Source organism: Schistocerca nitens, chromosome 2 (genome assembly GCF_023898315.1).
Source record: "Schistocerca nitens isolate TAMUIC-IGC-003100 chromosome 2, iqSchNite1.1, whole genome shotgun sequence".
NCBI classification, from domain to species: Eukaryota; Metazoa; Arthropoda; class Insecta; order Orthoptera; family Acrididae; genus Schistocerca; species Schistocerca nitens.
In genome coordinates, this window is record NC_064615.1 from 803,190,013 (window position 1) to 803,478,370 (window position 288,358).

The 288,358-nt window shown below is 41.6% G+C and overlaps 1 protein-coding gene across 4 annotated transcripts; it reads right to left on the minus strand.

Moving 5' to 3' along the window:
• Positions 1-42,811: 42,811 nt before the first annotated feature.
• On the minus strand, positions 42,812-195,449 carry LOC126237059 (aurora kinase A-A-like). Of its 4 annotated transcripts, XM_049946842.1 has the most exons (8): positions 194,704-195,030; positions 194,509-194,582; positions 189,370-189,561; positions 150,475-150,609; positions 149,127-149,285; positions 142,457-142,688; positions 80,928-81,004; positions 42,812-44,440 (listed from the first exon to the last, which is right to left on the minus strand). In XM_049946842.1, the coding sequence occupies exons 1-8, from the start codon at positions 194,728-194,730 to the stop codon at positions 44,107-44,109; spliced, it is 1,230 nt and encodes a 409-aa protein (XP_049802799.1). In that variant the 5' UTR covers positions 194,731-195,030; the 3' UTR covers positions 42,812-44,106. The 4 variants fall into 4 exon arrangements, with proteins under 4 accessions (XP_049802799.1, XP_049802800.1, XP_049802801.1 ...); XM_049946843.1 differs by lacking the exons at positions 194,509-194,582; positions 194,704-195,030 and adding an exon at positions 195,336-195,449; XM_049946844.1 differs by lacking the exon at positions 150,475-150,609 and having other exon boundaries at positions 194,704-195,036.
• Positions 195,450-288,358: the final 92,909 nt, after the last annotated feature.

Sequence of the window (288,358 nt, forward strand, 5' to 3'; positions counted from 1 at the left end):
CACGTCTTGCCGTGCATGTTGAGTTTCACGGGCAGCGTGTGGGCTAGCATTATCCTGTCGGAACAATACATCACCTTACTGTTGCAAGAACAGCAAAAGAACGGATCCAACAACATTCTGCACGTGCCCAATGCAGGTTAGCGTCGCCCCCAGAAAACCAAAGGTGAACGAGAATTGTAACTTATCGCACCCAAGAGCATAAAGCCTGGGATGGGGCCAGTGTTTCTTGGACGACTGTACTCTACGAGACAGTGCTCATCAGGTGTACGTTGCACGTGCAAACCACCGTCACTTGCGTGGAGGCATAGTCTGATTACATCGCCGTAGACCGCTGCACACCATCCCATCTTCCAAGTGGTCTTCTGACGGCGCCAGTCGAGCCGTGCACGTCGATGCTGTGGCGTGAGTGGAAGGCGGGCTCAAGGCGCACGTGCCGCTAGTCCCACTGCTAATAACTAGTTCTCAATAGTTCGTGTTAACACGTCTGGGCTCACAAGCTGTGGTAGCTGTATGATCTGCCACTATTGGCCTTATAACACGACGATCCTGGACAGCGTCTGTTCTGTGTAGACGTCCAGAAGCTCGTCTACGGGTATGAGAATGTTCACATGACCACAGATACCAGCCTCTTTGAACAACTGACGCAGCACGTCCAACTTGTGTGGCAGTTCTCCGAAAGGAGCATCCACCACATCGAAGGTCCCAGCTTGATCCCTTTCAAACTCGCTCAGTTGGCTGTAGGAAAACGAGTGCATCTCTGTGTCATGGTTGGCTGCTTGTTTCACACGTTTGCACCACAATTAGCCGTCCGGATCTGAGCATTCCCCAATAAAGGGTAGACACAGACGGCGACCTGGTAGCTATGCCATACTTTATCTGTTGGTGGATGACACTGAAACAATCTTCAGTACACCCACTACCCCGAAGGTGGCATACGCTGTCATCGGATCAAAATTGACGTCGGCTTTCCGGATGTACCAGCCTTTTCCAGCAGTGTATGTCGGTGCGTGAGAAACACCGTGTTGTTTCATCTGTTTCCAAAACTTGAAGAACACCTTCGAGGGCTTCACTTCGATAGTGAAGAGGCGTTACAACCAACAGTGAGGTTGAAACTGAGTCAACAAAGTCAAACACTCTACAGTGACGGTATCAAACGGTTCAAATGGTTCTAAGCACTATGGGACTTAACATCTGGGGTCATCAGTCCCCTAGACTTAGAACTACTTAAACCTAACATACACATCCATGCCCGAGGCAGGATTCGAACCTGCGACCGTAGCAGGAGCGCGGTTCCGGACTGAAACGCCTAGAATCGCTCGGCCACAGGGGACGACGACGGTATCAACAAACTGGTCTTTCGCTGGAAAAAATTTGTTCGTCGCGAGGGTAACTATGTTGAGAAATGAAGAATAAGGATGTGGAATGTTAATAACTTTTGTTTCATTGAAAAAGCCTTTAAAAGTTTTAAAATAAAACAATTCGGAGGCATTACTTTTAAGCGTGCCCTCCTCATTTTGTAATAAATATTTGTTTCTAAATTTCATATTTGGATATTTCAGAACAGAACACATCAGTTTAATACAAAAAACTGAAAATAAATCACCCCGCGTAAAACCTGACCAGTGCAAGTACGCGGGATCGATAATGTGTGTGTGACTATCTCTGCTACACTCGCGAGTACGTGTTTACCTTTCTTGCCCAGTGGAGCCAACTCGCGTTTACCGACTTAGCCGTCGCGGTCGTACTCGCCAAATGAGTCGTGTGTTGCAGGAAGCGCGGACCGTGTCTCCGCTTTAAGGGTTGAATGTACTACTCGGTCGTATCGTTCCCTGTTGTGGCCGAGCGGGAGGCTTCTACTTGGGGCCTGTGTTTCTGGCGCGTCCCCTGCAGTCCTGGCCTGGCTGTTTACTCCGAGAAGCACCTTAAGGGGCTCCGGAAAGGCTCAAAATCATGAAAAGTTCAATTTTTACTTTTTTGCGTTTTCTGAATCTGCAGACTATTACCTTTTAATAGATATATAATTTATTCAATTCCGAAGACTACAACTATTTTTAATTTTTTTTTGAAATGTGTTCTACATGGGCGTGATCCACTGTGGCGCTGTTAAACTGCTGTCAAATGGTGTTATTATTAACGTCCGTGTTCATCAGGTACATTTTAGTGATGTGAGATGAGTATGTGTTGTGGCTAACCTGTGATGGTTCAATATATATCGCTGGTGTGATTGTCGATTGTTTCATGTTTATTTACTCTGTCGTTATCTCGAAAATATTCGTAATTAATTCTGTTTCTTGAGTCTCTGTTTTGCTGAAGTATAATAATGAGTAAAAGTAAAGTTATTAGAAATCCTCTGAAGGCTTTTAAGAAAAGGAGAAATGTTGGAAAGCCAAAGGTATTTAGAAATATGGGAATGAAGATAGGCACTAACATGGTACGAGCGATGCTTGCTTTAGACAAGGAACGCCTTCGGGCTGCAGACAGGGCTGTAAAGAGTCTAGAAATACAAGCAAGAGTAAACAGGAGGAGGAACAAGAGGAAGCTGGAGGAGGAGTTTGCAGAGGATGAAGATAATCCATCCTATGGACGTGGAATGCACTAAAAAGTTAATCCAATCTTTGTCGCTCGATTCCCAAAACTTTTATTTTCTCATACTAATTACATGTTTTCTAAGGATCTTCCAAACATATTTGTTTCAAACTTTCAGTAAATGTTACACAGTACCTTCTGCATAATTTAACACAGCCTTTTTCCAAAAAACTGTATATTTTTGAATATATAAGTAAAAAATTGCAAAAAAATGTTGTGAATTTTCATTACAATTGAAAAAAAATCATCTTTAATAACTGAACTAAAATTTTGTAAAATCCCTGTGTGAAGTTGTAGCCCATATTCCAATAAATAATCTGTAAAAAGTTCAACTTCCTACCTCAAATACTTTGTGAGGAAAGATGTAATTTATAAGCATTATTTTAACATTGCAAGTATAGGGCGTTCCGGAGCCCCTTAAAGCCGTCGGCACACGGACCATGCATCCGAACGTTGAGCGTTGAGCGTGCCGAATTTCTGACGTCATAGCGTGGAATGGCACGTTTGGGAGGTCTTTCCGAACGTGCAAAGCAATATCCGGCATGTCAGATATTCTGAGCGTGCGTCTGAGCGTTGACCAATGAGATGGCACAACGCCACTACGTCACACGCACGCCGTCTCCCTTCAGTACAGAGTTCTGAGGCGCCATATTGGCATTCATTTCAAGCTTACATGTATATATGCCGTTTCTGAGGACAAGCAATTGAGAATCACTGGAAAACCCATTGTTAACTGTGTGATTCGTTCCAATAAAATAATGAAAAACAACATATTCATGGCAAAAGAATTATTGTAACTTGCATATTATGAGAGTAGGCTATTTGAAGGCAACGACACACTGAAGACACACCCAAAACGCAATGTTCTTGGTACAACTTGTTATAACTAAATTTCAATCAGCAACATATCTACGATAAGGTTTTCTGCAAGACGTAACACATTACGATTAGTTCCAAATATTGGGTTGTTGGTTTGGCGTAATGAGTAGCGTCGCTGTCTTGCTTTGGGTTGTTAGTTGGGGCGGTGGTTCGAGTCTCGACACTCTTAACTTTTATTTACTGACATTCGCGCTTATATTAGGTTCTGATACTTTATTATTAGTCTAATATAAGTATATACTATAATATTTGATATTATAGAAATATAAGTTCATCTTTTTAGAGGGGTGACTTTGTTCGATTGGCTTTATCTAGAGGACAGCTTGCGCTACTTGTAAAAAGATATTTTGCTCATTTTTCTTTTACGCATCGTAATTCACATATTGCAAAGTTTCTGCTACTGGGCAGGAACAGTGATTAAGTAAGACCGACCTTGGGATTATACTAAAATGTGGGAATGATGAAATAATGTTTATCTTATGCGGAGAAGTATTCCAAATTTGTACCGCACTGTTTGTAATGGAACTTTTTATAAGCCTGTGTCCTTATTGATTGGACATGGCAGTTTCCTTTTCGGGGACGATGGAGGAAATGTGTGTTTTAATAGAGCGAACGAGGAAATTTTACGCGCGCACGTTGAGTAAACAGTGTGATTTACGAACTAGAAACATCCCTCAACTGCCGCTGGAGTGCGTTGCGATCGCGTATACGACGTTGGGGCCCACGTACCGTATGCACAAGTCGCATCGTTCCAGAGCGTTCAGCAGCACGTTGAACTTGGCACGCTCAACGTTAACGTTCGACAGCACGGTCCGTGAGCCGACGGCTTAAGAAGAAACTGAAACCGAGCGCATTAACATTGGCCTCCTGCCACGAATTGCGCGGCACCCCACGTCTGAGGTTCGATTCCTCCCTCAGGCATGGGTGTGTTTGTGTGTTATCCCTAGCGTAAGTTAGTTTAAGTAGTGTGTAAGCCCAGGGACCGATGACCTCAGCAGTTTGGTCCTATAGAAATAACCACAAATTTCCAAATTCCAGGACGGTCACAGTAGAAAACTATGTTGGTGAGAACATTGTATATTAAACATCGTCCTTTCCGATGGCATTGAACCTTAACTCGTTGCTATCTGGCATGGGGGACATCTTGTGTTCGTGTTCACCAGTGTCATTTACTCTGTGTGGTAACACTTAGGGATGGCGGTTGAAAGTTGTGTTTCCTTTTTTAATGATTACCTGAACTGTGGCATCCTTTTAATATAACAGTTGTTTATTACACTGGATATTGATTTCTAGAATGCAAAAATAGAATATAGTTAACAACAATCAATGATAACCATCTCTGTTTCTGTTCTGGTGCAATTTTAAATTTTTTAAAGATTGAGCCAAGTATGTATGTGTATCTCCCGTGCTTCCAGTAGCCAGACTTGATTTGTATTTAAATTGATGTTTTCACGGTCTAAATGCGATTTTGATTCTATTGCTTTCTGCCTGTTATAGAAATCCGTTATCTGTTACTGTCTCCATTTGTTATTACCATTCCAAGGCGTCCATTGACTGGTTACGGCAACGGCAGTAAAACAGAAGTTCACTTCACTCACAGTTTTAAACAAGAGTGATTAATTAAGACAGCTAGTTAAAGTTTGATTGCTTAAGAACCTCCCTGATATTTGAGTTAAAGCCTTTTAATCAATTTAGGTAGCTGAACATTGTGCTTGTTATTAATTTCATGGATATTTCTTTTACTTTCAGATCAAATAAATGCTCTTTCATGATGAAACGTGAAAATATGCAATAAATTTTGTACCCCCCAGCCTCACTTATCAACAAAGAAGTGAAATGAAATATAAAAATTCAACTCGTTCCTCGCGTTATTAATAACATGTAACACTAATAGAATGCTGAAAGACGTACACACAGGGTGTAAAAAGCAGCCTATAAGGTTCAAATAATAACTGACACACAATTTTTCACAAATGTTCAAAATCACAAAACTTCTACCCTCCACCCTCTTTTCATATCATTAGACTGCTCAGGTACAATAATGGTTGGTCTTTTTCTCGCTGGCAAGGGACTACTGAGTACATCCTTTCCTCTTTGAATCCAAAATCAGTATTTGGGAACATTTGCTTCGCTACGTCCTTCTTCCCCTAAATTTTTCCTCACAAAGGCCGGAAAATTTGAATCAAGCATTGACGTACGCGAATGAGAGTTCGAAGCTATAGTAAAATTGGAAAATAAATGAAAACACTAATTAAGCCTAAAAATAAAATGACATTTAATTATAAGTAAATTTTGACCATACAGAGAACAGAAACACGTACAGTATCCGTGGATCAGTAATGGCACCACCCAAGGTTTACTGTTGGACACTAAGACTGCGGACGACTCGACAATGTTTCTAGTTTGTCTGCAGGTCGGTTATCAGCTGCCGACGAGGCACGTGGAACAGACAACAATAGAATGACCAACTGAGGAATGGTCAGGGGTGTACACTTTCACTGGTATCGAAAAACTACGTAAGTGTTAATAAAACACTTCCCTCGAGGGATAACCATAAAAATTTTTGCCGTGAAATTGTTTATTCGCTCGCCGGTTAAACTTCCTTGTGTGACAAAATATCGTCAGATTTGAATCGCTAATAACTACAAGACCAATGATGTCTAAGCATTAGTTAAGCCGACAACGGTGGATCATGTCTGTACGTGCTTGGCGCGCAGCAAGTTTGCAAAACATGTAATGCCACAGCAAGTAAAATTTTCAACAGAAGCGAAAACCTTATACTGAAAAAAGTGTTTTATTAATTCTCGTATTTTCCCACTTTACAGAAATTACTCAGGGCCGTCGATAAAAAAATGTGTTAATTACACAGTAAATTTTCTGTTTTTCACTTTCAACATACAAAGACTTTTTCGGTGGACTAAATGTGGTTTGTTATGTTTTACTGAACGAGTTTCTTCTTCATTCGTCTTCTGCTTCCGTACCGAGCGGGGTGGCGCAGTGGTTCGCACACTGGACTCGCAATCGGGAGGACGACGGTTCAATCCCGCGTCCGGCCATCCTGATTTAGGTTTTCTGTGGTTTCCCTAAATCGCTCCAGGGAAAATTCCGGGATGGTTCCTTTGAAAGGGCACGGCCGACTTCCTTCCCCGACCTTCCCTAATCCGATGAGACCGATGACCTCGCTGTTTGATCTCTTCCCCCCCCCCCCCCCCCCCAAAAAAAAAAAAAATTCTCCTTCCGCGGTTCATTTTTTCTCCATCTGTCACACGTCTGTTCTTCATTATAGCCTACGTTTTCACAGAACAAAGTTTTTATGACATCTGACTTCTGTGTTTCTAACAGAATGAAAAAAAATGTACACAACTATGATGGAATACTGAAATCGAATACCTGTTGGTCACTGTTGGACACCTAAAATGTTTAACTTCAGTCCACCAGTTTTATAGCCAATATTGCTTAATAAAACAAAATAAAATAAATTGATGGACTTTTTGTAGTTTTATTCATTCATACTAGAGGATAAAATCGTATGTATTGTATTTCCTACTTATAGAACCTCTGTCTGAGGATTTCATACGCGTTTTGAGAGGATCTGATTGTAGGAGTGTGTGGAGCGGGTCAGAAAATGCACGATTTCAAATCAAACCAAATATTGCGGACATTATGCATTTTCAAAAGTTGCCTGTGACGTCATCGTACCAGTGCAGGCGCATGGCAGCTGTTGCTACGAATTGCCTTTGCATAGGGCAGTAACCCCTCCCCCCCCCCCCCTCACCACCATGAACCATGGACCTTGCCGTTGGTGGGGAGGCTTGCGTGCCTCAGCGATACAGATAGCCGTACCGTAGGTACAACCACAACGGAGGGGTATCTGTTCAGAGGCCAGACAAACGAGTGGTTCCTGAAGAGGGGCAGCAGCCTTTTCAGCAGTTGCAGGCACAACAGTCTGGATGATTGACTGATCTGGCCTTGTAACACTAATCAAAACGGCCTTGCTGTGCTGGTACTGCGAACGGCTGAAAGCAAGGGGAAACTACAGCCGTAATTTTTCCCGAGGGCATGCAGCTTTACTGTGTGGTTAAATGATGATGGCGTCCTCTTGGGTAAAATATTCCGGAGGTAAAATAGTCCCCCATTCTGATCTCCGGGCGGGGACTCCTCAGGAGGACGTCGTTATCAGTAATAAAATATTGGAACACGTGAGGCAATACTGACCCTACGACTTATCTTAGAAAATAGATTAAGAAAAGGCAAACCTACGTTTCTAGCATTTGTAGACTTAGAGAAAGCTTTTGACAACATTGACTGGAATACTCTCTTTCAAATTCTGAAGGTGGCAGGGGTCAAATACAACGAACGAAAGGCTATTTACAATTTGTACAGAAACCAGATGGCAGTTATAAGAGTCGAGGGATACGAAAGGGAAGCTGTGGTTGGGAAGGGAGTGAGACAGGGTTGTAGCCTATCCCCGATGTTATTCAATCTGTATATTGAGCAAGCAGTGAAGGAAACAAAAGAAAAATTCGGAGTAGGAATTAAAATCCATGATGAAGAAATATAAACTTTGAGGTTCGCCGATGACACTTTAATTCTGTCAGAGACTGCAAAGGACCTGGAAGAGCAGCTGAAAGGTACGGACAGTGCCTTGAAAGGAGGATATAAGATGAACATCAACAAAAGCAAAACGAGGATAATGGAATGCAGTCGAATTAAATTAGGAAATGAGACATTTAAAGTAGTAGATGAGTTTTGCTATTTGGGGAGCAAAATAACTGATGAAGGTCTAAGTAGAGAGGATATAAAATGTAGACTATCAATGCCAAGGAAAGCGTTTCTGAAGAAGTGAAATTTGTTAACATCGAGTATAGACTTAAGTGTCAGGAAGTCGTTTCTGAAAGTATTTGTATGGAGTGTAGTCTTGTATGGAAGTGAAACGTGGACGAAAAATAGTTTAGACAAGAAGAGAATAGAAGCTTTCGAAATGTGGTGTTACAGAAGAATGTTGAAGATTAGATGGATAGATCACATAACTAATAAGGAGGTATTGAATAGAATTGGAGAGAAGAGGAGTTTGTGGCACAACTTGACTAGAAGAAGGGATCAGTTGGTAGGGCATATTCTGAGACATCAAGGGATCATCAATTTAGTATTGGAGGGAAGCGTGGAGGGTAAAAATCGTAGAGGGATCGTAGAGGTAAATACACTAAACAGATTCAGAAGGATGTAGGTTGCAGTAGGTACTGGGAGATGAAGTTGTTTGCACAGGATAGAGTAGCATGGAGAGCTGCATCAAAACAGTCTCTGGACTGAAGACCACAACAACAGCAAGTCCGCAAAGGTTTGATACACGGGATAAACTCGAAACTTACCAATTTCGTAACCATTTGACTACTCCGTGTAACCACTGAATTAAAGACATTGATAATTAAGTTAAATATTAACATGAAACACTTGTTAAGATTTTTTCCGAAGTTTTCACTAAAACCCTACTGCGTGGACCCGAAGTGCGCACACAGTAATTTCACTCGGTCATCAGTCTTCCTAACGCTTTGATGCTTTCCACACCGACTTTCTCTCCTGTACCATGGAAAAGAAAATATAGGATGTCTTAATGACTATCAGTTTGGCTTTAAGAAAGGTAAAGGTACCAGAGAGGCAGTTCTAACGTTGCAGTTGATAATGGAATCAACTTTTACAGAAAAATCGAGACACATTCATAGAATTTGTCGACCTGGAAGAAAAGTTCGACAATGTAATATGGTGAAAGATGTTCGAAATCCTAAGAAAAATAGGGAGAAGCTATCGGCAAAGACGGGTAATATACAATATGTTCAAGAGCCAAGAGGGAACAATAAGAGTGGAAGACCAAGAACGAAATGATCGGATTAAAAAGGGTGTAAGACAGGAATGTAGTCTTTTGTCCCTACTGTTCAACCTGTACGATCTATACATCGAAGAAGCTAGAACGGCAATAAAAGAAAGGTTCATGAGTGGAATTAAAATTCGAGGCGAAAGGATATCAGTGGTAAGATTCACTGATGACATTGCTGAAAATGAAGAAGAATTACAGGGTGTGTTGAATGGAATGATCGATCTAACGAGCACAGAATATGGATTGGGAGTAAATCGAAGAATGACGAAAGTAATGAGTAGTAGTAGAAATGAGAACAGCGAGAAACTTAACATCAAGATTGGTGATCACGAAGTAGATGAAGTTAGCTAGGCATCAAAATAACCCATGACGGACGGAGCAAGCAGGACATGAATATCAGAATAGCACTGGCAAAAAGGACATTCCTGGTCAAGAGTATCAAACATAGAACTTAATTTGAGGGACACATTTATGAGAATGTACGTTTGGAGCAGAGCATTGCATGGTAGTGAAACATGGACTGTGCGAAAACCTGAAGACGCTCCGTCATTCACTTCCGTACAGTGCTGTGCTCCAAACGTACATTCTTAGAAATTTATTCTTCAAATAAAGACCAGTTTTCGATACTAGTTTCCTTCTTTTGACCAGGAATACTTTTTTTGCCTGTGTTAGTTTGCTGTTTTTGTCCTCCTTGTTTCGACGGCCATCAGTTATTTTGCTTTCAAAGTATGAGTATTCTTTGACTTCATTTTGATGTCAAACTTATCGCTACTCTGATTTCTGCTACTCGTCATTAGTTTCGTCTTTCGTCGGCTACCCTCAGTCTATATTCTGTACTTGTTAATAGACAGTTTATTCCACTCAAGGTATTCTGTAATTCTTCTTCTCTTTCACTGACGATAGTAGTGTCATCAGCGAATCCTATCATTAATATCATTTCACCTGAATTTTAGTCATACTTATCAGCCTTTCTTTAAATTCCGTCATTGCTACTCCTATGTACATATATATTAGGAGTGGGTCTTCCCTTGATATTTTTCCGCCTTGGTTCTTGTACATATTGTATGTTAGTCTTTCACTATAACTTACACCTAATTTGCTGAGGATTTCTAACATCTCTCACTAGTGTACACTGTCGAACGCTTTTTGCACAGGCTGTCCCAGGAGGAATGGTAAGTGTTCAGGGATACAACAGGAACGACCATTTGAAGCAAAAGAGTCTATTAAACATGGACTCTGAAATGCATAACTTAAGAATTATGATCACTTGTTCAGTAGAAGAGATGTGTTTCAGATTAGCAAAAAGGAAAAGTGCTCATACCATATGGTATTATGTACTTCAGAGTCCATGTTCACTGGATATTTTTTCCTTGTTTTGGTCCATACTACCACTACTCAAAACACGGAAAGCAAAGAGCTTGCAGTAGAAGAGATTTACTTCATTGTGCTCATAGCTCTTTAGGTATGCATTTTACAGCCCTTGTCTACTTGACTTTTTTTGCTCCAGATGGTCTTCCTGTCATATCCCCGAATCCATTGCTCCTGGGACACCCTGTAATCAACAAAGCCCAAAAGTCAGTCTTGATATTTTTTAAGTCTTTCTTCCATTATCAGGCGCATCTGGTTTCTAAGGCCAAACCTCTCATCATCTAACACAGTGGTCGTCCAACTACAGCTCGCGGGCCGCATGCGGCACCTAATTGGTGCGTCTCGAGGTTCTCAGCAGTATTTTATTATAATACTGCATCTAGCAACTGATAGCCGAATCGTAAAACTTCAACTAATGTAAGAGCTTCTTTCTTAAGATTGTAGTTTTCCGATTCAATGACAAAAAAAGTGATTACAGAGGCAGTAGTATTTTCAAATGCTTTAATTTTAATTTTAAGCAGCTCGGCCGCTTATCCCAGGGACAGATGGGTAAGTAGCGTGGCGACTGCATTGTTAGAGGAAGTGGGGGAGGGGATGTTTTATTGTTTGTCTTCCAGTATTCACAACTCAAGGATATGCGCGACTCGTACGATCAGCTTGTAACGTTGTTGCTTTAATTTGTTATGGTTACGGTGCTGATAGACAATAAAAGCGGGTTAAAAGCTGTGAGCTGTCTGGGGAAGTTAACCTTGCATTACTGCGCAACTGTTTCACCAGGTATCCAGTCTAGCTTACCAAATTCCCAACCAGACTAACATTAATTATAATCTTTTAATAGTCATACGACAACCGGTGATATACACTCCTGGAAATTGAAATAAGAACACCGTGAATTCATTGTCCCAGGAAGGGGAAACTTTATTGACACATTCCTGGGGTCAGATACATCACATGATCACACTGACAGAACCACAGGCACATAGACACAGGCAACAGAGCATGCACAATGTCCTCATTAGTACAGTGTATATCCACCTTTCGCAGCAATGCAGGCTGCTATTCTCCCATGGAGACGATCGTAGAGATGCTGGATGTAGTCCTGTGGAACGGCTTGCCATGCCATTGCCACCTGGCGCCTCAGTTGGACCAGCGTTCGTGCTGGACGTGCAGACCGCGTGAGACGACGCTTCATCCAGTCCCAAACATGCTCAATGGGGGACAGATCCGGAGATCTTGCTGGCCAGGGTAGTTGACTAACACCTTCTAGAGCACGTTGGGTGGCACGGGATACATGCGGACGTGCATTGTCCTGTTGGAACAGCAAGTTCCCTTGCCGGTCTAGGAATGGTAGAACGATGGGTTCGATGACGGTTTGGATGTACCGTGCACTATTCAGTGTCCCCTCGACGATCACCAGTGGTGTACGGCCAGTGTAGGAGATCGCTCCCCACACCATGATGCCGGGTGTTGGCCCTGTGTGCCTCGGTCGTATGCAGTCCTGATTGTGGCGCTCACCTGCACGGCGCCAAACACGCATACGACCATCATTGGCACCAAGGCAGAAGCGACTCTCATCGCTGAAGACGACACGTCTCCATTCGTCCCTCCATTCACGCCTGTCGCGACACCACTGGAGGCGGGCTGCACGATGTTGGGGCGTGAGCGGAAGACGGCCTAACGGTGTGCGGGAACGTAGCCCAGCTTCATGGAGACGGTTGCGAATGGTCCTCGCCGATACCCCAGGAGCAACAGTGTCCCTAATTTGCTGGGAAGTGGCGGTGCGGTCCCCTACGGCACTGCGTAGGATCCTACGGTCTTGGCGTGCATCCGTGCGTCGCTGCGGTCCGGTCCCAGGTCGACGGGCACGTGCACCTTCCGCCGACCACTGGCGACAACATCGATGTACTGTGGAGACCTCACGCCCCACGTGTTGAGCAATTCGGCGGTACGTCCACCCGGCCTCCCGCATGCCCACTATACGCCCTCGCTCAAAGTCCGTCAACTGCACATACGGTTCACGTCCACGCTGTCGCGGCATGCTACCAGTGTTAAAGACTGCGATGGAGCTCCGTATTCCATGGCAAACTGGCTGACACTGACGGCGGCGGTGCACAAATGCTGCGCAGCTAGCGCCATTCGACGGCCAACACCGCGGTTCCTGGTGTGTCCGCTGTGCCGTGCGTGTGATCATTGCTTGTACAGCCCTCTCGCAGTGTCCGGAGCAAGTATGGTGGGTCTGACACACCGGTGTCAATGTGTTCTTTTTTCCATTTCCAGGAGTGTATATATAAAAGAGAGAATTTAAATAAAAAGAAATAAATCAGTTTATATTTGGAAATTTATTTTAACATTGATCATTGAAATTTCAGCATATTAAACTCGATTCATAATTAAACTGGTGCCTTATTTATGATTGTGAAAATGTGAGTTTGTAATCTTACGGAACACAAAAATATTGAGCCAAGATTGGGAGACAGCATACAACACTGCATTCATAAAATAACACACGAAGAACGTTGAAACATATGCAAGAGGAAATTAACCACAACCAACCGATTCAATTTTCACCCAAAGCAGTTACGATCGTAGCACAATCCTGTCCGTCATGTAATTACCACACACTGGTATACTAAATTCATACTAACTCTCTGTGAAATCTTCCCGAAAAGAATAGCTGAGGGCTACTTTGATGATTACACCACATGCTTCACGTGGTCAACTTGGTTTACACAAAGAGTGTAACTCCACAATAATTTTGATAATTAAAATAAATTAGATCGAAAAGCAATTTACAAAAGAAAAGCCTCGAACGGGTTACTATCGTCTTACTATTAACCTGATGGGTCAAACAATTGTATAAGCACGTGGTACTGGTCTCACAAAGTACACCCCACGTGGGTTGAACATAAAGAAAAGTTGCTATATTGAAAAATATTGTCAAGACGAGACGTTATAATCTCACGCACATTCGCATTTAAGATTGATGAACTTAGTTAGAGTTACTGATCAACACGTGATTCCACTTTACTCACAAAGTAGTGACAAAGCAACTACCGGAATATATTCCGAAATTCACACTCGCATTACACTGCGTTGCAATTTAAGATAACATTAGATATTTTAGAGCTAAACCTGAAATAAAGGTGATTAAATTTTCAGTTAGGCTGAACTTAAGAAATCCATTGTCTTACGGACTTAGCAGACACGCGCTTAGCCGGAGATCTTACCACTTCAGACGCTCGCCGGGGACAGACTGACCTGGGCTCCTACCTGAGGGGTGCCTCACAAATACAAACGGAAATGACCAGAGAGGCAGCTTCCTATACCAACATGACAAGGGACAGACAGGACCATACTAAGAATAGAAACCTCTCTGCTTTTAGAAAGCGTAGCTACCTGTTCCGACGTTGGTCCTACTGTTCTCTCGCAGACAGGCTTGTCTGCTACCCTCAAGCATGCAACTAGAAATACATTTGCTCATTCATCCTCTCACACAGAAGGGAAGGGGGATGACAGTATCTTATCATATACAGTATCTAAAAGAAAGCGGATGTAGGTTCCGTATGAGACTGTGTGACATGGATTACATAGAAACTGTGTTTTAAAGTGTAGTAGTGTGACAGATCGTTCTTGTTTATGTGTAAAAGTAACACGTTCCACTACTGTCTCCTCCCAGATAGTCAGAAACGCCACAGTAAATTTAGAAGAGGAATTTATGCCGTAAATGACAACAGATTTAAGAAATTAACATGAAAGGAATCCAACAGAGACCTTTCAAGCTGCTGTGGTAAAATTCTGTCACGAAAGTCACATGGATTCCCCTTGCTCATTGCAGACAATATCATCTTCAGATTTGGTACATATTTTCAGTAAGAAATGTGAAATTACGGCTGTTGCGGTACAGCGCATTGAGTAGAAGATAAGGCATTCATAATATTTAGTAAACATTCGTGATAGTGTCTTATATTGCATAATGCATATAAATACATGTCAGTATTGGCACTTGCGCAAAAATGTTTGGTGACCACTGATCTAACAGATCCTCCTTTTCTTTTCTTTACTTGTCACCTCGAAAAAATGAAGTTACATAGTTATTACTTTTTATTTGTTTGCAGGAACAATCCCAATACACATTTAAATTCCTGCACCACAGTTTCGTAGCGAAGTGGCGGACCACAGCTCCTGAACTGCTGAACTCCACTGTTTTACAACCAAGGTATGAAAATGAACATGCAGAGAAGGACCAACACGATCACCAACTTTCATGGCCACAACTGGATTTTTTCGAGGTGATACATAAAACGTAATGATTACCCTCGTATAATAATTTTACAGACAATGTTCCTGGATGAATGACCAATATTCAGGGATACGACAGTAACGCTCATTTGAAGAAAAACTTCATATGGACACATGGGAAAAAGTTGTGCTGAATAATTCAAACAATGTTGAAAAGACATAAAATTTTACTGACTGGTGAGAAATCACAAAGGGAGTCCCACAGGGTTATATTTTGGGTCCACTCCTATTGCTGTGGCAGAAAGACAACCCGAGAAAAGAGGTTGAGAGCAGAGAAGTTGGTCGAGACAAAACGTCGAAGAGCTCACTTAGGTAAGACAAATGCTTGCGAGCCACTAGCCCAAAAACAAATATACATTTTGTGTCCATAAAATTCTTCTGGGTTTGAGGCCGCATTGTCAGCTATAAAATTCCGACGTTTCGGTGACTATTGCCAGACGCCTCCCTCAGTATGTATTGCTAACTGCTGTTAGCAGTTGACTGCTAAATGCTGTTAGCAAAACACCCTGAGGGAGGGGTCTGGCAACAGTCGCCGAAACGTCGGAATTTTATAGCTGACAATGCGATCTCAAACGCAAAAGAATTTTATTGACTGCGACAACGGCCGCGGAAGCCTACGTTTACGTATATTTCATGTGTTTTATCTCGGAAAACACTCGAAATATGGCGTATTGCCGTATGAAGTTCATTCTTAAAAAGAACGTTGCCTATATATCCCTCAGTACTGACCATTGCTCCTGGGACACACTGTATAAACTGACTGATAAAACGAGAAACGAGCAACCTCTCCGCGGAATCAGCGAGGAAAAGAATGCCTACAGAACACTTTCTATAAGTAGGGACAGTATGGCAGGAACGAGGAATGAAAGTATATTAGAGTTTAACGTCCCGTCGACATTGAGATATTTGCAGACGAAGCACAAGATCGGATAGTTTCAAAGACGGAGAAAGAAATTGGCCGTGCCTTTTCAAATGAATCATCCCGGCATTTGGCTGGAGCGATTTAGGGAAATGACGGAAACCTTAAGTAGGGATGCTCCGATGAGAATTTGAACCATCGTCCTCCCACATGCGAGTTCAATGTGCTAACCACTGCGCCACCTCGCTATGCTGTATGACGGCACATTTGTTTAGACATTAGGGAACAATTTTCGTTTGCTAAATGAAGCCATAGGGTCCAATGGACTGCACGACTCATCTGCAAATTCCTTGAAGTGTGACGTCACAAATTACATAGAATTTTTTTTCCAGTTTGTTTGAGGGTATTAACGATCAAAACTTCCTCGATCAGATCTTCTATTCTCGTTGATGTACCGTTAGTTATGCGATTTTGGTTTAAATGGCTCTGAGCACTATGGGACTCAACTGTTGTGGTCATAAGTCCCCTAGAACTTAGAACTACTTAAACCTAACTAACCTAAGGACATCACACACATCCATACCCGAGGCAGGATTCGAACCTGCAACCGTAGCAGTCGCACGGTTCCGGACTGCGCGCCTAGAACCGCGAGACCACCGCGGCCGGCGATTTTGGTTTACTAATATGCTTTCAGGTTAGTGGCGTAACTTATTGTTCCTTTCTTGTGGCTCGTATATGTGCTGTATTAATTACTCTATGGCGAATGGCATGGCATCGGATTGTGTACTGAGCACAAATATTGGACCCAGTGATACCACCTGTCTGCTCTGACCATAACGTCATCAAAATGGCAGACATAAACTCCGTCTTCAGGCCACAATTGGCCCATCGGGACCATCCTACCGCCGTGTCATCCTCAGATGAGGATGTGGAGAGGAGGGGCGTGTGGCCATACACCACTCTCCCGGCAGTTATGATGGTTTTCTTTGACCGGAGCCGCTACTAATCGGTCGAGTAGCTCCTCAGTTGGCGTCACGAGGCTGTGTGGACCCTGAAAAATGGCAACAGTGCATGGCGGCCCGGATGGTCACACATCCAAGTGCCAGTCACGCCCGACAGCGCCTAACTTCGGTGATCTGACGGGAACCGGTGTATCCACTGTGGCAAGGCCGTTGCGGTCATAAACTACTCATCCAAAATCAACATGCATAAAATAAGCACCTCCACAAAAATTATTCTTTTGACGTCACTCGCCTTCCAACCCAACCTAGACCTTGGGCTACACTATACATTGGTCTCTAAGTAGAACGCATAGGCCAAAAAATAAAATAAAAATATTATGTCTACTGTTCTTTCTCTACCTGCTCACATATTACGTCCCACACCACACCATTCCTTCCCGGATCAAAGACGACGTCCAGCATCGGTAGTTTCAAACGAGGCCCCTAGAGGGCAACAGAGGAACGGGATAATGATCAACCAACAGCGAATGTGTGCGATGGACAAATGGCGGCACGGTAATAGGATCAACAACCGTGACTGTGTTTTAGCTCTTTGTCTGTTGTCTTCGGTTTCACTACCAGCTCCATTTAAGAAAGATTGGCTGGTAGGTTTGATCCATTCATTGACTTTATAAAGAATTAGAACTTTCCGGGGTTTTCTAATACAATGCTGAAAGAAAAGTAGTAGACCATTTTAGAGGTATCCAATTCATTTTAGATTAATTGTTGCAAAAGTGCATATGGAGTACATGAAATGATTACACTTACAGGTCAAGAGCACAAGCGGTTCTGAGGTACCAAGCATCTATCCACGCTGAAACACCCATATTAGTACGCTGTGTATCGTATACATGCGGAAATGCGTGCGGTGAGTCTGGCAACCAGTCGATGGTGAATACTATCCTGAGATATATTACGTCACGCCTGATCGACCTGTTGACGTAGGTATGTAAGAGTTGGCTGAAAAGTCGCACGAGTCACTTCCTGTCTCATCATATTCCACGTGTGCTCGATTGGAGACAAGTCTGTTGATTGCGCTGGAGAGGGAAGTTGCTGCACGTCTTGCAGTGCATGTTGAGTTTCACGGACAGAGTGTGGAACAACACATCACCTTCCTGTTGCAAGAACGGCAAAAGAACAGGTCTAACAACACTCTGCACGTACCGAGCGCTGGTTAGCGTCCCCTTCAGAAACACCAAAGGTGAACGAGAGTTGTAATTTATAGCACCCACGACCATACGGCCTGAGGTAGGGCCAGTGTATCTGGGGCGAATGCACACTACGAGACAGAGCTCTCCAGGTCTACGTCGTACGGGATAGGACTATCACCTGCGTCCAGGCAGAATCTGCTTCCATCGCTGAACACCCCGGCACGCCGTTCCATCTTCCAAGTGATCCTCTGACTGCGCCAGTGGAGCCGTTTACGCCGATGCTGTGGCGTGAGTGGAAGAGTGCCTGCCTGTGGTCCCATTGTTAATAACTGGTTCGCAACAGTTCGCGTTGACACGTCTGGACTCATAAGCCCTCTTAGGTGTACTGTGGTTGCTGTACGATCTGCCACTGCTGTCGATCCTGGCGCGTGTCTACGCTGCGTGTACGTAAAGAACCTCGTCTAAGAATGTGAGAATGTTCACGTGACAACTGATTCCAGCATCGTTGCCCAGCTGACGCAGCACCTCTAACTTGTATGGCAATTCTCCGAAAGGCCCATCCGCCACTCTCAGAAGGCCATAGTTTGACCCCTTTGAAACTGGCACAGTTGGCTATGGTAATCCGTCATATGATTGCCTGCTTGCTTAACACGTTTCACTACTCTGATGCTTCTGGGTATGAGTATTCCCTATTAAAAGCTAGACACGGGTGGCTGTGCATCTACGCTCTCTGTTGGCGGACAAACTTGAAATCATTATCAGTACGTCTACTATCTTCCATGTGCCATATGCCGTCGTCGTATCAACATCGACGTCGTCTTTCTACATCTACATCTACATCTACATTTATACTCCGCAAGCCACCCAGTGGTGTGTGGTGGAACGCACTTTATGTGCCACTGTCATTACCTCACTTTCCTGTTCCAGTCGTGTATGTTTCGCGGGAAGAACGACTGCCGGAAAGCCTCCGTGCGCGCTCAAATCTCTCTAATTTTAAATTCGTGAACTCCTCGGGAGGTATAAGTAGGGGAAGCAATATATTCGATACCTCATCCAGATAGGTGTAATAATCTTTTTCCGGCAGTGTAGACTCTCCGTCATGACCAAACTGTGGAGGTTATCGTAGATTTCATACAAACATTTTTATGGATACACGAGTTATCATTACATTTCTCTCTCTGTTTTCTTCCATTGTTTTTTGAATTGAGAATTTAACTATCTCTGTCTTCACATCATAGTTGGAACGACAGCTATATACCAACGTAGGTTATTGCTGGCTTTTAATATCTTTTGGTAAATGTTTTTCCTGGAGCATGATTCTCGGTGTCATTAACACACTTGATGCTGAGGTTTCTTGGCTTACGATAGATCGTGATTCCTTGGTTAAGTTTAGCAGAGGGAATCAAGATAACAGCCCGACATGAAGTTAATGTGGTGCTCTGTATGCCTGCAGAGGTAGTGGGGAGGAACGAGGAATTAATGTATTATTACTTGAAAAGACAAAAAAGGAAATGTAACCTTGACCATAGTCACCGATTCAAAGAGGTCAGGAGACGTCAGCAAATAATGTTGCCACTCTTTATTGTTTGTTTACTGGGTTTCCAAATAATTCGTTGCTTCAAGGGTCTCTAGTACACAACGTAAGACAAACAAAGACTGACTTGGAGAAATTATAAAGAGCATTCCACAAAATTAATCACGAGCCCCTAGTTTTTTTACTTTGTGTTAATGAGGAACAATTTTAGTTGAATCACGAGGCAGATGCAGAATAAGTACGTTATGCAGTTGACTTTACCAAGAGAATAATTGCAAAGGAGACAGAAAGCAATAAGTTAACGCATTTTCAGTCACTGATGTCCTATCAGTATTCATTATCCGAAAAACATTGGAGTTAAGACTTTTATTTTCATAAGCACAATTGGGAAATTACGAACAGCCTTAAAGTACATTTATTCATTGATAATTTCACTGCAGTTTCAGTCTAACAGAAATATGCAAAAACACAACACCAGAAAAAAATTATATGTGCTTCCCTTTAGTGAATCGAACTTCAGTACGTAAAGGAGTGTGGAACTCTTTAATAAACTGCCCATGAAATTTATATAGGATGCAATAGGTTTAAGTGTAGATGTACACTATGTGATCAAAAGTATCCGGAAACCCCCAAAAATAGACGTTTTTCATATTAGGTGCATTGTGCTGCCACCTACTACATATCAGCGACCTCAGTAGTCATTATACATCGTGAGAGAGCAGAATGGGGCGCTCCGCGTAACTCACGGACTTCGAACGTGGTCAGGTGATTGGGTGTCACTTCTGTCATACGTCTGTACGCGAGATTTCCACACTCCTAAAAGTCCTAAGACCGCTGTTCCGATGTGGTAGTGAAGTGGAAACATGAAGGGACACGTACAGCACAAAAGCGTACAGGCCGACTTCGACTGTTGACTGACAGAGACTGCCGACAATAGGAGAGGGTCATAATGTGTAATAGGCAGACATCTATCCAGACCATCACACAGGAATTCCAAACTGCATCAGGAACCACTGCAAGTACTATGACAGTTAGGCAGGAGGTGAGAAAACTTGGATTTCATGGTCGAGCGGCTGCTCGTAAGCCACACATCACGCCGATAAATGCAAAATGACGCCTCGTTTGGTGTAAGGAGCGTAAATATTGGACGATTGAACAATGGAAAAACGTTGTGAGGAGTGGCGAATCACGGTACACAATATGGCGATCCGATGGCAGGGTGTGGGTATGGCGAATGCCCGGTGAACGTCATCTGCCAGCGTGTGTAGTGCCAACACTATAATTTGGAGGCGGTGGTGTTATGGTGTGGTCGTGTTTTTCATGGAAGGGGCTTGCACCCCTTGATGTTTTGCGTGGCACTATCACAGCACTGGCCTACATTGATATTTTAAGAAGCATCTTGCTTCCCACTGTTGAAGAGCAATTCGGGGATGCCGACTGTATCTTTCAACACGATCGAACACCTGTTCATAACGCACGGACTGTGGCGGAGTGGTTACACGACAATAACACCGCTTAATTGACTGGCCTGCACAGAGTACTGATCTGAATCCTATAGAACACCTTTGGGATGTTTTGGAACGCCTACTTCTTGCCAGGCCTCACCGACCGACATCAATACATCTCCTCAGTGCAGCACTCCGTAAAGAATGGGCTGCCATTCCCCAAAAGACCTTCCAGCACCTGATTGAACGTATGCCTGCGAGAGTGGAAGCTGTCATCAAGGCTAAGGGTGGGCCAACATCACACTGAATTCCAGCATTAGCGATGGAGGGCGCCACGAACTTGTAAGTCATTTTCAGCATGGTGTCCGGATACTTTTGATTACATAATGTATTTTCGAGGTGAGATTGGAAGTGTTTTGCACGTATCGCTGGACTTTATAATGGTTTATTGGAACTAATGCGCCTCACCTTCAAAAATAAATGATGTCATTTTTCTGGACGAGATTTAAAAAGATTACTGTCACGCAGTAAGCGCTAATGTCAGTCTCTTGCTTGTTGATGTTCTACTGTAAGCCAGTGCATGTTATGTTCAGACGTATACTGCAAAGTTGGTTTCTGTTGTAGCGAAAGGCGGTCGGCAGTGGGTCCCCCGTTCGTTAAGAGATGTTCAGCGTATGTGGAATGTACAGTATGCCCTAAAATAGCTGTGATTTCCACAGATCAAATTGTCTTCCAGCCAGGTTGTCGCTTTTGATATATTTTGTTAGTGTTCTACTGACTGATTTTACATTTTAATCATGGAAATGAAGAGACTTACCTAATTTTTTTGCAGCTTTACGTAAAGTTTTATGCTTCTTGTTTTAAAACTCGTGTTGGCTTTAGGGTCATCGTCATAATATCCAATTTTGGCTTAGGCACCCTCGCCTGTTCCAATTTCGGGTAGACTGCAGGTGATCTTTCCATCCCTTCTCAGGATACCCAACGTTCCTTTTCCCTTGAGGTGTATATCTGTATATTATTTTAAGTATTCGTTCTTTTGGCAGCAATTGAATGTGTTCAGGCCTTTTCTTTCTGTACTCCTCTGTTTTCTAAAGTATGCTTTTGACACCCAGTTCACTCCCTATTTCACTGCTTTTCATCCGATCTATGTGTTTGTAACCAGATGGAGGTCTTAAGAGTCTCATTCCTGCTGCCTCAGCCCTCCTCCTTTAATTGGTGGTTAGAGTCCAATCTCTGACCCATACATTAGAACATGTTCGCAGGAGAGCTTCTGTAAAGTTTGGAAGGTAGGAGACGAGGTACTGGCAGAAGTAAAGCTGTGAGGACGGGGCGTGAGTCGTGCTTGAGTAGCTCAGTTCGTAGAGCACTTGCCCGCGAAAGGCAAAGGTCCCGATTTCGAGTCTCGGTCCGGCACACAGTTTTAATCTGCCATGAAGTTTCAGTGAGACACATATTTTTTTCATATCTAACCGAGACGCCAAACACCAATTTTCAGAGATTTAGCTTTAAAAATGTTTTCATAGTAAAATATTTTCATCAGCACCTACTTCACCCCCGTAGTGTTAGTAGTTCTTTGATAGTGGTATATTTTCAAAAAAAAGCTTTCACTCTCTATTTCACCCTCATAGGGCTAAATTTCCAAAAATGATGAAACACGTATTTCTTTATTCCTGACCAAGAAATCAAATACCAATTTTCGTAGGTCTAGCTTCAAAACTGCTTTAATAGCGACATTTGTCCAAAAAAAAAAAAAAAAAAAAAAAAAAAAAAAAAAAAAAAAACCTTCATCCCTTATTTTACCCCCTTCGCAATAGAATTTCGAAATATCCTTTATTAAACGACGCCTACAGTATAACACCACACCTTTTCCAAATTTCAAGTTTCTATCTTTAGTATTTTGGGCTGGGCGATAAGGAGTGAGTGGGTCTGTCAGTCAGGACACTGCGTTTTATGCGTAGAGATAGTATAGACGCTCGCAAACGGACTTCTTTTCTGTACTATGATTTTCTTGTGTATATATGTACTTTGAAATACACGTATTAGATGCTGGGGTATGCTATTATTTTCTAAAATTTAACTCTGTTTACTTTAATTGATTTAAAGTTTTTGAGACAGGGTGGGAGTTCTGGCATGATATACACTGTTAGAGACATTGGTCATTATCCGTGAATTGTACTGTTATGTTCACGTTAATAATTTCTTGGCTCGATATTTTTTGACTGACGATTCAGATGTGAGGAATATACAGATGTATGTTCAATTTTGGAGAGGTATTTCTGTTTTGGAATCTTTTATGCGTGACAAATAAAATGGATGCTATGCATGAATATTAGATACCTTTGATTATACTCCTGTCCTAACAGCCCAATCAGCCACGGCAATTTGGGTAGGGTGCTTAAATTAACTAGGGGCGCAGTGGTTTACAGTTGAAATTGCGAGTGTACTTTTCTAGAAGAGTCAACCAATAAATTGCTTCCTCCTACATATATCCCGTCAAAGGACGATAAAAATAAATGAGATTCACCATCACATGGACCCCAACCAACAGTCGTTCTTTCCGCGAAACCATTCGTGACTGTGACAGGAAATGGGTAAGTTAGTGGTTGGTTTGTGGAATTAAAGGGACCAGACTGCAACGGTCATCGGTCCCTAAAGGGGTAAGTGACAGTGGCACACAGAAAATACTTCGCCATACAGCATAAAACGGCTTGCGAAGTGTAGACGTAGATGTTCACAGCTCCAGTCACTGAACATCACTGAATCCAAGTACATTGGAAAGTACGTTAATTAACACGATAGTGAGCCGCCAGCGTTGTTGACAGCACGGTACTTGCTACACGCAGCAGCGGCTGACAACGGACAGCGCGCGGCAGGTAGGCGACCGACCAATAGGGAGGTGTGTCTCGCGGGAAGCGGCGCCTCCCTTTCATCTCGACCCGCAGTTTGTTGCACCCTGGCCTGGTCGCACAAATTACGGGGAAGTGCCTCGCCAGGGGCGGACACAGAGAGACAAATCGCCTCCCACTCCAAGCGGCGCACCAGATTGTCGTACATTGCGCACGAGCTGCCTACGACGTGCGAGATGTGCCTAAGGCATTTCTCATTGCAAAGTTTTTTTCAGAATATTACAGGAAGTCCCCTTCTGTTCCCGTTTGATTGTGAATACAGACATTACAAATGTCTTTTCCTTCTTCTTCTTCACTTTAAGGAGGCGTCCCTTGGCTTGTTCAGAATTCAGTTGGACCAGTCTTTCCCGTAGGACCCTACATATATATCTACATCTACGCAGATACACTATGCAATCAAAAGTATCCGGACACATGGCTGAAAATGACTTACAAGTTCGTCGCACCCTCCTTAGGTAATGTTGGAATTCAGTATGGTGTTGCCCCACCCTTAGCCTTGATGACAGCTTACACTCTCGCAGGAATACGTTCAATCAGGTGCTGGAAGGTTACATGGGGAATGACAGCCCATTCTTCACTGAGGAAAGGTATCGATGTCTGTCGGTGAGGCCTGGCACGAAGTCGGCGTTCCAAAACATCCCAGAGGTGTTCTATAGGATTCAGGTCAGGACTCTGAGCGGGCCAGTCCATTACAGGGATGTTATTGTCGTGTAACCACTCCCCCACATGCCGCGCATTATGAACAGATGCTCGATCGTGTTGAAATATGCAATCGCCATCCCCAAATTACTCTTGAACAGTGGGAAGCAAGGAGATGCTTAAAACAGCAATGTAGGCCTGTGCTGTGATGGTGCCACGCATAACAACAGGGGGTGCAAGCGCCCTCCATAAAAAACACGACCACACCGTAACACCACTGCCTCCGAATTTTACTGTTTGCACTACATACGCTGGCAGATGACGTTCACCGGGCATTCGCCATACCCACACCGTGCCATCGGATCGCCACATTGTGTACCGTCTTTCGCCACTGTTGAATCGTCCAATGTTTACGCTCCTTACACCAAGCGAGGCGTCGTTTGGCATTTACCGGCGTGATGTGTGGCTTATGAGCAGCCGCTCGACCATGAAATCCAAGTCATAGTACTAGCAGTGGATCCAGATGCAGTTTGGAATTCCTGTGTGATGGCCTCGATAGATGTCTCTTCCACGGTTGGCGGTCTGTCAGTCAACTGACGAGGTCGGCGTGTACGCTTTTGTGCTGTACGTTTCCCTTCACGTTTCCACTTCACTATCACATCGGAAACTGTGGACCTGGGGATGTTTAGGAGTGTGGAAATCTCGCGTACGGAAATATGAGGCAAATGACACCCAATCACCCGACCACGTTCGAAGTCCGTGAGTTCCGCGGAGCGCCCCATTCTGTTCTCTGACGATGTCTAATGACTAGTGAGGTCGCTGATATGGAGTACCTGGCAGTAGGTGGCAGCACAACGCACCTAATACGACAAACGTATGTTTTTGGGAGTGTCCGGATGCTTTTGATCACACAGTGTACTTCGCAAGCCACTGTGCGGTGCCTGTACCAATACTTATTTCCCCTCCTGTTCCACTCGCAAATAGAGCGAGGGAAAAACTACTATCTATACGCCTCCGTATGAGCCCTAATTTCTCGTATCTCATCTTCGTGGTCTTTAAGGGCGATGTGTGTTGGCGGCAGCAGAATAGTTCGGCAGTCAGCTTCAAATGCCAGTTCTCTAATTTTTTTCAATAGTGTTCTCGAAAAGAACGTCGCCTTCGATCCAGGAATTCCTATTTGAGTTGCCGAGGCATCTCCGTAGCATCTGTTGTTCGAATCTGCCGGCAACAAATCTAGCAGCACACCTCTGAATTACTTCGATGTGTTTCTTCAATCCGATCTGGTACCGATCCCAAACATTCGAGTAATATTCAAGAATAGGTCGCAACAGCTTCCTATATGCTACCTCCTTTAAAATTGAACCATTCTTTCCTAAAATCCTCCCGATAAACCGATGTCGACCATTCGCCTTCCCTACCACAGTCCTCACATGCTCTTTCCACCTGATGTCGTTTTGCAACGTCACGCCCAGATATTTAAACTTGACTTGACTGTATCAAGCAGGACACTAGTAATACTGTAACCGAACATCGCAGAATTGATCTTTCCTACTCATTCGCATTAACTTACATTTTCCCACATTTAGGGCTAGCTGCCATTGGCCACACCAACTGGAAACTTTGTCTAAGTCGTCTTGTATCTTCCTACAGTCACGTAACTTCGACACCTTACCGTAACACACGGCATCATCAGCAAACAGCCGCACATTGCTGCCCACCCCGTCCGCCAAATCATTTACGTACATCGAGAACAACAGCAGTCCTATCACACTTCCCTGGGGCACTCTTGACGACACTCTTGTCTCTGATGAACATTCGCCGTCGAGACAACATACTGGGTTCTATTATTTAAGAAGTTTTCGAGTTACTCACATGTCTGTGAACTTATTCCATATGCTCGTACCTACGTTAACAGACTGCGATGGGGCACCCTGTCAAATGCTTTCCGGAAATCTAGAAATATGGAATCTGCCTTTTGCCCTTCATCCATGGTTCTCAGTATATCACGTGTTTCCCTTGTGGTTTATATTTATGTTCTTGTATTGTTATTCTTCCTTCTAGCATGCTGTTGATATGTTCCAGTCATTTCACTGTCCTTAGCTTTATTAATTCGTTACTCGAATAAATTCACAACTCAGCTCTGATACGAGGTGCGGCTAGAAGAAAACCGGATTGATGCTGGAAAAAACATTTATTTACAATTATTTACAATTTCATGTTATCTCCTTCAATGTACTCTCCTCCTCGGTCTCTACACCGCTCCATACGAATTTTCCACTGTTCATAGCAATGCTGCAGATCATTTTCGGTAAGTCCATACATTACTTCCGTCGCTTTTTCTTTTACTGCTTCAACAGTCTCAAATCTAGTTCCTTTCAAAGCTGACTTGACTTTAGGGAAAAGAAAAAAGTCACAGGGGGCCAAATCAGGTGAGTAGGGTGGATGATCTAAGATGGGAATGTTGTGTTTTGCCAAAAACGTCTTCACTGACAACGCACTGTGAGCTGGGGCATTGTCTTGGTGAAGGATCCATGACTTTTTTCTCCACAAATCGTTCCGTTTTCTCCGTACTCGCTCACGTAGGGTAGCCAGGACGCTAATGTAGTAATGCTGATTCACTGTTTGTCCCGCTGGTACCCAATCAATGTGCACAATCCCTTTGATGTCAAAAAAAACAATCATCATTGCCTTGAATTTCGATTTTGACATTCGTGCTTTTTTTTGTCGTGGAGAACCAGGAGTTTTCCAATGCATCGATTGGCGTTTAGTTTCGGGATCGTAAGTAAAAAACCACGATTCATCGCAAGTAATAACATTTTGTAAGAAGGTGGGATCACTTTCAATGTTTTCCAGGATGTCAGAACAAATCATTCTTCAGCGTTCCTTCTCTTCAATTGTGAGACACTTTGGAACCATTTTTGAACACATTTTGTTCATGTTGAAACTTTCATGAAGAATCTGCCTAACACTTTCCTTGTCAACTCCTGTTAACTCAGACACTGCTCTGATTGTTAAACGGCGATCTTGTCGAACAAGTTCACCGATTTTTTCAATGTTTGCATCAGTTTTTGCTGACAATGGTCTGCCAGTGCGAGTTGTCATCACTGGTGTCTTCGCGGCCATCTTTAAATCGATTAAACCACTCAAACACTTGTGTTCGCGATAAACAATCATCGCCGTACACTTGTTGTAACATTACAAACGTTTCACTTGCAGATTTTCCTAGTTTGAAACAAAATTTGATGTTAACACGCTGTTCTTTCTGTACACTCAACATTTTCCGACGCACAGACAAAACGTCAACTACTTAAAACAGACGCCACGGGCAGACTGAGTGCAGGAGGCAGATGAAACTCGAGCAGTAGGCGGAGCGAGAGTCACGTGACAGGCCACGCGACTTTCAGCCTTATTGCATTCGTTTTATTGTTTCACCAGTACTAGTCCGGTTTTTTTCTAGCCACACCTCGTATCTTTGTATATTATCTAATCCCTCTGCCACCCAACGTGCGTCTCCTAAATCTCATTTCGGTGGCTTATATACGGATTCTACCTTGCTTTCTTATTGTCTATGATTCTGATTCATAAGCAAAACAGGGGTAGCCATTGCTTCGTACTGCTTTACTCACTTTAGCATAATTGCTCCGCGCAAGCATTTACTGGCAAATGGCATTTCCGAAGAAGCGCACAATAGTCGAGCCTAACCTCTGGTAACTCAGAGCTCCTTGAGTCAAGTGCGGGCGGCCGATAGTAGTACATTCGGACGTCTTTTGCACGACTACAGAGGAAATGCTAAACGCTAACGAGAAACACGTGGAGTAGTACACTGAGGTGACAGAAGACATGGCATAGTGATATGTACACATTAGAGATGGGCAAACTGAAACACGTAACTGTTTCGAAACAAATGAAACAGTACAATGTAATGTTCCGATACGCTGATTCGAAACAGCGAAACAGTTTGTGTTTTGTAACCTAATAAACGTACACATTTTATCATCTTGAATGTCTACTGTATAAGTGTGTCCATATAAACACAAATGAGGTGCGAGAGCGCTAATCATGTCGCAGAAAGTATGAAACTATCACTTAGGCGTCTTGGCAGTTTCGTATTTCCTGCAGCAAATGCGCTGCTTTCGTGTCGTGTGACTCTCATACTTTTCAATTGGCTGAGGACAGCCATAGCTGAAGACAGAAGAACCACCACGAACGGAACTGGAGGTGGGAGCAAACTGCAGAAACAACGGATATTCTACTGGGAGTCCCACATTCCGTTAGTATGGGTAATATACCCATCCTGCTAATTTCCATCTACACAGAGGGAATCATTGTGGATAATAGGCACAGTGACTATAGACTCACAAATAACGCCAAATAATTCGAATAAATAACAAAATATAACAGAAAAATTTGTCTTTCAAGGTGTATCGAACCGTTACTATAAATTCACCATGCTTCCCAGCCCTTCCCGTTCACCATTACACTATCAGTGATTTGTCAAACAGATTGCTTGCAATTATACCTACATCAAATTTATGTATAAGTCTAATAACTGTCACTCTACGCCTTTTTTTATTCAAAATGTTGTAGGCTTACTTGCGTTTCTTAATATGATTACTGTACATCAACGGAGAAGCGTATGTTATAAAAAAAAAAGTGTAATTTAACTGAATGATTTTCACATATTTATTATTTTGAATGTGAATTGTATGCGTTGTTTTGTTGTTTGGTTAGTGTTTATAAAGCAGATGTTACGCCATTTCGAAACAGGACAGTCAGCTAGAAACGAATATTTATTTTGGGATATCTTAAGCTTCATGCTATTGCTTGTCAAAAGGATTTCGACACTCTTGAAAGAGTTTCATGAAGTGGTGTGTTGTGTTTCAGTACCTGTGGCGAGCCCGAATCTCGTCCGACACAGAGTGGAATGAAACATCACTGTTTCGGTACAATTAATCCGTTCCAGGCACAGGTGGACTGAAACAGCCTTATTTTGAAACAACGATACAGTTTCTGTGTCTGGCTCGAGATCGAATCTGGTCCGAGACAGGGGCGGAATGAAACACCACTGTTTCGAAACAGTGAACCACAACCGTTCCGAAACACTGAAACAGTTCCACGTATCGATACACTGTATCGAAACATAGAAACAGTGGCCAAGTCTATTACACATACAGATGGCAGTAGTATCGCGTACACAAGATGTAAAAGGGGTGCATTGGCGGAGCTGTTATTTGTAAGTGGGGGATTCACGTGAAAAGCTTTCAGACGTGATTACGGCCGCACGACGGCAATTAACACACTTTGAACGTTTAATGCTAGATCGATCTGGACGTATGGGACATTTCATTTCGAAAATCGTTAAGGAATTAAGTATTCCGAGATCCATAGTGTCAAGAGTGTGCCGAGAATGCCAAATTTCAGCAATTGCCTCTGACAACGGACAAGGCAATGGCCGGCGGCCTTCGCTTAACAACAGAGAGCAGCGTAGAGTTGTCAGCGCTAACGTACAAGCAACAATGCATGAAATAACCGCAGAAATCTATGTGGGACTTAACGACGTACGTATCCGATAGGACAGTGCGGCGAAATTTGGCGTTAATGTCTACGGCAGCAGACGACCGACGCGAGTGCCTTTGCTTACAGCACGACGTCGCCTGCAAAGACTCTCCTGGACTCGTGACCATATCATTTGGACCCTAAACTACTGGAAAACCGTGGCCTGGTCAGGTGAGTCCCGATGTCAGTTGGTAAGATCTGATTGTAGGGTTCGAGTGTGGTGCAAACGCCCGAAGACATGATCCAAGTTCTCAACAAGGCACTGTGCACGCTGGTGGTGGCTCCATAATGGTGTGGGTTGTGTTTATATGGAATGGACTGGGTCCTCTGGTCATACTGAACCGACCACTGGCCTGCAAACAGTAATGTTCGGTTACTTACTACAGCCTTTCATGGACTTCTTGTTCCAAAAAAAACGATGGAATTTTTATAGATGACAATGCGTCATGTTACCGCGCCACAGTTGTTCGCAATAGGTTTGAAAAACATTCTGGACAATACGAGCGAATGGTTTGGCCACTCGGATAGCCCAACATGAATCCCATCGAATATTTCTGGGACATAATCGAGAGGTCAGTTAGCGCACAAACTCCTGCATCGGCAACACTTTCACAATTATGGACGGCTATTGAGGCAGCATGGCTCAATATTTCTGCAGGGGTTTTACAACGACTTGTTGAGTCCGTGCCACGTCGAGTTGCTACTCTGCGTCAGATAAAAGGAGGTCCGACACGATATCTGGAGATATCCAAGAGTTTTATCACATCATTGTCGAGTGTTCTGTTCTGTCCCAGGAAACGAAAGACACAGACACAGACATTGAAAGCCTCAATGTGGTGTCTTTTGGTGAGATCTAGTCATACTCTGCTACAGTTAATATTTGCTGTTTTTCCATAACTGGCTTGAGCGCGGTGGCGCAGTGTTTAGCACACTGGACTCGCATTCGGGAGGATGACTGTTCAATCACGCGTCCGACCATCACCATTTAGGTTTTCCATGATTTCCCTAAATCGCTCCAGGCAAATGCCGGGATCGTTCCTTTGAAAGGGCCAACTTCCTTCCGCGTCTTTCCCTAATCCGACGAGACCGATGACCTCGATGTTTGGTCACCTCCACCAAACAATCCTAACTGGCTTTCTTATTGCCATGGCGTTGCAGGAGTCCTGCAGTATTGATTTTTTTGCAAGGGCAGCAGTTTTATGTGGAACAGGGACTTGTGGTTACTATGAATGGTTTTGCACAAGGCGGCCACATGGTCGAGATGTAAGTGTACTGTAGCATTGCTGCCCGCCTCAGAAGCGACAGTACCTCCCTCGAAAGCGCAGAGTATGATTGATAGTGAGTTGTGCGAGATTCTTTCTTGTGGGTGCCACAAACATTGTTCACGCCTTCACCATGTAAGTTGTATGTTTTATACAGGTGTTCATCAGTATAAGTATATGAAAATAGTGTTAAAAGTGAACTTCCCACAGTTATGTGTAATGTCATCGAGGTAACAATCAACCGTCTCACGATGGTTAGGGAATCAACAAACGTGGACTTGATCACAATTCAGTGAACATTCTAACTGGGAGAGACTTACAAACCGTGTGTGATTAATGTTCACAAGTGGAGATACTTTTGTTCGTACATTGTGTTGCAATATCAACAGCACCTACATCGCAAAACCATCCTGTGTATGCTTATGAAAGTGATAGGTAGTATCGCTAGAATGAACTAATGTGAGCCGACCGCTGTGACCGAGTGATTCTAGGCGCTTCAGTCCGGAACTCCACGGCTGCTACGGTCGTAGGTTCGAATCCTGCCTCAGGCATGGATGTGTGTGATGTCCTTAGGTTAGTTACGTTTACGTAGTTCTAAGTCTAGGGGACTGATGACCTCAGATGTTAAGTCCCATAGTGCTTAGAGGCATATGAACCATATATATGAACTAATGTAATTGTAAGAAACTGTGCCAGTTGCGACAAACAGTACTAAATATCTGAACAATGAGTTTCAAGATAGTGAGATGTTAGTAAACGAACATTGTGACTGACCACTGGCTTTAGTGCGCTGCCAACAGATCACTATAGCTGAAGTGCTAAGTTCAACTTAAAACTATTGTATGTCTAAAACAGTGGATGAGCAGCACAGCTCACTTTAATGTGTTTTACTGGTAGAAACATGTGATTCTATTATAGATACTATGATCCTATTTACGTGCATGCTCCCCAAACCTGTAGCTAAGTAAAAATAAAAAGTGTGCATTCATGAGACGAAATTGTAGTTAGTGGTTGTGGCTCTGAGAAGATAAGCGCCGAGTGGAAAAATAAGTACGTGCAGTCTAAGCACACAGTCATTACATATTCCAGTCCACGTACCAGTATCTTATAGTTGTATTTGACAATGTGAACTGTGGACGCAGGATTACCCTCTACTACACTTATAACCTCCAGGCCACTTACATAGCGACCTGCTCTCCAGAGTATTCAGTAAAGAAGTGCCGATTTATTAATCAAGAACTGTGAACAATAAACTGATTGTCATGTGCTGATAAACTGATTGTCATGTGCTGTCACAGTGATTGTGCGTGGAACGATGCAAGGAACCATTGTGTGCAGTGATACTACTCACCCAAGTGCAATGTTGGGCGGAGGTCCCACTATAAGAAGTGGCAAAGAACTTCATGCTTCGTTATCTGCGACTTGAGGGACACTTACCGTCGAAGGAATCAACTGCAGGTGGCCACTGCAGTAGGTCACCAAACAGTTGCTGGATGGCATTGCTCCGTGTCAACGGTGGAAGAGTGGGACATCATTGTCACACACGCTGCAGAGTGACCAGCTGTCTGGCGTAAGTTTTGCAGCAATTCTGTGACTTCTCGTGTAAACGAAGCCACTAAGTGAAGCAGACTGGCAATAACACATCTTGACTTTATAGTTGCAGTATATGTAAACAGTAATTGCTCAATATAGTGATGGCAAATTATAAGTCTGATCTTATACTTTGGCGCTTGTTAATCACTAACATAAATGTACTCGCCCAGTCTTTTGGTAAGTAGTCCAAGATACCTGGGTAGTGCATTGCTAAATTATGATTGAATCTTCTATACACTTACAACGTAAGATACTTGTGTCATTTGACAGTTTGTATATTTGTTGTGTTTCTTGGCACTGCTTACTGTGTTGAACTCATAGTGTTGCAATTTGATTTTTTAATTTTTAGTTTATAACAGAGGAAAGTTACTTGCGATTCAATGTTTCGACTGTATTTTCCATTCATGTGACATAGTTTAATTCACGTTGTCAGATAATGAGATCGATGAACTCTTGGTAAAAGCACTCACTGTTTAACGACTAACAAAACGTTCAAATATTGGTAATTGGTTCATCAGTGGGATTTTCTTTCAGCGTATAACATAGACCTTTTGTAGCCATGAACTTCCTATTGAACAAACCAGTGCTTAACATCCTCTAACTCCCTTTGAATGCCAAATCGACTGAAGTCCCAGAAATATTAATTGAATTTTGTCCTAGGTTCTATTACAAGGAAAACGCACAATGGAAATTATCAGATTTCAGATCGATCGATCAGGCAGTGAATTTTACAAAATGCTTCCCGGTAACTTTCTCTTACAAAGTACATGAGGTTAGTGATCACAGGTGGATGGAAGACGTGCTGGTTTGCACATTGAGGGAAAGCTTAACGAACCGAATTGATGCTTGAAGAACGTTTATTCACACACTGGAATGTACTTTATTAAACGTGGAACATGTATGAAAGCCTAAGTCTATGGTTCCGTAAGGGTAACCTGTATTAACCACGATTATCCAGCGAGGAGTAGGTTGGCTCTGGGACGTGACATGAGCTCTCATATGGAAAGACTCAAACATTCACAGAATAACCGAAGATGATACTCATCATTTTCTAGCCAAAGTTGACTCGTCAAAACTGATTTGTGACTCGCAGCGGAAAGAAATACGGAACTCAATCAGAATCAAGATGCATGAAACGAATCGCAATAGGATGAGGAACCAGTTAGCCCTCATCTGTATCTAGTTAACTGCTAGAAAAATTATCACTCTTGAGAGCCCCATAGTGATTCTTACAGACGACCTTACAATTACAGGAAGTTCCTAGCTCAAGAAATGTGAACTAACTCCCACCCAAAATCACCGCCTAAGTCTGTACAGAAGTAGCACATCATGCTCACCACACATCAGCTCAGCGACTCTTTACAACTGACTAACCCTGTACAAAGTCCAATCTACCTCGTCTCTATGCCTAGAGTCTGGACAACTTGGAGGGGGCAGCGAACTGGACAACCAACAAGACAAATTCTTTAGTGGTACCAGGCGCCTCCTCCAATCGAAAGACAGGAAAGACAACACCTGTTCACTCGTGTTCAAAATTTTCTATCATTTCAATGTCTAAAATTTGGATAAACGCATCCTTTGTGTGTGGGTCTGAAGGAACCAATCGCGAGGCCATATCTTAAGAATGCACGTGCAAATAATGTCCGGTCCGAATAATGCCCCAAACCAGCTTTGAAAATTAAACTCGACTGCCGTTCTCATGCCTCTGCTGCAAGGCTGAACCAAGAAAGACCACCTGAATTTACTAAGATGTATGAGTTAGCAACTATACCCACATTCATTGAACCCTGTGATCATCCATATTTAGGAAGGGTGGTTACAGGTATGTGGTATGCTGTATATCAGGTGTAATTGAAATGAAACACACTCAGTTTCGGTTCCGGGCATGAGGTTCCTCCCTGGCATGAAAATAAAAAATGAGAAAACACAGGCAGAGAAAAAGACACTCGGCAGAACTTGATAGAAACAGAAAATTATATGAAAGGTGGATTGACTGCAGCCTTTCAATGGAAACGATGGGGAGTAGATGCCAGCTCTTGGACGCAATTCAAACTGAAGTGGGCAGCTGTGAGATGTCGGGAGATTCTGGTTTAAGAAACTGTATTTCGGTACACATAATAAGTCTGAGTGCAGAATCGTGACCTGTTTAGACTCCTCAGATAAGATGGGTATAAGTCTGAATGCGATAATTTTGCAACATTTATAAATATGACGAATCAGAAATTTGCAGAGATTAATAGAAGAATGGAAAAACCAGTAAGCAGCTGGAAGAGGAAGTTACTACTAAGAGTGATCAAAATAATAAGCAACTTACTACTAAACTGTGGAAATAGTAATTAACTTATCACTAGGATTGAATAACACAGTAAGCAACTTACCACAATGACTGAACAAAATAATAATCAGTTGAGGAAGGTTCTCATCGCAAAAACAAGATGAAAATAATAAATGACTGGAGGAAGCTATAAAGAAGATGGGCAACGAGTGATAGAAAATACACGCGCTCACAACTCAGTTAAATTGGTAAGTCACAGAACGTGCAAAACGTTTCGAGAAGTTCGAAACCAAAATGCTGAAGTATGGAACGAATTAAATGGAAAAATAATTACAATCTACGCAATCCTCTTGAAAATACTATATAATGAAATTCACGAATGTCAAAGAAGTGCGCAAGCAAATGGAAAAAGATTCGAAGATACCGTCGCTGATGTAGAGTCGAAGCAAAATGCTTCTGTACACTGAGTGGATGAGATTTTCGAAGAGGTAAACAAGCGACATTAGCAATTTTAAGCAGGAATTTGAGCAACAAGTGAACAACGACTTTAAATTAATACTGTTTAAAGGGGACGTAACAGGAGGCAACTTAATAGGAATACGAACGTCAAAGTCTTCCTCAGCATCGGGAATTTTAGAAAACAATCCAAACAGAAGATGACAGCCAGTTGATTTCTTAGATCAAGTCAAAGGTGTGCTGCCTTAACTGTGGGACCAATTGCGAAAAATCCGCTTCATTGCATCAAGAATGATGGGCGAAGCAGCTACCTGCGGGATGAGAACTGCACTTGAATGCGAAATGTATCATGATTTTGAAAAGGAATTCTTAAAGCAGTAACGGTCCACAAGAAACCAAAATGACATTTATATCATGGTTCAGCCCTGTGGTGCCATACGGCACCATCACATTTAACTGTTTCTCATGGCCAAACTATTTGTCCAAAGATTATAAACAACAATGCGGGACTTTCCAAAATTCATTGTGGTGAGGTTGGCTACCGTGAGTCCAATAAAACAGGTATCATCGAGCTACAATGCATTCACACGTTTATTGTTGCGTAGTGTCCAAACTACGGCACACGCCAACAGGGCATTCAAAATATTACATCAAGGTAAAAGAAGCAAAATAATTCGAAAATTATACTAATAAATTGTTGAATGTGTAAATTTACTAGTGAACATTTTAAAAATGATGTCAGTTATGGTAACTGGTTGTATGCGTGTTTCCATTGGGCGTCATTAGCAATGTGATATGATACCGAATACAGCACATGAAAACTCCTAGACTGACGTTCACCATAAAGCCTAACTGTAATATTTTTAAATTTCTTTTGACGCTATGGTGTACTAATTAGTCATGTTAATTTTTTAATATTCTGTATTGATATAATTTACCAGCATTTTTGCTGCTTAAGTTAAAATTCATGGGTTTGTTTACCAAATGATTCGCAACCTTAGGACACTTTCGGAGGAAGAAACATTGTTGCTCCTGTGCAATGATGGCACGTTGCTTGTAACGTACACCACCTACAACGCCATTTTGAAACTGTCCTTCGGCTACGCTTCCTGCCAGAAGTGATGGAAACTTGGTGCGCTCACTCAGGAGACTTCAAATAATACATACGTAACGTTTCGCATTCGTAGAATTGTTTTCAGCTGAGAAAAAAATGCGGTGCATTACTTTCTGGGCAACTCTCATACATCAAATATACAGTTTGTTCAAGAATTGTATCTCGATATCGTATTCTGATTGATGTGGGTTTATTTATCGATTGTCACCTTTTATTTGTAATTCACTGTTGCTGTCTGAGTTTACATGGTCTTATTTGGATACAGTGAGTGGAGCTATGGCTTCAGGTCAGTGTACTCGGGAACTGACAGATAAACTGTGATCATATGACCATTATGTCACATTTGCATCCAATGGGAAAGGTTCAAAAATCGGGTGTAGGGGTGCCACATGTTCTAAGCCAAAATCACAAAAGTCAGTGGATGGCCATATATGCCTCTCTGCTTGCTTGTCATCAATTGGCTCGTGGATAATACTGACCATTCCTATTCTGTTGCGCTACTGGTAACAAGAAATGGTGTCTTCAGGCTGCTTTAAAAAACGAGGTATGGTATTGCTTCCAAATGAAGTGGTCTTCCACACAAGTACGACATTGAATACACATGTTGATTGTGGGGGTGTGTATTAACACACTAGAAGTGTAAGTGTACAACACCAGAGGTGGAAGCCCATAATAAAATCGCCCTTCTCACCGAGTTTAGAAAGTGATTAGGCTAAGGAATATGACAGTAAGCCAATATTTGCAACTCCCTCATACCATGCTAGATATTTCCGAAGCTAACAAACAGCATTTGAAACTAATGCATTCTATATTGATACCATTTAGACAGTGTAATAGAGCTACTGCGATATATCTACAGAGCTACAAGCAATGGAGGGAGATAAGTGACTGGGAATGATCACATACAGTAGATGGTGTGCTCTGTGAAGAATCACTAAAAAAAATACAATGCTACAATGAAGTCATAAGAAATGTGCAAAATCCTACGACCATTACACCGGCTTTTGAAATCTATAGTGTTACGCTTTCTGGTCGAAATTCTGTCTGCAATTTTGAATCAAGTCTCTCCATCCAACAACATAATTGTGTTGGACCCTACAGAGATGTCTTAATGATCGCAACCACTGGTGAATTATATTCAAGCACTCTCATATCTCAAAACGAGTCACCTTTTTCGAACCTGTTTGCAAAGGACCCCATACAGCAAAAATTCCAGTATAGTTTTAGACAGTCCCGATGCATCCTGTAACTGTTCCTCAGTCTCTGCCCTGCCTTTCCTGCAGATTCGTCAAAGTGATCGTTCAAATTTAATTCGGAACTGGTCTATCACCTTCTGCATCCCTTGGAGAAAGAGGGTGAGCTGAGTTAATGTGAAAGGACCTTGTTTTGACCACTCAGTGGAAATGCGAATATGTTGTTGTAGCTCCGCCAACCGTGTACATTACCTAAGGCCAGCGCCAAATCAAGCTTTCTCCTGCAACACGAGGTAGTAGAAAGGACAATATGAGCAGTTACACGTCTGATTCTTAACTCGAAAATTAGGAAGACTTCACATCGTATGGGAACTGGAAGAATCGTGAGGACTTTGCTACTGCATTTTGGTGTATTTCCGAACTACAAACAGGTGCTTCAGTCCGAAGGACTGAATTCATGTCTATCACCCAAACATTCTCTCCCTTCTCGTTGTTTTGTACCATCCCGCAGAGAAAAACTATACAGTACAAAAACTTCATTAACATCACACAGCAGAGAACACAGTAAGATATTAGCACGTCTTTCTCTCCCGATATACTGGAGCAGGTGGCCAATTATCAAAGTCACTTGCACAGACCAGTGTAAATGTAAAACATCCAACGAGTGTATGATTACAGCTTCGTACACCGCCAAACAATTTGTATTTCCACCATGACTTCGAGGTCTCTTTCAGGTGCTAAACAAACATTAACATGTTTCAATCCATTGTCTCTCACAGAAAGCTGGACATCGCATGGTGTCAACTATGCTGCTCCCACAACATACAGGATGGTTGAAATAAGACAGAGTCAGAGTTTCTTATTGACAAAAATGTGGAGGACATCACGCCATATGGAAACTGTAAGAGTCTGCGTCATTGTGGAGCTTTTCCAGTCAGCTGTCCAAAGGTGAAGATCTCTACTTTTAATCTCATCTTCCACAGTGACAGGGTAAAAGATGTCTCAATGTTCCGTATTTCGAAGAGACCCTGAGCATTGATTCCTCATATTGGAGCTGCATATTGCACCCGGGTATACGATCGATGTTTTGGTGTCTTAGTTGGAAGTCATCCTGACCTCCAAATCTTTGCATACTGTGCCATTCATTTTTATGACTTACAGTGCATAACTACATGCAGAACAAGGAGGTATTCTGCAGAGCTCAAACCCATAGAGCATGGATAGTATGCGCCATCAGTTGTCAATCCTACCAATAGAGGAACGGAATGGTTTTAATACACCTAGGCAAGCATGTAAATACCCTCATTCCTCCACATTTTTTTGTCATATTTTCATCAATTTTATATGTTTTCCATCAAGTTTCGTAATTTTACCAGGTTTTCCGTAATTTCAATGCATTTTACTCAATTACTCAAGGTCGAAACCACCACTCTTGAAAAGTTGTCATGTCAACCAAAAGTCTCATTGTGTCAATCTTGTGATGCTATCAGCCAATGGTGTTGTAGAATCGTTCTCAATTTCTGTATCATCGCTAAACCACTCCCTCCATCACTTTACGAGGGTCATATACATGTGGACATATCATGAACCCCATTACACAGCCTACATCGCATGACACGAATACTGTTTCTTTCTGTAAGAAACAGCTATTATCAGAGAGGAGGTGCAAAACTACATTCCTAAACCGAAACACTTTATAAATTCGGTAAGATTTTATGACGATTTGCCATCTCCCCCCCCCTCCCCCGCCCCCCTTTATGTGGATGGAGTCACAAAGCATTCTCGCGTTTGTGGGATAAAGTTGGACATACAGAGCTCTAGCACTCATCCCTCTATTTCGAAAAGAGCTCCCCCTTCATTGAACCTATAGGCTAAGGGCCCTGATCAAAACTCTGTATGGCATCTCTCTGCGTATCTTGTAACTCTTCCTCTGTCTTTAACCAACACTCTCTGCAACACTGCCACCAGGAGCAGGAGGGTACTATACGCACTACATTCAACATCTCGTTAAGGAACAGAATGAGCTGTGTTAATGTAACTGATACACTAAGATATTTTGCTTTTGCAAAGAGTATGACACCCTCCGAAATTCTACTGACTGGCGCTAACTTTATGAACCGGTTTTGTCATTCCAATACTGTAACGGACATTCTGTAAAGACTGTTCTGTAGCAATATCATTCACACATTCAAGTTCGCACAATCTCTCTAGGTGCTTGCATGCTGAGGAGTTTAGCACTCCTTATTGGCGTTTAGTAGATAAAAGCCAGATACATTTGACAATTAAGAAGAAGAAGAAAAGTTTCAGTTATGCATGACGGAGCTCCAGATGGAAAGAGTTTAAAACATTTCATGTAAATCCCTTGCGCTACCAATTCTGTAGAATTGTTGTAGTGTCTGGATTCCACCAAGAAGGTGCTGGGAAGAGAGAAATGATCGTATAACATAAATACAGGCACATAACAGCACTGTTTGATGGATGAAATTACCCACCATGCTGCACTAACTCTGTGAACAGAACAAAATGTTCAAATGTGTGTGAAATCTTATGGGACTTAACTGCTAAGGTCATCAGTCCCTAGGCTTGCACACTACTTAACCTAAATTATCCCAAGGACAAACACACACACCCATGCCCGAGGGAGGACTCGAACCTCCGCCGGGACCAGCCGCACAGTCCACGACTGCAGCGCCTTAAAGACGTGAACAGAACACGCTCTCTTCCACACACACACAACATTTCTCAAGCAAAAGTATACACAGGGATTGCAGTACCTCACAAGCCCCAGTCACTATCTTAGAATCACTGCAGTTATGAAACTGAAGACTCAAATTACGTCCAAGATGTGGCACAGAAATGGAGTACTTCACATATATCTTCATTCATCTAGAGGAGGGTGTTGAAATAGGTTTTCCATCGATGAATGTGATTCATCACAGTAGACTGTAGTATGGAGAGGTTTGCTGTTAATAATTACAGGAAGATAGCTCCCTAAATCACGCAAAGAACACGCAGTTGTTATGAGTCGATCACAAGTTATACCACCACACAACTGAATGCACCCCGAGAGAACAACGGGGAAAAATGGTTAAATGCGTAATAAAGGACATGCAGCAGCATCTCCCTCTCTCTCTCTCTCTCTCTCTCTCTAGAATGCATCATCAGTCTACCATTAAATCATACCTCGGTACATCCTCTCAAACGATTACCCGATCTACTTTCTATCATCCTTTAATGCAGGTCCATGTCAACTTACAGGCAGATGGTTCTGTTTTCCAGGAAAACATCAAAGACAGCAGTCTACATGAATGTGTCACTATTACTTCGATAGACATAAAGCAGAATGTTGTTAAAAACCATGCAACAACTGTTTTAAGGTATTTGTTAGCTGCCACCGCATGGTCGTGATTGGTGGAGAGTGCAGAGAAGTGCATTGCAAATACTGTTTGTTACGGTTTAAAACACCTAAATAGTCTTGCATAGGGTCAAACACGCGTTCTGTTCTGTAGCTGTTGCAGTCCATCAGCTGGTAATACAACTCTCTTTAGCTAAGGACACTTTACAAAAATCTATAAGGTGTTGTTGATAACCTGTGCTTATGATGTGACATATATAAATTTATTGTTCTACATTTAGTGATCACTCACATTAACATTCTGTTCCAGCTGTCTTATCGGTGTCGATGAAAAATTACTGTAATTTGGTCCCAGGTGCTTCCATGTCAACTTTTTCTCGTATTCCTCTTGATGTCACATACTCGTTTCCATGAACAAGCATTTTCCTGCACCAAGCATAACCTCATTCCCCTCAATTTCCCCGCACACTGGCGCATTTTGTTTCAATTTATACGTATTTTCCGTCAATTTTCGAAATTTTATCGATTTAATGTCACTTCTGCCCATTCAATCATGACATCACGTCCCGCCATATTTTCTTAAGTTGCTTGTAAAGGTAGTACAGTTATGAACGAACACCTAGAGTGAATGCACTATTTCTCTACGTGTGTGTGCCTGTATCTGTTTCATGTGGGGGGTTCCCATGGCAAAAGGTAGGTTTGAGATAGAATGATAGATCTCGTAGGTGGATCCACCACGTGTTACATCAGCAATAGGTGCCAAGGGTGGATCCACCATATATTATAGCCAGGGATAGGGTTCGAAGGTAGATCTGCTATGCATTGTGGGCGGGAATTGGGTTCGGTCGTGGATCCACCAAGGATGCTGGATCCAGCACACGTTATGGCTGGGATATGGTTCAAAGATGGATCCACCATGGATTCCAGCTGGGATGCGTTTCAAAAGCGAGTCCACTCGTCATATGTCGGGGGCAGTGTCTGAAGGTGGATTCCCCAGTGGTAGATTTGCAGTAAGGTCTGGGGACCACCACGTGAAACCAATAGGGGTGCGCGCGCGCGCACACACACACACACACACACACACACACACACACACACACACACATCCATACATACAGAAGGAGGGGGGGGGGGGGGGAGGACGGAGAGAGGGAGGGATGGGGGGCTTTCTCAGAAGGACAGATTATGCACAGAGGGTTATAAATCAGTCTTCAGGGGTCACAAACCACTGAGCAGAAATGTGTGTTAAGGTTATAAATCAATCACCTGTCACAATTTCATTAATTTGCACATCAATTTCAAATCAAAAGTATGCTCGCACCCCTGTTACCCTACTACTGGTACTTCTTATACCCTCAGCGATTTTTTCCAGACAATAAGTGTTATGTGTATCAAGTTTGGTTAAAATGGGTCCAGTGGTTTAGGAGATACAGAAATATATAGAGAGATTTTTCCTTAAATAGGCTGCTTCTAATTGTATAATTTAAGTTTTTATTCGGGTTCCATCACCAGACACTGTGATATACCAACGCCCTAAGTAAAGTAAAGAAATCCTGTCCAATGAGACCATATGGATTCATCCAATATTTCCCTCCAAAAACCAAAACAAATTTAAATATTTTTACAAATATACATTAAGCCAGTCATTTTGTGTGCGAATATGCGAAAACACATTTTTTTTTTTTACAAATTAATAAAATTTGGGCTGGAAAGGGTAAAACTGGTCAAAACAGAGGCAACATTATCTCTGATCATATGTAAACTGCTAATGAAGTTCAGAAAAAGTTGCTGGCAATCATAAGGGCGATGTGAAAACAGTAAGGCCAGCATTAGCGTAACTGGACAACTTGTATGAGCAGCACAGAAACGAAGAGTCGGAGTATGATCCAGGGCAGTCAGGATATGACGAGAGAAATACTGGTGCCTGAACACATAACAGAGTATTTAATGAGCAGCAGCAGAATCGATAATAAGACAGAGGTTACGACATCTACATCTACACACATATTCCGCAAGCCACTGTACGGTGCAGGGTACCTTTTTCCATCACTAGTCATTTCCTTTCCTGCTTCAGTCGCAAATAGACCGAGGTAAAAATGGCTGTCTGTATTTATCCGTATGAGCCCAAATTTTTCTTATCTTGTCTTTGTGGTCCATACGCGAAATGTACATTGGTGACAGTAGTATCATTCTGCAGTCAGCTTTAAATGCCTATTCTCTAAATTTCTTCAGCAGTGTCTCGCAAAAAGAACATGGTCTTCTCTCCAGGCACTTCCATTTGTGTTCACAATTAAGAGTCTTGTACTGCAAGGAAGCAAGTGAGAGGATGTAGTTATGGGTATTCTTTCTACAACACAAATGCACTCATGGGTTAGTACCGTTCTTTGTTGATATGAACTATAACATTACTTAATTTGAATAGGATCCATGTGTTGTGGTACAAGCTCATCAATAATAGTTCTCCTGCAGACTGATGTAAAGTACAGTTCTTGTTGAGGTAAAATAGTCTCACTATAGTCACCAATCTGCTCGCTATGCACTGTTGTAAACTGTGACGAAGTAAGCTTCTTTGCGAGTAAACTGACAGACGCAAAATTGGTACTCTCTCGTGATAGGCGCGCCTGATCCAGCCAGCGATTGCTAATCGATCTTCGCGCTTCGTCTTTGCCGACCGGTGTGCTGCCGACAGCTTAGGCCAGCACATCCCCCACCCCCACCCCTCCACCCAAAGGCCGCACCGTTGTCGTGTAGGGAGGATGCGAACTACAATGGGGTGGGAGGGGGTGGCGGGAAGCTGGACGTAGAAATGAGCTGGAAGCCGCGACTGTGGAGAACAGCGTACTCCCGTTCGTACCCCGCTATGCGGCTTGCGAGGCAACAGGAACATCCTCCAGAAAATTGCTGTCTGGGCACACGTCCAGGCCTGAGGAGGTGTCCTGGGACGACGCCGGCGACGGCGACGACGGGCCCACATCCAACGGGTCGCCGAGCGCGGACGGCGCGGGCGAGGTTGCATCGTCCATCCGCTTCTCCTGGGGTGCCCTGGTGGTACCAGCGTGCGGCTGCAAAGGCCGTACGGTCCCGTGAGGTCCTGAATCTGGGGGAAGAAATGCAGCAGAATTACAGGGCAAATGACAAGCACGAATTTGGTTCTGGTGGCGGCGCTGCAATCCATCGGTACCTGCAACACATAAAAGAAAGAATGCGTTCCTGGATCACGCCTCTTTCCCAGCACCCATTGTTGCCATAAACCCTGGAAAGAGATAATTGCGGACCATTGGCGGCGCCGGATGCTGCGGTGGGTGTAGCAAGTGTAGCAGCATCCGATGGCTGCGGCCATGCAGAAGTTCCGCCGATGATGGTCCGTCTCGTGGGTCGGAGCGATAGAAGGCGGGAAAGAGTTGCAGCGCCTGTTCCAATGTGTGGGTGGTGCGAAGCTTGACCATGTCTTATTTAAAATTGTGTGCAAAGCTTTTTGCTTCTTCGTTCGACTGGGGGTGAAACGGAGCACTTATTAGATGATGAATGCCATTTCGTTCACAAAACTACTCAAAATCAAGTGAAATAATTGTGGTCCGCTGCCCGTTAGAAGTAATTCGTGCAAATCTATACAAAATATGGAGGACGACGCTTGAATGGTGCTACGCGATGTGGTAGAAACCCTAGGCACCGCAAATGGGAACTTGCTGAAAAGAGTTTCCCACTATGAGCCAACAAGTGTTCCAAAACGGTCCTGCGATGTCTGTATGCACTCGTTGCTATGGGAATTGAGTCTTAGGCCAAGCTCAGAATGTCTGGGGGGGAGCGGATTGGTTTTCCGCGCATGCGCGACACTGTAATGTCATCTGTTCAATATGGGCGTCTATGCCCTGCCAAGTACAGTGCCGTCGCGCAAACTGTTTAATGCAAATAACTCCCCAATGTCCTTGGTGGAGGAATCGCAACACATCCTTTTGCAACACATTGGGAATAAGCACACGCGATTGTCCTCTGTCAGATTTTACTAAGATCATACCTTGTTGTACTGTAAGGTTATGCCTACGTGCAAAATATCGGCGCAGAACTGAGTTCTGGATACTGTTCCATGAATGAGGCCATAACGTGCGAATGTAATGCAACAAAATCTTGAGATCTGGGTCTTCTTCCGTGGCTTGTGCAACTTTTCTGTAGTGCAAAGGAAAAGATTCCAGCAATTCAGAGTCCTGCGCATCTATTTGGCAACAAGATGCGGCAGATTCACCAAAATCAGAGTCTCGGTCAATCGGAAAGCGAGATAGGGCGTCTGCATTGCCATGCTTTGCCGTAGGTCCGTACACAATTTCATACTGACACTGCAAAAGCGACAAAGCAATTTTTGAGTAGTGCGTATAGGAACCGGCTTTGAAGGATGAAATAAGGGCTGCAAAGGCTTGTGATCTGTCCCTAAGAAGAAGTGCAATTTGATCACACCATACACAATAGCGAGAGCTTCTTTTTCAATTTGTGAATAATTGCTCGAGTTTGAGGTAACAACTTTGAGGCAAAAGCGATGCGTCTGTCTTGTGCACCAATCCTGTGCGGAATCACAGCGCTGATTCCGTAGGAAGAAGCGTCGACTTGCAAAATTACTGGCTTGGCAGGGTCAAAATGCACTGAACATCTGTCACTGAACAAAGCATTTTTGGGTTTCGAAATGCGTCGTGACACTCTTTGGTCCACACGAAAGTAACATTTCTGCGACGCAAACGATGCAATGGAACCGAATGTAGTATGTCATCTAGTCTAGCACTGACTGCAGTTCACACACATTGCGAGGAACAGGCAAGACACGGTTTGCAAGCAAATGAGATTGGAGGAGTGCACACCCTGACTGTTTATCACATGACCTAAGCACTGTAGTTCAGTTTGAAAAAAGTCATACTTTTCGAGACGCCACTTGAGTCCTGCTTCTGACAACACTCGGAATAGAGTACGCAAATTGTCGATGTGTTCTCTGGTGTACGACCTGAGACGACAATATCGTCAAGATAGGTTGAACAAAATAGCACTTTTGAAGTCAGCTGTGCAAGTAACGTTGAAAAAGGCGCGTGCGGAAGCACTGCCGAAGGGCAAACGCAAATACTTGAACAGTTCAAAGTGTGTATTTACAAAAGACACTTCCTGTGATTCTTCATCCAATGGAATTTGCAAGTAGGCATCACGCAAATCTGTCTTAGAAAATTAATGCCCTGCACCAAGCCTGTCCATGAGTTGCTCAGGGTGAGGTAACGGATAAGTGTCAACTACTGTCTGTGGGTTGATTGTAGACTTGAAGTCAACACAAAGATGAATGTGACCAGAAGGCTTCAGCAACAAAACTAGTGAACTTGCCCTCTGACTAGTTTGAATGGGAGCAATTACACCATTATCTTTCAATTCTGTGGCTATTTTGTCTCTTAAAGCAAGTGGAAGGGGCGGGCCCGGGAAAACTTAGTCTGTGCAATGTCTTTCAGTGTAACGTGCGCTACAAAGTTATTAGCTTTTCCCATCCTTCTGAAAATAGCTCAGGAAATTCTTTAAGCAAGTTAGCTAGCTACACTGTCTTTTGGTGCAAAAGCACACACTGAAAGTACATTGTCTTGGATGCTAAGTCCAAACAAATCAAAGGCATCTAAAGCGAATATGTTCTCACTTTCTCTTGATTACAACACAGTAAAATTCACAGTCCTAGTGTGAGATTTGTAAGTGGCAGGCAAGCTACACTGTCCAAGTACTGGAATTTCCTGTCTATTGTAAGCAGTGATGTGCTTGCTAGATTGAGAAAGACGTGGTGAGCCTAACTGTTCGTACGTGGCACGATTAAGCAAAGTTACTGAGGCACCTGTGTCTAACTGAAAGTTCGCATGACGGCCAGCAATTCGCAATGAGATAAATAGTTTGTTAGAATGTCGTTGCACAGCACTAGGGCGAGAAGGAGGCACAACCTTAATTTTACTTTTGTCAGAACCTGTTGTAGTTTTTTAAAATACAGCATTCACTGCATGTGCACGAGTCGGTTTTTTCTGGGAGCGTGCAAACATACTGCTTGGACATGGCCTTTTTTTTCCACACTGGTAACACGTTGCATTACGTGATGGGCAATCCTCTCTTTCATGGCGAGCGAAACATCTAGGGCAAGACTTCACTAAATTCACAGGCCTGTTTACATGTCTATGTAGATGTCCGCGCGGCTGTGTATGCACTCGTTGTTGTGTCTGCTTGGGGCGGTCGCGAACAAGGAGCGATTCGACCTGACAAATCACTTCTGATTTGGTTGACAGTCAAGTTGATTAAATAGTTAGATGCAATGCTGCAGAGCGATATAAAATGGAATGAACACATAAGTATTTTAACAGGTAAGGCGAATGGTCGACTTCGAGTTATTGAGAGAATTTTGAGGAAGTGGGGTTCTTCTTTAAAGGAGACCACATGAAGAATAGTAGTGGGACCATTCTTGAGTACTGCTCAAGTGTTTGGGATTCCCGCCAATTGGGATTAAAGGAAGACACTAAAGTAAGTCAGAGATGGGCTGTTTGATCTGTTACCTGCAGGTTCTATCAGCATCCAAGTATTACAGAGATGCTTTGTGTGTGTTGGCATAAGCTGTCGCCGGTCACTGTAGCAGAGCGGTTCTAGGTGCTTCAGTCTGGAACCGCACTGCTGCGACGGTCGCAGGTTCGAATCCTACCTAGGGCATGGATGTGTGTGATGTCTTTAGGTTAGTTAGGTTTAATTAGTTCTAAGTCTAGGGGACTGATGACCTCAGATGTTAAGTCCCATAGTGCTTAGAGCCATTTGAACCATTTGAACATAAGCTGTCACCAGCACACCAGACAGCAAAGATGAATGACAAAGATCGATTAAAAAGTGCTGGATCAAGCGCGTCTATCACAAGAGAGACACACCCACAAGCAACACGCCGCCAGCGCCCTCTCAACAGCATGTATTTAGGCCGCCGCAGCTCACCCGAGGCCAAGTGAAATTAGCACTATAAAGTATCGCAAAGGCAGACTTGGCAGTATTATGCAAGAAACAACGGAGATGGGAAGGCAAGGCATACACAGAAGACCATTACCTGGTAGTGGAACGAAAACTCCTGTCACTAGAGTAGCAAAAGCAGGAAGAATTGAACAATCTGATAGGAATTCTGAGAAGGCAAAAGCAAGTTTTCTCGACCAGGAATGATAAATATTGCTAAATGTATGGTATATGAGACAGAACATGAACTATTTTTTGCACAGCCAAGCCCAACCCAGCAGTCAAGACATAATGCAATGGAAGACGAGATTCAGGTGCTAAGAAGGTACAATATACTCGTAGAACAAGTGTTGATAGTTAAATATTGACTTGCCTCTAATGTTACAGAGAGAATTATGAAAGAGGTTGAAGGTATTGTTACCACAAACACAGTAGATGGAAGGAAGCCATATAGCTCAACTCGATTTGCATCACATGAAATTCTGCTTAATCAAACACCTGAAAGCATATTTTCGGAATTTTTAAATAACTCTCGAGCCACAGATCGAACATGGAATGAAAATGTAGAGTTGGCAATAGGAAAGTTAAGTGTGAATTTCCATCAGAGAAAGGAACTTCATGACAGGATAGTGTGGCCCATTAAACATAAGGTAGGGGTCCTTGTGATGATTAACACTCATAAGCGTCTGAGTAACGTAGAAAATGTGATGCATAAGTTTCATTATGAGTGCAAGGACCCAGACAATATTATAAGCATTGAGGGTCCGAATAATATCGAACTGGAATATGTGCAGTCTGGTAAATGTGAGGCAAACATCAAGCTGTGAAAAAGCATAGTGACTAATTTTCATTAATTCTAGATGCCATTTAGAGTGATGCAAAACTGTAGTTTATATAAATTTTTGGAACTTTCGTTTTTTCTTGTGCACTGCTATTTTCTGAACAGGATACAAGAGTATATTAACATTTTTACATGACCACTGCAGTGATATGTTTGTTGTTGATATATGTGAGATGAAGCAACTTAAGTAACGTTTTGTGCAGTTCGGCTTCTGCCTACACTGTGTGTGTATACACACAGTATGAGTGACATAGGAACTTGTTTTTAGGGAGTCAGATGGCTGTACATAATTTTTCGTAATATTCTTGTACTTGACATGTCATTTCTCTGACATAATGAAAAATTATTATTGCATTTTCGTATAAAGATGAAAATGTGTGGTGTGCACAGGTTGCTTGACTATTTTCTTATGCTAAAGAACTTTATTTTTTTCTTGTTTATCTCAGTTAATACACTATTAGGGCAACTACATCTAGGTAAAAACACTGGACTCGCATTCGGGAGGACGACGGTTCAATCCCGTCTCCAGCCATCCTGATTTAGGTTTTCCGTGATTTCCCTAAATCGCTTCAGGCAAATGCCGGGATGGTTCCTTTGAAAGGGCACGGCCGATTTCCTTACCAATCCTTCCCTAACCCGAGCATGAGCTCCGTCTCTAATGACCTCGTTGTCGACTGGACGTTAAACACTAACCACCACCACCACATCTAGGTAAAAGCTTATAGTGATGTGGAGGCTGGGAATAGACCTACATTGATAGTGCATTATCAAGACTTCTTCGCGTATGCCATGGAGAGAGGGCGATATCCCAGATCACGTAAGAAACAGATTGCCCGATCGCTTGGTCTAGCAGGCAACCCTTGTCAGGGAACGGCCACCAGGCGGCAATAGCGTCGCACCCTTACTTGTGGAATCAACCACTAGATGGCACTCCGTTTTGTGAAATATGTGGCAACATCGGCCGAACGCGTGCAGCTTTCCACTATTTGGCGTCTGTGAAGTACAGCTGTTTCTGACATACCAGTGGTAGTGGATCGAGTCGTCATGCCGAGGACCTGCGAGTATATCAACTGTGGAAGGAGCAGACGAACAAATCCTGAATTAAAAATGTTCAGATTTCCCATCAAAGATAAAGAAAGGTTATGCGAGTGGATTTTAAATTCAGGTAAATCAATAAATTAGTTATGAGTAAGAATTAATGAAGAGCCCTAAGCATTCGATCCTATATACATTTTGTCGATCTTATATTCTGATATAACGTGGCAGCCCTTCCTGTACAAGAATCATATCATATAATTTTTAAATTAAATCTTTGCTTCGATTTGGACTTTTTTAAATGTTCAAAGACAAGTGTAGTAGAACTGTCTCAAAACTGAAAATTATAAAAAATATGTAGTTTATTCATATTGTATTTCAGTACCAAATAAAGATTCTCCGTTAGGTTGCACAAATAAGTTCCGTTGCCTTTCCTTGATCACTCTACCACGTTTAACTAGAAAGAAGTAATGTGTTAAATCTGAGCAAAAGAGTACTGCATGTGACAATAGTAGATGTGCTGACTGCAGTTAAGATGTTTATCATCACAGAATTTTTTTTTACTCACGATATTTAAAGTTTCACAATATTTATTTTTTTCGAAGATATCGTTGTTAAGTGCGTACATGAAATTATATTCGTTTACAACTAACAGTAAGCAAATGCAAAATGTGGTTATACTTATGATCGCTTACAGAAATACTTAGAAAGGAAGCAAAATCTGTTTCTTAAACTTATTTACAGTCTCAATGTGAAAAATATCTTGTAGTTATAACTCACCTAATCCCTATACATACTTCATGCAAAATAAATAATTATGTCGGTAATGTCAGGACGCGAAACCCACTGCTCAGTGCAGTATTTGTCAGTAAATTAACGGATTATATTTCAAAGACGTTGAGGTTTTGAAAACTTTCTAGTGTTAACCTGTACGTGGAGATCTTTTTTACCAACATAATCCGTATCAGAAGAGCTGTATAACAAAGTGGAAATAGACGGCATGGAAGGCGAGTGTAAAACCTATGCGACTGCAATACAATCTGCATTTAAACAGTAACTCACGAGAAATATTTGTGTGTTACTTTTCATTTATTTAACTTCGCATATGATTGTGAGAAGTATCCCTATAGTAGAAATAAACTTGGTTTGTAGAATTACAGGAGCTAATCTACATTCTTCGATTGAAAACTCGGGAAAAACCATAGCCGATCATGGTCTACAGTCAGCTATGTGACGAATGCATTTCGCGCGCAACGATCTAGCCGAACACAAATCAGCGTCATTCACGTCACCGAAGATACAGCGTTGCCAATTCCGCGACATGGACAGGTCAGTTAGCATTGTAGCGTCGCCTGAGACATCTGTTGACCGACGGGAAAACTATTTTTACGGTTGCCTGTTCCGCCGTAAGGACGGTCAATCTGTTTCTTACGTGATCTGGGGCGATATGATGAGTGGCGACTGCTGAATGCTGCAGCAGCGGCAGCGGCTTCTTAGACTGAACCTACAAACAGGCGGCGCCACTATATACCAGCCCCGTCACACTTGTCCATGTAAATGAACCCCCAATAGTGTAGCGCTGTGAGCAGCATAAATTTGCATACACGAACGACCAAGAGATGGCGTGCTAGTCTCATTTTACACACACACACGTGTGTGTGTGTGTGTGTGTGTGTGTGTGTGTGTGTGTGTGTGTGTGTGAAGTACCAACAGCGGAATGTAACACGACTGCTTGCTGTGTATTATTTATGTAACCATTCATTTGTTAGGTAATGACTGATTTGTTCCCTCACTTCTCTTGTCTTAAATTTCATTGCACTTATATCATGCTGTTGCAAACGGCCTTGCCGCAGTGGTAACACAGGTTCCCGTCAGATCACCGAAGTTAAGCGCTAACGGACTGGGTGACCATCCGGTCTGCCGAGCGTTGTTGGCAAGCGGGGTGTACTTAGCCCTTATGACGCAAACTGAGGTCCCGAGTTCGAGTCTCGGTCGGGCACACAGTTTTAATCTGCCAGGAAGTTTTCTATCAGCGCACACTCCGCTGCAGAGTGAAAATCTCATTCTGGATTGAGGAGCTACTTGATTGAGAAGTAACGGCTTCGGTCTCGGAAACTGACAACGGCCGGGAGAGCGTGTGCTGACCACATGACCCTCCATATCCGCATCCAGTGACGCCTACGAGCTGAGGATGACACGGCGGCCGGTCAGTACCCTTTGGCCTTCATGGCCTGTTCGGGAGGAGTTCAGTTTTTAGTTTATGTCATGCTGTTAACATGGAAATTGATAAATAATGGGATTACACTTCTTATGATGGACTGTACTGTAGGTATACTCATATTTGTTTATGGATTCTACCGACAAAAATGCATTTTTCTTGCTTAATTTTCGTGGTATGCCAAAGTGATCATTCGTGGGTACCAGGTACGCAATCCACCCATTACCAGATAGACTGAGTGTTCTGTTTTCCGCAGATCTCTTCTAGAATTCGGAAACATTTCAGTACAGGAGGAATGTAAATGTACTGTACTATCGCTACCCACCTGATAATCGACAGGAGTCTCTCGAGAGTGCGGAGTGAGACTGTGTAACGTTCCCTGGCAGCACACACACTGTTAATAAAATGAAATGACATTTAATTGTACTATGTACGCTATGAAGCAATTCGTATGTACTGTAATTGTTTAACAAAAAATATTATTTAATTTTGTATAAAGGACATTCGTTATTATTGTAATATTTTCTGTAATAATATTCTCGATGTATTTATGATTGTAATATTTCTATACTCATAATGTAATTACGAAATATGTTAATATCTGCGATAAGAAAAATGTAAAATACAGCCACAGAGAGGAGTAATGTTGTAAGATTGCAAAGACACATTAACGGTCGGCAGTGGTATAAATAGGAATACATAATGTGCATTCTTTGTCGTCTTCCTCGAGAGCTGAGAGAGAGAGGAACCTGTGACGTAGCATTTTATGAATGAGTAGACTTCTTTTGTCTATATCTATCTTTAGCCGCCATTAGAGGAGAAATTACAAAGTAATGTAAGTTGAATTATTGTGGTGCTCTAAATACATTATAATTTATCAAAATTGTGTATTACTAATGTAAATTAGCTTGCCCATGTCATCTATAATATTTCTCTAAAGAATTTTCAGCATTTTTAGCAATTATCGTTGGTGTTGCTGGGCTGTGCCGCGACCGAACGATTTGCAGCGGCGGCACATTTAAAAAATTGTTCCGCTAAGAACAATTAACCAAACCCGTAAATCGGGAGCAGATAAAATCAGCAGTGAATTACGAAAATATTTTTCTTTTACAGCGATCCTGAGACTGACGGAATTTACTACTGGTTTCACATTTGTGCATTCATAGGCGGATAATTAACGTTGAAGTTGTTCACCTGTTGGTTCTTTCAATTTCTAAAGCAAATAACTTAAACGTATAGTGAAGTGTATTTTATCAATGATAATTAAACGTTCAGGTCGGCTTGGCAATATTTAACCATTTTCTGCTAACAGAGACAGTCTTGTGTTCCAGAGCTAACGCCGGGAAAGAATTCAGTAACTATTTAAAAAACCACTGCATTTAGAAAATGTGTGCCAAGGCCGAAATACGTAAAAAATTTAATTTATACAATTTTCAACTAAATGTTCTTAATCAGTTAATATGAATTTATCAGCATGAGAGGGTTGACTAAGGTTCACGTAATTTTAAATGTGCTTAATTCTGTCTAAATGAATTTTTATTACCACAGGTAAATAAGGGGTTCTACAACAAAGTTCGTACTGAAAGAGCAAATAACAAAAACAATTTAAAGTAACATTTCTCCTCTATATATATATAATTTCATTAAATTGGCGCCCAACAACGTGGGGCCCGAATAAGCAGTGGCCACAAAATACCCATAAGATAACTAGGGAATTATTGTAGTCGAACTTTGTTAGAGAACAATTAATAATTTTTTCATGTATTGTATGTATTGCCTAACCAATATTGTGTGGTAATACTTGTATATGTTTTTTGCATGGGAACACTATATACCCATAGGCAAGCTGAAGAAGAGAGCTCATTATATCAAAAAATTAATTACCTACCACAATACCAGAGGGCAGCTGCACCCAAGATACACTCCTGGAAATGGAAAAAAGAACACATTGACACCGGTGTGTCAGACCCACCATACTTGCTCCGGACACTGCGAGAGGGCTGTACAAGCAATGATCACACGCACGGCACAGCGGACACACCAGGAACCGCGGTGTTGGCCGTCGAATGGCGCTAGCTGCGCAGCATTTGTGCACCGCCGCCGTCAGTGTCAGCCAGTTTGCCGTGGCATACGGAGCTCCATCGCAGTCTTTAACACTGGTAGCATGCCGCGACAGCGTGGACGTGAACCGTATGTGCAGTTGACGGACTTTGAGCGAGGGCGTATAGTGGGCATGCGGGAGGCCGGGTGGACGTACCGCCGAATTGCTCAACACGTGGGGCGTGAGGTCTCCACAGTACATCGATGTTGTCGCCAGTGGTCGGCGGAAGGTGCACGTGCCCGTCGACCTGGGACCGGACCGCAGCGACGCACGGATGCACGCCAAGACCGTAGGATCCTACGCAGTGCCGTAGGGGACCGCACCGCCACTTCCCAGCAAATTAGGGACACTGTTGCTCCTGGGGTATCGGCGAGGACCATTCGCAACCGTCTCCATGAAGCTGGGCTACGGTCCCGCACACCGTTAGGCCGTCTTCCGCTCACGCCCCAACATCGTGCAGCCCGCCTCCAGCGGTGTCGCGACAGGCGTGAATGGAGGGACGAATGGAGACGTGTCGTCTTCAGCGATGAGAGTCGCTTCTGCCTTGGTGCCAATGATGGTCGTATGCGTGTTTGGCGCCGTGCAGGTGAGCGCCACAATCAGGACTGCATACGACCGAGGCACACAGGGCCAACACCCGGCATCATGGTGTGGGGAGCGATCTCCTACACTGGCCGTACACCACTGGTGATCGTCGAGGGGACACTGAATAGTGCACGGTACATCCAAACCGTCATCGAACCCATCGTTCTACCATTCCTAGACCGGCAAGGGAACTTGCTGTTCCAACAGGACAATGCACGTCCGCATGTATCCCGTGCCACCCAACGTGCTCTAGAAGGTGTACGTCAACTACCCTGGCCAGCAAGATCTCCGGATCTGTCCCCCATTGAGCATGTTTGGGACTGGATGAAGCGTCGTCTCACGCGGTCTGCACGTCCAGCACGAACGCTGGTCCAACTGAGGCGCCAGGTGGAAATGGCATGGCACGCCGTTCCACAGGACTACATCCAGCATCTCTACGATCGTCTCCATGGGAGAATAGCAGCCTGCATTGCTGCGAAAGGTGCATGCCGACATTGTGCATGCTCTGTTGCCTGTGTCTATGTGCCTGTGGTTCTGTCAGTGTGATCATGTGATGTATCTGACCCCAGGAATGTGTCAATAAAGTTTCCCCTTCCTGGGACAATGAATTCACGGTGTTCTTATTTCAATTTCCAGGAGTGTAGATCACCAAAAGGTAAAGCTACAGTGTAGTTGTCCTGTGGGTAGTAAAGTAGCCTCAGTGCGGTGTTCTCGGATCATTACTGGTGTGCTTGTTGTTAGTGTTCCTTTCTTAAAATAACAGGTCATTTGAGTAGTTAGTCATCGTAGTATATAATAAGTGTGTTTCAACAAATGACCATTTCTTGTGTGACTATGTCAGTGAAACCTGAGTGTTAGGATATTTAATTCAGATTTTGTTTCTTTTGTTGACTATGGTTAGATTTAGTAGTCAGAAAAATATAAACATGGATATTGAACAACAGTTAACAAGCAGTGATACCGAGTTAGAAAGTGAGGCACAAAATAATGTTAGTGGCGTAGTTCAGGAAGTACAATGTGAGAATCTGGGGGCAGAAAGGCAAGAAATGTTGCCACTTCAGCCAGTGATTCAGTTGAAAGTAGAAATACTGTGCCACCCACAAGCACTAGACACGAATCAGAGAGTGGTGAGGTGTCAGAAGTGCAATCATTAAGGGTTATGTTCGAGCGCATGCTCAATTTCCAAGCTGAATTTGCACGTATGCAAGCAGAACGCGATAGTGAACGTGATGCTAAACAAGCAGAGCGTGATCGATGCCAGCATGAGAGAGACTTGCAGTTAATGCAATTTTTGGAAGCTATGCAAAGTGAGATTGTTAGTTTGAGACAAAACTATGAAACCATACCCAAAGCGGTGCAAGAACTGAGCGAAAGAGTAGATAATATCCAGGTGGCTAACGCCAGTATCGTAGATGAAATTGGTTTACTGGCTAACAGGATGGAAAAATTAGAAATTGACACAAGTCAAGCAATAGAGCAGAAAATGTCCGAACAGGCGAACAAAATTGAAAAGAACTTTGCAAAAAAAAATAGACGAGAAGGCGCTCGCCGCGATTGAGGCCAAGGACTTGGACTCGAGTGCGGAAGTGCAGGACCTAAAAAGGGCGGTGCACACTGATATTCCGCTGTAGCAGCGGAATGTCGCCCGTCGTCTGGCGCAGTGGAAAACAGCTTGTTGCACGGCGACGAACAGGCGTGTGTCACGTCATCCAGGTCCAACAATGATAGGCATATAAATACAGCAGTGAAAAATTTCGACTGCGAGACAGAACAGGCAACCAGTGTTGGCGAAACAAACAATGTCACTCCAAAATAGTGATTGAAGAAAGCCTGATTAAAAACCGACAGTTTCAGATCTTTACAACGGAGAGGAAATCTGTTCACCCTGTAGTGTTTATCAAGGGATTTAGAAACATTTTGCCTAGCGTTTGGAGTCATGGTTCAAATGGCTCTGAGCACTATGGGACTTAACATCTGAGGTCATCAGTCCCCTAGAACTTAGAACTACTTAAACCTAACTAACCTAAGGACATTACACACATCCGTGCCCGAGGCAGGATTCGAACCTGCGACCGTAGCGGTCGCGCGGTTCCAAACTGAAGCGCCTAGAACCGCTCGGCCACACCGGCCGGCGTTTGGAGTCATACACAGAAAATACAGTTCGTTACGTCTTACATACAAGGAGATGCTGCATTATGGGCAACCGAAGCAGCTGACAGTTGCGACACATATGAGCAATTTGAAAAGGCATTCTTGCCCAAATATTGGTCAACATGTATTCAGGAGAGATTACGGAAAGAGGTATATAATCCAGAGCCATATTCTCCACGATTAGGCAATTTGCGAAAATATTTTGAGAAATACATTAATAAGACCCGTTACTGGGACAAGCAGATTTCATCCCGGGATTTGATCGGACTTTTGAAATCACACTTGCCGATACACGTAAATGAAAAACTTATACACGTACCGGAGAACGACATGGAACATTTCTTGTCTGTTCTGGACTCAATTGACCTGATTCAGGAGGATGTTAAGGCAGCCTCTGAACAGGCTAGAAGTAACGGAAACGGTTACAGAAATGGTCGAAATAACACGCCTCCACCAAATAATGGAAACGGCGGAGGTAACAATAGGAGACAAGAATATGTACAAAACGGGAATAGAGGTAGAGACCGGAACGGCAATAGTCCGCCGTTGAATAATGACCGGAAAAGGAGGTCCGATGACCGATATGAAACAGGCCCACCATGCAATAGTAGACGGAAAAATGCCAGGGGGCCGTGGAACACTAATACGAGGGTCGGTCAAAAAGTAATGCCTCCCATTTTTTTTCTACTTAAAGAAATTAAGTTAAGTGAAAAATTTGAATTTGGCGCCATTCCTCAAACCTTCTTCTGCAATCCACTGCAGTAGTAACTTTCTGTGTCAACAGGTGGCAGCACAGCAGAAGTTTGTAAGATGGGCGACATCGATGTTCGTTTGAGACAGCGTTGTGTGATTGAATTCTTGAATGCAGAAGGTGAAACGCCCATACGCATTCATGAAAGACTGAAGAAGGCGTATGGTGTTGTGACAGTGGATGTCAGCACTGTTAGACGATGGGTTCGTCGTTGTAAGGAAGCTGAAGGGCAAACACCGTTGACTGACGAAAAGCGGAGCGGCAGGCCGGTGAGTGCAGTGACTCCACACAACATTCAGCAAGTTGATGACATCATTCGTGGTGACCGTCGGGTGACTGCAGATGAAGTGTGTCGCATTATTTCTCTTAGTAAAGGCAGTGTGATCACGATTATTAAACAATTGGGGTACTCAAAAGTTTGTGCACGGTGGGTTCCAAGAATGTTAACCGATCAGAATAAAGAGGCAAGGAAAACAATAGCCTCCCAACACTTGCAGCGCTTCCGTTTGGAGGGAGATGAGTTTCTGAAAAAAATTGTGACTGGGGACGAAACATGGGTGCATTTTTTTGAACCCGAATCAAAGAGGCAGTCAATGGAGTGGCGTCACACAAGCTCGCCGAGGAAGAAAAAATTCAAAACTCTGCGATCGGCAGGGAAAGTTATGGCAACAGTTTTCTGGGATACAGAGGGTGTGATTCTGGTTGATTTTTTGGAGCAGGGATGCACAATAAATTCTGTTCAATACGTCACAACCCTCAAAAAACTTAAAGCACGTCTTCAGCGAGTTCGCCCAACAAAATCAATGGCAGATGTTCTTCTTTTGCATGACAATGCAAGACCACACACCAGTCGTCACACCTCTGACGAGATTGTCAAAATTGGATGGGAAGTTTTGCCTCATCCCCCATACAGCCCTGACCTGGCACCATCAGACTTCCATCTGTTCGGGCCACTAAAAGAAGCTCATCGTGGGATTCATTTTGAAGATGAGGAGGCCGTCAAAACATCCGTGCGTCAATGGCTTAGGAAGCAGCGCTGTGATTTTTACCGTGCTGGGATACATGCCCTTGTTCAAAGATGGACCAAAACTGTAGAGATGGGCGGAGATTACATTGAAAAATGACAAAATGATCCTCAATGTTGTGGTTTTCAACCTATGTAATTGCATTTAAATTTCCTGACAATTAAACGTAGAAAAAAAAATAGGAGGCATTACTTTTTGACTGACCCTCGTACCTATAACGATGCAAACCGAACTTGGCCACAGAACCAGAGGCCCGGTCCGGACCGGCAAAACAGTGAAAGATATGACAATAACCGACCGCCACCACAAAATGCGCCAATTGCGCAACCGTGGCGGCCGACGCAACACAACATACACACAGTGGAGGCCAGCGACACAGAGCAGCCACACCCATCCACCAGTAATAATCCAACAAACTAGATTCAGCCGAGATACGCTCTCCATCGTCGGTTGAGGTTTGGAGTGAGAGCAGCCCGACACAGAACAAAACATCGGAAATCTGTTCAAATGGCTCTGAGCAGCATGGGACTTTACATCTGAGGTCATCAGTCCCCTAGAACTTAGAACTACTTAAACCTAACTAACCTAAGGACATCACACACATCCATGCCCGAGGTAGGATTCGAACCTGCGACCGTAGCAGTCGCGCGGTTCCGGACTGCAGCGCCTAGAACCGCGTGGCCACCTCGGTCGGCAGAAATCTGTATCCTCAGATATAATGACGCGGTACAGATGGGACATGAATTAATAACTGAACCACCCACGTGCATAAAGGAGCACAAAGACAAAGTACAAGCGATAATAGAGATCAAAATTAACAATATTGATGTGCAAGCAATCGTAGATACAGGTGCTGTCAGTGTCATGAGTAAGGACTTATTCAGAGTACTGGGGAAAGAAAAGCGTATGCTGACTTTTCCTGTGAACAATTGCAAAGTCACTGGAGCCATCAGTGCACAGCGACAAATAATTAAACTCCAAGTGCGGGTAGAGATGTATGTAGGGGGAGAAGCCATAGCGTGCTCGTTCCTGGTAGTAAAGGGTTTAAAGGTAGCCTGCATTTTGGGGGTAGATTTTTTGAGAGAAAGGGACGCAGTAATCGACATTTCTCGGGGAAAATTAAGTTTGATGAACACGGGTAGGAGGATAGAATTGTCCATGCTCAGATCTGAAGAGGTACCTGTGCCTAATTGTAACGCTATTAACATAAAATGTAGGAATCAGTGGATACTACATTTAGAAATTCATTCTCTAGGACAAAATCTCTATTATTCAGACGTACAAGGTGATCAATTAAAAGCAAATGTGGACGCACTTGTGAACAAAGTATCACAGTCCGAAAATTTGATCTCAATGCAACAGCAGGATTTGGTACAGTTATTATCTAACTATGCAAATGTATTTTCAGAACGACCAGGAATTGTTAAGGGATATCAATCAATATCGAGGTGAAGCCTCACAAAACCTACTGTCGAGCCTCATACTCCATTCCGTGGTCCAAGAAGGAAATAGTAGCTAAAGAAATTAGAAAACTGATCGAGTGGTGAATAATAGAACCGTCTTTGTCCCCTTATAGTAGTCCTTTGGTGGCGGTGACAAAAGCAGACGGACAGGTACGGTTAGTATTAGATGCGAGAGACATAAACGAAATTATTGTACCTGTCAGGACTCATCCGGAAAACGTAGATGAGCAAATTCAAAAATTCCATGGAGTGCAATATTTGACATCTGTTGATATGAAAAGTTCATTCTGGCAAATCCTGCTCACACCCGAATCGAGGAAATATACTGCATTTATATTTGGGGGAAGGAGCTACCAATTTAGGGTACTACCTTTTGGCCTAAATGTAAGTGCAGGAGTTTTCATAACAGCCCTCGACGCGGTTTCGGGTCCGGATTTGCTGCAAAGGGTAACAGTATATGTAGACGATCTGGTGATTGCTACTGCCACCTGGGAGGAGCACGTAGAACTACTGGGTAGAGTCTTAGAAAGGTTTAAGCAAGCGGGAGTAACAGCGAATCTTGAGAAATCCAAATTTGGACGTAATCAGATTAAATTTCTAGGTCACATAATAACACCACAAGGCATCAAACCTGACAGCAAAAAACTTGATGCAATTCGTGGGTTTCCTAGCCCGAGAACTAAGAGACAACTCAAAGCGTTTATAGGTCTTGCATCTTTTTTTAGACGGTTTGTTCCAAACCAATTAATGAATAATGAGTCGTTATTAAGCCTGTTGCGTAAAAATGCGCACTGGGTGTGGACAGAAGAATGTCAACGCGCATTTGACGCTATCAAAAACGCCTTGGTGAATGCAAACATACTGCGACACCCAGACCTGACAAAAGATTTTTGCATAGCGACAGATTCGTGTTCATACGGTCTGGGCGCTTGTTTGTTTCAGTGGGACAGGAGCAACGACCCCACAACAATCAATGTAATCGGTTTTGCCAGTCGCACACTAAACAGCTGTGAGAGAGCATATTCCGCTACCGAGTTAGAGGCTCTTGCAGTGGTTTGGGCGGTAAAGAAATTCAACTATTACATCCATGGCAAAGAAATCGAAGTATTCAGTGACCACCAGGCTCTGAGCTATTTAATGTCTTACAAATTATACCATACCCGCTTGCTAAGATGGAGGTTAGCATTGCAGGAATATAAAATTAAGATTATGTACATAAAAGGACAAGATAATGTTGTAGCTGACGCCTTGTCGAGGCTCCCACTAGGGCAATCCTCAGTGTCAAACATTTTGGAACAATCGGAGGAATATCGAATACTCTTAGTACAAGATAAGGTACATAGGAGGGACTTTTTACATATGTGTAAGAATATGTCTACATTGCAGGAAACTGATCCGATTTGGCGAGATGTCATTAGCAAAATTAAAGAAGGCACCAATCTTAAAAGTGTTCAGAACTTCAAAATAGTAGATAATATTCTGTATTATAAAACAGGTGTGTCAAATGACCATGGAGTCGTGTGTATACCGCAACAGGCTATCCCAACTGTAGTGTGGCACACGTAGTGTGGGGTCACGCTGGGATAGGCAAAACAATAAGGATTTTATCCAGATACTGTTACTTTAAGGGAATAAGCCAGCAGACTCGCACCATTATCAGGACTTGCCCTCTGTGCCAAAAAGCTAAGTTTCAAAATAAATCCACAAGGTTTGAACTGCATCCTATAGTGCCTCAGCGGCCACTTCAGTTAGTATCTATAGACATAGCAGGACCCTACCCTCAAGCCAGGGGTGGATTAAAGTACATTTTAGCGGTATATGACCTTTTCTCTAAATACTTAAAAATATACTGCCTTAAATCAGCCACCGCTTGTGGAATAGTTAAATGGTTAGGGAAAGAATATTTTACACAGGTGGGTAAGCCTGAAGCGATAATATCAGATAATGCTTCCTATTTTACAGGTCATACCTGGAAGAACTATTCACATGAACAAGGTATAAAGCACATACTAATATCCCGTTTTCATCCACAAGCAAGTTTAGTAGAAAGAACATTTGGAGAGTTAAATAAATTTTTCAGGTTATACATTGCATATAAGCACACAAGATGGCCAGATCTGATACCTAAATTTTTGGAAATTCACAACGCAACCCCGCATGCCTCTACGGGGTATCCACCAACCAAGATTATAATGAATAACAATAGAGTACTGAATGAGTGGCTGGCACCTTTGCCTAAGGTCTCAGTCATTTCTGAGCCTAAGGAAGAGAGGATAAGGAAAGCAGGGTGCAACCTTACCAGGTGCGCTCAGAAAAGGAAAGAAAAATATAATCGACATGTGACGAATAATCAAAAACTTAGTGTTGGGGACTTGGTACTCTTACGCAATCATCCTAAGTCCTCGGCATCCTTGAAACAGAATAGCACGTGGCAATTGGTGTACAATGGACCTTTTAGAATAGTAAGTGTGCCACATGAGTGTAGCTATCTCTTAGCAGATCCCCAATCAGGAAGAGTACGGGGACTGTATCCGCGTAAGGATGTGAAAATATTCCTACAGTAAATGACTAATAGTCCTATGTGTTATGTGTAAAAAAGGTACACCATTCTTTTGGAAATGAATGAACATTAATGATGTGTGATCTGTAGAGATAATGTACTAGTGTAGAAGTATTTAGTTATAAGAATATGATTGACTTTCTCTTTTGTTTATGATTATTTGTGTTATGTCTTCTTTTTAATTAGTGTTAGCTTAAGCATGCTCTAAATGTCTGCACGGATAACCTGATTAGTGCAATTATTTGTAGTGTTAAATTGTGACAGAGTTCAGTCAGGAGGAACATTTTAGTAGTGATTAGTTTGTGTACTGCATAATATTCTATATGTGTGTCACACTTGAAATATTTCTTGGCACAGTCTTTTCTATTATATATATACGTATATATGTGTAGCTGTCAGATTGACAGATTCAAACCCAGAATAATATCAATAATATGAAACCCTGAGAACTTTATTTTCAACCAGTATTATCAAAGAGAGTAATGCACCCAGTAGTGACCCGAGGGCACCATGGGAGGCAAACTTATTGCAAATTTAAGTAACGCAAAGTTACGCACAAAGAAGCTTCAATTGAAGTATGTGCAGATACAATCAGTAAAAAGAGCAAGCCCGATACAGTCCAAGTCAATTTTAGCCTACAGAGACTACACTGTAGTTACGTAGGACCTTGCAAGTAAAGTGAGACATAATTTCGTAGGAGTTATTGAACAATATGACTGAATCCGGCTGGAATGCACAAATAAAATCTACTCGAACATGAATATAGATGATTTTTGAGCAAACTAATAGGAAATTTTAATATTTGTTACCATGTACGCAATTATCACACACCTTGGTAAAGAGCGAACAAAGGAGTTACGAATGTGCTGTTACAAAAAATTGCACAACGGACATTGTAACTGAAAAAAACTTAAACGAAAGTGCAGTATTGTGTGGCAGAGACAGACAGTGACTGTTAAAACTGCAGCAATACGTCACGAGGTTGTTTTGAACAAGCAATAAGAAACTGTATCATCGCCGTGTGTGCAAGTGGACAAGGAACTAGCACGACACAAACGTTGAGCCGATAACAGACGGTGGACCAAGCTAGTGTCAAACTATAACTCTTTGTGTGTCAAGGGACGCCAGGAAAGCGCGTTGACTACAGACATACATTTTGTTCTAAGGTGAAAACTTGCGTGTGACTAATGACAAGTCATGACATGGTGAAAAAATGTTGTGTGCCCATAAAACGTGTTACTGTGACAACGAAACATTGTGCAAACCAGACTAGTGAAGGCCTACTGAATAATAACTGCCAATAACTGTGTGCGTTCTTTCCCACAGCAGGAAAAATGCCTATAAGGATAGTACACTGTTTGTGAACTTGTTGCATGTTTGCTGGAGCACTGCAAGAAGCTGTCACACGGGTGAGCTGATATACAACGCGCATCCGGCTACTTCAGCCATGCAGCGGCCGCAGCAGCCCGTAGCAGACCAGAAAGCCACACGCCTCTCCGCGCCGTAGCTGTCAACACCGGGGGCGGTGACCTACACGGAGCCGACGCGCCGCGCCGAGCGCCGCTCAACAATCACTCCAAACCGCTCACCAACTACAGCATTATTGACATATTCCAAAATATTTACACAAACTGCATAACATGTCAATGAACTCGATTTTTGACAAACATTGAACACTTATTATGTATAACCGTAAATTGACGAGAGAAAATGAACACTAACAAGTGTAGGAGATGGATTTGTAACACGTAGGTAGTGGGAACATTATGAAAAGTGACGTTGTACTAAATGATTTCAAAAAAACTAAGTGATATATCCTAGGACAAGTGACCTTGCAGTATATCGCAAAAATGATAATTACGAGTTGTTAATCACACACAACAAACTTTCGTTGAACTGTATGTTACTGTGATATTATGTAACCGTTGATGACAAACTGCTAAATCAATTCAAAAGAATGACTGTTAAAAGAGACAAGATTAATCATGAACCAACTGGGATGGCTGGGCTCCGGCACAGTTTTGCCCAGGTTTCCTGTCTGCCTTCGCCCAAATGGGGGAGCCATGAACATATATAACCCTGGGACTAATTACAAGAGCCATTCCATAAAAAAAAAAAAAAAAAAAAAAAAAAAAAAAAAAAAAAAAACAGAATTGTAAAGAACGTTACTGGCACCATTGTGTCAAAGTATAGAAACTCTTTGCCAAATGCTGCCAGGGGGCAGTGTAACGTTCCCTGGCAGCACACACACTATTAATAAAATAAAATGACATTTAATTGTAATTACGAAATATGTTAATATCTGCGATAAGAAAAATGTAAAATACAGCCACAGAGGGGAGTAATGTTGTAAGATTGCAAAGACACATTAACGGTCGGCAGTGGTATAAATAGGAATACATAATGTGCATTCTTTGTCGTCTTCCTCGAGAGCTGAGAGAGAGAGGAACCTGTGACGTAGCATTTTATGAATGAGTAGACTTCTTTTGTCTATATCTATCTTTAGCCGCCATTAGAGGAGAAATTACAAAGTAATGTAAGTTGAATTATTGTGGTGCTCTAAATACATTATAATTTATCAAAATTGTGTATTACTAATGTAAATTAGCTTGCCCATGTCATCTATAATATTTCTCTAAAGAATTTTCAGCATTTTTAGCAATTATCGTTGGTGTTGCTGGGCTGTGCCGCGACCGAACGATTTGCAGCGGCGGCACATTTAAAAAATTGTTCCGCTAAGAACAATTAACCAAACCCGTAAATCGGGAGCAGATAAAATCAGCAGTGAATTACGAAAATATTTTTCTTTTACAGCGATCCTGAGACTGACGGAATTTACTACTGGTTTCACATTTGTGCATTCATAGGCGGATAATTAACGTTGAAGTTGTTCACCTGTTGGTTCTTTCAATTTCTAAAGCAAATAACTTAAACGTATAGTGAAGTGTATTTTATCAATGATAATTAAACGTTCAGGTCGGCTTGGCAATATTTAACCATTTTCTGCTAACAGAGACAGTCTTGTGTTCCATAGCTAACGACGGGAAAGAATTCAGTAACTATTTAAAAAACCACTGCATTTAGAAAATGTGTGCCAAGGCCGAAATACGAAAAAAATTTAATTTATACAATTTTCAACTAAATGTTCTTAATCAGTTAATATGAATTTATCAGCATGAGAGGGTTGACTAAGGTTCACGTAATTTTAAATGTGCTTAATTCTGTCTAAATGAATTTTTATTACCACACGTAAATAAGGGGTTCTACAACAAAGTTCGTACTGAAAGAGCAAATAACAAAAACAATTTAAAGTAACATTTCTCCCCTCCATTTTCATCCACTTTCATTCATTATATATATATATATATATATATATATAATTTTATTTCATTAAAACCGTTAGGGAGTCTTCGTTGCGGCCGCCACACAAGCGTGTGCTTGTGAAAGTGATCGGTAGCATTTACAATGAACCAATGAATCACAAAAAACTGTGTCAGTTACAGCAAGCAGTATTAAATATCTTAACAATAAGTTTCAAATTATTGAGGTGCTGGTAAATGAACAGCGTGAGTGACTAGCATGCACCACACTAGCTTGTGTGTACTGCAAATAGATCACTGTGGCTGAAGTTCTAAATTCAACTACCGACTATTATACACTCAGGCGCCAAAGAAACTGGTATATGCATGCGCATTCAAATACAGAGATATGTGAACAGAAAGAATACGGCGCTGCGGTCGGCAATGCCTATATAATAAAACAGGCGTCTGGCGCAGTTGTTAAATCGATTACTGCTGCTACATAGGCAGGGTATCAAGATTTAAGTGAGTTTGAACGTGGTGCACGAGCGATGGGACGCAGCATCTCCGAGGTAGCGATGAAGTGGGGATTTTTCTATACGACCATTTCACGATTGCATCGTGAATATCAGGAATCCCGTAAAACGTCACATCTCCAACATCGCTGCGGCCGGAAAAAGATCCTGCAAGAGCGGTACCAACGACGACCGAAGGGAATCGCTCAACTTGACAGAAATGAAACCCTTCCGCAAACTGGTGCAGATTTCAATGCTGGGCCATCAACAAGCGTCAGCGTGCGAACCATTCAACGAAACGTAATCGATATGAGCTTTCGGAGCCGAAGGTACTCGTGTACCCTGGATGTCTGCGTGACACAAAGTTTTACGCCTCGCCGGGGCTCGTCAACATCGACATTGGGCTGTTGATGACTGGAAACATGTTGCCTGGTCGGACGAGTCTCGTTTCAAATTGTATCGAGAGGTTGGACGTGTACAGGTATGTAGACAACCTCATGAGGCCATGGACGCTGCATGTCAGCAAGGAACTGTTCAAGCTGGTGGAGTCTCTGTAATGGAGTGGGCGTGTGCAATTGAGTGATACGTCTAGATACGACTCTGACAGGTGTCACATACGTAAGCGTCCTGTCTGATCACCTGCATCCATTGATATCCATTGTGCATTCCGAAGGACTTGGCAATTCCAGCAGGACAATGCGACACCTCACACGTCCAGAAATGCTGGAGTGGCTCCACGAACACTCTTCTGAGTTTAAAAAACTTCCACTGGCCACCAAACTCCCCAGGTACGAACATTATTGTGCATATCTGGGCTGCCTTGCAACGTCCTGTTTAGAAGAGATCTCCACCCCCTCGTATTTTTACGGATTTGTGGACAGCCCCGCAGGATTCATGGTGTCAGTTCCCTCAAGCACTACTTCAGACATTAGTCGAATCCATGCCACGTCGTATTGCGGCACCGCTGCGTGCTCGCGGGACCCCTACACTGTATTAGGCAAGTGTGCCAGTTACTTTGGCTAGCCCATTATGCGTTTATCTCCTGGGCCGCTCACAGTTTATCTCGTCGACATTTGTCCATCAGCACCTTTGCCAACACTAGACTGTTTCAAACGGAAGTTAGAGTGAATCCTTATTCGCAAAGGATAGTTTGTGACAATGATTTGTAGCTTTGACGTCAGGGAGCTTTGTGAGTTTCTTTTATTTGATGTAGCAAAAGGCCATGTGAATTGAAAGTTCTATTGTCTACGCTTGGAAGAGTTAATGTAGGGGGTGTGCTGAAAAGTAATGCCTGGGTAATTTTTATTCTGTTTTCAGTATCTGTTGAAGTATTACATGTCATGCTTATTACTCGGTCGACTTTCCCGCTTCGCTGACGCAAACTGCAACTAGAGAGCTCCGAATTGTAGTGTGTAAGCTGGAGTGTGACGTCACTATGTCGGTGCATGGGAAACAGACCCTCAGAAAACTGAAAGAATGTATTCGGAGAGTTCATGAGGTTGTGACTCCGTCAACAAAGCCAAACGTTCTACTGTGTCGGTACCAACGAACCGGTCTCTTGTTGGGACAGTTGCGTTCGTCGCCAGCGTGACTATATTGATAAATAAATACGCAAACATGAAGAATAAAGAAGCAAAATGTTAATAAAGTTGGTTTCATTTAAAGAGCTTTAGAGTTTTCACATAAAAAAATTCGGAGGCATTACTTCTCAGCACGCCCTCGTAAACTGAACGCTTAAGTTATTTTCGTAATTATTTTGTATCACTTCTCTTCAAGAGACTGATATTTTATGTTGTGAATGTTAGTCAGCGGATTTATGTAGAGTTCATGCTATTTCCATTTCTGGTTGGTGAGAGCTGATCAGTGCCCGCTCCGGTGCTTCTTGTTTTAATGAATAGCTATATACGAATTAATTTCGGCCTCATGGGTGATTTTTACACTGGAATCATAGTAACATTTCCTCACAATCAATTAACAGAGAGACCATCTTAAGCCTATGCCACACTCTGAATATTCTAAAAATAATTTATTGTGAAATTCTCTCTCTGCTACGACAGTAAAGAAGTAATTATCTTCTTTGATTTTTAATTTCGTTAAAGTAAGTTCAGAAAGCTCTAACCACGTACAGCACAAGCTATTGTGTGAGATAGGAGCGATATTTAGTTGAGACCTGTGGAGGCGACCAAAAATATATCAATGCTTCAAGTTTTCTTTCCCTTGTAGATAAACCAGTGGAGATGTGTTATCATAGATGTAGATATATATTTTTTCAGTTAATCATTTATTTAGTTTCGACCTGATATAGATAGCACAGACATATGCTTTCAATTTCTTGACCCTACAAGAAATAAACTATTTATAGTAAAGTATAGCCAAGTATTATGTGCTGCAGATCTTTATTTTTTAAATTCGTCATTCTGATGAACTTTTGCTCTGCCTGCCACAAGATCAACTTAATTAATGACTCAGATAATGAAACATACGTCTTTCATTTGGTGACTTTACACCAGGATTCAAATTAATTAACACTTACGTAATTTTTAAGGTCTTTCAAATAATCTGTTGTTTATTTAATTTTATATCATTTTCAAGCTGCTAGCTTGTATCACAAATTAAGAAGCTGAAGTGGGAAATTGTTCTAAACAATATAATAGTTATAATAATGACTGAAATAAGATACGAGGGGTAGTCGTAAAGTTTAAACTACTAACTAGCAAAAATAATGAAGTTACATAGTTAATTTTTCATTATTTGCAGGAAACCCCCGTGCCACAGTACATACGGCACACAGCTAGAGGCGGCAAAACAAAATGGTGCCACACGTTCATAAATTGGAGTATTTCGCTTTGTGCATTTGGAGGGTAACAACGCTGCTGCAATCCATACTGGTCATACAATTTAGGCTTTCACGGACGGTATTTATAGCCTTGGTGTTTTTAGTAGTATGGGCATTATGTCGTTGTTCAAGCCATGTTTCTGTGCCTTTTCGTCTCCTAATGCTGGCGACATCCCCAGAGGCTATAAAGACTTCGAAGTTTTAACAAGTTTCAATTATTAAAATTGCTAGGCTGTACAAAGAAGCCATGGAAATTCAAAAGCCCGAATACAACTGTAACAAAAGTCTAAAATCACCAATAATCCATGCTGAGTTGGTGGAAGTGAACGGCAACGATGGACCATCTTATGACACAGTGATTACGTGCCCCAGACGCTTCTAGTGTTGCCATGCATATTTGAACGACGAAGAATGAACTGGCAGACAATCTCTCTATGAAGAACTAACAATCGTAAGTAAAGTGATGCTCAACAACCGACCTGTCAGAATTTAGCCGATAAGGGAAAAATAAAACCAGTCATGGATCAGTTTTCAACATCTTCCACATTGTGAAAATGATAAAGGACGCCGTCCGCTGAATTTCAAGAGTGGTCACAGGATAGATTGAAAAAGGCTCTTTATGGACGACGTGACCCACCAACCACTCTGTGGGATCTACGCCGAATCGCCGTTGGGGAGTGGGACAATCTGGACCAACAGTGCCTTGATGAACTTGTGGATAGTATGCTACGACGAATACAGACATGCATCAATGCAAGAGGGCGTGCTACAGGGTATTATAGGTACTGGTGTGTACAGCAATCTGGACCACCACCTCTGAAGGTCTCGCTGTATTGTGGTACAACATACAGTGTGTGGTTTTCATGAGCAATGAAAATGGCGGAAATGATTTTTATGTTGATCTTTGTTCCAATATTCTGTACAGGTTCCGGAACTCTCTGAACCGAGGCGATGGAAAACCTTTTTTTTATGTGTGTTATCAAATCATCAGTTTAACAAGTCTTGGTTACAAAACAATAACACGAATCGTTTACTGAAGAATAGGAAAACTTTTCGAAGCTGGCCTTGGGGAAAATCAGTTAAGATTCCGGAGAAATGTAGGAAAACAGGAGACAATACTGACGCACGACTTCAGGTAACATGGTGTTGAGTGAACACTGGTTAAGGTAATAGAAAACGTATTCTCACATTAAGTTACTTTGAGCTGAAGATACACCGACAGGAATTGTATAATTGTTTCATGACAAACAGAGAAACATATTTGATGCTGCTAATACCCACATCATCTTCGATCAGAAAGCAGCTGTAATCACGAAAGAAGCCGTAACACCATACAAGAGACGAACAGCAATATTGCTACGTATTTCTCTCGTGCTGGAAGGGCTACGGAGACTCCAAATACGCATCTACTCTTATATACACGTATAATAACCGATTCTTCACTCACGTATTTCATATCACTCTGTTCTCGATTTTTTTCCTCCTTTGCTTCTGGAAGAATGTACCTTTTTCATAATAACATGTTTGTCTATGACTGGGTCGACTGATCTACATTGCGTTAAAAGCATAACATACGCAACATATCTCTTTGCCTTAGCGTGAAAGGTTTACTTTCGTATTCTAGAATAAGAATGTCCAACAAATTGTTAGTCATTTGCTTCATGTTGCTCGTTCACATACTGCTGCAAAGATTTCCTCACACCTGATGTTCGCTTCAACAAACTTTGGGTCAAAAAATGGTTCAAATGGCTCTGAGCACTATGGGACTTAACAACTATGGTCATCAGTCCCCTAGAACTTAGAACTACTTAAACCTAACTAACCTAAGGACATCACACAACACCCAACCATCACGAGGCAGAGAAAATCCCTGACCCCGCCGGGAATCGAACCCGGAAACCCGGGCGCGGGAAGCGAGAACGCTACCGCACGACCACGAGATGCGGGCTACAAACTTTGCTAAGGTCCTCTAATTTCTAGCATATGTTTGCAAAACCCTCGTTGTGACCAAATTTCGAGCTTAAAAAATTATTCTGTACATTCAATCTCACCGTACAGGTGATAGGAAACGCTGTGAATGTCTCGCTACTTGCTATGAAGATGTATAATAGACGCCAGCACAAGCCATTACAGAAAACGCGCGTGTGCTTGATGTGCTAAATGGGTTTGAACTTTAGGATGAACTTCTTGTCAGAAATGACAAACACTTAATAATGAGAAAAAACTTAATAACAGTTGTATACAAGGATAATCTGCGAGTGGCACTCTCTAAAAAAGGAAAGTGAGAAACAAAAATTGCTTTGTGAGGCGAAGAAACAGCAGTGGTATATACTGGGGATGGACAATAGTAAGGAAACACTACAAACACAACACTTTTCTATACATAACACGGTGCACGATAATTGTTGGTATTCGAAAAAGCTTCCAGTCGCCTGGGAATGGATAAATACAGGTCCCGTGTCGTCTTCAGGGGAATCGTACACTACTGTTCCTGAAAATTGTGGCAAGTTTAGGCAACGACGATAGGGGTAAATAGCGATCACCCTTCTCTTCAAAACAGAACGCAAAGGCTCGGCAATACTGAGATCTGGTGACTATGGTGACCGGAGGAGACACGGTAATTCATCTTCATACCCACAAAGCTGCTGCTGGACGATGCAATCCGTTTGATCAGTGAGTCTGTCATCTCAGAACACAGCATCACCATTGAGGAACGAACACTGTACCGTAGGATGGACCTGATCAGCCAAAATGTCCACATAAACCTTGGCAATAATGCGACCTTGCACAGTAACCATAGGGCCCATGGAACACCACGATATGCTCGCCCAAATCATCGCAGAACTCTGGCTATCGCCGTGTCTCACTACGGGATCGTGAACTCGGCCAAAAGCTGGAGACAGTGAGAAACAAGACTAGCCTGACGAAATGACTTTCTTCAGTTAGTCCATAGTCCCGTTTTTATGACTTCGGCACCATGTTTCCCTTTATTCCAGCTCGCCCCGCAATTCCATGCTTATGGCGCGCCCTTCATGTAGTCTTGGTGCTGACAGGATTCGCGAATGCAACATTTAGTTCTGCAGTGACTTTTGCAGCTGTCGTCGTTCTATTTTCACCAAAATCCTCTTCAATGACCGTCCGTCACAGCCTCTCGACACACACTGCCATCCGTGTTCCTGCTTAGTGAATGACGTTTCTCTGTTTTCCCTGTATGTGGTGTAAGTGTCCGATATGTTACCTCTTCAACACTTTGGCGACTTTGGTTAAGGATGCACCAACAATTTTCCCATGTTCAGATTCTGTTATCTCCTATATAATGCACTCAAAACTACAAAGAACACTTTTCTGACCACGCCTAACATTGGCAGAACATTGAGAACAACGCACAGGTACCGTTTGTGGTCAAAGAAAGCAGCGCAACCTGCAGCTTTGGCTAACAGCTGCATTTTTGTTCAAGCATGCATTTCTCGCAGTATCCCATATTTTTGTCCAACCCCTCCAGAGTGTGATTTACAGTAGGTTGGAACGTTGCCCATAATTCCTCTACATCGATCATATTGGAACTAAATTATGTCCTTTCATTGAATAAGGAGGTTGCTAATGGACGTCCAGCAAGCAGTTCTGCTTTTTGGACGCATATGTAAGTCACTTGGAGGAAGACTGCCACAATCACATAGAGGTTCACTGACGCCACACCACTAAATTTAATGGCTCTGATTGAAGCATACGGAGCCTCCGTAACACGTGGGCTTAAAGACATCACGCAATTTTTTAAGCTTAATCATTTGTGTATCACTACAAACGTAACCAGAAGTATGAACGTTAATTTCAGTCATACATTTATTTTTTGTGTTCTACTTTTCTGAAATGTTAAAGTGTTTGTAAGGTCCGACAGTCAGAAAATGGGACACACTGTCTGTAACAGTTTACTACAAGTTGTTGATCGCAGTATAAAGTGTATTTTTAGTATTGTATTGTATTGTATTGTACGTGAACCGGGGGCCTAGAAACGACGGAGAGGCTCCGTCCCCGCCGCAGCCGCAGTGGTCCACAATCCCACGACGACTACCGCAGTCCACTTCACCTCTCCACCGCCCCACACCGAATTTCAGGATTATTGTGCGGTTCGGCCCCCAGTAGACCCACCCCTACCCCCGCAGGGAACATCGCACACCAGACGAGTTGCGTGGTAGAGTAATGGTGGTGTCGCGTACGTGGAGAACTTGTTTGCACAACAATCTCCGACATACTCTAGCTGATGCGGAAAAGGGGAACCAGCCCGCATGCGCCGAGTCAGGTAGAAAACCGCCTAAAAACCATCCACAGACTGGCCGGCTCACCGGCCCTCGACACAAGTCCGCTGCGCGGATTCGTGCCGGGGACCAGGCGCTCCTTCCCAATCCGGAAAGCCGTGCGTTAGACCGCATGGCTAACTGGGCGGACTGCATTTTTAGTACAAAACGTCTGGTGACCTACAGGTCAAGTCTGATCGATGCTATTTCAGCTACAGTTATACACAGCAGCAAACACTAAGTATCCATGTAGAGTGTATTGCAGTAACAAGAGACGAAGTAAATCTGACGAGGGAATGAAATGTTCAGCTGTGTAAATTATGTGCTGTAGTTCAAAGTTACTACGAAGTAATTTATAAATGTGTGGACACTGTATTTGGTCTCTAAACTGGATGCTCAACAGATCTCACAGCAAGGGTGAGCACAAGATGCCTCATGCAACTGAATGTTTCTTACCTTAGTTCTAAATTCACAACTCTATCTTCAGTAAACATTGATGAGCTGTGAACACATTCCAATTACGTTGTCTGACAAAGTGAAGCACCCAGAACTAGAAAGGTACTTCACAGGTTGAGTGGATACGTAGTGTGCTTTCAGCAGAACCGAGTCATATTTATAATGAGCTTGGCGGTATTAGCCCACATATCAGTACAATGCTGCACCCCCTGACCTGGACCCATGCACTGATTCGGTTGGAAACGGTAGCATGAAGCCGCGCTGCTCGTAACGTGGCAAATAGACAACAAAATTTGAAATTTAATACACATCCTTCACAAGTAGCGAATATGTGTCCATAAAACCGGCCAGAGACAGCCAAGTATAAAAACACAAACAAGCGCCGCGGACTCACGACAAAAAGAGGTCATGTAGGACTAAATCTAATACTGAATAAGAAACTAGGAAAGTGGGTGAACTGCTATGAACAGCATAGGGAACACATTATTGTAATCACGATAAACACAAAGATAAGATCAGCAGCAGTAGTACAAGTATATTTGCTTACGAATTCCAAGGGAAATGGAGAGATTGAAAGAATCTGTGGTAAAAAACTGAAATATTTGCGCACTGTTGTCGACGTCTTGCCAGAAGACTGGTTTCATCCAGTGCTCCAAACTAGATTACCCTGGGCGAGCCTCTTCTCCTCCAAGTAGCTACTGCAGCCAATATCCACTTGAAGCTGTTTACTGCAGTCAAGGCTTGATCGCCATCTATAAATTTTACGACCTACACATGCCCCCATGACCAAGCGGACCATTCCTTCGTCCATCAGGATGAGTCTTATCAACTCACCCTTCTCAAGCTTTGACACAAGTTTCTTCTCTCCCATTCAGTTCACAGTAACTTCATTAGTTACCCAATGTACCAAACTAATATTCAGCACACCACATTTCAAAACTTTCTTGTGTGAACTATTTATTGCCTGTGTTTCACTTCTGTACAAGGTTAAACTGCAGACAGGCAGCATCAGTAAGTACTAACTTACACACTTACATACATCAAAAAAGTTTTGCATCACCCTGGTTCCCAGATCTCCTGAAGATAGACGTTGACTGTGGATATTGTATCCCAGAGACAGTCCCATTGACGTCACTAAACCCGCCCAAAGATGTAAACAACCATACATGAGCAGCGTCTATTAGACGGAGAGGGAGCGACCGCCGATCAGTTCCAGTCATTCCACCAGGAAGGAGGTACACGGCTCGTGTTGTCTGTAGTTGCCTAGACGGTCAACACCGCGGTTCGATTGCATCAGCATTGTTACTTTGTGCCAAGAAGGGCTCTCAACAAGGGAAGTATCCAGACGTCTCGGAGTGAACCAAAGCGACGTTGTGCGGAGCAGTTTTGTTCAAACCTCCAACTTCAACTTTCAGCTTTTCGCACATCTTATATCGGTGCAAATATCCTCTGCATACACAAAAATATGTCTGCGCAGATGTGATGAGCACATATATTTGTGCAGACAGAATCTTTACGAACTTAAAATTGCAAAGGTGTTTTAATACAATAACAAATTAGCATAAGAGCAGTGTAATACCGAATAACATACAGAGTGAGAATTACACTAACCAGTAATTAATTTCAAAGAGTGAAGCATTGTTCAGGCAGTGAAATTTGCTGGTTCACTGTGAAATCGCTCATTCAATCTGTACAGTGGTTTTTGACGCAGATTTTGTGACTTTTTCGTACATTTCAGTATTTAGATGATTGAACATATTCATAGCCACTGCTGGAAATTTGTCCCATATCATTGGAGAGTCTACAGCTTGGTAAGTCTATGTTTTATTTGTTCCGTCTGTGTAACTGTGGATAACACTCCCGTTGCTGCATGTTTCATGATTTTTCTTCACACGTATGAGAAAGTTGATGACATACTGACAAATAATTTTATCACTTTAACGCGTGTGAAGATGGGTTTGCAATGGTCTACTTTCCTATTTGATGTCATGGGATGAAGAGGAATATTTGGTACCAGTTGTCAACTGTAACCAGCGACAACGTAAATACGTCATAAACATGGCGACTATAAGTCATATCAGTGGAGACCTTTTCAAATGGGCTAACCTGCCGTTAAATCTGACACCACTAACAGCTTTCGTATTGCTGACTTCGTCAACCAAAGGCCAATTCACTCTAGCTGTCACATCAAAATTTCCACAATGCATTTCAAACGGTGACATTCACACAGCATAAATGTACCACCATGTCACGTCAAGGTTTTTCGCAAAGAGTTTTGAGGGTGTCGTCATCTGCTAACACCAGAAGTTAACTTGTTTTCATCAAGCTCTCTGATCTTATAGCAGTGGATTTCATGTTTTTGTGTCTCCTTAATCTTTTGTTTCCGTCATAAATTACAAATGTTCCACGACCACTTGGAGATTTTTTTCCATTGAGTGTGCTTCCACGAGCGAGGTTAGATATCTGAAAGCGAAAAGTTATTTAGGTTTTGCAATAACAGAATAGACCTGACAACTAAACTGTATATAAATAAGAACATAAACAGGGGAAGCAATTTTCGGTAACTAACATTTAAGCAAAAATTTCACCACTAATGAAGGAGAAGAATACAGTTGTTTATAAAACTATTAAACAAGGCGAACAGGGTCTATTTGTTTCCTTATAAATGTAGTTTGAAGTGTTTGTACGTAGGCTATATATTTTTGGTAGCAAATAAATGTCAGTGTTTTGAAATTTTGTTTCACTACTCAGCACTTAACTACACAAAATTGATCAAGAATATATGTCACAAAGTTTGCTTTGGCCTTTAATAAACTTTACTGTTGTTAGCTCCTCAATTCCCATACTATATTCAATCATAGATAGTAACTTGTAACCTCACTTTCATCGTTCAGCACTGGGCTAAGGGAATTCACGTGACGTGACTTGTGAACGACTGTGTTAATAGACCCTAATGTGATGTGAAGTGTCACTATGGTCAGATTGAATTGGCCTAACAACCAAACAAACTAAGCACCAAAAGGTGATGTCATGGCAACCATTAACATTATGTCACTGGTCAAGGCCGGCAACTCATATCAAATATCCCTCTTGCTTAGGGCAATAGCGCACTAGTGCGGCCACAGCCACGACCAACGACTGGCCTGGCCACAGATACTGTGACCGGGACTGCGGCTGGGCGGCACGGTTGGCAGTCGGTTGCCACAGCTCAGTCGCACAATGGAGATTACGGAGATAGAAACGGCTGTGTACCTCTGGCACTGTCAGAGTACTGCTCGAGCTTGAGTACTGCTCGAGCGTTTGGGATCCCTATCAGGTCGGATTGAGGGAGGACACAGAAGCAATTCAGAGGCGGGCTGCTAGAATTGTTACTGGTAGGTTTGATCATCACGCGAGTGTTACGGAAATGCTTCAGGAACTCGGGTGGGAGTCTCTAGAGGATAGGAGGCGTTCTTTTCGTGAATCGCTACTGAGGAAATTTAGACAACCAGCATTTGAGGCTGACTGCAGTACAATTTTACTGCCGCCAACTTACATTTCGCGTAAAGACCACAAAAGATAAGAGATTAGGGCTCGTACAGAGGCATATAGGCAGTCATTTTTCCCTCGTTCTGTCTGGGAGTGGAACAGGGAGAGAAGATGCTAGTTGTGGCACGAGGTACCCTCCGCCAGGCACCGTATGGTGGACTGCGGAGTTTGTATGTAGATGTAGATAAAACGAAGAAGAAAAGATACTGGATACATTCTACGTTGTAATCCCGCTCTACAAACAGAATGTTTGTCAGTTTTTTTGTGAACTTCGTGAACACGAAGATGAATTTTTCAATTTCACTATAATGTCTATAAAAACTTTTGATGAAATGTTAAAGAAAATTGGAGACAGCATAAGAGGTACAGACACAGCAATGCAACGATGCATAGGAAATGAAGAGAAATTGCTAATCACATTACGGAAAGTTTTATTAAAGAAATATTTTAAGAATAATGAAATTGTTAATGTTACATTATGTAGTAAGTAAAATTAACTTGATGATTCACCGAAACAGGTAAGTAGTGGCGATATAAAACGATTATCAATACTGCCGTCATCGATGGTTTCTGATGGAGACTGTGCTGAATTATTATTCTGTGAAGATGAAGAAGAAGAAGAAGAAGAAGAAGAAGAAGAAGGATGATGATGATGATGATGATGTGTGGGATAGGTCTCCTGATAATATCCTGTTCCATCACCAGATAACAATGTAGATAGAGGCTGGTGGTGTGAGAAATATCCAGCTGATGATTGTGGACGGCGAAAAATGTACGCTGGGTAATGTTCACAGGAAGATGTGTTTGACAGTTAGGATGCGGTTAAGCTTCTTCAATAATACTTAAGATTCGTCGTTTTACAGGCAACTTCAAGTATTTTTTTTTTTTTTTTTTTGAAGTCACTGACCAAAGACAAGGAAAAAATCCTCTCTTCATCTATCATCATTCGTGTGTCCAGTTGCTGCGTGGCTTCTGCAGATTTTTGCAGAATATCGATTAGTTGCCTTCCAATTTCGCCTTCTGCTCTCCTTTTCTTACCGAGCTCCCTAGCCTGGTATGGCCCACTTGGAACTTCACTTTCTGCTGTGGCCTTATTCTCAGGTGACACGCTGCTGTGTGTATGCGACAGTGGAGTGGTAATATTTAGAAATGATAGGAGATTAAAATATTGATATGGCAACTTTCTCACAGCTGAAGAACCACTTTTACTAGTTAATCTCCGTTTTTCTCGGGTGTATGAATCTTTAATGTTACGCCATTTCCTCTGTAACGATATACCTGTAAAAATAAAATAATATCTTAGCTACCAATAACGTCTCTTCTTTGTAAAGGGAAGGTACAAGTGGTGATATGTTAGATCGGTTTCCGCGTACCGTATGTAATAGGTGGGATATACGTGAATTTAAAGAAAATGATTAGAACAGTTCTGTTTATTAGATTATCTTAGAAAAATATTTCAACACTTTTTGTTCAGAAAAAGGTTGCCTTAAAACTAACCTATCTCGCAAAAGTGTGAAATAATTTAGTAATTTCTCCCTTTCAGACATCTGGCGACTGGAAATTGGTTCGTTGATTTGCATCATATTTTCGGACTTGGAGTAACAACAATCAGAGAAATTGTAAAGAGAGTATGTTAATCTACCTGGATTATCTTAAAAGATGAATGTTTGTCAGAAGCGAGCAAAAATGACTGGCTGCAAACAGCAAAAGATTTTGAAACTAAGGCCAATTTCCCAAACTGTCTCGGCGCCGTTGATTGAAAGCATGTGCGACTGGTGAAACCAGCAAACATTGATTTCTCTACTGTACTAATGGCTGTTTTTTGATGCAAACCACAAATTTGTTGCCGTAGATGTGGGATCGTATGGTGAATGTGCTGACTCAATGATATTACAACAATCAGTGTTCTATAAGCGAATACTGTCTAATAACTTGGACATTCCGAAAGACAAACACACTTCACACATAAACAAAACGCCAGTGCCTTACGTATTTGTTGCTGATGACGCATTTTCGCAGTCACACAGAACTGTGTCCATACAAAGGTCAGCAACTTGATAAAAAAAAAAAAAAAAAAAAAAAAAAAGTATTCAACTATCATCATTCTCGAGCAAGACGTCTTGTAGAGTGCATGCTCGGGATAAAGGCAAATAAGTGGAAAATGTTTCACAGACCCCTGAATGTGGACGTCGATTTCGCCATTGTTGTTGTTGTGGTCTTCAGTCCCGATACTGGTTTGATGCAGCTCTCAATGCTACTCTATCCTGTGCAAGCTTCATCATCTCCCAGTACCTACTGCAACCTACGTCCTTCTGAATCTGTTCAGTGTATTCATCTCTTGGTCTCCCTCTACGATTTTTACCCTCCAAGCTGCCCTCCAATACTAAATTGGTGATCCCTTGATGCCTCAGAATATGGCCTACCAACAGATCCCTTCTTCTAGTGAAGTTGTGCCACAAATTTCTCTTCTCTCCAATTCTACTCAATACATCCTCGTTAGTTATGCGATCTACCCATCAAATCTTCAGCATTCTTCTGTAGCACCATATTTCGGAAGCTTCTATTCTCTCTTAAAAAAAAAAATAGAATTGGAGCCCCTCCACGCCCACACCGGCATGATGGCCAACTCAATAGATCTACTGCCATCTCTGCTTAAGGGTTAGTATTCACTAAAGTGAGGTGTCGCAAGATGTGGGTACTGCGATGTTTGCGTACGTCTGGTTAAGGTTAACCATTAATACGCGCTCATCTGTAGATAGATTGTGTCGAAGTCGAACGAAGGGTAGCGGTTTGAAGGGCAGAGGAAAAAAGAGTGGCAAGGCAAGAGCCAAGGGAAAAAAAACCTCTGCGATAGTTAGGTCGGGTGGTAAAAGCAGTAGCGGATGTCTTGCTGCCTGCGCTAGGTCGTGCAAGGGTAGGCTTTGTCAGTGGTGGGTATCATGCATGTCGATACCTTTGACGTTGTGCGGCGGTGTTGCTCGGAGGCTGGCGTTGGGTGCCGGTGTAGAGCTCTTGTTCAGCATCAGCAACCTGCAACAGTTAGGTTTATTATCGTTCTTGTGTCCGATAGGTCATATATCGGACGCACAGTGTAAGGTAATGTTGGCGGTTTGTTTGTGCGTCAGTGGGCGAGCTCGTTGGTGTCCCTGCTGTGGCCTGTTGGTCGGCTCTAATAGCAGCTGGTAATCACCAGTCAGTGTTGCTGATATGCAGGGGCTTGCCGACGTTTGTCGCTTGTTTGTGTATGTTAGTTTACTATAGGTGGCTATGCCCTAGCTAGTAGTGTCTTTGGCCCCTTGTGCTTCCACCTATGGTTGTGATCGGAGTGAGGATGAAAGGATTGTTCGAGTGTCTCGAGTTCCTGTATAGTAGTGTGCGTGTTTTTTGAATACTTCCTTGAGGGTATCAAGGCGGTATTCGTGGTGAATATCCACGGTGCGTGTGTAGAGTGGAGCGTTGCTAATGATTCGTAGCACTTTGTTCTGTATGGTCTGCAAGCGGCGCAGTAGTATAGGAGCTGCATATCCCCAGACGGGAGCTGTGTACGCCATCAGAGGTCTAATCAGTGTCATGTATATGGATCTCGACACCCTCCTATTCAGTGTGCTTTCCCTGTTGAATATTGGGTAGAGCTGTTTGAGCCTCGCGTACTCGATGTGGTCTCCCCCTTGTAAGTTTCCGGTCCAGCCAGACACCTAGGAATCTGACTTTCTCTCGGAAACGTATTGGGCGTGTATTTAGTGTTATCGGTCTACAGTGTTGATGTTTGCGCAGTAGTTTCGGTCTACGCGTGAACAGAACAGCTTAGCAGTTGTCGACGTTTACTTTAATACGCCATCGCTCCAACCAAGTCTCAGCTGTTCTGAGTGCTGTCTGTATTCGTGAATTGATGTTAGACGGTTTCCAATCTTGCGCAAGGATGGCGGTGTCATCCGCGTAGATGGCTAACGTCGTGTTTTGTGTTGCTGGGAAGTCGTTAATGTACAGGTTAAACAAGATGGGCCCTAGGATGCTTCCTTGGGGTACTCCAGCTTGAATACCATGTGTTGATTGTTTGTCCTGCACGTAAGTGTTGAAACATCTGTTCGTGAGATGTGCGTGGATGAGACGTACGAGTCCGTTCGGGAAACCAGCTTCGCTTAGTTTGCGTATGAGTCCGTTGTGCCAAAGACGGTCGAAAGCCTTTTCGATGTCCAGGAACACGGCCCCTGTGGCTTTGTTCATGTTGTAGCCGTGTGTTATATGTTCGACTACGCGGAGGAGTAGTTGTGTTGTCGAGTGATGATTCCTAAAGCCGAATTGCTCCGGCCTTAGGGTGTGCTTCTGTTCTCTTCTTGTCTAAACTATTTATCGTCCACGTTTCACTTCCATACATGGCTACACTCCAAACAAATACTTTCAGAAACGACTTCCTGACACTTAAATCTATACTCGATGTTAACAAATTTCTCTTCTTCAGAAACGCTTTCCTTGCCTTTGACAGTCTACATTTTACATCCTCTCTACTTCGACCACCATCAGTTATTTTGCTCCCCAAATAGCAAAACTCATTTACTACTTTAAACCTCTCGTTTCCCAATCTAATTCCCTCAGCACCACACGATTTAATTCGACAACATGCCATTATCCTCATTTTGCTTCTGTTGATGTTCATCTTATATCCTCCTTTCAAGACACTGTCCATTCCGTTAAGCTGCTCTTCCAGGTCCTTTGCTGTCTCTGACAGAATTACAATGTCATCGGCGAACCTCAAAGTTTTTATTTCTTCTCCATGGATTTTAATTCCTACTCCAAATTTTTCTTTTGTTTCCTTTACAGATTGCTCAATATACAGATTGAATAACATCGGGGATAGGCTACAACCCTGTCTCACTCACTTCCCAACCACTGCTTCCCTTTCATGTCCCTCGACTCTTTTAACTACCATCTGGTTTCTGTACAAATTGTAAATAGCCTTTCGCTCTCTGTATTTTACCCCTGCCACCTTCAGAATTTGAAAGAGAGTATTCCAGTCAACATTGTCAAAAGCTTTCTCAAAGTCTACAAATGCTTTAAACTTAGGTTTCCCTTTCCTTAATCTATTGTCTAAGATAAGTCATAGGGTCAGTATTGCCTCACGTGTTCCTATATTTCTACGGAATCCAAACTGATTTTCCCCGAGGTCGGCTTCTACCAGTTTTTCCATTTGTCTGTAAAGAATTCGTGTTAGTATTTTGCAGCCTTGGCTTATTAAACTGATGGTTCGGTAATTTTCACATCTGTCAACACCTACTTTCTTTGGGATTGGAATTATTATATTGTTCTTGAAGTCTGGCGGTATTTCGCCTGTCTCATACATCTTCCTCACTAGATGGTAGAGTTTTGTTAGGCCTGGCTCTCCCAAGGCTGTCAGTAGTTCCAATGGAATGTTGTCTACCCCCGGGGCCTTGTTTCGACTCAGGTCTTTCAGTGCTCTGTCAAACTCTTCACGCAGTATCATATCTCCTATTTCATCTTCACCTACATTCCCTTCAATTTCTATAATATTGTCCTTAAGAACATCGCCCTTGTATAGACCCACTATATATTCCTTCCACCTTTTTGCTTTCCCTTCTTTGCTTAGAATTGGGTTTCCATCTGAGCTCTTGATATTCATACAAGTGATTCTCTTTTCTCCAAAGGTCTCTTTAATTTTCCTGTAGGCAGTATCTATCTTACCTCTCGTGAGATAAGCCTCCACATCCTTACATTTGTCCTCTAGCCATCCCTGCTTAACCATTTTGCACTTCCGGTCGATCTCATTTTTGAGACGTTTGTATTTCTTTTTGCCTGTTACTGTATTTTTATATTTTCTCCTTTCATCAATTAAATTCAATCTCTCTTCTGTTACCCAAGGATTTCTATTAGCCCTCGTCTTTTTAGCTACTTGATCCTCTGCTACCTTCACTATTTCATCTCTCAAAGCTACCCATTCTTCTTCTACTGTATTTCTTTCCCCCATTCTTGTCAATCGTTCCCTAATGCTCTCCCTGAAGCTCTCTACAGCCTCTGGACCTTTCAGTTTATCCAGGTCCCATCTCCACAAATTCCCACATTTTTGCAGTTTCTTCATTTTAATCTACAGTTCATAACCAATTGATTGTGGTCAGAGTCGACATCTGCTCCTGGAAATGTCTTACAATTTAAAACCTGGTTTCTGAATCTCTGTCTTACCATTATATAATCTGATACCTTCTAGTACCTCCAGGATTCTTCCATGTATATAACCTTTTATGGTTCTTGAACCAAGTGTTAGCTATGATTAAGTTATGCTCTGTGCAAAATTCTACCAGGCGGCTTCCTCTTTCATCTCTTACCCCCATTTCATATTCACCTACTACGTTTCCTTCTCTTCCTTTTCCTACTCTCGAGTTCCAATCACCTATGACAATTTTTCGTCTCCATTCACTATTTGAATAATTTCTTTTATCTCATCATATATTTCATCAATCTCTTCGTCATCTGCGGAGCTAGTTGTCATATAAACTTGTACTACTGTGGTAGGTGCGGGCTTCGTGTCTATCTTGGCCACAATAATGCGTTCACTATGCTGTTTGTAGTAGCTCACCCGCATTCCTATTCATTATTAAACCTACTCCTGCATTACCCCTATTTGATTTTGTGTTTATAACCCTGTATTCACCTGACCAAAAGTCTTGTTCCTCCTGCCACCGAACTTCACTAATTCCCACTATATCTAACTTTAACCTACCCATTTCCTTTTTTAAATTTTCTAACCATCCTGCCCGATTAAGGGATCTGACATTCCACGCTCCGATCCGTAGAATGCCCGTTTTCTTTCTCCTGATAACGTCCTCCTGAGTAGTCCCCGCCCGGAGATCCGAATGGGGGACTATTTTACCTCTGGAATATTTTACCCAAGAGGACGCCATCATCATTTAACCATAAAGTAAAGCTACATGCCCTCGGGAAAAATTACGGCTGTAGTTCCCCCTTGCTTTCAGCCGTTCGCAGTACCAGCACAGCAAGGCCGTTTTGGTTAGTGTTACAAGGCCAGATCAGTCAAATCTTCCAGACTGTTGCCCCTGCAACAACTGAAAAGGCTGCTGCCCCTCTTTAGGAACCACACGTTTGTCTTGCCTCTCAACAGATGCCCCTCCGTTGTGGTTGCACCTACGGTACGGCTATCTGTATCGCTGAGGCACGCAATCCTCCCCACCAACGACAAGGTCCATGGTTCATGGAGGGGGATTTCGCCATAGACATTGTTAGGGCATGTTGTGTTCTACACAACTGTGTATGAAAGAGTGATGGTGTTCAATATTTAGATACACTGTAAGGATATCCTTCAGTTCATGAGGATATTCGTCAATGAGTATATAGGCGTTTTTCCAGTTCACACTACAAAAACGTTTTTGCCGATTACTTTGTACATGAAGGCCATGGCAATTGGATTACATTCACCTGACGTCTGAATTATATGTCCAAGTTGTGTTAATAAAAGTAAATAAAAGTAATAAAACTTACACAGCTTGTTTATTTCCCTGTGGTGTTGCACATTCTCTGCCCCCGAACATCACAGTCACTTCCTCCCACATTCTGTTTTTCTCATTTTTGTCAGCATATTCTTCAGGTGACAAGTCCCACAAACCAGGCCTCCACCTAATGTCTATAATAAATTTCTCCGTATCAAAGTCCATGATGACAGACAGATCCTTCTGCCAGACATGCAGCAGCAGCAAACAAATAACAAAATGTAAAATATCTCCAAAGCTGGAACGGCATTGATGCTGGCCGCACACTGGCAGTGCAACGTGCGCACTGCCCCATTCAGCTGCGTGTAACTTTGGTTGCAGCGGCGCGCTGACCGGAGGCTGGTCGCGTGACAAAGTGCTGGCCGTGGCCCTATTGGTGCACTATAGCCTATAAGGCTCCTTTTCCTTCCTTCCTTTCTTTCTTTTTGAGTGATAATACTTCCTTGCGGTGACCCCATAGGCCACAGCCATAGCTGATATGACTGCGAAAGGGTGAAAAAATTTGCAGGTTATGATCAGTTATCACGTTTCAGTTTTCTCAGGAACTACATGGCTTGTGACAGTCTGTTACACACATGTGAACTGTATTGCAGCAGTCACAACTCGAGGTCAAGGTTTTTATTGGACATGGAGCTGAGTAGGTGAGGTGGTGGTGCCACAGGTGCAGGGGGCTGAGCTCAGGAGCTGGTTAGAGTGGCTGTCATATGCCCGAAACATATTTGTTACTCATGATTTTACAGTAAGGATTGTTTTCTATGGCACAGCGGAAGGAGCACTGAACTGCACACTCGAGTATAATAAGAAATATGGATGCAGCACACTGTTGTTACAAAGGTCAGGAACTAGCTTTGATTTGCAGGTAGCTAGATTAGGAATCTAGACTGGTCGTCATGCTGTCCAGATCATGCTTTCGTGCGGCCCGCGATCCTCCTCGGCTTCGCACGGGTAGCATTAATTATCTACTTGTCTGGCGTAGCGGTGTTTTGTTTACGGAAACTGCGTAGAATTGTGATTAAAGTCGGCGAAAACCATCCACCACTTTCATTTAACGTGCCACTTGCCGGTGTTCCGCAGCGCTGAAGGCGTGAGCGGCCTGCAAGCCAACAATGTGAGCCTTGCATAAACGCACCGCGTGCCCACGGCCGCTCGCTTGTCGGCGGCGGGCTTGATATAATTATTAGTGGAATAAATGTATGATGTACCCTCAAGAACAGTGACTAAGAGGAAAATATGTGAAGAGAAAAGAAGTTTTCAAGATTAATGGGAAGAAGAGTTTTGCTTCATAAGTGGACACAAAGAAGGTACACTACACAAGTAAGCACAATTCATTTACAGTAGCTTTTCCTTTGAATTCAAACGAGAGAAAGGAAAAAATTGCTCATCTGAAATCTGCCATTCGTCGTCAACAAAATGTTGTCAGCAGCGGTTGGGCAAAGTTAGGCTGTCACAAGAGCATCATACCAAGTATGTAATATTCTGGCAAAAAATATGAAAGCTTTCACTGATGCTGAATTAGTGAAGCCAACGTAAAATTGTTTCTGGAATTTTGTTTCAAAATTTCTCCAACAGTAAACAAATATCAGCTGAAATAAATAAGTTCACACTTTCAGAATCTACCTGTCTATGTCGTATGGAATATATTTCAAAATATATGTTTGAGGCAGTAATTAATAAAGTCAAACTATGCAAATACTTCAGTCTTGCATGTGATTCCAGTACAGATTTAGCTTCGATGGCTCAGTTTTCATTTTTTGTGCATTACTGCACAAATGATGGGACAATAGAGGAAGCTTTTTTAGCAATTATACCATGAAAGGTCACACAAAAGGATGCGATTTTGTGGATGCAATTCAAGAATTTGTAAACAAAATGACTTACCTATGAGCAAATTAATATCAGTATGTTCAGATGGTTGTCCGTCAATGATGGGCGTCAACAATGGTTTGATAGCACTGATTAAGAAGGAATGGAATTTGCCATATTTACTCTCCATTCACTGCTTACTGCATCAATTAAGTTTGGCATGTCAAATTTCAAATACCAAATTGAAGAATGCTATGCAAACGATTATAAGCGTTATAAATTTCATTCGTGCCCGTGAACTTAATCACCGAAAATTTAAAGAACTTCTGCATGAACTGAAAGCTTGTTACAGTGATGTTCTCCTACATACTGCTGTCAGATGGCTAATCAAAGGAAAGGTGCTGGAACGATTTGTCAATTTGAAATCTGAGATTATTTTATTCTTACAACAAAGTGGCAAAAATTATCCTGAACTTGATGATGATGATTAGTGGATACTTGGATATTACACAAAAATTCAACACACTTAACTTGGAATTACAAGGACCAAACAAGATAATTGGGCAAATGACATAGCCAAAAAAGTTCAACATCACAAGTCACATTAATGAAAAATTATATATTTGTATTTACGTTTGTTTTGCAACTATAATGAATAAAAACCAGATTCAATAAGAGACCTGTAGCTTTCTTATATAGCCTGTTGCATATGCAGTGCATCTGTCCTTTTCTTATTTTTTTTAAATTTCTTATTTATTTCTACATTTTTTAAAGTTTGAGATTAATGCAATTCTAATAAATCATTTGCGGCCATTTCAATAATGTAATATAATATTTTAATAATACATCTATCTCACCTTGCATGAAAGTTCTTTAAAATAAATTTCAGTAACAAGATACACTGATCCCAGATTTGTTTTTGGTAGTGGCTCAAAATTACTAGTGATCCCTTGCTTCCCTTCACCCTTCATATGCTCCTGCATAGCTACATGAATACTTTAAGATTATGCAAGTCATGTGAATTTTATTTTCACAGAGATAATTAAACTGGAATGAATTAGTCAGATGCACAGTATGCTTTTTTCCAGTCTCAGCAGCATTTTATGCAGTTTTCTCGTAAACATTGTGACAGTCATTCTGTGAGTCTGTGAATGGCACATGTCGTCATTGACTCATGCTACCACGATTTTTCCAGTCGTTCTAAACACTCGACTCCTGTGAAGACTGCTAAAAATGTAATTGTTGAGAACGTGACACAACTACTCGTCTGTCTCCTACGAATCTATCCCTCATAATCTAATAGTTGTCAAACCGGCGGACGGGTATTTAAAAATCTTTTTCCCTGTATTGCAGAATTTCAGTGTCATAAACATGGCTTACTGTTGTCAGCAACTGCACAGCAATTTTATTTGGCGAAGGAGTCACAAACATCTAACAGTTGCAAGTGGTTTGTGTCCGAAAGTACTATTTCATTTTAACAATTGCTAATGTTTACAGTTTCTGAAGAACGATAAATGATACATATCCAAATCCGGTAAAGAATAAATGTTTTGCAACTGTCGGCTGTACCTGTCTCCTTCGTCAAATGAAAAATATACTGGAAGCATTGTAAGTAGGAGCGCGTTAAGTTGTTCTATCACCTTTGCAGGTGCCACCTGGTACACGGGCAGATAGATTTGTCATTGCGGTGGGAGGGGACATAATAATGGAAATGTTTTCTTGTTTGTTTCTGAGTGCTGACAACAAATGGGTGCGTGTGTCTTGTACCAATTATCTGCTATTGTATCAATCTTAAATGAAAGTGCGTTGGATTCATGAATACACATTATAGAGACAGTCATATGCAGTACATATTTGTCAAAAGAAATAATTAGTCATTAGCTCTTAAAAGTGTGTGCACGAAACAAAGCAGAACATTATACACAAGTTTACTTTCGAAATACTGCATTGGACAGATGACAACCATTTGTGGGTTCACAATACTCGAGGTGTTCCAGCCAGTTTCCAAACATGGCTTTGGTAACTGCTGGTGGAATTCTCAAAATTTCATCGTGAATTTGATTTTTTTAACTGTTGCAATCTTTGGGCATGTTTTCATAATACACAATGAGGGCTTCCCTGAAAATTGCTATGCACAAGTCAACGTTCTAAGGAGTTCAGATGGTTTTTGAAGGGCCAGTTGAATTTCGTTTCGATGCACTAGCAGTTGCACAAAAGTTTCTCACCTAATTCAGTATTGTTCCATGACAGGAATTGGATATCGCAGCTAATCTTGAAATGCTTTTGAAAGGCACGCTGCATGCACACAACACATTTTCCGTAGTGAAAACAGCACTCCATCACAATGTTGTTTTGACCAGTACAATATGATTACTGTCCCGTATGTGGGATGAAACCTGATACTCTGCACTAGTAATAAATAGTGCCACCATCATTGTATCTTGTTTTTAGCATGCATTGTTCAGATTTGAAATTGCCAAAATATTGTGAAACATGCCATATTACAGCAGTGGTGTTGTCATATGCTACAGAGTATCCAGATTGTGCCAAGCTCTCATGATCTGTCTTTACAAAAAAAAGTTTTAGAAACTTTAGATGTAGAGGATAAAATATGTCAAGGGAAAAGAAGGGCAACTTATGAAATAAATGAAACTAGTATTTTAGCAGGAATAACACACAATGCAAAGTACATGCGAGATAAACGAAACAAGTGTTTTGTGTACATTACAATCCATTGCATCATCCTCTTCACATTTCACTGAACGTACAGCTTCATAGCAATGATTTCCAAAATTCGTTATGGTTCTTTGAATGTTATCCTTGAAAAGCGCAAACTGTTGAGGCATATCTATGCGCAATTTTGTTTAAGGGAGAATCATTTAAAAACCATGGGCAAGTCAATTTTTACAATATGTAATAAGCGTCAGTTGAAAATCCACGACGACTCAAAGTAGTGGATGAAAACAACGCTCTTGGTCTGTCAAGGCTTGGTGCGTGTTTTTCAAGACCCGCATCATTGGTCCCCGTTTCACTGATAGGAATCTAAATACAATCAAGTATTTTGAGTTCCTAAGATATGTTCCTTCTGTTCCACACACGTAATAACAGACTCTCAAGATACCATCTAGGGAGGAATGGAATGGTTGTTCTGGAAATGCAAAATGGTCTGAACACTCACCAAACTGGACAATCCTATACTTTTATCTGTGGCGAAAATTAAACAAGAGGTGTATGAGAAAACAATGACAACTCCTTAACGCATGAAATGCCTTGTAACAAAGGCCTACGCTGCCGTTTATGCCAGATAAAATTCAACATGCAGTATTGTTATCCAGAATCACTCTATAGCCTGGGGCAATGCTCAAGATCAACATTTTGAGTACTTTGTATGGCAGTTTTGATGATAAACACATGAACTGTACCTGAGTTACGTGTTTGCTTACATTTGTTATGGTAGTGCACATGTTTGTGGAACCTCTTCTCCTAACAGAGGGACAGTGGTATGTGGCACTATTACCTTGGTACTACAAGGTGGCACACGAAATGTGTTACCATTATGTTTTTGAATATAAACTTTATTGTCAATACAATCTGAAAGGAACATATACTACAATGAAGAGCCGTCCATGGAGATCTATTCTAACTCAGCACATGCTCAATATGTCCACATTTCATTTCCTAACTTCCTTCAAACGAACACTGAAGTTAGTGATTACCCTACAACACATGTCTTCCGTAATTTCACTACAAGCTTGAAGAATAAGTCTTCTGAGCTCCATTAAATCACATGGACGTTTCGGGAAATTTTTTTCCTTTAGGTACCCCCAAAGAAAAAAAGTCACATGGATTGAGGTCTGGACTATTGGGGGCCCAATTTTGTCCGTCATTGCAGCAACCTGGAAACCTGAGTGAAATGATCCGCATGGCGAAATGCTCGTGTAAAAAATCCAACACAGTGTGTGCAGTATGTGGCCGTGCTCCATCTCGCATGAACCAATGCGTGTTGAAGGGAAAGGCAGTAGCAAGAAGCTGTGGAATGAAGCTATTGCGAAGCATGCTCAAATAACGCTGTTCACAGTGTCTTCAAAGAAAAAGGGTCCAGTAAGTCCATGACTGGAAACTGCTGCCCATGCTGTAATCCTCCAAGCATAATGTTGTTGTTCATGAAGCACTTGTGGGTTTTCAGTGGCCCAAAAGCGTACATTTTGTTTGTTAACCACACCATCTAAATGAAAATGCGCCTCGTCTGAAAACCAAACGTTGTTGAGAGTTTCTTCCCTATCGTCCGCCCACTGAGCAAACAGTAGTCTCTGCTGCTTGTGTTCTTCATTGAGCTTCTGTGCACAGGTCATCTTGTATGGGTACATATGGAGGTCACTTTTAAGAATGCGTTGAATGGAGTGTCTGGATATTCCCACTTGCTCTGCTGCCTTTCTACATGATTTCCCAGGACTTCTCTGTACAGAAACTCTTACCACTTCAATATACTCTGGCGAACAAACAGGCTTAAGCCGAGGTTGCTTCACTTCCAATACTGTTCCTTCCTGTACAAATTTATCGTACAACCTGTGGATGGTCTTCTTGCAAGGGACCCATCGTGTGTTAAACTGTTGTCGAAAATTCCTCTGAGTCACAACAAGGCTTTTCGTTTCATGAAAAAGTAACACAATTGCCGATCCTTGATGTGTCGTCAGTCTTCCATTGTCAGCCACTGCTGCTTACTAGTCTCCTAGCGGCAGTATCGTGAATTACACGTCATTTCGTAACTCATTTGTTTTTCCAAGCTCTGCTGGTACTGCTGTAGAGATCCCAGCGGGATATGTAATGTGCGTCATAAACTGTGAAAGAAACAATTGGTAACACATTTGGTGCGCCACCCTGTATTTGACGAGGTCCTACAGGTATGATATGAATATATGAAGAAGAAAAGATTGACTTGCCCAGGGATTGTATATGATTCTTCTTTAAACAAAATTGTGCATAGATATGCCTTATCAGTTTGCACTTTTCAAAGATAACATTTGGAGAACCATAACGAATTTTGGAAATCATATGTCTGAAAGAACAGACACTACTAGTGATCTTGCAGCTCTCAAAGAATGAAATTACACTGAAATCCAGACCGTTAGCTGCTTATAGGCATTGATAAACATCAACAGGGACAGTTGAAAATGTGTGCCCCAACCGGGACCCAAACCCCCTGCTTACATGGCAGACGCTCTTCCGACTGAGCCATCAAGGATACAGAGGATAGTGCAACTGCAGAGGCTTGTCTCTGGCACGCTCCCCATGAGACCCACATATTCAGCTTACTGTCCACACACTACATTTGTAGTGCCCCTGCATACTATACTCATTACTCGCAGCACTCAATCTACTGATTCCCTAAGAGTTTGAGCAATGTGAGGGCATCTGCACTCAAGAAGATCATTGGCCGGACATGTCCAAAAGAACAGATACCATATTCATATAGATAAGGCTTACTGGCCAATGATCTTCAGTGCGGATGCACTCACATTGCTCAAACTCTTACGGGAATCAGTAGATTGGCTGCCGCAAGTAATGAGTATAGTGGGCAGGGGCACTACAAATGTAGTGTGTGGACTGTAAGTTGGAAACGTGGGTCTCACTGAGAAAGTGCGAGATAAGCCCCTGCAGTAGCACTATCCTCCAGGTTCTCGATGGCTCAGTCGGATAGAGCATCTGCCATGTAAGCAGGAGATCCTGGGTTCCAGTCCCAGTCAGGGAACACATTTTTAACTGTCCCCGTTGATATTTATCAACACCTGTAAGCAGTTAATGGTCTGGATTTCATTGTAATTTCAAGTTCTATGTGTTTTATGTCATTGAAGTTCTCTTAGAAGCTTCTTTCAAATGCCACAGGAAAACGTGATAGTTCCATTGGAAAAAAGGAAAGGCAGTGTCATAACACAGTGACTACAAATGATAAAAGTTGTATGCGAATTCCGCTATAACTTGGCAAAAACTGCACCTCAATATATTTATTCATTCTAGATATATTGGGGGGGGGGGGGGGGTGTCTTAGCTGCCTCACTCTGCACCCTGTATACGGATCACCAGGCCTTATTTTTTATGGAGAGCAGGCTACTACATTGTAGACTGATAAGAGGGGTTATACTTAAGGCTTTAAATAATTTAACAGCAGCAGATTCACGATAATGATTTAGACTGAAGCAATGAATCGAAATTTCTATCAGCACTGGGATTCAAACCCGGGTCTCCTGCTTATCAGGTAGATGCGCTAACCGCTGCACCACACTGGCACTGCGGCTACTAGAGCTGCACGGAATACTCAAGTATGTCTCCCTCCTCAATACAAAATCAAATTTATGCCTCAGTTCATTAAAGAATTCCTAGTACGCAGGAGATCTGAGTTCGAACCCTGGTGCTGGTACAAATTTTGATTTATTGCTTCACCCTACGTCATTATCAAAGACAAAGCCGAAGCTCAGTACGTCTCAGAAACATCAACTATATATGATTAATAGCAGCAATTATTCAGAACTTTGCCTAAGGATAAAGGCCAAGTTTAATATGTATTAATGGCAGTGGAATGTTGGTCAAAATATATTAAAGTATATCCTATAAAATTGACAAATATGAACACAATAATCAGTTGTTTAAGAGAGTATTTTGTGGATGGGGTTAGCCCAGCCATTTGCTCACAGATAATGGAACACAGTTTGTAAGTAATAATTTTGAGGAATTTCTGACATGGAAACATGCAGATATATCAGTACAGTGGAATTTCGCATAGTGAGCATAATTTGTTCTAGAATCTTACTCACAGAGCGAAACATTTGTTAAGCAAAACAATTTATCCTATATAAATATGATACTGTGTTCTATGCAGAAAAAGTACTAAAAGTTTCATCTTATTCATGCCATTTATTTGAAGAAAATTATACACAGTGTATTATGAATTGTGAATTATTATTCACAATACACAACCTTTTTTTTTTTTTCTACTAGGAAGCTATCTACAGTCATTTGTTTCTGCCGACACTTCAACACTTGGCGAAAATGCGACTCAGCATTAATCATCAAATAAATTGGTAGCACACAGCCACTGCTTTATTGGAGTGATGATTGTTCAATGTACAATGCAACTGATTCCCAGGCTTTCAGCATTTCTCTTACTGCACCAGAAGATTGCTACTTTGCTGTTATCGCCTCCTCCTCCTCTGAAGAAGAAGAAGAACTCCTCTCCACAACTCCCTGCTCTATAATACACTGCAACTTCATAAGCTCTTCGATGGTCATTTCTTGGCTGTGATCTTACACAAGCTCATCAATATCATTGTAATCCAATTCTAGTCCCATGTTCTAGGCCAAAGATTTCAGGTTCCATGGGTACTGATTCAAATGCTCAAGTCACATTCAACAATGCACTCCAGCCAAAGCCGCTTCTAAGCAGAAGCAATAGTTCTCTTGGTAACCCCTTCCCATGCCTTTTTGATCATCTTCACACAGGCAACGATGTTGAAGTGATACTTCCAAAACTCTCAGACAGAGAGAGAGAGAGAGAGAGAGAGAGAGAGAGAGAGAGAGAGAGAGAGAGAGAGAGAGAGAGATTGGTAGCTTCAGTCAACTCAAAGCAATACTTGAAGAGTGCTTTAGTGTACAGCTTCTTAAAGTTAGAAATAATCTGCTGGTTCATAGATTGGAGTGGTGTTGGGAGGCAGAAATTGGATCTTGATGAATTGAAATTCTTCAGGGAGGTGGCCTTGTAGGCCTGAAGAATGGGCGAGAGTGTTGTCCATAGAAGCAAGTGGCAGATTCATCTCGGGCAAATATTTTTTTTTACCAAAGGACCCGAAACTTCATTGATCCTATCACAAAAAAAGATCAAGTGTCACCCAAGCCATGTTGTTGGACTTCCACAACACATTTAACCTGCTGTTCTGGACTTTACACTTCTTGAAGGCTCGGGGAGTTTCTGAATGGTAAACAAGCAGGGTTTAATTTTTCAAGTCATCGCTTGCATTGACACAAAACACCAGTGTGAAACAGTCTTTCACTGACTTGTGGCCGGGCAATGCATTCTCCTCTGCTGTTACAAAGGTATGCTTCAGCATCTTTTTCCACAACAGACCAATCTTGTCACAATTATAAACTTGTGGCAGGTAACCTACAGAATCTAGGAGCATCTTGAAGCTGCTTATGAAGCTCTCTGCTACCTCTGTATCGGAGCTGGCTTCCTCACTGTACCTCTCAAAGCTGTGGATGCCGTTTTTTCTCTGAAACTTCTCGAATCACCCACAGCTTCCTTTAAACACTTCTTTGGCTGCTGATGATCCTGGTGTCTTCTTAACGAAGTCAGCGAAAATTATTCTCGCTTCCACAAGTGATGTTTTTGTTAATAGTGTCACCTTGCAATTGCTTTTCATTTATTCATATAAGAAGCAACCTTTTGACATTGTCCAGAATATGAAACCATTGTTAAGATACTCTTGTCACTCCCTTTGACACATCTATCTGCTTAACCTTGTACTTGCTCTTGCAAACAGCGCAAATAGGTGATGTAGACCTATTGTATGTGCACGCTAAATCAGCAACGCACACACCACGTTCTCGTTTTTCAATGATTTTATTTTTCATTTCTAAGGTCATTTTCTTTCTCTTATGGTTGTCGTCTTCTTGCGGCTTTATCATTCTACAAAGATTATTAAAATTTGCACACAAAATATCACTCCATGAGCACAAGCTTAGAAAAAAAATGTGTATCACAAGCTACACTAAGTTAGTTGCAAAAAGATTGCTAAACCCAGACTGTAGTATTGGGGTTGCCACAGGTTACCCCAAACGAAATTTCCTAATATTTCCCTGATTTCCAGATAAGTTTTATCATTTTTCCCTGACAAATTTTCATATCTCAAGGGTAAGTAAAGACATAAGTTGACAAAAAATGTACAGACTTCTGTATTTCTTAACAGGTGAGCAAAAATCTTAAGTACTAACATTAACATGTGTTGTAATGGATTGTTTTTAGATGGAGAAAGCAAGCCTATGTGTTTCATCAAGCCCATTTATGTTGTTTTATTTCAATAAAACAAAACACATCTGGGGACAAAAATACGCATTTCCTACGAGTCGCAAGACAGATTTAAAATACTTTCACTGATTTCAGAAATAACCTTAGCAAAAAGTAGGCTTCTTGAAAGAAGTGTATATGGCAGGGAAGAGTTGTGTAAACCAACACTATAGGTGACCGCCAATAAAATGTTGGTTCTACTACGTTCGTTATTACCAGTTATTACCCACTGTGTTATGTTTATTATTTTACAGGTATTGTGTGATTTTTCTTTCAAGAAATACACAAGTACATAGCATACAAACTGCTAGTGACTTCTTATCATCCATACTTTCTAGTACATAAATTACTTTCAAAGTGTAAAAAATGTACTAGAATAAATAAAATGTCTATAAAGTGCCGCACTGTACAACGTACTTGCAGTGAGACAGTCGCAGTTCCTGAAATGCATCGGCCGTGGCCTCTGGCCTGCTTAGGAATGCCACAGTCCTGGGTCCATGGATAAACCAAGAAAATCCACCACATTATGCCCCACACAAACAGGCCCAGCCTGTGGGCAGTTCAATGAGATTAGATCCAATGGGCAGAGCCCGCACTTTAGTGGCAAACAATGGGCTTCAGATTGGCAGACCTGATCTGATACCCACAGAAATGGCCTGCGGTTTTGGCCCCACATGTAAGTCCATTTGCGTGGCCAGCTATTCACGTATCACAGACACCATGTTCATGAAATGAGACTGTGGTGGTCAATCTATGCAACAGATAACTTGCACCAATACTCTGAGAATCAATACTAATGAGAATAGGTAGCAACTCGTTGTAAAGATGATCGCTGAGCTGCAGACAGGCATACAGAAAAAGGCAATCACTCTCTCACAACTAAATTTTTGGCCAATGCCTTTGTCAGAAAACAAGAGAGTGTACACACACACACACACACACACACACACACACACACACACAAGCACTCAGATACAACTCATGCACACATGACCGCCATCTCCGGCCACTGCGTCACCAGTCTCTGAGAATCAGAACAAACAAACTACCCCTCACACCTCCCTGCCTCTTGTCGGCAGCTGCTAGACTAGCATCAGGAAGTAGTGGCGGCACTGACTGCAAGCTGAGGGGACTGATAGAAAGTGGAGAAGCAGTAAGAATGAGGGAGTAGGGAAGCAACACACTTACTCAGCCGCACCCAGCCAACGACAATGCATGACATCTCAGTAAACAAACCATTTCATCTACTGGGACAAAAATGAGACTTTTCCAGTTTTTTTTTCTTCAAATTTCTCTGACACTTTTGAAATTCTTTGATTTCTAGAACTTATGACAACCCTGAGTATATACTAAAGACATTGTTCATATGCCACTGCTGACAATGAAAGGTGTTCATATTGTTGAATGGTTCCCCTGCCGTGCATGAGCGGCTGGTGATGTTCACACTAAATCGTCATCACTCATTATGCGAAATGTCGCTTGTTAAGTGAGTCACTTTTTTACAATTCATTTTGCTCATTATGCAAATTCCATGTTATGGGAGGTGCTCGTTAAGTGAGGTTCCACTGTATTCATAAATTTCATCACCAATCTAATCAAAATGGTTCAAATGGCTCTGAGTACTATGGGACTTAAAACCTGAGGTCATCAGTCCCCTAGAACTTATAACAGCTTAAACCTAACTAACCTAAGGATATCACACACATCCATGCCCGAGGCAGGATTCGAACCTGCAACTGTAGCAGTCGGTGCCTAGAACGGTTCTAGACTGAGGTGCCTAGAACGGTTCTAGACTGAGGTGCCTAGAACGGTTCTAGACTGAGGTGCCTAGAACGGTTCTAGACTGAGGTGCCTAGAACGGTTCTAGACTGAGGTGCCTAGAACAGTTCTAGACTGAGGTGCCTAGAACCGCTCGGCCACAACGGCCGCCACCGATCTAATCACTCGGAGAATACTGCAAGAAACTGAAAGACTGTATCGCACATATTGTTTTACTAAAATACTGCCTTGGCTCAGATGATCCCAAAATTTCAGATTATTTAAAATAAGTTAACTCATTTATCTGCAGAAATTTCACCAGTAAAACATATTGGCACAAAACCAAATACTCACTGAGGAACCATTATTATAACTACTAATGTAGTCAGTAGGTCAAGTAGCAGACAAGATAACATACACAAGAATTACAGACATCGGCTGTGAGTGGACACTGATTTAAATCAGTGGGTAGGATGAAAATTTGTGGTGGACCAGGATTCAGACCTGGGTCTACTGCTTACTAGGAAGACCACTAAGTCATCCAGGCACAGCGGTCATCACAACTGCACGAACGACCGTAACACGCCTCCCGTCAGACCCAAATTCTCAACCGAGCCACATACTACAAAAGTAGAGCCCCTTGCCCCATTATCATCATTACTTGTGGTAACTGGAAACTGTGACAAAATCTATAAAGGCATTAAAAATCATTTTGCCTGTTTTCACTTAGCATACTGGTTTTGACATGCTGGCCTATTGAATTTGACCATATAATCCCAACTGCTGTAACTGTGAATTTAGTATACCATTTCTCAAATGAGTTGAATCAAAGATGTCAGTGGAAGAACATGCTATCCGATTTAGTAAAGACTAGTCTGACCACCTTATCTGTTGTACATTCAATGACTCAATGCACCACATGCTGATAACAATTAGTTCTGCTAGCTGACAGAACTGTTTTAAACACTGTTTTGTCTTATATTCTTTTCTAACAACTCAAAATCAGTTCTTGTGGGTTAGCACTTTTTTCTGCCACCCCTTCAACTGTAACCCATTGTGTCAATTTAAGCGACTGTAGCTTCATTGTAACCACTTTTAGTTTCCTGAGCCACTGGATGATCTTCCTCTTACCATCACTTTCACTTTAAAAAATGCAAATCTGGTACTTGAAACTGGAAGACTGACCCAAAAAGGAGTATCAAATAGAAAAAAATCTCCACATAGAAAATTCATAAGACAAGAATCATTTTTATAAGTGTCAATAAGTTACTAAAAACAAATATGCTACAAATACAAATTCATAAAAATTAAAACCTGCACACAATACAATACTCTACACAATGAGTTGCATCAGCTCTCATAAGCACAGTAAAAGAAACAAGCACAAGGACATGACATTTACGTTATATGTCTTTAACATAGTTTCGTATCCAAGGATGACTCATCACAAGCTTCAATGGCAGACGCTGCTTTGGATCACGCTGCAGGAGCTGTGAATAAAAAAAAATAAAAACTGATACTTTAACTTGGCTTCTCTAGAAAGTGAAAGACTTATTCAAAGTCTGCTTGGCAGACAAACATACGGCAGAATATACAGTGCAACTAATTTAAAAACTTACAAAATGATAAAATTTATAGTCAATACACAATACTGATCAAGAATTTGAGCAGGGCGTCTGGTGATGTCCAATTTGGAAAGATGAAGTGTATAAGAATGTGTTTGAAGAATAACAAGTGCACAAACACTAGGACATATCAATGCATTCAATGCCCTGGTGCCGCTCCAATTGTGGGCAGCTGAACTGACTGTACAAATGCTGCACAATGCATCGTAGGGCTCAAACTGTAGGACCTAGTATCTTAGATCGAATAAATGCTTACACTTACATGCCAGCTGAAGCTCAAAAGCTGGCACAATGTGGACATTTTAACATGGCTGTTTTACGCAGAAAGTGTTTCGAACTTTGATTGCATCAAATACCAGTAGAGGTCAGACATGAACTACCTTGTTTACAACACTGCAAACATCAGCAAGCAACTATGCAATAGCCATTAGTAAATGCTTTGTGTTGTGTGTTGCTCATTTACTTGTATTTTGAAACAAGAAAAGAGACTAATCCTGGACTTCCAAGGTGTTCCATTACGGCCCTCATGACATCTGAGGGGATCAGCAATCCCTATAACCATGCACCACATTATGCTCTCGCAGAAACACTGAAAGTAAGTGTAGGCTGGCTGCTCTGTGAGAGGTACACCGGGCTTATTTTCCTGCATCGTTTATCACCCCTCTGGAGGTCTTAATTCTAGTATGTTTAGGCTGACATCTGACTGCCAGTTTACAGTGTCCTCATTCTTCACTATACCAACCGGAAAACAAAAGCTGTCACTGTACTTCAACCACGATGAAAATCTTCCCCTAATGTGCAAATGAAGTTATTTTCAGTCCTACTTCTACGCCAAGTACTATCTGTAGCACTGTCAAGTGTGGGTCATAGAGGAATGAATGTCCACAGAAGGTTGAAATCAATATTCTGCATATTTTGTAGTTATTAAACTGCATGACAAAAGAAAAATAATGTCAATAAACAGCAGAGAACAAACCAGAAGTGGGAAGATGCTGCTGCTTTCCAACAGAAGCAATCATTTTTAAAAAAAGGTAAACTCTGTTAAAAATAGATGCTGCGGCTTCAGGGCTTTAATTATGAATTGAATCACAATGTCCTTGATATTTGAGGTTCCTATATTAGCATCATATGGATGTCTGATGGCCTACAATCAGACCTTATAAATTGAGTGGACTGAAATCCAAGAGGGCTTAGATTTGTGTAGGTAGCTGGTTAGGCACCAGATAGTTAGGATTAGAATCAAGAAACTGTGACAATGTGTGTTAAACATGGAGTATAATCAACTGCTTGTTGAAGTAAAATACTGTGACGTATAAGAGAACAACTGCACACAATAAGCTCTATACAGAGACAATAAATGGCAAAATTTTCAATGTTCCTTGTAGGATGCTGGTACTAGAAGATGAACTAAATAACATGCAATAAGGTATCATTTTAGTTTCCACAGGCACAGAACAACGAGGAGACCAAATGCAGTTGAGCCTGAGCTTTATTTCACTGCACAATATGGTGTGTACTGAGGAGTTGGTTTATTGTTCAGAGGAAAAAATGGAACTAAAATTATCAAAGGGCAAGGAGCTTCCAACAGGACAGTTTGACTTTTTTAACATCAACAAGATATTAAGTGGAGACACAAATGCTGAACAAAATAATATCTCAGTAAACATTAACCAAAACAAAAGTGCTAAGCAATGCAGAAAAAAAGGAAAAACAAGTACTTTACTTGAATGATATGCTAGGAAGAAGTCAATAAATATTATTTTGGACATTTGAAATTAGATAGCATACACTTTAGTAGAATTATGCAACAACACATTTTCGTATTATCGAGACATAAAACAAAGAAAAAACTCCAGCAAGCACTGAACAATTAAAATTGAGACTTATTAAATTTTACTACACAAAACAATTTCAGGAATTCACAAACCTGTTCAGAATTTAGTGACCACAGGCTATGTGCTAAATTACAACAAGAATATCTAAATCTATCAAAAATCAATTCTAACTTGTACAAATAAATTAAACATGAACAAAGAATAGAACAAAAAAAATATGTTTAAGTAACTAGACACTGAAGAAACCACATACAACAGAAGTAATGTTTGTAACCTTACACTGGATGTCACTAGAGACGACAACAGTACCAACCTCACAGACAAAGCTTCAGAAGACTTGACAGTTGGTGAAGAAGAGAAAATAATTAAAAAGACACACAACAACAGAAGTTATAAAGAACCAAACAAATCAATTTGTTAGTATTTATGTGAAGATTTGAACAAGTGTAATGAGAAGATCCTAAAACCGACAACTCTGGCAACCGGATTCAAATAAAACAAGCACTTATAATGGGCAGGTACCACAAACGATCAGTCAGGATAAGTGACGAAGATGACACTAACCATCTCTCTCATTTATTTTAAAAAATTTACACCTCATCTCTAACCTATTGTGAAAATGAACATATTCCCGAAATATTTCCAGAACGAGAAAAAGTCACCCCATGTGTCAACAAAAAAGTCTGGGAATGAAGGAATTAGATACTAAAAACAGATTTTGTCAAGGTGTCTTTTGTGGAATTATTCACAGAATATATACATGAAATGATTCTACTTATTTGAAACCACAATATAATAGCTTTAATTCATAAGACCTGTAGGTGCTTTTGTCAGTGGCACATGACATTTTTAACAAAAAACTCACTTAACAGTAGGTTAATTGGGGATAGAAGAAGAAAGTTTCAAGGCCATTCATAGCACTATGGGCCAGGTGCAGGGTTATACAAACACTCTTCAAAGAAGGCTTGCATATTGCCATCACTTAGAGCAGCCCACTGCACTGCTGAAATATGAATTGTACACTGACTGAAAGGAGCCACCATCTCGGGCTTTCCAGCTTCCAGATGTTCTTTTATCCTGTACAGAATGCGCCCAACTCTTCACGAGCCAAGAGAATGTTTTTATCCAGTGGTACCCACAAACCACAATTCCGTTTCCTTAAAACTGTTTTCAGCAATTTTAGCAACAGAAGCAAAGGTCAGCCTGGTATGTGAGTATCACTGCCTTAAGCTTGAAGCCTGCCAGTAGTGCAATAGTTCCAACAATGATATAAACTGCAAACCTGATCTATTTGTCAATCTAGTTCTCTCAGACTTACTTTGAGAATTTATAATAAATGATCTTAGTTAAAAGGAAACTGTGTTCTAATCTTTCATAATAAGTATGGCACAACTTTTCCCATGTGCCAAAGGAAACTTCACTATCATTTACTTGACACCAAGATAGAAATTGTGCAGTTTACCTGTGGAAATTAATTTTATTATGTTGATGTCTACTAGTCTGTTTTCAAATGAATATTTGTTTGTTCCATGTTCAAGATTGAACTGGTTAATACATGTCACAAAGTACAATTATTCATTTCAGAACTATTTGCCATTGCCAAATTGCCTCAGTAAATGGCAAATTCACTTCCATTGTTTGATTAGTGCTGTGAATGAAACATACACATTTTGTTACCATCACTGTGCAAGTCTTTTTGGTGTGGTTGTTATGTAAGAAGAAATGCAAAAGTAAAGAGGCAGACCCAGGGTTTGCAAAAAAAAAAAAAAAAAAAAAAAAAAAAAAAAAAAAAAAAAAAACAAACCAGAGCTAGGAATTGCATTTAAAGGATAAGAACAACTCTTGTGCAAAGTGCAGGAATTGTTTGAGAAGGAGGTGGAAAGTGAGGGTCCTCTCTTACTGGTTTCCCAAGAAATCGCACAAACTGTGGCTATGATAAGGTTAGCAAATGGACCATACTTCATATTGGTACAGAGAAATTTGATGAGGAAGGAAGTGAAACAAGGCCCTCCTGTCTTCATATGCTGGGCAAGAACAGAAGTATTCAGGAATGCCTAACAAAATTGGATCCTTTCGCACAAGAAGCAATTCAGCATCACCTACACTATTACCATAACAGAGATCGGTCTACATTAGGTATGTTTTGTAAGACATTGTGCAATGCCAAACATTTTGAAGGCAGCAAATTGTTGTTGGGGCTGGTTCTGGAGAGTTTCTGCTTTAAATACGAAAGTATTTCAGGCTGTATAATGTTGATGGAATGAGGATACACATTCGCTTGGCAAAGCAGATTATTACTTGAAATAAAAGAAATTAATTTTGAGCACATTGTTTGGGCCGACGAAACATGGGCGAATTCAGTTCATACTGTTACAAAAGGTTGGAGTGACTACGAAAGAGAAGGTATGGCATTCCCCACAGAAAAGTTGGTAGAATTATTGTTTTGCATGCTGGTACCTACCATGGCTTTGATCCTGGCTGTCAACTGACTTTCAGATTGAAGGTAACACCTGAGTGTCATGAAGAAATGATTTGTGAAACATTTTTAAATTATTTTCAAAATACATTGTTACCAAGTTTACAAAATCTAACAAATTATTCTCAACAGTTTTAAAGGATAAGATTCCAACCCAGTCTTCTCGAAAGGAAGATACGATTCAGTGGCTGTGACAACAAAGAATTAGTGTGGATTACACACTGAAAAACGCTGACTTGTTGGAGCCATTTACACTGCATAAGCCACAATTCCCAATGTACATCATCAACGAGATAGCTTACAAATAGTCAGAGGACTACCACCTTATTACTGCCACTTTAATGCAATTTTATTTGGGTGCAAGTGAAATGATATGTTGCTCGTGAAAATAAAAAGTTTACTTTGAGTAATGGTAACAAACTCACTATTCAGGGCCTGGAAAATGTCAATTGATAAAGAATTGAATAATGAAAGTCTTCTCATAAGTAGTATTATGAAACTTATTATTGCTTCCAGCTGTTCATTCATTTCGGAAAGTCCCAATGACTCCGATATGAGTGGTATCTACCCTCTTTCAGACAATGCAGCAGCCTGCAGCTAGCAATCGATGTAAAGAAAAAAAAGAAGAGTATGCTTACCTTGAAACAGTATACTTTATTTCTACATGCTGTACCTGTGTTGCCTATAAAATGTTATGCATCAGCTCCTGAAGCCACTGTGAGGAGATTCATATAATCAATGAAAGTGAGAAATTACAGTTTGCTTTTAGTAATTATTTCTGTCTGCAGTTTGTTCTTAGAGGTTAGCTTTGGTCGCTGTGAACAAAGTGAGCATGATTAATAGTTCTGCCGCAAGCTTTTGACTTGTGTTTCCTTGGCTACATTGCACATCATGGGATTGTAGTTAGGTTACCAGTTATCAGCAGAGTCTGTCTTGTTGCCATCATATCTCACAGCGGCTGCATCTAACACTGCTTCGTATTACACGTAAGTACAGGAGCTCCACACACTTTCAATAATATTGTCAATCCATTGATGAACTGCCTGCCTGAAGGCACATATTGACGTACTGACAATACTAGAAATATTGATGAGCACCACTGACGGTCCCAAAAATATTCTCAATACTGTCATTAGGTGTGAAGCTCAGCATTGATGGTTTGACAATATGTGCAATTCAGATGTTGCAGAGCTTCATGAACCAGCCGCACAGTGTTAGTGTGAAATGTTTATGTTTTCAGTTAGTCTTTGAGCATAACTTCTCTCAGATTCAATGTTTTAAGTATTCTTAACACAAAACCATTTTAATATGGCTACCTAGTAATAGACTCATTTACCCAAACTCATTGACTGTGATTGTGACTCTGAATAGTGAATTTGGCTACTCGGTTTGATATCATATCAACATTAATAATTTTCCGTAAGCTGCAGGCTTCATATAAAAATAGTTTATGACCTCTTATTTCTGCAGTTATGCTTTTAGTCAGTAAATTAACATACGATAAGTCACTTCTTATTTCAGTCAGTCTCTGACTTATGTCCTCTATTTCGTTGTTTTCTGGTTACCAGCTATGTCTAAAATAACTGCAGCACACGCTTTCTTTTGAGTTTCAACATATTATCCTTGCAAAATCAGATTGCCAACACACAATATTATTGATGGTGTGAGGTTCACTTAAATATATCAAATACATGATAGACTAGTGTTGTCAATAAATACTGGAAATGTACAGGCCCCTTAACAGCACTTGTAAAGTGACCTGCCATCTGTCACCCATAACCGAAAAGTAGCCGGCGTACCAACACTTTAGTGGCAAGTGACAGATACCTAACATCAATTTTAACTGGACTCTAGGCAAAACAGTCGCTTATTATTCAGTTAACCCAATTTCCTGTGACTTTGGTATCATTATTATGCTTCTGGTGATACTTCTGTTGAGTTACAATGAGCTAGAATTGTTTAAGTGTTTCATTTTACGCTAGAAACTTTAAACCATTCATTATTCTTTTGTTGGGGTTACATTATGATAACTATTTTCAGACAAGGATACTTTAACATTGATTGCTGTTATGTGAGTGGTTAAGAGGCACTGTCCAGGCTGCACACTACAATTAATTGATAGGATACAATTAACTGCTTGTCAAATCCTGAACTAAATCATCTGAATCATTAACAGTGTACAGCTGTCTCCGGTAATAGCCTAATGCCTTAGTCTTTACACTGGTCTGTGCTTATTTGAATCACCACATAAGTAAAACAATATCTGATAATGTTTAATTTTTTATCTTAGTAATACCTGAAAAAAAGCAAAGATTGGATGGTATAACAATGCAGGCTACAAGACTGCAATCAATATGGCATCTGTAGTCAAGTCACTGAAGGAAAAGTAGGAGAAAAACAATTGTGTTGTCCCATTTTTTTTTTTTTTTTACATTGGAAGGAGGATGTGTCACCAACAACATACAAATCCCTACCGGTGGAGTGTGAGTGTGGAGATGGGGAAAGAGGTCAGCATTTAAAGGTAACTTTCTTATTTTTCTTTTTTTAATAGCTAAAACTGTGGCTTCTAGTGAAAATATTTCCCGGTACAAAATTGATCTACATTACATTTTCTGTGAAAAAGCTTCTGTTCTTCTGTTCTCTAGGACTAACAGTTTCCATGTAGCAGGTTATGGTAAAATCACACATTATTGGTTTTGATTTTGTTTTGCTTTATGGTGAAAAAACAACTGGGTTCATACACGTCCAAGTCGAAACTATAGAACACGAACACAGAGAGGAGTTTAAAAACAACTATACGTCAGTCCCAATTGACATAAGAGAAGACAGCTAAAAACACGGACATGGAGAAAGGGCTAAAAAAGACACCATAAAGAAACGGAAATCCAAAACTAAAAATTAAATGACCTTCGCCATACTGCTTTGACAAATAAAAAGTAAAATGTGGTTAACAGCCCGCACTTCATTTGCTGAAACAGCTGATAGCTCAGACAGAAAACCCAAGCGGGAACGTAAAAAGTTAAAAAATAGGCAGTCCGTCAGGAAGTGGCAGGCAGTTAAAACTTGAGCACAATGTGTACAAAGTGGTGGGGTAGTGCCAATTATCAAATGACAATGGCTAAAAAAAACAGTGCCCAATACGAAGCCCTCGGCAGGAGGGCCGAGAGGAGTTCGTCCAAGCCAGGAGAGGCTTAATAAGCCAGAGCTTATTCCCATGAAGGGAGGACCATTGGCGTTGCCAAAGGGACACAACTTCCTGACAGACAGCAACTAATAGATCATCAGAGGGAATACAGGAACTTACAGGCTGAGGTACAAGGACTGCCGCATTGGCAGCAGCACCAGCAGCCTCGTTTCCTGGCAGACCAACATGACCAGGAACCCACAGGTCTCACACTGGCTCCACCAAGAGTGAGCAAGTGACAGTTTTCCTGGATACACCGCACAGATGGATGGGCGGTGTAAAGCGCACATAGACTTTGAAGGGCATTGAGTGAGTCTGAGCAGAGGACACAATTGAAAAGGCTGTGTCGCCGGATGTACTCTGTGGCCTGATACAGGGCGAAGAGCTCTGCTGTAGATAATGAGCAGTGTGCCGGAAGCCTATATCGAAAGACATGGGTCCCAATGATGAAGGCACACCCGACCCAAATGGTCAGTCCAAGTGTATACAAAGATACTACCGTGAAGTTCAATGTGTGAAGTTCGCGAAACTGAAGGCAATAGACCGAGGCTGGAGTAGTGTCCTTAGGAAGTGAATAAAGACCAAAGTTAACATGGGCTGCTTCACGAAGCCAAGGTGGTAAAGGGTTTACATGCACTGGGAAAGTTGCAGGTGTCAAGTTAAGCCGCCGTAGGAACTGCTGAAAGCGGACTCCAGGAGGTAACAGACAAGAGAGATGCACCCCATACTGGCATCAAAAGAATCATCGAGGAAGGAGGCATAGGATGAGCGGCCCACATGGCATACAAATGGCATGCGTACCTGCTGAGGAGGAAGTCACGGTGATAGGATAGTGGTAGTTCAGAAGCTTCAGCATACAGACTCTCAACTGGGCTAATGAAAAGGTGCCCGTGCCCAAACGGATGACACAATGGTGGATAGTGTTGAGAGGCGTAAGAGGGATGGACCTGCAGACGCATAAACAAAGCACATATAGTCGAGTTTCGAACAGACAAGAGACCAGCACAAACATAGGAGGGTGGTTGAATTGAAACCCTAGGAATTTCCATTGAGGGGCACCCCAGGAAGTACCATTGACGAAATGTAGGACATTGAGGAACCACATACAGTGGCTGCCAGGTAATACACATGGTAGGACCAAGAGAGTTTCCTATCAAGTGTGAGCCCCAGGAATTTCATAGTTTCAACGAATGGAAACACAATACACCCAAGATGTAAAGATGGTGGGAGAAACCAACAGTGTCGCCAGAAATTCATACAGACAGTTTTGTCAGTAGAAAAGCGAAAGCCATTGTCAATGCTCCAGGAGTAAAGATGATCAAGACATCGCTGAAGACACCGCTCTCTCAGACAGATCCATAGAGAACTGCAATATATGGCAAAATCGTCAACAAAAAGGGAGCCGAAGATGCCTGGTGGGAGACAGACCATTATAGGGTTAATGGCGATAGGAAAGATGACGACACTCGCGACGAAACCCTGAGGCACACAGTTTTCCTGGATTAAGGTGTCCAACAAAACACAACTCACACGCACCTTGAAAACTCAGTCTTTTAAAAGTGCCTGAAGGCAACCGGGCAGGTGGCCACGGAAGCCCCATGTGTAAAGAGTAGGGAGAATACCAGTTCTCCAGCAGGTGTCGAAGGCCTTCTCCAAATCGAAAAACACGGCCACAGTCTCTGATTTCCACAGAAAACCATTCATGACATGGGTGGATAAAGTAATGAGAAGGTCAACTGCAGAATGCCGCACTCAAAATCCACACTGTGATTTCGTCAGTAAATGGCGAGACTCGAGACACCATAGCAGCCGAGCATGACTCATATGTTCCATCATCTTACAAACGCAGCTGGTAACAGAGATGGGGTGGTAGCTAGAAGGAAAGTTTTTGTCCTTACCAGGCTTAGGTATGTATGACGATGGCTTCACACCAGCATCCAGGAAATGTGCCCTCTGCCCAAATGCGGTTGTATGTGTTAAGAAGAAAGTGCTTGCCCGCAAGAGAAATGTGCTGCAACGTCTGAATGTAGATGGCATCTGACTCTGGAGTGGAGGATCGGGATGAACTGAGAACATAATCTAGCTCCCTCATAGCAAATGTGGCATTGTAGCACTCATGATTCGTGGAAGAGATGGGTATTTCCCAAGCCTCCTCCGCTCATTTCTGATGGAGGAAGGCAGGGTGATAGTAGGAAGGGCTCGAAACTTCCACAAAATGGTGGTCCAGGGTGTTGGAGATAGCAATAGGGTCCACGATAACATCATCTGCTACTGTCAGGGTGGAAATTGGGGAATAGATCTTGGTCCCAGAAAGCCGTCTGAGGTTGTCCCACACAGCAGAAGAAGTGGTGGAACTGTTAAAAGACCTAGTGAATGAAATCCAGCTAGCTCTTTTGCTATCCCAAAGAATGCAACGACACTTTGCACACGTCTATTTATAATGAATGCAGTTTGCCATCATAGAATGATGGTTAAAAATATGGAGAGCACACCTCCGTGTGCGAATTGCGTTGCAGCATGCCTCAGTCCACCAAGGGACTGGGACACGACGTGGTTAAGAGGAAGTGCGAAGAATGAAACATTCCGCAGCGGTAAGGATAATGTTTGTGAGATATTACACCTGGTCATCACAACTGGTTAAATCTTGTTCTTCAAAGGTCGCCAGGGAGGATTAAAGCTGCCAGTCAGCCTTAGTAAGCCACCACTTGGGTGTGCAAGCAGATGGGGTAGGAGTCAGCAAACAGACAGCACACAGGAAATGGTTGCTTGAATAGGTGTCAGAAAGAACGAACCACTCAAGATGATGGGCAAGCTGGGCAGTAGAGAAGGATAGGTCCAAATGGGAATAGGTGTGCAAGAATTCGGAAAGGAAGGGTGGTGCTCCAGTGTTAAGGCAGAAGAGGTTAAGTTGGTTGAGAAGGTCAGCCAAGAAGACACCTCTCTGACAGGTCCTGGGAGAACCCCAAAGGGGATGATGCGCATTAAAGTCACCGAGTTGCAAAAATGGGGGAGGTAGCTGCCCAATAAGATGAAGGAAGTCTGCCCTGGCGACATCGAATGATGGAGAGAGATAAATGGTACAGAGGGAAAAAGCCAGGCGGGGAAGGAAAAGGCGAACTGCAACAGCTTGAAGATGGGTAGTCAGGGAGATGGGTTGACTAAGAATGTCGTCCCATATGAGCAGCATAACACCCCCATGAGATGGAAGGCCAACCTCAGGTGGAAGGTAAAAATGAATCAGTAAGAAATGTGGAAGCTCAAAGCGGTCGTGAGGGCACAATTTCGTTTCCTGAAGGCAGAGTACAAAAGGAGGGACTGAAGGCCGCAAACGTTCCATTGGAGGAGAATCATGATGAGGAAGAAATGTAGGGGTGTCACCACGGTGGTGGCTGCCGAGTGACAGTCTGTGAAGAGTTGCACTACAGGGCACAGAAGTAGGAGGATCCTGCTCCATGGGGTCCACAGAAGCATCGGCCTGCTTGTGTGGTCGGTCTGTGGAGTCCAACATTGAAAAACGGTTGGTGGTGCACATTGGCGACACAGAGTCCGGCTGGGCTAAGGTATCACGTGGCAACACGGTCGAAGAGGATCTTTGCGTTGGCGAAGCAGAAGATTGTTTACCTTTGGTGGACTTGTTCAAGCCTTTCCATTTAGAAGAAGACTCGGGTGTTGTTTGGCTGAAGGGACGGATGAAGTCTTCACGGGAGTACTTCTTCTGGTCTTTCCGGCCTACCGGCTGTGTAGCTGGTGGCTTCGTCCCTTGTGGCGAGAGTTTGACGGCTTGTTGCGCAGCTGGACGGGGGAGATTGTGATGCTACCTTGACACTGGGCGATTTCACAACCTCAGAGCTGGAGGTCGCATGCCTACATGGCCATGCCATTCACGAAGTGAGGGGTAACAAGAATAGAACTATAGGTGCTAGGTGGGAGAACGCAGGGTTTGTGACTAGCCTGCTCACCAAGATACATGGGACAATCCCGTGAGGAGGCGGCATGTTAAATGTGTGTGCCAAATTTAAGTACAGTAGAGCTGCATTAAGGGATAAACTGTGTTCTGATGACTTAACTCAGTGGAGGATGGGTGGGTGCAAAACACAGAAGTGCGAGGGATGGTACAGTGCCAGATTGTGGTCATACTATCTCCTCCTTCATAGGTCTGCTGAAGAGCAAACAGACAATTTCTCACTATCACCCCTTTATGTCACAAATACAACTACATGGTGCCTCACATTGTACCAAGTCTCCACAGTGCACCTTATGAATCACTGATGACACAGTGCGGAAATACTCCCAGCGATGTTTATTTTTCAAAAAATGTGTTACTAAATGGAATATAGGTAAGAGTTACTAATAATACTAATATAAGAAATACATATACATATGCACAAAATTTGGGTAAATCTCTGTACATTATTCTACACTGATAGAGGGGAAATTGATGCTTAGTCATCCTGTGCAGCAGCTGTAACAATCTGCCGAGAACATCTACTTGCATTTGTTAAGTGAGCTTGCATATAGAACACATTCCTATGAACAATGGCAGAGAAGAGTGTAGTTTGCAAGAGTGAAGTTGTCAGCGATCTTTGTAACATTCCTGGGAAAAGGATTGAACCAGTAAATGTGGCACCTTACTGCAATCATTGACAGTGCATTGTAAGGTCATGTAACTATGTTGTCACTTCGTGATGAATTATTGAATGGTCTGAAAGTTACTGCACTTTCCTCATCATTGTCTTACTGGTACACAGCAAAAATCTCTTCAATTCAGGAACTACTAGTACAAGTAGGCTGCACCGAGTGGAACCACTTACCACACATCCAAATATACCTTCCACAGTAAGTTTGGATATGACTGACTGAGACTGATCATGTTCAGATCTAGAGCAATAATGCATCGCTTGACTTATACCGAAATATACAAAGTTCTGTGACAGCTAGGTGGCCTAGTTCTGTTGCAGAGGGAGGCAATTTAAGCTTCTGAGCGTCTTCAGGTGTTGGGGGAGCTGACGCTTGACACTCTCATCATGTGAAAAATATCCCAGCCAGTGGCAATGGAGACAATGAAACTGACATTGTTGAATACATACTGAAGCCAGTTACACATGTGACAGGCTCTTCAGTGCATACACATTTGACAGATGCAGCTGTTAACTTTTTTGCATATAGGCTCACTTAACAACTACATATAAGTTACACTTTAATAAACTGAAATAACACCACTATATACACACAATCCCAATGAAGAGGCTCGAGGTGCTGTCTTTCACCGAAACTGAGACAGTGGGACTCACTTCAAATGTTTTGGGGAAACCTGTTTTGTCCGGTATCAGGAGGCAGCAACACAAAAGGGTAGGGGTCTATTAATTGTTGGCAGTTTAAACTTACGGCAAATTATGGTACCCCTCAAGGCCACAGCAGCAAGGGACAGGAAAGGACACCAGGTGCACTCAGTGTATATGTCTGGGGACAACATTCAACATTGAAGAGGCTATTCCGGCAGCCATTGAGGAAATAGGGTGCTACCAACTGCAGACTGTGGAGCATGTTGCAACAAATGATGCCTGTTGTCTGGACTCCGAGGTCACTCTTGGGTCATTCCAGCAACTGGCAGAGAAGGCTGAGAAAGCCAGCCTTGCACATGGAATTTCAACAAAGCTCAGAATTTGCAGCTTTGTCCCCAGAACTGATCATAGCCCTTTGGTTCTGAGTCGGGAGGAAGGACTGAACCAGAGACTTTGAAAGTTCTGTAACAAGTTAGGCTGCAATTTCCTGGACTTTCACCATAGAGAACTGTAGGAACCCTCTAAACAGGTCAGGTGTGCACTACGCATTGGAGGCCACCATTCAGGATTTTTGATTTTTTTATTTATTTTTTTTATTTCAGGCGACTCTACATCCAGTACAGATAACAATAGGTGCAGGAAACACAGAAGTATCAGTGCATGATCTCACCCACAGGTGAGAGTATTAAAATCCTAATGGTAACCTGCCGAAGCATTCACAAGAAAGTGCCCGAGTTCGAAGTGCTCATGAAAAGCAGTGAAGCTCACATAATACTAGAACCTGTACATCAGAAGGACAGACAAATGGGAAGTGGAGGTGGTGTATTTGTTGCTGTAGATAAAGAACTCAAATCCTCCAAGCTAGAAATTGAAGCTGCATATGAGATTGGGCAAGTCTCAGTGTCAGGGGTGGGCATAAAATGATCATGGGATCCTTCTATCCCACAAACACATCCCCTGATGTGACCGAAAACTTTAGAGAAAACCTCATTTCACTTGTACGTAAGTTCACCAGTCATACTGTAATCATCAGTGGTGACTTTAATCATCCAAAAATTAACTGGGAAAATAACATGTTGTTAGTAGTGGGTGTGATAAGACATCCTGTGCAACATTACCCAATTCCTTCTCTGAACACTGAACCAGAGATAGAACAGATAGCTCGAACCCCATTCGTGATGGCAGTATATTGGATCTAATGGCAACAAACAGACCTGACCTCTTTGAGGAAGCTGGTATCAGTAATTATGACACAGCTGTGGCAACTATGATTACCAAAGTACAAAGGACAACTAAAACAAACAGAAACATATATGCGTTCAGTAAACTAGATAAAAAAAATCAGTAGTGTCATGTCTCAATGAGGAACCTGTAACTTTCTGCAAAGGGCAGGAGCATGTAGAGGAACTCCAGCTCAAGTTTAAAAGAATAGTTGACCATGGACTGGATAGATATGTACCCAGTAGAACATATCATAATGGGAGGGAACCTCTGTGGTCACTGTAAAGAAACTTCTAAAGAAACAGTGATTACTGCATAATAGGTGTAAAACGAAGTGTAGGGTTATAGACAGAGAGATGCTGAATAAAACACATCTGGCTGTCAATAGAGCCTTTAATGACTACTGTAGCGGAATATTGTCGAGTGATCTTTCACAGAACCCAAAGAAATTTTGGTCTTAAGTATAGGCTCTTAGTGACACTAAAATTAGTATCCAGTCCTTAGCGAATGAGACAAGAAATGAAATTGTGGGTAGCAAAGCAAAAGTTGAAATGCACAACTCCGTTTTCAAATTTTCCTTTACAAAGGAAAACCCAGGAGAATTGCCCCAATTTCATCCACACACTAAATCTGTGGTTGAGTTAGCCCCTCTTCTAACTATAATCTATTGTAGATCCCTCGAACAAAAAACCGTTGCCAGTAGTTGGAAGAAAGCATAGCTCACCAGTCTAAAAGAATGGTAGTAGAACTGATCCACAAAACTACCGTCCAATGTCCCCGATGTCGATTTGTTGTAGAATCTTGGAACATATTCTGAGCTCAAACATAATGAGCTATCTCGAACAGAATGACCTCCTCCATGCCACCCAGCATGGATTCCAAAAATATTGAGCATGTAAAACCCAATTCTCAGTTTTCTAACATGACATATGGAAAGCTTTTGATCAAGGCTGTCAGGTAGATGCAGTATTTCTTGATTTTCGAAAAGCATTTGACTCAGTACTACACCTATGTTTATTGTCAAAAGTACAATCAAATTTTGCAAATCACTAAACGAAAAAACGTAGTATCCTATGACTACAATATCAATGAGTAACTGTTGGAATCTGCCAATTTATACAAGTAAGTGGTGTAATACACAGGAGACTGCTTACAAATCACTCATATGACAGTTTCTAGAATATTGCCCAAGTGTGTGGGACACCTACCAAAGAGGACTAACACAGGATCTTTGACGTATAGAGAGAAGGGCAGCGCAAATGGTAACAGGTTTGTTTGATCTGTGGGAGAATGTCACAAACACTGAAGAAACTGAACAGGCACACACTTTAAGAAAGAGGTAACCTGTCCGCAGAAAGTGTAACAACAAAGTTTCAAGAAGTGGCTTTAATTGATTACTCTAGGAACATACTACAACCTCCTACATATCACTTACACAGGGATTGTGAAGATATACTGCACGCACAGAAGCATTCAAACAATAATTCTTCCCACACTCAATACATTAATGGTGCAGGAAGAAACCCTAATAACTGGTACAATGGAACGTACCCTCTGCAATGAACCCCTCGGTGGCTTGCAGAGTATAGGTGTCTATGTATATGTAGAGCAAATTTTTTCTATTCACACAAGAGAACTGGACAGCAAATGCTGGGGAGGTATAGTCTAACTTCAGAATGAAAATTGAGCTGCACTTGTGGTGGGGGAAGTTGCTTTACAGGGCCACTAAGAATCAATGTCCTCTCTAGTACTGTAGAATAGTGTGCCGAGATTTACGTAGATTCTGTCCGTATGCATTTCTTTCGTTAGTATTATTAGTAACTCACCTGTATTCCAGGCAGTGTTAATACACTTTGTGGAAAATATCACAACATGCTCATGGTTCCATTGATTTATCCACTCGCAATAACATGCAATACTATGCCAAAATTTAACCACACTACAACCTTTATTCCCATAATTGTGATGGCAGTAAAAAGCGCTGCTTGTCTGTAACAGTTTCCATTTAGAGCTAAGGAGAAGCAGATTTATTATAATATACAAATTAGCTGGAGGTTTTAAGCATTTAATACCTGATCATAGAGCCTAGAAAGTGCTTTACTGCCAGAGCATTACCAGAATGGTTTGGTTTTGTTGATGTGCATCTTATATCCTCCTTTCAAGACACTGTCCATTCCGTTCAACTGCCCTTCCAGGTCCTTTGCTGTCTCTGACAGAATTATAATGTCATCGGCGAACCTCAAAGTTTTTATTTCTTCTCCATGGATTTTAGTTCCTACTTGAAATTTTTCTTTTGTTTCCTTTACTGCTTGCTTAATATATAGAGTGAATAACGTCGGAGATAGGCTAAAACCCTGTCTCACGCCCTTCCCAACCACTGCTTCTCTTTCATGCCCCCCCCCCCCCTCAACTCTTATAACTGCCATCTGGTTTCTGTACAAATACGAAATAGCCTTTTGCTTCCTGTATTTGACCCCAGCCACCTTCAGAATTCAGTATTCCAGTCAACAATGCCACAAGCTTTCTCCAAGTCCAAAAATGCTAGAAACGTAGGTTTGCCTTTCCTTAATCTATCTTCTAAGACAAGTCGTAGGATCAGTACTGCCTCCCGTGTCCCAACATTTCTACAGAAAGAACGTAGTAAAACCAAATAAGGTGAGAACAAGATAACACAATTAGCAAGCTCATTTGGAAAAAAGTGATTATAGATATGTTTAAATTACACAATGCACCAAAAAAATTTTCATGTTGGTGAGGTTCAAGTATTTTGTTCTATTCACTTAGTTGTTTTGCCTCATAATCGTCTTTCCATATCATTGATGAAAATAATCAATTTTTGAAAACATAATGTAACTGAATAGATACAAAGTCTATTCATCAAGCGGCAACAGGAAAACACCCATGTAAAAGGTATTATGTACGCAAGTTTTCGGATCCAGTGACATCTTCTTCTAGCAGAAGGGTTGAATGGGAAGGAAGAGGGGTAAAGGTAAAGGACTGGTGAGGTTTAGGAAAAGGGCTAGAGTTCGGAAAAGTCACCCAGAACAGCAGGTCAAGACAGACTTTCCTTCTCATTCTGTCCGGTAAGTCTCCCCTGACCCAGGGTTCTGGGTAACTTTTTTAAATTCTACCCCTTTTCCTAAACCTCACCAACCTTTTTCCCTTCAACCCTTCTGACAGGAGGAGGAGTCAATGGCTCTCAACGATTCCATATGGTTGCAGTCTGTACCGCGTAGCTGCCCGATGGCTGACAGTATGCGTATACAGTGTTTGTTTTTGGCATCTTTATCCTTCGCTCTACCTACCCAGAAACTATTATGATGCCCCCTCTGCCTAAGATCCAGTGATTTGGAACCCTTGGATGGACTGGCGTGACGTTATGTTACACATTATCAAATATAATAAATGAGTCGCCCTGTTTTATTAGTCTACACTTCTGTTTTTTTCAATTATTAGCACTACTGCAGCAGATCTTAAAGTAATTAATCACGCACTTTAATTGTGGATGTTCTACAAACAAATCTTTTGTAGTAAGAGTAGAGCTAGAATTTGCAGCTACATTTCAATCTTTGCTTTGTTCCAACACTCTCAGCCTTAATTGTGTGCCTGAGACTTTATCGTTATTGTGTTAAATTCCTTGTTCACAATCTTAAAGTAATCAATTACTTCCTTTCAAACTAAATTGCACTGTTTCAATATTCCCGAATTTAGCAAGTCTGGTGAGGTAGAAAGTTACATCTGTAAATTGCAACATACTATTCTGTCATTCTTATTTTACCCTATTTGATTCACTGATATGCTGTTCTAGTGTTCTGTTTATCCTTTTTTTTATTCTGTTTTAGTATTTTGGATATCACTTTTTGTATCATTAGTCAGGTCTTCACTATACACTTTGAACCATGCTGGGTTACTTGCAGTCATTTTTTTCATCACCACAAGCAAATTATGTCCATAATAACACAGTTTAATTAGTCTCAGCTTAATATTGTAAAAAAGCTATCTACACTGCTATAGTCATATCATGAACTCTGGTTGCAAAACCACTCGCAGTTTACAACAAAACACAAACAAAAAACTTTTGGAAACCAACGAGTTCAGGTTATATACAGCTCTCCAGAATATCAGCACAACTACATGCCGACATGAGGCTGGGTAGTCATGTAGATTGTGCTGCATCACCAAAAGTGACTGCACTGAGGATACTGCAACTGCTGATGTAAACTGATTGTTAGTTAAACTTTTCAAACGCATGGACTAGTTTATATCTTCTCCATAGTAACTGTAGTCAAAGTATTTAATAATTGTTTATTGATTATCCAAACTTTTTCAAAGTTCTTGATCCATCGGTTTCGCACTGCAATGTAATTTCCGCTGTTTATTCTCACTAATACTGACAACCAGTATCCACATGCACAAACCTGCATACACAAAATTCACCAATTCTCTTTAAGACTTCAAATTTCTGTTACTACTCTTGATCTTCATAAATTTTAATTACTTCCTCTTTGTTCTGTGTTGCTGCATGTGATGTTCTACTGGCTCTTTACTGTGCTACAGTGTATATACGACCCAGGACAACCAGGAGATCCGGGAAAAACCCAGGAATTTTTTCATAAGGAGAAAACTGGGAAAAACCCGGGAATTTTTTAGAATTCCAGGAATTTTTTTAGAATTCCAGGAATTTTTCATTCTTTTAGTTTTCTGTTAAATTTTTGTAATTTTGATTGGTAAGAACCGATACTCTAACAAAGTATATTACTGTATCCCGCTACTGCAGAATAATAGTTCAACAATAAAACATAAATGAGAGAAAGAAAACCGAAAGTAACTTAAACTGTAATGGAAATGCGCCATATACAACAACGACATACAGTGCTCGTCCAAGCGTCTGCCAACAGCAAAATGTGTCAAAGGCTTTAGGAAGACTACGCAATGCTTCATAACAACAAATTGCCTCCGATGAGTGTGAAGTCATGACTGTTACAAGCGGGCTCAAGCGCATACACAGTTGAGTCGCAATTGAGTACTAGATTCTCCCACTTCTGGCTACAGGAATGTGGCTGTTGGCTGTGCAAGCAGTCACAGCAAGCAGCTAGATGCCACCGGGAAAAGGGGGTGCCAAATTCATATTTTTGAGGGAAAAAAACTTGTTTCACAAAACGCCTAGCATCCAGTGCACGTTGGTCTATCAATTATTCATATGATTTTGAAACGCATGCCTGTTACTTTTTGAACACATTTTAAGTTGATTTTTGAATGAGTCATAAATTGATTTTTGAATTCGTGCATAGTGTAGGTGATGTGTCTGTCAGGAGAATCCTCGTCGCATCTAGAATTAAACTTTCCGCAGACAAAAGGGGATGGGGCTATATGAGCTGAGCGGAGTAAAGCCGAACAAATGAATGCCAATTGCTGTCTGATTATGTGGTTCATTGGGTTTTCGAATAATCAGCATTGTTATAATTAACTAGCAAAATCCATAGATTCAGTCTACCAGAATGGAAATTAACGACTAACAGGAATAACAGGTGAGAAAGATTACGTATTATCTTCTCGGTGTATCAAGAAAATGAAATTTTGACAGAAAATTTTTGACCAGATCGCTACACTAGTAAGGACCAGTTGTACGGTCCCTTGCTAGCAGCCACTTATGTTCTATTATGGAAGTAACGCGAAAAACATGTTGTAAGAACATGAAACAACACCTAACCGGAGAATAAATGCAGGATAACTAAACCTGTGATTCTGGCAGGGTTAGTGAAGTTAATTGGCAAACAAATTTTGACAATGGCAGGAATAGCTACAGAATTGGTGATGACAAGATTGACTGTTAGAACGAAGGAAGGAGAAGAAACGAGGACATCACACAAATTATGGAAGAATAACACGATTCCAAATTTTTATATAAATTTTGCAATACTACTTTTCAATGCCATGCTTGAGAAACTGGTGTGTACAAATGAAATGTGAAATTATTTCCTAGCATAAAGCTTTCTGCTTGAAGTAGGCCTAATAGTCATTTGATATTGGTACTTCAACTATATTCTGTCGTGTTATAAAAATGACCATTTGTGCCAATACTTGTCTCATTTATTTGGTGTGTGTTACAAAATTGCTGCAATATTAGAAAGGCCTATTTTGTTTTATCTAGCAGACAGTGACAAAATAGACTTAATCAGATCGAGAAACCACACCAGTCTTGGGTATTATTTGTAATAACAGCTTTTTCAGTATTAGATAACGACATTTTGATTTTTAATGTAGCAAAATGTTTCACGAACTTCGATGAGGCAATAGATTCTTTCGCAGAAAGGAAAGCACGACATGTAAAGCTGTAGCAAGATTACAGAGAAAAAAATGCTACGAGCTAAGGATTGAAAAAATATGCACTTCCTTGCTTGTCTCTTGTCTTTACTGGTTTTATGTAGCCTATATTTATTTTTATTTCACACAAAACAGCAATTCATTAGCCAATAGGCAATGAATGGTGCAAATTTTCTGAATAGTTCTTGTTCCCGCGATTGTAAATAATCCTATCCGCTGTTAATTGCGAGATTTTATTATTATTATAATAAAAAAAGGGGGGAGGGAGGGGGGGGGCAGGCTGTGAAACCAGCCAAACTGGGAGCAGGAGAGGCACCACAGGACTTTTCAATTTCCATTGTCCTAAATATAGTTTGAGGGCATCCATTAAAAAATATACACGTTCCAATTCCACAGAGCGAAACAGAGTGATGCGCGATAGAAAATGTTGTATGAAGAGGTGTGGCACTGCACTTTGGCATATTTAAGACCAAATAACATGTCTTACATTTCCTCGAACACGTGTTTTATGTTTCAGACTTCAGAAAGATGTGAGCTACAAGATGAACATATTTTTGAAAATCCGAATTTTATTTTTTTCTTTTAGTATTGACCCGGTTAGCAAATGTCATAGATCCAGGGCTGATGCGCAGAGCAGTCCGAGATAAAGTGTGGATAGTCTTCACGTGACCCCTGTTTACATTTAGTGATTTTGGTGTTTCCCCTTCGTTTACTCTCACATCAAACGAAAACAAAACAGATATCTGTGGCCGGAAGCTATCAAGTGAATTAAATTACATTCACATAATTACGGAAGGCTACAATATGTTATTAGTTTCAGATTTTATTTTATTTCCACCTTTCTGACAGTCAAGCATTAATTGCGTTGCAGAACAATGAAGTTATTTTTGTCTGTTTGCTAAAGAAATTTTACTTTCATTAACATTTTCCCCAGAGGCAGTCAATGTATTTGAAACGAGATGTTTAATTCCACAGTACTGGCTAGTTTCAACTGTTCACTGCATTTCAAGTGCACGTTTTCACCTTCTAGCACGTATGGCGTTATGCCATAATAAAGAACCAAACATGATATAATACAGCACTGGTGCTCCAAGAAAATTTAAATCCCGCAAACGACACTGAAAAGCTTATTATCAGTATGTATGTTTTTGGATAGGGTCTGCCTTTGGCAAAACACATTTTTGTTTTTTAACCGAAACATGTTTCTCTGCAGTTACAGCATCTTCAGTGGGCTTTTATTTTCGATCTGTTAAAAACAAAGAGTGTTCTTTGCCGTTTGTATACATGTAGCTATTAGTTTTTAAATCGTAATTACAGATATTTGAAAAAACACACAAATTACGAATTCATACCTTTTTACCACAGGGTGTGGTTGTTCTGATGTGTTGTGTTTTTACAGTGACCGTTTTTTTTGCACAGTTTGTCATGTGCAACAACTTATACCTTAAAGTAGACAAATTGTTTAAGCCAAAATTACGACTTGAAAACTTGTTATTTCTGAGAGAGAGAGAGAGAGAGAGAGAGAGAGAGAGAGAGAGGGGGGGGGGGGTTACAGCTCTATTGGTTGTTCTTGTCTAATAATTCCTTGAGGGCAGAGAACAGAGTGCCATTGCAGAGAGCTGTGTATTCATTTATCACTTGTTTGCCTTCCACTATGGCTTTTTGCATCTGATAATTTTCGTCAATTATTAGTTTTTGTGGGGGGTTGTTGCTGCATTTGAGAATTTTCAAATCCGTACTGATGTTTGTTGGGTTATGTTTCATGTCCATGTGGTGTTCAGCAAATGTGGAATGACAGCTGTTACCTTTTAATGCTCTTCTGTGTTCTGTGTATCTGGTATTAAAGTTTCTGCTTGTCTGCCCTATATAAACTGCTTTGCAGTCCTGGCATGTTAGTTGGTAAATACCAGATGTGTTGTGTTTGTCTGTGCTTGTGTTGGTTGTGCTTAGGTTTCTCTGTGTTGAGGTGTCTGTCCTGTAGGCTATTTTTACCCCTTGTTTTTTGAGTATGTTGCCTATGCTGTGGACTGCTTTGTCGTTGTAGGTGGGAGTGAACCATCTGTCATTGTGGGTGTTTTCTGTTCATGTGTGCTCATGAGTGGGTTTTGTGTGTTTGTAAGTTGATGAGGTGGCTTTTGTTTTTGTGTGTTGGGTGTCCTTTTTAATTTTGTGGTTCAGTTTATCTATAGTGTTTGTGCCATATCCATTCTCTGCTGCTATTTATCTGATTGTCTGCAATTCATTCTTGTAGTTGTTTTCAGTGAGTGGGGTTTTGTTCAGTCTGTGTAGCATATATTGGAAGCCTGCTAGTTTGTGTGTAATCGGATGATTAGAGTCTTTGTGAATGGCTGTGCTGGTGGTGGCCACTTTCCTGAATAAAGAGAGTTGGTGTTGGTTGTTGTGTCTGTATATTGTGAGGTCAAGGAATTTTAATCTTTTGTTGAATTCTATTTCTATGGTGAATTTTATTTTTGGGCGTACTTTGTTTATATCACTGTGGAGTTGTTGGGTGCGACTTGGTGTTTCATCTATAAGGCATACGATGTCATTCACATAATGATACCAATACATTATCTGGTACTGTTTGGGTCTCATTTTTGTTTCAAATATTTTATTTTCAATGTGATTGAGAAAAATGTTGGCGAGGAGTCCACTGACTGGTGACCCCATTAGAAGCCCATCTTCTTGTGAGAAGAATTGATTGTCAAATGAGAAATACTTTTGCTCTGTGATTAGTTTTAGAATGCTAGCTACTTCTTTTATGTGGGGTTTTGGAATTTTGGCTTGTTCTTCTAATTGTTGTTTGATGATGCTGATGGTTTCTGTGGTGGGGATATTGGTGTACATGGATGTGATGTCAAATGATGTGAGTGTGGCTGTTGTGGGTATGTTGATGTCTTTGATTTGTTGTATCAGCTCTTCAGTGTTGTGTATGCTTCTGTTATTTGTGTATATGTAATGTTTCTGTATGTGTGTACTTCTCTGGGTAAGTGGTATGTGGGTGCACTTCTGAAATTGACTACAGGGCATCTCGGGATGCCATCCCTGTGGAGCTTATTAGGCTGTTCAGTGTGGGTGCTTGGGTGTTCTTTTGTTTCAACCATTTTGCTTTCTGTGTGTTTTTCTGGTATCTTTGTGTTGGGTCACTGGTTAGCTTTGTTATGTTGTTGTCTTCCAGAAATTTTAAGGTTTTTTCTTTGTATTCATCCTGTTTTATTATTATCATGGTGCTGCCCTTGTCTGATCTCGTACTGAGTGCCTCGTTGTTTTTCTGTTTGTCCTTTATTTTTCTGGAGGTTTTTTCTTCTTCAGTGTTTTTTTTCTGTCAATATATTGTTTTTGTTTTCCTTTATAATGCATCTTATTTCTTCTGTGACTAATTCTCTTGTCAGACCTGCATTGAAGTTTGGGCTATTGTTCCTTTCTTGTTGTTTTGTGATGTACTCACTTTCCGTGATAAGATTCTCACTGTCTTATGTGTGGTGTGTGTTCACATTATATTTTGGGCCTTTTTCTAGAAAACTTATTTCTTGGTTGGTTAGTTATATGTCAGTAAGGTTTACCAGACATTTGTGGAACGCGTGGTTTGCTTGCTTTCTATTTTTATGTGCAAAAGCTTTGTTCTGTTTTAAAAGAGTGTTTAGTTTTAGTTGTTGTTTACCCCATTTTGATTTTATTTGTTTTTCTGTGTTTTGTTTTACTGTATTCATAATATCATTAAATATTTCAGAGATTTTAATGTGATTTCCTAGTTCCAGATGAATTTTGAATAGTTCAACATTAAGTTCCTGTTCTTTTGTATGTAGATTTCTAATTTCTTGCTTACGCCACTAAATTTCAGCTTTGTGTTTGGCATGACTAGCTGCAGGTGATATACTGTTTACATTTACATGTATATAGTTAGGTACTACATTATACGTCAGGTTGAGGCCTACTTCATTGGGAACTGAACATATGAATCTGCTCTTTAAGTTTGCACTTTAAATGTGCATATTTTAGTATGGTTCATGAAATTCCGATGCTCTTGGAATATCCTCTGATGTCTTGTTTCTTTTATGACATAATGTACGATCTTCCAATGTTTCACACGTACGAACATACGGGCTTCCTACATCATGGTAGCTGCGCAAGCGCAGTGTCGCCTGTTACCTGCGCTCTCTGGGAACTGCTAAAACGAACCTATTTCTAAGAGGTCGCGGGAAAATATTGCGAATGGTGGTTTGCAAAGCGTTACTTTCAAAGTAAATATCCTTTTACATAAGTTGAACTACGTCCGAGAATGTACCACGATTTTCTTAAATCACAGAGCGTTTGACTCTCATTTAAAAATCAACTCTTTGATGACAAGTTATTTAGAAGAATTTCGAACCCTGAAAATCAGACATTTATGTCATTATTAAAAATTTTACTGGCACATTTGTGTGATATATCTTGAAGTGTAACACGCGCAAAAAAGATCAACATTATATGCAAAAGCTTAGCTTCTCTTGCAGCTTATTAACATTAGAGACAAATATTATATGTGAAAGCTTTGCTTTTCTTGTAGGAACACTATGTATATCAATTTAAACTATTAACTTTCCCTGTTTGTGAGTTCATGCAACTTAACAGAGATGTTGCTGTTGGCCGACTACATCACGTGTCCTATGCTCTGAATATCCGCTGTTATCGGCTGGCGAGATCACCTGACATGAGCTATGACTGGCTTACAAAAGCGTATCGCAATCTCGATTTCAATGATGCAGAAAGCAACATGAGGCATTTGGTGCAATTCCAATGTATACTTTTGTAATACAAAAATACACAGTGTACATGTTGCTGCACATCAAACATATGTCGAAAACGTGTCTTTTTCCCTGAGTTCCGTTTTCTAAAGTGCCGGGAAATTCTATACCCATGTATAAAACCATAACCATTCAAAGGATTGATAAGTTTTGCAGCTCTGAGGGAAAATATTCTGTCACTTAACACGGAAAAAGTGTGTTTTTCACCCCTGAGAAATTGTATTTTAAAGTGAGAAATCCAGGAAAAATCCGGGAATTTTTTTTTGCTTGTCCGCTTATACACTCCGTGTTATCAAGTGCCAAAGTAAAATCTGATCAGGAGCCAAGACATCCTTTTATTCGAGCTTGCTCACCTTACTATTTCAGCACAGTTGCTAGTCCCTTCTGATTGAACTTATTTTCTCAAAGTGCTGCAGTCACTGCTGGAAATTAAGAGTACAAGTCCAAAATCCAATTCTCGAAATGAATGCAAGGCTTCTAATTAACATCATATACATTGTATACTTGTTTACAATAACGACACATTATGAAGTTTTTACATTATTCAAAACATAACAAAAAGAACACTGACCAAGGGAGTGTCCAAAAACTGTCCATCTTAACCGACTACAGTCAAGAGTTCATTACAAGTTTTACCTTGTCCCCACGACACCTTTGGTATTGTCATAGTCGCTCTTCCTCTACGGCTCTCACTGCATTTCCAAGGCAGGACCAGGCAACATGGGAAAAACCTATCAAGCAGCAGGTACCGCTTACACAGTACGTTTATCGTCATCCTGACTTGCAGATACACTGCGTCCATCCATTTTTCAATACATGTGCATAAATAGAATATACATCCAAACAATAAATTATCTAATATATAACAAAAATAAACTTTTAACTGTGGTGAACATCATTTATCGGTCTGAAAAATACTTGTGCAATGCATCCATTGATCAAAGTGATGTATTACACTACAGTAGTGTTGATGTTTCAATTATGCTTACATTATTGCTGACACTTTCTGCTGATGCTGTGTTATATGAATGAAGACACCTGTCAGATGAAGACCCTGTCAGGTTGTCATTAAGATGAATGTATTTATGCGCTACCATAAAGTACTTGTTAACATGTGTCAAAAACTGGAGGTGGTCCTTTTCAGGTTAACTGCTGTAGAGCTGCTGTAGCATCACCACAAAAACATACGAGGTGCATTCAAGTTGTAAGGCCTCCGATTTTTTTTTTCTCCGGACTGGAAAGAGATAGAAACATGAGCATTGTTTTAAAATGAGGCCGCGTTCATTGTCAATACGTCCCAGAGATGGCAGCACCTTACGGCAGATGGAATTTTACCGCCAGCGGCGAGAATGAGAACTGTTTTAAATAAAATGGCGACGTTTTCCTTACTCGAACAGCGTGCAATCATTCGTTTTCTGAATTTGCGTGGTGTGAAACCAATTGAAATTCATCGACAGTTGAAGGAGACATGTGGTGATGGAGTTATGGATGTGTCGAAAGTGCGTTCGTGGGTGCGACAGTTTAATGAAGGCAGAACACTGTGTGACAACAAACCGAAACAACCTCAGGCTCACACAAGCCGGTCTGACGATATGATCGAGAAAGTGGAGAGAATTGTTTTGGGGGATCGCCGAATGACTGTTGAACAGATCGCCTCCAGAGTTGGCATTTCTGTGGGTTCTGTGCACACAATCCTGCATGACGACCTCAAAATGCGAAAAGTGTCATCCAGGTGGGTGCCACGAACGCTGACGGATGACCACATGGCTGCCCGTGTGGCATGTTGCCAAGCAATGTTGACTCGCAACGACAGCATGAATGGGACTTTCTTTTCATCGGTTGTGACAATGGATGAGACGTGGATGGCATTTTTCAATCCAGAAACAAAGCGCCAGTCAGCTCACTGGAAGCACACAGATTCACCGCCACCAAAAAAATTTCGGGTAACCGCCAGTGTTGAAAAAATGATGGTGTCCATGTTCTGGGACAGCGAGGGCGTAATCCTTACCCATTGTGTCCAAAGGGCACTACGGTAACAGGTGCATCCTATGAAAATGTTTTGAAGAACAAATCCCTTACTGCACTGCAACAAAAACGTCGGGGAAGGGCTGCGCGTGTGCTGTTTCACCAAGACAACGCACCCGCACATCAAGCTAACGTTACGCAACAGTTTCTTCGTGATAACAACTTTGAAGTGATTCCTCATGCTCCCTACTCACCTGACGTGGCTCCTAGTGACTTTTGGCTTCTTCCAACAATGAAAGACACTCTCTGTGGCCGCACATTCACCAGCCGTGCAGCTATTGCCTCAGCGATTTTCCAGTGGTCAAAACAGACTCCTAAAGAAGCCTTCGCCGCTGCCATGGAATCATGGCGTCAGTGTTGTGAAAAATGTGTACGTCTGCAGCGCGATTACGTCGAGAAGTAATGCCAGTTTCATCGACTTCGGGTGAGTAGTTAATTAGAAAAAAAATAGGAGGCTTAGAACTTGAATGCACCTCGTATCTTGTATAGGCAGTAAATCTGTTTCCTGTGAAGTATCTTCTGATTGTGCTTACGTCTTCAATACTAACAATTTACACTTTTTCAGTTGTTGATAAGAAGAATTTGTACTTATTTCAATGTGAAGCAAATGTATCAAAGGTTCCTTTTTCTGGAATGTTCCAGTTAACTGCATAAAAATCTGCGTATTGGAGCAAATGTCAGTTCAGCTTTCATTGTGCATTTCTTCAGAAACTGAAGAATCTGTCTGTGTCCACTGTTGGAAGTTATTGTCAGAATAAAATGTAAGAGAGGTTCCACTGCTAATGCATTATCCCTTCATTCCAAGGTTAACCATTTGAATGGCTATGCCTTATGAAATGAAGCATAGACATTCCTAATGAACGCTGTATGTCTGAGAAATCTTCCATTTTTGACACCCAGCCACTGAAAAAGTTATGTACACACACAATCAGATCATAAGCATCATGTCCTTTTAAGAAATGATTATGTAGGAGATGAATATCAAGAAGCCTACATCAGTGAATTTCTTTTTTCTCTAACAATAATATCCTTAGACACTACTATACCAATAAAACTGATGGCTCACAATTCTATTTTGAGCAGCTGATCAATAAAAAACCACAGTTTCTAACTCCTCTGCAGCAGCACTGTTCGTTGTTTCATCAAAACAGACTGAATAATACATATTATCCATGCCATTCAGCAGTTGCTTTTTAAAATAAGTTTCTATGGCTTCAGTTAGAATGTACTGGAATGTAGTTCTACTCAAATAAACTTTGTGGAACAGCTCCAAGAAACAAACTCAGCAATATCACTAATGCCTTGACATGAAGCAGCCGAGCAATTGGAACAAACACTGTTTAATATCTGTATTGCTTCAGCAATACTGTCACTGGCATCGACACTTAACTTTAGAGGTGGAAGAGATGGTGATAAAGTGCAACTACTTACAGAAGATGCTGAGCTGCACAGATGTAAGATGTGGTGCCATTTTATACAAAATAACTGTTTATGTCTTTATGTCACTGCATGTAGGTTCAGAGCCTGAAAGCCTTTCTGTTCCACATTTGTGACAGCATCACACATGGTACAAATCACTTCATGATCACCATTTTTTGCCCACTCAGACAACTTCATCCCTGTTTCTTCCTCCTTGAAGAACCAGTCACTTCTCACAGAACATCTGCCCACTGCTGCCCACTGTCCTTGGCAATGATGCACCAATGCAGTCGGTTGTTGCATAGCTCTCTCTCTCTCTCTCTCTCTCTCTCTCTCTCTCTCTCTCTCTCTCTCTTTCTATCTCTCCCCCAAGCTTTAAAAATCACCTCAGAAGGTAAAAAATGTGACCAAAAGTAACTTCTAAGAAGAAAAGATAAATGAAAGGAAATAGTGACTACAGATGACAAAAGTGACCTGTGGGTGACACTGCCCTTTTTTGTGAAACTAAATATTAAACAACACTGATCTACAAAAGTAGAGCAGGAGAGGGAAAAACTTATTTATATTCACTACATCAAATACAACTAAAATCAGGTACAAAATCCTAGGCACCAAAAAATTTGTTTCTTGTAGGGCCATGTAATTAACTTATACTGGCAATTTTCTCCCTCACAAACACACAGGGCAGAAAAACACCTGAAAGGAGTTGCATGCCCCATTTCTGCACCATCTATATGTTTCAACTACCTTTTTAAAACTGATTTAAAGCATTTTGTAACTTTGTATAAGTCAATATGATTCTTTTTCGTGTTTACTGTCTTATCAAAAGCTCCAACTCCTCAGCTTCCATTTATTCTCACTTTGTGTTACTTTAACAATTCAAGCAGAAAGATGTACTGAAATTACAAAATCATTTTAAACAACATTAAAGCACAGATCAGATGTAAAACATCAGGAATATCAATACAGTATGTGTGTGTGTGTGGGGGGGGGGGGGGGGGGAGGGGGGGGGGTAGTTCAACAGCACAGCTTAATCCATCTTGGTCATAAATGTTCAAGAGGAACATGAATGCTGAAACCAAACCAAGGTGACAAAAACAGCATATACATTACATATTAATTCCTCTACTGAATCACATTCATTCTATCACTTATATTTCACTTTTCTTATGAGAACATACCATATTTACTCGAATCTAAGCCGCACTTTTTTCCGGTTTTTGTAATCCATAAAACCGCCTGCTGCTTAAAATCGAGTGCAAAGTAATCGGAAGTTCTGAAAAATGTTGGAAGGTCCCGCCACAACTAACTTCTGTCGTCGAATATATGTAGTGCTACGCAGCACCTGCTTTGCAGGCACAAAGATAAATACTGGTGCCAAAACACTCTGTGTCAGTAAATACATAAAAAAAAAAAGACGGAAGACGAACTTTTTTCTCCGCCCCGAGTTGCGACCACTGCATTTTCATACATTATCCAACGAAGTAAATACAAATTCCGTATTGTTCATCTTCGAATGTCGCAGCATTTCAATGTACTACGAAAATCCGACTGGCAAGACTATTTGGGATGTTTGTCAATAAGGCCAACTCCGCGTTCAGAATTTTTTCCTACCTGTTAGAAGAGATGGTTGCTAATAGGAACTTTTATGAATTGTGAATCACATGCAGTATTATCTGCACCATAAGAATAATACGAATATAAACATTTTGCCATGTATTCTTTTGTGTTTGCTGCTATCTCATTTAAATCCTGTCTACCTAATAAACAACGAAACTAGAGTGAGACAACAGCAAACGTGGAAGAATATACATATCATGTCATGTTTATATTCGTATTATTCTTATGCCTAATAGTGATACAGTCAGAAATGAAGCACGGCAATTGACTTGATTTTTAAATCTAAGATGACTAATTTCTGTGCAGAACGTAATTTACTAACGAGGCGTCTGCAAAGATTTTCCAAACGGAGAAAAATTTTCGCTAAACTCTCGTTCACAACATCTTCTATCATACGCAGTCTATTATTTGCTTCTTGTTGATCATTATCAAAAAAAGCAGCAATGTAAGTAACAACAAATAGCAGTCGTTTGCCACTGTTTCGCCAATGAGATGATTCCTCTCTCTCTCTCTCTCTCTCTCTCTCTCTCTCTCTCTCTCTCTCTCTTTAAGCAGCGGTAGCGTGCACAAAAGCAAGCCATGCCGCGAGCGGTGACAGGCCGTAAACACTCATTGTCAGAATGCGACAAACAATGCATGACACAGTACAGTAATGAATTTTCAACTTTGAGTGATGTAAACACCTATAACAAAGAGAACAGCACTTACCAGATTAAAGAAAAATAAGCAATCAATTCAAACCAGACAAAGCACATGAAAAAGGAAGGGTACCCTGACGCATAGCACCGGCTATCTGGTATAGCTTAACTGCTAAGCTTACAACTCGAACCAAACTACTGTAGCTGTATCGTCATTCATTCGACCTAAATTGTGTCTCATATTACAATGGACCAACTTTGTTTCAATTTGTAGGAGTGGTCTAAAACTTTTCTCTTCCCTTGAATTTCGAGTCTCAAATTTCAGGTGTGGGAAATTTTTTTTCCCTCGATTTCGAGTCTAATTTTTCAGGTGCGGCTTAGATTCGAGTGCGGCTTAGATTCGAGTAAATACGGTAGTTATTTTTTATTTACATCGTTCAAAAGCTGATTTCCCAACAACAAATTAACTAGGCATTTTGACACTATACATTACAATAAACATTTTTTTTTTTTTTTTTTTTTTTAGGGCGCTCAACTACTAAGGTCATTAGCGCCCAGTCACAAATGTTAGTGCACTAATAGTGTAGAAAAAAGCAAGGAGTCAACACCAGAAGGTACTTACAAAGACACAGATAAACAAATTAAAAGAGTTAGATTTCTTTCGACAAGTCCGTCAATGTAATAAAACTAAGGACACGAGCAGCTGCTCGAGCGTCATCAGCTAAAAGTTCCTGTAAGGTAGACGGCAGACACAGGACAACACGAGAGTGAATAAAACGGGGACAGAACAATAAAACATGGCGCACCGTCAATGGATGACCACAGGGACACTGCGGGGTGGAGTCACCGGATAACAGGTAGCAGTGGCTAAATCGGCAATGCCTAATCCGCAACCTGGACAAAATGACTTCCTCTCGCCAGGAAGAGCGCAAGGAGGTCGTCCAAGCTGTCGGGATCGGTTTCATGGCCCTAAGCTTATTTTCATGAATAGAGGACCAAGCTTCATGCCACAATGATGAAACGCGCCGACAAAGAACCCCACCAACATCAGTTGATGAGACACAAAAGGAAGCTGTCTGAGGCAAAAGGACAGCAGCCTTGGCCGCAGCATCAGCAGCTTCATTCCCAGGTACACCAACGTGGCCAGGAGTACAAAAAAAAAAGGATACGAGCACTGGTATCAGCTAGCGAGTGAAGGGACCATTGAATTTGTTGCGCGAGAGGGTGGTCCGAATGTAGGTCACAGACTCTGAATGGCGCTCAAAGAATCAGAGCGGATGGCATAGGGAGAATGAAGATGGCGGCGGATATACTGAACAGCCTGATAGAGAGCAAAAAGCTCAGCTGTAAAGCTTTAACACTGGTCAAGGAGCCGGTATTGAAAGGTATCATCCCCAGCGACAAAGGCACATCCGACGCCAGCAGTAGTCTTGGAACCATCTGTGTAAATAAAGGCGTTATTAGCGAGCATCAAACGAAGTTCGACAAGCCTTGAGCGGTATATCGAATCCGCGGTCCTCTCCTTTGGGAGCGAGCTGAGTTCAAGGTGAACGCAAACCTGAGCCTGGAGCCAAGGTGGCGTCGGGCTCTCACCCACTCGAGAAGTCGTAGGGAGGGTAAACTCAAGTTGCTGAAACAGGCGACGAAAGCGAACTCCAGGAGGTAACAGGGCAGAGACATACAGCCCATATTGGTGGTCAAGAGAGTCATCAAAGAAGGAGAAATATGACGGGTGGTCGGGCATTGACATCAGTCAGCAGGCATACCGACAAAGCAACATATCGTGCCGGCAGTTTAGCGGGAATTCGGCAACTTCAGCATACAGACTCTCAACAGGGCTGGTGTAGAATGCTCCAGTCGCCAGACGTAACCCCCGATGGTGGATAGAGTTTAGATGGCGTAAGATGGACGGCCAGGCAGAAGAGTAGACAAAGCTCCCATAATCCAACTTGGATCGGACAATGGACCAATATAAGCGAAGCAGGACCATTCGATCCGCTCCCCATGACGCACCACTGAGAACACGGAGCACATTTAGGGAACAGGTACAATGAGCAGCCAAGTAAGACACATGAGGAGACCAGCAAAGTTTCCTGTCAAATGTAAGACCTAGAAATTTTGTTGTCTCCACGAATGGGAGAGCAACAGGACCGAGATGTCAGGATGGTGGAAGAAACTGTTTGTAAAGCCAGAAGTTCATACAGACCGTTTTCTCGCCAGAAAAATGGAAACCGTTAAAGACACTCCAGGAATACAGACGGTCTAGACAACACTGAAGACAGCACTCCAAGAGACATGTTCTCTGAGTGCTGCAGTAGATCGTAAAGTCATCCACAAAAAGGGAGCCTGAAATGTCAGCTGGAAGGTGTAAGATGTATGCGTTGCCGGCAATGGGCGAGGCATGGCAGAGTCTCTGACCTGAGAGTAGTAGGTAGGTAGTTGTTGCTTGTCGCGAGTCAGCGTCTGTCGGCTTTTGTCTTCTGTCCGTGCTAGTAAGCAGTAGTCTTGAGTCGGCAGTAGTCGGCGCGTGCATGCGCGTGTCGGCAGTCTGCTCGGGACTCTGGTCAGAACTCTGGAGGATGAGTATTATTGTAGAAGGTAAAGAACCAGCCTTGCGCATATCTAGTAATGTATATTAATTGTCATTTAATTTCTTTCAAAAAATGCCCCAATAATAATTTGTATAATATAAAGTAACTTTTTTTAAAGAAAAGCATTCATTTCAATTTAAAGAATATTTCCAATGCATGATCATTCCTTCCAAGAATCAGAAAAAAATATACGCCAGAATTGCACGAAGCTTTGTCAAAAAATTTCTACATAAGAGCAGATATGTTTGCAGTTTTTTATTGAGGTAAGAATTTTTGAGGTAAGAATTTTCGATCCAGTAAAAATGCATTAATAAAAAGAGGGAGGCGACAGCGAAGGCCCCAAGTGTGCATGGTGCGGAGAATGCTCGCCCTCCAACAGGTGTCTTAAGCCTTCTCCAAATCGAAGAACACAGCCACTGTCTGGTGCTTATGCAAAAAGTTGTTCATAATGAAGGTCAACAAGGTAACTAGGTGGTCAATAGCAGAGCGGCGCCTACAAAAGCCACACTGGACATTGGTAAGGAGACGTCGAGAGTCAAGGAGCCAAACCAATCGAGAATTTACCATGCACTCCATTACCTTGCAGATGCAGCTGGTAAGGGAGATGGGGCGATAACTGGAAGGAAGGTGTTATGTCTTTTCGTGGTTTGGGTATGGGAACAACAACTGCTTCACGCCAGTGTGTGGGAACATGACCTTCAGTCCAGATGCGATTATAGGCGCGAAGAAGAAAGCCTTTACCTGCAGGAGAAAGGTTCTTCAGCATCTGAATATGGATACCATTGGGCCCCGGAGCAAAGGATCGGGACCGGGGAAGTGCACTTTTGAGTTCCCGCATGGTGAAGGTGGCATTGTAACTTCCACGATTCAAAGACTGGAAAGAAGGTGGCTGTGCCTCCTCTGCTTGTTTTCGGGGGAGGAAGGCAGGGTGGTAGTGGGAAGAGCTCGAGACCTCCGCAGAAAAGCAGCCGAAGGCACCTGAGACATCCTCAGGATCCACAAGGACGTCTTTCGCTACAAGCAGGCCAGAAATCGGGGAGTGGACCTTGGTGCCAGATAGCCGGCGCAGGCCACCCCAGACAACCAAAGATGGAGTAAAGCTGTTGAATGAGCCGGTGAGAGCCATCCAGCAAGCCTTTGATAACATGACGACATTGTGCACGGAGTCGTTTGTAACTGATACAGTTCGCCATCATAGGGTGGCGTTAGAAGGTGCGTAAAGCACGTCGCCAAGCACAAATAGCGTCGCTGCATGCTGTAGTCCACCAGGGGACTGGGACTCGATGTGGAGAAGAGGGATGGAATATTCAGCAGCAGTGAGGATAACGTCCGTGAGGTATGCGACCTGACTATCGCAGCTGGAGAAGATTTGATCATGGAAGGTCGCCAGGGAGGTGAAAAGCCCCCAGTCGGCTTTGGAGATGTTCCAACTAGTGGAATGTGGAGAAGGGGTGTGATGCAGGAGATGGATTATGCAGGGGAAATGGTTGCTCGAGTGTGTGTCAGACAGAGCATACCACTCGAACCGACCTGCAAGTTGGATAGTGGATATTGAAAGGTCCAAGTGGGAATAGGTATGCATTGTGTCTGAAAGGAAGGTAGGTACACAAGTATTTAAGCAGACTAGATTGAGGTGGTTGAAAAGGTCAGCCAAGAGGGAGCCTCTCGGACAGGAGGCTGGAGAGCCCCAAAGGGGATGGTGGGCATTAAAGTCTCCAATCAACAAAAATGTCTTAGGAAGCTGAGCAATCAGTTGTATCATGTCTGCCCTAGTAAAGGCAGACGATGATGGAGTGTAAACAGTACAAATGGAAAATGCGAAAGTGGGGAGAGTAATTCGGACGGCAACTGCCTGCGGATCTGTGTGCAATCTGATTGGATCGTAGTAGACATCATCCCGAACCAGAAACATGACCCCTCCATGAGCCGGAATACCTGCCACAAGGGGTAGGTCAAAACGCATGGAGGTATAGTGTGCCAGGTCAATACAACCGCATGGGCATAACTTCGTCTCTTGGAGACCTACGACAAGTGGGCAGTGCATTCGAAGGACCAATTTTAGTTCCTCTCGGTTGGACCGAATGCCGTGAATATTCCATTGAAGAAGTGCCTTTATGAAAACGAAGGGAAAAGGAAGGAACAAGAAAGGGTCACCTCGATGGCCACTGAGGGCCTGACTTCGGGGGAGCACTGCTGCTGCGATCGATAGGTGGTGAGTCATGGTCCATCAACTCAACAGTTGCGTCTGCCACCTTCCTAAGCTGGTCAGGAGGGGCAGCTTCCTCCGTCGGAGAAAGGCCAAATGATCGGCTACCAGCAGTGCAGCCTGGCGAAACTGAGGATGGCCGGGTATGGCAACCACTGGGTGGCGCAGGAGACGAAATGCGCCTCGGCAGAGATGGAGAACTCTTTTTCTAGGAGCCTCCCTTGAAGGAGTACGTTTTGTCGAAAGAATAGTTGATGGCAGTGAAGTTTGTGTACGTAAGAAATCTTCGTGTGTCGATTCTTTTTTGAAGGTCCTAGCATCTGATTTAGAGGTCCTCGTCTTAGCAGTAGCAGATGGTGATGTTTGAGCCTTAGGGTTGGTGGGAGGAAGAGAAGACGTTGATCGGGCGATCTTAGCACTGGCCGATCTGATGAACGAATCGCTAAATGTTAGATCGCATGTCTGTGTAGCTACCTCCCTGGTAGGCCAAGGAGAGACGAGAACGGTACTGTAGTTACCTGCCGGAAGCACTGTGGGCTTTCTGCTATTGAATAACTTGCGAGCAGCCGAGCTCAACACCTTCTCTTTCACTGTAATTTCCTGTATACTTTACTCATCTTTGTAGATGGGGCAGTTGCGAGAGGAGGCAGCATGGTCGCCCATGCAGTTGACGCACAAGGGGACGGAGGTGGACACTCACCCTCATGGGCGACCCTGCCACAGGTAACGCATTTAGCCGCACATGAACAAGACTGACGTGTATGGTTAAACCGCTGACATTGGTAACACCTTGAGGGGCTGGGTACATACGGCCGAACAGAAATGATCTCATAACTCGCTTTAATTCGTGAAGGCAGTTGCACATTGTCGAAAGTCAGGAATATGGTTCGGGTTGGTATGAGGTCCTTGTTGACCCTTTTCATGACCCGATGGACGGCCGTCACTCCCTGATCAGAGAGGAAAGACAGAATCTCTTCATCAGTTAGTCCGTCAAGTGACCTGGTATACACCACGCCACGCGACGCGACGAATTCAAGGTGCGGTGGGCCTCCGCCCTTACAAGAAATGTGTGTAAGAGAGGGGCTCGAAGTAATTTTTGGGCCTGGAAGGCGCTCTCTATCTCCCAACAGCAAGGTACCGTTGCAGAACCGAGTACAAGATTTCACTGATCCTGCAATCGCATCTACACCCTTCTGAATGACAAAAGGGTTGACTGTTGAGAAATAATGACCGTCAGATCTTGTGACAACAAGAAACTGCGGTGCTGGTGGTAGAATTTTCGGAACAGGAGTTTCATCTAGCTTTCTTTTTTGGGCAGAAGACAGGGAAGAAGAAGAGTAATCCATTGCGGATGAATCCCCCATGATTGCCAGCGTCTCCGATGGCGCGCTCCCTCCTTGTGAGAGCCCTCTCAGAGGGTACTCCCGCCTTAAGTGATTGTTCACACCTCAGGTCACACCTCCTGAGAAACGGACGGAGGGACCAATCGGCACGTTCAGAAGGTAACAGCTCAGGCAATCACCCCTCCCTGGGCCTGGCCTTTACCAGGGGGTACATGCATGCCTTACTTGTCTACCGAGGGCGGGGAATTACGCATTACCCCGGCACCGACTACGCGTGCGAACGCGTGGGTCGGCCTTCAGACATGCACAGGGAGGAAAGAAGAGAGAGAGAGAAAGAGAAAGAGAGAGAGAGAGAGAGAGAGAGAGAGAGAGAGAGACAGAAGAAAAAATCTCAAACGCTGAAGTGGAGAATAAGACACGGAAAAGAAGACAAGAAGAATAGGGCAAAGAGAATGAGGCAGAGATACAAGTAAGGGCATTAAAGCAAGGAGAAGAGTGAACGTAGGGAAAGACCAACAGAGGAAGAAAGCGTGAGGATGAAGAAAAACAAAGGAAACAGGATCCCGGAGTTTTCAAACGTTCGTCTCCAGACTAAGACTCGATACATTACCCCCAAGAAGAGGGAGTGTGAAGGAGAGGTAAGGAGGGGGGGAGGGTGGGAAGGATTGGGGACGAGGAGGGACGGGGAAGGGGGGTAGGGCAGCTCGGAAAAGAAGGAGAAGTACACTAGCTCGGGGCCCCGTGCTCGCCACGCACATATCCACAAAAATAGTTGTGGACCTCCTGGGGGGAAACGCATCTTATATGTCACAAATCAACTGGCCACAACACTGTTACACAGCTGAAGACTGACTGTAAGCTGTTGCTGTTGTGGTCTTCAGACTGAAGACTGGTTTCATGCCACTCTCCATGCTACTCTACCCCGTGCAAGCCTCTTCATCTCCAAATAACTACTGCAACCTATATCTTTCTGAATCTGCTTACTGTGTTCATTTCTTGGTCTCCCTCTACAATTTTTACCCCCCACACTTCCCTCCAATACTAAACTGGTGATCCCTTAATGTCTCAGAATGTGTGCTATAAACCAATCCCTTCTTTTAATCAAGTTGTGCCAAAAAATTTCTTGTCTCCACAATTCTGTTCAGTACTTCCTCATTAGTTCTGTGATCTACCCATTTAATCTTCGGCATTCTTCTGTAGCACCATATTTCGAAAGTTTCTATTCTCTTTTTATTTAAACTGTTTATCGTCCACATTTCACTTCCATTTATCACTACAGAAATATCTCCAGAAAAGGACTTCCAAACACTTAAATCTATGTCAATGTTAACAAATGTCTCTTCTTCAGAAACGCTTTTCTTGCCATTGCCAGTCTACATTTTATATCCTCTCTACTTCAACCATTATCAGTTACTTTTGCTTCCCAAATAGCGAAACCCATCTACTGTAAGTGTCTCATTTCCCAATACAATTTGTTTAGCATCACCTGATTTAATTCGACTACCTTCTATTATCCTTGTTTTGCTTTTGTTTGTGTTCAACTAATGTCCTCCTTTCAAAACACTGTCCATTCTGTTCAACTGCTCTTCCAAGTCCTTTGTTGTGTCTTATAAAATTATAATGTCATTGGCAAACCTCAAAGGTTTTATTTCTTCTCCCTGTACTTCAACTCCTATTCCAAATTTTTCCTTGGTTTCCTTCACTGCTTGTTCAACGTACATATGGAATAACATTGAGGGTAGGCTACAACGCTGTCTCACTTCCCTTTCAACCACTGCTTCCCTTCGTGACCCTCTATGTTATAACTGGCATCTGGTTTCTCTACAAGTTGTAAATAGCGTTTCACTCCCTGTATTTTACCCCTGCTACCCTCAGAATTTCAAAGAGAATATTATTGTAAACATTGTCAAAAGCTCTCTCTAAATCTACAAATGCTATAAATGTAGATTTCTCTTTCCTTAACCTGTCTTCAAAGATAAGTCTTAGGTCAGTACTGCCTCTCGTGTCCCTACATTTCCCCGGGTTCCAAATTGGTCTTCCCCAAGGTCTGCTTCTACCAGTTTTTCCATTCTTCTGTAAATAACTCAAGTTGTTATTTAGCAAGACACCTTCTTTCTTTGGAATTGTTATTACTACTTTTAAGTCTGATGCTATTTTACCTCTCTCACACATCTTGCATGCCAGATGGAAGAGAGTTGTCATGGCTGGCTCTCCCAAGGCCATCAGTAGTACTGACAGAATATCGTCAACCCCTGGGGCGTTGGTTTGACAGAGATCTTTCAGAGCTTTGTCAAATTCTTCTTGCAGAATCATATCCCCCATCTCATCTTCATCTAAATCTACATCCACTTCCCTTTCTATAATACTGCTTTTAATTTCAGCTCCCTTGTACACTCTATATACCCTCCCATATTTCGGCTTTCCCTTCTCTGCTTAACCATCTGAACTCTTGATATAGATACAGCTGCTTCTCTTTTCCCCAAAGGCCTCTAATTTTCCTGTAGGGAATATCTGTCTTTCCCCTAGTGAAATACACTTCTAAATCTTTACATCTGTCCTCTAGCCACTACTGCTTACCAATTTTGCACTTCCTGTTGATCTAATTTTTTAAACGCTTGTATTCCCTTTCACCTGTTTCACTTGCTGCCTTTTTAAATGTCCTCGTTTCGTCAATCAAATTCAATATCTATTCTGGAAATAATGGAGGGAAACATCCCACATGGGAAAAATATATCTAAAAACAAAGATGATGTAACTTACCAAACGAAAGTGTTGGTATGTTGATAGAGACAAACACACACACACACACACACACACACACACACACACACACACACACACACACATTCATCTGCACATATACAGACACAAGCAGACATCTTTAAAGACAAAGAGTTTGGGCAGAGATGTCAGTCGAGGCGGAAGCACAGAGGCAAAGATGATGTTGAATGACAGGTGAGGTATGAGCAGCGGCAACTTGAAATTAGCGGAGGTTGAGGCCTGGTGGGTAACGGGAAGAGAGGATATATTGAAGGGCATCCGGAGATGGGAACTTGCCCTTCAATATATCCTTTCTTCCCGTTACCCACCAGGCCTCAACCTCCGCCAATTTCAAGTTGCCGCTGCTCATACCTCACCTGTCATTCAATATCATCTTTGCCTCTGTGCTTCTGCCTCGACTGACATCTCTGCCCGAACTCTTTGCCTTTACATAAGTCTGCTTGTGTCTGTATATGTGCAAATGAATGTGTGTGTGTGTGTGTGTGTGTGTGTGTGTGTGTGTGTGTGTGCGCGCGCGCGCGCGTGTATACCTGTCGCTTTTTCCCCGTAAGGTAAGTCTTTCCGCTCCCCGGATTGGAATGACGCCTTACCCTCTCCCTTAAAACCCACATCCTTTCGTCTTTCCCTCTCCTTCCCTCTTTCCTGATGAAGCAACCGTGGGTTGCGAAAGCTTGAAGTTTGTGTGTGTGTTTGTGTCTCTATCAACATACCAACACTTTCATTTGGTAAGTTACATCATCTTTGTTTTTCAATATCTATTCTTTTATTTCAGAATTTCTACTGGCCTTGTCTTTTTACCTATTTGATCATCTGCTTCCTTTACTACTTCATCTCTTATAGGTACCCATTCATCTTCTAGTGTATTCCTTCCCCTTGTTGTTGTCATCTATTGTCTAATGCTCCTCTGAAACTCTCAACAATCTCTGGTTCTTTCAACTTATCCAGGTCCCCTCTCCTTAATTTCCTACCTTTTCCCAATTTCTTCAGTTTTAACCTGCAGTTCATAACCAGTAAATTATAGTCAGAGTACACATCTGCCACTGGAAATGTTGACAATTTAAAATCTGGTTCCTAAATCTCTGTCTAACCATTATGTAATCAATCTGAAACCTTTCAGTAACTCCAAGTCTCTTCCAGTTACATAACCTCCTTTTATGAGTCTTAAACCAAGTGTTGGCTACGATTAAATACTGTACACTATCCACTGCAAAAAATCTGTGTTCATTCGAAGTAAGGAAATACTATTTTTGAGATTATGCAGTTTCAAAAAATGTTTTTCTCTCTGTGTTGATACCATTGTCCACCGCACCATATCTGACAGGTTATCACGAAATGCTGGACGCTGCTATTCCATAAATGTCCAACATTTTATTTCTTTATTACTAGTTTGAAAAGGCAAGAATTGGGTGCTTGCCATCTGTGGCTGGTAGCCAAACTATAAAGTACAAGTGAGACTATATACCTGGTACTTTAGTCTGACCAATTGCCTTTCTGTCACCATGTGTGCAAATGCCATATTTACTACATCGTAAGACACCCTCTCCTCCTTTTTTAATATTAAACGAAGTTGTAAACTCTGTTATTGGTGTGAATTATCTTAAGACAAGCCTAAAAATGTTACCTTATACCTCTGCTAAACTCATAGCACTTATCAATTGCCCACATTTTGGCAATTAAAGGTGAAACAAATTATACACATTAATATTTATCTTTCAAACTTTTTGCTTATTAAATGAGACAGCCTGTGATACACCCCCCCCCCCCCCCCCCAAACACACCAGCCTTTACTGTCTAAACTCTGGATTACATGGAATTGAGAAGTTCTTAGGTATCCCCTGCACCTTACTGCAGGTAATATCTTGAATAATCGGGAAGCCTTCACTATGTTTTTCTCTCATACAAACTAAAGAACTTTGTTCTCTAGTTCATGAAACCTTACCTAATTTGGTCCCTTTCTGTAATGCAAAATTTTCTTTCTGTTGCACAGCTGTTTGTGGTATCTGCTTCACAAATAACCATTAATTTAAAATAGGTGTCATTATCAGTCTGAACCAATTGTGAACCTCAACAGCTGTGATTTGCCTCCATTATTGACTGCTACAATTTATTAAGACAATAGCACTGACTGAATGACAGCAACATGTTGTCCTCTGGAGTGATTCAGCAAACATCTGGCCACTTCATGCTAATAATAAGCATCATTAAATTGCCAAGCTTTAGGATCATCAGTGCGGCAGGGAAGTAGTAGTTTTAGTGCCATTGTTAAAGCTTGTGCTTAACTTGCTGTGCCACGTTTCAAGTGTTGTCTGAAACATTTATTTACTGGAGAAATGTATACTATTGTTAATTTGTCCATTTGTAAAGTCATTTCAGTTCTGACTACTAAGATTCAGACAAACCGCTGTTTAAGCATGGTAGTTGCTCATAAAAGCAAACTGAGGAGCTACTTCACTGAACAGTAGCGCCTCCAGTCTTGTAATCTGACATACAGCTTGGAGAGCTGTGTGCTGACCACATGCATCTCCATATCCACATCCAGTGATGCCTCTGGGCTGAGAATGACACAGCGGCAAATCTGTACCATCGGGCCTTCATGGCCTGTTCAAGTGGAGTTCACTTAAATAGCTCATAAAAAATCAAAGCAAGCAGGATGCATTGCCATGGTTGCCAGTCTAAATCTCCTGCCAACTCCCACTCTACATTCATCTTAGAGCTTGGCCAGATTGGTGCCACTGTTTCCCATACCACCATTACAAAAATAATCAAATAAAATCTCTGCAAGATTTCAACTAACAAATCTCAGCTGACAGCACTTATATTAAGCTATTACATATGGTAAAAGTTGACCCTGCATTTTTCAAAGGACAAATCTGGGGAAAAGGTCTTTATAGTCTGGTAAAAACTGTATTACCAACGATTTTGTAGACTGCTACTTACTCATCTCCTATCAATAGATGAGTACAATAATATAAAATCGGCTTCAATGTATATTACATACCTTACTTATCAGATCCTTTGCCAAATCAGATACATAGTCTGGTATTTTGTATTTGACTTCCCGTATCAGACTATACGTTTTTTTCGAAGAATCTGTTTCAAAAGGCGGTTTCCCAACAAGAAATTCATAACAGAGGACACCTATGCACCAGTTATCTACATTACGATCATAAGGCTTCCCTTCTACCATCTCTGGAGGAAGATAGTCCAAGGTGCCGCACATTGTCTTCCGCCTGGAACAAAAAAGTATTAACATCAGAAAGTTATTCTCAATCCTTGTCCTACAGCACCTAAAGCAAATACAAAGATTACACAAATTAGTAACAAATATGACAAAGCACACTTTTAACAGTAACTGAGGCTAGTAATCTATCCTCCCAATCAAAAATTGTAATATTCTGATATCAATGAAACAAGTACACTGATACTTAAGACCAATAACACATCAAAGTTGTTTACGTACATTTATTAAAAGACAACTTCTCAGTATAACATGTGTGCAAGTTACATATGAAGTCTGAGGATCGAGTCTTCAAACTGCTAACCTACGCTACAAGAATCTCATTACATTCAAAGCAATCCTTTGCATTGTCCATAAGTGCTCTAAAATTACAAATCTAAATGTTTATCAAAAATTTTTGAGCTCCGGGCAATCGGAAATCATGAGCTACAAATGTACCCAGTTTATGTATTCTAGACAGATAAAATATTTTGCAGAGCAATTATGAAAAAAGGACAGTTTAAGGAAACCAGGAAGTGAAAATCCATCAAAGTAATTTTTTTTTTAATTGTGTGAACTTATACCCCAATTCTTCCTGGACGAGAATATGTACAGCTTTAGTACATTGGGTGTATACTGACAGGAAAGAGGCAGCATTTTGAAAACGACAGACTCCCTTTCTGTCTGTTGGTTAATGCAGCCAAGTTTATGCTGGCTGCAGCAGCCTCTCTCCATCTTAACCACTTCTTTTCAAGCTGAACACCCATGTGCTAAATGTGTGTAGTAAAAATCGAATGCTTATTCAGACTTCTATTTTACTTGTATTAGTGATCTGAAGGAGAATTCATTCCAAGAAGTAATCTCATTGTGCTTATTGTTATATTTTATGTGTATAGATCATAAGTACAGTCAGAATAATACAGAAAAATACTAATAATTTAGAAAAAATGAGAAAAGCTGTGTGGGCATTGTTCTTTTATAAGATTGCTGCAGATGAGGACCCGTCATTCTCTCTGCCGAAAGAACTCCAAGTCATGGTGTAAGTATCGGAGAGCTTAAGTCTGCATCATGTAGGAAGGCAGCCGAATTGTCAGGTGTTCTGCCTCTCCATTAACCACTAGCAGCCAATAAGGTTCATTCTCTTTCCAAGTGACTAGCTGTAAGTTACAGCTAGATGGTTAAAATCTCTCCTGCAAGCTGCACTGTTGCCACGCTTCACAACAATCGAATTATTCAGTCAACTGTTGGCTCTTTTTTTCTTGTAGCAATATGGCTGTGAATGTGTATCTGCAAATGTTTTGGTGTGACTAAAAAATATGTCTGATGACAGCAATAAACGAAGTGCATCACAAGCAGGTAAGGGGGTTATTTGCTGCATTTATAACTTTTTCAAATGTGAATTTTAAAGCAAGACTCCTACTGCTGACATCTGAAGACACGAGAACCGACTGAAGAAGCATGAGGTGTTGGCAAAATAACTGTAAGGACAATTGTAAACAAAAGTGTCAGAGCTGTAGAAATGTTAGGAAAAGTTGGTTTTGCATCGTCTAGGAAGCATCGGGGTCTCTAGAAATCTGTAACACAAATGGATGGTTTTGACAACCACGTTTTAAAGCGCTACGCATGAATGGTAAATAACCAATATCACAAAAACTTTTACAGTTATGCATGAGAAGACTGGCTTCAAAGGTAGCACTTCATCAATGTAAACAATTTTAAAAGACATTCGTTTCAAAGATGTTAAGAAGAGAGTTTTTGGTTGAAAGAAGTGACCTAGGTGCAGCACGAATCACATCTTTCATAAAGATGCACAATCTAAGGAAAGGAGGTACAGTACATTACCTTGATGAAACATGGGTGAATCAGAATAATTCGAGGAAGACCTGCTGAAAAATGAGTGATGGTACTGGTGCTTTTGAAGTTTCCATAGGAATAGATTCCCAGATAATTATTCTGCATTCTGGCTCTTCTTCTGGTTTTATTTCTGAGTGCAAACTTGTGTTTAGCTGTAAGAAAATCAGCACTGACTACCATTTGAAAATGAACACTGCCAGTTTCGTGAAGTGCTTCACTGAACAATTCTTGCCATACCTTGCTTCAAAGTTGGTCATTATAATTGCCATACCAGTTTTCATTGAGCTGTTACGGAGAAAACACCAAACTCAAAAACCAGCAAGCAGATATTTTGCCCTGGCTTAACAATAAAAATATTTCGCACAGTATAAACAAGACATGCTTAGCTCCTGATAAATTTGAGTAGCACATGACAGAATGCAAAAACTTCACTTTCTTCCACGTGAATGTGGTCACATAGTTTCGTGTTTACCCACATATCACTGTCAGTACAATCCCATGGAATTAATTTGGGCAAAGTTCAAAGATTATATGAGAGAAAAAACAAAATGTTCAAGATAAGAAACACTGAATCACTTGTGCATGAAGTAACAGACATCACCACCACTTCAACATGGGAACAGGCTTTCAGCATGCTGAAAGACTTCAGGAAGAAGACTTTGGTAGGGAGGTGGAGATGGATATACGACTGGAACCTATCATCGTAAATTTACAATCAGATGGTTCAGACACAGAGTCGGATAGCAGTGATGATGGTATTATGATGTAGACTTTGGAACAAAGTAAAGTAATAATATTTCTTATTTTTAAAAACATAAGGTTTAAAAAGTTTCTTATTTTTAAAAACATAAGGTTTAAAAAGTGTGTTTATCAAAATTTAAATTGCATACATAGTATATGAGAACTTCCAAGCCTTTATAGATTGGAATTAAATAAATGTTGTATGGTACAGTGGCATGGTACAAGTCTTTCAATTGGATGTCACTTCAGCGACTTCCGTATCTTGAAAACCAACAGCACCCGGTGTTTCCCAAACGGTCGCTCATCCCAAGTACTAGCCAGGGCAACATTGCTTAACTTCAGTGATCAGGTGGAAAACCAACATTACCAACATGTCAAGACCATTGCATGGATTGCAATTTGTATCTAATGAAGTGTGCACACTACAGTGATCAACACACTGTCCAAGGAGAAGACAACATTTTCCCAATGTGTTGTACGCTCTAACAATTCGCAAGAATGCAACCGCATAAATTCGTCAAAAATTTCTATGTTCTCAAGCCACAAATTGGAAAATGCCTTACAATGACAGGGACGGTTACCTTTCGAGATGTCTGTGGCTTTCAATATCATTAGTCAGCATTCCCTTGAGTAATCCAGAAGATTGTTAATTTTTTGCTTGTTCAGTACATTATAAATGCATTCTATTACTGTAATGTCAAATGAGTTAGTTTAAAGCCATGTCTGTTGACAGCATACTGATCACTTTTCCAGTCGTCTTTTCAACCTGTAATCTCTTTTTTGTGCACAGTGATTACACTTAACTACAGTCAAATACACCCATATTTATGTCTTAAATAACAAACATTTTTAAAAATTCTATGGAGTAGAAGCAGTTGTCAAGCAAAAATAATGATTTCGGTTTGTGCTTGAGGCTAATTTTCACTGATCAGTGTGATGCTGACTACAGTTAGTCGAGCTGCGGTCATGTGTCAAATAGTTTTATCTTCTGACTTCTGTCTTATATATCTGATGGAATAGAGCAGTTGTGTTTTAATTTTAGTTCTGTGACAATGATTTTATATCAGCTGGCCTGCCTCATGTGTCATTATATCCAAATGATTTATATGTGATAAGCTACACTCAGGTATGTGGCACTGCACTAACAGTAAAGTATATAGTGTAACTCCCTCAAACCTGTCATGTTATATCTTCACAGATCCGATGATGGTACCTTTAGTGTGTTGAAACCGGTCATCTAGTAAACAGTGTTTAAGCAATCTTGGCTTTTGAATTATTTCTACAACAGAGTTATCGCCCCACAACACACTATGTGTTCACTGCATAATTTTATTGTGTGTCACACTTTTACTTATAATTCAGTCCAAACCGCAATAAATTAAATGACAATTATTGCAAGCAGTTTCAATGATCTTGTCATCAGACAATGTCATTTTGGGAAAAAAAAAATTCTTGTCATATTCACACAACTGTGCCAGGTGCTCTCGCCTTCAGACATCATGCAGATTAAAGCTGTGGATGCAACACATGCGAAGCAAGATTTCTCTCATGACAGCTGATCAAAATCTGTTTTAAAATTTATTATCCCCTCACAGATTTGAATGTATAATAAGACGTACCGTAAGCAAATGAACTTGATTACTGTCTGCAGCAATACTGTTCGGCAACATGGACTTTGTTTGCCCGCTCTCTGTCGTCATGCGTATGCAGATCATATTCCCTCCACACTTCTCTGCTGCTCCGTCTCTATGCGTGATAGTGCCATCCTACATGACGTAGGCTATAGTATAACTGGTGATGTCTGTAGACATAACCAAACACCCACCAATGTCAGTAGCAGGTGTTATAAAACTTGTTTACAAAAACTTAGCTAGTGGAACTTGCTCACTAAGCGCATGCAAGGGTGAATTTCAAATTCTAATGAAGGTTTCAATAACAGTGTGGGAACACTTGCATAAAACAGTATTTGTGAGCCTCAAACCCCTAACAACTGGTGCCATAGATTCAAGTGTTCTGTTTCAATTATGGTTCTGTCAGCACGCTGAAAGTTTCCATTAGAATGGGCTTACAACCTGGGCTGCACTTCAAGAATGTGCTTCTGTCAGCTGACCAGCTGAGAGTGCAGTAGGTTGAGACAGAATTCAAAAGAGGGCCTCTAAAAATAAATTGGGGTACACAAAAACCCACAAAGAAGGCAACTAGGGGTCTGGCAAGTTTTAACTCTGAATGTTGTTTGAACAGATCATTTCAAATACTTTAAATCCATTTTCCTGAAAGCATGAAATTATTAGCTTCAGAACAATTTTCTCTGAAGCTAACACATCTATGTCAAAGACAGTTGGCAGAGAAATTCATATCACTTTCATTAAAGTATACAAGAATTACAGCAATCAAATAAATGGCGTGACATATTTAAATTTTTTTTATAAATGCCAGTTTTTTAGGTCAACTACTTTTCTGTGAATTTCTACTGTGATAACAATGCTACTGTCCTACTTCAAAGAAGTGCCAAAGAAAGTGGTATAGGCAAGAATATTCTAATACATAGACATATTAACAGGCAGAATACGGTGCTGCGGTCAGCAACTCCTATAAAAGACAACAAGTGTCTGGCGCAGTTGTTAGATTGGTTACTGCTGCTACAATGGCAGGTTATCAAGATTAAAGTGAGTTTGAATGTGGTGTTATAGTTGGCGCAGGAGTGATGGGACACATCATCTCCGAGGTAGTGATGAAGTGGGGATTTTCCCATCAGACCAGTTCACAAGTGTATCGTGAATATCAGGAATCTGGTAAAACATCAGACTTCCAACATCACTGCAGCCAGAAAAAGATCTTGCAAGAACGGGACCAACGACGACTGAACAGAATCGTTCAGCGTGACAGAAGTGCAACCCTTCCACAAATTGCTGCAAACTTCAATGTTGGGCCATCAACAAGTGTCAGCATGCGAACCATTCAACGAAACAGCATTGATATAGGCTTTCAGAGCTGAAGCCCCACTCGTGTACCCTTCATGACTGCTCAACACAAAGCTTTACGCCTCGTCTGTGCCAGTCAACACCGACATTGATCTGTTGATGACTGGAAACATGTTGCTTGGTCGGACGAGTTTCGTTTCAAATTGTATCGAGCAGATGGACATGTGCAGGTATGGAGACAACTTCATGAATGCATGGACCCTGCATGTCAACAGGGGACTGTTCAAGATGGCGGAGGCTCTGCAATGGTGAAGGGCGTGTGCAGTTAAAGTGATATGGGACTCCTGATACGTCTAGACACAATTGACAGGTGACACGTACATAAGCATCCTGTCTGAACACCTGCATCCATTCATGTCCACCGTGTATTCCAATCGACTTGGGCGATTCCAGCAGGACAATGTGATACCCCATATGTCTAGAATTGCTACAGAGTGGCTCCATCAAAACATTTCTGAGTTTTAACACTTCCACTGGCCACCAAACTCCCCAGACATGAACACTGTCTTGCAATGTGCTGTTCAGAAGAGATCTCACCCCCCCCCCCTCCCCCTCACACTCTTACTGATTTATGAACAGCCCCTGCAGGATTAACGGTGTCAATTACCTCCACAGCACTATTTCAGACATTAGTCGAATCCATGCCACGTTGTGCTGCAGCACTTCTGCATGCTCGCAGGGGTGTACACGATGTTAAGCAGGTGTACCAGTTTCTTTGGCTCTTCAGTGTATGACAACTTATGTACATTTCAAATCTCATTTCATTTAAACAAATAGTTTCTGAGTAATGGGTACAAACATTAGCATGGCCAACCATAGGAAATACACTTACTCCTGGGCCCCTTAAAGACTTCATAAAGGGAGATACTACTCACCGATTGCTTGGTGCGTGTACAGACCAACCAAAATCAGCCATTTTTATTTTATCATCAGAAGTAAGGAGCAAATTTTCAGGCTTTATGTCACGATGAATCACTTTATTTTCATGGCAATACTGCAAAGCATTTGCAACCTGATACATGTATCTTGCTGCTCTGAAAATTGAGGAAAACCTTAAGGCATATCACAGGGCCAAGAAATGACACCACAAATCAAAATGAAATGTAATCATAATGTACTAGAGACAGATACCCAAAATCAACTAAAAAAAAAAAGAACTGAACAAGGTGGAAATCAGCACTTAAGGGGGGTAGGACGTCAAACGGGCTGACTTTGAGCAGGAGAGGCACCACACGACACTTTAATTTCCATTTTTTATTTTACAAATAAACTAGTAAAAATCTGTCAACATGACCAGGAATGATTCAAGATTCATACTCAAAGCAATGGAAGTTCAAAAACATAACAAAATAAATTTTTTTGTGTGTGAAATTTCATCATTTTTTCACTTACTGTTGGCTGCATTTGTTGCTATAGGTACACTTTTCTTCACAAGTAAGAGAGATTCTTTGATGAATTTTGCACAGCAAACAAGCCATACTTACAGGTGTATGAAACTCTAGGATTTATTTAATTAATGAAAAAAATGAATGAGCTGTTACATTTTAAACTTCATGTTCAGAAAAAACTCAAATTTTATGGTTAATTAACTCAAATTTTAGCACAGTTTTTAATAGATTTGGAAAATTCTAGAGTTTCATACACCTGTAAGTATGGTTTGTATGCTGTGCAAAATTCATCGAAGAATCTCCCTTGCTTATGAATAGAAGTGTACCTCTAGCAACGAATGCAGCCAATAGTAAGTGAAGAAATGATGACATTTCACATGTAAAAAAATATATTTTGTTATATTTTTGAACTTCCACTGGTCATGCTGACAAAGTTTTATGAATTTATTTGTAAAAGTATAGACAGTGGAAATTAAAATGTCCTGTGGTGCCTATCCTGCTCCAAGTCGGCCAGTTTGACGTCCCACCCCACTTAAGCAAATTGCTATAATCTGAAATGCTAGAGCAGATGTCTATTATGTCCCCAAGCTAGCATGTTTAGTTTTGTGTTTTGTAACTATCAAGCCTCCTCCCTCTGGTAAACGATTTTGATGATATAATAAGAAAAACAAATAATGATAGGAATAAAAGAGATGGGGTGAGGTGGAAGGGGGAGGGGGCAGGCAGACAGAGAGAGAGAGAGAGAGAGAGAGAGAGAGAGAGAGAGAGAGAGAGAGAGAGAGATGTTACATACTCAAAGACTGAAGTAAAACTTGTTCTGCAGAAACAAACTTACACAGGTTCAGCAAAGCGACCATTTGGGCTTGCATTAAGCACTTTGTACAATTCTCCTTTAGCAGCAAACTCTAAAATTAAATATATCTTCTTCTCATCATAAAAGTACGTGTAGAGTTGTAGGACATGCGGATGCCTGCAGAGGGAAAAACGGAACATTACTGCTCAAAGATATGAACTGGAAAGATGTTTATAGTGCTCATGACATGAATGAAAAATATAACACATTCATGAACAATGTCAGTACCATGTTTGAAAACTGTTTTCCTCTAAAAGTTACTCAAATGAAACAGAAGTCTATAATAAAACCATGGATTACACAAGGAATAAAGATTTCCTGTAAGACAAAAAGGAAAATGTATCTGTCGACCAAGAATACCTCCAATGCTGATGATTTAGCTAAATACAAGGAATACTGTAAAACATTAAAAAAAAGTAATTCAGACGTCTAAATAAATGCACTATGAGAAGAAGATAGCAATGTCAGGGAACAAAATAAAAACAATATGGGATATAGTGAAAGAGCAGACTGGTAGAACCAGAAAGGAACAGGAGCAAATAGCACTAAGGGTAGATGACACATTAGTAACTGATGGGCATAGTGTGGCAAATCTATTTAACAAGTACTTTAAATCCGTTACTGATAGAATGGGACTTTCAGGATCAGTAAATAATGCCCTTGAATATCTGAAACTAGCCTTCACAAATAGCTTCAAGTACATGAATATATCACTCACTTCACCAAAAGAAATAACGTCCATAATAAAATCTTTAAAAACAAAGCATTCTAGTGGGTACGATGAAATATCAACAAAGTTAATTAAGGCATGTTCTTGCAAGTTTAGTACAATTCTAAGTTACTTGTGTACCCAGTCAATTATAACTGGGACATTTCCTGACTGGCTAAAATATGCAGATGTTAAGCCTCTATTCAAGAAAGGGGATAAAGAGATACCAACAAACTACAGACCGATTTCACTTTTGCCAGCATTCTCAAAAATTTTAGAAAAAGTAATCTACAAGCAGCTGCTCAACCATCTGACCACAAATAACATATTATCAAGAACACAGTTTGGATTTCTGAAGGGTTCTGATATCGAGAAGGCTATTTACACCTACAGTGAAAATGTACTTAATTCCTTAAATAACAAATTACAAGCAGCAGGTATTTTCTGTGATTTGTCAAAGGCATTTGATTGTGTAAACCACAACATCCTTTTAAGTAAATTAGAATTCTATGGTGTCACGGGCAGTGCTGCAAAATGGTTCAAGTCATACCTAACTAACAGGAAACAAAGGGTGTCAGTGCAAGGGACTAGTGAATTAAGTCATCAGTCATCATCAGAAATGGGAAGAAATTACATGTGATGTCCCACAAGGATCCATCTTAGGGCCATTGCTTTTTCTTGTGTACATTAATGATCTCTCATCAGTTACACTGCCAGAAGCAGAGTTCGTTTTGTTTGCAGATGACACAAGTATTGCAATAAATAGTATGTCAAGTGTAGTTCTAGAAAGATCTGCTGATGATATTTTCATGGATATTAATAAATGGTTTAAAGCCAACTCACTGACATTAAACTTCGAAAAGACTCACTATATGCAATTCAGAACCTGTAAGAGGTTTCCACCCAGCATATGCATAAAATACGAAGAAGAGCAGATAGAAGAGGTTGACAGTCTTAAATTCCTGGGATTACAACTTGATAATAAATTCAGTTGGGAAGAGCACACCACAGAACTGCAGAAACGCCTTAACAAATCTGTATTTGCAATTCGAGTGTTAGCAGACATAGGCGACATAAAAATGAAAAAGCTTGCATACTTTGCCTACTTTCATTCCGTAATGTCATATGGTATAATATTTTGGGGTAACTCTTTCAAGTCAAACAAAAGTTTTCAGAGTCCAAAAGCGTGTAATACGTATTATTTGTGGAGTAAATTCACGGACGTCCTGTAGAAACCTCTTCAAAGAACTGGGCATAGTAACTACTGCCTCTCAGTATATTTACTCAATAATGAAATTTGTCCTAAATAATATATCTCTTTTTCCAACAAACAGCTCAGTTCATACATACAATACCAGGAACAAAAATGATCTGCACAAGGACTTAAAAGCACTTACTTTAGTTCAAAAAGGGGTCCACTACTCAGGAACACTCATCTTCAATAATTCGCTAGTAAACATAAAAAATTTAGTTACAAATAAAGATCAGTTTAAAAGGAGCCTGAAAGACTTACTAGTGGCCAACTCCTTCTACTCCATTGAGGAATTTTTTAATAGAAACAAATGATGTATTGTATATATTCATACTATTAGTATTGTTATTTCAGCTTTTTTTAAAAAAAAAAAAATTTGACATGTTCCACATCCACGAGGATCTCCTCAGCACGGATCTATGCAACGAAAACTAATCTAATCTAATGAGCATTATGTGAAGCCAGTGCTTTTTTGGTTGCCTGCAGTACAAGATAACAATCACAGTAACTAATCTACTAGTTAAATAATTTCATTGTGACAAAACAATTTGTGGAGTATTAATTATCAAGTTTATTCTTAAATTTGGAAACATTAAAAACTAATGAAGAGCAAATAAACAATGCCATATAGTTGAGGCACTGAAGGTTTGAACGTCACGAAACCCAACGTCTTCAAAGTCTCAAGGATTCCCATTTAAAGAATGTTCGGTGCTGTGGAACATTATCAAAGTGAAGCAGCAAAAGGAACAGCTGGAGTCCTAATTTGGAAAAAAATCTGTATCATCCCTGATGTTATATTACACAGATACTTGGTAACTGTTACTGCCAACATTAGTTACATAACATTCTTATCAAAGAATGACAGTTAACTACATCTGTAACAGACTGAACTTTGTTTCTTGCTGTGCTGCTAACTTTATTCTTCAAACTAAATAATCGTTAGTAATAAAAAGACTTACTTTAAATTTTTTTATTCTTCTGATCTTTTAGGAATACTCAATTCTGTGTGTTACGTATGATGGCAGACCGATTCTGAACTTGCACCAGTGTGTTGGAGATAACAATAATCAATTTCCCCTTTCGTTTCGCCAAAAGCAAGGCTCTCTCTCGCCACAATTTTTTTTTTATCAAGGAGTTAACTCTTTCAGTTTATTTCATTTTTCTTTTGTTACTTAAGCAAGGGAGAACCTGGAAGCTATTTAAACTTAATACAAACATCCACTGCCCTGAACGCAAAGTACGAGGGCGGATCGAATATAAACAGGATTTTATTTTTCATTTAAATTCCATTATTTAAAAACTCAAGGCAATTATGATTTATTTTTCCACATAGTCTCCTGCTTTGGAAATGCATTTATCCCAGTGTATGGGCAGCTTTTTGATGCCTTCGTCATAAAAAGAACTGGGTCGTGTCATCAACCAGTTGCGCACGAAGTCTTCCACACACTCATCTTCAAATCGTCGCTCTCCTAGAGGTCCATTAAGTGGTCTGAATAAACGAAAATCGCATGACAGTAAGTCCGGGCTGTAAAGAGGATGATCAAGTGTAGCTTGGAGACAGAGATGCACTATGGGGTCGCGCATTGTCATGGAGGAGGATGACCTATCGAATCAATCAGTCTCGTCTTTTGCGACGATATGCAACTCTCGCCTTGTTCAACAGTTCGCAGTAGTAAGCAGCATTGATTGTGCGTCGCTCATGCAAAAGATCAATCAGCTAAATGCCTCGCTGATAAAAAAAAAAAAAAAACAGTTGGAAGAACCTTGCCAACTGACAGACGAGTCTCTGCTTTCACTGGTGCTGCCTCCCTTTCCTCCACCACTCCTTACTGGCTTTTTTGGATTCTGGAGTGTAGTGATTAACCCATGATTCGTCGCAGGTGACGATCCGACTCCAAAATACATCACCTTCTTCTACAAACCTTGCTGTAAGCCTCTGACAGACATCCAAACGTATCAACTTCACATTTTCGGTCAAAAGTTTAGGGACCCATCTGGAACACACTTTATGGAGCTGTAGGTCATTTGTGATGATTGCTTGACAGCTCCCATAACTGATTCCGACTTTTTGTGCAATTTCCGATACTATCGCCCGTCAATCGTCGTCAATAATGTCTTTAACCGCACGAATGTTTTTGTCTGCAATGCTGGTCCACGGATGGTGATCGTGTTGCTGATTTTCCACACATTCTTGTCCTCCTTTGAACTTTTTATGCCAGGCAAACACATGCGTCCTTGATAATGTTTTATTACCGAACTGTGCAGTCAAATCTTTGGCAAATTTCTGCCACTGTAACTCCTCCTTGAGCAAGAAATTTGAAATTATGCATTGTGCAAATGGAGGGGTACACCTATTGCTCAGACATTGTGAGCGTTACTGACGAAACGGCAGGAAATATCTGACAGCATGCTCTCCTCACTTCTAATGGTCCCGCCTAAGCATAGCAGAAGTGCGGGGGCCAGTCCTACCAAATGTTTATGTTCAGGAGCAAAAATCCCATTTATATTTGTCCCCCCCCCCCCCCCAATATGTTATTCTCATTTTGCATATCAGCTTGCTGCTGTTTGTTTATCATCTTATCGGTTGCACTCAACATAGAAGGTGGGGATTTCCTTGTCCACAGCTATATTGTGCCATTTGTCTCACCCTTCTCCCAACTTGCATGTTGTTTATTTCTGGTGCTATGAAGTACAAGTCAACAATAATACTACGCCTAAAGTGAAAGCAACAACAAGTTATCATCTGCAGCGGTGTGTTGCAGAATTTAGAGATAAAATCAAACAATTGAAAGACCAGTATTATCAAAAGGATAGATTGCTACTCACCATGCAGAGTAGGCATTGAGTCCCAGATAGGCACAATGCAAGCAATCTACCATTTTCGTAACCATTTTTCTAATTTAATGATAATTTTACTTCAGATGGCCGCAACCTATTGTACCAACCATATGGGAAACGAAAAAGGTTGAACAGCAATCTCCAGTTTCGCAACACCTGGAGGATAAGAAACACATCGCTTCAGTTTCGCATCTGATAAACAACCTGTCATTAGTAATGCAGTTCCAGGTTGTTCTGCTGATAGATTTTCAATTTATTGTGAAGACTTCTGTAGGTTATCTGTTTCAGCCAACATCTATCTTCCCTAAGATAGATAATTCTGTAATTCTCTCTCCAAATATGCAAATCGTAACACTCCTGAACGGTCAATATTGAGAAAAAATGTCATCCAAAGCGTTACCAACAAACTCTACAGCAAATTCATTGTACTGAGTGAAAATGAGACACTCTGGGTTGCCATCAGGCAAAACTTCACACTCTGCTGGCAGGAAAGCTGGAAGTGTTACTGCTGGGGTATTAAAAAAATGAGAAAGTGATTTCAAAGAAATATTTTCTTCTAACAACCCAAGAAGTGACAGCTGTAAACCATATGTGGGTTGTGAGATTAGTTAATGAAGCAATGCAAATTTAAGTTTGACAATTTTTTATTGTTAATAACAGATCCTGCAGCACATATGAAGCACGCAACAGCAGGTCTTGTTAGTTACCCTAAATCATTCATGTTACAGGCATTATACATGGTTTGTTAGAGCAGTATATCATAAAGTGAAAAATTGATTTCTACTGGAAAAAGCGTGCTCATTAAATTGCTGAAAAGAATTCACATATTCAAGACTACATCAAGAAGAGGATATATTATTATGTGCGATTGGACCCATACGGATCACGCAAAGCTTTGCCGATTCAATTTTTTAATTCTCCAAACTTCTCTCATTCTTTCCCCATGAATTCTCTTTCTTTCCTCTGTCCATTTTGTCCCCTGTCTCTTGCAAACTTCATTCTCGGGTTGTACTTTCCAACTATTGATTTTTTGCCTGTATACATTTATGTTTATAACTTCTGAAGAATTTATTTGTGCATTTGCTAGATCTGTTTTGGTTTCTTTTATCCAGGGTATGGTTTTCAATTTTTCAATGTATATTAAAATTTTGTGGGAGAGTCTGGGTGTTGGGAGTCTGTGGATATGACCGTAAAATTTTAGTCTTCTTTTCCGGATGTCTGCGACGAGGTTAGATAATTTTTCTGTAGTTTTCCGAGACTGTAACCTGTATCCATCTTCAGTTCTTTTTGGGCCAAGAATCTTTCTGATAATTTTGCGTTCCTCTTTCAGGATGCCTTCCAGGTCGCCTTTTCTATGGAGTGTGAGTGTTTCGCTGGCATATAGTGCTTCGGGCTTGATTACTGTATTGTAGTGTCGTATTTTTGAGTGAATGGAGAGACACTTTTTATTTTAGATGTTGTGGGTTTTCCAGTATGCTCTTTTCAGTTTTTGCAGTCGAACTTTTTGTGCAGTTTTCTCTCCCCCTGTGGGTTCTAGGACCTCGCCAAAGTATTTAAAGAATGGAACTCTCTCAATTTGTCCATATTTTGTAGTCAGTTTTTGAGTTTCAAATTTTGAGCAGATGAATTTGGTTTTTTGGAAGGAAATTTGTAGCCCAACTTTTTCGGCGCATTCTTTGAGAATGTCTATCTGTTTAATTGCTGTGGTCTCGTTTTCTGCTAGAATGGCCAGGTCATCTGCAAATGCCAAGCATGAAATTTTAATACCATCTTTCGATCTTCCTAGTTGTATAGGCTTCCAGTAATTTTGATTCTTCAGTTCTTTTTCCCATTCTCGGATGACTTTGTCTAAGACAAGGTTGAAGAGGAGTGGAGACAAGCCGTCACCTTGTCTGACGCCGGTTTTGATCAGGAAGGGCTCTGATATTTCACCCAGGAATTTTATCTTAGAAGTTGTGTTTGTGAGTGTTTCTTTGATAAGGTTTAGGGTTTTCGGATCGAGTCCTAGCTCCTCAAGAATAATAAAGAGAGATTGCCTATCGATTGAATCATAAGCCTTTGCGAAATCAACAAAGGAACAAATGATCGGACTGTTTCTGACTGCTTTGTATTTTAGTGTTGTCTTCAAATTGAAAATTTGTTCTGCACAGGATCGGTGAGGGCGAAAGCCAGCTTGGTATTCACCAATACTGTGTTCAAGTTGTTCTTGTGTTCGTTGAAGAAGACAAGCTGAGAGGATTTTATAAGTGACTTGGAGAAGGGAGATTCCTCGATAGTTGTTTATATCTGCCATGTCTCCCTTTTTATGCAGTGGATGAATTAGGGCGCATTTCCAATCTTCTGGTAGTTTTTCTGTCTGCCAAATGTCTGTGATGATTTGAGTGAGTTCTTTGAGGGAATTTGGTCCAAGATTTTTAAGTAGTTCTGCCGTGATATTATCTTCTCCGGATGCCTTGTTGTTTTTCAGTCTATGAATATGTCTTTGGATCTCCTCTAGTGTAGGTGGTGGGGATTCTGGATTTGTGTAGACAGCAGTTTCTTGAGGGAATCTTGAAGAAGGTTCAGGGCAATTGAGGAGTCCGGAAAAGTATCTCGCCAGCTCCTCACAATTTTCCCGATTTGTGAGCGCTAGTTTTCCATCTGGTTTTCTGAAACATAGATTTCGTGAGCCGTATCCATTGATTCTCCCAGCAAAGGTCTTACAGAAGTCTCGTACATTATAGTTACGGAAATTTTCTTCAATAGACTCACACTGTTCCTTGAGGTACTTCCTCTTGACTTGTCTGATTGTTTTTGCCACTTGTCTTCTGGTGTTGTGGAAGTGATCTAGGTTTTCTGGGGATTTTTTACTGTTATACTTAAGAAAGGCTTTCTTTCTTTCTTCCAGCGCTTTTTCACATCCAGAGTCCCACCAGGGGTGTTTTGTGTTCTTTTTCAATGGGATAAGTTCTTTTGCCTTCTTTGTAATTTTTGTTCGAAATTTTTCCCAAGAGTCAGCCGGTTCCTTTTCCCACTCCTCCTTCAGATTGGTTTCTTTGATTGTTCGTGTGTCAAATTTCATCATGTGTGTTTTCTTCGGATAGAATTTTTTTGGGGTGAATTTCACTTTAATGCGTGTTAAGTAGTGGTCTGAGTCAATGTTCACCCCTCTGCGGACTTGGACATCATGGATCTCTTTCTGTACAAAATAGGAGATGGCAATGTGGTCAATCTGATATTCGCCGATCTCTTGTATGGGGGACCTCCAGGTCTTTTGTTTTCTAGGTTTCTTTCTCAAAGATGTAGACATTATTTTTAGATTATTTTGTTGGCATAGTTCAATAAATCTCAGTCCGTTTCTGTTGGTGAATCTGTGTGCTGGATATTTTCCTACAGTTTTTTGGTGTTCTTTCTCTCTGCCAATTTGTGTATTGAAATCTCCCATTAAGATTTTGATATCATCCCGGGGAATTTTGGCCATGACATTTTCAAGTTTAGTCCAGAATTTTTCAGTTTGTAGTTGGCGTTTTTTGTTGTCTATGTTTGTGGGTGCATGAACATTTATCAATGTGTATTTCTTGTTGGCGCACTGGATACGCATGGTCATGAGGCGATTATTTATGGAAGAGACCTCTCTAATTGAGCCTAATATATTTCTGTGCACCGCAAATGCCATGCCCAGGAGTGGCGTACCATTGGCAATTCGTTTGTCAGTCTTGCTCTTGAAGATGCGATAGTTTCCATAGTCTATTGTATTTTCATCCGTGAATCTAGTTTCTTGTAACGCTAAGATCTTAATTTTTTGTTGGTCTAGCTCTGTTACTAAGTTGTGTAATTTTCCAGGTTGAATTAGGGTCTGAATGTTAAAGGTACCAATGTACATGGGAACCTTGGGACGAAGTTTGCTTGAGAACTCTGATCGTGATGGCCCGGGTTCCCCAGAATCCGAAAACCCAGTTGTCGTCTGTCGACGAGTGGATTGGTTACCACCTGGGGTAATTCTGTCATTACTCTCACGAAGCATGATAGCTTGTAAGTTTTGGTCCAGTGTTTCCACTGGGTGTTTAGAACCAGGGATTGTCAGATCCTGGAGCATATAATACAGCCACACCTACTAGATGGACAGACGCTGACCTCGCTGCCGCTCGACTCGAGTACAGACGCATTGAGGATTTGGAATGTGAGATTTTTTTTCAAGGTTTTCTCCTATAGATCCGCCGTGTTCTGCGTTAACAGGGTCACCTCGTGTAGGATGTGGCTCTTCACCACGCACGGACGGTCTTGGACGTAGCTTCCTCGGAGGCAAAGGTCTTGCATACCTCCCCAGCTCATCCCTGGGGTGGTGAGGACCAGTACTGAGTCAACCCCAAGCAAAGGTGCTACCTCTACCAACCACCTTGGAAGAGGATATATATATATATATATATATATATATATATATATATATATATATATATATATATATATAACAGAGGGAAACATTCCACGTGGAAAAAATATATCTAAAAAGAAAGATGATGAGACTTACCAAACAAAAGCGCTGGCAGGTCGATAGACACACAAACAAACACAAATATACACACAAAATTCAAGCTTTCGCAACAAACTGTTGCCTCATCAGGAAAGAGGGAAGGAGAGGGAAAGACGAAAGGATGTGGGTTTTAAGGGAGAGGGTAAGGAGTCATTCCAATCCTGGGAGCGGAAAGACTTACCTTAGGGGGAAAAAGGACAGGTATACACTCGCACACACACACATATCCATCCACACATACAGACACAAGCAGCAATATTGGTAAGTCTCATCATCTTTCTTTTTAGATATATATATATGGTTGTAATGAAAATATGTCTGCTTGTGTCTGTATATGTGTGGATGGATATGTGTGTGTGTGCGCGAGTGTATACCCGTCCTTTTTTCCCCCTAAGGTAAGTCTTTCCGCTCCCGGGATTGGAATGACTCCTTACCCTCTCCCTTAAAACCCACATCCTTTCGTCTTTCCCTCTCCTTCCCTCTTTCCTGATGATGCAACAGTTTGTTGCGAAAGCTTGAATTTTGTGTGTATGTTTGTGTGTTGACCTGCCAGCACTTTCATTTGGTAAGTCACATCATCTTTATATATATATATATATATATATATATATATAAGACTGTGTGCGAGTGTATACCTGTCCTTTTTTCCCCCTAAGGTAAGTCTTTCCGCTCCCGGGATTGGAATGACTCCTTACCCTCTCCCTTAAAACCCACATCCTTTCATCTTTCCCTCTCCTTCCCTCTTTCCTGATGAGGCAACAGTTTGTTGCGAAAGCTTGAATTTTGTGTGTATATTTGTGTTTGTTTGTGTGTCTATCGACCTGCCAGCGCTTTTGTTTGGTAAGTCTCATCATCTTTCTATATATATATATATATATATATATATATATATATATATATATATATATATATGTGTGTGTGTGTGTGTGTGTGTGTGTAACATGAGACTTATCTTGTGACACAGTGCACTCACTTTCCCAGTGTAAGGCAGTGTTTTGGTATAATTGTCAGTCATTTGTGATGCACAACTCGAGCATGAATGGACAATTTGAGAATGAATCTCATTGTGTACCATAATTCTTCAGCAATCAGTGAGGCATAGTTTAAATTGCATTAGTAAATTCTGCATGTTGTTCACATTTCACAAGTAATGTCTCCCACTGCACACTAAAACCCATGATAAGTTGTGCAGCACTCTGAATTTTTTTTTTTTTTTCTGTTAATCCAACTTGATAAGGGTGACAGACCATTACACATCACTGAAGACTTGGTCTAATAAGTGAGTTGCACTTTCTTAAAATTATTCTGATAAACCTAGTTCTGGCATCTGTTACCCCTATAGCTACATTTTTGCAGTCACTGCACTTTTAGTCTGTGGACAGATAATCATAGATACTTGAATACTGTTCCCAATCCCAATGACTGCCTGCCTATCATGTAGTCCAAGATTTGAATTTATCTGTGGCTGGACGTGGGATTGCAGCCATAATTAAGTTTAAAGCTAGAAGGTCAGCTCAGACACACACAATGCACTAACACTAAATTGATGTGTACTGAATGTACATATCTTCATTGTAAATAACTGCACACAAGATTTTTCACTGCAAGTAATACATTCACAAATGTGTATGCACACAATGTACTTGCAGTAGTGCCTAAGATGTAAAAGGTAAAAAGGGAGAAATATAAAAATACATTGAAGTTAATACAACTTACATGGTCACTTCTCTGGCAACCATGTTCCCTTCTTAAAATTAGACAGTCAAAATCTGTCACGCAGTGCATTAACATTGGGAGCAGTCCAGTGTCAAATTGACATGTGCAGCCACTTCACCAGGAAAACAGATTCAGACATCAAAATGAGTGTTTTGCCTTTAATAGATTAGTTACAGCTGTGAGAACTTTATGAAGATGAACATTTCTAAATGTATACCATGAAATTAAGATTCTTCTGTGTAGAGATTTCTAATGAAGGCATGTGACTTTCAAACTTGTTAAATTAGTTCTTTAGCAATTTAAAAATCAAATACGAGGTTTCTTCACCGATTTGTACCAATGTGAGTCAGCTGCCAGTCTTTACATTAAGCACTGATCATGAGCAAGCATATTTTCATTTTATAGCAATGTCACTTTTCTGCAAACAACTTTATGAAAGGAGGCTACAACCATTATCCGCCACATTATTAATGTACATCATGAACAGAGGAAACCTTCTCCCACTATATTAAGTTATGTCAGATGCCGCCTTTGCTTCTAGAGATACCTGTTTGTTAAGACATGTCTAAGAGTAAATGTACTCTGAAGTGAGATTTCCAAGGTCTCTGGAACAACCTGTGCACAACGTGCAGTTGCCTACTTACGTACTACTCATGCTCAGGTATGCCAGAAAAATACTTTGGTTATTTAAGCTGCACTGCCCAGAAAATAATTCTGGAAGCTAACAGGTGCTATAAGCTTTTGTATTAAAGCCAACACAATGACTTCCAAATCTGATTTTTGCTGCACTCCCTTTCATTCTGTTCACCCCATATCAGCATGTTATTCAGCTAGTTCACATATAATTTTTCCATGTGCCTTGTGGGTTAAAATATACTTTTAGAATTAGTAGGTAATTTGCGACGGTCAGAATTTAAGCTATGTGGATGGGTCATGGGTCATGCCTGAATTGCTCTGTCAGTAAGAGCATGCAGCACTGTAGTATAGGTTAGTAGCAATGTACGGTTGGGCCTAGTGATCCAGGGGTAAGGCACGTGCCTTCAAAACAAGCAGTCATGGATCAGATTCCAGGAGGACCATAGACATCTTTGGTCTGCCTTTATTAAAGCCTTCACCTCTCAACAACGTGAAGAGTCATCAGGAACAACTGGGTTTGGATTCCACTTTAAAACTGATGGTCCCCTTTCCCATGTTGGGTGACAGATAAATTTGGGACACGCAAGTCGCCAAATTGTTAACCAACTGAAAGACTTGCAGAAAGCCACTGAGCCACACAAAATGACTATTGTAATAATTAATTATACTGTTCTTTAAAATTTGGCTGAACTGTTATACAAACAATCTACTGTCGATGGCTTCAAGTTGCTTCTGCAATTAACAAAACAGATACACCCCATTTCGTTTATGTACAAAAATAAAATAATAGTGAAATATATTATGTTTTCGACCCTGTATTGGGCAGTTCAAGACAATCAGGTCATTTATTAAGTAGTAAGATACCTGTTGCTGTGAATCTGGTTTGTCACTAATAGCATGTATACTAAACTGGCATTCTGAGCTATCAGTTCTCTAACTGGTTTGATGTCGACCGCCACAAATTCCTCTCCTGTGCCAATCCCTTCATCTCAGAGCAGCACTTGCAACCTACGAGTGTGATCAAAAAGAAATTAAACTTTTGAAATAGCACGCCAACCAGCAGAGAGAGCACACTGCGGCTACTGTGCACACCTAGCAGCAGGTTTAGACAACAAAGTACCATTTGCCTCGTGTCACTTGGACAATCAGCAAACAAACCACAGCCACTGAAGTAACCACGTGTTTAGCCTGCCCGTCATGGTAGTACAATGAAGGAGCTTGAAGAACAATGTGTGTGTGTGTGTGTGTGTGTGTGTGTGTGTGTGTGTGCGCGCGCCACAAGCCACAAACTTAGCAAAACTTTCACAGAGGCATTTCAAATGCTTAGCCAAGCATACAGGGAGAATGGTACGAGTCGCACGCAGTGCTGCGAATGGTTTAAACATTTTCAACAGGGCAGAATGTCGGCCTGCGACGATTCCAAGTCTGAACATCCTTCCATGTCAACAGACAATGGCCATTTGTGGAAATTGTCGTTTAACTGTGTGGGAAGTTGCTGAGGAGGTGGGCATCACCATAGGATCATGCCATCAAATCTGAGTGATAAACTTGAGAGGCATCGTGTGAGTGCAAAATTTGTACCGCGTTTGTTGACTGCAGATCAGAAACAGACCCATGTTGAAACATGCGAGGAACTGCTTGCCACTGTTAATGACAATGAAAACTTTCTTAAGAACACAACAGATGATGAGACAAGGGTGTATGGCTGTGATGCTAAAATGAAGATGCAGTCGTTACAGTGGGTGGGCAAAGGGTCACCTCCCATATTCTCCCCTAACCCTTATTTCTACTCCTTCCCCTGCAACAGTATCCCCTTTACTTTTGGAATTACCTGTTCAGTATTCTCAAACACTATCTCTTCATCTTCAGCTTCCGACATCAATACATGTACCTGAAACACTGTTGCTAGTGACGGTTTGCAGTCGGTTCTGATAAGAAAACCCTATCACTAAACCGTTCACAGTAACTCACTCTCTGCCCTATTTTCCTATTCATAATGAATCCTACTCCCGTTATCCATTTTCTGCTGTTATTGATAGTACACTATACTCATCAGACCAGAAATCTTGACTTCTTTCCACTTTACTTCATGACCCCCACTATACCTAAATTGAGCATTAACATATCCCTTTCCAGATTTTCTAGGTTCCATTCTACATTGAAACTTCTGACATTCCACACCTCAACTCTTAGAACGTTATCCTTTCATTGGTTATTCAATTTTTTTCTTATGGTCACATCCTCCTTTGCAGTCCCATCCGAGAGACTCAAATAGGGGACCAGTCCAGAATCTTTTATCAATGGAGAGATATCATCATTTTTCAATTAAAGGCCACATGTCTTTGTCTTTAATACAATGATTTCCACTGCCTTCTGCACCCTCACGCCATTGATCATTGCTGCTTCTTTTGCCTTTGGTGACAGTTTCTCACCCCAATGGCAAGAAAGTGCCCTGACTCTCTGTCTGCTCCTCCACCCCCTTTGACAAAGCCACTGGCTGAATGCGGGTGACTTCTATGCCGGAAGTCTTCAGCTGCCATTGCTGTTTATTTTTATTCAAAACTGAAGAAGTTGCAGGGTTCGAGCCTGGAATCAAGGATGTCTTGATTACAAATCAAACAGGTTACGCCTACACCACAAGTCTCTCCCACTGTCGGCACGTAAACCTCTCAAATTAAGTACGAAACATTGAGACAGTATCTTTGATACTTGCACTAGCAGAAGGCAGTTTCAGAAATTGGGTATGCTAGATTTTATTTAGAAAAAGAGTATTTGAAAATAATTATAGGGATAATCTGTAGGCGCCAAAATGGGAAAATACAGGGGTGGTTCGAAACAATCTCTACCAAATGAGTCCAAAAGCACCTTGATGGCTAAGGTTGTGTGAGCACTGGTGTTGTGCAACAAGCACACTCCTCTCATCAGCATTTCCCTTTTTTGTTTAAAATGCTCCTTTGAGTTTTTCATATGGTCACACAATATCCTTGTTCATTGACGATCTCCCCAAGGCAGAAATTCACCCAAAATGTTGCCTTTTCGGTGCCCAAACAGTGGTGCCTTTATTTGTGATGATTTGTCTTTTTATTTGTTGTGTAATGAGCTGCCCGCATTTCATTTCCACAACAGAGCTCAGAAAATCCTCACCTTTCAATTGAAACTGCTCAAGATATTGGCGGGCACTACTGAACTGATTTTTCTTGTGCTACTGTGTCAGCTATTTTGGGGTGCATCTTGCACACAGTTTCTAGTATCCCATTATTTCTACAGGTGTCTCCGATAAGAGAATTCTGGAGAGTTGGGGCAACATTGTAGAAGTTTCATCCACTGTTAATCAGCAGTCTTCACAGTTTCTTCAATATGATTTTGGATAGGGCCCACCTTTAGCAAAACACAATTTTGTTTTTTAAACCAAACCTGTTTCACTGCAGTTGCAGCATCTCCAGTGGGCTTTTATTTTATGGTTGTTAAAGGTAAAGATTGTTCTTTACTGTTTGTATACATGTAACTATTCGTTTTTAAATCATAATTACAGATGTTTGAAAAAACACAAAATTATGAATTCATACCTTTTTACCACATGGTGTGGTTTTTCTGATGTACTGTGTTTCTACAGCGACTGTTTTGTTTCACAGTTTGTCATCTGCAACCACTTACACCTTAAAGTAGATAAATTGTTTAAGCCAAAATTACGATTTGAAAATTGTTATTTCTATGCCTGAAATTAATTAATTCTTTGTCCAGCTCTAAAAACAAACATGGCAGACAGTGAAACAGTGAAGGTTGAAAAACAAGATGACTAACAGTGGAACAGATGAAGGTGTTCCTGGCAACTGTTCTGAATCTTTCAGAGGTGTGTGTGTGTGTGTGTGTGTGTGTGTGTGTGTGTGTGTGTGTGTGTGTGTGAGTGCGCGCGTGCGCGCTCGCGCAGGGGGGGTGAGAGCTCTATAGGTTGGTCTTGCCTAATAATTCTTTCAGAGCAGAGAGCAGAGTTCCATCGCAGACAGCTGTGTATTCATTTATCACTTGTTTTCCTTCCACTATGACTTTTTTATCTGATAATTTTCTTCAATTACTGGTTTTTGTGGGAGGCTGTTGCTGCATTTGAGAATTTTCAAATCAGTATTGATGTTTGTTGGGTTATGTTTCTTGTCCATAAGGTGTTCAGCAAATTTGGAATGACAGCTATTGTTTTTTAATGCTCTTCTGTGTTCTGCGTATCTGGTATTAAAGTTTCTGCTTGTCTGCCCTATATAAACTCGTTTGCAGTCCTGACATGTTAGTAGGTAAATATCAGAAGTGTTGTGTTTGTCTGTACTTTTGTTGGTTGTCCTTAGTTTTCCTTGTGTTGAGGTGTCTGTCCTGTAGGCTATTTTTACCCCTTGTTTTTTGAGTATGTTCCCCGTTCTGTGGACTGCTTTATTGTTTTAGGTGAGAGTGAACAACATGTTTGTCATTGTGGTTGTTTCTTGTTCATGTGTGTGTTCTGTGTGTTTTTAAGTTGATGAGGAGGCTTTTGTTTTTGTGGGATGGGAGTCCTTTTTAATTTTGTGGTTCAGTTTATCTATAGTGTTTGTGTCATGTCAATTCTCTACTGCTATTTGTCTGATTGTCTTACCAGTTTCTTCAACAATTTCGCTCCTTCGTCATGAACATTTGTTCTACCTCCACTCATCTCCCTTCACCACTTTAAAGCACTCTGTTCTTAACACATTCACCGTAAACAGTTTTGATTCACGAAAAGAAGTTTGGTGGGTGTTATTCCTTCCACGAGTAGGAAGTGGATTAAAGCATGTGGCCAACTTGGTGGGACTTCATACCAATATCATTCATGCAACTGGACACTACAACACAAGTTTATCTATTACATATTCCTGCGATGCTCGCTCTTCTCAGGGGATCCCCTCTACCATTAGTGTTGCCAAAAAGCACAGCCCATGGTCACCATACACACACTTTCTGAACACGTGTAATACAACATAGTTATGTTCAGTTTATATTCTTAAGAACGGCAAAGAAAAGAAAGGATTTTAACAAACCACAATTACAAACACATCTGCAGCAAGCAAGTGTTCAAAACTAATAGACTGTGAAACAATTTAAATATGAGTGGTACTGTATGTACTTTGGCAATGACAATTACTTGTGTAAGAGATCGAAGAGCCATCTGAGCCGCTACAGACTACAAAATGGCACGTTACAATGTGAGTGTAGTAAACAATGTGCTGCTCAAACACTCCAGTTGCTGGACTGTATTACTGTGGGGGATACTGTAGTCATTTGGTTTGTGTTGGTAATGAACAATGTCTGAAAAGTGGAAACATGGCGTGCTGACAATATAGCAGAAACCAAAAAAATACACAATCCAAAAAATGCAGTATTAATACATAGAATCTGGCACTGATTTGCAATGTGGGTCGAACTACTATTACATCCGAATAAACTAGTTCTGCAATAGGATAATGGGATGATATCTAAATATATTTGCCTCCCAATGCAACAGCCTTAATTATGCCAATGGATCATGGCATCACTGCTGCCATGAAGAAAATTTGTACAGACAATCTGCAGCAAAAACTTATTGAGGGGGGCAGCAATCTTCAAACATTTTGGAAACAACTGTCTGTGCTAGACACAATTTATCACATGACAAATGTAAAACCATAGCCAATTATGGAAGAGCATTAATACTAAAATTGATTAAGTCAGTTATTCTGATGACAAAGAAGACTGCCCACATTAGCAACACTGCTGCAGTTTTGGTAAGTACTCCAGGGTATGAAACTGTTGACAAAATGTTTCTGGATGGTTTGACATGGACCGCACAGAGCCAGGTCATGAGAAGTTGAGTGACAGTGCTATTGTTCAGAGAGTAGCAAGAAAATCCGAGGTGGTGAATGACAATGATGACAACATTCCTCTAATTCCAGAAACATATCAGTCATTCATCAGCATTTCAACGGGCTGAAGGGTTACTGGAGTACCTGGGACAGCAATAAGATAGTGGACTGTGGTTCTTTCTGTGGATGTAAGTTTAATTTGCATTTGAGGGATTTGGGGAATGATGTTGAGGCAAGGTTCAAGGTTAAGAAATTCTGAAAAATTAATAGGGCGTGATTTGAGGGCAGTGGGGGTAGATCACTGTTGGCTTCAGTTGCCACAGACTGCAATCATGTGTGCGAGTTGCGTGTGTGTGTGTGGTCTGTTTTTGACAAAGGCCTTGTTGGCCAAAAGCTTACTTGTGACAGTCTTTTTGTTGTGCCTATCTGCGACGCAACATCCCCGCTATATGCTGAGTAGCAACTTTCCTTTTCATAATATTGTTGTAATTAATTTTTGTTTTTGACCATCTTCCACATATTAAAAAGTACTTTAATTGTGGGTTACCCACAGAATTCATTTATCTGTGGTTTTCAAGTCTCCAATTAGATAATCGTGAGTACATTGTATTTAAAAAAACACCTTTTTGGAATTTATAGCTCATTAGAAAGGTTAGAAGACTTATTATTCATAATGCAATTTGAAATGGTTTTATCACATCAGCCATAAAGGCATTCGCTGATTTTCAATTTATATTCTAAGTAAGCTTCAGACATTCTGTGCAGTTTATCATCATTTTTGCCAAACGAAAATCTCAGGATACTGAAGGTGTGTCGAGCTCTTCGTACACAGTCTCTTCAATTTGTATTTCGAGCTCCTAATGAAGGAGTGAAGTGGGAACTGGAAGCTATCTGACTGTGGATTAGGTCACACAGCAGTTGGAAAATTAGGGATGTACTGAACTGTCCCTCTTTTCTTGACTGACAATCCTCCTTTATAGGCGGTGTTAAGCAGAGGTAGCAGTTATCTGTGTGGTTTGCAGGCTCCTGCCAAACCATATGCACAACAACTCTTAACTGAACAAGAGTTACAACACGTATGGTCTCCTACCATCATACCAAAACAAAACAAATTGGCAGTCCTCTTAAGAGGCATCAGATTATTGTTCTGTGGCAAAATGTTATTTCACCACAAATTTAACAAAACCTAATCACTGATTTTCTATATTTTTGTAGCATTTTGATTTAATAAATTTTACACTCAAAAGAATTCTAAAACTAGAAATCACAACACAAAAAATAAAACTCACAGTTACAGACAAAGTAATAATATTTATCCTCTACAGACAGTTGCAGTACTTTTTTCACGTAACAGTTGTGACAACTTCATAATCAAACTTACCCTCCAAATTAAATTTGTAGATAGCAAAAAATGACATACCACTTTATCTCCAAAGCATTTTATGGGGATTTTTTAATTCGGCAAGGGTAAATACATAAGAACAAGCCATTTTTGATCCCCAAACATTTTCATTGTTGTGCTGTTTGAGGCTTTCCCGGCACTGCATCTGCTTGATAGGTTCCCGGGAATTACGTCGGATAATACTGTAAAAACCGCACAATATTTCGGCGAGACAAGATGGCGGGCAGCTATCTCGGTGAAATATTGTGCGGTTTTTACAGTATTATCCGGTGTAATTCTCGGGAACCTATCAAGCATTTTCATTGTTGAGTGGTGTTATTTAAATAGGATTTTCATTAAATCTAAAGAAAATTTATCCGTGAAATATGATGGCACCAGAAGTAGGTACATGCAAAGATGTGTCCCACAAACCTATTTAATGTGACACCTGATCATTACTGTATCACCTGTTATTAAATAGTTAATTGTCTAATATTTGTTTATTACAGTTTTCCTTGCCCTAACAAAACTTCTTTATTTGCCATAGTGCCAACATAAATGTGCTACTAAAATGTTCAGGACGTCACACACTTTGAAAAAACAAATTGGGCTTCTCTGTACCTTGCAGTTGCCATGATACGAATGGGTAAGTAAAATATATGCTCTCATTACCTTTATGGTAGAAGTCCTGGTCACATCAAAGTTTGATATTTCTGTGTGATAGCTCTCATCTACCTGACTAGCATGGGACACATTGGCTTTGCATTGGCAGTTTCAAGCGGCCATACCACACACTATCTACTGCCAAGTACACCAAGACTTCTACATCTACATCTACGTGATTACTCTGCTATTCACAATTAAGTGGCTGGCAGAGGGTTCAATCAACCACCTTCAAACTGTCTCTCTACCATTCCACTCTCAAATGGCACATGGGAAAAACGAGCACTTAAATTTTTCTGTGCAAGCCCTGATTTATTTTAGCGTGATGATCGTTTCTCCCTATGTAGGTGGGTGCCAATAGAATGTTTTCGCAATCGGAGGAGAAAACTGGTGATTGAAATTTCATGAGAAAATCCCGTCGCAAAGATAAACGCCTCTGTTTCAATGATCGCCACTCCAATTCATGTATCATGTCTGCGGCACCATCTCCCCTATTTCGCAATAATACAATGCGAGTCGCCCTTCTTTGAACTTTTTCAATATCGTCTGTCAGTCCCACCTGATACAGATCCCACACCGCACAGCAATACTCCAGAATAGGGCAGACAAGTGTAGTGTAAGCAGTCTCTTTAGCAGATCTGTTGCACCTTCTAAGTGTTCTGCCAATGAAACGCATTCTTTCGTTTGCTCTACCCATCACATTATCTATGGGATCATTCCAATTTAGGTTATTTGTAATTGTAATCCCTACGTATTTAGTTAAATTTACAGACTTCAGATTTGTGCGACTTAAAGCATATCGAAATTTAGAGGATTTCTTTTAGTACTCATGTGAATAACTTCACACTTTTCTTTACTTAGGGTCATTTGCCACTTTTTGCACCACACAGATATCTTATCCAATTCATTTCGCAATTCGTTTTGGTCATCTGATGACTTTACAAGATGGTAAACAACAGCATCATCAAAAATAATCTAAGAGGGCTACTCAGATTGTCTCCTATGTCGTTAATATACATCAGGGACGATAGAGGGTCTGTAACACTTCCTTGGGGGAAAGCCGGACATTGATTCTGTTTTACTCAACGACTTTCCATCTATTACTACTTGACTTCTTGTTGGGTTACAGGCATTTCCCACAAAAGTCACAGTTTTCAGTTTGGGTCTTTGTTCATAATGAAGACTCATTCAGACACCAAGAAACTTACGTTATTTCAAAATGCAAAAAAATGAATCAAACTAAGGCAACAGGTTTTCAATTACTGCTGTTTTACTGAATGCTAAGAAACACATTCATGGAGAAGAAGTAAAATCTTTGAGGTTCGCCGATGACATTGTAATTCTGCCAGAGACAGCAAAGGACATGGAAGAACAGTTGAATGGAATGGACAGTGTCTTGAAAGGAGGATATAAGATGAACATCAACAAAAGCAAAACAAGGATAATGGAATGTAGTCAAATTAAATCGGGTGATGCTGAGGGAATTAGATTAGGAAATGAGACACTTAAAGTAGTAAAGAAGTTTTGCTATTTAGGGAGTAAAATAACTGATGATGGTCGAAGTAGAGAGGATATAAAATGTAGACTGGCAATGGCAAGGAAATCGTTTCTGAAGAAGAGAAATTTGTTAACATCGAGTATAGATTTAAGTGTCAGGAAATCGTTTCTGAAAGTATTTGTATGGAGTGTAGCCATGTATGGAAGTGAAACATGGACGATAACTAGTTTGGACAAGAAGAGAAGCTTTCGAAATGTAGTGCTACAGAAGAATGCTGAAGATAAGGTGGGTAGATCACGTAACTAATGAGGAGGTATTGAATAGGATTGGGGAGAAGAGAAGTTTGTGGCACAACTTGACTAGAAGAAGGGATCGGTTGGTAGGACATGCTTTGAGGCATCAAGGGATCACAAATTTAGCATTGGAGGGCAGCGTGGAGGGTAAAAATCGTAGAGGGAGACCAAGAGATGAATACACTAAGCAGATTCAGAAGGATGTAGGTTGCAGTAGGTACTGGGAGATGAAGAAGCTTGCACAGGATAGAGTAGCATGGAGAGCTGCATCAAACCAGTCTCAGGACTGAAGACCACAACAACAACAAGAAACACATGAATCTCATAACAATTTTTTGGTTCAAAGCTATTAAAGTTGGCAGAATTTGCCACATCAACTGCACAAATCAACATACAACAGCTTTGTCTTACAATTTCATTTATATTTTGCTGAACTTTCTTTCCAATCCATCTGTTACACTATACATTCCTGTCTTCATTAAATGTGGTCTACTTCATACAAGTCTGATGTTCACTGATTCAACTTCATCAACTGCAGGGTCATAATTTTCATGTGATATGAATAATCTCACAGTGCAATTTTATTCTAATCTGTACCACGTTATGTCTTGATCTTAATGTGTCTAATTTATCTTAACAGTAATACCGATTACAGTATGAAGGGACACACCAATGGATTAACCAATCATCCCTCAGCTGTTACATGAGGAAGGTATCACATATCACAACCGATAATACATGCAAAATCAAGGACTATACCTAACTGAGCACTCAAAAGGAATTTAATTACATACTCGCTGTAAAAATCTCAACATATCAAGTACATCTACGGGGAGGAAATACAGCAGGAGCTAAAGAAGTTATCTAAACTTTAAAACAGAAAAAAAAAAAAAAACAATTAGGTCGTCACTCACATTTCTACTCAAATACCACAACTATTCTGTCATACTGTCATCATTAAAATTCTTCACCACCTGAAGACACTGACAACAAATCGCATCACAGGTGGGCCAGCCAGCAGTCTGATTACAGTTACTTGTTGGTAGACACTTCACGTGTTTGAACCGATTTCCTGCAGAGCACTCTGTGTCACGACCAAACTTTTCTCCAATTCCAAACTGTCATAATTCTTATTCCCTGCCCAGCTTTGTTTCTTGACATATTTGAAATTTTGGATCCCGATTCCTGGGTTTCACTTCTTCCACATTTCATCAGAAATGATAACACACACACAAAAATGCTAAAAAAAATGACAACAATGCTAACAAAATACACACCTCTCATACAGAGCACTACCAAATGCTATTGTATTTTTTCGCACGATACGATCTGATGTCACATATACCACCCACCCTCCCACCACAGAGATCAGCCTACATCAGATAAGTTTTGTATGTGAGGCCGAACTTTTTGAAGACAGCATTTCATTGTCGCGACTGGTTCCAAAAAGTCTTAAGTGTAACAGCGTAGTGGTTAAGATGCATTCCTGCTGTGTAGAAGGTCATTGGTTTGAATCTCAGTCACAGACTTTGAAATTTTTTATTTCTCAAACTTTCAAAATGATTAAGCAATGGCAATTCCAGGTAGGAATATCAACAATGTAGGAAATGACAGATTGCTACTTACAATAAACAAGATGCATTAAGTTGCAGACAGGCACAATTAAGACATTTATTTACATGAAGCTTGACAAAGCCTTCTTCAGCAGAAGAGAAACACGCACCTCATGCACACTTGACTGCGAACTCCATCATTTCAGCCTAAGATACTGGAGTCGGCAATCATGTGTGCTTGCTTGTGTGTGTTTCTCTTTTGCTGAAGAAGGCTGCAGCCAAAAGCTTTATGTAAATGTCTTAATTGTGCCTGTCTGCAACTTAATGCATCTTCTTTATGGTAAGTAGCAATCTGTCTTTTCCTACATTATCAAAATGATTAATATTTTTATTCAATAAACTGGTTTAAATGTAACTTCTTATTTCTAATACTTTGCCACATCATTTTTATCATTGTACTGACTTATTTGTGCTTATATTTTCTTCCTGTGATTCTTTTTTCCATTTGAAATCTGCATGTCATTTATAACCTGTAATGAGGACTCCTCATCAGTTGGTAATGTGGCAGCTCGTGAAGCCAGTGTGAGGATAGTTTTAGGTAACCAATGAAAGTGAGGAGTTTACTCGTAAAGGTTAGCTTTAACTGTCGAGGTAAAGCAAGCATGGTTACAAGTTCTGCCGCAGGCTGCTAACTGCTGCTTTCTCAGATACACTGCATATACAAAGTTGTGGTTAGGTTAGGACACGAGCTAAAATCCTGGGCTACAAAATGCAGCATCTGTCGCAGTTCAGTCATTGGCCACTAAAAATTAGCTGCAGACAGAGTAGCAAGCATTCAAGTCATATTGGCACCCCATACAGCCACTTCAAACATTGCCTCGGGTTATGCCCTAAGCAACAACACTTATTAAGTGACCGTGCAGTATGTGTTTCACCTACATCCAAGTTGCAGCCTGCAGCCAAAGTGGCAACACTGCAGAAAGTGACAGACGTCAACCAACATGTAGTTTTAGTCTGACAGTAGGAATTGTGAAGGATGAATATGGTATACATGTTGTCAACTCAATGTAACATTGAAAGAACAGTTACTCCTTCACTTTGAGATGGCTGCAGCAATCTCTCCTGACTGAAGTGGATGGTTGGTTTAAAACGGGGTGAAAGGGACTAAACTGTGAGTGCATCGGTCCCTTGTTCCCAGCAGAACATTTACCGAAGGGAAAGGAGAAAACAAAGAAGACATATGGCACTATAACAGAAGAACAACAGGACAAGAAAACCACAGAGAGACACAAGAAACAGGGAGAAGATATTAAAAACAAGAAAGCAGACCATGACCAGCTGACCATGAGAATAAAAGAGAAGAAGCCAGCCACTCTGCAACACATTAAAACCTCCACCCTAAAAGCTCTAGGGCGAAGGACACAGAGGGACCAAGGATATGCGCTAAAACTCAGATCAAATGATAAAACCCACCCTCATGAATAAAACGTAAAACTAAAGCTGCTGTTGACGCATTGTTAACCAAAACCGAAGGTAAGGTGTCGGGAAAGCTAAAAGTCTGCCGCAGAGCTGTGGAAAGTGGGCAGTCCAGCAAGAGGTGGACGACTGTCATTTGGGAGCCACAGTGACATTGACGTGGCTCCTCACGACGGAGGAGGTAACCATGTGTGAGACACGCATGGCCAATGCGGAGCTGACAAAGGACAAGTGATTCCCTGCGAGAAGCCTACAGGGAAGACTTCCGCACATTCACAGTCCCTTTAATGAGACGCAGTTTGTTGTGTGTACTGTTATGCCACTCCGTCTCCCGAAGCCGAAAAACCTTGTGGCGTAAGACAGAACGCAGGTCACCTTCAGAGATGCCCGTCTCCAAGAGCAGTTTCCACGTAGCCTGTTTGGCCAGCCTGTCAGCTAGTTCGTTGCCTGGGATTCCGACGTGTCCTGGGGTCCACACAAACACCACTGAACGACTGGACCATTTCAGGGCAGAGGTTGACTCCTGGATGTTCTCTACTAAACGATGGTGAGGGTAGCACTGGTTGATAGCTTGTAGGCTGCTCAGGGAGTCAGAACAGAGGAGAAACGACTCACCAGAATAGGAATAGATGTAGTGAAGTGCACAAGATATGGCTACAAGCTCTGCAGTGAATACACTGCAGCCAGCAGGCAAGGAATGCTGTTCAATATGGCCTCTGTGGACATAGGCAAAGCCAACATTACCATCAGCCATCGAGCCATCAGTGTAAACAACTTCAGAGCCCCGGAATACGTCAAGAATTGAGAGGAGGTGACAGCGGAGAGCGGCGGGGTTAACCGAGTCCTTACGACCATGCAAAAGGTCCAGACGAAGCTTCGGCCAAGGTGTACATCATGGAGGTGTACATGAATGGACCTCAAGTAGAGGTGCTAAAGGGAAGGACTCCAGTTCAGAGAGAAGGGACTGCACGCAAACCACAATTGTGAGCCCTGATTTGGACCGTCAATGTGGGAGATGAACAGCCGCGGGTGTGAAAAGGACACAGTAATTCGGATGCTCAGGAGAACTACGAATGTGTGCAACATAACTGGCGAGCAGTTGCGCATGTCGGAACCGCAAAGGAGGAACTCCGGCCTCCACCAGGACACTGGTCACCGGACTCATTTTAAAAGCTCCCATCGCTAGGCAAATGCCACAGTGGTGCAGTGGGTCGAGTAAACAAAATGCTGAGGGCGCTGCCGAACTGTAAACCAGACTCCCATTGACAAGGCGGGATTGAACAAGAGTTCAACAGTGTAGAGCGATCTGCACCCCAGTAGGTGTTGCTCAGGCAGCAGAGAGCATTGAGGTGCTGCCAGCAATACCGCTTAAGCTGACGAAGGTGAGGTATCCAAGTCAATCAGGCATTGAAAACCAGTCCTAAGAATCAATATGTCTCCACTACAGTGAATGGATCACTATTAAGATAGAGGTCAGGTTCTGGATGAATGCTATGATGCTGACAGAAGTGCACGACACATGATTTCGTGGCTGAAAACTGGAAGCCGTGGGCTAGAGCCCATGACTGCGTCTCGTGAATGGCTCCCTGTAGGCATCACTCAGGAACTCTAGTACTGGAGGAGCAATACAAAATGCAGAAGTCTCCCGCATACAGAGAAGGGGAGACCAACAGCCCTACAGCTGCTGCTAGACTGTTAATGGCCACTAAATACAGAGCCCTAGGGAACGCCATTCTCCTGAATACAGGGGAGGGGGGAACTATAGGAGGCACCAACTTGGACACAGAAAGTACGGAGTGACAGGAAGTTATGGATAAAATCTGGAGCGGGCCCCAGAGACCCAACTCATACAATGTGCCAAGGATATGATGTCACCAGGTTGCTTCGTATGCTTTACACAAGTCAAAAAAGATGGCAACCAGGTGTTGGCATCTGGAAAAGGCTCTTCGGATGGCAGACTCGAGGGACACAAGATTATCAGTGGTAGAGCGACCCTGGCGGAAGCCACCCTGACATGGAGCCAAAAAGCCACATTACTCCAGGACCCAACACTACCGCCGACACACCATACGTTACAGCAACTTACAGAGAACATTGGAGAGGCTGATGGGCTGATAGCTAAGCATATCAAACGGATTTTCACCGGGTTTTAGCACCGGAATGATGGTGCTCTCCCGCCACTCTGTTGGTGAGATGCGCCGTTTGAGAGTTCAAAAGGCTGTGGGGGTAGTTCTCCAATGAAGAGGCTCGAGCATAGTGCTCAACAAAGTGCACGGCAATCGCTTTTGCGTTGATAGAGAACTCGCTATTGATGTTAACACCAGGGACACCTGTTGGGGTCTGGAACCCAAAAAGACATCCGATCCTCTTTCAGATTTGGGAAGGTGACGTATAGCACCCAATGGTCGACATGTACCTCTGCCAACACTCCTGTCTCCATCATTTTGTAAGCAGGCAAATGTGGGCACAGAGCCGCTTAAAGCTATTATGTGCTCTAGGGAAGGGTGCCACTCATGTTGCTGTAGACCTCGCCAACGCTCTTCAATTGCCTCAGCAACTTCCGGCAACCACCAAGGGACTGTCTTTAGGTGGGGGGTGTGAGCTTGGGGGGGGGGGGGGGGGGGGGCACCATAGAAATCGCATTTTCTGCTGCATAAATTATCATTGTAGTGACCTGCACAATCTCAATCACAACATCAATGGCACCACGTGGGGGAGATTCAACAGTGACAGCAGAGGTGAAGGCTACCCAGTCACCCTCGTTTAAAGCACATCCAGGGGGAGTGACAGGAATATGGGGAAGTGGTCAGTACCACACAGGTAGTCATGTGCTCTCCTGTGGATAGATGAGAGAAGTCCCGGGCTGCAAATTGATAAATCAATGGCCGAGTAACTACCATGAGCCACACTGAAGTGTGTATCGGCCCCAGTATTTAATAGGCAGAAGTAGAGTTGGGACAGTAAATTTTCGACATCTCTACCATGGCCAATAAGCATAGTGCTGCCCCACAAGGGGTTATGGAAAGGTTTAGGGAGTTGATCAATCAGTGCAGCCAATACATTCAGGGGTACCGCAACATCTGGAGGGAGATATACGTTGCAGACAGATATTTCCTGCGTCATCCGTATCCTGACAGCCACATCTTCAAAATGAGTTTGAAGGGGCACAGGAGGTTCACTACAAACTGAGTTCAGGACATAAACGCAAACTCCACCTGACGCTATTATATTCGCTACAGTTCTTGTAATATCCCCTGTAGCCATGAAGGGCAGGGGTACGCATTGGTGGGAACCAGGTTTCCTGGAGGGCAACACAGAAAGCAGGTATAAAGCTTAACAGTTGCTGTAGCTCAGCCAGGTGGTGGAAAAAACCTCCGCAATTCCACTGGAGGATGACGTGATCGTGACACTGGGAAGGGATGAAACACTCATTAGGCAGTCTGTGCCTCAGGGTGATCTGCTGCCACCGACTTATTTCCTGGACATGCTATATTCATTGTGTCTGAAGGTCTGGCGAGATCTAGGTCCTCAGCAGACACCAGAATATTCACCTCATCCTCAGACGCAGAGCTTGTAGGCAGCAGTGGTGTGGGTGCCACCACAGTTCCCTTGATCTTGGAGTCTTCTTTCTGGATTTCTCTCACTGATCCTTGGGTTTCTCTGGCTGCGAGGGCTTCACTGATTCAGTCTCCAGGACTGAGGATGATCGTGAAGCCCTACAACCAGCTGCTTTTGAGCTCTTCAGCCTCTGGTGGGTGTCATGTTTCTACAAGCAGAAACCTGGGAAGAGAGTGACTCGAGGGACCCCTTCCTAGCGAGAGGAGCCAAAGACAACTTACGCTTCTCCGGCTGAGAAGTGGGGACTCGTGTCCCTGGTGGTTGGGGGGAGGACAGTGCTCCCAAGGTAGGTGGTGCTGGAGCAACAGGGAGGGAAGTGCCCTCCACCATCAGGGGGGGCAGGTGTAGTCTTCCAGCTCTGAGAGCCAACTGGAATTCGCGGAACTTATGGGGCTACAACTGTTCTCGAAGCAGCGGCATAAGAGGAGGTCATAGCCACAGGATGTATGCTCTCAAATTTCCTCTCGGCCTCGGTGAAGGTCAGCCAGTCCAGGGTCTTGTATTCCACTATTTTCTTTTCTTGTTGTAAAATCCTGCAGTCTGGTGAGCAAGGGGACTGGTGCTCTCGGCAGTTGACGCAAGTGGGAGGCGGGGCACATGGAGTATTGGGATGGCATGGACGTCCACAATCTCGACATGTGATACTGGAAGTACAGTGCGAAGAGACATGCCCAAACTTCCAGCACTTAAAGCACTGCATTGGGGACGGGATTTATGGCTTAACATCACAGCAGCAGACTATCAACTTGACCTTCTCAGGTAATGTGTCACCCTCGAAGGCCAAGATGAAGGCACCAGTGGCAGCCTTATTATCCCTCAGACCCCAATGGGCGTGCCGGACAAAATGAACTCCTTGTCGCTCTAAGTTGGCGTGCAGCTTGTCATCAGACTGCAAAAGAAGGTCCCTGTGGAATATAATATCCTGAACCATATTTAAGCTCTTGTGAGGCATGATGGTAACGGAAATATTCCCCAGCTTGTCACAAGCAAGTAATGCCCGTGACTGGGCAGAGGATGCCGTTTTTATCAAGACTGACCCTGATTGCATTTTGGATAAGTCGTTCACCTCTCCAAACTTGTCCTCTAAATGCTCTACAAAAAACTGACACTTCATCAAGACAAAGGAATGCCCATTAGCTCTTGTACATACGATGTACTGGGGCGAATAAGGTTTGCTGCCATCCTTTGCCTGGCATTCCTCTCATGGTGTGGCTATGGAGGAGAACAATTTAGGATCATACTTCCTTGCCTTCCTTGCATTCTACTGAGACTTAGAAAGCTTAGAGACTGCTGGCGTTTGATCACCAGCAAGTGATGACGTGGTACACTCCATCATGCATTATCCGCCATGATGCCACCCACTCCGACCGGGGCACTCCCCACGGGTGCCACCCAGCCACAGCATAGGCCACCTGGCAGGATGGCCACTGCTGGGAGTCCCAATGCCCCAGGGTGATGGACATCTACTCCTTGGCATACGTGGGGATTTAATGGCGCAGGCATCAGCAGAGTGATCCCTGTGTAGTCACAGGGCTACAACCAACAGGGCACATGAGGGCCCCACCACAATGGACTGGCTACCGTGCTGGATACGGGGTGCAAAGAATTCTGTAGTCATCGTTGGAGCAGAAAACGACACTGCATAGTGGGTGGAGGAAACTGCACGCAGGAAGGTGTCCTCACTCAAGAAATGGACGATGTGTGGGACTGCAATGCCACAACGAGAAAGTGGGCTACAGATCCCAATGCACGATGGACACAATGCACCATTTAAGGTGCCCTTCCCCAATAGGCTCGCTCTTCGGGAAAATTTTGAAAAATGGAGGTCAGACCCTACAGGGGACCATCACATAAAGGCCGAAAGGTATGACTCCTTTTAGTCGCCTCTTATGGCAGGCAGGAATACCTTGGGCCTATTCTAACTCCCAGGCCCGCAGGGATGGGGTGGGGACTGAAGTGGTTCGACAATGCCTCCTGGACAATGAAACACAACAGACCACCAGCAAAGAGATAGTATCAGTGGCAGAAAGAAACCAGTAACCAGATGATAATCCATGACAGATTCATGATCAAAGCAATTGATGATGACCTTATGTCGGTACTTGAGAAAGCATTACACTTTCCTCTTAATTCCAACTTCATTACCAATTTTTAATAGCAGCATTGTCGTGCACATCATCTCCTACTCATGTGCAAACACAGCAGAGGAAACTTACCAAGGAACATGGAACATCACCAGGGGCCTGCCACATTTGACAAATATCTTTAACGAAAAAATAGCAGCCAGCCAACAGCAGCAAGGAGAGTGACTGATAGTTCACAGGATGACTGACAGCGCAACAACACTGCTCTCATTATGGATTCAAGCTATGAATTACTCAACAGTTTATAGAAAAATTGAGGGTGATCCAACAAGTCACATGAAGAGGAAAACAATGTCCTTTGAAGCTCTGCGGTTGATCAGAAACTGACCAGAGGCAGTACGAATGACCCAGATGTGCTTTGCCAAAAAATAAATACGGAAGGCATACAACTGTAACCTACTACAAGTAGCATCAGAACATCATGGCACTGTCACCTGTATTCATACATCTTGTTTTATCTGAAATCAATTTCGTTATTACATAATATACCCAGGCCCCTCTATGATACCAGGTGATCATGTGGAAACCTAATTATCATAATCATATGCTGAGAGGGTGCAAATAGCAACATCTGCTGTGCTGAATTTTCTTTCCTGTTTTGTGGCGTGATCACTGACAGCACATTGTCTTCAAACATTCCTCACAAAAATTTTCTGCTTAGGGGCAACTACCATAAAAATTCAGATGGTGTGACCACAAGTTGTCCCATACAACAGCAGTAGCATAATTATACGTGAAGGGCACTAAGAAGATTCTGTAAAAGGCTGTTCTAAAACTGGCATAATTCTATCATTAAGTTAATGGCAGATGTGTTGTGTGGCCAGTTGGCTGGGAAATAGTACACAGGTTCCTGCAGTGTCTGAACTCACTCCACCATGGTGGTGGAACAAGACAGAACTCAATCATTCTTAGATGTTCTACTGAGATGTAAATGCAATGTACAATGCATGACTGTGTTCTGTCCACATCCCAAGACCTCAGCTATACCATGGAACTTTGATTTTATGTTTTTCACAATTCTATGCCATAAATTCTTAGCCCCTGTGAAAAACCTGTAAGATCACTGCTAAAAATTCCCTGATTTTATGTTTCTTCCTCGACCTCACTTTACTTCATCCCATTTTCTTCCTATTGGCATTTGATGTGACTGAACAAGTGGTGAGAGGTACAAAAGACACACAGTTCCATCAGGGGTGATAGCGGAGTTAAGGGAATATTTAAGGCTGTTGCAGAGAGTGAGAGAGGAAATGCTGGTGTAATACATAATAGGTGTTGCCAACCCAACTTGCAACATTCAGCTTCACCACATGGTTATGGTACAACTACTGCTATGTTGCAGCAGCAGGACAGTCAACGCAAAGTGTTCCAGAGCGAACCAATATGTGATGAAGGGGCCCAACCACCACCTTTTCTTGTGGCACTTATAACTCAGTCTCCTCTTTTTGCGTGTATTTCCAAAGTACTGTATTCAGCAACATGATCAATTGTCAACCTTTTAGATCCAAACACTGAGTCTCGAAGAATATGCTTGGTTAGAATCAAGGAAACAACCATTTTCAGCTAGTGAGCTCTTATTGGCTGTCGACTAGTTACACCACTCAACAACCAGCCCAGCCACCATGCGACACTAACACATGTAATACGTTTACAGACTTTTGCCTATGAAACATTCAAAAGTTCTATGGTATTAGATTATGAAGTATCAACAGGCACAGAAGCTATAAATCAATGTCTGAGTGAGAATTTCATTCTCCTACTCCTACGCAGCAATTTTACCAACACTCGTAACGCCAACTGACGCAACCATATTGCAAATCTATAAACAAACAAGCAAGAAATTTGGAAACTTTACATTATATAATAAAACTATTAAGAAAAAAGGGGTTTTGCCACTAGTAATACTGTAGAGCACACAACTGGAAAGGTCATCACTTTTGTTAGTTATGTACAAGGTAAATGAGCCATTTCGCGTCACACTACTGCTACAAATTGTATCTTAAAATACGCAGTTTTGAGGGTTCTTTCATTTTACATTCAACTCAAAAACAGCAAAACTTTATAGTCTATATGGTGAAATAAACTGAAAACTGTGAAATATGGTGAAAACTGCCAGATAACAATACCTCAGATGTTTGTAACATCTCTGATATTTGTTTTCCACCTTCAGCCAATAGCAATAGATGACATCATGCTAATGCAGTGACTTCTAGCATACAGTGTGATAAATGGCAAGCTTACTTGGCAGCTTGCTCCATAACATGGGCAATGTGATTGGTGTATAGCAAATGGAGTGACCATAGCTTCCACTTACAAGAGAACCTCCCCATCGCACCCCCCCTCCCCCCCCCCAGATTTAGTTATAAGTTGGCACAGGGGACAGGCCTTGAAAAACTGAACACAGATCAATCGAGAAAACAGGAAGTAGTTGTGTGTAACTATGAAAAAAATAAGCAAAATGTACAAACTGAGTAGTCCATGCGGAAGATATGCAATATCAAGGAGAGAGAAAACTCAGCAGCACCGTGGTCCAGTGGTTAGCGTGAGCAGTTGCGGAACGAGAGGTCCTTGGTTCAAGTCTTCCCTAGAGTTAAAAATTTAACTCTTTTTATTTTCGATAAGTTATGATCTGTCCGTTCGTTCATTGACATCTCTGTTCACTGTAATAAGTTTAGTGTCTGTGTTTTGTGACCACACCGCAAAACCGTGCGATTAGTAGACTAAAGGACGTGCCTCTCCAATGGGAACCGAAAACATTTGATCGCAAAGTCATAGGTGAACCAATTCCTCCACAGGTAAATACGTCTGATACATTCTATACGACATTGGTGACGACATGTGCGTCGCATGACATATGTTGTCGACCCACCTAACTTGTACACTTGGTGAATGGGTAAAAAGATTCTTCTACCTTGCCTGATTTAGGTTTTCTTGTATATGTGATAATCACTCCCAAAAAATTGATGAAAACATAAGAGTTTGTCAGATAATAACTGTCTGAAAATAAAAAAATTAACTTTTCACTCGAAGGCAGACTTGAACCACGGATCTCCCGTTTCGCAGCTGCTCACGCTAACCACGCGACCACGGCGCTCCTGAGCTCAAATTATCCTTGCTGTTGCCTATCTTCCCATGGACTACTCAGTTTGTATATTTTGCTTATTTTTTTCATCGTTCCACACGACTTCTTCCTGTTTTCTCGATTGATCTGTGTTCAGTTTTTCAAGGTCTGTCCACTGTGCCAACTTATAACTAAATATGAGGGGGGTGCGATGTGGAGGTTCCCTTGTTAGGTTCAATTTATGTTGTTATACCTCATAGGCCCTCCACTACTATGCATTACTTTTGCTTACGTAGTTCTGATCAGAGCACGTTGACAGAATCCAGAATGTATCGTGCCTTTATCAATTGCAGCTAGCCAACGTAGGCTACACCATTTGCTATGTGTGGCACCACAGTTAACAGAACCTGTTCAGTGAACAGTTGTGCGATGGCCTGTTCGTCTTCGTTGGAGGCCTAAATGGTGTTTAATGCATTGCGATGGCTGGCAAATTGTTATAAATGTAACAGACTGCTTGGACAGAGAAACACTGAAATCACAGCAGCCTCAACTTTATTTTGTATTCATTGGTATAAGTAAGTACCACATGCGAAGAAAAACTCATGTGTATATATGCGTTTTCACTAAACCTGCTGTGTTTGCACTACAGCAAGCGACGAGTTCAAAGGCAAACAGTGCATGTTGGCAATATTGCAGAATACTCCACTTTAACTACTCAGCACAATGAACAAGGAAAAGTTTACATGCAGTACATTGCAGGTCACTGCTCATGCGACACCAGAGTATGCTGCGCTGCCACTGACTACAGAAAGAAAACAACAACCCCCCCACTTTAGATTCAACACCCTTCACTGTACTTCAAAGTTTTCAGTTTGATTCAACATGTTCATCAATTTTTGCTTTTCTGGATGAGCAAAAACGAAAGATCTCCCAAAAACACGTGTTTTGATTTATAATTTGTGCTTGTAGTATGTCAGAAAATAGCTCTATTACCTTGTAGCCAAAAACCAATTTCAATTTTTTGATGTGTTTTTACTTCTGTTACACATCTGTGATTTTTAAGAACCAATGAAATTCATTACTACAAATTATTGTGTAAACTCTGTATTGTACATTTAATTTCCTTCACTTACATAGATTTTCTACAACATATTGGTGAGGATTATGATTTTAATCATATATGCCAATTATATACCTTTGCTCATATTTTGGGGTTTTTAACATTTTCCTCGAGTCTGCATTTTCCTCAAATATACGTTTTTTAAGGTTGGACCACAGGAAAATGTAAGATATGCAGTTGAACAGTCAGCCATTTTCCCTGCCTTTGGACCCCAAGCATGTATTACTGAGGCAGTATGTATAGTAGAAGAAAGTTGTCATGGGCACAAATGATGGCTCGAGATGCAATATTCACACAAACTTTCAGTTTATGCGAACAGTTTGATCTACCAGAGTAGTACTTCCTGCCACTTTTGCACAACAAATCGTACTAAAAATGGTGCATTTTGGAGAGATCTTTTATGTGATGAATCACTGAAATTGCTTATTTTCAAAATATACAAATACAAAACCAATCAAATATGGCATGCTAGCTTAGGAAGCTATTATTAAATTACTCAGATAGGTAAAGGAGACGAAAATCATCATCATGGGGACTGGAATACGATAGTAGGAAAAGGAAGAGGAAGGAAGAGTAAGAGAAGGAAAAGGAAGAGTATGAGAAGGAAGAGGAAGAGGAAGAGAAGGAAAAGGAAGAGGAGGAAAAGGAGTAGGTGAATATGGACTGGGAGTAAGGAATGAAAGAGGAAGTTGCCTGGTAGAATTTTGCGTGGAGTGTAACTTAATCATAGCTAACAGTTGGTTTATGAACCATGAAAGAAGGCTGTATACGTGGAAGAGGCCTAAAGACACTGGAAGGTTTCAGATGGATTATATAATGGTAGGCCAGAGATTTAGGAACCAGGTTTTAAATTGCAAGACTTTCCAGGGGCAGGTGCCGACTGACCACAATTTATTGGTTATGAACTGTAGATTAAAACTGAAGAAACTGCAAAAAGCTAGGAAGTTAAGGACATGGGACATGGATAAACTGAAAGAACCAGAGGTTGTAGAGAGCTTCAGAGAAAGCATTAGGGAACAGTTGTCAATGACGGGGGAAACAAAATAGTAGAAGAACAATGGGTAACTTTGAGAGATGAAATAGTGAAGGCAGAAGGGGATCAAGTAGGTAAAAGGACGAGGGCCAGTAGAAATACTTGGATAACAGAAGAGATTTTGAATTTAACTGATGAACAAAGAAAATATAAAAATGCAATAAATGACACAGGTGAAAAAGAATACAAACGTCTCAAAAATGAGACTGTCAGGAATCGCAAAATGGCTAAGCAGGGATGTCCAGAGGACAAATGTAAAGATGTACAAGCATATATCACAAGGGTAAGATAGATACTGCCTACAGGAAAATTAAGGAGACCTTCGAGAAAAGAAAACCACCTACGCAAAGAAGGGAAAGCAGAAAGATGGAAGGAGGGTCTATACGAGGGTGATGTACTTGAGGGCAATATTATGGAAATGGAAGAGGATTTACATGAAGATGAAATGGGAGATACGATACTGTGTGAAGAATCTGCCAGAACACTGAAAGACCTAAATTGCAACAAGGCCTCTGGAGTAGACAATATTTCATTAGAACTACTGATAGGCTTGGGAGAGCCAGCCATGACAAAACTCTACCACCTGATGAGCAAGGTGTATGAGATAAGCAAAATACCTTTAGGCTTCAAGAAGAATATAATACTGTATAACCCTACTTTTGCTTTCCTGGAATTAAAGTTTTCCCCACCATTTACAACATTTTTTTATCGCTCCCGTCAAATTCCCTATATCCACAATGTTAATTCACACACAATTTTGCATCAACATATTTATAATTAGCCTGCGATTTATGCTTTATGAAAAAATATTCGTGGATAAAAAACTGACATAAAATGATACTGGCATGATGTTGGGTGACAAGTGGTAATCACATACATTATGTGGTTAAATTTCTTGACACCAGGGTGCTCTACTTAGCGGATTTAAACCAGTAAATGTGTAAAAGTTGGAACTACTTGTGCCTTATCTCCTGATGCTGTCAAACTCTACTCTGTATGGTGGCTGATAGGAGCAACTAGGTTTGTACGAATAAACGTATCATGACCAATCACAACAATTTCCAAATTGTCTCTACAGCGCATGCGCAGTTATGTGATTGTTGTAATCATCGTCACACTTCTGTTGAGCCATATTTAGTGTGTTTCGTCTTTTGGTGACCTGTAGCACTAGTTGACACCTTCATTCAATTTGCATTGCTGAAGTAAAAATTAGTGGTAAGATCTTATGGGGCCAAACTGCTGTCATCGGTCCCTGAGCTTACACACTACTTAAACTAACTTACACTAAGGACAACACACACACCCATGCCCGAGGGAGGACTCGAACCTCCGACGGATGGAGCCGCACAGACTGCGACAAGATGCCTCAGGCCGCGCGGCTAATCCACGTGGTCGTTGCTAAAGTGTTTTCGGCTTAAACACAGTGCAAATTACGTACATTCTCATGCTGAGCAAAACGTGTTTCAGGGATTTATTCTCACTGTTAAGTGCAATATTTACAAGTGTATTTTTTGTGATGTTACACAAAAAAACAACGTGAGTGATAGTTTGTGAGTGTGTGGTTTTTTACATAACTGAGGAAGCACAGTACTGGATAATCTCAAAAAGATCACTACAGTTCAAGAGATGCAGAACAACACAACCGCAAATATTTTCACTTGATATCGAGAAAAAATTCTCGAAATGCACTGTGCTAAGCATGAAAAAATATATAACTGATGCAATGTTTCGTTATTTAAATTATGAATGACAGCTGCAGGCATTCCAAAAACATTGATAATGACGTATGAAATTGTATCCAACATTTCTGCTTCCCAATTGTCAGTTCACATTACATCAGCAGTTTTTATTAGATAATAAACCATTGTTTGATAATGAACAAGTCCCTGACATGAGTATTTTGATGCCTATTATGTGCACGTACATGAAGTGCGAAAATGCCAGGGTCTATCCTACACATAACTTTTACAGCTTAGAATGTTATTTCCCACATTTTAAACCAGTCCCACGAAAAGTGTAAAAGCAGGTTTTCACCTGAAAGGAAAGCACTGATTGAGAAGGGAGTGAGATAGGGTTCTAGCCTATCCCAGATGTTATTCAATCTGTATATTGAGCAAGAAGTAAAGGAAAAAAAAGAAAAATTTGGGTAGGAATTAAAATCCATGGAGAAGAAATAAAAACTTTAAGGTTTGCCGATGACATTGTAATTATGTCAGAGACAGCAAAGGACCTGGAAGAGCAGTTGAGCGGAATGGACAGGAAAGGAGGATATAAGACGGACACCAATAAAAGCAAAACGAGGATAATGAAATATAGCCAAATTAAATCAGGTGATGCTGAGGGAATTACCTCAGGGAATAACACACTTACAGTAGTAAATGAATTTTGCTATTTGGGGAGCAAAATAACTGATGATGGTCGAAGTAGAGAGCATATAAAATGTAGACTGGCTATGGCTACGAAAGCATTTCTGAAGAACAGAACTTTGTTTACATCAAGCATAGATTTAATTGTCAGGAAGTCTTTTCTGGAAGTATTTGTATGGAGTGTAGCCATGTATGGAAGTGAAACATGGACCATAAACATTGGAGACAAGAAGAGAATAGAAGCTTTCGAAATGTGGTGCTACGGAAGAATGTTTAAGATTAGATGGGTAGACCACATAACTAATGAGGCGGAGGTACTGAGTAGAAATGGGGAGAAGAGGAATTTGTGGCACAACTTGACTAGAAGAAGGTATCCGTTGGTAGGTCACGTTCTGAGGCATCAAGGGATCACCAAATTGGTATTTTAAGGAAGCATGGAGGGTAAAAATCGTAGAGGGAGAGCAAGAGATGAATACAGTAAGCAGATTCAGAAGGATGTAGGTTTCAGTAGTTATTTGGAGATGATGAGGCTTGCACAGGATAGGGTAGCATAGAGAGCTGGATCAAACCAGTCTGTGGCTGAAGACCACAACAAACAGCTTCAGAAGCAATGAAATGAAGATTGCAGCTTTCTGACATGCTCTCTTCAGACCACAGTACAAGTGACCTAGTTAGCCAACCTTAATGTATTTCAAGATAAAAAGATCCAAATATTTACCACCAGCAAGAATAGAAATGTTACCCATGATTGGCGAGCAGTAGCAAATCAAGCAGCCACCATTTTGATTTCAATGATTCCAAAGTTAACATGCTGTATCTGAAGTTTTCCGTATTTATACCAGTGTATTCCAAAAATAATTTATTATGAATATAAGTAAAAAAACTTAACTTTGAAAGAAAAATTTTCAAATATTTTGTAGCGTGTTATCCTATGTGACAAGCTTCGGTTTCACTTATCAATATATCTCTGTTCATATTTATAGAACTGAACAAGTCTGAAGACTACTTTTATAGTCACTTTTAAGCAATCCCATTTTTAACATCTTGACAGTAAGGTAATAATGTATAATTATTAAATATACGTACTCACTGGAGTGAGTCACTCTATGACATCAGATGTTATTGAAGTCTACATTCATTGCATTGTACGTTTGGACAAAAAAATGAATACAATACCTCAGATGTGTCTGTATCTCTATCTCGCGGAGAACTTGTCTTTCTACTCTGGCACCAGTAATTTCTGATTTCATCATTACTTTCAGTGCAATTATAGTCCCTGTTGTCTTCTCTCTTGCCATGTACACATGTCCAAACTTCCCTTCACCTAGAGGACAGCCTATTTCGAAGTCATCAAGACACCATTCCTTCCTGTAGAAATACATGCCACAAATAAAATCCTTGGGAATAAGTTTACCTGGTTTGCTATGTCATAATCAATGTCGCACTGTTAAATTGCAATGAAACAATAATAACAAAAGTTACATTTAAATTACAATTTTCATCTGGTGACCTCTAAATATGTTAAAATGCAATTAATTAAGGCTCTCTTTTAGAAAAGGTACTCCTTGTCATCTCGAAGCTACCTTAAGAACACCAGTTCGCAAGTGTCAGAACATATATTAAATGACTATTGGCATGCTAGACTCGCTGTGCTTGAGGAATTTAAGGAAAGTTGAGGTTGATGATTTAGTCATTTGAGGTAGAACAACTATGGTATATGTCACTCTGAACAATACTAGCATTCACCATATGTATTTTAGGGAAATGCTAAATCTGAGTGAACACACAAGAATTTCAGTCCTGTTCCTTTGAATCCAAGTTCAATGTCGTAACAACCAGGCCACGTAAACTTAAGTAAACAGAACTGCAAAGCAAATCATCCAACTATGCATACACATACTGAATGTAAAGAATTGCTCAGTAAGAACAATCACATCAATTAAAGCTGCAGTGAGACCATTTTAGAGCAGAGTGATGGGAGTTGCTGCCACAGGTATGGGAACTGTGTAAAGGGTATAACCACCATCTTTCTCAGACAAGGCAGCTAAAGGTATCTATTGTCTCACTGTGGATCACCTGCTTTCTTCAAGGAACGGTCCTTGGCAGTACTCACATGTACCAGGAATTTGTGAAACAGTCAATCTAACACAAGAAATTAAGACATGTCACAATGAAAAGAAATAAAGCAATTAACTATTCATAAAGATTGTTACCAATAAATAATAATAATAATAATAATAATAATGTGCCCATAAAGATTAGTAACAAAGTGCAAACACTCTTTATCTTTCCAGTCTTCAGGATAAGAAGCCATGAAGACCATACAAATGTTCAGTTTTGAAGAAAGCTGATCTGAAATTTTCCTTTTAGTGTGCAGCCAGTCTCAAATTAAGGACAGAGTCAACATTTTAAGGTATCAATACATATACACGACATGCATTAAAATGCTAAGACTTGTCTGTTAATGTAGATTTTCTGAATTTACCTCGAAGTTTTAGTTTTTAATAATAACCATAGTACAACTATCTGATCGTATCTCAGTTGAATTGTCAGAGCTCTCCCAGTGGTGACTCCAACTGCCACTGACGTTCATTCTTTACAATTTCTATACACATAAATCCATTTCCACACTTGCTAGAGCAGCAACGAAGTGGGAAAAGGAGGAGGAGGAGGATATTAGTGTTTAACGTCCCGTCGACAACGAGGTCGAAGTGGGAAAAGAAAGTCACAGAAGTAGCTCTGTCACTGATCGGCACACCTTAGGAGTGAAATGTCTGCATGCACATGGTGATCAGCGTACTCACAATTCAACTGAAAAATCTTCACCCATATATACAGTGTTCAATGTTTGAGCCCCAGAAAAATACAGAATATCACATTCAGAAACGTGTTGCCATGCCTACAACGGAAGCAGAGTATGCTGCATCCGGTGCAGCTGCTGAAATAATGTGGCTTTGCACATTCTTGGTGGAGCTAGGTGTCAAATTGGAATGAGCAACTCAATTATTTGTTGTCAACCAGATTCCATTGCAGTTGCCAATAAAACAATAACCACCACCAAAGGACTAAACATGCAGACAAAATTTCACTATATGGACGTATAAATGATGATTCTTTTATTGTATCCTATGTCTAGTCCAAAGATCATCTGACAGACCGGTTTACAAAAGCAGTTACCAAGGAAAAGTTCGAAACTAAATGTAGATCTTGTCTTTGAAATTATCAAACAAGAGTGGGAGTGTTACATTTTGTGCTGCTTGTCTTGAGAGTCTGTATGCAGGTGGATAATATTTTATTCATACAGCTGATGTTTTTATATCTGTGCCACTTCTGATGACACACAATTTTTTATTTCCTTACATTCTTTTTGCCTTGTTATCATTGTTAATAGAGTCCATTCTGTGTCTGTGTCTCGAGTTTGAAGTGCCTTCTTTACTGGAGTAATAAAACTTATTCACACCAGTATAATAGGTTGATTATAGCCCTGGCCAAAAGGACAAAATATTAATAACATTTTGTAGTTACTTCAAAATACAAAACAAAATTTGGGTGGAATAAAAATTGAACATAACATTTGTTGCACACAGAAACTTGTCTTTTACCTTAGAAAATTATTTATAAATCTACAACTAGTTCCATCAATCTCCTTTTAATAATTAAAATCAATACACATTGGAAATACTTTTTCCCAAGTGCAGTAGTTAAGCAAAACAGCAATAACCTTTACAGACAATAGAACTGTGGAAAGATTACAGAACTGCAGATGGTAATTTCAGGTGGTATGTCCTTAACTTTTATCCCTGCATTAATAGTCAACAAATTAAGCATCATTATCTGGTGGGGTTTGTGTAACCTTAAATTTAATTTTGTGGAAATACAAAAAAATGTTCTGTTCTAAATATTGGTGGAAACTAAATTTATGAACCTCCACTGAAATACAGAAGCGTCTAATTCCACCCGTCTGCTTTGACCCATGACGTCGCAAATATGACGGAAACAACCATAAACCATGAATTCAATACGGCGCCTATGACGTCATTACGTAAACATGATACACATGAAAATACATTGAAAAACAAACACACACACGTTCCACAAAAAACCTAATGACACTAACGGGACAAGCGTGGGAAATTGAGAGTTTTTGGGTGGGGACAAACTAAATACAAATAAATTCAGACAGACATCCCCATGCAAAACCACACAAAACGACGAGAAACACAGTCAACACAGAACTCCCCAAATTCCACTAAACACAATATCATCTGGAATCAGACACTTCCCTTGACCTACGTAGCTCAACAGCAGCTCCCGATCCCGCAATTTGGAATCTAGCAGTTTCCTCGACCTGTATAGCTAAACAGCATCTCCCAACCCCATAAATTGGAATCGAACACTTCCCTTGACCTATATAGCTAAACAGCAGCTCCCAACCCCACAAGTTAGAATCTACCATTTACCTTGACCTGTATAGCTAAATAGCAGCTCCCGATCCCATAAGTTGGAATCAAACACTTCCCTTAACCAATATAGCTCAACAACTCCCGATACCGAACACCAACACCCACAAATCAGAATTGAACACTTCCCCTGGCCTATATAGCTCAACAGCAACTCCCGATGCTTGAACACCAACAGCCACAACCACACATTGTAATGGAACACTTCCGTCGACCCCAACACACAAAAAATACACTAAAAACAAGAAAACTTTAACCTTACCACAACAAAGTTCTGGCGCCACAACCTAGGTCGGACACACACACACACACACACACACACACACACACACACACACACACACACACACACACACACACACAAAATACACAACCAAAAGAAAGACCCAACCCACCCACACCCCACCCCATCCCACCCCCAACCCAACCACCCCCCTCAGCCCAAAATAAAATACCCATAAACAAAAACCAAATGCAAAATAAAAAAATCTCAATTGGAACAATGTGTCCCACGCAAAAAATGTTACTACATGTACAGAAACATTTTTTAGTTTTCCTATCCTTGGTTATAGCACATACCATGCACCTACTTTGTGACATTTTTGAAGAGCAGTTTTATTGGAATTTGTGTTACCATTTTTTTCAGATTTAAGCCTGCTTTGCCCTATGGTGTTGTGATATCACTACGGCATGGAGTTTTTGAGCTGGCTGTGTTTGTGGATATGGACATGCAGGGTTTAATGTGTAGTGTGGGTTCATTTGAGTTATGGTTGTCGTCGTGCTAACATGGATCTGAGTTTAGGTAGTTTTGGTGTGGTAACATGGGTTGTGGAAGTGATTTCAGTGAGTCATTGTGTTTTTTTTTTTCCTCCTTTTCTTTTGTTTATGTGTTCTTCCTTTTTATTATGTCTGATTAGCTTGGTGACAGTTGTACCAAAAGAAGTTTTGACAGTGAAGTTCACAAGCGTATCATTATGTTCTGAGATGGGTGGTGATGTCTGACATACAGTTTTTGCACATGTTCAGTCTTATTGCTGAATATGTTAGGAGACACATTTGTGGCAACTACATGAGGTTGACAGGAGTTCTGGTGGCTTGTACCAGCATGCATTGTCGTTACACGAGGTGGCATTGCTGGAGGCTTTTGTTGGTAGTAATTGTTGTTTTGGTTTGCTTTTATTCTGGAGTAATAGTGATGTTTTGTGTGTTGTATTTCACGGTAGGTCGGTTGTGCTTTAACTGATTTAGTAAATATGGTGTATTTGGGTTTTTGCGTTTTAGTTTCACTTTTCAGAGTTGTAGGTGCTAGTTTTCTTGTATCAATATCTATGGTTGAGCTATATAGGTCACGGAAGATGTCCAGTTCCTGTAGTTTTGTTGGTGTAGAGGAACGTAATTTAAAGTTTTTTAGATATTATTTGTTTTCGTACGGTGCCGTGTCTTTTAGTTGTAGGATATTTAGCTCGTCGCGCCCTAAACCCCAGTTTTCCGCCGGGGTCATGTTCGTTTAATTTTAGTTTTGCCACGAGGCGTTATTGTCTCTTTTTTTTTTTTGTAGGGACGTCGTTGTCATTTTGTATAGGCTGCAAGCAGCGGTTTCCACCACATTGATGACGTTGTGGGGTCAGAGAGACTGGTGGAATCGGACGCTTCTGCAATGTATCTCTCTACCTCCACAAGCCAAAGTAAACTACAATAACGCCAAATACAACATGCAAAAATAAGCTGCCAAGAGTCTAGATACACATTATGTGCCCTCCATGACAATACATCATTTAGCGTGTATACAACTCCAGCACAATACCAAGTTTTGACGGCCTTTTCACCAAAGCAATTAGTGAGAAAAGTTACTTACGGTTTTCCATTACGTAGTGCTATTTGCTCTTTCAGCTTCTGTACGTATGCATCTAAAGCTGCTTGCTGCGTCGACTGCAAAATGCATTTCAGATACCATTCACTCAAAAGGCAAGCGAAAAGGTTGCTACTCATTATAGCGGGACAGGAGATTCTAAGAGTGCAGAGCCTTTGTTACGCATCTTCCTGTACTTACATTACTTGCGATGTACGTCTCGTTCATTTTCTAAAAAAAAAGTGAAATGATTGTCTCTATACTACGACACCGATATCAACAAAACGTTACATCCAAACATACACAAACCAACTACGGTCATTTAAATTTGAACGTCCCACCAAAGATGCTGACATGCACGGCCGTGCACCAACATAAAACGCTTCAAGGCACGCACATGCACGAAAATTATTGTGCTGTACGCCCTTTCACACACAACTGTCTGTATTCGCAAATATCTGCGCAAAAGTTTTTGCATTCAATAAATCGCTGCAATTTTTATGTTCACACGACACATGTTTCAGTCTACAGCTCGCTCGCCGTCTGTCGCTATAGAAATGAAATTTCAGTACCAAGTGTCTAGGCTCTCGTAACCTCAAATTTCTTTTATTTATTCAGAAATTCGTATTGGAGAGAATTCTGTTATATTCTGTGTTCGTAACTTGTCTTGCAAACAGAATCCAAGAAACAGAAATACGGATTGAAATTGTGTAGATAATGGCAACATAAGCGAATGCAGTTTCCGGACATAAATTTATTTGACAACTTGCAGGGCGAACACAACCTTAATTGTGCGAAAATATTTGCGTATGGATTTGGAAATATATAATTACCTTTTGATTCTCATAGAACCTCGTACAATGTGAAAAAATATTTTTATGCGATGAACAGTTTCTCCACTAGTGCGGTCGGCGATTACTTTAATACTCCTGGCAGCAGGAAGTAGCTGTACAATGAGCTAAAATTCTCAACTGCAATTTCGAAACAAGCATTGAGTTAAATAATGCCCAAGTCATGTAAGCTATTTACTCTGTCCGGAAGGAGGATTTCACAGAGGCAAATAAAGTAAATTAAATCTGTAATACATCAGTTCTGTCAAGTTACAGGTAGTGCAATGTGTTTCAAACGCAGTACATATTAGGAATTACAGGTGAGGCCGATGAGCTATAGTTTGTTTCTGAATTGGGATTTTCATTTCACTGCCTGATGTCTACCAACAATCTGTTACAGACTTTTGCGCCAGAATGTAAAACTCCATTTTGAACTCTAGGGATTCACAGTCTACCGAGACAGTTTTACTTCTGGCATTGTGGTAGTGGATTCTACAGTTCACCTCTAATTCACTCTTCTTATGAAATATATATAATATTATGCCCTACCTCTTTTTGCTAGAATGTCACGTAAGATTATGGCACAGGACAGTATTGAGTGAATGTATACTAACAATTCCTTTTACAGTTCACCAAGATGAGAGAGAATTTTGATTAAGTTGTCTACATGCCATTCTCACCTCAGTTAAATAAAATGATTTCTATCAGTTGCATCGAAAAGAGGAATAGGGTAAAGCTCTGCACTAATATCAGCAGTTACCACCAGCAGTTCTTACCGGTGCCTGTATTCTTTTAATTAGTGATGGCTGCTGTGTAGGAGCACAAGAGGACGTGAACACCCTAACTTTTGATACCTTGCAGAATAATTGGTTACTTTTCTGTGAATGTTGTTAAATGGAATGTAGATGCGGTAATATGAAATACATGGCACTTACCTGCCATGCTATGCTACATAACGACTCCTCTACACTCAGTGAAACTTGGCATCATGGTCACGAGCACACTTTGTCATTTCTTATAGGGAATCAGCAACTTCTTAGTTCAAGAGATTAAAAAATAATAAGCAGACTTCATTTAAAGTTCACCGTCCTATAACACATTGTACCAGCAAAAATGCAGCGCCACTCTGAATGCTGATTTAGAACATGGAACGAGTTGGCTGACATTTGTACGCTGCTGGAAATCGACCTGGGTGCTGTTAAATGATTAGCAGCTGCTGCGAACAGCTGTGTTGGAAGAGCTCCTGAGAGTCATGTACCTTTGGTACTGGAACCTAAGGTACTTCAAGTACTACCCACTCCTGTGGATCCTGTCTCCTCTGCAGAAAGAACAGGATCTGTCATTACTCATCCACTTCAATGGAAGTGGCGTTTCAGAAGTACAGCTAGGTGTTCTGTACAGGGTGGACGGGGACCACAGAGGACTCAGCGTTGTACCAATACACCTAACCAACATGTTTGAGGTGCTGTCATTCTCTGAACCAGAAACCGGGCCAGTAGGACTCAGTTCACTTGTTCTGGGCAAACCTGTTTTGTCCAGTGTCAATAACATGTTAATGCAAGAGGGTAGGGGTCGACATAATCGTTGGCAGTTCAAACATACAACGAATTATGATACCCCCTTAGGGAAATGGCAGCAACAGACAGGAAAGAACACCAGGTGCACACGGCGTGTATCCCTGGGAGCCTTATTCAACACGTTGAAGAGGCTATTCCGGCAGACATCGAGGGAACAGAGTGCTACCTACACACGTTGTGGCGCACGTCGGTACAAATTATGCCTATCAGTTCGGCTCTGAGGTCATTCTTGGGTCATTCAAGCGACTGGTAGAGACGGTTGAGAAGACCAGCCTTGTGCATGTATTTTCAATTAAGCTCACAATCTGCAGCATTGTCTCCAGAATTGGTCGTGACGCCTTTGCTTCTGAATTAAGTGGAAGTACTGAACCAGAGACTTCTAACTTATGTGACAAGCTGGGGTGCAACCTCCTGGACTTGCGCCATAAGGATGTGAACTGCAGAGTCTCTTAATAGGTCAGGTGTGCACTACACATCAGAGGCTGCTACAAGGTAGCTGACTATGAGTCAGTTTCCCCTTCACACAAGGATTTTTTAGATTAGCCTACTCTCCACCCAATCCAGTTAACAGCAGTTGTAGGAAACCCAGAAGTATTAGTGTCAGATCAAAAGAAATTCCTCCCACAGGTGAGAGTATTAAAATCGTAATTGTTAACTGCTGAAGCATTCGCAACAAAATACCAGAGTTTGAACTGCTATTAAAGTACAGTGAAACTCTCATAATACTAAGCACAATAAGGTGGTTCAAACCTGAAATTGACAGCAGTGAGATTTTTGGGGAAACTTTGAGTGTATATTGAAAGGATAGGCAGATGGGAAGTGGAGGTGGTGTATTTGTCACAGTAAACAAGAAACTCAAATCCACCGAGATAGAAATTAAAGCTGCATCTGAGATTGTTTGGGCAAGACTCAGTATCAGGGGTGGGCTTAAAATGGTAACTGGATCCTTCTATCAACCACCAAACCCATCTCCTCATGTAACTGAAAACTTTAGAGATTTCACCTGTATGCAAGTTTCCCAGTCATACGTAATCATTGGTGGAGACTTCAATCATCCAACAGCCAAATGGGAAAATTGCAGTTTTGTTTAGAGGTGGGCTTGATAAGGTATCCTGTGAAACTTAACTGAATCCTTTCTTTAAAAACTATGTAGAGCAGATAGTCTGGAAATCCGCCCATGATGGAAATACACTCCTGGAAATGGAAAAAAGAACACATTGACACCGGTGTGTCAGACCCACCATATTTGCTCCGGACACTGCGAGAGGGCTGTACAAGCAATGATCACACGCACGGCACAGCGGACACACCAGGAACTGCGGTGTTGACCGTCGAATGGCGCTAGCTGCGCAGCATTTGTGCACCGCCGCCGTCAGTGTCAGCCAGTTTGCCGTGGCATACGGAGCTCCATCGCAGTCTTTAACACTGGTAGCATGCCGCGACAGCGTGGACGTGAACCGTATGTGCAGTTGACGGACTTTGAGCGAGGGCGTATAGTGGGCATGCGGGAGGCCGGGTGGACGTACCGCCGAATTGCTCAACACGTGGGGCGTGAGGTCTCCACAGTACATCGATGTTGTCGCCAGTGGTCGGCGGAAGGTGCACGTGCCCGTCGACCTGGGACCGGACCGCAGCGACGCACGGATGCACGCCAAGACCATAAGATCCTACACAGTGCCGTAGGGGACCGCACCGCCACTTCCCAGCAAATTAGGGACACTGTTGCTCCTGGGGTATCGGCGAGGACCATTCGCAACCGTCTCCATGAAGCTGGGCTACGGTCCCGCACACCGTTAGGCCGTCTTCCGCTCACGCCCCAACATCGTGCAGCCCGCCTCCAGTGGTGTCGTGACAGGCGTGAATGGAGGGACGAATGGAGACGTGTCGTCTTCAGCGATGAGAGTCGCTTCTGCCTTGGTGCCAATGATGGTCGTATGCGTGTTTGGCGCCGTGCAGGTGAGCGCCACAATCAGGACTGCATACGACCGAGGCACACAGGGCCAACACCCGGCATCATGGTGTGGGGAGCGATCTCCTACACTGGCCGTACACCACTGGTGATCGTCGAGGGGACACTGAATAGTGCACAGTACATCCAAACCGTCATCGAACCCATCGTTCTACCATTCCTAGACCGGCAAGGGAACTTGCTGTTCCAACAGGACAATGCACGTCCGCATGTATCCCGTGCCACCCAACGTGCTCTAGAAGGTGTAAGTCAACTACCCTGGCCAGCAAGATCTCCGGATCTGTCCCCCATTGAGCATGTTTGGGACTGGATGAAGCGTCGTCTCACGCGGTCTGCACGTCCAGCACGAACGCTGGTCCAACTGAGGCGCCAGGTGGAAACGGCATGGCAAGCCGTTCCACAGGACTACATCCAGCATCTCTACGATCGTCTCCATGGGAGAATAGCAGCCTGCATTGCTGCGAAAGGTGGATATACACTGTACTAGTGCCGACATTGTGCATGCTCTGTTGCCTGTGTCTATGTGCCTGTGGTTCTGTCAGTGTGATCATGTGATGTATCTGACCCCAGGAATGTGTCAATAAAGTTTCCCCTTCCTGGGACAATGAATTCACGGTGTTCTTATTTCAATTTCCAGGAGTGTATATTGGATCTAATGGCAACAAATAGACCTGACTTCTTTGAGGACATCCACATCGAAAATGGTATCAGTGACCAAGACACACTTGCGGCAACAATGATTACCAAAGTACAAAGGACAACTAAAACAAGCAGAAAGATAAATAAGTTCAGTAAACAAGATAAAAAATCAATACTGTCATTTCTCAATGAGCAACTTCAAACTTTCAGCACAGGGCAGAAGCATGTAGAGGAACTCTGGCTCAAGTTTAAAAGAACAGTTGACCATGGACTGGATACATATGAAGGGCTTATTTCAATTGTGGTACAAGTCCACTTTTCAAAGAAATGGAGTCATCCCCATGTATGTACTCACACAAGTCGTTTTTAATTTATTTGCATAGTGGGACAGCTCCAGCTCTGTCCTGCTGCTAACAGAGTGCATCTCAATGCTGATGCATTAGAGAAAGAAAGCAGGAATTTTTTTCAGTGTTGGTACAAGTCCGTGTGCTTTTGTGCATTGCAGTATGTTGCTATTTCTTGCGAAGGTGATGGATTCAGGAAAATTATCAAGTGACTGTGACACAGTTGATGATCCAGATTTTCAAACGATTGCAGGTAAAAAGAATTTACTTACTTTTCTCTCAGCATTATAGACATTTTGTCCCAAAAAAGGAATATGCGAGAATGAAGGTTATGTCGACAATAGCAATGGAAAATGAGGGTGTATATCTTAATGCTTTCAATCATCTGGTGCTGCATAAATCATAACTTCTGCTACTTTCTATATCTAGATACAATGGTTCAAATGGCTCTGAGCACTATGGGACTTAACATCTATGGCCATCAGTCCCCTAGAACTTAGAACTACTTAAACCTAACTAACCTAACGACATCACACAACACCCAGTCATCACGAGACAGAGAAAATCCCTGACCCCGCCGGGAATCGAACCCGGGAACCCGGGCGCGGGAAGCGAGAACGCTACCACACGACCACGAGCTGCGGACTATCTAGATACCAGTATTGATGACGATCAAACTTCCAATTAAAGTGCAAAAAATGACGAAACAGGAGACACTGTTACTGATGCCTGTGCGAACGGCACAGTCGCAAATATGTACACAGAAAGGACGCGTACCCGAAGCAAGAAGGGAGCAAGGAAAACGGACTTATATGAAAATCATATTCGAAAGAAGAAAAAAAGGACCACTGGGGCATTATACGTCAGAGCAACTGGTAAAATAATTCCACCAAAAATATTTCACAATGTGGACTGCAGGTGTGCACGTAAATGTTTCAATAAAATTTTAGAGGAAGATGTTATTCGACAATTTCTAGGCTATGGGTGAGATTAATCGCCAAAATAGTTATCTGAATGGTTTATGTACGTATCATTCAGTTAACTGCTAACGACCAAGAGATGGCTCTGGTTCTCAGAAAAGCTGTATTTATGAATATCGATTGTATGTGAACGAAAACTGTGCAATAATATGCAAAAACGTTTTCTTGAATACTTTTGACATTTTAAAGGACGACTCTCTAGGCTTTTAACAAAAAGCAAGGTAGGAGGTACACCTCACCTTGATGGAAGGGGCAAACATCAAAACAAATTCTCTGTACCACAAGGTATGATCAATGATATAAAGGAACACATCAAAAGCCTTCCAGTTTCCGAGAGCCATTATGCAAGGAAGGATAATCCCCACAAAAGGTTTTTAAATCTTGAGCTGTGTGTGGCCAAAATGTACGATTTGTACAAAAATAAATGCATATAATCTATCGAAAAATCTTTAACAAAGACTTCAACCTGTCATTTCGACCACCACGTAAAGACACTTGCTCTTTTTGTGACAAATTTAGCTTTGAAATGGACGCTGCTACCAATGCAGAAGAAGAAAGAAAGCTTCAAACTGAAAAGGAGCTTCACCTTAGAAGGGTTGAAGCTGTGAGAACAGCAATGGCTACAGACACAGCATGTAGTAAAGAGGCAGATTCCCAGATGTTCGTGTTTACCTTTCTCATGTAAAAAGCATTTGCATTTACTAAACTAACAACATCGATATCGTACTACAAAGGAAATATATACGTGTATAATTCTGGATGCCACAATTTAACTGAGAGAAAAATCCATATGTAGTTTTGGAATGAAAAATCTGGATCAAGGGTTCACAGGAAATTGGTAACTGTTTATTGAAACATACTGAAAAGTGTGTCACTTCTCAAAAACAGGTAGCTGAGTACAGTGACATGTGTGGTAGGCAAAACAGAAACATAAACATTGCCCTAACATCAATTTCATGTCAACATTACTGAATTAAATTCCTGCCCCCAGTTCACTCATAACTGCCACATGATAGGGATTTTGCCCAGATAGAAAAACAAATAAAAAAGAGTTTCTGTTTTCTTCCAACAATATTTCTGAAAGAATTAGGAAAACTGGCAGAAAAAATAAATTTGTATGCACAGAAATGAATTAATCTGACTTATTGGCACTGAAACAGTTACAAAATGTAGTGAGTGGTCAGAAAGAAGCAAAATGAGAAGTATGTTCAATGTAATTGGCTGAAAATAAAATGGATGCGTTTTGAGAGTGTGAAGACATCGTTATTTTGCAATAGATATATATATTTATCTTGTTCTTTTTTTCCCCGTCTGTTCGTATATCTTTTATGTTGTAGCGCATTTTTCTTTTGTCCTGTAATATAGAGATAAAAGTTGTTTTCTAGATATAATATGTAACTGGAAATTATTTCTTTTTTGTAAGTAGATAAATATGTTTAGAGTTTATTGATTGTGGAAAGCTTTAATTTTTTGTGTGTTTATCGTTTACTGTAATAAGTTTGGTAGAAAATAGTTGTGTGAAGATATATGTAATTTACTTTGATGTTGTATAAACTGTGGACGAGAGTATTGAGAAAGAGAGAGATAGCAATATCGATAGTCGATCCAACAAAGGGAGTGTGTGTTGTTGGGTAGCTAGGGAGGTGGACACATGTTTTACTGTGGGAGTTGTGACTTTTACGAACTGATGAAGATTGTGTTTAGTGGCAAGCGTTGTACGTTTTGAATGACTGTTTTATACCAGTACGTGATATGATAATAGTGAGTGTAGAAACTGGGCGAAGTAAATACGGAGACTGTGCCGTGAGACGAAGTAACTATGACAATGCAACCGAGAATGGGCGGTATTGTAGCTTTGTGTCTGTGAATTGAATTGCACTTGTATTTTGACTGTGTTTTCGTACACTCAAGTACTGTGTACGTACATATTTATTCGCGTTTCGATGAACTGTCGGACGCCTATAATCGTCGTTATGAACTTACGCGAACTGTCTATTGTGTGTGAGTACATTCCCGCCCAGGACGGTTATTCGCGTCGCGGCAATTATAATACGAATTGACTTTCTATAGAATTCGCCGTCGGCAAGTTTTTATAAACTGTGTGTGGCATAAGTAAACTTAAATTGTGTGTGCCAGAAACATTAATACTCTGCACATACGGACATCTGTAACAACAATTACATCGACCAACCTGTGGCCTGCAAAACGCCACTGTAATCAGATTTGCAGCTTAGGCCGGTATTACACTATCAAATTTCTTTGTCCAATATCTTTGTCCAATATCTTTGTCAAAGATATTTGATAGTGTAATAGGGATCTTTGACAAATGTCGTCCAATATTTGATCAAATCTAGGCCGAGGCCGTATATTTGATCAAAGAAATCGCTTGTCTTCTGTTCACTGCAATGCGATATGTTACCACGCGGAGCGCTAGCATCGCTGCAGCGTTCTGTCGTCTGTAGTGTTTTTATAACCATTGCCGGTAAATACAATTGGTGAGTGCCGACAACTACAGAATTAATAGAGATGTCTGAAGCTGATGAGGCGCTTTACAACGTGAGGCACCCTGAATACAAAAATAGATTAAGAAGATTGGAGACCTAACCTAACCTAAGCTATCATAACCCTCTCCTGTAGCAAGGAATCAGAGTGTTATAGTGAGCCTGTCTTCTGAAGATGTAGCAGTTCTTAAGTGAAAATTGTGCTTTGTGATATGAGGATACACTTCATTGAGCGCATACAGAAATGTATGCTCATCCATTCTTAAGTAATTGATGTACGACTTGACGTCTTCCACTGTAAGCTCACGTAACAAGTTTTGTTGAATGCTTTTATCGTGTCGTCGTAAAACCCACGGCTTCACCCAGATTAGATTAGTTTTTCGTTCCATAGATCCGTGCTGAGGAGATCCTCGTGGATGTGGAACATGTCAAATTTTTTTTTTTAAAAAAAAAGCTGAAATAACAATACTAATAGTATGAATAAATACAATACATCATTTGTTTCTATTAAAAATTTCGCCAATGGAGTAGAAGGAGTTGGCCAGTAGTAAGTCTTTCAGGCTCCTTTTAAACTGGTAAACTGATCTTTATTTCTAACTAAAGTTTTTATATTTCCTGGCAAATTATTGAAGATAAGTGTTCCTGAGTAGTGGACCCCTTTTTGAACTAAAGTAAGTGCTTTTAAGTCCTTGTGCAGATCATTTTTGTTCCTGGTATTGTATGTATGAACTGAGTTGTTTGTTGGAAAAAGAGATATATTATTTACAACAAATTTTATTAAGAAGTAAATATACTGAGAGGCAGTAGTTAGTATACCCAGTTCTTTGAAGAGGTTTCTGCAGGAGGTCCGTGAATTTACTCCACAAATAATACGTATTACACGCTTTTGGACCTTGAAAACTTTTGTTTGACTTCAAGATTTACCCCAAAATATTATCCCATATGACATTATGGAATGAAAGTATGCAAGCTTTTTCATTTTTATGTTGACTATGTCTGCTAACACTCGAATTGCAAATACAGATTTGTTAAGGCGTTTCTGCAGTTCTGTGGTGTGCTCCTCCCGACTGAATTTATTATCAAGTTGTAATCCCAGGACTTTTAAGACTGTCAACCTCGTATGTATGGTTCCATTTTTTCCCCCCACTTCTTTTCCGCATATGCACACAATGCAATTGGAGTACGTAGAACTGCTGCGGTTAATAACAAGTTGTTGTCAGCCATCTTGAACTTTGACGAAAAATTGTAGCGCTATGTCAAAGATCTTTGTCAAATATATTGGACGGAATATTGGATCACATCTTTGATCAAATCTTTGACAAAGAAATTTGATAGTGTAATACCGGCCTTAATGAATACCACCGCCCACCCGATTACGAGGAAAAACCAACGACCGTGGGAGCAGATCTCAGCGTTTCACCCGAACCAGCCAGCTGCCGTCGATATCGCGACCATCGTCACAACACACAAGATAAGATTTAAAAATAGCGCTCTCCTCTCAAAGACTCAAAATTATTGCAAACAATTTTAATTTCCTTTTGGCTGACATACACGTAACATTTGTCTTCTTTAGAATAAAAGTGTTCCCCACGAAGTGGTGTGTTCTATGTAGACATTGTTGACTTTCATTAGCAGTAGCCATTTCCCTTTTAATTATTTCCATTTTTTTTTACATTTTAAATCCGCTGCCGTGCATGTGTATTTTTTTAAAACTTTTGGAGGGTTTGTGTCTAAATTCATGGGCTGTAGCATTTACCAGAAGTATTGTAATGCTTTGCTACTTGGACAAGGGCGCCTGCCATTAATTTCTTAAACGTCGACCAATGACAGTGAGCTCGCTTGCTATTGGTGCTAACATTCTATAGTGGGTAATTCATAGGTGGGTAGCTGTCAAACCACACGGGTTGTGATTACTTTGAATGAGAGTTGTGTCGAATTGTGGGTTCATCATTCAACTTTGGTATTCTTGTGTTTATTGATGTTAGAGACAAATTTTTTGTCAATGTCGTTAAATCTTATTTAATATGGTTATTCTATGCTAAACTGGGATAAAGGCACGGCCAGATATTGTGTTGGGAAGTAAAATTTGGAGAAACGTCTGTTTAGATACGGCTTGATTTGGACTGCATTAGTTAACACGGTATTTTTCGGGTATTTTGGCGATACTTAGTGACAGGGTAGAACCGCAGTCGTCACAAGAGGCAGAAGTTATACAAAATGGTCTACAAGGAAACACTGAATGATGACATTGGCTTCCATGTCCTAAACTTTGCTCCCAAACGTGGTAGAGGGAGACCGCATGCATATGGTATTACTGCAGTTTCACACACATGAGAAAAGTGCTGCAAAAGGAAAAGCAGGATATGCTTGATTTGCTCCCTTATATTCCAGGTATCAAACATAGTTATTTCCTTGCTCTACAAACAGATGACAGAGATCTGGAACATGAAGAAGAAGAAGAAGAATGTAATCCTTAGTTTTACAGAAACCAATTGACCTAAAACATATCTGACTGTGTAGTTCAATTATACATGTGAATTTAGTACGAAGGCGTACATTTCACCGGTAATAAAAATTATTTGAAATAAAAGAATTAACTGGTTTATACACAATGTTCAATTTATTTTATTTCAATAGTAAAAATGGAAATGCCATGTCGCTAGGGCCTCCCGTTGGGTAGACCATTCGCCTGGTGCAAGTCTTTCGAGTTGACGCCACATCAGCGACTTGCGTGTCGATTCGGATGAAATGATGATGATAAGGACAACATAACATGCAGTCCCTGAGTGGAGAAAATCTCCGACCCAGCTGGGAATCGAACCCGGACCATTAGGTATGACAGTCTGTTGCGCTGACCACTCAGCTACCAGGGGCGGACATTTCAATAGTGGTACAGCTCCATTACCTCCACTTTTCTGCCTATAATGCTGCTGAAATTAATGATCCAAACAAATAGAAAGGAAGGTTCATCTCTAGCAACAAGCCATATACTTGAACATTTCTGGTATCTCAACTGCCGATTTTTCTGTGCTCATTAACTTTAGGACTCTGTATCTCAAAATGAACAAAAATGGATTTGCACCACTACTGAAATAAACTCTTCATAATGTGAGGGACCCTCCATTGTATACAGTTACTCTAAAGAAACTTCTAAAGAAACAGTGATTGCTGCATAATAGGTTCTAATAGTTTTGATGACACAAGAAGCAGTGCGAAACTGGATTGCATTCACAATTCACACCTCACTCTCATCAGTTACTTAGGTGATGAGACTAGCCGATCTTCTTCTCTGTATATTCGGCTATGCCGATCTCCCAAAAGTTTCTTCTCTGAAGATTTTTCTCTGGTTATAGAAATTAATTAGACTCTTTCTCTATTCTTGAAATAATTGGGTACTCGTAGAATACTTTCAGTTCAATCATAATACATTTTCAACTTTCACAGACAACTTCTGCAAGTCAAGTTAGTCATCAAACATTAGACTGTGTTAAACATATTTATAATAACATTGGTCTAACAACCAAATGACTTATGGACATCACATACGTCTTGCCTCGTACAGGGCTAAGACAGGAAGTAAGTTAAAAGTCTATAATCAACTGTTCGTTTGTCTTTTTACAATAATCACATTCCCTAACACACCAAAGAATAGCCTATAATTACTCCATGTTCTTTCACACAGCATCTGTGGCGCTAGCGGCAAACACTTGTCATTGTCAGTGGACCACCACTTTTACAGTCTTCTCATAACAAACTTCCAACGTGCACACAGAAACATATGGTTCAGTAGATACGCTTCCTAGATTTGAAATATCGTGTGTTCGAGACAGTAGAAGGACGAGTGGTTCTAGAATTTACGCGGAAAATCTCGAAGCACTATAAGGTGTAAAACAAAGCATAGGGCTATAGATGGACAGATATTGAATGAAACACAATTAGCTGTCTAGAGAGTAATGTGTGAAGCCTTCAGTGACTACCGTAGCAGAATATTGTCACTCTTTCACAAAACCCAAAGAAATTCAGGTCATACATAAAGGCTGTTATCGACGCTACAGTTAGTGTGCAATTTCTAAAAAAATGATACAGAAAATGAAATTGCGGGTAGAAAAGTTACTCTGTTTACAAAATGTTCCTTTACGAAGAAAACCCAGAACTCCCCCAATCTAATCCTCATACCACTGAAAAGATGAGAGAAATAAGTATTAATGACAGTGATGTTGAGAAACAGCTAAAATGGTTAAAAATTAACAAAGCTCCAGAGCCTGATGGAATACCTATCACATTCTATACTGAATTTGTGGCTTTTCTCACTACAATGTATTGTAGATCCCTTGAACAAAAAAAACGCGTACAATTCCTGGAAAAAAGCACAGGTCACACTCTTCGACAATAAGGGTAGTAGAAATGGTCCACAAAACTACCATCCAATATCCTTGAGATCAATTGTCGCAAAATCTTAGAAAATATTCTGAGCTCCAACATAATGAGATATCTCGAGCAGAATGTCCTCCTCAATGCCAACTAGAGTGGATACTGAAAACATCGATCTTGTGAAACCCAGCTCGCTCTTTTCTCCCATGACATACTGAAAGTTTTGGATCAAGACAATCAGACAGATGACGTATTTCTTAATTTCCTTAAAGAATTTTACTCAGTATCACACACACACACTTTTTGTCAAAAGTACGATAATATGGGGCATCAAGTGAAATTTGTGACTGTATTGAGAACTTTTTGTAGGGAGGACATAGCATGTTATCTTGGATGGAGAGCCATAGTCAGATGTAGAAGTAACTTTCGGTGTACCCCAGGGAAGTGTGTTGGGACCCTTTGATTCGTGGGGGTGGTGACCTTTGGGACAAAATTAATAGTAACCTCAAACTTGTTGCAAACAAGGCCATTATCTATGACAAAGTTCTCTCTGAAAGCATAAATGTTCAGTCAGATCTCGATAAGATTTGGAAGTGTGCAAAGATTGGCAACTTACTTTAAATTTTCAAAAATGTAAAATTGTGCGACTGACAAAATGAAAAAAAAAAACTTTGTGTCCTATGACCATAGTGCCAATGAGTCACTGTTGGAGTCAGAATCCTGGACTGTGAGACTGTAACGTTTATTCCTGCTTCTGACATCTGTTCCTCTTATGAAATGAAATGAAATGTCGTGTGGCTAGGGCCTCCCGTCGGGTAGACCGTTCGCCTGGTGCAGGTCTTTCGATTTGACGCCACTTCGGCGACCTGCGCGTCGATGGGGATGAAATATGATTGGCCAGGTTTCTCTGTGCTGTAGGCTAGTGCTGTTGATAAAATATCGATATTTCTATATTTTTCCAGAACATATTGTTGTATAAGGGCTACATTTTTTCAGCAATACGTCGATATATCGCTATCGAAATTGCAATATCGAATGCTGATATTTTTATTTTGTATTACATTTTTCCCCCAATTTTCGATAAACATTTGTAGTTATTATTTTGTAATTGTAGTAGAACATAATTTTACTTTGTCTATGCGAAAGAGACTTACTACTTTTTGAAGTAGTCTTGCTACTTCTTGATCTATCATCATGTCCAGTTTTTGTCTTTGACTGCGTGAAGCAAGTATAGATGGCACAAAGGAGTACAATTGCACTGGGCTATGGGGGGGGGGGGGGGGGTGCGGTGGAGGTGTGAATGGAATAACAAGATATCCGATGTGAAAAAATAGCATAACCAGTTCCATTAATAAATAATTTTTAACACAGCTAGTGTGCTATTTCTTCACATCGGCTTTCTTCAAAAACATTTGCTGAAACTGATGAACAAAAATCTAAATGACAAGATTGGTCTTAGCAGTGGGCAGAGATGCATGAGGGAAAATGCTGACGTAATCGGCGCTCGGCGTTACCAACAGAAACTGCAACGTTTAACTTCACCGAGCAATGTTGACACTACAACTGCTGGGTCGCTGGCGTTTGCAGAAATGAAACAAAAAGGAAAGTCGACATGAAGTGTTCCAGAAATATCCGGTATGAGATGAAACCAAACGACAGACCCGCCGGACACAGTAGCTTCGCAGCTATTACGCGACTGCAGATTTTTGCAGTAAGTTTGTTACATTATGGCAAGCTGTTTTGCGAGCCTGCAGTATAGTAGCATTCAGTGGCGGCCAGCATGTGGCCTGCCGTATGCATCATAGCCCCACCTGTCGCTAAGGCGGACTGTGAGAATGCTCACTGTGGCGCATACTAAAATCACTTATTCACCTCACCTTAGAATCAAAATATCTACGTTAAATATTAGCTGTTTTATTCCAAATTTGGTACATGACCATTGTTATTCAGACGAGCTTTGTGTGAAAATTTGATACCGCTACCTATAATAGTTTCAGAGATATAAAAAAGCCTATTAAAGAGTACTTAACTGACACTTAAGAAAATAAATTCAGATAGTAATAATAACAGTTTATATTTCTTTAGTTATCTGAAAACAGAAATAGCACTCTTAGAGTGCTTATTTATTTTATAAAGATTTTCAATTCTAAACTTTCGATAATTTTTCATTCGTAATGGAAATAACAGTTTAAAAGTTAATATTTATATTTTGTCCTAGAGTGAGGGTAAATGAGAGTGAATGTGTGTATGTGGGACATAAATCAAATTTCAAATCTATATTATATTACACCTTACGTAACTAGCAAGTGTAACGCCACCAGGATGTCATGAAAAACTGTGAATCCCCCTAACTGGTAGATGACGTATGTCTATGAGCGCTTGCTTTTGTAATAACGCAGTCAGAAAGGTAGTAAGAGGATGATCAGCTCTAAAGTATATTTCAAGCATAGTTTTCTCTTAGTTTTGGTTTCGTTTCGTTTGGTGGAACATTTTGTTAATACTTGCAGCATGAAATGACATAGATGCATCTGCGAATGTTGATTGGAGTAGAGCAGTTTGAGCGTGAATATGATCATGAAAGATTAATCTGATTGGCTGTGCGTTTTGATCAACCAATGAGAGTTAAGTCTTTCCCGCGCCTTGAGATGAGTTATATGCCCTGAAAGCAACAGCATTCAGTCAGTCGTGAATTAGCTACTGGACGAGAAGGTCATGTTAGACGTGTCCGAAAAAATTCTTTGTAAAATGAAGAAAAGACTGTTATATCGCGTTCGGTTTGTATCGCCGTGCAAACAGATGCAGTTACGGACAGTTCTGTGAAGTTTGGGAGATTTTGGAGTGTTTGTTGTAGAGAAAACAGCGTAGAATTCTGCATGGCGTGTTCAGTATGCATTTACAGAACATTTTTGGCGAGCATTTTCATTTGAAGTATCCACTGAAAAGAACCGAGTGTGAAACTCATTTCGTAGCAGAGTATTTACTGTATTAATCTCGTAATATTTTGTGTTGGACATAGCACAATTCTGGCTGGAAGCTGCATGAACTAGTAGTGGATGTGCTATCGACGTAAACGTGGCCTTGTTGACATAAAAGCTAAAAGACAACAAAAGACATTAGTATCGATAAGCGGACATTTTCAATGAAGGAAGGAAGCATCCCCTTATGCTCATTATTACTAGAGATTTACAGGTTTATTTTGTTACCCGAGTTATGCGGACTATGTAATCGTTAAGTATGGACAACGGTTTTCTTCGACGTTGCTTTTAATATCGTCTGCATAGTACCTACGAATACAGAGCAACGGACGGTGCACGAGCGCTATACTGAGGTAGGTGGGCGTTAATTTTGCAGCTTGCTTCACTCAGTGCTAGCGATCAAGAGTCGAACCGCCCTGCTGCAACCTGCAGTCACCATTGTTAGCAAAGTGATTCTCGCTAGGAGTGAATTTGCATGGTTTTTCTTTCAATTCTTGCTCTAAAAGGGAAAAGTAGGCTACTAGCTTGTTAATGTACAGAATATCTGATAATAAATCAATACTTAAATATACATTTCTGGAACTGGCAGTACATTTACAATGTGCAGCCGATTTTTTTTAATTGTTTTTGTCAGGTACGTTGATATTTTTTTCGATATATCGGATCTCCGATATTTTTTAAAATATCAACAGTTCTACTGTGGGCCCACAATGCACATATGAACATTCACGAAATGCCGTCTCACTGGTTTCTCTGATATCCACTTAAATGTGGGATCGAAGATGGTGTGATTTTGGTCGTTATGGTTCTCAGTGCCTCATCCATATTCTTGTCAAGTGACTATGTTGGTAAACAGTACTTCTTAAACTTAATCATTTGAGCATACAGCGGTTTCTGATTGACGCTGGTTCTTTAGTATGCAGGAATTGGCTTTCGTGAGCAGTGTCAAAATGAACTCTGTTCAATCCGTTTTAAGTGCTAACAGGAAAGCAAATGACCTGGAAAAGTTAGCTGTAAAAGAACTATTTTTTATAGGGTCTGTGAGGGCACATCCGTTGACTAACAAAGTGACGAAGTCAAATAAGTGACTACAAGGGAACATTTAACAAATAAGTGTAAAGTAAGTGTATGTTTTGTGTGGGTGCAATGAAAGAACGTCAATTTGTTACGATATTCTCGGACGTTTTCACGCCATGCTTCGAAAAGTTTCATTCTGTATTATATTCACTTGAATAAATCTACTACTCATATGTGATTGACAATGTAGTCTACGTCTCTACCATTTGTAATATCCACAAACTAGTACATGTGTCAGGGATCTTGTACATTTGTCCAGGAATATGAAGAAAAGCACGAAAACTTTGAGAGGTGGCATGAGCCCCCTCTCATATTTCTATCTTACGATTCTCCTCTCTAGTTGCATGCGGTGGAGGGTTGCTTTTCCTTAACACGCGTACTTCCCACGCGGCGTCTCTCGTCACCCGGGTGGGCCGGTGACAGGCGGGCTCTGTGGAACAGGAGAGAGTTAAGCCGACGTGTGTGAGGCAGTCGAGTGAATGCTTTTCAGACGCCGACATTGTCAAGAGACACGCCCGCTGGGGTGTGAAGTAGCGGCTGGGCTAGAGGTTCCGTTACTTCAGAGAAACCTTGCGAAAACACTTTCTGGCGGGCTACCAGCGAGGCGTGGGAATGACTTGTGTACCCACGCAGTTGTGGCGGGAAAATTCCCGCACTTTCTGCAAAATCAGCACAGAAATTGGCGCCAAGAATCTCCATTGGTGGAATGGTAGTGCTCCGGCAATGGAGTGGAATTTCCGCCGGTTTTCGAGTTGCTGATTGGAACGTAACCACGGCCACTGTCGTGGGGGCGGGAATGTTCGGTGTTCGGCCTGTGCGGGTGCTCTGGGTAGTGGGCAGTCGCCTTTCGGTCGAAGACGTCGGAGCAACCAGCCCTCGCCTGCGGTACGCCAGATCGTGTTCTGGGAGATAAGAAGACTGTTGGTAATGTACGTCCGCAGCACCGGCAGATAGGGATTTTCCTAGGTGATAATCAGAGCTCAGCAGAGCGCGCCTGTTCATCCTTTTCTAACTTTGTTCAGTTTCGAGTAGCAGCAATTACTATTGGGTTAGCTGTGTGTCTCTCTTGAGATTTGAGTGGAAAGGAATTGGCTCCACATACCACTTCGTCTTAAACCTCACGATCTAAGTTAGGGACAACTTCACCTTTACTGTGTTTGTATGAATCTCCAATTTTAGCCAATTTGATGTTCTATATTTCCTGTGTCTCTTTTACTATTCTGCGTTTAATCTTAATAAATCATATTGTTATTTTGGACAGAACTTTCTTTCTGTTAATCAATAGAGCAACCCTATCATTCCTCACTATGCTAATGAAACCTTTGTTTATTTAAGTTATTTATCAAATTAAATTATTGCAGGTGCCAAACTCGCTTCTACTCCACTAGCAGGGTTGATTAGAGTCAGTTCGCGTATTTGTTTTATCCTTGTGCAACAGCAAAAGTCGGAGTTAGAATAGGGGGGGCTTAGAGCATGATTTACACATGTGGATTCTAGTAGAATTTAGTGATAAATACACTACTAGCCCCGGCACCTCGCATAATATGGCGACCCTTGGCCTCGGATCTTTCCTGTGAATCTCTGATAAACAAACAGGATTCTTAGTAGGAACATTCAATTTTTTTTCTCTCTATTTTTTTTAATGATTAATACCCAAGTTTTTTTTGGTAGTTCCGCGTTTAGTTTTAAGTAGCGGCGCATGACTACAGTTTTTGTTTTCAGTGTATATATTTTTTGTTCATTGTTTTTTTTGTGTTTCGCTGATGTGGTGTCTGTACCGCATCGCACTTTGTCGGATTTGTGTGCGGTTTCTGTACCACATCAAATTGTGTTTGTGATTACAGCGTTGGAACAGCGTTGTTGAAATTTTATGTTTATGTGTAAAAAAATATATGGAGTAGATTAATTTTATTGTGCATTTTAGATGAATTTGTTTTTATGAATGATAACGAGAAGTAAGGCACGACTATTATCGGGCGAAGCTAAAACAAAAGAGGATAGCATAATGGATAAGGGGCAGTTTACTGACGGGAATAGGTTCGGAGATGAGATGGGCACATTTTTAGCAGGACAGGACGCCAGGGGCATTGATGAGGAAGGTGATTTGGACGCGATCTCAGAGCAGCGTTGCGGCCGTGATTATGATAGTGAAGTAGAGGATGAAACAGAGACAGGCACACAGGTCGAGACGGTAGCAGAAGTTTATAGTCAAACGAACGAGTGCAGACAGAGGCCAGCTCGGTCACGTCAGAGCTCTAGCGCCCAGGTGTCCAGAGTTACATCGCCCATGTTTGAAGAGGATCAAGAAGATGACGTAAACCCAATACTGAGCTTCCTACGATCAATGAAAGAAGAAGCTGACGAACAGCGTAAGAAGCAGGAAGAAGCTGACGAACAGCGTAAGAGGGAGAAGGAAGAAGAGGAGAAACAACGTAAGAAGGAGAAGGAAGAAGCTGACGAACAGCGTAAGAGGGAGAAGGAAGAAGAGGAGAAACAACGTAAGAAGGAGAAGGAAGAAGCTGACGAACAGCGTAAGAGGGAGAAGGAAGAAGAGGAGAAACAACGTAAGAAGGAGAAGGAAGAAGCTGACGAACAGCGTAAGAAGGAGAAGGAAGAAGAGGAGAAACAACGTAAGAAGGAGAAGGAAGAAGAGGAGAAACAACGTAAGAAGGAGAAGGAAGAAGCTGACGAACAGCGTAAGAGGGACACTGAGGCAATAATCTCGCATATAGGGGCAATTCGTGGGGAATTATTAACAATAAAGAAAGAATGTGGAGAAGCAAAACAAATGTCAATGGTAGCACAAAAAGTAGCAGGCCTAGCCAAAACTGCAGCAACAGGGGCAATGAAAATCGCAAGAGTAACTCTTAAACTCGCAGGGCGCTTGCGACGTGCGACACAAGTCCACTCGAAATCCCTAGCGGCCTTAAAGACTCAAGGTAATATTGCGGTTACGAACATCACGAAACGAATGATAGAAGTAGAGAGTCGGATAGCAAAACTAGAGCGAAATGGGCACACGAGCACTGCGCGTTCGGATACCAATGATGGAGCACACAGGATTGTGTCTCCGAGGAAAAGCCCGCCGTGCTCTAGCCCAGTGACAGCGTGCGGAACAAACAATGCACACGCAGAAACAGCGAGTAATAGCTCCAATAATTGCAGCCCACTTAGAAGAGTGAATGCTGAATGCCACTTCCACTGTGATACAGACGTAGCACATCACAGTTATCAGCAAGATAGATCAGGACACTCCGCAGACGTGCAAGTATCGGAAACGTCTGACAACACCAGTGCGAGGATCGGACAGAATTTTGATCACAATCACTTCCTGTCGATACTCAAATTCCAGAAGTTCAAAGATAATGGAGGGTCGATGCATCCGAAGAGCTGGGTGATGCAATTTACTAATTCATTACCGTCGTCATGGCCAACCCAGGCCAAATTAGAATTCATGTGTGGACACATCGAAGGCCAAGCCGCGGAAAAGATGCGGGGCGTGGCAGCGACGTGTCGGACTTATCAGGAATTTGTTGGTGCATTCCTGCGGACCTACTGGTCAAAGGAAACGCAAGACAGGATTAAAGAGGAAATAATATTTTGTCCTGAACTGGAAGTGTCCGGGCATAAGAGCGCAACCAAATTTTTTTGATGACTTACTCAAGAAGAATCAGTTTTTAGATAGTCCATACAGCAACGGAGAAATTATTAAATTTTGCTTTTCGAAATTGCCAGTTAGGTATCAACAGACACTTGTCGGGAAGTGTGGATCTGACATAGATGCATTCAAGAGTCTACTGCGCGAACTCGAAGTAGTCTTCGATAAACAAGACGCAAAGGACAGGAAGAAGGCGCAAAATAACAAATACCACGGGCCAGCAAGGGAAGACGACAACAGATCGCATAATCGCACTGGTCAGTTAGGAAACCAGGGTTACCGAGATCAAGGTTACGCTATTCAAGGTTATGGAAACCAGAGACACGGAAACCAGAACGTCAGGGAACAGGGTCAATCCAGACAAGCAATCTGGGACAGGAGGAATGACGAACGGCAAAGCGACCGTAATTGGAGGGAGCGAAATCAAGGACAACAGGAGAACCAGGAGATTGAAATTAGACCTCCAAATCCTAATGCACGTCAGAGGAGGGGGAGTCTAAGAAGGGATTGACGCTAGTCCATAGGACTCCACCACTTCTCTCACATAAAGGAGTTCGTAGAATAGTAGTAGTGTAAGAAATGTACATAGTAGAATAGGCAAAGATATGAACCTTTTTTCGGGGAACAATAATCGTTACATTAATAGATTAAGATTGCTAAAGTATTAACACGCTGCGTTGTCTTGCATAAGAATTTACTGCTGCTATCCTCTTTTTGTTTATGTTTGCGATCTCCAATGTCGATGGAGTAGGAGACACTACCTTTTCATGAGCAATGTTTTTGTCCTTTCCTATCTGGTGTCCATGTTAATGGATAAGGATGAGTGACGAGACGTCGCACAAACGGGCGCATACAAGAACGTGCTCTTAGAAGCGTTCTGAGAGGTCGTGATACGCTCCATAGCGGCCACAACCAGTTCGTGAGACGTTCATACCAATGCTTGCAGGCACGCGTCAGTGCACTGCACGATTGTGGTATATTGCGCGATTTCGAGGGTGAATATGGGCAGTATAGTTTTTGCAGAGCTGCGCCGGTATCGTTGTCTTGCAAGTCGGGGTGAACCTGTGAGCATTTGACTCTAATGGTGCCCTAGACGAGAGAAATGAGGGCATAAAAGCCTACCATGCTAATGTGCTGGTTGGGGATTTAGCGTGCTGCTCGTTTTTGTCACAGATGAATCACCAAGGAATTGTACTTGGATATTCGTGACATACTGTGTAGCTGGCGTGTGTTGGGTGTCTGAATCCTCAACAGGAACCAGTCCTGGCTTGGTCATATTACATTGCTTCTGGAAAGGTGTACTTCGATCGCGAAAACCGCTTCACATAGAGAAGGAAGTTGCAACTATAAATTTATTGTCGTGTATAGCCATGGCTAACCCAGTCTCTGGAGTTTCAGTGAGGCGTAATGAAAACTCGGAGGTCATGTCGTACGGCGCGCACATCACTGTCGTCAATAGCGGCGAGCAGCAAGACATCTCAGCGTAACAGGAACTATGTAAGGGGATTGTATAAGGTAAATAAAAAAAATAAATAAATAAATAAAATAAAATAAATAAATAAATAAATAAAAGGGAAAGTACGATACTATGATAAGTTAAACTGTAGGATTTAACAATAACTAGATTAATATTGTGGGGGTTTTCTACCACAAGTGTGGCGCGCGCCTGTTGAGTTGCTATTTTTCAGGTCACCAAACCACAGACCCGAGATGGAGGGACGACGGGCGAGCGAAAGTAGCGTAGTTGCATGTTCTTTATAGCACAGTAAAACTTAGACCTGCATAACAACATAATTTAATTAAAAGACGTAGAATGTAGATCGTTGGGATATGGTAGTTAATTCTTGAAGCATGTCTACTGTCGATCTATATAATTAATAGTAATATTAGTGCGGGCCCGCACATTTAGTTGTTCATCCATTACAAAGCATCAGTTATCACACACCATGTACTTACTGAGATCGGTCTCTACACGTATATCAAAATAAATTATTTCCATGTCTAGATTAGATGTTATAATGATTGCCATAGATTAATAACTATAAAAGTAAAATAAGAGTGTCTGAAATGACAGACCATCAATGTTTCATTAGGTAAATTTATTATAACATAGAAGGTCATGGGAAAAAGTTAGGCATAAGACTTTTGTAAGAATTGTACAGATGACGAGGAACGTGGCAATGCAGAGGCCAGCCAGCGCAAAAACAAGAGGTCTTCGGCTACCTGCTAGAGGGCGAGCGTCCCGTCCTACACGCTGACAGTCACCCAGCTGCCTACCTGAGGGATTACACGGGACCCTTGCCCCGCCACAAGCGAAAGTGGGGCTGGCCGTTGACCCTGACACGCGACAGCCTGCTAGCTCTCCGGACGCGGCAGCCGCTTGGAGGGATTCCCTCCACGTGCCATCATCCCTCGTCGAACTGCAATATTGGGAAACATAAAGTTCTGTCCAGCGAGAGAAGAGACCTAGACTAGTGATGTATCCCAACGAGTAGACCTCAGAGACAATTAATCGACGTGAGGAGAGCCTATCACTGTGTCTTCCTACCATACGGCCGTGATCATATGCGTGGGTCTGACTACAATCTCAACAGCGTACTGCAGACACTCCAGAACTCCCTATTGCTGTTGCCACAACGTAGCAACTACAACCGACGTTTAGCCTTATGTGATGTCAGTACAGGGGAATCAGTGAAGTGCCACGGATATTTCTAACAATGTGATTTAGTGCCTCATTCTCAGCACAGTCGTGAACTTTGTGCAATGTGCACGCACAATTTGATGCCCCATGAACCTTGTTTTTTTTGTTTTTCTTAAATTTCTTTCTCTTATGTTGTTTCTGTAATGTATGTTATACCTTGTATGCGTTTGTGTTTTACACTGTAATTCTTATTACAGATTACTGTATTGTTCTCCACATCATGTTTTTTTTGTATTTTGTGTTTATTGTTGTGTGTATGCTAACAGTGTGCCTGAAGTCCCCATAAACTGAAGCAGATACCACCACTGTCATTGTGAATGGACCATCAGTTCAGGGAACATTTTGTAAAGGTTATTCTTGCTGCAGGGAGACAGAATGAATCGGAGGTTGTAACTAGATTCTGAAAACTCACAAAGAGATTGTTAACTTAAATATTATCATGTGTGAGTGAGGTCAGGTTAGTTTAATGATTAAAATTGTTGTAACATCTTGGGCATTTAATTGCGGAGCACTCCAACTCTGATTGTAAAGAATAAACTGCTCCATATTTGGCTCAGATGCCCGGGCCATGGTTAGAGCGTGAATGTCTGCGTGAATCGGTGTTTGGAAGGGGCTCCCTGGGTATGGATGTGTGATGTGAGTGTTAGTGTTCCATATTAAGAAGGTGAAGTTGGCTACATCATAAATAATCCTCCCTCTATGAGTTGCATTTTTCAGTTGCAATGATCTTTTTTATAGAGTGCGGTATGTGGAGTCACTTTGTAAGATTGTTCTTGGGCGATTGACTCACTACCTTGCTCCTAAGTGAGCCAACCGCTCACCAATTACAATCTAAAATGGCGTAGGGGCAATGAGAGGTGGCATGAGCCCCCTCTCATATTTCTATCTTACGATTCTCCTCTCTAGTTGCATGCGGTGGAGGGTTGCTTTTCCTTAACACGCGTACTTCCCACGCGGCGTCTCTCGTCACCCGGGTGGGCCGGTGACAGGCGGGCTCTGTGGAACAGGAGAGAGTTAAGCCGACGTGTGTGAGGCAGTCGAGTGAATGCTTTTCAGACGCCGACATTGTCAAGAGACACGCCCGCTGGGGTGTGAAGTAGCGGCTGGGCTAGAGGTTCCGTTACTTCAGAGAAACCTTGCGAAAACACTTTCTGGCGGGCTACCAGCGAGGCGTGGGAATGACTTGTGTACCCACGCAGTTGTGGCGGGAAAATTCCCGCACTTTCTGCAAAATCAGCACAGAAATTGGCGCCAAGAATCTCCATTGGTGGAATGGTAGTGCTCCGGCAATGGAGTGGAATTTCCGCCGGTTTTCGAGTTGCTGATTGGAACGTAACCACGGCCACTGTCGTGGGGGCGGGAATGTTCGGTGTTCGGCCTGTGCGGGTGCTCTGGGTAGTGGGCAGTCGCCTTTCGGTCGAAGACGTCGGAGCAACCAGCCCTCGCCTGCGGTACGCCAGATCGTGTTCTGGGAGATAAGAAGACTGTTGGTAATGTACGTCCGCAGCACCGGCAGATAGGGATTTTCCTAGGTGATAATCAGAGCTCAGCAGAGCGCGCCTGTTCATCCTTTTCTAACTTTGTTCAGTTTCGAGTAGCAGCAATTACTATTGGGTTAGCTGTGTGTCTCTCTTGAGATTTGAGTGGAAAGGAATTGGCTCCACATACCACTTCGTCTTAAACCTCACGATCTAAGTTAGGGACAACTTCACCTTTACTGTGTTTGTATGAATCTCCAATTTTAGCCAATTTGATGTTCTATATTTCCTGTGTCTCTTTTACTATTCTGCGTTTAATCTTAATAAATCATATTGTTATTTTGGACAGAACTTTCTTTCTGTTAATCAATAGAGCAACCCTATCATTCCTCACTATGCTAATGAAACCTTTGTTTATTTAAGTTATTTATCAAATTAAATTATTGCAGGTGCCAAACTCGCTTCTACTCCACTAGCAGGGTTGATTAGAGTCAGTTCGCGTATTTGTTTTATCCTTGTGCAACAGCAAAAGTCGGAGTTAGAATAGGGGGGGCTTAGAGCATGATTTACACATGTGGATTCTAGTAGAATTTAGTGATAAATACACTACTAGCCCCGGCACCTCGCAACTTTCATGTACACAAAAATGCGAAATGAGTGGGAGGGGAGGGGTAGCGAAATCTTAAAACATAATTTCGTTCTTGCCCTAAACTGTGGTTACTTGTGTACAAAACAACAAAATTCCATAAAAACAATTCTTTATTTTTCAAACAACCTATAGATATTATTATTATTCGCAGTGGCGGTAATTATATAAATATGTCCACAAGCATAACTGTTATACAGCAGATGCTATTATTTTCAAACTCTCATGTTTATCTGAATCCAAAAATTTGTGAACATCCAGAATGCATATTCACAAGCTGCCACTGCTTTTAAACTTTTAGGTAAGCGAATAGCGTTGCAGACAAGTAATCGTTAGTTATTTACATGATAAACCTGAAACTGTAACTCATATGATCGATTTTCGTTGGAATAGCACAGAATGCAGAAGAGGTCAAATACCATAAACTTGAATTAAAAATTTCGTCGTCCACAGCACCAGTCGAAAAGATTTCGTTAATTTGCTTAGCTCATTGTGGTAAACGACTATGCAACACCGCCGACACCACCTTCGCCGTCGTTTCCTGCGGCTGTCGCCCAACACACTACTGCTGAAACTTCTGTATGTTCGTCGCTGCATTTCTCCTCGTCACCACATCCTTGCTGCCAGCTATGCTGTCATCTTGTCAAGTGTAGGCCTTTTTTTCATGCTCAAATTGTAAAGTTGTTAGCGAGTACTAGGTGTCCTAACATTGTAACCATGCTTCAAAAAATGGTTCAAATGGCTCTGAGCACTATGGGACTCAACTTCTGAGGTCATCAGTCCCCCAGAACTTAGAACTACTTAAACCTAACCAACCTAAGGACATCACACACATCCATACCCGAGGCAGGATTCGAACCTGCGACCGTAGTGTTCGCGCGGTTCCAGACTGTAGCGGCTAGAACTGCTCGACCATCCCAGTCGGCAACCACGTCTCAAAGCCGTAGTACCGCCACTGCCGAAGGGAACTCACCACCTACAGAAAAACCAGACTCAGTTGCCGCCCGTCAAGCAGAAATAGATAAGTTATTATTGCGAAAAATAGAATTGTCAGAAGAATGCAAAAAATTTGCTCAAACCCAGTCTGCCAATCCAAGTATCTCAGAAACACTCCCTGCTGCGCCACAAATGACTCCTGCAAGCACCTCCAGTAGCACATTACCCCAGCCATACATTGCAGCTTTGGCTAACAGTTTCCCTCCAGTCAACTTTATACCGACATTTTCCAGGAAACCCAATGAGCAAATATACTCCTTCCTACAAGCTGTCCGAGATGTAGGCCGCACTTGCGCTTGGCCATGCCATTTCCTGTTAAATGTACTCTGCCTTAAACTGTCAGGTGACGCCCGTGCGTACATGGAATCAGTTTACGCCCTTAGGGACGCCATCTCTTTTGCCACGTTAGAAGCTGGGTTGAAAGAGAGATATTCTGATAGACGTGACGCCCGCTATTACAGGGACAAGTTATCCACACTGCGCCAGAAGCAAGGGGAAGATGTAGAGGCATTTGTTGACCGAATCCGCTCAGTGGCTTGCTGCACTTAGACGCTGGGTTCAGATCCCCCCCCCCGTAACGAGATGTTAATCGAGCAAGCGGAAGCCCACTCGATTGACGTATTTATATGTGAATCTACCCGTATGTTGGGGGGAGGTCAAAATAACCTCACCCGCCTCGTTGCATGATGCCACACGACTTGCGATGATGCGGGAGGGGGTAGCACATTTTACAGCCAGTTCGGCACACACATACTAACAGCTGCATCCAATTTTCAAATACGAGCAGGCATGCCAATGTTGCTGAAAGGCAGGCCATGTGGCCGCCCGCGGAACCCGGGAAAAGGGGGCCCCTCGTACAACCAGCAGAGGGAACGGTTCACCAACAATCCACCCTGACCCCAAAATCAGCCGGGAAACGGTCGGGGGCAAGTCATGATGCAAGACCGCGCCCCCCCCCCCCCCCCCCCCCTGTGAAAGTCATGCACCCAGTCCGCCACGGTTTCGTAAATGAGGCAGCGAGTATCCTCCTCAACAGTAAAGTTCGAGTAAAGAAGGAAAGAGTACTTATTGACACGGGAGCACAAACTAGCGTCTTATTCATAGGACATGAGGATAGCCAAGTGTTAAAACCACCCCGTCACCACATTAACGGTCTGAGCGACGAGATATTCACGCCCTCTGGGTATCGCCAAGTTAAGTTGAAAATCAGAACCAGCCACTACCCTTTTGACATGGACATAATTCGAAAACGAAGACGAGATTTCGATGTCATCCTGGGGAGTAATTTCCTCCACGACTATCAGAGTGTAGTAGATCACAGTATGCAAACCATCTGTCTCAGTGAGGAAACCTACCGTTTCGGCGGCTCCCACGACGTTCCATCGCAAGGTACTTGTGAAACACAGCCACTTCCACAGGTTCCTTCTGCGCAAACGTGGGCGTTACGTACCTCTGTTAGAATTAGCGGTGGCAAGGGACGCATTCTCTGGCTAGGTGTCAAAGCCCGCGAACTACCGAGAACAACAGTATTGGTGGATCTTCTCCGTCAAAACGATGTCCTTGACAGATTACAGGTCCATGTTAAACAAAGGTTTAACAAAAGAGGAAGAGCAAGGGAAAAATTTGACGTTCCCGTCTGTTTAGACAATTTTGGAACGAAGGAGGTAGAGATTCCCAGTGGCACCATTATAGCTAGCGGCCACGAGATTGAAGAAAACGATCCGGTACAAAAGAAGCCAAAATCTATCCAAAAACACCGGCTTCCGGAATGTAATATGTCATATTGCTCCTGTGCTTAAAGACAAAAAATGGTTCAAATGGCTCTGAGCACTATGGGACTCAACTGCTGTGGTCATCAGTCCCCTAGAACTTAGAACTACTTAAACCTAACTAACCTAAGGGCATCACACACATCCATGCCCGAGGCAGGATTCGAACCTGCGACCGTAGCAGTCGCACGGTTCCGGACTGCGCGCCTAGAACCGCGAGCTCAAAAGACAAAGTTAGCTCATTTGCCTTCGGCTGACCAAAACAAATTGTACTCAGTCTTGGAAGAACACTCCTGGTTATTCGAGGAAAGACGTTATTTGCCGTCTACTGACTTTGTTTACCATTAAATTCCCACCAGAGATACAAGGCCCATGGCACAGAAATCGTGTAGAATGCCGTATCACCTTCAGCCTGTTGTGGAGGAAACTATCCAACAGCAGCTAGCGGCAGGGATAATACAACCCTCTGCCAGTACCTGGTCGTCCCCAATCGTTGTGGTCCCCAAGAAATCAATCAATGGAGAGAAGACCTACCGTTTTTGCGTCGATATGAGAGCATTAAATAGGGTAACCACTCATGATACTTACCCTCTCCCCTATATCGACTAAACACTGGACAGGTTAGGCAATTGCAAATACTTCACTACCCTTGATATGAAGAGTGGATACCACCAAATACCGATTGCACCACTGGACAGGCCAACAACAGCGTTTGTAGTTCCCTCTGGTCTATATGAATTTCAGAGGATGCCATTCAGGCTACGCAATGTGCCAGCCACTTTCCAACTATTTGCCGAATTGTGGTTAAGAGGACTGAAACCTACAATGTGCCTAGTTTATATAGATGATATCATTGTTTTTCCAAGACCATAGATGAGCATGTTACTGGGCTAAGAAATGTTTTGTCTAGACTAAGAAGTGCTAATCTAAGTTTAAAGATAGAGAAATGTTCCTTTGCTGAGAGTCAAGTACAGTACCTAAGGCATATTATTAGTGCTGATGAAATAAAGCCAGACTCCCGTCTAATTGAAGCCGTTAGGACATTCCCTTCCCATAAGAATGTAAAAGAATTGCAAAGCTTTCAGGGACACAGCAATTATTATAGTCGTTTTGTAAAGGACTGTGCCACAATAGCTAAACCCCTTACCCACCTGTTGGAAAAAGATGTACCCTATCAATGGACCCCCAAGTGTGAAGCTGCTGTGGAGCATATCAGAGATGCTCTGACTAGTTCCCCCTTATTGATCTATACCAATTTCGATAAACCATTCATTCTCTCATGTGACGTGTTCGACGTTGCAGTAGGAGCTATTCTGAGTGAAAGTACTGACGGTGAGGAAAGACCAATTGGTTATGCATCCCATCAGCTGAACCAGGCAGAAATTAATTACAGCACTACGGAGAAAGAATTATTGGCGTTAATGTTTGTAGTTAACTACTTTAGATGCTATCTTTATGGGAGAAAATTTACAATAGTAACAGATCATGCAGCACTTCAGTGGCTATTAAGTTTAAAAGACCCTAGCAGCCGTCTCACCCACGGGACCCTGAAACTGAGTGAGTATGACTACCAAGTGCAACACAAAGCTGGAAGATGGCACCAGAATGCTGATGCCCTTAGTAGAAAAGTGAGAGTAGCTCAAACAGACGATGTGCTAATTGATGAATTAAAAGACTCCCAGGAAAGTGGTACAAAATGCTGCCAGTATCGCTCTCATCCGGATTTTGTTACAGAGAATGGAATTATATACTGCAAGACCCCCCTGTATAAGCATATAGTAATACCGAAAGACTTGCAATCAAGAATTATTGCCCAGTGCCACAGCAGCATCCAAGTTTGCCATAGTGGACGAAGAGCCACAAACGCCTGCATTGCCACGAAGTATTGGTGGGACAAGAGATGTCGTGATGTTGCCAAGTATATATAAATCACGTGCCATGTGCCCAAAGAGCACCACCCCCACGAATCAAAATTCCCTTACAACCTCTTCCCGAGGCATCAAAACCCTTTGAGTTTGTAGCTTTGGACATAGTCGGGCCACTTCCTGTATGTACACAAGGAAGTAAATGTATTCTATCCATTATTGATCACTTCTCCCGATGTCTTACTATGGTGAGCTGACATGTCAGCTGAAACAGTAACACAAGCTTTCGTAGTAGATCTTGTTCTTCCTTTCCGAAGCCCTGAAGCCATCATAAGTGATCAAGGTACAAATTTTATGTCCAAGTTTGCAAATTGCTGAGAATCAAGAAATGGAGAACCACCCCTTTCCACCCCAAGGCAAAGGGCCACATTGAATGTATTCATCGCAAAGTGAAACGAATACTTTCCTATTACAACTCAGCTCACAGTGACTGGCAAAGATACATACCGTTCTTGGCAAGTGCGTACAATAGCCATTTCCACGAAGTCACTGAACCTACGCCTTATGAGATAGTGTACGGCCCCCCTATGGAATCTCCATTTGAGATCGATAAATTACCTCTGGGAATCGATCACGCTGCAATTAACCTTTTAAGTGGGCATGACGGATATATCCGTCCATGCTCTGCTATTGCACAGTGGGTTCGACGGATATATCCGTCCACTGCGTTCTGTGGCTAGTTGCTAGTGGGAATGACGAGTTACCGGCCTACCGTTGACACTGTGGTATTAGTTGCGCTTCGTCCACTAGATAGCAGCTCTTGTCACGCAACACAGCGTGTTCTAGGTTAGTTATAACATTGTCCACCCGAGCGCGCGTCGAGAAAATGCGTCCTGTGAAGCAGCCGCAAAAGTGCGCATTTTCCGTCTATGTTTACTGCAGCGTTAGTGAGTGATCTTTTGCAATGGCGAAAAGAAGTCGTTTATCAGATTCAGCGATTGAGAAGCTGCTTTTAGAAAGTGACGATAATTTCAGTGACAGTTCTGAAAGTTTTTAAGATACAGATGTTGAGGCTAGTGAAAGTGGCTTCGATTCAGGAACATCTGACGACGAGACACTACTGCAGCAGACAGTACCTAGTGGATTTGTGCGTGCTAGTTCAGTTCGTATTCAATATTTGTTCAGTGGTACTAGTGGTACAGTTGTGCCTCTAAAACAAAACCATGTGATGAGTTGTTTTATGTGTTTTGTGGATGATGCTTTGTGCACAATGATAGCTGAACAGACGAACTTATATGCAGAACAGTTCATAGCTTCTCATCCCAATTTAGCAGCACGCTCCAGGGTTCACAGTTGGAAGAATACTACACGCGACGAGGTAAAAACACTTATTGGAATGCTTGTACTACAAGGAATTCACAAACCAGACCACAAAATGTACTTTTCAAAGAGGGAATCAGTTCACACACCTTTCTTCACTTTGCTGACAATATCTCATATGATCCACTAGGCACTATCGGCAGAAAACTATTCAAAATTCACCACATTATGGAGCATCTGCGGCGTAGATTCAGATCAGTGTACATGCCAGAAAGGAACATCACCGTTGACGAATCGTTGTTGCTCTGGAAAGGACGGCTTGGATGGAAGTAATACATTCCATCAAAGCGTAGCAGATTTGGCATCAAATTGTACGAGCTCTATGAAAGCAGTTCTGGGTATGTATGGGACTTTATTGTTTACACTGGAAAGGACACTAATTATGGTAGCCACTATCCAGACGAAAAAATAACCTCTCGAATTGTTTTGGAGCTTGCACACGATCTACTCGGGAAAGGCCACTGTATTTATCTTGACAACTGGTACACCAGTACAGATTTGGTGGACAAACTAACCAGCAATAACACCGATGTTGTCGGGATAATGCGGCAAGACAGGAAGGGGGTTCCCTGACCTCGTAAAAAAGGAAAAACTGAAGAAAGGGGAGTACATAACAGGGTACAAAGGCAAGCAGATGGTAATGAAATGGAAAGACAAAAGAGACGTTGTTATGGTCAGCACCTTCCATGACGAAACATTTGTAAATGTAAACTCGAAGAAGGGAATCGTTCAAAAGCCACAAGTAGCGTGGGCGTGGATAGGTGCGATTCTGAGTTACAAGGCTACCACATGGCCAGAAGCAGGCTGAAAAAATACTATCAGAAGCTTTTCCGCCACTTGTTGGACATTGCGTGTTGCAATGCATACATTCTGTACAAGAAGCATGGTGGCGAACAAAGTAGAATGAGCTTCCTGATTAGTCTTGGTGAACAGTTGACCATATCTTGACCACATCAAGGGACATCAGTAGGACGCCCAACTCAAACACCAAAAGCAACACGCCTTACAGCCAGGCATTTTCCAGACCTTCTGCCACGCATAATGAAGAAAAGACCAAGAAGGAAATGTTTGCTCTGTACGAGAAAAGGCCTTCGCAAAGAGACTTCATACTGGTGCGCAGAATGCAAAGTTTCCTTGTGTGCAGCACCTTGTTTTAAAATGTTTCACTCTGAAAACGATACGTAATATTGTGAAAATACAGTTTTGTTAACTTCTGCAATATATTTTATTCATTTTCACCCAATATCAATTTAAATTCAACAATGAAAACGAGAAGGAAAACGTTAGAACAGTGCGCAGCACCACCACAAACGGGCGCACTGGTGTATATTACCCACTGTGGAATAGGCGCGCACACGCGCAAACTACCCACTTAACAATTAAGGGCTAGCCCATCGCCTTAAGGCCATTTGGAAGAAGGTACAAGGGAACAACCGCAAGGCAGCCAGGAAGCAGATAGAAAGAAGCACTAAAAATGCCATCCTCCCCTCCCCCCTATAAACCTGGTGATGTGGTTTTACTAAAGAACCTAGTGCAAAGAAAGGAAGAGTGAATAAACTTACCCCCCTGTATGACAGACCTTATTCAATTATTCGGCTCACTTCTCTTGTTAATGCAGAATTACAATGGCCCGACCGCAAAGTGATCGTCCATTTTGGTAGGCTAAAACCCTATTCAGGAACTATGCCTCCCCCCCTCCCCCCCCCCCCCCACCACGACCTTATGAGACATGCACTGGACATTCAGCAGGTTCTGTTCCCCCTGTGAAGCAGAGAAAACGGAAAGTTCCATCGTACTTAAGAGATTCCCAGTTATATCAACCAAAAGAAAAAGTAACAATGCTTAAGCAACCACCTCATTATTTTCCTTTTCAAATGAACATTCTTCCCATACAATATGTATTTTATGCTCCCATGCTACAATAGCTAAGATGTCACCCTAGCCTCCCTCTCTGAAGAGGTTATCAGAGCTTTAGCTGCCCAACTTGTTCCGCATTGCTGGCCTAGCCTAATTAATCCCTAGTTTAACCAGTGTTATTTTCATTATGTTATTTATGTGTTATGACATGCCTAGTGGTCGGGCAGCAGCTCTTTTTTCAGTACCAATACAGTTAATTCTAAATAAGAATATTGTATGAAAAAGTGATTGCATTAAGTAATTTTCCAATTCGAACACTGATATTGTGAAGTTGTAAAACACATGCGCCCCGTCTGTCAGAGTCAGCTGTCAACTGGGAGTCGCGCGTACGGCGGCCATCTTGCGCGGGGCGGAGTCATTTCAATCACCTGATAATGCAGTCCCCCCCCCCGTCCAGTCCCTCCCAACCCATGCTGTCCCACTATCCACGCCAGCTGTCGCCGCCTGAGTTCCCTCCCCCCTTCCTACCCCTCTCTCCGTGTGCTGTACTTGCTGTACTGTACTGTCGCTATTAAAGGGATCATACGCATATTACAACTATCTTTGCTATCAGTCCATGCATAGCAACCTAACACAGAAAGGCCCCAAGTTTTTTACACAATACCTATTTTAACCGTATTTTCTTACATCCTTCCATCTCAATGCCTGGGTGACTTCAACCACTTGAAAACCCACCCGTAAAGTTATTTGCACACCTAAGCCCTTAGCATGTCCGCTTATCAGTCTGTAACTCCGAGGGGAGTTTAGAAGCAAGCGACCTCCAGCTGATGGAACGTGAAACGGAAAAACATTGCAATATCGGTGCGGGCCATTATGGGGTGTCTTCCCATGCACCGCCATTTAGTTTGGTGGCGCTTTGCATTTCCAAGCCTCCTCCACCCTACCACCTCCCGTCTAGTTTGACCCACCTTAATAACCGACTATCTGTTCCTTTTCCAAATTCGTAAATGGCTTCACCATTATTTGCCCGTCATGACCCATTCAACTCATATTTATCGATTCATTCGCGAAGGGAGTTGGAATATGCTTCACTACAATCAGTAAATCCACTCTAATATTACTAATTTACGCGGACTGCGTTTTGTAAATGGTTCATTCCAATGCCCCAAGGTGTCGCTCACTCAGGACATGCCCCGCTGCTCAGCTATGTCAGCGTTATATGCACCGCACAGCTGTTCCACTATCTCAGTGCTCCACACGCCACACTGCTGCTCTGCAATCTCTGCACTAGATTGAAACCTGCCTCTGTCGCCTCTATCCGTTTCTGCCTCTCGCGAGTTTCATAATGCTGCCAGCCTCACCAAGTACTGAGTTTGATAAATTGTTTTACCACTCAGTGTTAGGCGCCTTTTGTCTGATTAGAGGTGTTGAGCGATGTCCGACCCACGATGCGTTACCAGTTGATGGCTGATCAATAATTCGTACCAAATAACTTGCATTTTTCTCCCCTTATGGTTTTATGTTAGGTTTAACAATTACATACTGATTTTGATGCGCAGCAACGCCCTTGCTATATCATATATGTTATTTCATGCATGTATTTTTATAATTTATGCCATTGGTGTTGTATAATAAGCACTTGTATTTTATATTTGTGACTCCAGTATGTAAAGGCCCGCCACAGCCATGGATTTTAGGTATGTTGCACTACAGCAACACTCCCATTACATAAGGTCCCCGTACAGTCGTGATACACGACTTTATGAGTTAGTGATTCCAGAATTCTATTATGCACCATGTTCTTACCCAGAGCCAGACTGGTATGTTTAGGAAAAAAAAACAGTGAAGCATCCCAATTAACTAAGGTTCTCAACAGAGAAGAGTTGAATAAGCCCCTGAAGTTGAGAGGAAGTGCGCTACCCTCTGGAGAATATCATGCTTAATTTTTGTATTCTGGTCTGAGTGCCATGTGGATAGAAAGGAAATAGTAACTAATTAAAATTCCCCCAAAAGGAAAAGGCTTGGCCCTCCTCTAGGTGTAAGTGATACAGTGCCCACCGTGAAGTGATGCAAAATGTTAACCCCCTTCCCCCCCCCCCCCACTTGTGATCTGTGCATCGCCCCTTCCGGAACCCCCCACTTATATTTTCCGGAGGAAGTTGCAGTGCGCCACAGCACGCCGCTACCCGCCATGGCCAGCGACGTTCGCCACTGCCAGCGCCAACAGCTGATCGCCGCGCTTTGCACCGCCATTTGCAGCACCTCACACCACTGCTGCACCAACCACCATTGTCCAAATTTTGTGATGCAAGATTTCATTACCACATTATTGCAGTTTTCCAATGCAAATTAAAAAAGAGGAATCCAAACTGTATTGTGGGCCGTCCTTTGCAGGAGCCGTATAGTAACTGTCAATTTGTGCTTCTCCCCTATGCTTCACTCCTGCAGAGGGGAAAAGGGTATACAGTGGGGGCCAAAACTGAATGGATTTAATAGTATAAAATTTGATTTTTATTTTTCACTTGATGTCCGTCAGTGTCTTCTGCCTGGCGGCTAGTTGCCGCAGATCAGTCATGTTGCAGAACCACTTTGAAACTCACATGTTAAACCATCAGCAGCTAAACTCATGTGTTGCTGTGTTGCTGATGAGGTAACGCTACTGAACTGTACATCTACGATTTGGCCAACCAATAGGGAGGTTTGGAGATGGTCACCTGGGGGGGGGGGGGGGGGGGGGGGGGACCACAGCCAGTCGCCAGGAGTGGACACAACGATGTCCTCTTCCTTCTGCTGGCAGCTTCCGACCCAACCACATGCTCTCCTCTCCTGCTCTCTTGGGCAGAAGCCCATTCAGTTTTGTTGTCTTCTCTAGGCCTGCCTTTCCTTTTTATGGCATTAAACATCCATGCACTGAAAATATGTTTCATTTTTCACCTCGACGGGTACCCACTGCTTTCCGCTTCTGGCCAAGCCTGACGCATTGACATGTGTACAATATAAGTATGGGCCTCTCTATCTTCCTATGATAGTAAGTAGTGTAATAAAGCATTAAGATTAGAGAGGTGCCTGCTGTGTGTGCAGACTAATGAAAACTGCAGTCCAAATTTGAATCTTACATACTGCATGGCCTCTCGCCACTAGTACCTGTTCTTTATCAATAGTGCTTGTTCCTAAATGATTTGTTGTATTGTCTAATAATAATTAAGATGTTTATTTAGTAAATATGTTTTTAAAAGAAATGCTGCCTGCTATCTCCTAAGGGTATTTAATACATTTGCACTGGTAAATGTCACAATTCAAAAAGATTGGAAAATTTAAGAAAGTAATAAAATATTCCCTCCCCCACCCCCCATGAACCATGGACTTTGCTGCTGGTGTGGAGGCGTGTCTCAGCGATACTGATAGCCATACTGTAGGTGCAACTACAATGGAGGGGTATGTATAGAGAGGCCAGATAAACGTGTGGATCCTGAAGAGGGGCAGCAGCCGTTTCAGTAGTTGTAGGGGCAACAGTCTGGATGATTGACTGATCTGGCAAGTTTTCGCAAGGGCATTCAGCTTTACTTTAAATGATGATGGCGTCCTCTTGGATAAAATATTCTGGAGGTAATATAGTCCCCCATTTGGACCGTGCGGGGACGACTCAGGAGGATGTCATTATCAGGAGAAAGAAAATGCATTCTATGGATCGGAACATGGAATGTCAGATCCCTTGATCGGGCAGGTAGGTTAGAAAATTTAAAAAGGGAAATGGACAGTTTAAAGGTAGATATAGTGGGAATTAGTGAAGTTTGGTGGCAGGAGGAACAAGACTTCTAGTCAGGTGAATACAGGGTTATAAATACAAAATCAAATAGGGGTAATGCAGGAGGAGGTTTAATAATGAATAAAAAATTAGGTGTGTGGGTAAGTTACTACAAAAAGCACAGTGAACGCATTATTGTGGCCAATATAGACACGAAGCCCACACCTACCACAGTAGTACAAGTTTACACGCCAACTAGCTCCGCAGATGGCGAAGATATTGATGAAATGTATGATGAGATAAAATGAATTATTCAGACAGTGAAGCGAGACGTAAATTTAATAGTCATGGGTGACTGGAATTCGATAGTAGAAAAAGGAAGATAAGGAAACATAGTAGGTGAATATGGAATGGGAGTAAGAAATGAAAGAGGGAGATGCCTGGTAGAATTTTGCACAGAGCATAACTTAATCATAGCTAACACTTGGTTTAAGAATCATGAAAGAAGGTTGTATTCGTTGCGGAAAAATGGTTCAAATGGCTCTGAGCACTATGGGACTCAACTGCTGTGGTCATAAGTCCCCTAGAACTTAGAACTACTTAAACCTAACTAACCTAAGGACATCACACACATCCATGCCCGAGGCAGGATTCGAACCTGCGACCGTAGCGGTCGCACGGTTCCGAACTGCGCGCCTAGAACCGCGAGACCACCGCGGCCGGCTTCGTTGCAGAGGCCTGGAGATACTGGAAGGTTTCAGATAGATTACATAATGGTAAGACAGAGATTTAGGAACCAGGTTTTAAATTGTAAGACATTTCCAGGGGCAAATGTAAAATCTGACCTCAATCTATTGGTTATAAACTGTAGAATAAAACTGAAGTAACTGCAAAAAGGTGGGAATTTAAGGAGATGGGACCTGGATAATCTGACAGAGTCCGAGGTTTAGAGAGTTTCAAGGAGAGCATTAGGGAACGAATGACTGGAATGGGGGGAAGAAATACAGAGGAAGAAGAATGGGTAGCTTTCAGGGGTGAAATAGTGAAGGCAGCAGAGGACCAAGTAGGTAAAAAGACGAGAGCTAGTAGAAATCATTGGGTGATGGAAGATATACTGAATTTAATTGATGAAAGGAGAAAATATAAAAATGCAGTAAATGAAGCAGGCAAAAAGGAATATAAACGTCTCAAAAATAATGTCCACAGGAAGTGCAAAATGGCCAAGCAGGGATGGCTAGAGGACAAATGTAAGGATGTAGGGCCATATCTCATGAGGGGTAAGATAGATAAATACTGCCTACAGGAAAATTAAAGAGACCTTTGGAGAAAAGAGAACCACTTGTATGAATATCAAGACCTCAGATGGTAACCCAGTTCTAAGCAAAGAAGGGAAAGGAAAAAGGTGGAAGGAGTATATAGAGGGTCTATACAAGGGCAATAGACTTGAGGACAATATTACAGAAATAGAAGAGGATGTGGATGAAGATGAAATGGGAGATATGATACTGCGTGATGAGTTTGTGAGAGCACTAAAAGACCTAAGTGGAAACAAGGCCCCGGAAGTAGTAAACATTCCATTAGAACTACTGACATCCTTGGGAGAGCCAGCACTGACAAAACTCTACAATCTGGTGAGTAAGATGTATGAGACAGGCGAAATACCCCCAGACTTCAAGAAGAATATAATAATTCTAATCCCAGAGAAAGCAGGTGTTGACAGATGCGAGAATTGCCGAACTATCTGTTAAATAAGTCACAGCTGCAAAATACTAACGTGAATTCTTTACAGACAAATGGAGAAACTGGTAGTAGCTGACCTCGGGGAATATCAGTTTGGATTCCGTAGAAATATAGGAACACGTGAGGCTATACCGCCCCTACAACTTATCTTAGAAGCTAGATTAAGGAAAGGCAAACCTACGTTTCTAGCATTTGTAGACTTAGAGAAAGTTTTTGACAATGTTGACTGGAATACTCTCTTTCAAATTCTGAAGGTGGCAGGGGTAAAATACAGGGAGCGAAAGGCTATTTACAATTTGTACAGAGACCAGATGGCAGTTATAAGAGTCGAGGAGCATGAAAGGGAAGCACTGGTTGGGAAGGGAGTGAAACCTGGTTGTAGTCTATCCCCAATGTTGTTCAATCTGTATATTGAGCAAGAAGTAAAGGAAACAAAAGAGAAATTCGGAGTAGGAGTTAAAATCCATGGAAAAGAAATAAAAACTTTGAGTTTCGTCGATGACATTGTAATCCTGTCGGAGACAGCAAAGGAGCTGGAAGAGCAGCTGAACGGAATGCACAGTGTCTTGAAAGCAGGGTATAAGATGAACATCAACAAAAGCAAAACGAGTATAATGGAATGTTGTCGAATTACATGGGGTGATGCTGAGGGAATTACATTAGGAAATGAGACATATAAAGTAGTAGATGAGTTGTGCTATTTGGGGAGCAAAATAACTGATGATGGGTCTAAGTAGAGAGGATATAAAACGTAGACTGTCAATGACAAGGAAAGCGTTTCTGAAGAAGAGAAATTTGTTAACATCAAGTATAGATTTAAGTGTCTGGAAGTCGTTTCTGAAAGTATTTGTATGTAGTGTAGCCAGGTATGAAAGTGAAGCATGGACGATAAATAGTTTGGACAAGAAGAGATTAGAAGCTTTCGAAATGTGGTACTACAGAAGAATGTTGAAGATTAGATGGGTAGATCACATAACTAATGAGGAGGTACTGAATAGAATTGGGGAGAAGAGAAATTTGTGGCGCAACTTGACTAGAATGAGCGATGGGTTGGTAGGACATGTTCTGAGGCAAAAAGGGATCACCAATTTAGTATTGGTAGGCAACGTGGAGGGTAAAAATCGTAGAGGGAGACCAAGAGATGAATACACTAAGCAGATCCAGAAGGATGTAGGTTGCAGTAGGTACTGGGAGTTGATGAAGCTTGCACAGGACAGAGTAACATGGAGAGCTGCATCAAACCATTCTCTGGACTGAAGACAACAACAACAACAACAAAAATCAAGTATTAAAACAAAGAAAGGCAAGAATCAAAATTTAAAACACCTAAAAATCCGAAAAAGTTAAATGTTGAAGAAATATTTTATGGACGAAAATCTCTTCATTATTCTCAAACGAAAGAAGGGACAAAACATACAAGGGTAATAAACGCATTTTTTACAATGATTTAACAGCAATACAAAATAACTGAAAAACTGGGGTAGGAATCCGCTAAAAGTCAAACTTATGCTGACTGAAAGCAAATTTTAGAGCGGTGAATACAGCAGTTGCACTTGACACATACGTTTTTGTCTTATGCTTAACACTTTGGAGACCAAACACGAGTTTAGTGCAGGCCATGATTTTCTCGAAGTGTGAGGCAACGATCGCTTGAAAACTGGACTCATTTCGTATAACAGTAAGGTACGGATACCCAGTGTTGCCAACATGTGATTACTTTTTCCGTCAAATCAACACCGAAAAATCCGTCAAAATAAGTCAAAACGAAATATCTCCACATTTTCTTGCATATAAAAGGGCGAAATTAAAATTTATTTTAAACATTATACTCATACGTAGTTTACGAGACGGACAAACATTTAAAAATACGTCGAACTCAGCCAAAATATAAAATATATATTACTACATAACTACATCACTTTTTAATGGAACAGTAACACTCAAAGTTAAATACGCTCCATTAAATTTCGTACGTACAGTCGCTTTTACTTCTCATATTTCGGTTGTATAACGTCCAGTCATCTTCAGAATGAGCCGATAGACAGATGGCCGGACAGTACACAGCCGAAACATTAGAAGAAGTAGCCGAAACGATGCGCAGCACGCCCAAAATTTAATGGAGCAGTCATTGCCCCACGAAAACGTGAAGGTGCACAAATTTAAACATATTTACTCACCTACGATGATTAAAATAATGAAGCTGGTAATAGGCTGTGTTCCAAAAATGAACAGTATAGAGACAGAAGTGATGACACTTTCTGCGGGACCTGACCATCATTTTGTAGAACAATGCTCAAGCACATACAATGCAAGCTGTGACTGATTTGTTTGACTGATGGGGCTGCAAAGTGCTGTACTACCTACTACACTCCCCTGACGTAAGCCCTTGTAAGTTCAAACAGATTTCTAAACTGAAGGAAGCACTTCACGGCATTGGCTTCAGAACTGCTACAAATTCACTGGGCAATAGACCGTACTGTCAATATAACTGGCACTGGTAAGAGTATCCTATGACTCCCCTTCGCTGGCAATGGGTTATACATAATTCTGGTGAGCACTTTGAAGGTCAGTAAAACTTTGAAATACGTATCTATTTTGTATGAGCAGTAAATAAATAGTTGCCACTATCTAAGTTCCAACCCTCATAATAGTTCATCTGTATAGCACTTAGTCTGATGTCTGGACATTTCAAAATGTGTCTGTAGTTCAATCCAAAGACTTAAAATGCGAACAACAGCAACTTCGATCGATAGCCACATTATGTCTGATTGGTGTATAATTTTAAGGGATTCAACTCCATCATTTATTGCTTTAAACAACTCCCTATACATGGCTTGTCGAGAAGAAGATTTAGAAACCCAAGAATAAGTTTCACATACTAAGAACTCAAGAATCATTGGTAGCATATGGGCAGCAAGAACACTGCTAACTGAACTGAATGGCAAACACAGGCGATCAATACAAGATTAGGGGCCTGACATTTCAGTTTCTGGTAAACAGCATTGTTAAAACCCAGTTTTACTGTGTCATTGTCCTTAATCAATTCCTTTTATTTGTTTAATGTCTAGACTATGATCTGAATGTAACTACTTTACTGCAGTAACAGTACATTCGGCATTCCTCTGTTCTAGTTCAACAATTCCTAAGAAGGTGGAAATATCTTTGCTTTGTTGTTTGAAAAATATACAATGCACACAGCCAACAATTTGGCGACAAATGTCTGTAGATTCATCTATAAGAAGACAGAAATGTCCAGCACCAACACCGTTCTGTAGTTCTGATATAAAGCGCTGGAAGACGACGTTCCTGATCGAAGCACTGCTCTTTGTATGGTGTAGCTGTAAAAAGAGATGCATGGTCAGCACTTTGAAAAAATTCCTTGGTTAGATCTGAAAGATGATCAACGGATCTTAACTGCACAGTGATTAACTACAAACAATGTAAGAGCAGCTTCAGCAGCTGCAAGTTCATGTGTATTTTTGATAGACTGAAATAACAATGTTGACTGTCATGAAAAAGGTTCAGCTGCTTTTAAATGTTTCTTACTTTTTACATGCAGAAGTAAATCTGACAAATGAACATTCAGGTTGCATTGGCGATATTTGCAACTCGCACTATTAGTCTCCCCCCAGTATTTGGCCGGCCAGGGAAGGAGAGATGGTAGTTGAAACTTTCTGATCGCCAGTTTTTGCACCAGTGTCCTGGATTAAATTCCAAACCCCATGACAATCTCTCATGAAGAGAGGACATGTGACACTGTTGATGGTGATTCGTATGTCAGAGGGGGCTGTTAAGCTCGGCGTCCCCTTTGATGCTTTTCGAGAAAATTACGCTATGTGCCAGCACCAAGTATCAACCTCTCGCTCCTCACCCATAGAAACGCAAGCACGACACGACACAGTATCGGCACTCATCACAGTCATTCCCTATGTACAAAACACACTCGACATTTCATAACAGGCTGGAGGAGGACAATGGCAATACACCTCCACTGAGACCCTTCCCAGAATGGCGTTTCAGGATTCCTGCTTCTGCTCCCTAAGCCCAGTTCGTGAGGATGGGACTCTTATTTACTACTGTATCTTTGCTTACAACGGAAATTACAGCCATTTGCCACCGCATTATGTTTGCTTTGCTGACTTTGCCAGTCATCAGACATGTTTGATACTGTTGGCTAAAAAACTGCCATGGATATTGCTCAATAGGAAGGAAATCTAAGGAGTTAATTTCAATTCAGTTTTCGGTTATATCCTACATGTATTTAATTTGAATGAACAAATACGAAATACAGCCCTTTTCTCAACACAGTTTTAGTGCAATACATCCATTGCACTTTCTTGCAAGTGCACAAAGATTTGCATTCGTAATAATTTTATTAAAGAATGTTTTTTTTTCAAAATTAAATGAAACCAGAAAAATCCGCCAAAAAATCCGTCAACCGTCAAAACTAAATTTTACCCATTACAGAACATGAAATTCGAAGGGAAATCCGTCAAGTTGACGATGCTGCAGATATCACAGTACCTGTTGCTTAAGACGTGTTGCCACCTGCCGTCCATTTATAGAATTAATTTCAAAGAAGCAGTAGTGAACATTAGGGCTGTTTGGAGCACGATTTGGAGAAGAAGAGACAATTCACTGACAAAATAAGCAGAAACGTAGTTGTATTCGTGCAACTTAACTGTAAACAAGAGACTGCAATAAAAGTTCTGTGAAAAACAGCAACATACAGACTAAATCAAAATTCACCTAGGCGTGATAATCAATATACACTCAACAAGACTATGCTAGAGGGTAAAACCTTGACTACAAATACTGATAAAAACGAAATATTCGTTCTTTCTGATGACAATGGTCGAGGCACGGTAAAAAGTTTACATAATGAACGTGAACTGAAAGCCTGTGTATACGTGAAACCGAGAGCACCAATGTGGGAAATAGCAAAAAACATGAACACATGAGAAGAAGAACTGTGGCATATTATCATAGCAGGTGGTTCAACACATGTGATCTTTGGAATGGCTGTGTACTGATAATGTTGGCCGGCCGTGGTGACCGAGCTGCTCTAGGCGCTTCAGTCTGAAACCGCGCGACCGCTACGGTCGCAGGTTCGAATCCTGCCTTGGGCATGGCTGTGTGTGATGTCCTTAAGTTAGTTAGCTTTAAGTAGTTCTAAGTTCTGGGGGACTGATGACCTCCGATGTTAAGTCCCATAGTGCTCAGAGCCATTTGATAATGTTCTGCATAAAATAAGTTATTTTTATTGTTTAACGAGCTTAAGCTAAACATATTATGGTGTGTACATGTGGATTAGTAATTGTTCTCTGTGTGTAACTAAAATTACGGTGATCTGTTGAAAGAATAGGATCATATTGTGATTTGGAAGTAACTCGTGCACAATGGCCACGACCAGTTCGGAAAATATGAATATTGATGTTGTGGTCTTCAGTCCACAGACTGGTTTGATGCAGCTCTCTGTGCTACTCTATCCTGTGCAAGCTTCTTCATCTCCCAGTACCTGCTGCAACCTACAGCCTTCTGAATCTGCTTAGTGTATTCATCTCTTGGCCTCCCTCTACGATTTTTACCCTCCACGTTACCTACCAATACTGAACTGGTGATCCGTTTATGCCTCAGAACATGTGCTATCAACCTATCCCTCCTTTTAGTCAAGTTGTGCCACAAATTCCTCTTCTCCCAAATCCTATTCAGTACCTCCTGATTAGTTACGTGATTATCCATCTAATCTTCAGCATTCTTCTGTAGCACCACATTTCGAAAGCTTCTAATATCTTCTTGTTTAAACTACACTCCTGGAAATGGAAAAAAGAACACATTGACACCGGTGTGTCAGACCCACCATACTCGCTCCGGACACTGCGAGAGGGCTGTACAAGCAATGATCACACGCACGGCACAGCGGACACACCAGGAACCGCGGTGTTGGCCGTCGAATGGCGCTAGCTGCGCAGCATTTGTGCACCGCCGCCGTCAGTGTCAGCCAGTTTGCTGTGGCATACGGAGCTCCATCGCAGTCTTTAACACTGGTAGCATGCCGCGACAGCGTGGACGTGAACCGTATGTGCAGTTGACGGACTTTGAGCGAGGGCGTATAGTGGGCATGCGGGAGGCCGGGTGGACGTACCGCCGAATTGCTCAACACGTGGGGCGTGAGGTCTCCACAGTACAACGATGTTGTCGCCAGTGGTCGGCGGAAGGTGCACGTGCCCGTCGACCTGGGACCGGACCGCAGCGACGCACGGATGCACGCCAAGACCGTAGGACCCTACGCAGTGCCGTAGGGGACCGCACCGCCACTTCCCAGCAAATTAGGGACACTGTTGCTCCTGGGGTATCGGCGAGGACTATTCGCAACCGTCTCCATGAAGCTGGGCTACGGTCCCGCACACCGTTAGGCCGTCTTCCGCTCACGCCCCAACATCGTGCAACCCGCCTCCAGTGGTGTCGCGACAGGCGTGAATGGAGGGACGAATGGAGACGTGTCGTCTTCAGCGATGAGAGTCGCTTCTGCCTTGGTGCCAATGATGGTCGTATGCGTGTTTGGCGCCGTGCAGGTGAGCGCCACAATCAGGACTGCATACGACCGAGGCACACAGGGCCAACACCCGGCATCATGGTGTGGGGAGCGATCTCCTACACTGGCCGTACACCACTGGTGATCGTCGAGGGGACACTGAATAGTGCACGGTACATCCAAACCGTCATCGAACACATCGTTCTACCATTCCTAGACCGGCAAGGGAACTTGCTGTTCCAACAGGTCAATGCACGTCCGCATGTATCCCGTGCCACCCAACGTGCTCTAGAAGGTGTAAGTCAACTACCCTGGACAGCAAGATCTCCAGATCTGTCCCCCATTGAGCATGTTTGGGACTGGATGAAGGGTCGTCTCACGCGGTCTGCACGTCCGGCACGAACGCTGGTCCAACTGAGGCGCCAGGTGGAAATGGCATGGCAAGCAGTTCCACAGGACTACATCCAGCATCTCTACGATCGTCTCCATGGGAGAATAGCAGCCTGCATTGCTGCGAAAGGTGGATATACACTGTACTAGTGCCGACATTGTGCATGCTCTGTTGCCTGTGTCTATGTGCCTGTGGTTTTGTCAGTGTGATCATGTGATGTATCTGACCCCAGGAATGTGTCAATAAAGTTTCCCCTTCCTGGGACAATGAATTCACGGTGTTCTTATTTCAATTTCCAGGAGTGTATTTATCGTTCATGTTTCACTTGCATACGTGGCTACACTCCATATGAATACTTTCAGAAAAGACTTCCTGACACTTTCATCTATGCTTGATGTTAACAAATTTCTCGTTTTCAGAAACGCTTTCCTTGTCATTGCCAGTCTACATTTCATATCCTCTCTACTATGGCCATCATTAGTTATTTTGCTCCCAAAATAACAAAACTCATCTACTAATTTAAGTGTCTTATTTCCTAATCTAATTCCATCAGCATCACCTGATTTAATTCAACTGCATTCCATTATCCAGTTTTGCTTTTGTTGATATTCAAATTATATCCTTCTTTCAAGACACTGTCCATTCCATTCGACTGCTCTTCCAGGTCTCTCAATATACAGGTTAAATAACATTGGTGATAGGCTAGAACCCTGTCTCACTCCCTTCTCAATCACTGCTTCCCTTTCATACCCCTCGACTCTTCATAACTCCCATCTGGTTTCTGTACAAACTGTAAATAGCTTTTTGTTCCCTCTATTAGACCCCTGCCACCTTCACAATTTGAAAGAGAATATTTCAGTCAACATTGTCAAAAGCTTTCTCTAAGTCTACAAATGCTAGAAATGTAGATTTACCTTTCCTGAATCTATCTCCTAAGATAAGTCGCAGGGTCAGCATTGCCTCACATGATCCAACATTTCTATGGAATCCAAACTAATCTTCCTCAAGGTCGGCTTCTACCAGTTTTTCCATTTGTCTGTAAAGAATTCGTGTTAGCGTTTTGCAGCTGTGACTTATTAAACTGATAGTTCGGTAATTTTCACACCAGTCAATACCTGCTTTCTTTGGGATTGGAATTATTATATTCTTTTTGAAGTCTGAGGGTATTTCGCCTGTCTCATACTTCTTGCTCACCAGATGGTAGAGTTTTGTCAGGGCTGCCTCTCCCAAGGCTATCAGTAAGCCGAATGGGATGTTCTCTACTTCTGGGGTCTTGTTTCGACTCATGTCTTTCAGTGTTCTGTCAAATTCATCACGTAGTATCATATGTCCCATTCCATCTTCATTTACGTCTTCTTCCATTTCCACAATATTTCCCTACAGTACATCACCCTTGTATAGACCCTCTATGTACTCTCTCCACCTTTCTGCTTTCCCTTCTTTTCTTAGAACTGAGTTTCCATCTGAGCTCTTGATATTCATACAAGTCGTTCTGTTTTCGCCAAAAAAGCACTACGTCTTCAGGCCACGAGTGGCCTACCAGGACCATCCTACCGCCATGTCGTCCTCAGCGGAGCTTGCGGATAGGAGGGGCATGGGATCAGCGCACTACTCTACTGGTCGTTATGCTGGTATTCTTGACCGAAGCCGCTACTATTCGGTCGAGTAGCTCCTCAATTGGCATCACGAGGTTGAGTGCACCCCGAAAAATGGCAACAGCGCATGGTGGCTGGATGGTCACCCACCCTACTGCCGGCCACGCCCAACAACGCTTAACTTTGGTGATCTCACGGGAATCAGTGTATCCACTGCGGCAAGACCGTTGCTCTCTTTTCGCCAAATGTCTCATTAATTTTCCTGTACGCAGTATCTATCTTACCCTTAGTGATATATGCCTCCACAACTTTACATTTGTCCTCTAGCTACCCCTGCATAGCTGTTTTGCTCTTCCTGTCGATCTCATTTTTAAGATGTTTTTATTCCTTTTTGCCTGTTGGTTCAAGAATCATAAAAGAAGGTTGTATACCTGGAAGAATCCTGGAGACGCTAAAAGGTATCAGATAGATTATATAATGGTAAGACAGTGATTTAGGAACCAGGTTTTAAATTATAAGACATTTCCAGGGGCAGATGTGGATTCTGACCACAATCTATTGGTTATGAACTGCAGATTGAAACTGAAGAAACTGCAAAAAGGTGGGAATTTAAGGAGATGGGACATGGATAAACTGAAAGAACCAGAGGTTGTAGAGAGTTTCAGGGAGAGCATAAGGGAACAATTGACAGGAACGGGGGAAAGAAATACAGTAGAAGAAGAATGGGTAGCTCTGAGGGATGAAGCAGTGAAGGCAGCAGAGGATCAAGTAGGTAAAAAGACGAGGGCTAATAGAAATCCTTGGGTAACAGAAGAAATATTGAATTTAATTGATGAAAGGAGAAAATATAAAAATGCAGTAAATGAAGCAGGCAAAAAGGAATACAAATGTCTCAAAAATGAGATCGACAGGAAGTGCAAAATGGCTAAGCAGGGATGGCTAGAGGACAAATGTAAGGATGTAGAGGCTTGTCTCACTAGGGGTAAGATAGATACTGCCTACAGGAAAATTAAAGAGACCTTTGGAGAGAAGAGAACCACTTGTATGAATATCAAGAGCTCAGATGGCAACCCAGTTCTAAGCAAAGAAGGGAAGGTAGAAAGGTGGAAGGAGTATATAGAGGGTTTATACAAGGGCGATGTACTTGAGGACAATATTATGGAAATGGAAGAGGATGTAGATGAAGATGAAATGGGAGATAAGATACTGTGTGAAGAGTTTGACAGAGCATTGAAAGACCTGAGTCGAAACAAGGCCCCAGGAGTAGACAACATTCCATTAGAACTACTGATGGCCCTGGGAGAGCCAGTCATGACAAAACTCTACCATCTGGTGAGCAAGATGTATGAGACAGGCGAAATACCCACAGACTTCAAGAAGAATATAATATTTCCAATGCCAAAGAAAGCAGGTGTTGACAGATGTGAAAATTACCGAACTATCAGTTTAATAAGTCACAGCTGCAAAATACTAACACGAATTCTTTACAGACGAATGGAAAAACTGGTAGAAGCGGACCTCGGGGAAGATCAGTTTGGATTCCATAGAAATGTTGGAACACGTGAGGCAATACTAACCTTACGACTTGTCTTAGAAGAAAGATTAAGAAGAGGCAAACCTACGTTTCTAGCATTTGTAGACTTAGAGAAAGCGTTTGACAACGTTAACTGGAATACTCTCTTTCAAATTCTGAAGGTGGCAGGGGTAAAATACAAGGAGCGAAAGGCTATTTACAATTTGTACAGAAACCAGATGGCAGTTATAAGAGTCGAGGGGCATGAGAGGGAAGCAGTGGTTGGGAAAGGAGTGAGACAGGGTTGTAGCCTCTCCCCGATGTTATTCAATCTGTATATTGAGCAAGCAATAAAGGAAACAAAAGAAAAATTCGGAGTAGGTATTAAAATTCATGGAGAAGAAGTAAAAACTTTGAGGTTTGCCGATGACATTGTAATTCTGTCAGAGACAGCAAAGGACTTGGAAGAGCAGTTGAACGGAATGGACAGTGTCTTGAAAGGAGGATATAAGATGAACATCAACAAAAGCAAAACGAGGATAATGGAATGTAGTCAAATTAAGTCGGGTGATGCTGAGGGGATTAGATTAGGAAATGAGACACTTAAAGTAGTAAAGGAGTTTTGCTATTTAGGGAGCAAAATAACTGATGATGGTCGAAGTAGAGAGGATATAAAATGTAGACTGGCAATGGCAAGGAAATCGTTTCTGAAGAAGAGAAATTTGTTAACATCGAGTATAGATTTAAGTGTCAGGAAGTCGTTTCTGAAAGTATTTGTATGGAGTGTAGCCATGTATGGAAGTGAAACATGGACGATAACCAGTTTGGACAAGAAGAGAAAAGAAGCTTTTGAAATGTGGTGCTACAGAAGAATGCTGAAGATAAGGTGGGTAGATCACGTAACTAATGAGGAGGTATTGAATAGGATTGGGGAGAAGAGAAGTTTGTGGCACAACTCGACTAGAAGAAGGGATCGGTTGGTAGGACATGTTTTGAGGCATCAAGGGATCACAAATTTAGCATTGGAGGGCAGCGTGGAGGGTAAAATTCGTAGAGGGAGACCAAGAGATGAATACACTAAGCAGATTCAGAAGGATGTAGGTTGCAGTAGGTACTGGGAGATGAAGAAGCTTGCACAGGATAGAGTAGCATGGAGAGCTGCATCAAACCAGTCTCAGAACTGAAGACCACAACAACAACATCAATTAAATACAATATCTCTTCTGTCACCCAAGGATTTCTTCTAGCCTTCACCTTTTACCTACTTGATCTCTGCTGCCTTCAGTATTTCATCTCTCAAAGGTACCCATTTTTCTTCTACTGTATTTCTTTCCCCCATTTATTTTCAAGCGTTCCCTAATGCTCTCTCAGAAACTCTCTACAACCTCTGATTCTTTCATTTTTTTCGTGACCCATCTCCTTAAATTTCTACCTTTTTGCAGTTTTAATCTACAGTTCATAACCAATAAATTGTGGTCAGAGTCCACATCAGCCCCTGCTAATATATTACAATTTAAAACCTGGTTCTTAAATCTATGTCTTACCATTATATAATCTATCTGAAACGTTCCAGTGTCTCCAGGCCTCTGCAACGTATACAACCTTTTTTCATGATTCTTAAACCGAGTGTTAGCTACAATTGAGTTATGCTCTGTGCAGAATTCTGCCAGACGGCCTTCCCCTTTCATTCCTTACCCCAATTCTATATTCACTGACTTCTTTTACTTCTCTTCCTTTTCCTACTATCGAATTCCAGTCTCCCATGACCTTTCGTCTTCCCTCACTGTATATTTGAATACTATTCACGAAATAAATGAGGAAGTGTGGAATAAACTGTGTTACTGTAACAAACCGGAAAAAAGGCGTGAGTTGTGCAAAGTGTAAGAGGAAAGACCATTACTCGTGTGTAAATGCAACGAATAGAGTGAAAAGCTGGAAATGCAATCAAAACAGATCCGTTGAAAACGTGTGTGTGGGAAAAGTTAAAGAACGAACTCAGAATAGTAACAAAGGAACTCAAGTATTCGAAAACAATTATGTGTGTACTAACAAACGAACTCCAGAAGCGAGAATCAGCCAAGAAAGAAATGTGTAAAACTAGAGATTCAAGGCGTCCAACATAAAGCATGATTCACAACAAATTTTGCAAACCACAACAAAGAACGTCTTTTTAAAAGGAAAGAAACCTAAGGGTGCAGCAATGAAAATGCAAAACCTTGCTCCTGAGAGTCAGTTAGCGAGTAGGAGACCCAAAATATTCATTACCTCTGATAGCCATGACAAAGACTGCACAAGAAACATTTTAAATTTAGCTTCAAATAAATATGACACTGAAGGGAAGGTGATACCAAGTGCCCCTACTAGTGTAATATTACAAAAATACAATGACCTTGATAAGCTGACAAATGAAGATTTTGCAGTTATTTGGGCAGGGGCTAATGATGTAGCAAAGAATGAAGCCAACTTAGCAATTCGTTCATTACAGAAAGTTTTGTCAGCATTACAAAATACAGATGTGATTGTAGTTGGGAGTACCACACAGGCATGACCTGCCTGAATGGTCTTGTGTAAACCAAGAAATACAATCCACAAACAGAAAACTAAAAAAAAATAGTGAAAGGCTCCCATAACACTTGTTTTATTATTACTCCTAGTAACAAGTAGCTATATACAGCACGTGGACAGCAACTGGTAAAGAACTAATGGCTACAAGAATTTATGAATCAGTGGAAACGAACAGGGAAGTGTACAAAACAGCAATAGAGCTTAAATGGGAGGATATGCAGTCTCAGATAAAGAATAAGTGAGAATGGTTACCGACACAACTCCTGCACAAATAACAACAGAACCCTTAAAAGTGAATACTATATCTATGGAGAGCACAAGCACTCAAGAAATAAACATACCTAAGAGATCAGTGGAAAAGTTAGAAGAAGCAGCAAATGATGTGGCAGGAAAGGAAGACACCATATAAGAAGACAGAGCTACTTGCAGAAAGAAGAATAGCAACAGTTGAGTCTCCGTCATTACAAGAAACAGCAGCAGCAGCACAACAACAAGCAACAGAAGCATCATCATTAACAGCTGCATATCAACAACAACCACCAGTAACAGCAGAGAATCTTTTGGCTTAAGCAGAAGCAGACACACCACCATCATCAACAACAACATCCAGTCCAGTAGAAGCAATTAGTAGAGTGTCAATCAGAAGAAGAGTGACAAGACCCTCACACAAGGTTTTTTTTCCTACCAAGCAGCCTGAAGGGGACACTAAGGTGAGCTGTGTGCCAAATCTAGGTGGCTTGTCTTTGCTGTATCAGAATGTACAAGGACTAGGTAACAAAATGTGTGAGCTGGAAATAATTTTAAACTGTAATCTTAAGGAGGTTTCTGTGCTGTGTATCAATGAGCACTGGCTTCGGGACACTCAGATTTGTGCAGAAAATATACCAGATTTTGACTAAATAAGTAGCTTTTGCAGGGAAACTTATGAATGCGGAGGTGTATACATCTATGTAAGAAGTAATGTTAAATCTAAAGAGGTAAAACTTAGCAAGGTGAAGTGTGCAGAAAAAGATTTCGAATGTTGCATTTGTGAACTTACAGACTGTCAGACAATCATTGTTTGCATCTATAGGTCCCCATCAGGTGATTTATATTTATGATCTTTTAAGTGAATTGAGATGCAGGTCAAAATGCACAATAGTTCTTGGTGACTTTAACATTTATTTTAACAACAGTAATAAGAACAAGGTACAATTATTTAACTCATACAACATGCAACCTACGGTGCAGGGAATTACCATATATGGGGATGGGTCTGAAACAACATTTGATCAGACAATTACCAGCAAACAAAGCTGTGAGTACAATATTGAAGTAACAGATACAGGCTTTTCTGAGCACATGGCTTTAAAAAGGACGATAAGGAATGAGAACAATAAAAAATGCACAGTCACTGAAAAATATGAACAAAGAAGACTCATTAATGCAAACAACATAAGTATGCAAAAAGGGTGCAGTGGGGCATAGAACAAACTGATGATGTAGACAAAAAGTATGACAGTTTTCTTACTGATTATAAACATTGCTACAGTGTGGCATTCCTGTTAAAAAGAACTAAAATCAGTCAGAAGACAAACACATGGGTAGCACAAAGGATTTAAAAATCAGCAATCACCTTGAGAATCCTAAGCAAACATGCTAAAAGAAATACGACAATAAAACCATACTGTAGGAAATATAGAAGGGTCTAGAGGAAAGTCTTAGAGGCAGCAAAAAGGCTAAGCAATGATTCATACATTAACAAGGGAAACAATAAATCAAAATCGATTTGTAAGTTTATAAACAATAGCATAGGAAAATGTAAAACCAAGATACATAATTTCAAAATTAAAAGTGAGGGTAAAGTGATAGAAGATGCTCAACCTAATTAAAAGTATGCAATCCAAACAGCAAAAACATAAAAGTACCAATTTGTGAAAAGACTATGTTTGTGTACCCAGTAACAGAATGTGAAGTTAGAAATGCTATTAATAAACTAAAAACGAAAATGTCTTGTATTGATGGAATTCCAGATAAGGTAATCAAACATAGTTCTACCAGTATAGATACTCACCTAACTGACATTATTAATACTTCTTTCAGGTCAGGGGTATTCCCATCAAATCTAAGATTCTCCATAATAAAGCCACTTCACAAAAAGGATAGTGCAGCTGACATAAATAATTATAGGGCAGTGTCATTATTGTCAGGTTTTTCTAAAGTAATTGAAAGAGTACTCTATAAAAGACTAGCTGACCTCCTGAATAAAAATAAAATACTGGCTAATGCTCAAAATGGGTTTAGAAAGAACAGTTTCACAGAAATGGCAGTCATCCAATTCATGAAAATGGTCCTAAATACCATGGACAAGAATGCATTAAGCTGCAGGATATTCTTAGATTTATCTAAACCATTTGATCTAATCAGCCATGACTTATTGCTCATAAAACTAGAATTTTATGGGGACCGTGGACTTGCCTTCAAATGGTTCAAGTCTTATCTCTCTGATAGACAGTTGCAGAAATGGTGATGTTCGCTGATGACACAAGCATTTTAATAGAAGGATATGCCGAGGATAATCTACAGCAGAGAGTCTCTAGGATAGTAAATGAGACAGAAAAATGGTTTAGCGATAATGATTTGATCATAAATAAGGATAAAACGGTATTGATGAATTTCAGTAATATTAAAAGTAAAGCTATAAGAAGAGTAAAAGCGGAGATAAGGAACTATGTCATTGCCCAAGCTCAATACACAAAATTCCTATGTAAATGGGTGGATGAGCACTTGAGATGCGAAAATCATCTAGTAGTTTTGAGTAAAAAACTAAGTAAAGGCTACTATGTGCTAAGAATGCTTCAGGACTCTTGCAACACTGAATCATTACTGTGTGCCTATTGTGCTCATATGAACAGTTTGCTTAGATATGGTGTTATCTTCTGGGGAAATACAGGTATGGCAAAACAAACTTCCAAACTTCAAAAAAAATAGTTTTTATAACACTGAAGAATATCTGAATATGGAAAAGTAATATTATTTATATGTACTAATATAAAATATTTATATCTATTATCCAAGTCTATGAAACAAATTAAGTATAAGAAATTGTATTGTAATTGACGACATCCATACAATGTATATTGTTAATGGATGAATAAAGAGATTGATTGATTGAATGATGTCTATATAAATGACCTGAGAAGACCAATACAAAGCCGTAGCTAAAATTCTGGGGAAAGAAACATGTGATGGTTGTAGGAATTCCACAAAAGGCATGATTTAATTCCTAGATCATGCTTAAACACAGAAATACAGAAAGCAAATCAATTTTTTACTGAAATATGTAAAACAGATGATATGTTCTATATAAATGCGGATTATTTAGAGAGGAACTGTTACACTGAGCTTGGTAAGCACAAGAATGGCAAAGCAAGAGAATTATCTACTAAAATATTTATGAAATAATAGCAACATCAGAACGTGAAGAGGACATAGATACTGAATCACTGACAACAAAAAACACCTCCACAGACATGGCAATGTACACTCAACTTCTGTGTCTAATTAAACCTCAACAATTCCAACAGTACTAGCAATTGAAAGTCCACCACTAGCTGAAAGTTTACTAGCATCAAGGTCCCCCATATCAACATCACCTACAAGAATAAAAGTAACAACATCAACTACTACCACCCCAGCAACAGGAGGGAGTTCAGCAATTCCAGTGAGAAAAAACATAAGGCGACCATGTTTTCTGCAAGATTTTTGATTCCCAAAGCCTCTAGACCAAATTAGGTAAAAATAGTGCACTTATCAACAACACCTCCAATAGCAATCCTTGTAGCAAAAACAGAAACCAGAACAGCATCAAGCACACCAGAAGAACAACCAAAGAGAAGAGAAGTGCCCCTTTTCATCATCGGGACATTTTCTTTTGTCCAACAGAGAAAACCAACTCATGCTTCAAGATGAGAAGAAAGATTTCCCACATAATTTAAATTCAGGAATAAAGGTAAGTGGTCAGCCAAGTAAAATCAGAACAAATGTCACCAGGTCGCTCTTCTTCATCAGAATATACAGTCACTTAGGAATAAAGCAAGAGATCTGGAAATCTTGCTATCAAGTGAACTCATGGATTCTGAAATCAGAAATGTAGAAATCAGTTTACGTAAGGAGGGAACTGCATATACATAAAGAAAGATATCAAATTCCATAACTTAGACAATGTTGAAACCTTAAAAACTGAGAAAGATTTTGAAATATCAGGCATAGAAATTCCAGCACTCAAGTTAGTTGTAATATGTTTATATAGATCTCCAGACAGCCACTTTAAAAAATTCAACACACAGCTTGATAATTTACTAAATAAAGTAGAAACAAACCTATAAACAGTTCCTACATGTGGAAACTCAAAAGTAGACTTTAATATGTAAAGCAATTCAAAATCTGAGTTGATGAACATACAGATTGTCAACAATTTGGAGATTAAAATTCACTCCCCTACACTGAAACGAATCATTCTAGTACTACTATAGGCCAAATAATAATTAGCTCCAAAACAAAATATAAATCAGTTGTAATTAAAGCTGGACTGGCAGACCATCAAGCACAGGCTCTAAGCTTTCGTGTAAACACTAATTCATCCTATAATTATATGAGGAAGGCTAAACACCTGGGCAGAACTTTCAGTAATGCTCCAATACAAACATTCCAGAATTATATCCAACAGGAATCATGGGAGATAGTGTATAATACAGAAAATATTTCTGATAAGTTTCAAACGTTCATGAATATATTTAAATATTATTTTGATCTTGTTTTACCATTGAAAGCCAAAACAACCAAAACCACTAAATGCAACAAGTGTGTTATTGATGGTACACTATGTGATCAAAAGTACCTGGACATCCCCAAAAGCATACTTTTTCATATTAGGTGCATTGTGCTGCCACCTACTGCCAGATACTCCATATCAGCGGCCCCAGTAGTCGTTAGACATTGTGACAGAGCAGAATTGGGCGCTCCATGGAACTCACGGACTTCGAACGTGGTCAGGTGATTGGATGTCACCTGCATCACATGTCTGTACATGAGATTTCCACACTCCTAAACAACCCTACGTCCACTGTTTCCGATGTGATAGTGTAGTGGAAACGTGATGTGACACATACAGCATAAAAGCGTACAGGCCGACCTCATCTGTTGACTGACAGAGACCATCAACAGTTGAAGAGGGTCATCATGTGTAATAGGCAGACATCTATCCAGACCATCACACAGGAATTCCAAACTGTATCAGGATCCACAGCAAGTAATATGACAGTTAGGTGGGAGGTGAGAAAACTTAGGATTTCATGGTTGAGCGGCTGTTCATAAGCCACACCTCACGCCAGTAAATGCCAAACCACGCCTCGCTTGTCGTAAGGAGCATAAACATTGGACGACTGAACAGTGGGAAAAAGTGTGAAGTGACGAATAGTGGTACACAATGTGGCGATCTGACGGCAGGGTGTGGGTATGGCGAAAGCCTGATGAACATCATCTGCCCGCAGTAAAATTCGGAGGCGGTGGTGTTATGGAGTGGTCTTGTTTTTCATGGAGGGGGCTTGCACCTCTTGTTGTTTTGCATGGCACTATCGCAGGACAGGTCTACATTGGTTTTAAGCACCTTCTTGCTTCCAAATGTTGAAGAGCAATTCGGGGATGGCGTTTGCATCTTTCAACACAATCAAGCAGCTGTTCATAATACACGGACTGTGGCGGAATGGTTGCATGACAATAACGTCACTGTAATGGACTGGGCTGCACAGAGTCCTGACCTGAATCTAATAAACACCTTTGCGTTGTTTTGGAATGGCGACTTCGTGCCAGGCCTCACCGATTAACATCAATATCTCTCCTCAGTGCAGCACTCCATGAGGAAAGGGCTGCAATTCCCCAAGAAACCTTCCAGTACCTGCGAGGGAGGAAGCTATGATCAAGGCTAAGAGTGGAACCAACACCATACTGAATTCCATCATTACTGATGGAGGCGCCACGATCTTGTAAGTAATTTTCAGCCAGTTCACACAGTGTCACATAGTGTATAAGCAAGTCTTGTGCTAGAAAACTGTACCTACACAATATTACAAGAAGCTACAACAAACTCCGGAGCTTGATAGTTACTTCAAAAAATATACACCTGTCTTAAGTAAAATAATAAATGAGGTAAAGAAACGAGATAATGAGAAATACATAGAAAATGCTTCGAACAGAACCAAATCAATCTGGCAAGTTGTAAAGCAGGGACGGCCACGGCGTGCCACACTGCACGCGTGTACAGATGTGCTGCACGCGTGCCGTCCAGGGCTCGGTCCGCCTCGCCACTACTCGGCTTTCCCCGGTCTTTCGCGCCACTGCTCGGCAGGGCGCGACATTAGACTAGCTGTGCGATGCGACATCTTTTCATCCGGCATAGGGTGCATTAGTTGATTCGTAGTGGCAGCCATGTTTATTCCTCGCTATTTGTTATCGATTCGTAGGAAGTTTATAAGTACTGTACAGTGGTTGTTGCAATGGAACACACGCTCACAAAGAGGCGGGGTAGTGAAACAACGTCACGAGCCTTCAGAGCTGAATGGGAATTGCAATATTTTTTCGAAGAGAAGGATGAAAATTCTCAATGTCTATTATGCAGTCGCATACTCGCCGGGCATCGCAAATGTGCAATAGAACGGCATTATAACACCACACACAAAGGACTTAATGATTTAGTTGGGTTGATAGATCAAACAAGTTGGCGGAATTAAGAAGACGTAGTGTTATGCAGCGAGACGGACCGAACGCGAGTACCACTTACAAATCTTTGTGTTTCTGATGTATTTGTACATATTTGTCGTTAGAATTCGAATTTAGAGTTCACTCAAAAATGGTTCAAATGGCTCTGAGCACTATGGGACTTAACATCTGTGGTCATCAGTCCCCTAGAACTTAGAACTACTTAAACCTAACTAACCTATGGACATCACACACATCCATGCCCGAGGCAGGATTCGAACCTGCGACCGTAGCAGTCGCGCGGTTCCGGACTGAGCGCCTAGAACCGCTAGACCACCGCGGCCGGCCCGAGTTCACTCAATTTTTGTTTCCCTTTTTTAGCCTGCAACCGAACGTAGCGACCTGTCTTTAAGAGCAAGCTACAAATAAGCGCTCAAAATTCAAGAGCGAATAAGCCTTTCAGTGATCGTGATTTCATCAAGGAGTGTGTTGTTGAGGCGGGGGAATTCTTGACGCCACTGGAAGTAAAGAAGTTTAGTGAAATTAGTCTTTCCAGACAGACAGTAGCTCGCCGCATAGCTGGTATGGCAGCGGATGTCTACAGGCAGTTAATTGATAGCGCCTGCAAGTTTATTGCATTCTCGATTGCTTTGGACGAGTCGACCGACATTTCGGACACAGCACAACTAGCGATTTATGTTGGTGGAGTTGACACAAATTTGCACGTGACGGAAGATTTGGTACCAATGAAACACACGAGGGGTACCGGCTAGCTAAAAGCAGTTGAAGAGGCAGTTGAGCCGTTGGCCTGAATCGGAAAATGTTAGTTTCAGTCACCACGGATGGAGCGCCAGCAATTCGAGGTGCTCAAAATGGGCTTGTAGTATTGTTGCGTAAAAAACCAGGACGATCGACAGAAGATTTGTACGGAATTCATTGTTTTGTGCTAAGAATGCAAATTTGGAGCACGTGATGAAGTTGGTAATCACCATAGTACATTTTTTGAAGTCGCATGGCTTAGTACACCGTCAGTTTCAACAGTTTCTCATGGAACTGAACGAACAGTACGGAGATGTTATTTACCACTGGGAAATACGTTGGTTAAGTCGAGGATCATGCCTCGAAATATTTTTCAATTTAAGGCTCGCTATTGTTGAGTTCCTGAAGGAAAAAGGAAAGGTAGAGCCAAAATTAGAAGATCCAAAATGGATTGCAGACCTCGCCTTTTTAGTTGATCTGTCTGCACACTTGAACGCTCTCAATAAGACTTTGCAAGGTGAGTAGCAGCTTTTTTCTGATCTGATGAAAAAAGTGGATGCATTTAATAAGAAACTCGCATTGTGGAAGGAACAACTCATGAAAATGAATCCCGCCCATTGCCCTTACGCTCTCTAAAGTTAGAAATAACGCAACTTCTGACGAATTCGTTTCTGTGTTGGAGGAACTACAGGAACAATTTTCTAAACGTTTTCAGGACACTGCCAGTCTGACATCTGTTTTTGAACTACACTCCTGGAAATGGAAAAAAGAACACATTGACACCGGTGTGTCAGACCCACCATACTTGCTCCGGACACTGCGAGAGGGCTGTACAAGCAATGATCACACGCACGGCACAGCGGACACACCAGGAACCGCGGTGTTGGCCGTCGAATGGCGCTAGCTGCGCAGCATTTGTGCACCGCCGCCGTCAGTGTCAGCCAGTTTGCCGTGGCATACGGAGCTCCATCGCAGTCTTTAACACTGGTAGCATGCCGCGACAGCGTGGACGTGAACCGTATGTGCAGTTGACGGACTTTGAGCGAGGGCGTATAGTGGGCATGCGGGAGGCCGGGTGGACGTACCGCCGAATTGCTCAACACGTGGGGCGTGAGGTCTCCACAGTACATCGATGTTGTCGCCAGTGGTCGGCGGAAGGTGCACGTGCCCGTCGACCTGGGACCGGACCGCAGCGACGCACGGATGCACGCCAAGACCGTAGGATCCTACGCAGTGCCGTAGGGGACCGCACCGCCACTTCCCAGCAAATTAGGGACACTGTTGCTCCTGGGGTATCGGCGAGGACCATTCGCAACCGTCTCCATGAAGCTGGGCTACGGTCCCGCACACCGTTAGGCCGTCTTCCGCTCACGCCCCAACATCGTGCAGCCCGCCTCCAGTGGTGTCGCGACAGGCGTGAATGAAGGGACGAATGGATACGTGTCGTCTTCAGCGATGAGAGTCGCTTCTGCCTTGGTGCCAATGATGGTCGTATGCGTGTTTGGCGCCGTGCAGGTGAGCGCCACAATCAGGACTGCATACGACCGAGGCACACAGGGCCAACACCCGGCATCATGGTGTGGGGAGCGATCTCCTACACTGGCCGTACACCACTGGTGATCGTCGAGGGGACACTGAATAGTGCACGGTACATCCAAACCGTCATCGAACCCATCGTTCTACCATTCCTAGACCGGCAAGGGAACTTGCTGTTCCAACAGGACAATGCACGTCCGCATGTATCCCGTGCCACCCAACGTGCTCTAGAAGGTGTAAGTCAACTACCCTGGCCAGCAAGATCTCCGGATCTGTCCCCCATTGAGCATGTTTGGGACTGGATGAAGCGTCGTCTCACGCGGTCTGCACGTCCAGCACGAACGCTGGTCCAACTGAGGCGCCAGATGGAAATGGCATGGCAAGCCGTTCCACAGGACTACATCCAGCATCTCTACGATCGTCTCCATGGGAGAATAGCAGCCTGCATTGCTGCGAAAGGTGGATATACACTGTACTAGTGCCGACATTGTGCATGCTCTGTTGCCTGTGTCTATGTGCCTGTGGTTCTGTCAGTGTGATCATGTGATGAATCTGACCCCAGGAATGTGTCAATAAAGTTTCCCCTTCCTGGGACAATGAATTCACGGTGTTCTTATTTCAATTTCCAGGAGTGTATTTTCTAGACCCTTTGCCGTTTCAGTTGAAAGTACTCCAGTGCATTTGCAAATGGAATTGATCGATCTGCAGTGTAATTCCCATTTAAAGGACAAATTTTTTTACGTAAAAACTGTCCAGGAATTTTATGAAGGTTTTCCTCGGGAAGAGTTTCCCCGTCTCCACAATGAGGCTGCAAAAGTTACATCAGTGTTTGGATCGACATACGTGTGCGAAAGGTTTATTTCGATTATGAAACTAAATAAGTCAGGATTACGTGGCAATCTGACTGACGAAAATATGAGAAACTGTCTGCGTTTGTCCGTGTACCGTCAGTTTTGCCGGATATGTACTTTAATATGTCTACAGTGAACCAAAAAAATTAAATTAATGGTGCTAATTTTGTTGTATTTGTCATATGTTTTGTTGAGAATTGTAGTTATTGCACATTTTGTACAGTAGTTCCAGAATATAAAATTTGCTTGTTTCGCATGTAGTTGGAATCACTTATTCCACATCATACTGCATGCTGTAGACTAGTTTCAAGTCTGTTTCTATATCTCAGCTTAAATGTTGCAATAATTTTACGAGTGACGATGTGAGAAGCACGATATTGTTGGTGTAACAGTTTCAAACCCAGCGTTATTGTTATTTTTCTGTAGATGTACGAACAGCCAACAAAGATTCAGTATTGCTCAACATGATGTGTAGTACAGAGCTTAATATTATCAAATGTCGTAATATGAAACTAAGCCACATGTTAGCAGGGTGGTGTTCCTTACGCGAATGCACTGTCGCGTGCGGCGTGTTCGTAGTTCCGCGCATGCGCGCGCAGTCAGCTGATGTGGTAGTGGGGACCTGTGGCGTCAGAAGGGTGCGATCCGCACGCGTGTGAAACCTCGGCACGTGTGCCGCGTTCTTGGCCGTCCCTGTTGTAAAGAAAGAAGCCCAATGTGACAAAAATGGAGTCAATAATCTTGTATTAAAGGCTGGCTTAGAAAACATTAATAACCCAGAGGAAGTAGCTGATATGTTTAATAACTATTTTATAAATATAACAGACAAACTACTACAACAGACCTCCAATAGAAAACAGTATACAAAAACGGGGAAAAAAGTCTCAAGCAAATCTGTGTTCCTGTACATAACAAATGTAGAAGCTGTGCAGGCCACAATAAAAAGACTCAAAATGAAACACTCTGCAGGAGTAGATGATATACTTGATTTCATTATAAAGAAATGTGGGAACCTGATTATTCATCCCTTAACTCACTTATGTAACCTATCTTTTCCACAGGAACTTTTCCTCCATGTTTGAAAATAGCAAAAGTAAAGAAGCCACTGTACAAGAAAGGAAACAAAGATGATATTTCCAACTACAGACAATTGGCTTTTTTGTCTGCTTTCTCAAAAACATTAGAAAGGCTCTTCAATAAGAGACTAACAGACTTAGAGGGTAATGGCATTCTGTCAAAATCTCAACATGCATTTAGAGCAAACCATTCAACTGAATCAGCAGTTCACTCCTTTCTATTTGAAGCACTGTCAACTTTAGGTAACAAAAAACTTAACCAGAGACATTTGACACCATAAATCATGACAAATTTCTACTTGAGCTAGAAAATCTTGGCATCAGAGGAACAGCTTACAATTCGCTCAGCTCTTATGTTAAGAACTGGGAACAATATGTAGAACAGATCAGGAAAGTAAAAATGTCATTAGGAAATATAATCCCAAGCTACAGACTGTTAAGTATGGTGTGCCACAAGGATCAGTGATGGGTCCTGTTCACTCCTTTCTATTTGAAGCACTGTCAACTTTAGGCAACAAAAAACTTAACCAGAGACATTTGACACCATAAATCATGACAAATTTCTACTTGAGCTAGAAAATCTTGGCATCAGAGGAACAGCTTACAATTCGCTCAGCTCTTATGTTAAGAACTGGGAACAATATGTAGAACAGATCAGGAAAGTGAAAATGTCATTAGGAAATATAATCCCAAGCTACAGACTGTTAAGTATGGTGTGCCACAAGGATCAGTGATGGGTCCTGTTCTGTTCTTAGTCCCTTGTAAATGAGCTAAACATAAGCAATGACAGCAGTAAAATATTTCAAATTGCTGATGATAACAAGTGTTCTAATTACAGGAAACTCAGAAGAAACCCTTTTAAAAAACGAGGGAAGCCACTGACAGGCTAGCATGTTACTTTGCTAACAATGACTTAGATTAGATTAATTATCAATCCATAGACCCACAAAAGAGGGGATCCTCCTAGGTGTGGAATGTGTCAGATAAACACATTACAAAAATGTACTTAGAAAAACTTGAGTTTCGTTAATTTTAATGATCCTCAGTCAATAAACAGTAAAATTATGTACATGAATTAAAATTAAACTTCTAATATTTACAGTTGTAATACTTACATCTGCTTTCATTAAATCCATCATTCATACAGTAACTAGTTACTTGACTATTACAACCAAGTGTTGTCAAAAATTAAAGTAAATTATTAATTTCAATGATCCTCAGTTAAGAACAGTCAAATTATATACAAGATTTAAAATTAAACTTCCACTATTTACAGACTTAAGACTTACATCTGCTTTCCATACATCCATCATTCACACTTAGGTAGTTACTCGGCTGTTACAACCAATTCTTGTCAAAAATTAAAGTATAATAAATTTTCATTAATATGGTCTACTGCACTTGTTGAGAAATTCATGGATGGAATAGAAGGAGTTGGCCACCAAAAATTCTTTTAAATTATGTTTAATTTGTGCCCTGTCTGAAACTAAACTCTTAATGGTTGCTGGTAACTTATTGAAAATATGCGTTGCTGAATATTGGACTCCTTTCTGGACAAGAGTAAGTGATTTTAAATATTTATGTATATTGTTCTTATTCCTAGTATTGATACTGTGTACTAAGCAGTTAGTTGGAAAAAGAGATGTATTATTTACAACAAACTTCATTAAGGAATAAATATACTGAGAAGCTGTGGTTAGTATGCCCAATTCTTTGACTAGGATACAACATGATGTTCTTTGATTTACACTACACATTACTCTTATTATACACTTCTGTACACCAAAAATTTTTTCTCGGTTTGTGGAGTTACCCCAAAATATGATACCATATGTCATAATGGAGTGAAAATAAGCAAAATATGCCAGTTTTTTTATATTTATATCTCTTATATCTGACATCATTCGCATTGCAAACACAGACTTGTTTAGACGCTTTAGCAGTTCGTTAGTATGTTGCTCCCAACTGAATTTATTATCAAGTTGTAATCCCAAGAATTTTACACTCTCAACTTCTCCTATTTCCATGTCATAATATTTTATGCACGCACTAGAAGGAAATAACTTGGAAATTGTGAACTGAATTTGGGGGGGGGGGGGTTGAAAGTTTAATGACAGTGACTGGCTATGAACCACTTATTAATGCCAGTAAAAATTTAATTAGCTGCCCTTTCTAAATTTATATTCGATTTACTATTTATTCCAATGTTTGTATCATCTGCAAATAAGACAAACGTGGTATCTGGTAATGTAACAGGTGACAGGTCATTAATATACACAAGAAAAAATAGTGAACCTAGTATGGAACCTTGCCTACTGCTTAAGTGTTACGTAATGACACCTTTTGTTTTCTATTAGTAAAATATGACTGAAACCACTTTGCAGCACTTCCAGTGATGCCACAATATTTTAATTTACTTAAAAGAATGCTGTGATTCACACAGTCAAAAGCCTTTGACAGGTCACAGAATATGCCAATTACCTCTAATTTGTTGTCTAATAAATTAAGGACATTTTCACTGTAAGTGTAAATAGCCTTCTCAATATCAGAACCCTTAAGAAACCAAAACTGTGACTTTGACAGTATGTTATTTTCTATAAGGTGCTTAAGTAGACACTTGAACGTAACCTTTTCGAAGATTTTTGAAAAATCTGGCAAAAGTGAGACTGATCAGTAATTTGATGACATTTCTTTGTTCCCTTTCTTGTGGAGAGGTATAACTTCAGCATATTTAAGCCAGTCCGGGAATGTTCCTGTGATAAGTGATTGATTACACAAGTACTTAAGATATGACTAAGTTCACATGAACACTCATTTATTAACTTTGTTGATATGTTACCATAACCACTAGAATGCTTTGATTTCAAGGACTTTATGATGGATTCTGTTTCTTTGGGTGAAGTAAGTGTCAATTCCATTTTACTGAGATTGCTTGTGTGAACTGGTTTCAGATATTCTACGGCATTATTTACTGAACCTGACAACCCCATGCTATCAGTAACAGAGACAAAATACTTGTTTAAATGGTTTGCAACACAACATGTGTTTGTTACCAGGGTTTCACTTATTTTTGAGCTATTTGTTCCTCTTCATTTTTGGCCCTACCTGTCTCTGGCTTAACTATATCCCATAATGTTTTCATTTTATTGCTGGATGTGTGTATTTATCTTCTTCTCATAATGCAGGTTTGCAGTAATTTTTGTAATGAGCTATAATGCTAGTATCAAAGGTGTCCCTACATATCAGATAGAGTTTCCTTTTACTTAATAGTAAACACCGGAAAAACTGTAGCTTTGCATTTTACACCCAGCACAAACAAAAAATCTGATATCACCCAATCTAAAGCTATATGGACACACAATTACCAAAACAGTCTGTATCAAATTTCTTGGACTTCACCTACAAGACAACTTGAATTGGAAAGCACATATTGAGCAAATGAACAAAAAATTAATTATGTCTTGTTTTGTGTTGTGTACATTAAAAAATTGTACCAACTACAACACTGTTCAGTGTGTATATAATGCAGCCGTACAGTCTCAACTCCGGTACGGGATTATGTTCTGGGGAAATTCTGTAGATGCCATGAAAACATTCAAAATTTAAAAAAAATTATAAGAATAATTGAAGGGTAGATAATTGCGCCAGATACCATTAAACACGGACAGAACAATGGTCACTTCAAATCTAAATTGAAGTCATGCTTGGTTTATCACTGCTTTTACATAGTAAATAAATTTCTATAAAAATAAAATTTTCTATGTTGACCCAATGTAGTATCATACAGAAAACGTTTGTATATTAGGCCTATCTCTCTGTGTACAGTGTAACAACATTTATTTAAGGACACATCATTAATTCATATATTAATATGTGTCTTTATGTACAAAGATACAAATATATATAAAATTTTTAATATTAACATAAAAATCCAAATATCTTTTGCACAGTATGCAGATGTAGATGAAAATTGATCAAATAAATCAAACTGGTATTGTTCTGATTGCAACATGTGTCTCTGCATGCCAGAACACTTCGACTTTCCTGTAGAAAAGCCAATTATGTGTGAAATTTCTGAAGAACTCACCTTGTTCTTTTTTTAGCATAATAATACATTTTGCCAATGATATTGCATAATTTGTAATCTATGAAATAACTAAAAAAATATGAAACACTAACTTTGGCTCTTGGACTTATGGCGATTATCGAGCATGCTAACTCTTTGACTGAACCTTAACTTTTGTATAGCTGGCATTTTGTTGTGTGTTTGATGTTATTGAAAGAAACTGCATTGAACTCTTCAGTAAGTTAACGTGTGTTGGTGCCACTATTCCCTCATGTAGTGCAAGGGGACAGAAGTTACAACAGTTTTTTAGCATGTGTTACCCTTTTAAGATGTATCAAACACAAATGTGCCAGTAAAAATTTTAAATATTGATAAACGACTGGTCTTCAAGGACAGAAATTTTTCTAAGTAGATGCTCTTCAAACAGGGTGTATACGACCCGGGAGAACCAGGAGATCCGGGAAAAACCCGGAAATTTTTTCATCTGGGAGAAAACCGTGAAAAATCGAGGAATTTTTTAGAATTCCGGGAATTTTCCATTGTTTTTGTTTTCAGTTAAATTTTTATAATTTTGACTGGTAAGAACCGGTACTCTAACAAAGGATATTACTGTATCCCGCCACTGCAGAATAGCACTGCAGCAATAAAACATGAACGAGAGAAAAAACGAAAATAAAACTTCAATTGCAAAGGAAATGCGCCATATACAGCGACAAAATACAGTGTTCATACAAGCGTCTGCCAACTGCAAAATATGTCAAAGGCTTTAGGAAGACTATTCAGTGCTTCGTAACAACAAATTGCCTCTGATGAGCGTGACGTCACAACTGTTTACATTAGATTCGTTTTAGCAGTAACGAGCGGGATCATGCGCATGTGCAGTTGAGTAGTACCTTCTCCCGCTTCTGGCTACAGAAATGTGGCTGTTGGCTGTGTAAGCAGTCGCAGCAAGCAGCTAGGTGCTGCCGGGAAAAATTTTACAGGAGCGCCCAAGCTGCCAGATTCATGCATGCGCAGCAGGCCCAGAACTAGGAGGGGGGGACGGCAAATTCATATTCTTGAGGGAAAAAACCTTGTTTCACAAAGCGACTAGCATGCAACGCATGTTAGTCTATCGATTATTCATATGACTTTGAAACGCATTCCTGTCGGTTTTTGAACATTTTGAACACATTCTAAGTTGATTTCTAAATGAATCGTAAGTTGATTTGTGGATGCGTGCATAGTATGCATGATGTCTCTGTCAGGGGAATCCTCGTCGCATGTAGAAACAGACTTTCATACAGACAAAAGGGGCTATACGAGCTGAGCGGAGTAAGGCCAAATGGATGAATGCCAACTGCGGTCTGATTGTGTGGCTGATTGGGTTTGCGAATGATGAGCGTTGTTATAATTACTAGCGACATCCATAGATTCAGACTACAGGAGTGGAAATAAACGAATAACAGATAAGAAAGATTACGTGTTATCTTCTCGGTGTATCCAAGAAAATGAAATTTAGACAGAAAAATTTTGGCCAGATCGCTATACTAGTAAGCGCCAGTTGTACAGTCCCCAGCTAGCAGCCGCATTAAGTTATATTCTGGAAGAAGCGCGGTAAACGCGTTGTACGAGCTTAATAACGAATGTAACAACGCCTGACCGGAGAATAATCGCGGGATAACTAAACTGGTGATTCTGGCAGAGTTAGTGAAGTTAACCTGCGAATAAGCTTTGACACTGGCAGGAATAGTTACAGAATTACTGATAACAAGACTGTTTGTTAGAAAGAGGAAGGAGAAGAAACGGGTACATCACACAAATTATGAAACAATATGACGATTCCAAGTTTGTATAAAAATTTCGTACTACTTCTTTTCGATTTCATATTTGAGAAACTGGAGCATATGAATGAAGTGTGAAACTATTTCCTAACGTAAAGCTTTTTGATCGTAGTAGGTCTAATAGGCATTTGATATTGGTACATTGTGAATTATATTCTGTCGTTACAAAAAAGACCGTTTGTGCCAAAACAGTCTCGTTTATTTGATGTGTGTTACAATTATTGCAGTATTAGAAAGGCTTATTTTGTTTTATCTGGCAGACAGTGACAATATAGACGTAATCGGATCGGGAAACCACACCAGTCTTGGGTCCTATTTGTATTAACAGCTTTTTCAGTATTAGACAACGACATTTGGACTTTTCATGTAGCAAAACGTTTGACGAACTTTGAGGTAATAGATTCTTTTGCAGAAAGGAAAGCACGCCATGTAAAGCTGTAGCAAGATTAGAGAGAAAAAAGTCTAGCAGCTAAGGATTGAAGAAATGTGTATTGTCTTGCTTGTCTCATGTCTTTACTGGGTTTATGTATCCTATATTTAATTTTATGTCACACAAAGCAGCAAGTTGTTAACTGATATTGAATAAAGAGTGCAAATTTTCTGAAGTTTTTTTAAAAAAAAAAAAAAAATAGGGACAGGATGTCAAACCGGAGTGGCACCACAGGACATTTTAATTTCCACTGTCCTGAATATGGTTTGATGGCATCCATTACAAAATATACACGTTTCAATTTCACCGAGCAAAGTACAGTGACGTGCGATAGAAGCGAATGCTGTGTGAGGAGGCGAGGAACTGCACTTCGGCACACTTACAACTAAATAACACGTATTACATTTCCTCAAACACATATGTTTTATCCACCAAACTTTTCAGAAAGATGTGCGCTACAAAATGAACATAGTTTTGAAAATTCGATTTTTTTTAATTTTTGACGTCCTCTCTCAAACGCTCGAGTGAGTGGCGGGGCATTGCCCCAGTTCGGAATATCGTAGATTCGGGGCTGATGCGCAGAGCAGCCTTGAGTTACAGTGGGGAAGTGGGTAGTCTCCACGTGACTCGTTGTTACAATTAGTGATTTTGCTGTTTCCTCTTCGTTTACTGCTCTCACATCAAATGAAAACAAAACAGATTTCTGTGGCTGGTAGCTATTAAGTGAATTAAAATACATTCACATAATTACGGAAGGCTAAAATGTGTTACTAGTTGCAGATTTAACTCCACACACTGTTCGCTGCATTTCAAGTGCACGTTTTCAACTTCTAGCACATATGGTATTATGCCATAATAAAGAACCAAGCATGAGATAACACAGCACTGTTACTCCAAGAAAATTTACATCCCGAAAGCCACATTGAAAACTTAATATCAGGTCGTGGCTGAACCGTGATTTATTTTCAAAGAATTTTCTTGAGAATTTATTCTACTTACTAGCGATTCATCAAGAATATTAACACATTTAATCACACTATGTGAGCGTGGAAGTAGTTGCCAAGGAGTAACTGATGAAATCATAAGCAAATTCCTTTTTGACAAATGATAATTTATTCACTTTAATGGTGCCTAAAGCATTTTTTAAAAGAAACAGATTTAAAATTATAATCAGAAAGTACCCTCTAAATATCAAGTTACAATTTATTCAGAGGCTGAAAGAAACAAATATTTTGACTGTATGAGCTTTCGGGTTGAGAACCTTGCCGCATCCTTTTGGCATGGACGTAGTTACGACCGCTCACAACAATCTCTGAAAGACTACACTGGTGCAAATCTGCAATACACCAGATTACTTTAAACTAAAAGTTTTAACAATTCACACAAGCACATAAACTATGCACCCCGTAGGAGGGATGGAAATGGTACAAAACTCTAAAATTAAAATATTAACTTTGCCACCGAAGGTGCACCTTGATTTTAACTTCTAAGAAAAGTCTTACGGTGGAAGAGTGGCAACTTTATATACTAAAATGACCATTTAAATAAAAGCCCATGAAATGCAATCTTATATAAAATTATACAAGGTTGGCCAAACAAGTTAACATGCTCTACAGTACACAGATACCGCCTCTCAAGATGATAGGCAAGCTCGAAACATATTTCAGGAATTAGGCCGTTACACTCCAAGCAATAAATTCGTTAACACACCAAATCCGACAATTATGACAGAGGCAGCTCCGAACAACAGACAGACACTAACTGCCTAACAAATGCGGATGAGAGACAGACGAGCAAGCTGGGGGCGAGAGACTGACCAAGAAAACAAGTAGAATTTAACAAGAGTAAATCACACAACATATCACCAATCACTTAACTTCTAATAAACAGCAATTCCTCGAGAAGACCTGACGCAGCACCCCCAAATCGCTCTCACGAACCGTCCGCTGCCAGCCGCTTCAACGGACGCAGGAATGCGCGCCGGTCTCCCGTCTTTTACGGAACTATGTGCGAGAATGTACGATGAATTTCTTAAATCACAGAGCGTTTAAAAATCAACTCTTCGATGACGAGCCATTTAGATGAATTTCGAGCTCAGAAGATCAGAAATTTATGTCGTTATTAAAAATTTTACTGGCACATTTGTGTGATGTATGTTAAATTGTAACACGCACACAAAAAAACCAACATTATATGTGAAAGCTTAGCTTCTCTTGCAGTGTATTAATCTTACAGAGCAATATTACATGTGAAAGCTTTGCGTTTAGTGTAGCAACTCTGTGTATACTGATTTAAACGATTAACTTTTTCTATTTGTGTGTTCGCGCTACTTAACAGTGATGTTGGTATTGACTGACTACATCACGTGTCCTAAGCTCTGAATAACCGCTGTCATCGGCTGGCGAGATCACGTGACATGAGCTATGACGGGCTTACAAAAGCGCATTGCCAACTCGGCAACTCGATTTCAATGCTTCCGAAAGTAACATGCGGTGTTTGGTGGAATTCGAATTTATACTTTCGTAATACGAAAGTATGCAGCGTACATGTTGCTGCACATCAAAAATATTTCCAAAATGCGTTTTTTCCCTGTGTTTAGTTTTCGATAGCGCCGGGAAATTCTACGCCCGTGTATAAAACCATAATCAATCAAAGGACTGATAAGTTACACAGTTCCGAGAGAAAATATACTGTCAGTTAACAGGGAGAAAGTGTATTTTTAACCGGGAAATACGGGAATTTTTTTTTCCTTGTCCGCGTGTACACCCTGTCAAAGGATTAAGTTCTGGAAGAGTGTCAAATGCTCAACGTTTTAAGAAATTCATCACACATTCTCACAAGTAACGTAAGCCATCTTGCGTAGAAGGTAGTTTATTCTGAAAGTAACACTTCTCAAAACACAATTTGCAATATTTCCTGTGATCTGTTAGAAAAGTAAACTAGAAAATGAAACCTTCGGCACAGGACTGGAGCATGTAGAGGAACTATGGCCCAAGTTTAAGAGAAAGTTGACATGCTCTGTACAGATATGTACTCAGTAGGACAGTTCAAAAACTTACAAAAAGAAAAGAGAGTTCTGCATAATAGGTGCGAAATGAAGCACAGAACTATAGCTAGAAAGATGCTGAATGAAACGTGTTTGGCTGTCAAAAGAGCAATGCATGAATCCTTCAGTGATGACAGTAACACAAAAGGAAAAGAAATTCTGGTCGTATGTAAAGGCTGTTAGTGGCACCAAAGTTAGTCTCCAGTCCCTAGCAAATGAGACAAGCACTGAAACTGAGGGTGAGCCATGTGGCCCAGCTCCTCTGAATTCACAGAGTCTGTCTGTCCTTTCTTCGTTAGCTTCTCAGATGTATTAGTTCTGGTGGAGTCACTGGCTTCACGGCGGCACCTCGATTTCAGCAACGGTGGCCGTAAGAGGGCACGATTGGCTGTATGGCGGATGGAGTGAGTGATGCAAGGAGTCTTGTGGAGCTGCTGTGCTCGGACAGAAGTGGTAGCAGGAGGTAGTTCGGACCTGACGGCCAGAATGGACAGGGGGAGGCCCCATCGCTTTCCTGAAAGAGAGCCCTCAGGTGTTTACGTTCAGTTGAAAGGCATCATTATCTGCCCTCATCATTTTTCGATTGCTTAATGACTTTCTTTATCTTCTGTTATTTGATGGAGTGGCTGTAATGCTGTGACCCCGGACATAAATTTTGAACCTGGTTACAAAACTCTGACTGATGGTTTAGAGCTGCTTGCTTACAAGAAATCCCAAAAGAATGAGCGTGGATACTATCGCCTTGGTGCCAGTTGTTTCATTTTTATTAATTTAATCTGAAGGCTCAACCACTGTTTTATTCTAGATATTTCCTGACATCTTCGAGGTGATGGGTGTGTACCCTTAAACCCCACCATTGAACTGTGCAAGTCCGGAATTGACCTAAATTGGACGGCTGTTTGTTCTGGGAGTCTGTGACATCTCTCTTGTGTTTTGGTTTGATCTGGCTGTGTGGGGGTAGACGGCCCTGTTTGCTGTCCATTGCCTTTTGAATCCCATGCAGCTCGGTGCTTCCATATTGACTGTGGTTTCACAAAGTCACTGTCCTATTTTGGAATGTACTTGTATTCCTGTCCTGTGTGTGTTTATTAAAACTACTTCTGAACAAGTGACATAGAACTGAATGTTAACACACACCTTATTGTCTTCTACGCTGAAGAGCCAAAGAAACTGATACACCTGCCTAATATTGTGTAGGGCCCCCACGAGCTCACAGAAGTGCCGCAACTCGATGTGACATGGTCTTGACTAATGTCTGAAGTAGTGCTGGAGGGGACTGACTCGATTAATCCTGCAGGGCTGTCCATAAATCAGTAAAATACGAGGGATTGGAGAGATCTTCTGAACAGCATGTTGCAAAGCATCCCAGATATGCTCAATAACTTTCCTGTCTGGGGAGTTTGGTAGCCAGTGGAAGCGTTTGAACTCAGAAGTATGTTCCTGGAGCAACTCTGTAGCAGTTCTGGACATATGAGGTGTTGCATTGTCCTGCTGGAATTGTCCAAGTCCATCGGAATACACAATGCACAAGAATGGATGCAAGTGATCAGACAGGATGTTTATATACATGTATCTAGACGTATCAGGGGTCCCATATCACTCCAACAACACATACCCCACACTGTTACAGAGCCTCCACCAGCTTGAAGGTCCCCTGCTGATGTGCAGGGTCCATGGATTCATGAGGCTGTCTCAATACCCGTATGCATCCATCCACTTAACACAATGTAAAATGAGACTCGTCTGACCAAGCAAATGTTTCCAGTCAACAGTCCAATGTTGGTGTTCACAGGGCCATGCGAGGCGTAAAGCTTGGTGTCGTGAATCATAAAGGGTATACAAGTGGGCCTTCACCTTCAAAAACCCATATCGATGATGTTTCGTTGAATGGTTTGCATGCTGACACTTGTTGATGGCCCAGCATTGAAATCAGTTGCAATCTACAGAAGGATTGCACTTCTGTCATGTTGAATGATTCTCTTCAGCCACATTGGTCCCATTCTTGCAGGATCTTTTTCCGCCAGCAGTGATGTTGGGGTTTTTACGTTTTACCAGAGTCCTGATATTCACGGTACACTCCTGAAATGGCTAACGGGAAAATCCCCACTTCATGACTACCTCAGTGATGCTGTGTCCCATTGCTCATGCGCCAGCTATAACACCATGTTCAGACTCACTCAAATCTTGATAATCTGCCATTGTAGCAGCAGTAACGGATCTAACAACTGCACCAGACATTTGTTGTTTAATATAGGCATTGCTGACCACAACGACATATTCTGCCTGTTTACATCTCTCTGTATTTGAATGCACATGCCTCTACCAGTTTCTTTGGCGCTTCAGTGTAGTTTGCCGGCGTGAGGGCCACACCTTGTGGAAGATGCCAGTCTGACGGAGTTGAAGGGTGCATGTACATGCCAAGGTTGGACAGACCTTGAAACAGCTCACTGAATTAAGGGTTAGGTAAAACACCTTATATACATTGGCAAAATTGAGTTGAAAGCACATTTTGTTGGCATCTCTCAAGTGTTTTTTTTTTTTTTTTAATACTTAAAGAAGTTTCCTGCTGCTTGTTTAACTGAGAGAAAAATGTAAGATTTTGCTAAACATCATGCACTCATAGGGAGTTTAATACCTTAAAGGATTTGATACATATTGGCGAAGTTGAGTTGAAAGTACAGTTTTGCAGTGTCTCTTAATTTTCTTTTTTCCTTAGATGGATAGCACTTCTTTTCAGGATTGGGCAACTGTAAATCTTCTTAACATGCCTGAGTATACATGTAGCTCACACGAAGTGTTTATTTACTTAAATTCTTTAAGCTTTGTTATTATATTTCTGTGAACCCTGGAGATGTTTTTGCATTAAAAAATTTTGGGTCTTGTTAAAATTAAGTGTTCAAACAAAAGGGTGAAAGATATTTTCCCTGAACCTTGCCTCAGGGTTCCACACTCCCGTGGCCTGTTTCTATGTTTTGATTGGCCATGTGAAATGGTTACCCAGAGTGAGGTTTTTATTGCTTGGGGGGGGTTGAGCATCTTTCACCTTTGTCATTTATTTAGAGATAGAATGTTTAAGGTAAATTATTGTTACTTATAAATTTATGTTTTTCAGGCTATGGTTCACTTTGGAGGCACGATGTTGCCCAGGGCTCTACTTGTTAAAGAAAGAGCAGATTGCCCATGGAGCTATGATTCGCTCTCAAGTATACTGCTGCGCTGTCTAGTTTAGTGCAGAACATTGATTTTCTTGACAGTGCTCCTCTCATTCATAAACAATATTCTGCCTTCAGGCACAACTATTGCATGGGAAAAATCGGATCAGTGATCTTGGCCATCTTAAGTCTAGTGCTGACCAAGCACAAGTTATTCAATAATTGCAGCATAGGGTTTCTAAATTGCAAGGTTGTGTAAATCAGCTTGCTTTAGAGGATGTAGCAAGTTCGAGTGGGCACCAGGTTTCCGTCCCCCAAGTTGTTGTGAATAAACCTGATTAGGTGTTCACTTCTCTTCAGCATTTTGCTATGAGTAATATCAGCAAACTACCACACCAAATGGGAATTTCATTGAGGGGAATTGATAAGCTGTCCATTGAGTCCGTGAGTGAAGTCGAAGTGGTTTTATGGCTCTCTGTTAAATTTGAGTGTCACGCTGAAGCATTGAATTTGCCTCATGATCATATTCTTCAGTTATTCTACCTGTTAACTAGTGGGACATTGAGTGAAATATTTGACGTCATTTTATGAGAGGAAAAGGGGATGAAAGAGTTACATCAACTGATGATCAGTTTCAAACTGTCTGCCTAATTGAACAATGAGTTCCAGTGTAAGCATTATTAGCAGGTGCAGTCTAGCAATGAACCCTTAAGTAAATATATTGAGCAGACCCGAACTGCTGTTTTTCTTACAATTGTAAGTTCCCAAGGGTTAAATTGTCGATGAGATATCGGGAGGGATGAGGCCTGAGGATGGATCTTGCATTGCCTTTGCTAGTAAACCTTCCATCTTTGATCAGTTAAGTGCTATGGTTTCCAGCACTGAGGGACTTAGTTACACTGATAATCAGTAGGTTCAACCATCTTTTGGTTGTTTGGGAGCTAGTGGCTTTTTGGTGCAAACTAATTGGATATGTTTCACGACAATGTTCTAAAGTCTGTTTCTGTTGCTGGCAGGTAGGACATTTTGTTCATGAATGTCTGTTTCAGCAAAAAGGTGTTGTTGAATAGGGGGCATAGTGGGCGAGTCCTTAACCTTTGTGTACGCCCTTACCTTTTGTGTACGCCCAATTGACTCGTGAGCAAAATTGTACCTTTGGTGATTCTGGAAGCTCAGTATCGCTGCTATACTACCATTGGTATCTGGAGTATTGATCTTTATGCAAGGTTGCTCCCTTACAAACTTCTTCTCAGAAATGTCAGCTGCTTTTAGCTGGTGAGTTTGTTGGTAGTTTGAGTATTGGGTAGTTTTCCTGGCCTTTTAAGTTGTTAGTGGTTGAGAATTTGTCCCTTAATTTGATCCTAGGCTGTGATTTTACATCTCATGTGGAATTCATGTTGGACGGTCAGCAATGCACTATTTATTTTAAATTTTGTCCTGAGGAACAAATTGGTTTATGCTTATGTAATATTTCATTGCCAGTGTGTTATGTTTTGACTGCTACTGGGTGTTATGAACTGGGTCATTTGGAGCCATGACATAGAGATCAATTCTCACAGTTGCTCAATAAGTTCCTGGAAGTCCTCACCAATGTACTCGGCAATACTAACAAGATCCAGTACAAAATTTGGATGACTGACAATGTCCCAGTTCGTTAGTTGCCCTATAGGTTATCATCTCCTACCCCCCCCCCCCCACACACACACACAAAATGAAGAGCCTCTATGTCCCTGATAGACAGTATGTTGCGTGAGGTGGTCATAAGACCTTCTACCTCCCCCTATGCATCACCAATGTTCTTGCTTCCCAAAGGTAGTAAGGGGGAGTTCAGACTGGTAATTGATTACAGATCGGTGAATGAGAAGGTTATCTTGGAATCTGTGCCTTTACCTGATATGCATCATTTCACATGGTTTTCTGGAGAAAAGAACTTCACCATTTTGGATTTGAACCAAACCTATTACCAAATTCTGCTGTTAGGATTCCAAGCATCTTACCACGTTCTGTATTGATTGGAACCTTTTTGAATTTAACAGAGTTCCATTTTTGTCTGTCAACAGGAGCAACTGGATTATCCAGGTTAGTTACTGAATTGAGAGCTCAGCGACTCAAACTTTAAGTGTGTATACAACTATTTGGATGGTGTTATTATCTATCGCCCCCCCCCCCCTCCTTTGAGGAACACTTGCAGCATTTGGAAGCAGTGTTAGAGAAGTTTAGGGAGACAGGTTTGACTGTGAAACCATCTAAGGTTACCTTGGCCCATCATCAGATTTCCTTTCCTGGCGACTTAGTCTTGGCCAAAGGGGTTAGGATTGATCAGGAGCATATGAAGGATCTGTGAAATTTCATCCTTCTGTTAATAAAAAGTGGTTGCCATAGGGGTGGACAACTATTTCCACAAATATGTGCCTAACTTCACACAATGGCTGCGCCTCTTAATGAATTATGCAGGAAACGAATTAATTTCTGTTGGTGTCAAAATGACCAAGCATTCTTCGGAGCTATTAAGCAAGCTCTTAGTATCCTGCCCATCCTGCCTATTCAAAACCTTGTGGTCCACACTGATGCCTCGACTCGCAGGGTAGCGGCAGTCCTCCTCAAAGAGCAGGAAGGAGAATGTAGATCGGTGGCCTATGCATCTAGAAGGCTGTCCCTGGCAGAGCTTAAGTATTCTGTCTACAAATGGTAGGTGCTAAAGTGCGCGTCATTTATGTCGGCGGCCGAGTTTAGGTTCGTTCTGCGCGTCTGACGTCAAAAAATACAGTCAGCCAATGAACAGAGAACGACGTTGCCAGATCTCGACTGCAGAGCAGAGCACGGACGAGTGTCTTCAGTTTTAGAAACGTTCAGTCATAAATAAAGTAATAGAACAAAATCAGTGTCTTGATAGCAGACTTTGTTTTTTGAGAGTTTGGAAAAACCATTCTTTATACCAGTTGCTTCATTTTCTATTAATGAATTAAACCAAACAAGCAATAAGACTCTTAATTCAGGCGATAGCAAGGAAAGGTGTTTGTATCAATTTCACGAACTGCTTGTTCGCAGTAGAGAACAGCGGTAATTGTTTATTTCCTATTGTACTTCGACGAAGTGCGAATAATTCATAGACATACCAACAGTGTTTGTCAGAATTTTGCGTGATCAGTTACAATCCTTATGGAGAGAAATTGTAGGACGAGCTGTGCTAGCGTAACGGTTAAGCCGTTGGGTTATTAAGCGAAAGGTGACGAGTTGCAAGAAGTGGTTACGACTAAAATAAACCAGATACCAGGATATGCGGCAATCACAAATATAGACCCAGAATCCCAATGCGGTACGGCAATAATGGTACGGAACGGGATCGACTTTGGCGGGACTAAAATGTTGTCAAGCGGCCGAGGGATAGCGCTAAGCATAGAAAAGACGCTCTTTATCAACATATACGCACCTTCTGGTACAGACAACAAGCGAGCAAGAAGCACCTTCTATAATGAAGAAGTAGACGAACTGCTGATGCAGAACAATAACAACATCATCATTGGAGGAGATTTTAATTGTGTCGCCGCAGCTGAAGACCAAATACCTGTAGCAAACATGTGCCCAGAACTGCAAGAACTGATCCGACGACTGAAAGTAGAAGATTCGTGGCGCCTTCTCCATCCAACACACACTGAATTTACATACCACCACAAAAATGGTAAAAGCAGACTGGACCGTATATATATCAGCAGAGCAGCAACTAAAAATGTTGCGCACGTCGAAGTCTATCCTGTCATCTTTTCGGACCACTGCAGCTACGAATGCAGCCTGCATCTCCAAAAAGGAAAGAACGTCAGCAAAAGAAGCACGTGGAAGCTAAATACGGAACACCTGCAGGACGCGGAACTGCGCAAGCAAATAGTGGAAATGTGGCAAGAATGCCTGGCACAGCGCGCACGCTACAGCAGCACGACCGAGTGGTGGCTGGCACGAGCGAAGCCGACAATGCGCAGCCTGTTGATAAGATACAGCGCGGAAAAGTCATTCTGGAGGCGAACCACGGCCGAGTTCTACCAGCAGTGCCTGAAAGACGCACTCGACGCACCAGCAGACGACCAGCAATACCTGCCGCGAGTGAGGAGAATCAAGGCAAAACTCCTTCAAATAAAAAAACAGCAAATAAGAGGCGTCCTCACCAGAAGTAAAACATATGGCGAGGTGGATGAAGAGCCACTCACCATGCACCACCTAAATAGGGAAAGGGAGAGAGGCGCAGGAAAGTGCGTAAGTGAGCTTCAGGACAAGCAGGGAAAGACGCTCACGACGAAAACGGAGTTAACAAAACACATCGAGGACTATTTCCGAGACATGTTCCGTCGAGAAGCGACAGACGACGCGGCAACTGCTGAAATCCTCCAGCAGACGAGGAGCGTGCTCACAGACGCAGACAGGGCGTTGCTGACAGAAAATGTCGACGTGGATGACATCAAAGAAACGATGAGGACCAGCGCAAGAGGAAGAGCACCCGGCGCCGACGGCATCCCGCTCGAGTTCTACCTCGCATATTGGGACGTGCTAGGAGGGCAATTCACGGAAATGGTGAACGAGATACTCGATGGGGCGGAAATTCCACCTGGGCTGACCGAAGGGACCATAACACTCATCCCTAAGAAGAGAGCCGCCCGCCGCATTGAAGAGTTTCGTCCGATTACGCTCCTCAACGCCGACTATAAAATAATAGCCAAATGCATCGCAAACAACCTGAAATCGGCGATGAGGAAAGTCATCAGTCCGTGGCAAACATGTGCGGTACCAGGGAAAAATATATTTGACGCCACATGCACCTACAGGGACATAATAGCACAGGCAGCCACCACCAGAAGCGCAGGTGCCATAATTTCGGTGGACTTCAACAAAGCCTTCGACAGGATCGACCACAAATATCTCGTAGAGACACTAAACAGACTCGGGTTTGGGCAAAAATTCATCGCAATCATCCAGAAGATACTAAGTACTGCGAGATCGACAGTAATAATCAATAGTTGGAAAACAAAACTGATAAAACTGGACAGATCCGTGAGGCAAGGCTGTCCATTGTCAATGGCTCTGTTCGCTATAGCACTGGACCCGCTGCTGCGGAAACTCACAAACGACATCACAGGCTTCTCTGTAGGAGGCAAAGCAGTAGCATGTATAGCCTACGCTGACGACCTAGGCATCTTTATTGAAGACCAGGAAGATATTGGGAGAGTAGAAACCATCATGAATACATTTCAAAAAGCGTCAGGCGCCCAAACCAACCCCAGAAAAACAGTGCTACTGCCGATAGGGAATCAACGACTCAAACCAGACAGCCAATGGTATAAAATAGCAGAAAGCCATAAAGTTCTTGGAATATATGTACAGTCTTGTCCACTTAGAATGGCCGCATACAACTGGAGGGACGTGCTACACACCATAAGAGGTCTCTCCAGACAGCACGCGAACCGGAAGCTAACAATCCACCAGAAAACAGAACTGATAAACACGACGATCCTGTCGAAAGCTTGGTACCTGGCGCAAATCTTAAGCATCCCGACAGAAATTGCGCGAGCACTAACGAGCGCAGTGTACTACCTGTTGTGGCGTCGAAATATATTCAAAGTGGCGCAAGCAACGTGCTCGCTGCCAACAAAAGAAGGGGGACTAGGTCTAGTTGATATAAAGACCAAATGTGCAGCTCTTCTACTGAAACGAACGCTCGCCATCCAGGACAAAAACCCTGACAGCGTCACAGCCGAGATAATTGGAAGATACAAGCCCGCATCACAAGAAGCGCCGGTCGACACGAGACACATTCCCTGCAGAATGCGACACGTCAGGCTGCACTACGCCAACAAAAGTTACGTTCTGGACACCGTGGCGAACCCCAGCCACAGAACAGCCAAGAGAATATACTGGGCCCTCAGGGGGAAGCCGGCAAAAAACAAAATTGAACAAAAACTCCCGCAATACAATTGGAAACAAGTATGGGGGAACGTCTCAGAAAACATGTTGCCTAAACATGCGAAGGAGACATGGTACAAAATAATTAACAGAACGGTACCAACCAACCAAAGACTGGCGGAAATAAAACTCGTCGCAAGTGACAAGTGTGACGTATGTGGCATGACCGACACCCTCGAGCACCGATTCACGTGCGGGAATGCCATCAACATCTGGGAAGCGTGCCAGCAGATGGTGGCCCACATCAACAGAACGGCGCCGGGAAGCATCACAGTGGAAGCAATCACCGCCCCAGACTGCAACCCATTTCCACGACCCAAGCGACTGGCGACTCTCTGGATCCTCGCCATGACGGCACACGCCATCGTAGCGCGGAGGCAGACTGACCGGCTGGCCTTCCTGATGGACCTCTGGGAGGAGAACAAGACGGCCCAGCAGCACAGGCGATACCACGAGAACTTCAAAAACTTCCTGCAGATTCCACTGCAGACAGCAATCGCCAGAGTCCTTCCCAGCCTGTGACCCTCAGCACCGCCACCAGCCACCTCACCACACTCACCACAAGAATAACGTGTGCAGTGATAGTGAACAAGTGCAACAAAAAAGATAAAGTGCTTTCTCTTCTCGCATCAAATAGTGAAGTATAGTAGTATAAAGTGTTTCTTCCTAGTGGAATCAGTGACACAAAGTGCTCCTTAGTGGAAAGTGCCAAACTACTCATTATTATTAGATATTTGATTTCCTTTACTTTGTGCCTATAAAATTCTATTGATTACTCAAACTATCCCTTCTGCTTCTCTTATGTAATATGACAAAATTTTCTCTCTTCTTCAATTAGGTATATTCTGTAGTATATGTAAAAAAAAAAAAAGTTTCTTCCACTTCTGCTCCACCTATCATGGTGACGTTTCCTTCATACTGTCCCACTAAACAGTGTAACTAGAGGAAAAGATCAAACCAGAATACACAATGTGCCTGTGTCATCACAAGTGCATCACATACAGAAACATAAACTCAAATCAATGCAACGATGCCAAATATAAACTGTTATGCCTGTCCTGCAATGTCTACCCCCCTAAAAAAAAAGACAAATGGCCATGTAAAAGGGTTTAAGGAACAAACAATAAGAGAAAAACGAAAAAGGAAAATATAAAAAAGCAAACATATAAAATGACAATAATATTAATCACTAGGATAATAGATTAATAGAATAAAATGTCTTTTTTTAAATGTATCGTTGTTAAAATATTTAAATAAATATATATGGTTACAAAAAAAAAAGTTCAAACCTTGTGCTATGCTAAATATTTTCTTTATTTAAAAACAATATCGAAGTGTCTTACTTCACGAATTTTATTCGTTTGAATGCAATTTTTTGAAATTTCTAGTGCTTTGTCTCTTCATTAACCCTTTCGCTGCTGCAGTCACGTGCTCCCCGCATTCCGCGCTGTGCGCGATTTTGTCATCACTGGACTGCTCGCCTGTGCAGACACATGGTGTTCCCACTGCTTTGACACACTTATCATTCGATTTCACAAAAACTATTTGGCCCAAAAATTAGATTTTTACACATCTTCTTGACTGATACCTTTCTCCCATAAATGACTTAATTTTGTTTAGATGCTCAACGCAGTTATTGTGCAGCATTAAATGTAGTAAACCACTGCACGAAATTTTGAAGAGTTTCCAGAGGTAAAAGTCCATAGCGTATACTTTCCGTATGGTCGATTTTAGTTGCCACAATGTTGAGAATGAAATGTGGACAAGGTACCTAAATTTCATATAAAATTTACTGTATAACAATATCTCATTTAATTTAAGTACCACATAGGGATCGTATGTAATATTGAGAAATATTCCGTCTTTCGCGACTATAATAAAAGTTTTATTTACACCGGGCGCGTTTGGCTTTATTTTAAAGCACTTCAATCAGTTAAAGGAAGTGGGGGGAAGGTATCAGTCAAGAAGATGTGTAAAAATCAAATTTTTGGGCCAAATAGTTTTTGTGGAATCGAATGATACGTGTGCCAAAGCAGCCGGAAACACCATGTGTCAGCACAGGCGAGCAGTGCAGTGACAAAATCGCGCACAGCGCGGAATGCAGGGAGCACGTCTCTGTAGCAGCGAAAGGGTTAATGCGGCCGTGGTGGCTTTACTTCATAAACTGCGCGCTGCCCCCTAAACGTAAGCTTGCGAACTATACTATACTATGGCGCTGCTTCTCTTGGCACGTGCATCGTGTGCAACTGGCAACGCAGCAATCTCCCGCGTCTGGGAGGGCATGCGCGAGCCGCCAAGATAAAAGAATTCAACTATAGCAGTGCTTTTTTGCTTTAGAAAAGTTTAGGTTTTACCTTGAGCACTGTGAATTTGTAAAAGCTGACAATCGAGCCCTCAGTTGATTGTTGGCACGTCCACGTAAGATGAGTTGTTTAGTTTGCTGGGGAGTTCAAATTTCAGGTTTCCAATTTAAAGTGAAGTATACATGTGGCACCAACAATCAGGTGACCGACACCTTGTGTTGTATGTTTTAGGTTGGGACTCAGCAGTCGGAGAAGTAATCCAGTCCAGACGATTGTGTACGCAAGATACTATCCAAAGTGCCACAACATTTTGGGGGACCTCAGGGGAAGACACGACAGTGAGCCCAGGATTAAGCCCATTAAGAATAAACTACTGAAAGGGGAACAGGTGGCCAGCCATCTCACGCATAAAGGCCTGGTTTTGTTGTCGTGGGGGCAGGGTCAGGTTGTTTCTGGATCTGTTTACCCTGTCAGCTCTCCCAGCTGGTGTTCCGGTACTTTCATCAGACAGTGGTTGGAGGGCATCTAGGTGCCCACAAAATTATCGCTAATATTAAGCACCAAGTGTCTTGGCCTTACTTATACAAGGATGTCCGGCGAATGGTGAGTTAGTGTGAAGTCAGCAAAAGAGCCATACCAAATTCTAGCCCCTGTAAAGGTCTTCTGCAATCCACTAGGGAAATGTAACCCATGGATAAGTAGTTTATCAATTATATTGGTCCTTTGCCACGCACTTGTGATGGTAACCGGTACGTATTCATGGCGGTGGACACATTCTCATGCTTTGTTGGTTAATACTTAGATGCAGGGTTATAGCTCCTACTACAATTCGACATCTGTCAGGGATAATTTCCATCTTTGGCCTGCCAAGTTGGTCAACGACAATGCCCAAGCTTCTAAATCCAAGGACTTAAGGAGATTTTGTTTTGAGCAGGCTATCCATCACATCACAATTACCCCCTATTATTCTCAGCTGTCTTTCATGGAGTGTGTTAACCGAAATTTGAATGGGGCTCTTTTTGCCTTCCATAGTAATTCACAGAGTAAGTGGGACTGCTCTGTGTGGGACCTGTACCAGATAAGACTAACAGGGGATATTGAATGTATACAGAGAAGAGCCACATGAATTGTCACAGACTTGTCCGACCTGTGGGAGAGTGTCACAGAGCTGCTGAAGAAACTAAACTGGCACACTCTTGAAGATAGACGTAAACTATCCTGAGAAAGTCTACTAACAAGGTTTCAAGAACCGACTTTAAATGTTGACTCTAGGAATAAACAACCACCGCATACATTTCGCTTGCCGAGGGGTCAAGAGGATAAGATTAGATTAATTACAGCGTGTACAGAGGCATTCAATGAATCACTCTTCCTGCACTCCATACATGAATAGAAAGGGAAAAAACCCTAATAACAGACACAATGGGAGGTCCCCTCTGCCATACACTTCACAGTGGTTTGTAGAATATAGATACAGATGTAGGTGTTGCGATGTAACACTCATCGAAAGCAGTTTGTTGTTATGAAGTACTGCATAATCTTCGACCTAAAAGCTATGACACATTTTGCTGTCGGCAGATGCTTGTAGATGCACTGCGTTTTATTTTGTTGTTGTACATTTGTGACTGAACTGACTTTTTTGTGAGGAGGACACAATAAGTTATCTTGGAAGGAGAGTCATTGTCAGATGTAGAAGTAACTTCATGTATGCCTCGGGGAAGTGTGTCGGGACCCTTGCTGTTGATATTGTTTTTAATGCCCATGCAGATAATATTAATAGAAAAATCAGGCTCTAAATGTTCAGAAATGTAAAATTTTGCACTACACAAAATGAAATGACGTATCAGTGTATGACTATTATATCAATGAGCCACTGTTGGCACTGGCCAAGTCATAAAAATACCTGGATGTACACTCTGTAATGATATGAAATAGAATGATCACATGGGTACAGTTGTGGGTAAAGTAGGTATTAGACTTCAGTTTATTGGTAGAATACTGGGAAAGTGCAATGAGTCTAAAAAGGTGATTGCATACGAACCACTTGTGCGACCAGTTCTAGAATTTGCTCAAGTGTATGGGACAAATACAAGATAGAATTAACGGGGGATATTGAACATGTACAGAGAAGGGTAGCATGAATGGTCACAAGTTTGTTCAATCTGTGGGAGAGTGTCGGAGAGATAATGAAGGAACTGAACTGAAAGACTCTCAAAGATAGATGTAAACTGTCCCTAGAAAGCCTGTCAACAAAGTTTATAGTACGGTCTTTAAATGATTACTCTAGGAATATACCATAAACTCCTATACAAGGTGTTTCAAAAAGGACTTTACATGTTTAAAAATTCATATAAATTTATTGAAAGAAGATATAGAGCTGGGTTTAGTGTCATTTTGTAGGGAAGCACATCAAGTTTTTTTACCTTAAACTAAGGATGACTTCCTTCCCAAAATTGCTGTAGTATTTCAGGTTTAACTTGCTCAGTGGCAGCATAAATTCCTGCTGTAAGTTCAGATAGAGAAGCCAGCACAGGAGGTACAAAAAATCGAGTGGTATCAGGTTTGGGGAACGTGGGGGCCATGCAATTGGTGCATTATGCCCAATCCATTCACCTGGAAAGCAGTCACCGAGAAAATCCCGGACATCATCCAGGTAGTGGGGCGGTGCACCACCTTTCATGAAGTAAAAATTTCATTCTTGATCATCTTTAGCGTACTTGTTATGGAAATTACGCTGAACTGTTGTCACCGACTTCGATTCTTCAAACCAAAACACACAGCTGGCATGCTTGGGTCAGCGAAAACAACCATCTTTAAGGCAACTGCTGCTAGCACTCCTTACAGCACAATTCAGCACTAGTGAACAACGCGGGGTAAAACTTGATTTCCCTACAAATTGACACTACAATCACCTCTGTAGGTACTATCAATTAATTTACATGAATTTTCAAAGTTGTTAAGCCCTTTTTGAAACACTATATAACTCACTTAGGGATTGTGTGAATAAGATTAGAATAATTACTGCATGTGCACAGGCATTCAATCATTCTCTCCATATGTGAATGGAATGGGAAGAAACCCTAATAATTGGTACAACGGGACATACCCTCTGCCCTGCATCTCACAGTGGTTTGCACAGTATAGATGTAGATGGAGAAGTAAATGGTGCAACTGAAGTTTTATTTTGATGTTAATCTCTCATTTGTTTTATTGCTGCAGTATGATTCTGTAATAGTGGGCTAAAGTAAAACTTAGTGTTAATAGTATCAGTCAAAATTATAATGAAAACAATGAAGAGTTCCTGGAATTCTATAAAACTTCTGGGTTTTTCCCCAGATGAAAACATTTCTGTATTTTTCCCGCGCATATACACCCTGAATAATGATATGGCAATTAGCTACCAGATTTCATAAACATAACAATCTGTTACTGAAGTGCCTAGAATTAATATCAAGTGTGGCTTATTGTTGTAAGCAATCATATTTTGAACAATGAATACCAAAGGCAAGAGTTCAACTATGCTAAGATGGCTTTACACATGTTTAGTTGATTATTTCTGCCAAATGGGAAATGACTCACCATTTAAAAGAACTTACGATAAGTCTGTACCTATTTGTGACTCATTTACACAATACTATTACATTTAGTGACCCATCAAGATAGTTAGCAACAGCTTTACAGAAAAAGCAACTCACTTCCAAAATGCTGGATGTCACTAGGTAGCAATTTACTATGATTCAACAAAACTACAAAACCATCAGAGTTGCACAGAACTTTTTTATTTAAATGGCGACCAGTTTCAGACCTTAACTCATTATTGAGCCATCCTGTGGAACAGAGTGTATCATGTTACAGTTAATGTATACAAGACATATGTTTAATCAGAGTACAAGTATATTTGACAAGATAATTACGTATCACATAAGTCCTACAATAACACCATAAAGTGTGTATGCTGGCCACATTGCTTGTATGAGTGGCTAAGTGCAAGGTACAATTTGCTGCATGTAGCAAAACAATTTTGAGTGAGCATTGAACATCGTTAGGTAAACTGAAGTAGGGGATGCTGAAGGGAGTGTGCCATGAGGAGATTGTTAGCTTTATTTGACCAAGTTACAAAATAATGAACCATACATAATATGCATTTTAGCTTGATGTTAAAACACAGTCGCAATATAAAAGATTCACATACAAAAGAAATCATGCGAACACATAACTGTCCTGCCTCATCTGTTCTACAGGATGGCTTGATAATGGACTGAGGTCCGAAACTGGTCACCATTTAAATAAAAACAAGCTTCCATGCAACTTTGTTGGTTTTGTAATTTCATTCAGAAACCCAATTGTGAGCATAGTTACACATGATGCTTATTTTTGAAATGGGTCAGGGATGCAGGACAAATAATTGCATGTCCCACTGATTCCTGAATGTCAAACAGAATAATCAGTTCCACACACGGTGTCAGGATAATCAGAAGTTCTCTCTTCACAGCACAGCTATTCTAAACCATTAATTCAAACTACCTTAGTTAAAATCAAATTCATTTAGGCCTTCAATTACCACCACAAGTCCCATGGGAGCCAAGGTGAAGGTCCCCCCACAGAATGATAATGCCCCAACTAGCCTGTGTCCATGGTGTGCATAACATGCCAAAAATTTATTGTGGTGGATGTTACACATCAGATTGTCACCACAACTCACTGCTAATCATTGTATGGAGAAGGTATAATTATTGAGGTGTACTGTTCTTGTTTTATAGCTTGCTGTACATAAAAATGTTGTAAAACGCTGATGGATCAAAGGGAGCTGCTGTCTATTTGTGGATAAGTGGTTCCAGCCAGGCAGTGTCACATATATGGAGCTGCAGCCAGCTCCTAGAATAATCCCAATGCCTGAAGATTCACAGTGAATTAATTGTTGAAAGGGACATTAGTGCTGTTCATTTATACATTTCAATAGTTCCGTATGGTTTCAACATGGGTTTAATGACTAGTCTCAATTTGGACATAGTTCCTTTAAGGTCAGAGTAAGGTGAGTTTCCAGTAATCCCCCTCCCAAGAGGCTCCCCACTCTTTTGGGAGCTTGTGCTTGGCTACCACGGGCCCCCAGCCTTTGCAGCACCTCTTCCCTTTCTGTGCTGTATGTCTATACTCCTGCTTTTCTTTTTCCCCTCCCTTGGAGAACATGTCTTGGATTTTTTGGGAGTGCATTTTGCAGTTTTGATAGCCCAGTATTGAAACAGTCACTCACCTGTTTTTCTTTCTTTCTCTATTCTCTGTATCCTCTCTGTGGCATTTTTTTCTTCTTCCTCTCTTTACACTCCTGAAGGCCGGCCCATGCGTGTTTGACAGGTAACAAGTGACTGGGTAACGCGTAATTCCCAGCCCTGTGTCGATAGGTAGGGTTCGCACATTCCCCCTAGTACAGCCCAGGCTCGGGGAGGGGTGACAGCCTGACTGTTTGTTGCCTTCCCCAACTACCAATTGGTCTCTCTGTCAGGAGATTGGGAGGTGTGGCCTGAGGTGTAAAACATCACCTAAGGTGAGTCCCTCTCCGAGGAAGGCCCCCAGTTGGAAGGAGCACACCATCAGAGACACTGGCATTATGTTGTTGTTGTTGTTGGTCCCCCCCCCCCCCCACGATGAGCCAGTCATAATCTCAGTCTACATTAATTAAACATAAACGGAATGAGGCTAAATATTCAAAGACTCTCTCAGCTGCACCGTGGTTCCTTGTGGTATCACATACCGAAGAAGGTCAGTACCCTACCCTGTCACTTGCAAGTTGTTGGCTAGTTGAAGGCCCTGCATTTTACCATCTGGCACTTTTAGTACTGTTCTTGCTATGCCTCGCTCCACAAAGGACATTACCACACAGACTTGCAACCTGCAATTCAGTACTGCAGTTGTGAAATTACTCAATATCACAGTAGCACACCATCTCCTTCTCCTACAGATGCGCAACAAGCAACCAAATCTTTATCCCTAGTGGCGAAATCACCTGCTACACAACTGGCAGTCTGGAAAGGACAAAAGGAATACTCCCATGAAGACTTTTTCGATCCCTCCAGCCAATAACCATCTGAGTCTTTGTTTTCCAACTGTAAAGGCACTAAGAAATGAATCAAAGGTAAATGGCCTTCTCCTTCTCTGACTCAGAGACCTCTTCAACGGTGTCACTATGTGATAACCTAACCCAGCCGACCTCCATTTCACTGGTATGCACTGCCTACTGTTTTCCTGCCCAGGAATTGGCAAACTGACTCTTGCAGAATGCTAACACCTCTTCAGATCTCATGAAACAGGATCCTCCAGCCTTGTATCCTGTAGCAGTGAGTCTTCAAAGGCTCGCACTCGGCAACTACTGAGGTGACTACCCTTCCTTTGTTCCCTCCTCCCCATTACCCATTATAACTCTTCTCGATGGAATGTTCGTAGCATTAGATCCAGTATGGAGGAATTATGGCTGCTCTTGGAATCACAGCATTGGTATTTGCTGTCGTCAAGAAACAAAATTGTATCCTCATGACTGCTTTGACCCCCCCCCCCCCCCCCCCAAGATGGTATTACAAGTCATGGGGGACTCATGCTGCTCTTTCAGGATGACATCCATAACCATACCATCTCACTGAACACCTGACTCCGTGCTGTTGCAGTCTCCATTTTATTTCCTCCCTTCACTGTTTCTCTTTGTAATATCTACATCTCTCCACGATTTGCTGTCACTAGGGTAGACTTCCTCCTGATTACTGGTCTACTTCCTCATTCCTTTTTGCTGCACAGTGACTTTAATGTGCACAATCCCCTTTGGGGGTTTTCAAGAGTCTGTCTGAGAGGCACCCTCTTGGCTGACCTCAATCAATTCAACCTCATCTGTCTTAACACTGCAACACCCTTTCAGACTTCACGCATACCTATTCCCATTTGGGGCCTCTTGCTCTGCACTGTCCAGCTTGCCCATCATCTTGAGTGGTCCGCTTTCTCTGACACGTTCTTGAGCGACCGTTTCCCCTGCGCTATCTGTTTGCTGACTCCTACACCACCTATGGTGCAAACTCAATTGGCAGTTTTCTAAGGTCAACTGGAGGCTTTACTCCTCCCTGGCAACCTATGACGAACAAAATTTCCCCAGCTGTGGTGACCAGAGTACCTTATCAACGTTATCCTTAGCGCCACAGAATGTTCTGTACCTCGCACTTTGTCTTTACCTTACCGTGTCCCAGTCCCCTGGTGGACTGTGTGCTGTGACGCGATTTGTGGGCGGAGACGTGCTCTCCACATTTTTAACCAACATCCTATGATGGCAAACTGTATTCATTATAAACAGTCGCAAGCACAGTGTCTCTACATTCTTCAGGATAGCAAAAAGACTAGCTGGTTTTTATTTACCAGTTCTTCTAAAACTTTCATTTCCTCTTCTGTCGTGTGGGGCAAACCTCCACTGGCTCTCTGGGATCAAGGTCCATTCCCAGACTTCCTGCCTGACCATAGCAGATGATGTCATTGTGGACCCTATTGCTACCTACAATACTGCAGGCCACTATTTTGCAGAGATTTCAAGCTTGAACCAGTATCACCACACCTTCCCCCCTCAGAAATATGTGGAGGAAGTTCAGGTGATACTGTTCTTCTCTCAGAATCATGAATGCTAGAATGCCACCTTTACTATGAGGGAGCCAGCCCAAGCTCTCACTTCATCCCGATCTTCTACCCAAGGGGCTGGACGATGTTCACATTCAGATGTTGCAGCACCTGTGTCTTGAGAACAAGCACTTTCTCCTCCAGACGAACAATCGCATTTGGGCTGATGGCTGGTGTGAAGCCACTGACATATCTGTGCCTAAGCATGGTAAGGATGAACACTTTCTTTCTAGCTACTGCCACATTTCTCTCACAGTGGTGTTTGCAAGGTGATGGAGTGTATGATTCATGGCCCACTGAGTGGTGGCTCAAGTCTTGCAATCTACTAACCACTGCACAATTTGGATTCTGAGTGCACCATTCTGCAACTGACCATCTTGTCACTTTGTCAACCCATGTCATGAATGGTTTTCTGAGGAAATACCGGACTGTGGCAGTGTTTTTTTGATTTGGAGAACACTTGCTGGAGGACTAGTATCCTCTGTACTCTACACAACTGGGGCTTCTGAGGCCGCCTGCCCAATTTTCTTCAGGAATTTTTATAAACTGTGTTTTCAAGGTACGTGTGTGTTCAGCCTTGTTGGACACTTTTATCAAGGAGAATGGGGTACCTCAAGGCTCCGTGTTGAGCATAGCTTTCTTTGCTATAGCCATTAACCCTATTAATGTCCTGTCTCCCACCAGGCATCTCCAGCTCCTTTTCATCAACGACTTTGCGATCCATTACGGTACTCCATGGACTTGTCTTCATTAGCGGCATCTTTAGTGATGTATCAATTGTCTTCACTCATGGAGCATCAACAATGGCTTTCACTTTTCCACTGACAAAACAGTGTATGAGTTTCTGGCAATGCAGTGTGTTTCTTCTATTGTCTTTACATCTTGCACCTGCTGCTCTTCCATTCACTGAAACTATGAAATTCTTGGAGATTATGCTTGAAGGAAAACTATCTTCATCCTCCCACGTGTCTTATCTGACCACTTACTGTACCCAGTCCCTCAACGTCCTACGTGTCCTCAGCGGTACTTTCTGGGGAGTGGATCAGATCACCCTCCTCCGTTTCTACCAATCCCCTGTCCATTCGAAACTAGGCTATGGGTGTTTCGTTTATTCATCGGCAGTCTGTTCATCTTAATACAACCCACCATTGCAGAATACATTTGGCCATTGGCACGTTTTACACTAGCTCAGTTGAGAGTCTCTACGCAGAACCTGCCAAACTGCCACCATAATGATGTTCTCCTCAGTGGATATGCATGCCGTTTGTCTGCCAAGCCTGGCCACTCACCCTATGCCCTCTTTTTCGATGACTCCCTTGACTGCCATTATGGAGTGTGCCCTTCTTCTCTGTTACCTCCCAGAATTCCCTTTCGGCCACTGCTCTGGCAGCTTAACTTCACACTACATGTCATGTTATCAATGGGTGTGTATCCTTCACTGCCTTGGCTTTGTGTGAAAGCCCATTTTCATTTTGGACGTCATTCACTTCCCAAGGAAAGTACTACAGATTTAATCTATTACTCATAAGTTTCTCGACCTTCATAGACAATTTAGAGAAAGCATCTTCTTGTACACTAATGGCTGTAAGGTTGACTGTGATCTTGGGTGTGCCTTCGTCATTGGCACTGACCATTTTTGGTATTGGCTTCCAGAACACTTCTCAATATTTACAGCGGAGCTCTTTGCCCTCTATCAGGCCAATCAGTGCATAAGGTGGCACAGGCTTTTTAATTGTGTCATAGGCTCCATTTCTCTGTGTGCTGTACACTGTCCATCCCTTAGTGCAACAGGTCCAAGAAAGCTTCCAGTTGCTTGTTGTTGTGGGAGCTACTGTGATGTTAATGTGGGTTCCTGGTCATGTCGGTATGAAGGTAAATGAGACTTCTGACACTGCTGTCAAGGCTGCAGTCGTCCTACCTCAGCCTGCTAACTCTTGCATTCCTTCGGATGATCTCCATGTTGCCGCCTGTCAGCTGGTGGTGTCACTTTGGCAACACCACTCGTCTTCTCTTCACAGGAACAAGCTCTAAGGAATTAAAGCTCTCCCAGTGGCTTGACCAATGTCTTCTCGGCCCTCTTATTGTGAGGAATCATTTTAGCTAGGTTGCGTATTGGACACTGTCTTTTTAGCCATTGGTATTTGATAAGTGCTGATTCCCCACCACTCTGTACTTACTGTCATCAACCTCTGATGGTTCAGCATTTCCTGATCGAATGCCCTTTTTTTTTAACCTATTATGTTCTAATGTATGTTTGCTGTCTGAGTTACCAGCGATTTTAGCAAATTGTGTGCAGGCTGTCAGTCATGTTTTACTTTTTATCTGTTGTAGAAATATGGCAAAGGACATTTATTCTTTGGTTCAGGACCTCCGCTGTCACTATGGCGCATTTTATGGAGCTTTCTCCAAGAAAAATTCCTTGTTTTTAGTTCTCTTTCCTTCCATTGATTGGGCTCAAAATGTACTCGCTTTTGACTTTTTTTTTAAATTAGTGTTCGAAGGTTATGAGATGGGCACTTATGAGCTCGGTTGTTTTTGCACCCTAAAAAAGACACAATCTGGTAAGGAAAAGAGATCACATAAGTCAACTTCTTAGTTTGAGTACCTGTTGATAATGGGGTTCTTAAAGTGGCTGAGGCTAAGCTAATAAGATTTTAGCCCGGGTTCTACTAATACTTTGTTAATGCCAGGACTCTGATAAGATTCAAAATAATCATAAATTTGAGTTTGTCAATTAAGTAATTATGTTATAAGCACCACTGAACTCTGACTATTCAGTTTGTTGTTGGGAAGAG

What these genes read in the sequence shown, in the direction of transcription:
- LOC126237059 (XM_049946842.1), bottom strand. Translation starts at nt 194,730, where the DNA reads ATGAACGAGACGTACATCGCAAGTAAT. An exon ending in AGACGTACATCGCAAGTAAT is followed by an intron (nt 194,583 to 194,703) that starts GTAAGTACAGGA and finishes TGCATTTTGCAG; the next exon opens with TCGACGCAGCAAGCAGCTTT. An exon ending in GAGATACAGACACATCTGAG is followed by an intron (nt 150,610 to 189,369) that starts GTATTGTATTCA and finishes TTCCCTCTGCAG; the next exon opens with GCATCCGCATGTCCTACAAC.